Source organism: Lissotriton vulgaris, chromosome 8 (genome assembly GCF_964263255.1).
Source record: "Lissotriton vulgaris chromosome 8, aLisVul1.2, whole genome shotgun sequence".
Lineage (NCBI taxonomy): Eukaryota > Metazoa > Chordata > Amphibia > Caudata > Salamandridae > Lissotriton > Lissotriton vulgaris.
Window position 1 is genome coordinate 23,067,100 of NC_141696.1, and position 288,358 is coordinate 23,355,457.

Below are 288,358 nucleotides of genomic sequence, written 5' to 3' on the forward strand. Positions count from 1 at the left end.
GCACCTCGCGGTACCCGCTGCGCGGGTCCCGCATCGCCTGTCCTGCTGGGTGCTCAACCGAGGAGAAGGAACCTTGCTGGCGACTTGGGCGGATTCAAAGGGCGCGAAAAGAACACTCTTCCAGGGCTGCGAGTGCCAGGTGAGGGACAGGGACTCCATTTCCCAGGAGTCCCTGTGTTGCAATCACCTGCACCTGGACGCTCTCCCTGCTTGCCCCGCCCCCAACCACCTCTTCACCTTAATATAAGCAACTAACCCCCGCTAAGCGGGACGCCCGGGGCTAAGCCCGGGCAAAGGGCGGGCCCTCTAAGGCCCTCGTAGGCCAGAGGAGGCCGGGCTGGGCCTATCCCTTAACATCTGTAGTTCAGTGGCCCGTGTCCTGCCACACGTTGGTTATGTCGACAGAGGAGGAAACCCCTGGGAAAAAAGGAAGACTACGCAATGGGTCTTTGGAGAACTACTTTCCCAAGAAGAGTGAGGGTGAAAAGGATTCTATCCTAGCAGAGCGTAGGGCAGAGCGGCGTCGCTCAGTTGAGAGCATGAAACATAGACCCCTCACTGATAGTTTCCTGCTTGTTTTGACCCGGGAGGGAGGTTCAGTTGACTTGAGTGAGGATAACGCTAGTCAAGAAGGCGTTCCCCTATTGTTCCGTGATTTTGTCCCCACACCCTGTTTGCCCTTGGACAACATTATAATTGATTCTCCGACCCCTAGTCCAAGTCGCACCATTGTCACATCCAAGTCTAGGAAACAGAAACCAAAGCTTTTACTTGCTGCCCAGATCCACCGCCCACCACCTAGTAAAAAAAGGAGGAAACAAAGGGTGGCACCAGGTAAAGCTAAAACCCCGCATAGTGATTTTGGTAAAGGGGCAAAAACCCACATTTCAACCGTGATTACCCCTGCAGAGGAACAGGATCTTACACCAGTAGTAGTACCACCATTGGTTCATAGTTCATCTAAAACAGCTATACAAGCTGTGGTTCCTGACAGCAATGCTGAAGCTACAGCAGCTGTTACTTCATTTCCCCCCACATTGATAGGGAACTTGGAGTTTTTGTTGAGATCTCTCCTTTTACCTATTAATGAGTCTATTAAAAAGGTGGAAATTAGACTGACCATACTGGAAGCTGCCATAACTAGCATGGTCACTCTGACTAAACCCCAGGGGAATGGGGTAGCGTATCCTGCACCTTCGGTAAGGCTCCCTTCTACCACTGTTCCAAAAAACCCATCTGCCCCAGCTCAGTCGGCCAAGCAAACTTCACAGCCCCAGGGTAGAGTTGACCTTCCCTCCCAAAACCCACCGCTTCCAAAACAATTAAAGACACCAGTAATTGAATTAGGTGATGCCCCAAATAAACCAATCACAAAGGCCACGTCAAGTAACAACCAGAACGACCAAGGGGAAGGTAGATATAATAGAATACCACATAAAAAGGTGCCACAAGTGGAGATTCCCCCAGAAGCAGTGCCCTTTTTGGTGGTCTTGACTGGGGTCCCCCAGTTAGCAGAAAATAAGAAGGACGGATACGTTGACCTCAAAAATAAAATTATTCATTGGCTGAGGACGTATAGGCCGATAGCGCCCAATATAGATGGGGATATAGTGCATGTTAGACGGATCAACTGGCTGGGGAGTAGAACTAAAGATATAGAGGGGGATCTTGTGGTGGTCAACTTTAGAGATCCCCGGGCTGTTGACTATATCCTAAATTGGCCACCTGGAAATGGGGAAACTCGCATCATCCCTCGGGCACTAACATACTTCTATCCCAGGTTAGAGGCTATTCCCTTTAAATATCCAAACAAGTCTCAATCCCATAGGCCACCCCCTACCTTGCCCTATAACAACAATCATCCTCAGTATGGGCAACACTTTGCCTTGGCGTCTGACCAGTACTCTGCCTGGTCTACGGTCCCTTATAGACATACGATGAACCATGGCACCAGGATGAATCATCTAAGACCTTTTACCCCGTTGGACACTTTCAATCGGTTTTCGCAGCTTTCCGGGCTGGAAGATTGCGATTGAAGTTCAGTGCCCGGGGGGGAGATATGTGAACACCCTGGGGAGGAGGCCCCACGACGACTTTGTGGCAGTATAGACACAGGGGAAGTTAGTCCTTTTCCAGCTAAAATTGTTATTACTAATAACATTACTGAGGCCTCCATGTCAGCCGGGCCTATGGCTAGCATGGTTGGTTGTCTTGCAAACCCTATTCCTTTGACTCAGGATGGGGGGAGCTGCACGGATAATGAGGGAGTGTTTAAGGGGGGACACGCTATAGTGCCCAAAGGAAGGCGGGTAATAAACCTCCTTTCTTGGAATATTGCGGGGTTAAAAAGGAAGTTAAAAATTCCAGAGTGGCACTCGTTCATTGAGAGGTTTGATGTTTGCCTGTTTCAGGAAACCTGGAGCCTATTACCCTTACACAAATTGGGGTATACCACCCACTTTTTGCCAGCAGTAAGCAAGGGAAAGGGCAGACCAGCGGGTGGCCTCGTGGTCTGGATTAAAATAGAGCTGGATTGGGTGGTCACATGCCACAACTGTAATGAAATACTCCATCTCTCCTCTAGAGGAAATGTGGAGGGTAGTAGGCTGGACCTTTTCAATGTTTACGCTAGAGGGGCACCCGGGGACTCAGCCTCTTCAATTTTAACAGCTCTGGACTCCGCCTTAGCTAATTGCCCTTCATCAGCAAAAATCATCGTGGGGGGTGATTTTAACTGCACGTTTGAACCCCTCCTCGGAGATGACCCCTTGGGTATTGAAGAGGAAGACTCAAAATGGTCCATCCCAACCTTATCCCTGCCCCCCATTAGGAAATGGTCAGCTAGGGCAATTCAAATCAATGCACTGACTAGGGACCATAAGTTAAGAGCCCTCAATGGCAGGACTATATCCGATCAGGCAGGGGCACTGACCTTCAACAGACTTACTGGGCCGTCCCGAATTGACTACATCCTAATGGATGTTAGTTTCTGGGCAGACCTTATTGACATGGAGGTCCTCCCAAGTCAGGATAGCGACCACAAACCCCTGTGTTGTAAGTTTAATTGGGGTACCCTTAAAGATAGGAGGGCAAATGTCACCTTAAAAACATCTAAAGAGATTATCCCATATAACAACAATCGTAGACTAAAATGGGATAGGGCTAACCTTAAGGAGGATGACCTAGGGGCCATTAAATCTCTGGTAGAGGGCTTGTCCTCTGATTTGGAAGTCTGGGTCGGTGAAAATCAGTTTAGCGGGTTTCCGCACTTCTCCCTTGACTCAGCTTATAAAACTACAATAGATCATGTTGGTCAATTTTTTACCTCGAAAGGGAAAAGCAATAGGGATACTATCACACCCCCCATTTCTAATAAACCTTGGTATACAGATGAGTGTAAGGGCAAAAGGAAAAACTTGACAAAAGCCCTGCTCTTTGGGGATCCTTTGCTGGTTAGAGCGGCCAGGAAGGACTACCTAAAAGCATTATCACTGGCCAAACGTGAGTGGGAGGAACAGCATTGGCAGGATCTATCCAATGCTGTGAGTAGAAGGAACCCAAACCTTTTTTGGGATCTGATTAATAGAACCAGGCAGAGGAAATCGCAACCATTGGCTGTACACATAACTAGTCAGCAATGGTTTGATCATTTCTCATCCCTATATGGAGGCAATGATGAAACAGCTAGCCCCGGGGCAGATAGTTTGGGTGTAGGGGAGCCCCTAGGGGAGGATGACCTTCCATTCACGACCACAGAAGTAGTGATGGCGATTAGACATCTAACCCCAAAGAAAGCAGCCGGGCAGGATGGGATCCCTGGGGACCTGCTGATCGCAGAGCCGCAGGCTTGGGCCAAATTAATCGCCACAATAATGAATTTGATTACCAGGGGTCACCAGGTGCCAGATTCCTGGAAGGGGGCAGAGGTAGTAACTGTGTTCAAGAAGGGGGCAAGAGATGACCCTGCGAACTACAGACCTATCAATTTGATAGATATAATTCAGAAAGTGGTCGGCAGGGTTATCATTTCAAGAGTAGGAGATTGGATGGAGGAGGCCAGTATTCTTTCCCACCTCCAAGCGGGTTTCAGAAGAAAGGTAGGCACGATGGACCAAGTCTTTCGCTTTTTGTTATCTATTGGAAGGCAGTTAGCATCAAGAAAGGCAGTTTATACATGGCCTTCATAGATCTCAAAACGGCTTTCGACCTGGTCCCCCGGGCAAAATTATGGGAGATCCTAGGAGAGATGGGATTTCCCAGTGGTCTCCTGAATCTAATCGTAAAGCTCCACGAGGGGAATTACGCGAGGGTCAGATGGGGATCCCAGGGACAGTTCCCTGTGAGGAGAGGAGTACGCCAGGGCTGTGTCATGGCTCCGACCCTTTTCTCCCTATTTGTGAATGGAGTGGTGGACCATTTGAAGGGGGAAGAGACGGACGCCCCATCCCTGGCGGGGGAAAAAATCCCCACCTTACTCTTCGCTGACGACACCTTATTAATCTCCAAATCCCCAGTGGGTCTGCAAAAACTCTTGAACCGGTTTAGCTCCTTTTGTACCATCCGAGGCTTAACCATCAATACCTCGAAAACCAAACTGATGGCACTCTCCCCCTCTAAAAGATTTAAAAATAATTTCCTGCTCAATGGTGTTCCTCTGGAGTTGGTCGATTCATTTGACTATCTCGGTGTCCGGATAAATAGTCGAATGACTTGGAAGGACCACTTGGCCAAAATGTTACTCAGCCACCAAAGGGTATCCGGGGTGACTTTGAGGGAGCTCCGTGAGTCAAGTAACAAACCTGTCTCCCCGGCCATGGCGATCTATGAGGGTCAGATCCTTCCGGCGGCACTATATGGCTCCGAACTCTGGGGGTTCGAAAATGTTTCAGAACTATCGACAGCGGAAAACAATTTTCTAAGGAATGTGGTGGCTCTTCCTGCTTCCACCCCACTGATCCCCCTGAGACTAGATCTGGGCAGAAGAGCACTAAAGGACTTGGTAAGGCTACGCCCGTTGCTCTTCTGGACTCGCTTAAGAAGAACTGAGGAGCTTGTAAAATATGCTGATGGGTTGGACGATCTTCTTCAACTGGACACGGGTAAAAAAATAGGATGGCTGAATAAACTGAGAGACCTGGTTCTTAACTTGGGGCTAAGGGATGCTTGGGAGTCACAATCGCCACCACCCAAGGAAGTGATTAAAAAGCTATACTGGGACTGGGTGCAGAGTAATGCACTGAGGGTCATGGATGGGGGCTCACTCACGGACCAATTTTTGTCATTTAAATGTGTGAGAAAATTGGAACCCTTCCTTGACCTGATAACCAAACCTCTTGATCGAGCGCTATATCTAAAACTGCGATTTGGGACGCTTCCGGTGCATGACTTCATGGCGAGGTGGTCGAACTCTGGTGCCTCCCTGCGTTCATGCCCTGGCTGTGCAGCACCAAAGGAGTCTGTGGCCCATCTATTTTTTGCCTGCCCAGCTTATAAAGGGGCGCGGAAACTTTGGCTGAAACCTGTTTGCAGGGAATTGGGGTTGAGGTGCCATACCCAGGCACTACGTGTACTTTCTACGGACTCTTCATCTTCCATCATGATATGCGTGGTGGCAAAATTCCTGGGCAGTGCGTGGATGACGCGCTCCCGTTTACTGAAATTGCATTCGGGGGGACCTACGGTCTGATGCTGTAGCTGCTGATAGCAAATCAGTGACTGTGGTGTACCTCTTTTCTTTTATTCGCATTTTTAACAATTTTAACCGGAGAATTGGAAATGTATATTGTATATGCATTCTTTTATGGTGATCAATTTGCCGAATAAAGATATTCAAAGGGGGGGCGTGGCTAAGCGCCCAAGACGGATGGACGCATCGGGGTGAGGCTCCGATCTCACCGGGGACTCTTGGCGGTTCCAGCCTTCACCTGACATCATGCTGCATCGCAAGCGATAGCGGAACACTACGGGCATCCAATACATGCCTCGCTGCTCTCCGGTTCCTTGTCCCCGCCCGGCAATTCCAATTCTGCTCCGGTCGCGGCTCTGACATCGCCGCGGCCGCCATCTTGATGCCTCTGCCGGCGCCTTATTGAAGAACGCGCTCACTGCGCATTTCGCCTGGTGCAGCAGGCGTACTCTGACCAAATAGCCCAGAAATTGCAGGAAATGACGGCGCTTCGCTCATACTCTGAAAGGTGACCTTATTTTTCTTATGGAACTGTTTTTTCCGTATTTATCCGATTCTTAGCTCTCTCCTCAGCTTTGGCGGCCATTTTGCGCTATTTAATACCTTTATTGTTCAGTCACCTCTGACATTCACTTGGTTTTGCTCAGGCTGCGCAAGTTTCCTCTTCATTTTTCCTTTGGCATATCCTGAACTTCTCTCCACCTCCTCCTATAATTGACTTTGTTCACCGTTCCTCATTCCTGTGGTGTGTATCTTCTCTATTCGCTCCTGAGGATCCCTCTTCACTGCCGCTCCTATGGCGGAGGGTCCTGGCAAAACCCCTAAACGCAACTTTGTTAAAAACTCGAAGTTATTTACTGCACTGGCTCAATTAGAAGCTTCTACGGGCTCCTCCAGCTGCGATTCTTCTCTCAATATAGACGCCCCCCTCCAGCCGGGGACGAGAACCACTAATACTAAGAGGTTAAAACAAAATCCTCCGTCTCCCCCAAAGTCACTGTCTGCTGTTTCCATGGAGCTTCTCCTTGAGGAAATACGAGCATTACGCCCCTTTATGGAAGAGACCAATTCAAAACTTCAAATTCTGACTGATAACTGGTCGTTAATGGACACCAGAGTCTCTGCTGTGGAAAAAACGATGTCAACCCTCCAGGAAGCCGCTACCAAGTCGACTCATATGGATGTGAGACTCACTACCCTTCAAAGGCAGGTGGAAGACCTTGAAAACAGGAATAGGCGCAATAATCTGCGTCTCTACGGCCTGAAGGAAGGTTGCGAGGGGACTGACGCCATCGCCTTCTTCAAGTCCTTCTTACCCAAGCTCCTGCATCTTCCTGAAGGCACCTCTCTTAACATACAGCGCGCACACAGGCTGGGTAGAGCTCCTTCCACTATTTCTCCTGAGACAAAACCAAGAGGCGTCATAATGTACTTTCTTGAGTATACAGATTTGCTGAAGGTTCTTTTCGCAGCTAAAGCAATACCTCATTTGAAATGGTCGGATTCCACTTTGTTTATAGCCCAGGATTATGCCAAAGCTACTGCCTCTCGCCGCAAAGCATTTCTTGACATGAGAGCGGAACTGCGATCCATTGGAGCCAAATATGGACTTTTCCACCCTTGTCTATTCAAAGTCACCTACAACAACAAAACTATGACTTTTGAGGACCCTCTCCAACTTCGCAGTTTCCTCAATTCCTGTGGTCCGGCTGATATGGAATTTTCTGGGCCTTCTTCTTCATATCCACCGTGACTCTGTTGCTAGTATATCCTGACTTTCCTGAAATTGATGATATTCTGATGCTCTTGTAATGCTATGTTCTTTCTTCCACAGGTTCCTCAGTTGTTGTGGGTCCTTATAGGTCCCAGCTCGTTCTGGTTTATCTTTATTCTTCTACTGTTCAGTCCCACGCTTTTTCCTGTTATTTAATCGTTTGCTTGTTCTCATCTCCCTGATTTTCTGTTTCCCACAGATCGTCTCAGTATGTTCCGTCATGTTCCTCCGGTGGGTCGTCCCGGGACCCCGTCAGCTTGTCCTCCGTTGGTTGGCCTTTCCCCCCTCCTCACGTCTCCATTACGTCCCTTTTGTCTCCTGTCCTTTGAAAACCATCCCTCATCATTTTTTGTAAGTATTGCCCCATGTTTTCTTTCTCCATTGTTGACATGATTCCTGTACCTCCGTTAGTTTTTGTTCTCATCATCTCCTTGCTCTTCCTAATTCTTCACACCTCTATTTTCTCTCGACTGTTCTTGCTTTGCTTTCCTCTTCTTCTTGTATCCTGTCTTTTCATTTTTCTTCAGACATCTTTTTTATCATTTTCTTGCTCCTTCTCCGGTCACTTCTACATATTTTCTTTAACTTCTATTTTACTTCCTCCTTTCCTTGCTATTTTCTCTCTTCAACAATCTCTTATTACTTTTCCAATAACATTCTCTGCTCTTCTTATCGCATTTTTTTATCTCATGCTTTCTTCTCTCAGCACCTATTTGCCTGTTGTCTTCTTTACATTCTCCTACTTTCATTCCTTCTTTCATTTTTTCCTTTTCAGATTTTTTGAGGCTTACCTTCCTTTTTGCTCTGCACTATCCCCTTTCATATCTTCTTAATGTCAGTTCGTATTGTTTCTTGGAACGTTAAAGGTTTACATTCGCCCATTAAGAGGCAAAAGATACTTTCTCATTTAGCTAAATTCAATGTTGACATTGCCTTTTTACAGGAAACCCATTTAACTGATAATGAGGCTGCTAAACTCCAAAGAGGTTGTGTGGGTACGGTTTTTTCTGCCCCTGGTGATGGCAAAAGAAATGGTGTTGTTTTGTTAATTCGCAAATCTTTTACTCATTCAGTGCTACATTCTGATTCTGACCCTGAGGGCAGGTGGTTACATGTCAAACTTTCCTCCAAAGGTGTCCCTTTTTCTTTGCTCAACGTATATGCCCCTACAGGAGGTGATCCTATTTTTTGGAAAGCGTTTGCTTCCCGTATCACTGATTGTATAGATGATAATTTCATTTTAGCAGGTGACTGTAACCTACCATTGGACCCCTTTTTAGATAGACGCTCCAAATCTTCATTTGTTCCTAATAAATCTCATAAATTTTTTGCCCACGCCATCTCCCAGCACAAACTAATTGATGCATGGCGACTTTGTCACCCAACCGACAAAGAATTTACCTTCTACTCCCCAGTTCATCACTCCCAGTCCCGTATTGATTATATATTTCTCTCCCACCATCTCTCTCAATCCCTTACCCAAGCGGAGATTGGTCCTATTGTTTTTTCTGATCATGCTCCTGTCCTGGTCAACATTGATTTTTTACCCAAATCTAGCGGTCCTAAAAGATGGCGCTTCAACAACGCCCTTCTCACTGATCCCAAATTCACCACCTCCTTTATTGAATTCACCAATGAATTTTTTGCTATTAATGAGACCCCATCCTTGCCTGCCCACACTATCTGGGATGCTTTCAAAGCAGCTGCTAGAGATTTTATCCTCAGACATGTTGCGGCAAAACGTAAATTTGCTCGCCAACGCACTACTGATCTTCTATCTCAGATTAAACTCCTAGAGCACTCCTACTATACCTCTCATACTCAGGAGACTCTAACAGCTCTCATCACTGCAAAAATGAATTATAACAAACAATCCACTGATGATGCTTCCCTGTATCTCCTGAAATCCAGCTCGAAATTCTATGGTGGGAAAAATAAGGCGGGTAGAATTCTCGCTAATTATTTGAAAGTCAAACAAAATAAGTTGAATGTGGATTCTGTTTTTGATACCAATTCAGTACTGCAACATAAAGATGCTGACATCCTAGAGGTATTTTCTAACTTCTACTCTACACTTTATTCTTCTGGCACTCAACCCTCTGATCACTCTATTTCTACTTTCTTAACCAGCATACACCCTCCTTCCACCTTTCCTGTTGATTTGACCTCCCTTGAGACCCCCCTTACCATTCCCGAACTCCGCACCGCACTTCATTCACTTAAAAAAGATAAGGCTCCCGGTCCAGATGGCTTCACCGTCGAATTTTACCAACACTTTGCAAACCTTCTTCTACCCAAATTATTTCACCTTCTTGACTCCTTCAAAACCAGTGATGCCTCCTCAGGCACCTTTTCAGACGCTTACATCTGTATCATACCGAAGGAGGGCAAGGATCATCAACACTGCAAAAACTATAGACCGATTTCCCTAGTTAACATTGACTATAAAATATATGCTAAATCTCTAGCCATTAGACTTGATCCTTTTCTCCCAGATCTCCTTGGTCCGGAACAATCGGGTTTTGTTAAAGGTCGCTTTATTTCTGACAATACCAGACTCCTTTTTAATGTCCTATCTAAATCCCCACGCTTCAATGGTTCCTTGGCTGCTATTGCCCTGGACGCCGAGAAGGCATTTGATAGGGTTGAATGGACATTTCTTTTTTCCGTGTTAAAATGGTTTGGATTTGGCCCTAACTTCATTTCCCTAATATCCCTCCTTTATGCGAACCCTAGAGCAGCGGTGTGCGCTAATGGCCTCATTTCTTCATTTTTCCGTCTCAATAGAGGTGTCCGACAAGGTTGTCCTCTCTCCCCATTTCTTTTTAATCTCGCTCTGGAACCTTTCTTATCCAGAATCCGTCAAAATCCGAACATTCACGGCTTCCCTCTTGCTCAATCGCAAGTTAAACTAGCTGCCTATGCGGACGACATTTTACTTTTCCTTTCGGATCCGTCTGTCTCTATCCCCGCTTTCCTCGCTGAAGTCCACACTTATTCCCACCTCTCTGGTTATAAGCTCAATAGTGATAAGTGCGAAATCTTGCCTCTCACCAAATTCACTTTTAAACCCGATTTTGCTGCATCCACTTTCACTTGGAGTCCAGCCCATATCAAATATCTCGGTTTATATATCACTCCTTCCGTCCCAGATACTATTTCATTGTGCCTTACTAAATGCTCTCAAAAATTGTCGGACCTTACTTCTAGGTGGCACCCTCTATACTTATCTTGGTGGGGTCGTCTTGACACTATTAAGATGATGCTGTCCCCAATTGTCCTTTACACCATTTCTAACTTACCGATCTCCATTCCTGCCAAGTTTTTCACTAAAATAAATTCCATACTCTCTGTATTTCTATGGTCTGGTAAAAAACCGCGTATGTCCTTATCGCGTCTTCGCCTCCCCAAATCGGAGGGTGGGGTTAACTTTCCAAATTTTCCTGCATACCATAAAGCTTTCCTTCTGAAACAGGCAGCCGCTTGGCTTACTGATCCTACGGACCCCCTTCCTTTATGGGCTGAACTTGAACGCCTTTCTCTTTCTCCTTTTACTTTTGCTGAATATTTATCCTTCTCGCGCAAGCCCCAATTCCTATCCAGTCCAATTCATAAACATACCGCGAAAATACTCTTAGCCCTTACCCCAGCACCTCCGTCTTCAACTACAGAACTTCTCGCCACCACTATTTGGTATAATAATAGCATTCTTATTAAATTGAAACCCTTTTACTGGAAAACCTGGCGGCAGCGTGGTCTAATCTGGGTCTCCCAACTTTTCACCGGATCTACCTTCACCCCTTTTCCAACTCTTCGTCAACTCTTCTCTCTCCCTGCCTCTTTTGTTCATAAATACACCCTACTCAAAAATGCAGTTATGTCTGCTTATGATTCTCTTTCTACCTCTAATTCGGCAACGCCCTCTACCACTCCCGTCTCTTCTCTACACAACCAGCTACGTTCTAACCCATCAGCTTCCTCCATTTACCATTCCTTTTATGATCTTCCGTCACCTCGGCCTAAATCCAAAGTTGAGGAGCAATGGGAATCTGATCTTGATGTCTCATGGCCCACATCCCTGTGGGACAAAATATGGACCAAACTCCGCAAATCTTCCAGGGCAGCCTCCCTCACGCAAACCCTTTTTTTCATCTACAACCGCCTTCTTTACACGCCATCTCTCCTCCACAAACGCTTTCCCCTGACCTCAGACCTTTGCTGGTCTTGCTCTAACCCCAAGGCCACACTCTTTCACATGCTTTTCACATGTCCTTCTACGCATGCTTTCTGGACTAAAGTCTGGAATCAAATCAATTCTATCTTCCACACCTCCATCCCCTTTTCTATCACTGACATTTTCCTTGGTTCACTTTCCTCTTCTTGGATTGACGCTGATGCAAATGTTCATATTGTTGATTTATTGTTGGCTGTTGCGTTCCAGCAAATTACTGTTAATTGGAAAGACTCCAAGGGCATTACCTTTAAAGCTTGGTGGTTTAATGTATGTTATAACCACAGACTAGATACTACATTTGTTTATCCCACTTCCCTGGCTCCGAAAAGGCATGCATTATGGCTCCCCATTACCCTCTATCTAGATGCATGTGCCAAGCGCTCCTTTCCTTTATCCCCAGTTCAACAAGAAGTTTCGAAGCCCCCTTGAATAACCTTTTGTTCCTTCTTATTCATTAATGATCCATTATCTGCATATCTGTGCATTGCCTCTAATGTTATGTAGTTTTAATGATTGTACTTTCTAAAGTTTTAGCCTCATTGTTATCTCCCCTTTCTTTTTTCTCTCCCCTACCCTCCCTTTCTTTTCTTTATCCCTCCCCCCATTTTATTTCATCACGCTTTTTATAATGTTCTCAGTTCATATTCATGCTATTCCTGTTGTTTTCTCTCTGTATATTATATTGCCATTATCCAGTTATCTTAATAAATTTTTCTTTGAACTAAAAAAAAAAAAAAGATATTCAAAGAAGAATATCAACCTATTAGTACATAGGTCGGTTCGCAAATTACCACAAAGGTTGCAGAAATACTGGTTGAAAATTGCGACCAATATTTTGTGACCCGTGGTGTGTACATCTGGCCCCATATACCATAAACATGCCAGACCCATTGGCTTTGGTTTGTCACTGTCTGCTCTCTCTGGTCAGCTGTGAAATTGGTTATATTCAGCCTCAATAATGAGTCCTCTGCCCAAACATGTGGTCTACGGTTGCTGCAGTGATTTGGCAACATGTCCACTCTTACGGGTGATGTTGTGACGGAGGGCGTGGCGGTGTTTCAGGGGACAGCTCTCCGCAGCACCCGCACTTCAGATGAAGGACTCTGAGCCAGGGTTGTCAACTCCTTTGTAAAGAAGGTAAACTCAGGATCCTTGGATTGACACAAGCTCACAGACTTCAAAGGGTCTTTACAATGACTGCTCTTGTAACTGATGGAGAGTCAACAGCTTTGAGTCCACATGGATACTTTCACCCAGGTACCACCATGAGAGCAGTAGGGCCCTGGTGCAGTGACACTGTACATTCAAGGCATTGCCACCTGAAGGTATACCATGAAAGTCCCAGATTACTGACTCTTGCTACATACAGGAGGATGGTTTTCTTGAGAGGCGTCCTGTGGAGCGCTCACCACTGTCATTAAAGTCCTTGGGACTGCTGACCACAGACTGAACCTTTATCTTTAATAGAGAAGCGTTTCCTCCACCCTGGATTGATCTGTAGTTGGCACAAATTGCACGGCACGGGCAGTCACACGCTGGCGGCGCATTCCAGCGCGTACATTGTCGTGGGTGCAGCCCGTGAGATGTATCTGGGTAACTTGATCTCAGCTGGTCAATAACTGGTGCTGACAATAAAGAGCTTCCCTGACACTGAAACAGGAGGCGATTGGAGGCGGAGCCTGAGTGTTGGCTACCAGAGTCCTTAGCCAGGCTGCACCGCCGCTTGACACCCGCCGCTGGCCTCCATCGTTGGCATCTCCAAGGAGCTTCCTCCAGTCCAGGTCTTCGACCTGCCATGCAGCTGTTTACACTGTACAGTGCTACCTCTTGAGTGCATAATTACATTTATAGTGACTCCAAAACTTTGGCTTCCAGCGTATGGTCAAGGTGGGCTTTCATTTAGTGGTAAACCTTTTCCATTCACACTCCATCGCTACTTACCTTGACGCTATGTTGATATTCAATAGTGGGCTGTGGATATAAGGGGGCATGGATGAAAAAACCTAGTTATTTTGTAGAATATTGTATCGGGACATAAATATCCCTTGCATGGTATACAGGCATGACTATACGTGGGTGGAACTCAGTGAGATCCAGCCAAATTCCGCCAAGGGACAGCAATTATGCAGCTCGTGCTACAATTTATGGCATGCAGCACGAGCAGCGCTGAAAGTCACTGCGAACTGCACCGTGCGTTGAGCAAGAGCACTTGGCCATTCGGGCTGGTTTCGCTGCTGTTCCAGTAGAAAATCTCCTCTGTAGGGCAGCAAGGAAAGTTGCTGTGCTGTGTCGAGTTAATGGGAATGAGCAGAACTGCACCACATCTACTAACAAATGGCGCAGTTCTCCTCTCTTCCAGCTCTGGTGCAGTGTTGGCAACCAAGGGCACACTCAGACATCCTTCTGCCATAGTGCAAGGGTGTCACCATTGAGGTTAACATCGTTTTGGTGCAGGACAGGGTCCTTTCCTGAAGAAAGTGGTCCATTTCCTGTGCAATAACTATGGGGTAGATTTACAAGCCCTTTGTGCCTCATTTACGCCGCAGTTGTGTAACTTTTGTGACGCAGCAGCAAAACTTGCACTATGGTGCGGGGTACATACAACGTGACGCATCTGGGAGATGCGTCACGTTGTAATGCCCTGCGCCACATGTAGGCGTTTCTGTGCAAAGGGGGGGGGGGGGCGTTCCGGCGCAGAAACGCCTCCTAAAAGTGGCTGAGTACAATCTACAAGATTTCACTCAGTCACTTTGGGACCCATGCTGCGTCAAAACCCTGCGCCTGCTTGAAGCAGGCATAAGGAGTGATGCAGCATTGTACACATAGGGCCCCCAGAGCATTTCTGGAGCTGCGTCGCGCTTTACGGCACAGATGCGTCACGCATCTGTGCCGTTTTTGCCCCACGGTGCGCCGCATTGTAAATGCGGCGCATCCATGGTGGCGGAGCCGTGGAGCACAATAACTGGCGCATCCCTGGTGATATGCAGGAATGCGTCAGTTATTGTAAATCTGCCCCATTGTTTTATGGGCATGTCCTCTTTGTATGTGACTTGCAAAGAGAAAAAACTAGGAGAAATAAAATATCTCTCCTTGTTAAGCTGACTCAAAAATGTGGTACGGTTTCTAGTCAAGGCCGCCCCTTTGGTCTGTCCCTGAGTACTGCTTCAGGAAGGCTGATGACATCCAGGTGCAACGAACCCAGACACACAGAGATGACGTGGAACCAATCTCAGACCTCAGAACCTGGGAGATAATATGGGACCAGTATCAGAACCCAGAACTTGAGAGACGATGTGGAACGGATCTCAAAATCCAGACCCGGAGAGATGACGGAGAACCAGTCTGAGAATCCACACCAGGAAAGATGATATGGAACCGGTCTTAGAATCTGAGAGATGATGTGGGGTGAGACTTAGACCCAGAACCTGAGAGATGACGTGGAACCAGCCTCAGAATCCAAACACGGAGAGATGATGTGGAACCACTCTCAGAACCCAGAACCTGTGAGGTGGCTTCGATTTAGTCTCAGAACCCAAACCCAGAGAGATGCCTTGGGGCCAGTCTCAGAACCCAGACCTGGAGGGATGACGTGGAACCAGCCTCAGAATCCATACATGGAAAGATGATGTGGAACCACTCTCAGAACGCAGACCGTGTGAGGTGGCTTGGATTTAGTCTCAGAAACCCAAACCCAGAGAGATGGCATGTAAACAGCATAGAAATCAGAACCTTGGAGATGGCGGAGAAGCAGTCTCAGAACCCAGACCTGGAGGCATGACGTGGAACCAGTCTCAGAACATAAGTACCCTTTTAACACCTTATTGACGGCATCATTGACTTTCACCCTGTACGTGGGTCCACCGGGATTGTCAAACGTTGACCCATAGTTGGCGTGGTGCTTTGCCAAAGGACTTGTGTTCTGGCATTCTGACTGTCTGGTCTGCCCATGGACTGGTTCGCACGGCCAGGACACACCTTAGGCACCCTGGCTTGTTTGAGGAGGTAAGTGAGTCCGCTGTGAAGTGCTGGTTTCTGAAAGTGGTATTTTCTCAGAGGAGGATGGAATGTGATTGGTCATGAAAGACCTTTCACAGAGGCTTTGTCCTGGAATGGTCAATACAAACACTTCACACAAAGATGTACCTGAATGGAAGGCGTGTGGTACCTTCCTGGCTAGTGTACTCTAAGAGTGACGTGAATTTGCATGAGACAAATAACCCAACATCAAAGCAACACAAGATACAATGATCCCAGCAGAGGTAATCTTTCCTGAGCTTAAGAAGACACACACCGAGTTTTAGTGTAACCTAATTTTGAGAATAAATGACGTGCCGCCACAAAGCACTCTCGCCGCAGGCCATAGGCATGTTTGGTTTGTCCGTGTGCACATACAGCATTAGGTGATGGATCTCGTGCATTCAAACACACCCTATGTCAAAGGTCACGCGCGTGGAGTTATGCCTATAATGGAAAGTGTGCGTTTCTCAACTTCACAAAAACTTAGAAATGATAAGAGTCTAGGTGTGGACCATGACAAAGCGCCGGGTGAGATGTTTGCTTCTCCTATTTACTGTTCTCGTTGGGCTTTGTAAGTGTTGAGAGCAGGAGTCAGAGCTCTGAGGTATATAAGGAGCCCCTGACTCCGGGGATCACGCAGCAGGAGTCGCCTTCCTTCATCGTGTGTACCTTGACCCAACGACAAAAGCCATGAAGTGGTTGCTCCTTCTCACGCTGGTGGCGGTGGCCGAGTGCCTGCTAAAGTGAGTATTAACCATGCTCTGGGACTAAAATCCTGGGGGCCAATTTATGAGAACCCTGCCTCGCTTTTGCACCACGTAAAGTGGTACATGCGTGACACAGGGCTCTCAATCTGATTTATGAAGCCACGCAAAGCCACCCTGCGTGACGTGGAGTGGCCTCATCACTAATGAGTAAGGCATTGCGGTGGAACCCGCGGCGTTGTTTTACTCTGTGCCCGGGGAGGCGTTCCATGGGCGCTGCGCTGGGAGTTCCCACGCAGCACCCGTGGATTTTGCCGCTGCGCCAGATTCACAAAGTGATGTAAACCTGAGGAAGTGGCAAATCCGTACGCCTCCCAAGATGAGGGGCAACAAGGAAAAATATTTTTTTTCTCTTCGTTTTCTCCTTGTTTTTTCCTCTTTCCGTGTGTGCTGGATTCTGCAGCGCATATAGAAAGAGGACATCGCCTTCTGGGATTGTTTTTGCAGCGGAGGCGCCCTGGCATCATGGTGCAGGGGTGCCCAGGTTGGCGCTCGGCTGCCGAAACTGCGCCGCGCAGGGGGGAAGGACAGACGTCACTCTATTGCATAAATACGGTGCATCCCTGCCCTCTCACTCTGCATAGGAAGGCGCTGCCCTGCGCCAAAATCCCTTAAATGTGGCCCTGATATTCACACTTCCAAACTTGAAATGTTGCCTTTGAGAGGTCCTCTGCCAGGACCCGGGGTCCGAGGAGGCCGACTCTGTCCCATTCAAGGGTCTCCAAAACGTTCTACATGGGGGGGAGGGCTTCGACCGCGGGTTCGACTGCCCCCCTACCTTCTCGAGCCCTACACAGCTCATGCCAGGATGAGGGACCCTCTTGAAGGCTAGACTTCCATGAGATAGAACCAGGTATATGTCAGGCCTCTCGTGGTGGCGGGGACAGCACACAACCCACTGAGCGTCCATGCATCTCTCCTGAGGGCTGAGGCACCGTCACTCACGCAAGCAGAGACAGAGGCCTTTGACACACTCACACACATGCAGCGGGGACCCCAGGGTCATTCTTCTGAACCTAAACACGTTTAAACTATCAACACAGCAGAGCTGAAGACAATGCATTCTTCTTTACACAAACCCGTTTAGTGTCCCTCACATGCAACGCACACAGCACACCACAGCACACCACAGCAAACCACAGCACACCACAGTATACCACAGCACCCCACAGCAAACCACAGCAAACCACAGCACACCACAGCACACCACAGCACCCCACAGCACCCCACAGCACACCACAGCACACCACAGCACACCACAGCACCCCACAGCACACCACAGCAAACCACAGCACACCACAGCACACCACAGCAGACCACAGCACCCCACAGCACACCACAGCACACCACAGCACCCCACAGCACACCACAGCACACCACAGCGCACCACAGCACCCCACAGCACACCACAGCATCCCACAGCAAACCACAGCACGCCACAGCACACCACAGCAGAGTCCCAGCTCCTCTCTCTGTCGCTCATCTACTCTCACCCAATGCCGCGCTCTCTCTCCCTCTCTCTTCATTTCTCCCTCCCCACTCTGTCTCCTCCTCTTCTGTGCTCTCTCTGTCTGCCACTCTCACTCTCACTTTCTCTCTCATCAACTGTCCCTCACCCTCTTTTATGCTCTCTCTGTCTGCTGCTCTTCCTCTTACTTTCTCTCTCTTACTCTCTCTCATCCTCTTCTGCGCTTGCTCCCTCTCCTTCTGTCTCTATCTCTGTCTTTATCTTCCTTTATCTCTCTCCATTTTCCTTCTTTCTCCTTCTCTCTCTCTCTCCTCCTTCCTCTCTCTCTGTCTCTCTCTCTCATCCACTCTGTCCCTCCCCCTCTTCTGCTCTCTCTCTCTCCCTCTCACTATCTCACTCTCTCCCTCTTCCTTTCTTTACCTGTCTCTCTGTCTCTTCCTTTCTCTCTGTGTCTCTCATGCTCTTCCTCTCTCTCTCTTCCAGTCTCTCTCTTCCTTTCTCTCTGTCTTCCACTCTGTCTCTCCCCCTCTTCTGCTCTCTCCACTAACTCTCTCTCCCTCTTCCTTTCTCTCTGTGTCTCTCATGCTCATCCTCTCGCTCTCTTCCAGTCTGTCGCTCACCCTCTTCCGCTCTCACTCTCACTTTGTCTCGCTCTCCCTCTTCTTTTCTCTCTCTCTGTCTCTCATGCTCTTTCTCTCTCCTTTTTCCTTTCTGTCTCTCTCATCCACTCTTTCTCTCACCCTCTTCTGCTCTCTCTGCATGTCCACCTCTCATTCTCATTCCCAATTTCTCGATCTCTCCTTCCTTTCTCTCCGTCTTTCTCTTTCTCTCCCTCTCACTCCATTTCTCTCTCTATCTCTCTCTCACTCTCTCTCTCTCTCTCTCTCTCTCTCTCTCTCTCTCTCTCTCTCTTTCTCTTTCTCTCTCTCTTTCTCTCCCTCTCACTCCATTTCTTTCTATCTTCCTCTCTCTCTTTCTCTCTCTCCCTCTCTCTCTCTCTCTCTCTCTCTTTCTCTTTCTCTCTCTCTTTCTCTCCCTCTCACTCCATTTCTTTCTATCTTCCTCTCCCTCTTTCTCTCTCTCTCTCTCTCTCTCTCTCTCTTTCTCTCTCTTTCTCTCTCTCTTTCTCTCCCTCTCACTCCATTTCTTTCTATCTTCCTCTCTCTCTTTCTCTCTCTCTTTCTCTCCCTCTCCCCCTCCTCTCTCTCCCTGGTTCCTGGCCTGTGTGCTGCCACTAGCCTCTGAATGAACTTGTGCCTGTACACAAGGCTTTTAAACTTGATCTTGGTGTCAACTGGTACCCAGCCCAGTGTGGCGTTTATTCACACTCAGACGGCTTGAACCCACCCCTCGTGTGACACACACGCGCATTTGAAGCTGCTGCTAAAGTAAACACAGGCGCGCTCTCCAATGAACTCAGGGGGAGAGTGAACAGAGGAGGCCTTTCAGCTGACCGCCCCCCCCTTCTAAGCACTTCAAAGAGATAACCTCTGATCTCGAAAAAATAAAACAGTCTCCGCCAGGCCAGTGAGCTGCCTACCTGCTTGTCTTCTCCCCCAGTGAGCCATATTCCATCTCCCCTCCTCCCCAGTGAGCCACATTCCGTCTCCCCTCCTCCCCCAGTGAGCCAAATTCCATCTCCCCTCCTCCCCAGTAAGCCATATTCCATCTCTCCTCGACCCCCAGTGAGCCATATGCCATCTCTCCTCGACCACAGTGAGCCACATTCCATCTCCCCTCCCCCCCAGTGAGCCATATTCCTTCTCCCCTCCCCCCCAGTGAGCCATATTCCTTCTCTCCTCGACCCCAGTGAGCCAAATTCCATCTCTCCTCGACCCCAGTGAGCCAAATTCCATCTCTCCACCACCCCCAGTGATCCATATTCCTTCTCCCCTCCCACCCAGTGAGCCATATTCCTTCTCTCCTCGACCCCAGTGAGCCAAATTCCATCTCTCCTCGACCGCAGTGATCCAAATTCCATCTCTCCACCTCCCCCAGTGAGCCACATCCCATCTCCCCTCCCCCCAGTGAGCCATATTCCTTCTCCCCTCCCCCCAGTGAGCCATATTCCATCTCTCCTCGACCCCAGTGAGCCAAATTCCATCTCTCCACCTCCCCCAGTGAGCCACATCCCATCTCCCCTCCCCCCAGTGAGTCATATTCCTTCTCCCCTCCCCCCAGTGAGCCATATTCCATCTCTCCTCGACCCCAGTGAGTCAAATTCCATCTCTCCTCCGCGCCCTGTGTGCCAAATTCCATCTCCCTTCCTCCCCCAGTGACCCATATTCCATCTCCCCTCCTCCCCCAGCGAGCCAAATTCCATCTCCCCTCCTTCCCCAGTGAGCCAAATTCCATCTCCCTTCCTCCCCCAGTGACCCATATTCCATCTCCCCTCCTCCCCAGTGAGTCATGTACCATCTCTCCTCGACCCCAGTGAGTCATATTCCATCTCTCCTCCGTGCCCTGTGTGCCAAATTCCATCTCCCCTCCTCCCCCAGTGACCCATATTCCATCTCTCCTCCTCCCCCAGTGAGCCATCTTCCATCTCTCCTCGACCCCAGTGAGTCATATTCCATCTCTCCTCCGTGCCCTGTGTGCCAAATTCCATCTCCCCTCCTCCCCCAGTGACCCATATTCCATCTCTCCTCCTCCCCCAGTGAGCCATCTTCCATCTCTCCTCGACCCCAGTGAGTCATATTCCATCTCTCCTCCGTGCCCTGTGTGCCAAATTCCATCTCCCCTCCTCCCCCAGTGACCCATATTCCATCTCTCCTCCTCCCCCAGTGAGCCATCTTCCATCTCTCCTCGACCCCAGCGAGCCAAATTCCATCTCCCCTCCTTCCCCAGTGAGCCAAATTCCATCTCCCTTCCTCCCCCAGTGACCCATATTCCATCTCCCCTCCTCCCCAGTGAGTCATGTACCATCTCTCCTCGACCCCAGTGAGTCATATTCCATCTCTCCTCCGTGCCCTGTGTGCCAAATTCCATCTCCCCTCCTCCCCCAGTGACCCATATTCCATCTCTCCTCCTCCCCCAGTGAGCTATATTTCATCACTCCTTCCCTAGTGAGCCATATTCCATCTCTCCTCCTCCCACAGTGAGCCATATTCCATCTCTACTCCTACCCAGTGATCCATCTTCCATCTTGTCTCCTCCCCCAGCGTGCCATCTTCTATCTTGTTTCCTCCCTCAGTGAGCCATCTTCCATCTTGTCTCCTCCCTCAGTGAGCCATCTTCCATCTTGTCTCTTTCCCCAGCGTGCCATCTTCCATCTTGTCTCCTCCCCCAGTTTGCCATCTTCTACCTTGTCTCCCCACCAGTGAGTCATCTTCCATCTTGTCTCCTCCCCCAGTTTGCCATCTTCTACCTTGTCTCCCCACCAGTGAGTCATCTTCCATCTTGTCTCCTCCCCCAGTGTGCCATCTTCTACCTTGTCTCTCCCCCCCTTTTGAGCCATCTACCATCTTGTCTCCTCCCCCAGTGAGCCATCTTCCATCTTGCCTCTAGTCAGTGAGCCATCTTCCATCTTGCCTTCAGGCATGAACCCCTATGTCAAGGTCTCTACCGCAGTCCACGATGTGGCCCCAGCTCTTCCATCGAGGTCCCCTCTTGTGGTTGTACTCTGTAGCGCCCCCCCTCTAACTGGGATCCTGGGGTCTGCTCTCATCTTCAACACTGCATACACTGATCCCCACCACTCCTCCTGCTCCACCCTTAGGTACACATCTCTGTTGTTCTGGGACCCCGAGCCCCACGGAGTGGCTAGTGCTCACTTCAAGAATGCGCGGGACTCAAAAGAGGTGTTGATTCTCTCCTCGAGGTTTTGGGATATCCGTTGAGGTAAGGGTCCTATAAGAGATCCATTATCCTAAGAGAGGAGGTGCGGATGTGGTGACTGTATAAAAGCTTTAAGAACAGAAAAGGGAGTCCTCCCCAAATAACCACGGGGCATTGGAATAGTACCCATATTAGGGACAAGAAGAGAATTTAATCAGATCAAAGTCCATCCTGATGGGTACAGAGAGTCTTCCACTTAGTTTATAAACTCACGAATAGACTTTGAGGTGAATTTTCAAAAAAGTAATTCTTAACATATTGAACATTCAGCCCAGCCAACGCGTTTCGCCCCCAACAAGGACTTCATCAGGGAACACAAATATCTTTCTAATAATATCACCATATGCAATTTTATGCTCGTAAGCTGTTAAACGGTTACATTATTCCACATCACCAAACGTTGCCCGACAGAGTCCCCAAAAGACACTCAAACCCAGGATGAGAGTCTCTGTTCAGAGTCCCCAATGTGTCACTCAAACCCAGGAAGAGAGTCTCATGTCAGGTGCATCTGCTCCACCAGTCACTGGCCTGGATGGATATTGGTAGGAAGGAATGAACAGATGGTCGCCATGTTGGTGTTGGAGGGTCCCACACTTTAGTAACAGAATCTGTGGTTGGCCCTGGGCCGCTGTGCTGCAAAAATGTCCAATGTGTGCAAAGGAGCAGCCATTGTTTGTCAAATCTAGAATTCTCCGCAGATCTACTGCTCTCTGTCTGTATCTTACTCCCTCTTGTGTTGCCTGATGACATAGGTGCTGGAAGTAGTAGTGTGTGTGGGGGTCCCACCAGCTGCACCCCACACCCTGCCCACTCTCCTGGGGAATGGGGGTGGTCATTTGTTGCACTCGTTCTTAGTGTGACCAGTGACTTCTGTGACTTGCCCCTGATGGCAGCCCCCACCCCTTCTGTGAACATGGTTCCAGCACCACTGCCTGGATATGACTGCTCTCTTTTCTCTCTCTTTTTCTTTCTGTCTCTATGCCTCTCTCTGCTCAGTCGGGCCCGCTGGAGTAATGCTCCCCCTGTAGGCGCCTGTGTTTAACCTCATGTTTAAATCCCAGCCAGTCCACTTATCCTTCTGAGGTCGATACAATGAGTCCGGTGGGTAACAATAAACATCTGTTTCTCAGCGCCTGGATACCCTGCTGGGTGAACGTGCGCTTTACAAATACCCGTCATGCTGTGCTCTCTCTCCTCTCTGTGTGCCCATCTCTTGAGTCTTTCTGCCAGTCACTGTCTCTTATTGCCTGTCTCTTTTTCAAACACGCATTCTCTTGCTCTAGTCCAGGCTTTCTGTTTGTATTTTCCATAGCTCTAACATTTCTTCCTATATCTGCCTCTCTCTTGACTTACCTATTTCCCGTTTCTCCTCTCTTTTCTTTCTATTACAAATTCAATTATTCTCTCTCTAAATACCATAGCCCTGTGCATGCGCTGGCTTTTCTTTCTGTTTGTTCAGGTCTCTCCGACTCTGCTCCGTGTGTTCTCTCTTCTACTTTCCATCCCACTCTTTTGTCTTTCTCTCCCTCACTCATGTTTCTCATTATTATTATTATTATTATTAGGAGCTTCTAAAGCGCACGTATACCCAAGGGTGACCTGGCGCTACACTCTGACTCACAGAAGACAAACAGGGGCCTATTCCCTGAATAAGCATGTCTTCAGCCCCTTTCTAAAAGAAAGGAGCTCTGAGGCATTCCTGAGATGCGTCGGCAGGCTATTCCAGGCGTTCGCCGCACAGTAGGAGAAGCTGTTGCCGCCCCAACAAGCTATTTTTATTCGGGGCACAGCTACTAATCGGCCTTCGGGGGAGCGCAACGCTCTACCCGGAACAAACCATTCGAAGCACCTGCTCAAAAACTCTGGTCCACTGCCCCTCAGTGCTTTGAAGACCGTGCATAGAGCTTTAACTTGTGCTCGTCTTCTTACTGGCAGCCAATGCAGTTGCCGGAGTCCGTCTTGTGCAGAGGCAAACCTTGGCATGCCTATTAGCAGTCTCGCTGCTGCATTTTGTACAAGCTGTCGTCTGTACATTATTATTATTATTATTAACGAATTTTGTACCGCGCAATGTTACCCAGAGGCATCCCAGCGCTTATAGAGAATCAGAGCAAGCTGCCTATGTGAAGCAGAACAGATTTAGAATTATTCTGGAAATAGATAAGTTTTCAAATGTTTCCTGAACCTGAGCAGGTTTGGTTCAGAGCGTAGTGAGAGTGGGAGGGAGTTCCAGGCGTGTGCAGTATGGATAGAAAAGCTCCTGCCACCTGAACGGGCTCTCCTAATTCTCTTTATCTGAAGGAGGTGTTTATTATCGGAGCGTAAGGCTCTGGTGGGCTTATAGGGCCGAATCATGTCCTTCAGAATAGCAGGTCCTTTCCCCTGAATGCTCTTGTGAGCAAAACAGAGGGCCTTGAAGGTCACTCTCTCTTTGACCGGGAGCCAATGGAGTGCCTTTAGAGCGGGCCTGGCTGATTGCTTGGCCGGAACGTTCCGCAGCAGCCTGGCTGCCGCGTTCTGCACTTGTTGCAGGATTTTGAACGTTGATTCCGGTGCCCCGAGAAAGAGTGCATTACTGTAGTCCAGGCGTGAGATGATTAGACCTTGGACTAACAGCTTCCGGGAGAGTTCAGGTAAGAGGGGGAGAACCTTACGGGCCGAACGGAGCAGTCCATAACACACGCCAGCGATCTTCTTAGCGTGTGTCCTAAAGGACAGATCAGGCTCCAGCCAGACACCCAGGCTCTTGATCTCCTTCTTTGGGTCAGGCGGAGTGCCCATACAGTTGGGCCAGCTGCTCGGCGAGAGGGCAAAACTTGAGTGGCCCAAGATCATCAGCTCAGTTTTTGAGCCGTTCAATTTGAGCGATGACCTGGTCATCCAGTCAAACACCTCTCTTAGGCATGAATGGAGCGTTTCAGGCTGTTTCTCCAGCTGTGTCAGACCCACCACTAGCTGAGTGTCATCCGCATAGCTTATGGTCTTAACGCCAAACGGAGACACCAGACCCTCCAGGGGTCCCATATACACGTTAAATAACGTGGGGCTCAGGGATGAGCCCTGAGGCACCCCACAGTGAAGTGGAAGGGGAGGAGATTTTGCGTTGCCTTCCCAAACCTCGAAGGTACGCCCCTCCAGAAAAGAGGCCAGCCATTCCAGGGCCGCTCCTGTGACACCTGTCTCTGCTAGGCGTTGTGTCAACACTCCATGGTTGACAGTATCGAAGGCCGCACTTAGGTCCAGGAGGATCACTGCCACTGACCCCCCTGTATCCAAAGTGCTTCTGGCCTCCTCTACAACTGCTAGCAGAGCCGTGTCGGTTCCATGACCCGGTCGGAATCCCGTCTGGGAGTCTCTCAACCGACCATTCTCCTCGAGAAAGTTGGACAGTTGGCGGTTAACCAGTTTCTCGGCAACCTTACTAATCCCTGGTAGCAAGGAGATGGGCCTTAAATTGGCTAAGTTCTGTGGATCTAAGGCAGGCTTCTTCAGAAGCGCTTTAACGACTGCGCTCTTCCAGTCTGGCGGTACCGTGCCATGAGCGAAGGAGAGATTGACCAAATCGGTCAAAGGCTCTCCTATCGATGGGACAGCCTGCTTTAAATACCGCATAGGCACTGGGTCTCGAGGCGAGCCACTCTTCAAGCTCCCGAAGACCTGAAGCCACACATTAATAAGCAAAATGTCAATGCGCTGACTGATCACTACACAACGGTGATCGGTAATATCGTTAATGACACCATGCCCCAAAAACTGAAAAATTGCTCAGAGAAGCCAAAAAATCCTTGGTTTAGTGAGTCACTGAACGAGGACAGGCGCAAATTGAGAATGGCCGAAAGGAAATGGAGACAACATCCCGCCTCACCCGAGCTGAGAGCCCTCAGAAAAACAAGAAAAGATTACAACAAAAAGATAATCAACTCCAAAAAAGAATTTATCAGAGCGGAACTGGACAATGCCAGAAACAGACCACGAAAACTCTTCGAGATCTTAAAACAACAATCAAATAAACTAGCCAAAACGGTTCGAGAGAACACAAAAACCCCCATAAGCTGCGAGGAATTCTCATCATTTTTCACAGAAAAATCGAAAATGCTAGAAGTTGAACTCACAAACGCAGCAGCCAACCTTATGACCCTTCCTCCATCTAAAAATGAGACCAATGCGTCAACAGAGGGTCTCCAAACAAAAAACAAGGCAAACTGGGACACATTCGAATTATACGACCAGGAAAAGATCGCCAAAACGCTGGCCGAAATGAGACCAAACAACCACTATCAAGACCCTCTACCGGGAAAATGTGTAAGAGAAATCAGCCACACGCTAGTTCCAATCTGGACCAAGATAATAAATGCCTCACTTGCACAAGGGATCCTCCCTGACTGCCTAAAAACAGGACAGGTAGTACCCATCATCAAAAAACCGACAGCTGATGCAACAGACCTAAACAACTATCGACCAGTGACTAACATCCCTCTACTGGCCAAAGTCATTGAGAAATGTGTGCAGGGCCAACTAAGCCAACACATCACCAAGTTCTCGCTGTTAGATGATTGCCAGTCAGGTTTCAGAACAGGGCACAGTACTGAGACTGCGATTCTGCATATTGTCGATGATGCCCTACAGGCTCTAGACCGAAATCAAACATGTCTACTGATCCTCCTAGACCTGTCATCAGCATTTGACACGGTAAAGCACGAAATACTAATGACCAGGCTACAAGATAGGATGGGCTTGTCCGGAAACGTGCTGAAATGGTTCAACTCTTTCCTACAGAACAGGACTCAGCGATTCCAGGTTAACCAAGTAATATCTTCCCCAACACCCAATATAATCGGGGTCCCACAATGCTCAACGCTATCCCCCGATCTATTCAACTTGTATGTAGAACCTCTCACAGAGATCCTTCAAAAATCTCAGATATCATATCATATGTATGCAGATGACACGCAAATATACATGAAGATCACCTCCCTTGAGGACATTGACCGAATAAACGAGACATTAAAGAGAGCCCTGAGATGGTTAACAACGAACCATTTGAAACTAAACACCCAGAAAACAGAATTCCTGCTAATCTCACCGACAAGGCGCCAATCTGAAGTTAAGGAATGGACTAAACTGGTGACGGCGCTAAATTGCACCCCGATCCTAGTTAACTCAGCTAAATCACTAGGAATCACGCTAGATGAAAACCTCGACATGAAACAACACATTAACTCAATGGCCAAGAGCGCCCGCTTCCACCTGAATTACTTAAGAAAACTGAAACCCTTTATCTCAGCGAGGGATCTAAAACTGGCTATCCAATCATTAGTGATCTCGAGGATCGAATACGGCTGCACCACATTATCCGAAAACATCCACAGCACCACTAAAAGCCTGCCTCAACGCAGCGGCTAGACTAATCACGGGATCGAAGAAATTTGATCACATATCTCCACACCTGAAAGCACTAAACTGGCTACCTTACGAGGCCAGAATTCAAATGAAGATGGCCTGTATTACACATAAAGCAGTTCATTACAAAACGCCTAGTTACCTAGCCAAGAAACTTAAGCTATCAGGAGGTAACAGACCTACCAGAAGCACAAAAGAGTTACTATTGCGACCAGCCTTTTTCCACAAGAATAAGACCTACAACAGAGCATTCTCAGGAGCTGCTCCCAGAATCTGGAACTCACTCCCTCCAAACCTCAGGAAGATTCAAAATACAGCAACATTCAAACGAGAACTGAAGACCCACTTGATGAGTAAATACCCTACATAAAGAAGCCGATGGACTATTGGGATGATCATTTACGCTAACAGAGGGTTGTCCGCGGCATGAAAATTGGAGGATCAATATCTGAAATCTAACTGTATTTCCTTGGTCAAGCCGAGGCTAGACACGTTACTGCTACTTCGTATTTTGTGAACCTATAACTACCTCACTTGTCTGTGAACTTATAACTATATCTCACAGCCATAATATATGTAACGGCTTTCTCACCCTATTTATTTATCCATCTTATCCTTGATATGCACTGGATTGCCATATAACCCTACCTCATCGAGCTTGTATTGGTACTAGGACACAAGCTAAACCTCGTTCGTCACCTAATGCTAATTGCACAGACACTAGTAATTATATATCTAATCATGTCCTTACGGTATATTACCCTCTACCTCATAACTATTTGTTGTTGTTGTTATTACTGTTACTATAATGTATACCTGTAACTCTTTTCCCTGTTAAGCGCTCTGATACCCACGGGTCTTGTCCGCGCTATACACAACTTTATAAATAAATAAATAAAAAACTTCAGTACTTCGCCTGAGGTTACGGGGCCAAAAGACGTCAATAAATTTTCCGACATGCTTAAGTCCTCAGACAGGGTCGGGGTTCCCATCACCGGAGGGAGAGAACTAATAATGGTGTCAATTTTGTCTTTCAAGTAAATGGCCAATTCCAGACATTTTTCCTGTGGTCTGTCGTGGACAAGAATGGGATCCTGTGGTTTAAGAAGCTCCTTCATCACTAGAAAGGCTTCCCTGGATGAGGACGCAGCATGACTCACTCTCTCCCCAAAAAAGGAGGCCTTTGCTGCGCCTATAGCAAGTTTATACGTCCTTAATTCCCTACGGTATTTTTCCCTGCTCTCTGTCTCTGGGTTCTTCCTCCATAGTCTCTACGCCCGTTTACAGTTCTTTCTCAGGGTTCTAAGCTCTGGGGAGTACCATTGGCAGACCCCACTCTCTTATCCCTAATAAGCATCTTCTTAAGTGGAAGCACATGGTCCACTGCGTTGGTCAGCCAGTTCCTCATCATAGCGTCTGCAGTCACTGGATCCTGACCTTTCTCAGGCTGGGAGCCCTCCAACCGGGCATTCCAGGCCTCTACCGGGAGCCTTGACCATGCCCTGTCTATTCTAAATTTCCTGGGTGGGAGGGTATCATCTTCCTTTACCTCCCAGTTTGCCATGATCAGTGAGTGGTCAGACCAGGGAAGAACGAGAGGGGGCATAGCTAATAAACCCCTCATGTTCGTAAAAAAGGGGTCCAAAAGGTGCCCTTTAACATGTGTGGGCCCGGTGTTTATCAAATTCATCTCCAGGGCGGTCAACTCGCTCATTAAATTAGTTGCCATTGGGTCAGTTGCCTCATAAAAATGGCAGTTGAGATCTCCCAACAGAATAAAGTTGGACGAAGCTGAGGCCAGGAGAGTGGTAGTTTCTATAAGCGAAGATGTAAACTCCCCCACACTCCCAGGTGGACGATAAACTAGGAGGCCTGACAGCGTGCAGGTAGGGGAGAATTTCAGGGAGAATTGGCAGCTCTCACAATCTTTCACCCCTGCCTCCCATGCTTTACAGCCCAGTGATTCCCTATAGATAATGGCCAAGCCCCCCCCTCCCTGCGCCTCTGTCAAGATGATAGATCAAATATCCCGGCGCTAGCGCTGTAACCACATCCGGACCCGAGGCGTCAGATAGCCTATGTCAGATAGCCATATGTTTTTTTTTTCAAATTCAAGTACAAACTGTTGCAGTAGTCTAAGCGCGACAAAATGAGGGCTGAGACTGCTGGCCTGAAGCCATCGGCTGGAAGAAAAAGTAGATTTTTCTCAAAATCCTAAGGATATAGAAGCAGGTAGATACAACTCCGCTAACCTGGTCCCGACCAGGTCTCATCCATGATCACACCCAGATTTTTAGCTTGTCCTGAGGGCACTGGTAACTTTCCCATAAGTTCAGGCCACATGTCATGGGTCCAGATATCGGGGTTGTTCCCAAATATATTGACTTCGGTCTTGCCTGCATTCAATATGAGGGAATTGGAGGCCATCCAGCCCGAGATGTCCTTCAGACAGTCATGACATCTCAAGGCCTTTTTGTAACGTTGTTCAATGCACACACTTCTTCACTTAGTTTATCATTCTTCCCACCTCTACCACTCGTTTCTTCAATAGTTTTCATCCATTTGTTAGACTGCTCAAAAGCTTTAGCGGTGGAAATGCTTTCCAACAAAGTAGGATTACCTAAAATCCACAACTGTTCTTGTTTTTTTTTGCACATATCATCTTGGGTCCCTTTCTGTATGGACAACACAGTTTGTGCATCATCTGCGTGGGATGTAAGTTGCAGACCGAAGGATCTTATCAAGGCTGCCAGTGGGCTGACATAAATATTAAAAAGCGTGGGGCTCAGGGAGGACCCATGCGGCACCCCCCAAGGGAGGGCAAACAGTTTAGATTTGTCCTGCCCCAGGTTGACTGTTTGGATTCTGTCGGCCAAGAAGGATTTCAGGAGGCTCCAGGCCCTCCCTTCCACCCCGCCTTCGACAGACGGTCCATCAGCACACCGTGACGGATCGCACCGAAGGCTGCCGACAGACCCCGTAGAATCAGGACAGCCACGCCGCCCTGATCAACCGCAGCTCTAACCTGCTCCGTGGCCTTGATGAGGGACAGCTTCGTGCTACGTCCTGCATGAAACCCAGCCTGCGTGGGGTCGAGAGCTGCGTGGGGTCGAGAGCTGCATGGGGTCGAGAGCTGTGTGGGGTCGAGAGCTGCGTGGGGTCGAGAGCTGTGTGGGGTCGAGAGCTGCGTGGGGTCGAGAGCTGCGTGGGGTCGAGAGCTGCGTGGGGTCTATGTCGTGTGCTGTTCCCCCCCATCTGTACTCATTCTCTCTTGCCACTTACCTTTCTGTTTTCCGCTCTCTTCAGGGTTCCTCTCCAGAAAAAGAAGTCTCTGCGTGAGAACCTGCGGGAGCAGGGCAAGCTGGGCGACTTCCTGAAGAAGCACAAGATCAACCCGGCTAGCAAGTACTCTCCTGTGCTAGCCGCGCTGGTGTCCAGCGAGCCCATGACAAACTACATGGACGTGAGTATCCCCCAGCAGACCCCGGGCTGCAAAGCATGATGGGTAATGCTGTATGTTCTCGCCGGAGGGCAGGGTGCGAGTGAGCGCTGGGAAGGGCTCTTCAGTCAGGGGGGCTCCTTGTGGGTGTCTGGGCCAGTGAAGTGGGGGACGGGGGCCTCAGATGGAAGCGCTGAAGCTTTATTGGCGGAAGAAGTTGTTAAATCTAGTGACTTATTTGATGTATTAGGAGCAGGTCTACCAAAAGGCCTCATGGAACCAGTTGGAGTTAACCTCAGACACACTGTCTATGTGGTTAGCGAACCATGGACAAGCAGGCAGCTTCAGCCCTAAGTCCCCATACTCTCCTCCCCTCCACCCATCCACCCTCCCTCCCCCGGGTCTTTGCTTCAGAAGCTTGCTTGCAGATCTTATGTCAGGGAAGTCTAAACCCCAGGACAGTTGAAGCCTTCCTGACAGTCCTTAATTTGTGCCGGGGCTTACTATTGCTCAGTTCCGATAGTTATTTACTGGCTTGGACACTTAGGGCCTTATTTATGAAGGCCTTGCACCGCCGGTGCGTCACTTTTAACATGGGAAAAAGTGACGCACCGGTGGCGCAAGGCTTTCATAAATGAGGCCCTTACTGCTGCTCCCCAACCCCCACTTAAAGCTCTGCTATCAGCATAATGCTTCTTTTGGCCAGAGCCTGGCACCCCTACTACCCCTCATCACTTGAGCCCCCCCCCCGTTTGAAGATCCCTGATCTAGTGTGTCTGCATAAAGTCATTAAACCCCTCCACTGAAGCGATGCATTCCCCCTCCTTGCCCTCGCCCCTGCGCTGGCTACAGCTGGACAGAAGCCTTGAGTAAAGAAGGGGTCGCCGCAGGGATCGCCTTTAAGATAGTTTATTTTAAGACACTGGTAACAGACGCCTCACGCCCCCTTCAGCCCCAGAGCACTGTCTCAACGGACAGACCCAGAATGACCAGTCTAGCTCCAACCCTGAGATATCTGTGGTTCCAGTACCACCCTCAGCAAAGCACCACACACTGCATCCCTCCCAGGGGGAGACAGAGATTACAAGGCTGGCAATACCATGCAGGTACATAATAACGCAGTCGTTACAATGACCGTGTTGTTAACACACGTGCCCTTACATTGCAAGAGGTTTCAACGACTTGCGCTAGGTGGCATGCAACACCAGCGAATGTGTTGGATTTTAAATCCAACACCTTCCCTGCTGTTGCGCTAACTGGAGTAGGAATAGTAATTTATACTATTCCTAAGTCCAGCGCCCCACCTAGCGCAAGTCGTTGAAACGACTTGCGATGTAATGCCACATGTGGTAACAATGCGGTCGCTGTAACAACCGCGCTGTTACCTATCGCGTCGGAAAAGAACACGATGTAACGTGCTATATTCCTCCTAGGAGTATGAAGGTGGAGCTGGAGGGGTCCTCTGAGTGCGCACCTAGATGTCATCTTATTCCACTCGAACAAGTAGCTGAGTACTACAGTGTGTCCCCATCTCTCTCTCCCCTCCACAGTCGTCCTACTACGGAGCCATCTCTATTGGGACCCCCGCCCAGCAATTCAACGTCATCTTTGACACAGGGTCCTCCAACCTCTGGGTCCCGTCGAACAAGTGCACCAGCGATTCATGCTGTAAGTACCTTATCCATGCCGTAAGTACCTTATCCATGCCGTAAGTACCTTATCGATCATCCGACCTGTACTATTATTTAATATCTGCACAATCTGGTAAACAGCAGCATTACCGTAGGATGTAAAGTTATGTGTAATGCCACACTCTCAATTCTGCAGCACACATAGAAAGAGGAAAACGCCTCGTAGGATTGTGCTTGTGCAGGAAAGTACCTCTTCTTGCACAAAAACAACCCTGCCAACAACAGAAGCGCCCTTGCATCGTGGTGTACTGTGCAAGGGTGCCTGCAATTGCTCTAGGCTACCAAAAATGCACCAGCACAGGCAGAAAGGATAGGAAGTGACTGTACTGGATACGGTGCATTCTTGCTCTTTCACTTCAGCGTTGGACATAGCGCAGCAAGGTGGCGCAGCAAGGTGGCGCAGCAAGGTGGCGCAGCAAGGTGGCTTTATGCGCTGCCCTACGTCAAAAGGCCATAAATGAGGCCCGAAGTTAGGGTCTCCTTCAAATCCCAGTGTGCACTTCAGGAAGTCAAGAAAGAGACTGAAGACTGTCCAAAACAGTGCAGAGTGAGTGTGAGTGACTGAGAGTGAGTGAGTGATTCCTTCAGAGAGGCGCCTCCTTAGAACTCTGCGTCGACTGAACAGGCTTAGCTCAAGGCTCCACTCTCTGGCTGACAACCAACCACATGTATGGGCGAAAAAGTCAGAGCATCGGTTGTAGCAAGAACTGACTAATACAGAGATGTGGTCTAGACTGGAGGCAATCTTGGCTCCTGGGCAGTCCTCCTTTAGGTCATCCCTGCACATGGGGCTCAGGGGACCCGGCTGTGTCACTCCCAGCCAAGGGCAGATCCTGTCCTACAAGGGAGACCGGTTCCTCGCCCTGTAAGGAGGAGCAGCAGCTCCAGCCGTTCCCATACAATCTCAGTGCCAGCCAGGTAGAGAAGAACAGTATTGAGCAATGTTCTTGTAAACTTAGGGCCACATTTATGACCCAGTTTGTGGGGCCCTTGCACCATGCACTATAGTGCAATAGTGATGTAAACCATAAGTCAGATTTTTGAAGCCGAACAAATCCACTTTGCATGACTGTGGGTGGCTCCAAAATCTGGAGTTAGTCAACGCAGCACGAATCACTGCCTTGTGTTCTGCTGCCCCAGGTGGGCGTTCCATGGGCATTGAGTGGGTGTTCCCGTGCAACTCCCATGGTTTTTGGTGCATTCCCAGGTTCACCAGACCTTGTAAACCTGGGAATCTGACAATATCTTTATTTCTCCTTGTTGCTCCCTCCTTCTGTGTGTGCTGCATCCTGTAGCACATGTAGGAAAAAAGAAAAAGCCTACCAGGATTGTTTTCGTGCTGGAAGTTGCCCCTTCCTGCACAAAATGTAATCCTGCCTACATGATAGGCATCCTTGCAGCATGGTGCAAGGGTGCCTGCATTGGTGCTAGTCTGCCAAAACAGCGCCAGCACAGGAAGAGGTGTGGCGCAGTGGCCAGGGCAGCTGCCTTTAGAGCACAGGGTTCACGGTTCGATCCCTGGCTCCGGCGGCAGTTCAGCTCAGCACCATGTGACTCTAGGCAATAGCTCACTTCATTTCCACAGTGTCCCCCAGCGCCTTGAGACCCATAAGGGTGAGTAGTTTGCACTTTACAAATAGGGATTTATTATTTATTTTAAGAAAGAACAGGAATGCACCTTATTGGATAAATACAGTCCAACCTACCCTTCGCCTGTGATGCAGGGCAGCGAAGCAAGGTGACTTGCTCCACTGCGCCTCAAAATTCATAAATATGCCCCTAAGGGCCATATGTATCAAGCCTTTTGTGAATCGCGAAGGCCGAAATTCGCCGAATTTCGGCCTTTGCGAATCGCAAAAGCTATTTTGAGCTATTTTGCATGATTTGATATGTATGAAACAATCACATCTTAAGGAATCGCAAATACTTGCGATTCCATAATTTGACATAGCATTTAAGGAATCGCAATTTTGCGATTCCTTAAATGCTATGTATGAAGCTTTTAAGAATTGCGATTTCAGGTTTAGAAATCGCAAATTACCACTAACTTGTAGTTGGTGGTAATTTGCGATTTCTTGTAAGTATGCACAATTGTGCATTTGTGGGGGTTGGCATATGACGCACATACATGCCCATTGGGCATGTATGTGCGCCATATGCACACACATGTAATTTACCGGGGTGCAGCAGGGTGTCCTTGAGACGCCCCTGCACCCTTGCAATAATTCTCAAATTGCGATTAGCAAATTGCGAATTCGCAATTTGAGAATTATTTTGAAATCATTCCTATGGGCCTCCTGGCCCATAGGAATGCATTGGAAATTATTCCTTAATTGCGAATTCGCAAAATGTGAATTTGCAATTAAGGAAGCTTAAGGAATTGCTAAAAAAAAGCGATTTTCTTCATACTTGCCATTTTGCGATTCCTTAATAGCGATTCCTTAAAAATCGCTATTTAGGAATCGCAAAACGGAACTATGATACATATGGCCCATAGTGTCTTAGTTATCTTGCCAATCTTTCCAAGTGACTCTCAAGCGAGTGAAGGTGCCGGTGCAGGGGGCAGTATTCATAAAAACTGAGTGCACTGGCCCAATCAGAAGCTTGCGTCCGCAAGACAGCCAGCAAAGGGAGCATTGTTGCATAATTCCTCCCAGGATGTCTACACTACAGGCATGAGCATTAACACTCACAGAGAACTGCATGAGCTATGACAGAGTGCAGAGCCCTAATCAAGGAGGTGGGACTAAAGACTTCCCAGATAAAATATTACAATCAAAGAACGCCATTGGTGAAATCTGGTGAAAGCCCCAAACCATTGCGTAACAACTGCAGCCCTGACTTCTGTAACTCCAGTCCAAAGTGGAAGAAGTCTACAACACATTTAATATGGGCAAGCAACACATCACAGAGTCGTCTATGATTTCAAAAACCTCTCATACCAACAGCCTTCTGGAGACGGTCCCCTTTAGACACAGAAGAGGTATTAAAACTTGTATTGGCAAACAAGTCAGGCTGATCACTTGACCGTGTCCGCCCAGGATTGTGCATCTCGCACAAGATGTTGTTAGTGAGTTACTGATGGAGCTGTTTAATGAAATCCCTAGCAGCTGTAGGCATATCTCCAGAATCCCTTTCCCATCAAAAGTCCTTGAAAGGAAACTGAAGATGGAACTTCCTTCCTTCATTACTTCTAACCAACTACTGATCCGACTCAGTTTGGCCTAAGGGAGGCTCACAACACGTAGACCGCCCTGACTGCGGCAGCTGCAGACCTGAGATCACTCTTGGACAGGGGTGGGGAGGCAGCTCTGATTCTATTGGACCTCTCGGCGGCCTTCGATATGGTCAATCATTGCATACTAACTAATCGGCTCTCTAAGCTTGGAAGTAGAGGTACCGCCCTAAAAGTCCTAAAATCTTTTTTATCAGATAGGGATCATCACGCAGCATTAGGCAAATTCACCTCTGTCAGTTTTATGTTACCTTTTTGGGTTCCGCAGGGCTCCTCACTGCACGTACCCTGTTCACCTGTACGGCACCCCACTTGCAAGGCGTGTCAGATCTTGCGGCCATTCAGCTGTTTCCTATGCTGACGACACTAGCAATTCTCAGGAAACGGTTGAACGCTTTAACATCTGTATGGCTCCGATCAGCAATTGGATGAAGCTTAAGTATCTAAAATCAAAGTCCAGGAAGACAGAGGTTCTACTATTAGGACAATATGCCTCTTCTTTGTTCATACATCTGGTGACCTTCAGACGTGGGTCCTCTTCCCTCACTGGTAAATAAGCTATGAAATGAAGGAATTATCTTTGAAATTAGGCTGACCTCTAATGACCAGATCAACGCCTTTGTTTCATCAGCCTTTTTCATCCTAAAGGTAATGTAATTTGTGCTTGTAAAGCGCACTAATACCCCAACTGGGCTGTCCTGCTGCTGTAACACATACCGCTGTGGAACCCTTCCTGGCTTTTCTCTGTGAAATGTCCACTCCTGGGCACCCAAAGTTGAAGTCCTTAGCGCTGTTGGGGTTGGTGTGGAGGCTAAGCAAGCTATTGCCCAGAGTTGCAGAGTGGGACCCATGATTAGAATAGGTACTGAGGCAAGAATGATCAGGTCCGAGGAAATTGAGCCCAAGACCCTCCGAGGCGGGTATTGAACTCTGGTCCCTGGCCAGACCTCTGCATCAGGGTCTGCCGCTCTAACCATTGAGCCACACTTCTCCACTGGTGATTAGAAGGAAAAAATTTGTGACTGCCTTGGCCCTTTCAAAGCTGATTATGCTGATGCTCTATTCCTAAACATTGAAAAAAAAACTGCTGCAGAAACTACAAATGTTGCAAAATGCCTCGTGTGCTCTTGAGCATTCCTAAACATCAATCGGTGTCCAAGGTCTGGTCAGACTGCACTGGCTTCCAGTGGAGGAACGGATTCAGTTTAAATCGCTGTGCATTGATTTCAAAGCACTGCTCAATGTGGGTCCTGGCCATTTACGACATCGCCTTACCTGGTACACCCAAGACAGGAATCTGGGCTCTACTACTGCCACGCTCTTGGCGGCCCCAGAACTAAAAGAGCCCACTGGGGCGGAAAAGGTTTAATTGCAGGAACAGCCACATTGTGAAACTCACTTCTGATCACGCAAAAGGACAGTCCGGATCTATGGTCCCTCAGGAAGGCTTTAAAAACTTGACTTTTCAGTTGGAACGCTGCTCCTTTTCACCGTTCGTACTCCCACCTCAGAAGCAGTACCAAGACGCCATGGCAATCGAGCACTTTATAACATTCAAATCAAATCATTTAAAAATCACAGATCACACTTCCCAATAAGGGGAAAATGTTACTGGGCAGAGTAGGGTTGCAGGCAGGCCGCCAACTCACTTTTATACAGTTGTCTTTACTGGGCAGATGTACAGATTGAATGTATATGACAGCCAGAAACAGGATTCTGTGCACAGAATAGAAAATTACTCGAAAGACAGGTAAAACAGGAAGTCCTTGGAGTGACCCTACTCACACACCGCAGGCCTCATTCATGTCTCATATCATACATCCACACTCCAGACACTTACTGCAGAATGAAGGACCTCTGTAGAGAGGGGCTGACAAGATCTGACAGAATTCAAGATCAGCAGTAGACGCCTCTCCCTTGGACTCAAAGATGCAAATCAAAAGCCCTGTGCCCCAGCGTCAGAGGGGACACAGAGTTTTATTCCTTGAATGATGTAACTTGTTTAGTGCCCATTCTCAAGAGGAAATGTTTTGTCCCCACAGCAAATCACAACGTGTTCAACCCCGCGGCATCGTCCACCTTCAATGCAATCAACGAGAGCCTCTCCATTGCCTACGGCACCGGGAGCATGACGGGGGTCCTGGCCTCCGACACCGTCCAGGTAAGAGGGCGAGGAGTCGTCTGCCTGTCTCAGGGTGGGTGGGGGGGGGCCCGATGGAAGTCAAGGTGGGTCACCATCCTCCAAGGTAGACTCTGGAGAAGACCCAGGTCTAGTAATCAGCCAAAATTTAACCTCACATGATCTATGATTCCCTATTGATTACATTGGCAATACCCTGCTTACAATCACCATACTGTTGAGATGGTGTTTGTCTTCTGTGTTGTAGGAAGTATCGATCAATAAAACTGGTTTCCTGCTTACGACTGAAAGCGCAGGTGGAGGCATTCATCAAGCCCAACAGATTTGCAAAAAACAATGTCTTCAATCTCTTCCTGAAACCCACACACGGATGTAAACGTATTTGGTAGAGATGAAGGTTGCATTTGGGTTGTATGTTGGAACAACGCATGCCTTTACCACGCATGCAGTTACCCCGCAGTCTTTACAACAAATGTGTCTTTACCAAGCATTCCTGAACCCCCTGTATCATTCCAACTTCATGCCTTAGGGAAACGCTGGACTTTCGAGTGGTATAATTTACTGTTCCTACTCCATTCTGTGCAACAGTGGGGAAAGTGGGGAACTTTAAAGTCCAATGCCACTTTCTCTGAGGCATGTCGTTGTAACGTCATGTGTGGTGAAGGAGTGCGTGGTAAGGACGCATTCATTGTAACACTGCGTCGTAACTGCAGTGCTTGGTTCGGCCATCGTGGTAAACGTTGTTTCTCTGTTTTTTGAATAAATTCTCAGAATTATGGTCCTCTGAGTCTGGCAAGGAGGACTCTGGGATTTTGAACAAGAGCAGAAACTAATCTCAAGTGTCAGTGTTTGGAGTAAAACAAGAGCTGATAAGTGACTTTCTAGATCCAAAAGGCCCCACAGGGGTTTACACGTGGCTTGTTGGCCCCCATTCTGCTTAAGCACATATGTGCTTACGATTTGTGTCTTCTGTTTACAAGGACTGTTTTCTGGGTGAGTGATATATATACATATAAGGAATAAAGCATTCCTTGCCTTACATGATAAGGATATTGCAAGTCACTGAGGAGTTCCATAGCCACATAAAGGAACAAAGCCGAAGGCCTCTGCAATCTCTGCATAAATGCACTTCTGTAATTTCTTGATCATCTGCAACTAGTGATGCACTCAGTCACCAATTATAAAGAAAAGATGTCAGATCTCGACTGTGTTAAGGTATTGCAGTTGAGTTCTGACGTTTCAATTCCTGCCGCCAGAGCCAGCAGCCGAGGAGAAAGGCAGCTCAGGTCATGGAGCAGCTGTTTTAAAGCAACAAAAACACAGTGTTGCATTCTTTCTGCTTCTCGCTCTTGTCTAGTTTACTGTGACTAGCAGAAAGAACATGCTTTTTTGCATTCCATAGATAATTATACAAATATTAGAATCTTTCTTCATGATTCTACACAATCTGAGTTACTGCAGCTTTAAAAAAAAATCTGACCGTGATCATTTCGGAACAACTATCTAATAGGTTTTGGATGTATTTCATTTTTGCACAAAAGGTTCTGTTTCATCCCCCAAGTTTTCAAACATGCTGTCTTTTTCTGAAAAGATCTACACACCAATGTTTTAAGTGGTTTGTGAGAAAGGTGATGGTTTGATCATGTATTATATGAGATAAAGTATCTCCTGCTCAGGGCTCGAGTCGGGGTACCATGCGGGTGGACGGCATCCCTCCACTTATTTTAGTGGGTGGATGCCATCCCCCCTGCCCAAAAGCTGTTAAGAAGAAACTCGAAAACACAGCCCGTTGATGCAATTTAATACTTTCACATAACCCAAATCGAGCCGTTGGCATTTCTGGCACCCGCCCTGTGTGTGTTTAGTGTGCGTATGAAGTTGCGCAGCTGATGACTGAAATGTTTCCAAAAACATCTGCAGCGCAGCTCTATATATGAATGAGGTAAGAAGCTAAACGCAGCTAGGAAATAAGGTTAAAAATTGACGAAGTTAACATGCGTACTGTTTGAATGCAAGTGAGGTTGGGATAATATTTAGACACGTCATTTGTACTTTAATTTATTGTACCTTTGTTTTATCTTTAAAGATTCTTTTTCTCCTCTTCCTTCTACTCTCTATGTCTTCTTCCCCCTCCCTTACCTTCACCTCTGCTCTCTCTCTCTTTCTCCCCTCTTTTTCTTTTCTTTTCTTTTCTTTTTTGGATTCTTTCTCAATTATATTGCTTATTGTTTTAACTTATTATATTTATCTTCATTACTGTATTGTTTTTGCTTGTGTTCTGTTAAAACGTAATAAAAATCTATTAAACTGAAAAAAAAGATTAACTCACTTTTGGTTATTTGCTCTTTTCGAAATACATTTTTAAATCTTTACCAAAAAGTAATCCGTAAGAGACACGTGTAATACATTACAGCTTAAATGTTAATAAATCAGTTAATACTGTATAAACTGATTTATTAACATGACGCTACATTTCACAGTGGGTTAACGACTTGGCCCAAAGTGAAGCGGAACTCCCTGTAATGAGAGGAGACTGACTACCTTTCGTGACGTCACTTTCTGACGTGATTTCACTTCCGGTGACACCACCTACCTCGGAGCGTCCCCCACTTCTTTTTTAGGACTACTGCCCTGCTCCTGCTGTACATGATAAGGATGTTACAAGTCACCTCGGAGTTCCATAATCTTACAAATCGAACTTGGCCTTCAGCCTCATTCTCGTTCATGATTATTGGAGTTCTTGGTGACATCGAATATCCTTATTTTATATTGCAGGCGGTACTAGATCCCTGATATAGTGTAAGGAAAACCCATAGCTCACCAATGGAATTATTGATCTCCAGGTAGGCGAACATTTGTGACATTTATTCTAAGAGATTGTTTGTATTTAAGTTGGCTGCTATTACCAACACCTCCAGACTTAACTACAATTCTGAGCTCATTGGGGGGCACTCTTAGCGTTCTCGCACCGATAGTCTTCTGTGGGCAACCTGAAGGTGACTTGAAACTTGAAGTCCTTTTCAAACCTCTACTCAGACTCTCCCTGTTGACATCACCTCTGATCCAGTTTCATTGTTCATGACTCAAGCCCTGTGACGTTGCCTGGACTGTGCCCACATCTCATCTCCCTCCATCTTGCAGGTTGAGGGGATCACAGTCACTAACCAGGTCTTTGGCCTCAGTGAGACGGAAGCCGACTTCTTCTACTACATGCAGTTTGACGGGATCTTAGGTCTGGGATACCCCAGCATTTCTTCGGACGGAGTCACCCCGGTCTTCGACAGCATGTGGAACGAGCAGCTGATACCTCAGAACCTCTTCTCTGTCTTTCTCAGCTCGTAAGTCAGTCTACTTCAACGGTGACATCAACATATTGATGTTGAATTGAGAGCCGGCAATGTGGTCGTTGGACCTCATGTGTGTGAAATATGTATCCTCATTACCTCACCATCTGAGAAGTTGTAAAGTTGAAGGTCTGTTGTGTACCTTAAATTTGTTTAGTTATGTTAAATTCTGTAATTTTTTGGGGACATGTTTCTCCATTGGATCAATGTCACTGATCAGACCTGTAATCTCCAGAACCCATCAATGTTTTTCCAAATTCTCTGTATGAACAGTTATGAAAAATGGGGGTAGCAAATATTTCAGCAGAATTTAAGGGAAATTACCAGCTTTCTACAGCCACTCAATAAGATCCTGCCACAACATCACACAGGTGCCTGGCGTTGCAGGTAGAAGGCCGCAGTATGTATGGTATGTTTGTCTGCAGTCCTAGAGTGCCTTGAAGGGTTGCTATAGAATGAGTGTCAAAGCCACATGATGCATCTTCATGGAAAGAGGCCCTGAACAATGCACCTGCACAGAGGACAAACACTCAGGTGTAAGTTAAAATCTTTTTGTAAATGTGTTTAAGCGCGTAGACAGGAGTAGATTAAGTTACAGACTGAGGGCCTCATTTACAAAAAGTTGGCGTAGGGCAGCGCCGCAAGGCTTTTTGCTGTGCTGCCGTACTCTAATTTGAAAGGGCAGGAACGCACCGTATTTATGACATTTGATGCATTCCTGCCCGTTCAGTCAGCCAGCAAGCTAACAATTTGTTGCCTGAAACCAACACAGGCACTCTTGCACCTTGGTGGATATGTTTTGCGTTGTTGACAGGATTTTTTTTGTGCTGGAATGGCCACCTTCCTATAAAAAACAATCCATGAGGCATGTTCCTTGTTCGATGCATGCTTCAGAATGCAGCACACATGGAGAGAGGAAACAACAGGGAGAAATAAAAACATGTATACTCTTTACGCCTCTTCTGGGGAGGTGTAAGCTATTGGTGCTGTCCCAGGTTTGCGTTATTTTGTAAATCAGGGGCAGCTTCAAAATCCATGGGTGTTGCTTGGAAAAACCCACTGCAACTCCCATGGAACGGCTCCTTGACGCAGAGTAAAGCAAGGCAGCGACTTGTGCTGCTTTGTCTTACTCCATATATATATGAGGCCTCTCACAGCCAAGCAGGGTGGCTTTGCACGGCCTCATAGACATGGTTGAGAGGCCTGCACTGCTGGAGCATCAAACAAGTGATGCTCCAGTGGTGCAGGCCTCTTGTAAACAAGCCACTGAGTGTTCCCAAAACCACATCTGAACACTTGTGTAAGGACATATAGATGTGAGATACCTGTTCCAGGCAGGAGGCCAGAGATACATCTGAAAGCACAGGTGAAGATTAGTTTCCAAGACATTATTTTCAGAAAAAAGCTGCCAGTGTTCACCGCTATTGATCACTCGCTGCTTACATATCAGCCAGCACAGGTCTACACCACTGTGAATGTACCTTGTAGTGTGGCCCCTTTACTAATGGGATTATATGCACCAGGTGTCCATCAGCGGTGCGTTCTGGATAGACCATGCCTAAGCAATGTTCAGAAAACAGAAACAGAAGTGGTGAATATCAGTGGCCCATAACCAGTCAGGGATCAAGACATCCTAGCCAGAAGTTTCAATTATTGGTAGACCACAACTGATCAACGCAAGGCAGCTATAGCGGATGGATCAATTACTCATGAGCCCTGACAGACCACTGCTCAGTGCGCTGCTCAATAAGTACTGATCACTTGTGCATCGTAAGCAATCAATCTTTAAGACAATTCAAACAGAAATAAGGATTCCTGTTTAATCTTAAGTGATAAATACTCGGGACAAGCCAACTAGATACACTGGTGGACCAGAACTGATCAATGTGACACAACATCCAACTACAGGTCAAGACTACTGCTAGATAAATTACCTATAGGTGTTGATCACCTCCCAAATAGTATTGATTAGTGATACTGAAGGTCTAAAGTTTAAGCACAATTCTGGTTCACCTCCCAATCATTTTTACTGAATTTATCTATTTTCACATCATTGTGCTTCTATCTAACTGCAAGCCCCAGGTGTGGTCAAGCTCTCTGGTATTTTTGTCTGAGGCCAGTAGGTATCCTTAGAATTGAGATACATTGAATTAAGGTTGTGGTCCAACGCACAGAGCTCTTCCTTGATTGGCCAAGATCTTCCAGTAAAGGAAGTACATGGCTGCTGAACCGCACATCTTAAGTGATTGGTTCAATGTCCAATGCGGGATGATCGAGAGAGCCCATATTGTTAAAGAGGACCTCGTCGCACTCACATGACTTCCTGCCAGACCTTCGTCGTTTCAAGCATGAAGTAAAGACACCTTCCTCCTATACTCGAGCATCCAACATCTTGAGCGCTCTGCCCAGAATATGGATTTCAAAAGGCTAGTTCTAAGCAAGGCTCCAGTGACTGCTGCCATATTAACATTTACAGAAATATTCAGTTCTTTCTTGTCTTCCACCGAGAGTTACATTACTTTAATCCTCAACTAATGCTTTCCCAAAACTGATTTTAGGATTGTAAGTTAAAGCAAGTCCTGCTTTTGTGTGAGGGATCAGCTTAATATTGACCATCCTTTTGCTGACACACCTCACATCAGTCTGAACAGTCTCTGTGACTAAAGGATAGTTGAAATGAATCAGTGTCTAGTGCCAGTCCTGGGTATCCATAGGATGTGTTAACACATGATGGTACATTGGCGGAGGCTCAGTGACTTGCGCTTCCCAGTAGATGACCAAGTGAGACTCAGCAGTGTTATTCTAAAGATGGATGATTAGGAACAATGGGGACCACTGTCATATGTCTGACCCACCCTCAAAGGTCAGCTTGCAGTCATATGTCAGAAACTAAGAGAATATGGGCAAAATGCTGTTAGATGATATTTGTTTTAATTGTTGCTTACTAGAACTCGGTCAATGACCTGCGCCGGGAGTTGGCGCTCCGTTGATATCCCTTTGCACGCCTGTCTACCCGTGAGCTCTCCATTGGCCATGACATGCCTAGGTAATGCTATCTCTTTCCTTCACTCAGGAATTCAGCTGTAGGAAGTGTGGTGACATTCGGGGGATACGAACCTTCGTACTACTCTGGAAGCCTGAACTGGGTCCCGGTCTCGGCAGAAGGATACTGGCAGATCAACCTGGACAGGTATTGTGTTTCTATCATCCCATCCTGTCAAATCTACCTGGGCAGGTGTTATGTTTCTATCATCCCATCCTGTCAAATCTACCTGGGCAGGTGTTGTGTTTCTATCATACCATACTATAAAATCTACCTGGGCAGGTGTTGTGTTTCTAACATTCCATATTGTCCAATCTACCTGGGCAGGTGTCGTTTTTCTATCATCCAATACTATCAAATCTACCTGGGCTGGTGTTATGTTTCTATCATCCCGTACTATCAAATCTACCTGGGCAGGTGTTGTGTCTCTATCATCCCATACTGTCAAATCTACCTGGGTGGGTGATGTGTTATGCTTCTATCATCCCGTACTATCAAATCTACCTGGGCAGGTGTCGTGTTTCTATCATCCCATACTATCAAATCTACCTGGGCAGGTGTTGTGTTTCTATCATCCCATACAATCAAATCTACCTGGGCATTTGTTGTGTTTCTGTCATCCCGTACTATCAAATCTACCTGGGCAGGTACTGTGTTTCTATCATCCCGTACTATCAAATCTACCTGGGCAGGTGTTGTGTCTCTATCATCCCATACTGTCAAATCTACCTGGGCGGGTGATGTGTTTCTATCATCCCAGACTGTCAGTTTTACCTGGGCATGTGTTGTGTTTCTGTCATCCCGTACTATCAAATCTACCTGGGCAGGTACTGTGTTTCTATCATCCTGTACTATCAAATCTACCAGGGCAAGTGTTGTGTTTCTATCATCCCATACTATCAAATCTACCTGGTCACGTGTTTTTTTTTCTATCATCCCATACTGTCAAATCTACTTAGGTGGGTGTCAGGTTTCTATCATCCCATACTGTCAAATCTACCTGAGCGGGTGATGTGTTTCTATCATCCCATACTATCAAATCTACCTGGGCAGGTGATGTGTTTCTAGCTTCCCATACTGTCAAATCTATCTGGAAAGGTGCTGTGTGTCCATCCAGCTGCTAATGACTGATGAACAGTAAAGATATTGTGTTTCTATTGTCCCAAATTGACAAATATACTTGGACAGTTGTGTTGGTGACTGATCTATCAGCACAGGTATTGCATTTGCATCTAGCAATACTCACAGAACAACCTAGGCAGGTATTGTGTTTCTATCAGCCCACATTGACAAGTCTACCTGGACAGATATTGTGTTTCCACCAAGTCAATACTGGCAGAGGAGCTAAGGGCCAGATGTAGGATGGCTATTACCGGTCAGTAACGGCCGAAATTAATGAATTTCGGCCATTACCGCCGGGTAATAGGCTTTTCTGATGTAGGGGGCCGAAATTAAGGATTCGGTAATTTACCAAATCAGTATTCGGTAAATTACCGAAATCCTAATGTAGGGCGCACTTAAATGAGTGCTTATCCCATGTTAGGATTCGTTATTTACCACCAACTACAAGTTGGTGGTAAATAACGAAAAGAAAAAAAAGCAATTTTATGCAAATTGCTTCAGTGCCATGTTGCAGACATACATGCCCTTAGGGCATGTATGTCTGCAACATGTGCACCCATACACAATTGAGGGGTGCAACAGGGTGTCAAAGTGACACCCTGCCACCCGTCAATGTTTTCCCCCTTTTTTCCTGGACAGTTGTTGTATTTTTATCCGACGGTTGGTGACTGATCAATCAGGACAGGTATTTTGTTTTCATCTAGTGTTACTCACAGAACAATCTGGGTAGGTATTGTGTTTCTGTCGTCCAGTGGTGATATATCTAGCCCTGCCGGTGTCGTGTTTTTATCATTCCATACTGACAGAACAACCTGGGCAGGTATTGTGTTTCTATTGACCCACATTGATACATCTACCTGGGCAGGTATTGTGCTTCCACCCAGACAATGCTGGCAGATAAACGTGGACAGGGATTATTGTTTCTGCCCAGCCAATACTGGCAGAGGAGTGTAGTGAGGTATTGTGCATCCACCCAGCCAATACTGGCAGATAAACCTGGACAGGGATGGTGTTTACATACTGTAGAAAGCTGGCTCTGTATAGAGTATCAAAGTAAGGTATAGTGTGCACAGATTCCAGGGAGTCCCCGGGGGTATAGCAGCAGCTAAATTAGGTAAGTACTAACAGCTTCCTTTGTGGTAGTTTGGGTGAGCTTTTAGGCCTATCAGGAGGGTGTGTTAAGCATTTATTCTATTCACTCAATCAAAGTCTGATTGCACACAATCAGTGACAGAATCCAGACCAATCAGGTATGTATAAAAATGTGTACTTGTATTCTATTTTGTAGAACCAAGCAGTACTTGGCACAGGTAAGTAAGAATACTTTCAAATGCAAAGATGTGAACAGAACTACAGTTGTTGTTTGTATTGAAATCGTTTACAGACTTGTTTTACTTTTAAAATACAGTGTGATTACTTTTGATTACTCTTGGATTACATTTCAGTTACTGATAGGTCTTGAGGTCATATACGGAGATACCACACACTGCCTGTTGTCACTTGCAGGTAAGTACAACAATCCTTAAGTTAAACCAAAGTTACTTTCTTTTCACGCAAAAGTTCAACTCAACGACATTTTTAGTAACAAATGATCACAACATTGACTCCTATGGGGAAAAGAGGGCTACTGGTTTGCAGGTAAGTAAACGACCTGCAAGAATAGTGTTTGCCTATGGGAACCTTGGGGAACAAAGGTTCCCATAGGCCTTCAATTTGCACCACTAGTGGCACTGGGATGGCTGGGTGCAGAATGCAGGGGTCCAATGTCAGCCAATAGGGCTGAGGGTGCCTTCAGTCAGTGACTGCTTGCGAGCAGGCGACCTGGCTGTGGGAGCAAAGCTGCTGGTGTAGAGATCAGCACTGCAGGGGCCAACAATCAGAACAGGAACTGCACCACTAGCGGCGCAGGGGCCGCCGGGTGCAGAGTGCCAGGCGACGTCGTGACCCTGTTAATTCCAATAGAGATCTCCAGTTTAGTAAAGATGCTGCAGGTTTGGACAGGGAAGCTTCTTGAAGGCGACCATTGGCTGGAGAGGTAAGTTAGGTTCTTGAGGGATGCCTGGTTGGGCCACCCAAGTCCGTGCGTGCAGGTAAGTCATTTGGCATTGAGTTCTTCTTACTTGCTCAGGTCGGGAGACCCTTCAGGCTGAGGCTGCAGTTGTCAGCTAGAAGCTTGAGGGAGGTTGGAGATAACCAGGTGAGGATCGCTGGGGAGATCTCCTTGTGGTGTTGTGCCACTCGAGCATGGGCCGTAGGCGTCTGCTGCAGAGTGGTGCGAAATCGTGGAGCCACTCGGATGCAGGTTCTGTGGGTGAGTCTTTGCTAAGCAAATCGGGTGCTCACGGGAGACAGGGCCTTAATGGTGGTTGCAGAGCAGTCCCTCCATGTTCTGAGGGGCTACTGGATGCTGGGCATTCCAGGGTTTCCCTGTAGTCAGGTCAGAGTCAGGAGAGGCTGGTAGGGTTGGGACCAGAGTATTTGAGGTCCTTTTCTTCCTGGGTCAGCACTGTTCTTCAGTCCTTCTTCTTTCTTCCTCGAATATGAGAAGGCAATGTTTAGGGTTGCCACCAAATACTAAAATGTGTGCCTTAAAGGGGTGTTCAGGTCGGGCCCAATTGGTCCCTTCCTTGGGGAGGGCACACCCCCAAATGTGCCACCCACCAGTGGGAGAGGTCAGGAGCCTCTTCCTCTTTGTCTGGGTCCCTTCATATTCGCGATGGAGGGGACAGAGATGTGTGTTTCACCTCTCCTCCCCCACTTGAGTGTTGAGGATGGGAAAGGTGGGCGCACCTCTCCTCCCAGCTTGGTTTTCCTGCCAATTCTCACACCCAAAGTGGGGGGCAGAACCGGTGGGAGCAAGATGCTGGGGCCATCAAAATTCAGGGACAGCTTATGAAGGTGACAAGCCTTTGAAGCTTCCCCTTCGTGAACCCAGATCAACCTGACGGAGGAGACATGACACCTCTACCTAGGATGGGCTTTGTTTCGGAACCAAGAGAGTGGAGTCCATCTACCTAGGGGTCCAGAATCCTGTCCGATGGTGGCAAATGGCAGGTATTCATTCAGGAACAACACCAAGGCTGTTTGTTTTTAAGTTGGCATCTCTGAGATGCTCTCTGAGTGCATTTTACATTAAATCCCACACTGGCACCAGTGCCCTTGGTATCCATGGTACCTTTACAAGGGGCTGACCCGTGGCCAGAGATGTGTCAGTTCCGGGTACAAAGGTACATTTTTGGGGAAAAACACATGCCCTGGGAACCTGATTGGCAGGGACCCATGGTACACCTAGTCAAAGTGCATCATGTGTCAGGCAAAAAGTGGTGGGTGCCCATGCAAAAAGGGGCCCTTTCCTACTATTAAAGAGCGCTAAGTCTCATCACCTATGAGAAACGCTTTTGTGCTCAAACAGGACAAGGTAACAGAGGGCTCTGCCACGGTGTGACAGTCTTGTTTCTCATATTGTGAAAGTCTGGATTACGCATCTGGAGGAGGCATCTTTATTGTTTGGCTCCTTCACATCTCACTGGAAGGAGATGCAATACAGATGTGAGTGTCCTAGAGAAGACAGACTCTCATCATTGGCTCACAAGGGAACACTAGAGACCAGGTGCTGAGGGAGGCTTGTATCACTGAAACTGGGAGATGCTTGCATCGCAGGTCCTACAGCATGATTGTATCGCTGAGAGATGCTTGCATTGCAGGTGCTGCTGGAGGTGTGTCTCGCTGAAGCTGGGAAGTGCTTGCATCGCAGGTCCTGCCGGATGCTTGTATCGCCGAGAGATGCTTGCATTGCAGGTGCCGCTGGAGGTGTGTATCACTGAAACTGGGAAGTGCTTGCATCGCAGGTCCTGCAGAATGCTTGTATAAGTGAAGCTGAGAGATGCTTGTCTCTCAGGTCTCAAAGAATGCTTCTAAAGCTGAAGCGGAGTTTGCCTCTTGGGTTCCCCATGATCTCTGTCTCACTGAACCTGAGAGATGCTTGCATCGCATGTCTGCAGGATGCTTGTATCATGGAAGACACTGGAAGAGGCTGACATCTCCCCCTTCTCTCTCTCTCTTCTCTCTCTTCCTTAGTATCACCATCAATGGAAATGCTGTTGCCTGCAATGGGGGCTGCCAAGCCATAGTGGACACAGGGACGTCTCTGATTGCTGGACCCTCCACAGACATAGCAAACATCCAGAAAGACATTGGAGCCACCATGAATGCTGATGGAGAGGTATGTGCACTAAGCTTCCCCGTGTGATGCTATGAATTACAGTAGTGAGTGAACGACTGTACATGGCGCAAACAACGACTGACTGCATCTCAAATATAGTTTACAAAAATATTGCCCCATGGCGTTCATTATATGAAATGTACTGTCAACAGGGTCATATTTTTGTATACCATATTTAGGACACAATATTTCTGTCAGGTGATGTTTTTGTTCACAATATTCTGACATATAACCTCATCTAATGACCACCTCGAGGGTCATCCAGGCCCATCCATACAACATGGCCGACACCTTCTCCAGTATATTGACAGTCGTCATCCAAGAAGACGCCGCCGTTCACCCTAACTTTAGTCAGTCTATGAATATTCACCTGCGAAAAGATCGTCATAACATCATAGAGATTAATACAGTGGTATGGGACACGAACATCGTGGTTAGGGCATCTCCTAACACAAATATCACGTGCTAAATATTGCTTCCCAAAATACCACCCTACACCCAATATTTAGGACACAAGGGGCATATTACAAGCAAATATCGCCACCAGAACGTCACTTTTTTTACCCCTTCGCATAGGCAGCTAAGTTTAGCACCAGCACTAGGTGAAACGCCAGGGTGCACCGTATTATTGTGAATACGGCGCATCCCTGTGTTTTTCAGAATGTCGGAGCGCAGCATTACCATTGGTATATAAGAAACAAATGATATCCCAACTGGTATAATTTGAAGACAGTTAGTTCAGATAGGTATAAAACATTATCACAAGGAGATAAGGAGACTCTCTTTTGGTTTTTCACATATGTGCCGGTAACATCATATTTATTCATTGGGTACAAGGAGAGGAAAAAGGGGCACAACAAAGTAATCATGCAGTTATATCAGCACTCACTTTAGGTAACCCAAATTGTACTTGGTGCTTAGTGCGAGTGAGTGAAGGCACGGTAGCAAAACAAGTGACAATAAACAGCGACGGCGGCGCAAGGTGACTAGTGATCAATATATACAGTGAATACAAACAATATGGTTACACGTTTGTTCGAGATTGACTTGAATGAGATTATGCAGGTATTTATGCTGGAACCATTTGGTCTGGAGCACCTATGTTCGCGCTTGAAGGTCGACGGCGTTTCGATCCCATTTAAATCGGGATTATCATCAGGACTTGGGTTAGATGCAGTGCAATGGCAGTGTGAGTCAGTAGCCAGGTCCGTGAGTAAGTCAGATCGATCGATCCTGGAGGAGGCCAGTTCCGGTGGGTCATCCGGGAGGCGCTGTGAGGTGCCGGTCAGTGGATCCGGTGCAATCGACATCCCTGCATACACACTACCTCAGGCGGAGCAAACTAACAAGGACTGGTGATGGGTGGGGGAGTTTGGATGATCTGAGAATTTTGGGAAATGTGGGACCTCTTGTACTGATATTTTACTCGCAAAAAAGAGAATCCTATACAGTGACGTACCTCCTCTGTAGCGTGAATTATCTTTATAATGTTCAGAAGAGGGTGTTTAATCCCACCTGGTATTGATCTTTCTGGTAGGCAATCTTTAGCCTCCAACAGATCCACCATGGCACGGAATCTTCATGCCTGCCAGAGGATGAGGAGGTGTCAGTGCGTCGAGACCCTATGAGGGTTAGACCTTCTTCTCCCCACCCAGTCCAACCATCGTCTGACGCGGATGTGCTGTCCGCGCCCTGGGGGAGGAGGCACAGTTGGGTGGATGAACTTTTTCTATGAAGTCAACAGGACTCTGAAATAAACCTCTGCTCCCAAGAAGGCTGACAAGGGAGGCCCTACGGTCAAACTATGCCTGAAGATACTGTTTGAGTGTGTTGTCTCTTAGGATATGTGGGGCTGAAGTAGAAACATATTTTGCTGTCTGAAAGCCTGCACTTTGGAAAAATGCAGGACATTTGGCTTCCAAACACATGTTTGTAGTTTGCAAAATGTAATCTGCAATTTATGAATGGTTCTTGATGGCAGTTGTGGTTGAAAATCATTGATAAGTAACATCTGAGGTGTCCCCCTGTGTGGCCCCCTGATAACACCCATGTAAGGATGGAGGTCTGCCCCCTTGAAACACCTCCTGCCTCATTATGATCACTGAGGCAGCAGGTTCTGGGACCTCCTGTGGATACCAGCTAGCACACCAGTCACACTGCACATGTTGGCAGGTGGCAGCCCATGGTGTGCAGTCTGTATGTCCTGGCTGTGGATCTGCCCCAGGATACATCAGGCTCAGTGTATTCTGTTTGATTGATCCAAGATGTCCTCTTGAAAGTAAAACAATTCTTTATTGCTTTGTTAGTCAAAATCATACGATAACATTCACCATACATAAAAAGAGCTACCCCAGACTGACATACATGAACCAAAAGAACCTGTAATCACAGTACACAGGTTTATTAGGATGGCTGACAAGCAAACCATGAGCTCTGTGGAAGAGATTTAACAAATGTAGCAAATTTGGAATTATTCGCACTGACACGTTTCAGCTCTGACTGGTTAAAGATGACATTCTCCTACCATTACTATGACAATGACCACAGTCCTGAAGAAGGCCTCATATATGCACCAATACACTGTCAGGGAATGAGATGACTCTGGTAAGGCAGAGCCAAAGATCCCACCCTGGCAACCCAGAAACAAGTGCACACAAGCAACCCCGACACAAGAGCACACCCCTGTGTTAGACCTGTAGGCCCTAGGGTGGTCTTCACTCAGACCTTTTGCCTTCACTCTCAATATTTTGCTGAATTTGTTTTTGTTGGCTTTAGGACTCTGTGCACTTTACCACTGCTAACCAGTGCTAAAGTGCATGTGCTCTCTACTTAAAACATGGTATAATTAGCTTACACCTGATTGGCATATTTAATTTACTTATAAGTCCCTAGTGGAATGGTATACCATAATTCCAGGGCCTGTAAATTAAATGCTACTAGTTATTTTGCTAGCCACTTAAGTAGCCCCTTAAAACATGTCTCTGGCCTGTGAATTTAGCCTGCGTGCAGTTTTAAATTGATAATTTGACTTGGCAATATGACCCCTTTGCCAATCCTATATAAGTCACCTCTAAGGTGAGCTCTGGTTAGCCCAGTGGGAAGGGTACATTGTAATTGAAAGGTTAGACTTACTTTTAAGTTTGACATGTATTGGCAATGTAAACATTCAGCTGGGCTACATTATTACTTTTAATATGTGCTAACCTTTCATGGGGAAAGGGTAAATGCTTCATGTTTGGTGTCTGAGAAATTTTCATAAAAACTCCTCTTTAAAGGTAAAGTTGGATTGTAAGTTACAATTTTGAAAATGCCACTTTTAGACAGTTATAGTTTTCCTGCCCAGAATATTTTCTGTCTGAAGCTTGTTCCAATGGTACATGATGGGGTGTAGTTGTCAGCTGGACTTAGTTTATTCCTCCCATACAGACACACAGAGTCAGAGATTAGGTGTGCCTGAATGGGTCATCACTGAAAGGATGAGGCCTAGGTGTGAAGGTGGGCACTGGCCCAATTACAACTAAATAGGCTGTGCTCTCAAATTACTTTTCACCCCTACATTTGTTCATGCAGCCAGCAAGGTGCCAGTGTAGGGGAAGCAGGAAACTTCAAGCACTTCAAAGGGAATTCTCTAGAAACTTCTCCTGCTTCAAAGGAGGCACCAGGTATAAATGTTGGACCCACAGGCCCACTTTTCAGTTCCCATTCTGGACATGCAGAAGTAATCTCAGAGAACTGCCTGCTGCTGTGGCCTGCTGTGCACTTCAGAGAACTGATTTGCTGCAGCTGGAAGGACTGCTCTGTTGTCAGAAGCCTGCCTTAACCCCTTAGAGGTCTGCTCTGCTGCTTGAGTACCCTGTTTAACTGATGAACCTAGGACTACCAGAGAAATCCAAGGGCTAGTTGGCTAGCCCCCTGATCAGGACCTCAGGGACAGAAAAGTATCCAACCATCTTGAACCAGCACCTGGATCCTAAACCCCCAATTGGGCCCCTCCAGGCCTTGACCCATGGTGGTCCAGGCCAGAGTGCTGAATGTGTGCTGAATGTGTGGTGGTGCTGAATGTGCCCAAATAGCTAGATCTAAAATCTGGGACTTAGAAAATCTTCGGCTAAAAACTGTTCCGACAACAGAGAGGAGACCGGAACAACCTGCTCATTTATCTGTCCAATGTTTATCGCTGGTCGGCCTGACTTAGTGGCTGCTCTCGCACTGTTCTCCTTCGCAGCACCTCCAGAAGTGCTTGCCTCCCAGGGTAGGAAACTTCCTGGAAGAAGTGAGAGAAACCCAAAATGTTTTGAATATTTGGAAATTCACCTGTGCCCCTTTCACATCACACTCAACATCCACTATTAATATTAGACTTTCAAATGTTGCAAATCTTACATACTATTGTAATTTGCACCTCTTTAAATGCCCCTTATGACGTTAAAGTTATAGCACTTAAGTTGCCAAAAAAGGTGTGAATAGGGCCCAAGGGTATTATTTACTGGTCATAAGAAACTGGTCACAATTTGTGGAGTATTTTGCGACCATCAGTATTTTTATGAACTGACTTACTTAACATTAGGTTGGTTCATAAAAAATAGAATCAGATTGAGTAGTAATCCGAGCAACCTCATTAATATTCATAAGGTAGTTTTCAAATTGCAACTTAATTGAATTGGCAACAATCACAGAGATGGTTGTTCTGCAAAGGTCAGCAGGTCACCGTTTTACAATGCATTACCTGCTCCTTTGCGGTGTTGGTAAATTTTCAATGCTTTGTGACCACATCTAGGTCTCTTTATCCTTTGGGATTCACATTTTGAGAGGCAGAAAAAACAGTTTGTCTCCTAAAATGGAATTAGTGCATAAGAAAATTAATTTTAGTTTTCACAAATGATGAATCGGAGTGTTTGTGATGATTAAAATGCTTAGTACATCTTGCCCTAGGATCTTAAATTCTCACTCACCAGAAGAACTTTAACGGACATTGGGTTGATGGTCATATTGAGGACTAATGCAGGCTAGGATACAGGGATGAAATGAAAGAGGTGGCTGCAGGGAAGCGGATGGGAAGTGGTGGAAGTACCTGGCATGGTCAGGTGCCCGAAACAGCATGACCAATGGCAACTGCATCAAAACATTGGCCTGGCGGTGAACTGGGAAGGAGAGTTTGAAATGGCAGTGGCTGCAGGAGTGGTTCTCTGGGAAGCCTACTGATGGGCACAAATGGACACAGCCCTGCTACCAGAATAGTGCGGATAGGAAAGGCATCATAGCAAACAAACATCAGCCCGGTGTTGCCATAAGAGGGCCCCAGAGAGCTCACGTAATGTGCCTGGGGCAACACTAACAAAATGGATTACTTGTGTCTTCCGCCAGTGAGGGTCAGGAGGTTAACTAAAGAGATCAAAAAAGGAATGCCTAGGTACACAACACCCACCCAGGAACAGCGGGAAGATGTCGGTGGGGTACTAAGGACCAAAGCAAGGGATCATTTAGAAACATTTACGCAAAGCAGGAGTCGCACATGCTTCACACTCCCTGCCCAGGCTAGTGGTCCTTTCCCCTAAGGGGGAGGCTGAAAAGGGGTTTCAGTGAGGCAGCAGATTGCAGTGCTCTCCAGACTTTTGGTGAACTTGAATGTTTGCCTCATGTCACCCATCAGAGGGAGACGGTGAATATTGTCTCAGCTCCCCGTGGACCACAGCGGCGTCTGCCTTCGTGGACAGGAGCCGTAGCATGTGTACAGCTGGGGAAGCGAGGTAAGTCACCATCAGCAGAGTGAGTTGATGCGGTCCCCACCATCTGGTTTTGGATTGTTTTTGGGTGATGGAAGATTGACTACAGAATGGCAGATCCTTGAGTCTGGTTTAGAAAAAGAGGTTCACTAGCATCCTTAACTTCCAGATGTGCTACAGGCTTCCCTTCTTCAGACTCATTGCATTGATTGTATATTCAGAATCTAGAAAACCCTGATGGAAATTCAGCTTTCTTGATCTTAAAATTCCCATTCCCACAGGGCATGAGAATGCTGTTGGTTGACAACATCTACAATATAGTGGATTCAATATTTTGCAATGTTTATTAGTTCAAAAGACCTTTATTCGAATTTCATAAAATTCATAAAAGTACCACATAAAAACAATTCATTTACATTACACATTATTTCAAAAATTCATGATTAAAATGTAATACAATTCTAATGAGGCTAATTTCAAGGGTTTTCCATCATTTTGCGCACTCGTGTTATCAGTCTTAGAAAAGTGCTAGTGCAATGTTTATTATAATAAATAATACTTGTGTTGGAAAGCTGCTCTTTGAGGTGGCCTCTTGGTTGCCAAAGGTCACTCCCAGCTCTAACCACCCTCTCTTGTTGTCCTTCTAGTACGCAGTGAACTGTAACACGATGGGCTCCCTGCCAGCGATCATCTTCACCATCAACGGGGTGCAGTACCCGCTTTCTGAGAAGGCCTATATTGCCCAGGTGAGATTCACCGTCTCCACATTAGTAGTTTGTAGAGAGTCACACACACAATCCATGCAGATGGACCAAGAATGCCGACCAGAAAAGGAGATGGGCCGGGCCATTTTGCCTGGGATAGGTCCTGGGAGGAGGGACACGGTACTCAAGCGATCGGAGTCACTCTAGTAAGTATGAGAACTCCTGTCCAGTCAAAGGTGGAGGGAGCAACTGGCCTAACTTGAGGCTCTACAGTGACCCCAGGAACCACTCTGCCTCTCGCAGCCCCTCTGGGGTTTGACTTTACAAAAGAACCCTTCAGTGAATGATGCACGTTGTGTCAAGCATGCAACTGGAAGGGTTGAACCCTCCTCAAAGTATGCATGTCTTGCACGGCTGAAGATAGAGGGCCTGGTCTGATCTTGGCAGACAGGGTTACTCCGTCACAAACATGGCGAATATCCCGTCTGTCAAATTACATTTCCATTATAAAATTTGCAACTTGTAATACAGCTGAAAGAGCATCCGTCACACTTGTGATGGAGTATCCCATCCGCCAAGATCGCAAACAGGTCCAGAATCCAAAAGAGAGCATGTTGTGACCTTTCGCGCTAGTGTAGAGGACATTCAGAATGACTTGTCCATAAACACAGCTCACAGATAGATATTTGTAACCTCCTTGTACAAATAATAATCCAGCTTATCTTGACCGAAGTGCATTAGATAAGGTTTTCCAGGAACAATGCTTATGTCTTGTAAACCATTTTCTGTAATTAGCTCAGCATTACTCCGAGCTTCATGTGTCATGCTCATAAGCTTTCAGCAGCGAGACATGCTTACCCAAGGAAAACACTTCTTTGTGAATCTGTGAGCATGCCTTGGTCCTGGACAGGTATGTGTAGGCAGTGGATAAGCATGTAGTATGACACAACTTCTCACTTTCAGATCAGGTCCACTTCACTCATAAGGCAGTAGTAGGGCTCAAGTATTCATAGACGAGGCTTTGGGAAGCAGGATCTGGGGCCTACATTAGAGTTTGGCAGACAGGTACTCCATCACAAAGGGATTGACAGTAGTATAGCAAGTATGCCATGGACCCTAGAGCAAGCAAGGAAAATGGACCCTTTGACTGCTGATAGGGTAGTAAAATGTAGCATTGTCAGGGTTCAATGGGCCCTTAGAGCGCTGGGCCTCAGGGCCGCTGCAGCTCCTGCACCAGTGGTAGCTACGCTCCTGGGGATGGAGTAGAATGCCTCTGCAATAGAGTGGACATGATATCCATCAGGTTATGATGGAGTAGCCAGTCTGCAAAACTCTAAAAGAAGTGCTCAGTGACCTTGTGCTAGCCTTCACTTCAACTACTACAGACCTGAGGGAAACATGCCAGAGCAGCACGGGCGGGTAAGGGCTTGTACCCTGAGGTTTGCTCACCTGACATTGGATTTCTGTGGCAATCCACCTTAAAAGTCATTATTTATGGCTAATTAAAAGGTCAATAAAAGATACACCTAGAATCAAGCTGAGTCTTTCTTTTATTTTTACCTTTCAATAGAGCTCCTGCACCAGCAACCTACAGGAGTCCGACCCTGGTCTCTGGATCCTGGGGGACGTCTTCATCCGGGAATATTACGTCGTCTTCGACAGAGCTAACAACCAGCTCGGCCTGGCGCCTATCGCCTGAAGTTGACCAGTATACAATATTTACCTCTAATCAACACATGATTTTGTTCCAACATTTTTAGATGTAAATGACGTATGCCAATGGTGGAGTGTACCTTTCCAGGGCTGTGCTCAGCATTCCTAGTACGCTTGATTAATGTGACACTGTATGAGCATAGAACCAGCGAATAAAGGATCTTTGTGAAACCAGACATGTCCCTTCCCTTCATTTGTAGTGGAGAAGCAACTGCGCCAATGACAACAAATGGGAGCAGATCGTTCTGTTGTCTGTCTTTGGAATGTGTACTAGAGAGCTGAACAACACACTGTGTGTGATAGGGGTAAGAATGATGTTGGAAAGACATTTAATGAAAAGTTGGTGCAGGGGGAGTGGCTTGGACATCCACAATGGCGGACGTGTGAGCCGAGCTCTTCCCGCCCGCTGCTCTCAGAACCGTCTCCGCCCTCCTGCATCAGGGGCTTGTCAGTCTAGGGGTGGGCGGAATTTGCATAGTTGCGCTATGCAAAACGGTAAAAAATCTCCGCGAGCACCCAGAAATTCAGCAAACACGCGGAAATGCTTGTTCATGATATTTCTTTCCTGTTTGCGAACTCTGTTCGCATGCTCGGCGGGAAATATCTCACGAACACATTTTGAAAATGCAAATAAGCAAACATTCCTTGAAGCCGCGGAACGCAGAATGTTGGGTAATTCTGTGTTCTCCGCGGAACGCAAAATTACCCAAATTTCCACAAGCGGAACGGAATTTACCACCCAGGCCTACTTGTCACAGTAACAGTCACTCAGTGGGAGCATAGGAGTGTTGTGAGGCAGAGGGAGTCTGCTCCACGCTGGCTGTCCGCTTGTGTTGTGGTCCCTTAGGAGCAGGGCCTCCAGGCCGTGTGGGTGGGCGCACGGCCACTTCCCAGGCTAGTGTGGACTTGAGATCTGACCAGGAGTGCGTCAGCAGTGGGATAGGTGAGCGGGGGGAACTGCTGTTGGCCTGCGGTCCTGCTCCCTGATATCATCACTTAGCCAGGGGCCTCGCTCTCCTCTCCCTCACAGCCATGGTGCAATGGCCCTGGCACACTGTTGCTGGTTTACTCAGCCTACGCTATCTGAACACAATCAGGGGATAATAAATCTGGCCACCTACTGGCCTGGTTGGTTGGCAAGGAGTCTCAATAGCCACCAGTTCCATCATTTCACCACCTTGGTGCTTCACACATAGTGTGACACCCACAAATATGCTGTGCCCTTTAAGAAGACCATGTATCTTCCACTACCGGGGGAGCAAAAAGATGATATCCAGGCTTTCCTGGACATCATCCCTCTTCCTAAATTGACCTCATTGGAACTTGGGAATATCGATGCGCCTATCACTGTCCAAGATGTCAAGGAAGTCATTTCTGAGCTAGTTGCTGGGACTACGACTGGAACTGATGGCTTCCGACAGAATATACGAGGCTGCGCTTGATGCTAGATGCCTGCCTACCACTCTCCTTGAGGCCTCATTGATCTCCTTCATGAAAACCAGAACCGGGTCCTACAAACCCAGCATCCAACTCCCTGCTGCTAGTTTGAATATAAACTATAACATTTTGAGTAAGATTTCAGCTCGTCGCATCCAGCAAGTACTTTCGCAACTGAACCACACACTGACCAATAAGGGTTCCTCCCTGGCTGCAATAACTCCTTAAATATCCAATGGTTCTATAAAATTATGGAAGCTGCACAGGCTCGCTTGCCTCCTTCATTTTAGATTTGGTGAAGGCCTTTGACGCCCTAAGTTGGGATTGCCTGTAATCGTTCTGACTCAATTTCGCTTTGGTTCTCGCACTATTGAGCTGATTCAATTGCTGTACTCAAATCCCACTGTCAAAGATTGCTCTGGGGGATTGATCTCTGCAGCAATTATAGTGGAGAGTGACACAAACTATTATTTATTTATTTAAACAGTTTTATATAGCGCTGGCTAGACCCAAAAGTATCAGAGCGCTGTACAAGGGTTGGGGGAGAAACAAATTGCAGTATAACATTATTACGAGGAGGGAAGATGCAAGACAATGATAATAATAACAATATGTCAAGAACCATAATTAAATGAACATGAAAATAAGGAATACATTTGAGGGGGGGTGTGGGGGTATGGAGGAAGTGAAGCGGGTGATGGGAGAGGTGAAAGTATGAAGGCATAGGCAGTGATTATAAGAGAACTAGTAGGGTGCGGGTGGAATTATAAGAAAGGAACAGAAGAGTGGGGTTAGTAAGTCAGGTCTAAAGTGGCGGGAATATAGAACCATCATGGACAGGTTGCAAAACCAGATTGGTGGCAAGATTAAGGACCCCAGAATTTGTTTAAAAGGTGCCGCTTGAGATAGTTTTTGAAGCTGAGGTAGGAGGGTTGCAGCGTAGATCTTTGGGGAGTGAGTTTCAGATAGTGAGAGCATTTCCGGAGAAAGAGCGTGACTGAGTAGCTTTCTTGTTTACCAAGGGTGGTACTAGCACAAAATTATTGGTGCAGCTCATTTCTCTAGCAGAACCCGCTTTGCGGCGTTTGTTTGAGAGATACAATGGGGTGTGCTGATACAAGGGTTTATGCGTAATGCAAGCATTCTTGTAGGTGGAGCTGCCTTCGATGGGAAGCCATTTGAGTTCTTTGAGGATGGAGGAGATGTGGTCGAACCGCTTACAGTCAGAAATAAGTCTTGCCGCGAGATTAAGAACATATTTGATTGGGGCTAAATGGGATTTCGTTGTTCAAAAGAAGATAGCATTACCGTAATCCAATTTAGAAAATACTAGTGACTGAGCAACTAATTTAAAGTCATCAGCAGGAATGAAGGGTTTAATTTTCTTGCTTGAGGTGGAGAAGGGTGAAGAGAGCAGCTTTTGCCGTATTTTTTATGTGGGGAGAAATGCTGAGGTTTTGGTCAATGCTTATTCCGAGGGATTTAACTGAGTTAGAAGTGGACAAAGATCAGTTGAGAGCTTTAAGGTCAGAGGTCCAGAGTTGGATGGGGTTCTGTTTGTTTTTAGGAGCGAAGAGAATGACTTCCATTTTTGAGGGTTGCGTTTAAGGTGAATATGCTGGAACCAGTGTTGAATCTTAGTCAGGGCATCATTGAGGTGCAGAACGTCAGCTTGGGAATTGATCTTGTAGTAAAGCTGGGTGTTGTCAGCATAGAGGTGGTAGTTGATACCTGCTTGCTTGAGAATGAGGGCAATGGGTTCCATGAAGAGGTTAAATAGAGAGGGAAAGAGAATAGAATAGAACCTTGGGTAACACCCAGGGGGACAGGAATAGGCTTAGAGGGGCAACTGCTGATTTTAATTTGTTGGGTTCTGTACTGAAAGAAGGAGGGGAACCATTTTAAGACTAGACTATTGAAGCCAAAACAATCTTTGAGGGTGTTAAGTAAGGCGAAGTCGTTAACAGAATCGAAAGCAGCAGAGAGGTCAAGAAGAATGAGAATGAGTGAGGGATGTCATCAACAATGTTGAGCATCGCAGTTTCAGTGCTGCAGCCCTTTCTAAAGCCTGACTGTAATGTGTCCAAAAGGCAGAAAGAGTCAATGTGCTTGTCCAGTTGGAGCAAGGCGCATTTTTTGAGAGCATTGGATAGAAGAGAAAGATTAGAGATGGGATACAGATTGATAAGGTCGGTGGGGTCGGCAGTAGCATTTTTTAAGATAGGAGTGTTTTGGCCATTTTGGAGGATAACAGGGACACACCCAGTGGCCAAGAAGGAGTTGATGATGGTGGTCCAATAAGGTGCTATGATATGCTTGGATGCCCTCTATCATCTGTTCTTTTTGAGTTAGCAATGGAACCACTAGCAGCCCATGCTCACCTCTGTGGGAGAGATTAGGGAATCCCCTTACTTGGACAGGATTCATGCAACTTATCTTTCTGCAGACTATGTGCTGTTTTACATTACAGATCTGCGTACCAACCTTTCCAGCATCGCCCATCTCTTAACCACATTTTGGATTCTTGGGTCTGCAAACTACCTGGAATAGGTCCTAGCCACAGCACAATTATGTCTAGGGGAGGGCCAAGTGAGGTGGAAGGCCATTTCATTCCAAAACTTGGGAATTCGGATATTCCACACAGAACACAACCTTCTAGACTGTAAGCTTACCTCTGAGGTGTACCCCTCCAGGCTCGGGTAACATCTTGGAGATCCTTTACATTAACAGTAATGGGCCAAACTGCTGTCTCTAAGATGGTGATGCTCTTATGCCATTGTGTAAATCTCCCGGTGATACCCCATTGAAAATTATTTTGGGACATAGATTCATTACTTGGCAACCTCATCTTGCACAAATGTTGCTGTTGAGTGAGGCTACCTAAATTGCAGCTTCCTCCTGGTCAGGGAGCCTTGGGAGCTCCCAGTGATAGCGTATGCTGATGATACTCAGCTGCTATTTACTTGGAGGGGCTCGGATCTGGGCACTAACACCGCCCAGTCGTGCCTATCATCGGTATTCTGCTGGCTGCCCCAGGCCTCTCTGAAGTGCAACAAGGACAAATCTGAGGATCTCCTGTACCGTCAGTTTCCCCTGAATTTCAGACAATGTTTATGGCCGCCAAACTTCCCCTGCCCCCGTTCTGAGGGTGGACCTGTAAAAAATGTGGGGGTGTGGTTTAGTGAGTACCTTCGGTTTACAGACCATGTTAAAAAACTGACTGGGGTCTGCTTTGGCACCCTCAAAGCACTCAGAAGGATCTTCCCTCTGCTCCCAAGAGTGGCCAAAGAGACAGTTGCTCGTGCTCTGATCCTTTCTCGGCTAGACTATGCCAATGCTCTGCTCATAGACATGCCTGGCTACCTGCTGCAAAAACTACAAAGTATAGAGAATGCCACGGCTAGACTCCTGTTTAATGCCGTGAGGAGATCTAGTGCTCGGCAATATCTACGGTATCTGCACTGCCTGCCAGTGGCGCAACGAGTACAGTTTAAAGCCATTACCCTGGCTCACCAGGTCCTCCATGGACACGGTCCCATCTATCTTAGGAAGCGTTTTGCCTTCTATGTGCCGAATCGACTTCTGCGGTCTGCTTCCTTCCGCTGGATGATTATCCCACGCTTCGGCAGAGTTCATATGGGAGGACAGTCGCTTTCTGTCAAAGCTGCAGCGGCCTGGAATTCGCTCCCTGCGTACCTTCAACTCATCCAAGATTTTCAACTTTTTAAAAAACACCTGAAAACACATCTGTTTAGTCTCACCGTCTAACTGACTCCTACCTCTACCCCAGCCCACTTCCGCGCCAGGACACTCTAGAGTATTAGTGCGCGATACAAATCCTCTATAACATAGGGTCAATTATTCAGCAACGAAGCTGCAATAGCTGTCCCGTTGCTCTCTGGGCATCTCCTGGAAGACACATGTTTTCTTCATCATCCTTCGATAGAACTGTGGCTTGGCCTTGACGCCATCCGTTGTTCACCCTATGAGCGGCATCCCAGCCTGCTTCAGGTGACTCTGAAATGACTACCTAGACCAGGAATCTTCCTCCCCAGACCCCTTGTATATCTCTGCTAGGCCTTCCAGAAAGGCTGGGTTGCCTCACTGAGAGCTATCTTTGACCTTGAAACTGGGCCGGACTTTCCTCTTTGGGCAACCGAACTCAGGGCAGTTAACTCTTGCTCTTATGAAGCAATTTGAACTTAAGGGAGGCCAGTTTCTCATATATGGCCTTATACGTTGCATCCTCCGAGATTTAGGGCAAGTGGAGGACTCTGAGCCTGCCACCCACCAGTTCATGAACTCCTTACATATGCTGGGGAACAGACGGCAATGTAATCAAATATATGCAATGCCAAGATGATCCTATATCTTATGCTGTAACTGTAATGTGCTGAATATCTATGCATTCATAAAGTTCACAAAGGTATCTTAAGTGCAAGCGCTTAGTTATAAATATTCATACTCATTAAGTATAGGCCAAAGCCTCCATATCCCCAATTTCAATAAGCTATTTAAAACTCTGTACTTAGATTTAAAGTGGAAATGCATAATTTACAATTTATATTCTCACTTCACAGGATAGCAATATTAATATAAATAATTAATTACTCACTGTGCCAAAATGGTCTTATGTTCTTTGCTCTAACTTTGATTTACTGAAAATAACTCTATATGTGGTGTTAAAGTGCAAATGCATGATATATAGTTTTTATTATTTCTTAACAGGGTACCATATTGAAATGAGAAAAAGTGCATAATGCTATTCTGTTATGTCTCCTAGTGAGGTATATCACTAGCTTGTCCTAGATACATATTCTTCATCACAGTGAGATTTGTATTGTAAAGTGCTGGTGCAAATATGTATTTGCAAAAATCCCTCATAAGACAATTCAATAAAAAAACTGTCCAGTCATCAAATTCATACTTTGAAGGTGCAGAAACATCCTATTAGATTTTTCAATAATATTACAATCAAGGTTCACTAAAAACCAGAACAAGTTCAAATTGATTTTTCCAGTTAGGGCCATTTAGCAGTGATCAATACTATGTGATGTGAAAGATGAACATACAGTTCCGCATCGAGATTATGACCCCCATGGCTTCTTAGTGCCAAACAGGACATTCATCATTGATTCACAACGACGTATTTCAAATTCTATGTTCCCTCTCCATGGGTGAATGCTCACATGTTTTATACCATAATATTTCAAGGATGCCTAATTGCCCTGATGCACTTCCCAAAAATGTTTAGCCTTTGGGTGTGCTCTATTCTGCTGCTTTATGGTCCTGATATGCTGTAAGATCCTGAGTTTGACTTCATTGACAGTACTCCCTACATATCACATACCATATTCTAATACATAGAACACAAACTCGGTTTCACAAGTAATACTTTCCTTGATTTTGCACATTCTTCCCTCGTAAGTTGCATAGGAAGTTCCATCCAAACTTAGAAGATTTAGAAGTGGCGCATTTCTTAAACCAAAAACTCCTGTTAATGATCCAGTTTGGTTCCCGATAGAACGTTGACCTTGTTAGCATATCACCCAATGATGGACCTTTACGATGTGTTATACTCGGATATTGGCTCACTATCCCCTTGAGATGTTCATCAAGTACCAATATGTGCAAATTCAGTTTAATGAGGGAACATATAGTACTATGTTCCATGTTGTACCCCATATAAAACCGACTTGCATGGTCCTGTTTGCTCATATTCTCTGCCGTGGTAGCTGTCTGCATGTTCTTAAACAGTAACTGCACCCTGTCTTTGGTCAAAACTCTTCATTTCGCTTCACTAAGAGCTTGTTCCGGATATTCTCTCTCCATAAATCTTTGAACCATGGACCTGGCTTCAGCCTCAAACAATTCATTAGTTGAACATATCCTGCATTCTCTCAAAAGCTGGCTATATGGTAGGCTCCATTTCAAAGAGCGTGGATGTCTACTATTGCCATGCGATATTGAGTTACATGCGAAATTTGGTGGTTCATATCGACCTATCTCTGACTTGTAGCTTCATATCAAGAACATCTATCTCACATGGACTCTACTTTGCTGCCAATTGTATATTAAATTCTTTTTTTTTAAAGATGTTACATTTTTATTCAGTGATGTCTCAATTTATCCGATAGGATGAAAATACTATCTATGAAGGGAACCCACATCACAATCTTCTCTGTGTGGTGCGCAATGCAAGCATCCCATGCTATTTCCTTCTCGCACCAAACCATGTAAATGTTGGCAGATTTGAGGGCAAAGGTTGGCCCCATCACCATACCTTGTTTTTGTAGGTACACGTTTTTGTCAAAGAGAAAGGCATTATATGTGAGACAAAACAAAAGCATCTTGAGAAGCATCAATGTATGTTGTTCAAAATTCAAAGGTCTCTACCTTAAGAAGCCTCAATGCCATGTTCATGGGAGATAGAGGTATATAGAGAGCAGACATCCGTAGTTACCATATTATAGCTACCCAGCCAGAGAATATCATTTACATTCCGCAAGAAATTGCTTGTATCTTGTATGCAAGACGGTATATATTTGTGGAGTGTGCCCCATAGGAAAATTTGGCCTGTTGGGGCTGGTGCAAAACAGAGGGTACATGTCCTGTAGTTAATTATAAAAGTGGTGCCTCACGAGTCATCTATATACATAATTGCTCTGATGGGTAGACCCATAGAACGCTGTAGTATGTTCCTCAAGATAACTACGGCGCAACAACTGCGTAGTGTCCTTGTCTGTAGCATGCGGTCTGAGAGATGGTTTATATTAGGGGCATGGTACACTGCGTTCTGTAGCTTTTCTCTATGAGACACTACTCTCTCCATTCGGGAGAATGCTAATGCAAACACCACCCTGGCTGCCTCATACAGATTCATCAGCTCTATTCAGAGCACACTCCTATCTATGCACCCACCGATACCAGATATTGGAGAGTTTTCCTCCTCAAACATCACCCTTGCTCACTCACAGCAACCTCTAATCTCTATGAGTCACAACCAATGCATATTATTGCACTCTGGCTTTTCACTATTAGCAAGCCCAGGAAGGCAGTTATGTGCAGCTCATACATACCAAGTATTCTTCACCGGCATCCCTCTGCCATATCAATCGTAGCCACCCGATCGGCCTCCCTCATTCTGCCTCAAGGTCCTTCTCACATTTCAACTAGCTCACTAGGTCATTTCTAGTCCCGAAGAGACCTTTTTATCCAGCACAAGGTTGAAGCGCTGTCGACACCATCTAAAGACAGACCTAAGATATCACAAATAAACGATATATCTCCCCTGGTATTCTCATATGTATGCAATACAATTGGCTGTCTTTTGACTTATACCAATATGCCTTTTTATTTACACATTGTAACTTCCTTTACTTTGTTCGGTTATGGTCTGTCTCACTTTGGGATTCTGTTGAAAAACTGTCTCTCACTACTCACTTGGCTGTGTGTTACTTGTACATATTTCTAATTGTCTTTTGAAAATAAAATCAATATGGATGGATTGATTAACATCCTGGTTGCCTTTTTCAGTAATTTCATGCTGTGATTCACTCAGTAGAATGATTTTTTTCAAGACTAAGGATTTTCCAATATTGATTACTTCAGCACAGGATTTCCCTGTTGTAATTATTTTGTTTCTCATATTGAGTTTCATGTGAAGCCCTGTTACAAGTTCACACTTTCTAAAAGTAACATATCTAATATGATAATGTGAAATCCAATCTTACCAGTAGAGAGGATTTAACATTACCATACCAAAAATATAAAACATAAAGCTGATACTCCTTTCCGATCAGCAATTACAGCTTTAAAGTGTATTAAGGAATTCCCAATGTTAACCTATGAGAGAAATAGGCCTCAAGGTAGTGAAAACAAATTGAGTTGTTTGTCACTACTAGGACATGCAAAACCTAAAAGTATATGTCCTACCTTTTACTTACCTAGGGCCCTTTAGGGGTGACTGGTGTTATAAAAGGGGAGTTTAAGGCTTGGCAAGTAATTTTAATTGTCAAGTCAATGCAGCAGTAAAATGCACACAGGCCATGCAATGGCAGGCCTGAGCCATGGTTAAGGGGCTACTTATGAGGGTGGCACAATCAGTACTGCAGGCCCATTAGTAACATTTAATTTACAGGGCCCCGGGCACATACAGTGAACTTTATTAGGGACCTATAGATAAATTAAACATGTCAATTGGGGATGAACCAATATTATCATGTTTAGGGTAGACATCACAAACATTTTAGCACTGTTTAGTAGTAGTAAAATGTGCAAAACCCTAAAGCCAACAAAACGGTAGTCTGAAAAATAGAGGGAGGCAGGCAAAAGGTTGGGGGGAAGACGACCCAAAGGCTACCAGGTCTAACAATCTCCTATGTCATGCAGGTGTTGTAGCCAAACCAATGGAAGCAGACAAAGGGCCTAATTAGACTGTTGTTGGCAGCCTGCCATCCACCTGGGTGGCAGAGTTAATTTTGCTCCGCCACCCTGCTGGACTATTGACCGCCGTTATTGTGAGATCTTAGCTGGCCCTGCAGAGTTCTTTGTGCCTCTGAAGACAATGAAAACTTGGTGAACAACTGCCATGTTTCAGGAGGCCACTCAAACTTTTTTGTTTTAAAAAAACAAACTCCCAAAGTGGGAGTTAGTTTAAACAACATAAATGGCCCTTACGCCTTGGGATTTTTCTCTCAGCGTGAGGGGTAATTTTTCTTTTTTTTTACTTGAGACCATCAACTCAGTTGGGCTGTTTTTCTAGGAATCATGACGGCCTCACTGACTCTAATTAGAGTAGATGGACCATCAGTTTGGCAGACAAGTTATCCCCCCTACATTTCTCACAGGGTACCCTGCCTACCAAACTCTGATTTAGACCCTAAATTTACCTTCACTTCATTGTTTACTTTTTTCTCTTTTACCTTTAAACATTATTCCCTGCTAATGGAAAAGTGTTTATTATCTGGTACGAAGTCTTTAAAAGGGTCTCCTTATGTAAACTGGGTCTCTGGGTACGTAAAGAAAGTACTAAGGGCCTCATTTATGTCATTTTAGCTTACGGTAGTGCAGCATGGCCCCTTGCTGCGGTGCCCTACACAAAATTGAAAGGGCAGGATTGCACCGTAATTAAGCAATACAGTGCATTTCTGTCCCTTTTGCCTGGGCTGGCGCCGTTTTTGCAGCCTAGAGATCCCCTAGCAGGTGAGTGCAGTGAGTGACTGCACCTGCTTACATGTGGATGTCTGGGCATCCATAGGACCACCTTTCCCCCCTCCAGAAGGCTGCCACCAAGGGGCGCTCTAACAGTTCAGCATCTTGTAGGTGGCGATTGTCAGGGCTCCTCCTCTTAGCTTCTTTGCCTCTGCGCCAACATCTTTAATTCGGCATGATCCAAAGGGATTCTATCATTTGCATGGAGCCACACCACTATGCAAATGAAGGAACACCCTCTATTGATAGCACCTGAACAATATGTGCAGCAGCGCTATCTGTATTACAGAAGGGGCCGCACAAGTGTCTGCGGTCCCTTCTGTAGAGCCAAAGTGCTCCAGGGGCGTACAAAGCAGGTGCTAACCCCCATAGTGCCCTTGGGGCCCGCCCATAATATGGCCCCAGATCACCTCTTCATTTCTTATACAGACCGCGGAGTGGAAGTTTCCTAACAAAGCATTGCGTTGCCTGTTGAATTTGAGCTGCATCGACTTCTGGCACAGGAAAGTGAATCACACCCTGGGCAAGGATGTAGCTTCAGTAGAGGTGTTTGGGGTGGACTCGCCCCAGATGTACCTCCAGGGGAGGTGTGTGTAGGTGTATGGGGCGGATGCGCCCCGGATGAAGCTTCAGGAGAGGTGAATTGAAGAAGAAGAAACTTGATTTGGGTATAAAATATCCATGAAAGTACACATCAAAAATACCAGCGACAGTACAAATTGTTATAAAAAAGCAAGACATAAAAACGGTGAATAGATATAAACTTCCAATTTGCATTAGAGTGCTTCAATAGCATACATATGGTAAAAAAAGGCAAGATATGCAAAACAACAGTGTCAACAATGGCAATTAGACGAAAAAAGTTTATGGGCATGACAATAGCAGTATTATGCTAATAGATACAGTCAAGTCTTCAGCAACTAGCAGCAGTTTATGGTAAAGTGCAATCAGATGTAAACAATTTTAGCAGCATAGAATAAAGTGCCGTTTAGTGTAAACTGTATTCTTTAAAAATAAAAACGTCGACAGGCCCTTTCCGGTTATTGAGTGAAATTGCGGTATGCATACCGTATAAAAATTATAAGGTCTATGTTTAAAACTGTATTTTCTGGATTCGGAGCTGCAATAATTGCCTGTCTACAGGTCTGGGTTCCCAGGCTGTTCCACTCAATTTTCACATTTCGTCTGCGCTGTGGCAGAAGAGCGGGGCAAAGACAGACCATATGCTCTAAGGTTTCAGCCGTCTTACCACACCCTCTGCACAATACATCCTCTGACGTTCGACGCCAAGAGGGTAGATCCTTCAAAAATCGCCAGTCACCCAATCTAAGAGCCATGAAGTTAAGTTTTAAGTGCAAGGGATAAGTGGAGGACAGATAAGGGAGGGGAGTGGCCAGCCCATAAGAATTTATTATTGCCCATGCATGTTTACGTTTAGCGAAATGAGCTTTGTCGGCGATTTGGGACCTCATTCGAATACGTTTCTTAATGCTGATCTTAAAAACTGACTTACTAGGGTTGAGATCCCATAGTTTGCCCACAGATGTTTGCTGGACTGCCTCCTTGAAAAAACGGCCGTAAGAGCCACCTGGGTTTTTCTGTCAAATATCTAACCAGAGTAATGACTCCAATGTACCTGGCTCTGCTCGCCTTAGTTTGTGGCACAGATTCAAATACGAGCCAGTATTTGAATATTCGTAATTTAATAGGCCCAGTTCCAATCTGATCTGTGCTGTAGAGGCAGTTTTAGGCATGTGGAGGGCTTCTTTGTAAATTTTGGTCACATGTTGGTTTAGATTGGCATTTAGTTTTCCCCTAAAAATTTCAATGCCTTACGACAGAGTGGGCCCAATTTTTGCTCTCATGACTTCCAGTAGTGGTGATAAACTCTGACCGGACAGTTTATTTGAGAGCTTGGAAAAATTCACCTGAAGGTTCATGGCTTTTATTGATATTTCGCTACGTTGTTTAGCAAAGGAACCCCTGGAGTCAAAGTTGACCTCTAAGTATTTATATGTTTTTCCTATTGTAAGGTTCATATTATTGTATAGCCATCCACCACCGAGGTTGCGTATTCTACCAAAGATAACCACTTGGGTTTTCTTTAGGTTTACCTCTAAAGTATTCATGGTGGTATAGCTGTGTAGTTTGTTTAGTAGCCCTGCAGTCCTACCCGCTGAGTGAGACTAAAAAGGACCAAGTCATCTGCGTATAAAAGGTTACTTATTGACACGCCACCGATCTTGGGTGGGTGGCTATTTGTTTCCTCTAGGGTGGCTGGTAGGTCTGCTATAAACAAGTTAATAAGTAGTGGGGCCAGCACACATCCCTGTTTGACATCTCTGTGTGTGTTTTAAATTGTTTTAGGCTGATTAATAGCAACGCGCCAGCATTTTGATCTCTTGACTTTGGCAAACTGATTACCAGCTTACCTCCATCATTCCGCTCCCGACCCCGGTCCGCCCCGGCTGTGTGCCGTTTGTGCGGAAGTTCAGCCTTATGAGCGACACTTCCTGCCTGGTCCTGCACCACTTCCACCCTGCCTCTCCACCGTGCAGGTCAGCGGTCTAGTGGCTCACGACAAGTCGGCATAAATGACGACCTGGAGTAAGCGCAGCGGACGAGCGCAGCGGGAGCGCCGACTTCGCGCCGACTTCGCGCCGAAGTCACGCACAAGTCAAGCCCGTCTGAGCCCGTCCGCGGCCGACCGGGGCTAGGGGCACGTCACTCTGCCCCATACATCACCTATACTCCCTCCCAACTCCGTAACTTCCAGGGCTCTTGGCCTTTATCCGCCACTGCCTGCACCCGCATCTCTTCCCTTGGTCTGTCCCCTGCCCCCCCTCCCTCGCACCCCCCCCTTTCCCCATTTCCCTTCACCCTTCTGGAGGTGATGCTAACCTTGGAACTCCTAGAACCCTTTCGGCCTATTATTTGAACACCCGGTCAGCAGTAGCCCACTCGCACGAACTATCGGTGCTGCTGGACCTCCATGCACCAGATCTTTTCTTTTTAAAAGAAACCTGGTTTTGCGATGACTCCCTCCCCGTTTTACTGGCCACCCTCCCAGCCCCATATTATGCCAAAAGTAAAATTGAGGAGTTATTGATCGTGATTGTGGCCAGTACCTCCTGAAAATCAGGAAGAAACAATAAAGGGGATTGTGGGGGACGGTAAGTAAGAACACAAGTGAGAGGGGGGGTGATAGAAGTGGTGCGAATAGCCAGGTACTCCGTAGTAGCAATATCTGGCAGAGAAAGGATTTGAAAAGGGAGGTCAGCTCGAGTAATGACCGCTACACCGCCCCCGGCCCTACCATTAGGGCGGTTCACCTGGGTGATTTTTCTGCGGACTTCTGGAAAGTTCAGTGCGGGGTCCCCCAAGGCTCCTCCCTTTCACCTCTTTTGTTTAATCTGTATATTGCCCCTCTTATTTTTTCACTGCAGCAAATGGAGGTCAGCGTATTTAATGATGCGGATGACCTCCAACTTGTCTTCAATCTGTCTTCTTCCCCTGCTTCTGTCCTAAATTTCCAATCTATTATGATTTATATCCGGGATTGGATGAACCACAACCATCTGAAACTCAACCCAGACAAGACTGAGCTGGTGTTGACGGGTGGTTCATCCAGGCCCTGGTCTTCTCTTTTTTGGCCCCCATCCCTAGGCTCTCCACCCGTCCCCTCTACCTCAGTTAAAACATTAGGCATTAAACTTAATTCCCAGCTCACTCTTCACTTCCAGGTTAGTTCTGTGGTGTCCTCTTCTTTTCTGTCACTACGCACCATACGCAAGGTGTCCCGTTTTTTTTCCTTTGATGCTCTGAAATTGATCACCCTAGCGATGGTCATCTCCCGCCTGGATTACGGCAACGCCCTATATGCAAGTATACCTGCATATAGCTTAAGGCGTTTGCAGCTGATCCAGAACCAGGCGGCGCGCCTGGTGTTCAAACTGCCAAAATTTCACCACGTTACTCCCCTTCTCAAGTCTTTACATTGGCTTCCTGTCCGTGAACGTGTCCAGTTTAAGCTTGCCTCTACCACCTTTCAAGCATGACTAGGCATGGCCCCGGCTTTCATTTCATCAGAGATCATTCTCTATGTCCCCACTAGGGAATTGCGCTCATCCACTTAATCCCTTCTTACAGTCCCTCCTTTCCGGAGAAAGAAATGGGGAGGATCGAAATTCGCGACTCTTGCACCACTCCTTTGGAATTCCTTGCCATTAGAGCTTAGAGCCTTATCTCTCTACTCGCAATTCCGGAAACAGCTTAAAGCCTATTTATTTGCTAAATCCTTTAATTAGTTCACTTCCCGTTTCTGTTTTCCTTTCCTGTTTAATACCTGTCATTCCCACCCTAATATCTGTCAGTTGCAGCGCCATGAAACTTCTGGTGAAAGTGCGCTATATAAATAATTTTAAACTCAAACTCAAACTCAAACTCTGGTTGTCAGGATTTTCCGAGAGAGATGTGTGCCGGTCCCCAGCTTCACTTGTATCCATGTACCTGAGTGCAGTTGGATAATGGCCTCCAAAAGTTTGGCTGGGATCCCCCATTTCTTTAGCTTTACCCACAGGGCAGCCCTGGGGACCCGGTCAAAGGCCGCTTTGAAGTCTACAAAGTAGCAAAAAACAGCCCTAGATGTAATAAGTGCTTTGTCAATGATTATAGACAATGTCAATAGCTTGGTCATGGTGCCAGAATTTGCAGTGAAGCTAGTTTGGTTCCTTGGGATCAGGTTGCTCAGCTCTGCCCAGGTTCTCAGCTTCAGGAGAGGTGTATGCAGGTGTATGGGGTGGCTGCGCCCCAGAGGTAGCTTCAGGGGAGGTGCATGGGGTGGCCACACTTCAGATGTACCATTAGGGGAGACATAAGGGGTGGACCCACCCCACTAATAATATCTTTATTGTATCTGGCCGGGAAGAGGCAGTTGAATTCGCTGGTGCCGCAGATTGCCCACGTCTCCATCCATTCACTCATACATCCATACATCCATTCACCCCTCCATATACATAACATGACTTGACATATGTATTTACAAGCAGGCATTCATTGTTGAGGCGTCTTGGAGCATAAATAGCTGATGTTTATTCTCAACCATCCATATTTAACCATGTCTGAAGTGTTTTTAGTGATTTAGGAATATAGGCGCTCTGCTATGTAAATATCTACTTATAGTTATTGCACATGTGGTTGATGTACGGTGCTACCAGGTAAGAGGATATTCCATAAAATCCCTAAGTGTGTGTAGGGAAGGACCCTACATAATGTAATATAGAAACAAGTCCTCTGCACCTTCCTCCGTGCAGACTACACTCCCAGCATGCCTCCACAGTGCCTGTCCGCCCAGCGGTATTTCTGCGAGCCACCTCAGCGTACCCGCTGAAGTAACACGGATTACCCTCCGTGTATCCGGCACTCGCGGCACGTCTTATAGCGCTTGATCGGACCTCCATCGTTACTGCTGCGTGCTACCTCAGCATACCCGCTGTAGATCCACAATGTGACCTGGAACCATCTTACGTCCTGCTAGGAGCTCGCGGACACTTTTTCAGAAATGTTGACCGGATTACCTGTAATCGGATGTAACTGTACCTGTTACACCCTTCACACTCTTTTCACGTGAAGTATGACATTAGCAGCCGGGTTGGAATTATCACCGGCAGCTCGTTTACACTAAGACTCGCACCGTTACCTTCAGATATGGAAAATTTTTGTTTGGATAATATCAGTCAGTCTCACTTAAAATGTGCCATTACCAGCCGGGTTGGAATTATCACCAGCAGAGTGTTTATACAAAGACTCGCATTGTTACCTACAGCCCTGAGGAAGTCGCAGGATCATTGGCGACGAAACACGTGTCGTCTGATTTTCGTTTGCTTGTTTTGAATAATAAAATCAAGAATCAATTCACTGGAGATGAACATTGACATTTCTTTGAGAAATCCATTTTGTCATTTTGACTGATACCTTGTGCCTGTGTGCCCAGGACTTGTTTCTATAATCCAGATTTAATCATTGTACCTGCTCTACCATCCATGTACTGGCCAATCCACACAAGCATGCTGAACCTCATACCCCAAGCAGGCGTGGGTGCTAGCACTGCTCAGGCTGTGCTCCCCCTGGTATGAGAGAGATGAGGCTTCACTGACCCTTCCTGGGTTTTACCTGTTCTGCAGCTGTTACTCCAGGGCGCTGCTTTTGGTCATTTACTGGGAATGGCGTCATGCGCAGTAAATAAAAATCATAAACAACACAACAGGAGCAGCGGTCCTTCATAGTACTTTTGTTAAAATGCGTCCCGGTGCCACAAATTGATGCAAGGACACATTACACGCAGAAAGATAGCGCTTAAAGATGGATTTGTATTTTACAAACTAACCATAACTTTAAATGATCTTGCAGAAATTTTGGAAAAGAAATGAAAAGAAATGATGCTCATATTTCCCACCCCTGCTCTTGCATGTTGCCTGCGTTGTGCCTGTTGTGTGAGGGTTGGTGCGCAGTACTTCTGTGAGGACTGGAAGCTTTCCGAATGATGCACACGGGGTACCTGTTCCCTGAGAGAGGGGGGCGTGCTCTGCTGATGCCTGGCTGTGCCTGTTCTGTGCATGACTCTTGCGCTGCTGAAGCTGTGCTGTACCTGTGTGTGAGGGACGCCATCTTGTACTCACATGCCTCACCAACATTATCCACTCTCCCTGCTGTGAGCCTGTCTGCTGGTGCCATTGGGTGCATCTGGCTGTGGGGTCAGTCCAAGGTTCTGAACACGCACTTGGTGCCCCTGTCATGCTTGGAGACCCCCAGGAAGGGTCCCGCCTTTCTCAGAGGAGAGTACTCACTATGCCTGTGCAGGCTGAGCTTATGGAGGTGCCAGGAGATAGTACTTAAACAGCAGTTTGTGTAACACTCTGTGCACTCATTTTTCTTTAACATAGAAATTCTACCTCTGTTTGCATTAAAATATTTAGGAATAATCAAAACACACTTTTATAATACTTTTTATCTTGTGGTTGCTGCTTCATATTTATACTTCGGGGGGGGAATACTGGATGGGATGATTTTCATGTGTTTTTTTTAAATCAGACTCTACATAAAAAACACTTTCCAAACCAATGGTCACATTTCCAGTCTTCTTGAAATAGCTCAGGCGGTTAATGCACCTTCACCAGATCGTTGCATGGCGGTGTCTTGTCTTATGGCAGTGGAAGAGGAGACAACTCCTTGGGCAATCACCCTGCTACCAGTGACCCTCCTGTTTTTTTTTACCCTTTCTATCTTTCACCTTTCTGCTCTTTTCTGCATCTCTGCTCTTTTGTGCCTTATTTCTGCTTATTTTCCCTTTTTTCTTTATCCCTTCTTTCCTCCCTTTACCTTTCCCCGCCGCTGCTGCCCCCGCGGCCCCTCCCCCCCCAGCACGACCGGCCCAATCCAGCTCCCCTCCCCGCCTCCCAGCCGTCCAGCCCTCCCCGACCCCTACTTAATGGCGGCCACTGCGGGGACAGGCGAGCAAGACCAATGACTCATTGTCAGTGAAATTGCTCTCCCACCCTCGCAGCTCCACCATTAAGTGAGGTGCCCCTGCCCCTGCACTCTTCAGTGTTGGTGATCGAGGCCCTCCTCCACCCGCAGGTTTCCCTGCGCCTCATCCCTGGTGGTCCAGTGGACCTCTGTCTCCTTTCTTTCTTTCTGCTCCTTCACTCGTTTTTCTCCCCTTTCTATCTTTCACCTTTCTGCACCTCTGCTCTTTTGTGCCTTATTTCTGCCCATTTTCCCTTTCTCTCCCTCTGCTCCTTCACTCGTTTTCACTGGTTTTTATTACCCTTTCTATCTTTCACCTTTCTGCTCTTTTCTGCATCTCTGCTCTTTTGTGCCTTATTTCTGCTTATTTTCCCTTTTTTCTTTATCCCTTCTTTCCTCCCTTTACCTTTCCCCGCCGCTGCTGCCCCCGCGGCCCCTCCCCCCCCCCAGCACGACCGGCCCAATGCAGCTCCCCTCGCCGCCTCCCAGCTGTCCAGCCCTCCCCGACCCCTACTTAATGGCGGCCACTGCGGGCGCGCCGCTGGTGCACCGAAGGCGCGTCAAAGGCAAGCACGTCTGCGCCCGTCTGCGACCCGTCTGCAACCAGCACCAGGAACCCTGGACCTCCGCCACGCCAACGCTACGACCCAGCAGCACTCCACGCACTCAACCCAGGCTGCAACAACAACTGCAAGCTAGCATCACCAGCCGACACCCATGGACCCTTCAGCTGTCACTGCTGCCGGCACACCTGCAGCACCGCCAAGAACACGGATCCAGCACAACCCGCCCACAAGAACACAACCGAACCGAAGAACCTGCAATGCATCCTCCTCAACGTCCGATCCCTCCACAAACACGCAACAGAAATCTGGGACCTCCTCGACAGCGCCACCCCAGACGTAGCATTCTTCACCGAAACCTGGACCAACACCACCTCGGGACCGGACATCGCCATCGCCATCCCCCAAGGATACAAGATCTCCAGGAACGACCGCCCCATCCACCCAGGAGGAGGAATCGCCATCGTCCACAAATCCAGCCTCCGCCTGAGCACACTCCCTGACGAGTCCACAGAACTGATGGAACACCTTCACTTCAAGATACTGGCCAGCCCCACCACCGCCCTCCGAGGAACCCTCATCTACCGACCCCCTGGACCCCGCGGACCCTTCACCAACTCCATCACGGACATTATCTCCCTGCAGGCCATCGCATCCACCAACTACACCCTGCTGGGAGACCTCAACTTCCACCTCGACAATCAACTGGACCCCAACACCACATCCCTCCTGGACAACCTCCACAACATTGGACTCCGCCAGATCCTGACCGATCCCACGCACTCAGCAGGACACACCCTCGACCCCCTCTTCACTACAGGAAACTCCATCACCTTCAGCCACACCACCAAACTCCCATGGACCGACCATCGTTGCGTCCACTTCACCTTCAGAACACCCACCATCCACAGACACCAGCACCTGCTTCCACAAAGAAACTGGACCAAAATCACCGATGACCAGCTCACCTCCTCACTCAACAACTCCACCCCAACCATCGTGGAAAACGACGACCCCAACACCGCAGCCCGAACCCTGCATAGATGGATCTCAGACAGCATCAACACCATAGCCCCCCTCAAGAAAAACAATACCCGTGCCAAGAAAGCCAGATGGTTTACCACCGAACTTCGAGAGTCCAGGCGCACATGCCGCCGCCTTGAAAAGGCCTGGAGAAACACCAAATCCACAGAAGCCCACAACAACTTCAGAGCCGCCACCAACGCCCACCATCAACTCATCAGAGAAACGAGGAAAAAAGCGATTAAAGACAGAATCTCCACCCACGCACACAACAGCAAGGAACTCTTCAGCATCATCAAGGAGTTCGCCCAACCCACCAGCGAGTCTACCGACATCCCTCCCTCACAAGACCTCTGCGACAAACTCAGCATCTTTTTCCACCACAAAATCAAGAGCATCTACGACAACTTCCACGAAGACAACCAACACACTGAACCCTCACCAACCACCCCGACACCCGGAAACCAGCGATTGATGACTGGACAGCCCTTACCACCGAAGACACACTGAAGACAATGAAGTCAGCCCACTCAGGGGCCCCCACGGGCCCCTGCCCCCACCACATCTTCAACAGAGCCGCCAACACCATCGCACCCATGCTCCGCCAAACCATCAACCGCTCCCTGGCGACCGCCTCGTTCCCCGATGACTGGAAACACGCCGAGGTCAACCCCCTCCTAAAGAAACCCTCAGCGGACCCCACCGACCTCAAAAACTACAGACCCATCTCCCTGCTCCCGTTCCCAGCGAAAGTCATTGAGAAAGCCATCAACAGCCAACTCGCCACATTCATTGAAGAACACAACATCCTCGACTCCTCCCAATCCGGCTTCAGAAAAAACCACAGTACGGAAACCGCCCTCCTCACCGCAACAGACGACATCCGCACCTTACTGGACAAAGGAGAAACAGTAGCCCTCATCCTCCTCGACCTATCAGCGGCGTTCGACACAGTCTCCAACCGCACCCTAATACGCAGACTCTACGATGCAGGAATCCAGGACATGGCCCTCGACTGGATCTGCTCCTTCCTCTCCGGCAGGACGGAGCGGGTCAGACTCCCCCCTTTCCTCTCGGACCCCACACCGATCACCTGCGGAGTCCCCCAGGGCTCCTCCCTCAGCCCGACGCTCTTCAACGTCTACATGGCTCCTCTTGCCCCCATCGTCAGAACCTACGGACTTAACATCGTGTCATATGCAGACGACACCCAGCTCATCCTCTCCCTATCCAACGAGCCCAACACTGCCACACGCAACTTTCGAGAAGGCATGGAAGCCGTCGCCAAATGGATGAAAAACAGCTGCCTTCAACTAAACACCAACAAAACAGAAGTACTCATCATGGGCCCAAACCCCGACGCCTGGAGCGACACCTGGTGGCCCACCGCCCTCGGAAACCCGCCAACCCCCACAGACCACGCACACAACCTGGGAATCATCCTGGACTCGGAGCTCAAAATGGACCGCCAGATCAACTCTGTCTCATCTTCCTGCTTCCACACCCTCCGCCTCCTTCGTAAGACCTTCAAATGGATCCCCCTCGAACACCGAAAGACAGTCACTCACGCCCTGGTCACCAGCAGACTCGACTACGGCAACGCACTCTACGCCGGAATAAACAAAAACCTCATCCGCAAGCTACAGAACATCCAGAACACCGCCGCAAGACTGGTTCTCAACCTGCCAAAACACTGCCACATCTCCCAGCACCTGCGCACACTCCACTGGCGCCCCGTCGAGGCGAGAATCACCTTTAAGATGCTCAGCCACGCACACAAGGCCCTCCACGGCACCGGACCAGCATACCTGAACAGCCGACTCAAATTCAACGCACCCCAAAGGACCCTACGATCAGCCCAGCTTTCCTACGCCGTGGTCCCCCGCACCAGAAAGACCAGATCGGGAGGCCGCTCCTTCTCCTTCCTCGCGGCCAAAGCATGGAACGCCCTTCCGCTTCACCTCAGACAGACAACATCGCTCCCCATCTTCGCAAGAAACATCAAAACCTGGCTCTTCGACAGACCCCCTCCTTGATGGAATGGAACCTGCAGCCCCCCACCCCTAGCGCCTTGAGACCCTTACGGGTGAGTAGTCGCGCTTTAACAAACTCCTGATTGATTGATTGATTGATTGGTTCAGTGTTTGCTGGATCAATAGTACATCCAGTCGAAGCCAGAGCTACACATCGCCCGACAACAACAGCACACATTTGCGGTAATGCGAGGACTCCAGAAGACCCTTGATGTACTACTCGTGACAGCTTGGAAAACCATGGTCCACGCTTTGGTAACCTCACACTTAGACCATGGTAACGCCCTCTACCTGGGTGCTAGTAGTAGCTAACGTGTGCAAAGACTCCAATGTTTTCAGAACGCAGCGGCTCGTCTTGTTCTAATGCTGCCCAGGAGAGCGGCCTCTAGCCAGGCCCTAGCCTCCCTTCACTGGCTTCCGGGGAGGGAAAGTTCAAGTTCAAAACCCTGTGCATCAGTCACCGCATCCTACAGAGGAAAGGGCTTACCTATCTTCATTATTTACTCACCCCCTACATTCCGACCCACCGGATGAGCTCAAGCGGGAGGGGACAGGTTAGTATCCCGGCCGATCCTTCCGTTTCCTGGCAGCCAAACACTGGAACAAACCTCCCCGGGTCTCCGGATGGAGTCATCTGAAAAAACTCAAGACTTGGCTCTTTCCGCCCTTCTAATCTGTATCACTGCACTGCTCCTAGCAAGGTCTTTATGCCGCAGCACGGGAACACGCTAGTTAGTGTAGCCATGCGCTTTATACATTTGTTTATTATTATTATTATTAGACACAATTCCTGTCGCCATCACACGCACAGTACAGCTCAAAGTCGTGCAGTTGTTGCGGTGTTTGCTCCCTCCGCGGTACATTCTTTCCAGCTATACTGACAAATCCGATGCGAACTTTAGTCTCCATATCCACTGCGGGGACGTAAGATTAAACCAACCGCATCCACAGACACTTAGAAGGCATCAAAGCCACGCAATTACCTCAGAACTTAACAAACACTTGAAACTGAGCAATTCACAGTAGAACAAAGGAGCTTACGTTGTACCTCAGACCACGAATAGAAAACACACACAATCTTCATCTCTTTAGATTTGTGATACCATTGCTATCTTTTCTACAGCTCCTTGCTAGGTAGATGTGCACAGTGCACAAGCATTTTATGGTCCAAGTAGTTTCAAACTTCCCCTCCAGGACTCTTAGGTTCCCTATGTCATTACAGGCTGCTTGTTCTTTCCTATTGTGCAGCTGGTGTCTCTCTTCTTCCGAGTATCTCCTGCTCCTGGGCCTGGGCTGCTAACAGGTCTGCTCCATCCTAAGCCTGGGCTGCTGATGTCAGTTATGGGCTCATGCTCACCTGCTCCCCTTTGCCTCTCGGCCAGACATTGCTGGGAGGAAGAACCTTATCACTGAGGCCCTAGGCTGAGACTGGCCATACCTTTCCTAACCTTCTCCATCACCACCGTCCTTTGGCCCCATCCAGACCCATCCTAGTGAGTTGGGTGCTCCTTGTTGGCAATCAGACTCATAGAGCCCCCTCTATCATTATTGACTAAACCAGGCCCCTAGGTGGCACCTTTGACTAGTGGCAGATGAGCGATGCCAACACTCTACGCCAGGTATGACTGCCAGACATAACATGTATTTGTAAAGCGCACGTTCACCCATAGGTCTCTTGGCGCTGAATAACAGCTGTTTATTGTTACCCAACTCAATGGTCATCATTTTATCGACCTCAGAAGGATATAAGGCTGAGTGGACCCGTTGGGATTTAAACCTGTGACCATGAGGTCGAACACTGGCCCCTGCTGTGGATGCATTAGGCCGCTAAGCCACCAGACCCGGCTTCAGTGTTGCATCTAGTTGGGAGACCAGATGTTACTGCACAAGTATCACTACCGGCACTGAATACTGCAGCCGGTTCCTCAGTGGGACAAGCAGTCGGGATTAGCCTGTTCTATTAAAGGGAAGCCTGCCTCCAGCTGCGTAGAGGTCATGGTTCTGCTGCTTGCTGCTTTGACTCACAACGTCCGCCGACCAACCAATACCTAATAGCTAGGGCCAGAATAATATTCATGTCACACAAGTCTGGTATCAAGCCGCTTACTGGTTTCAAAGAGATTTCCTTCCTCTACCCTCTCTGCTGCTTGGGTTTACTTTTGTGCAGTAGTGTTGCTGATTTTGGCTGACTCTTAGCGTTGGCGGAGGTGAGAAACTTGTCCTGATGAGACTCATGTATATATCTGCCGCTGAGGACAAAACATCAACATTTTTATCCAGAATTGGATCCAGGAATCATATCCTTAAAAATAAACTGTGAATTGCTCTGTTAAATTGGATTTAACTTGGATACTCACGTGACGCCCGATTCATAAAGGTGACTTAGACCAAATGTCTAAGTTTAGACCTGAAGTCTAAGTTCAGATCAAAAGCCTAACTTTACTACCAGTGAAGTTAGATTTTAGGTTTAACCGTAGGGGCATATTTTCAAGAAAGTGGCGAAGTGTGTCATTAAGCCAAGAAGGCTAACAACATGCTTCAACTCTTTAGAAATGCAGGGCTGCACCATATTTACAAGATACAGTGCATCCCTGCGTTTCCCCCCACGCTGGCGCTAATGTTGCCCGTATAACACCAACGCAGGCTCCCATGCACCATATTGCAAGGGTGTAAGCGTTGAGGGAATGATTGTTTATATGCAGGAAGGTGGACTTTCTCTAAATGCCGTTTTGTAACTTGTATGTATGTTGCATTGTACAGCACACGTAGAAGTTGCAAAAAAAAACCTTCCTGCACATAAACAACCATTGGTGTTTTGCTGTGAGGCCAATGATAGTAACAACACAACAACTAACCATCGCACTCCTACAAGTGTGATAATTTGGACTATTCCGGGCCCCAAAGCGATAAGAAGGGTTTGGACGGCAGGTCATAGTCATTTTTCATTTATATTGAATTAATAAGTGTGGCTGTGATCATCTCTAACTTAGCCAGACAGCACATTCTGACAGACTGTCGCTAGAGCCTGTGTTGACAATTAAGTGCCGGGACCGAGCACCAGAGACCACGGCTTAAATTAAGCACTGGTCTGTACATAGTCTCCTTCCTACACAGCTAAAAGGTATTTCTTTGAGTCCTTTATGCTTGTGCTGTGAAGTGTTATCCACGGTGGCCTCATGGGGTAGTAGAGGGCTCAGCACTTTCCTTTCACTTCTTTGGCTGATGTTCGGGTTGTTTTAAATGAGGTGAATGTGATACTAAACAAACACTGTTGGTTGAGCCGAGAAACAAGTTAACACTGTTTATTGCCATAAGTATGAGACAGATATTGCCAGACTGATGACTTGAAAGGATTCAAGCCAGAGTACAAATAATCCAGACCTGCAGAATCTATCTTTCAAACTATACTGACAAGTTACACTCAGACTGTAGCTTCAGAATTCAAATTGAATTTATCTTCAATTATGTCATAAAGATGTCATTGTAAAAATAACATGTAATATCTAGAGATGTGCGCAATTCATGTAATTTTCTTTTGCATAATTACGTGAAATCTCAGGAAAATTAGGCATGACTACTCGTAACTATGAGAAATTCAAATCTATCATTTTGAAGTTTTATTATTATTATTTTGAAGCATTATGAAGTATATTTTAGCGCAAAATGTGTCATTGGTTCAATTTATGATGCAAGGACGCATTTCGTGCTGAACAAAATCACAGAAATCACAATTGGTGCAAACAGCTGCACGTTTTCTTGTTGTTCACATTGTTCTTGGGTTCTGACACTATATTGTTTACTAGCTTACCCATCGCGCGTTGCTGCAATCTCAGAAGATAGGACATTTAAGGAAACTTGTTATGATAACATTCAATTTACATTGTGTCATTTTTATTGAAACGTATTCATTTTAATATGGAAAAAATTTTAAAGTGTTGTTTTAATTCTGTTTATTTATTTGAGCGTTTGTGGATACACTGTATTTTTAGTTTTTCCGTCTGGTGCGTACACGAATAAATTAGGTTTTCCGACACGTGAGCTGGCCACTTACAGTTGTCCATGTGAGAAGCACGGATTCTCCAAATCTAGTCAACACACTTGCAGCGATTGTGCTTGTGCTTTGTTGATGGTCATTGCAAAAGCAAGTCGCACCAGAAACTGTAAACGTTCAGTATTGGAAAGATTATGAGGGCCCTGGGGGGCCGATATTTAACAATGTTTTTTTTTTTTTTTTGCCAGAAACCTTTGCGGGAGTGTACTCAACAACTTTTCAGAATTTTCTTTTTTTTTTCTTTTTTTTTTGTTGCCAGAAACCTTTGCGGGAGTGTACTCAACAACTTCCCAAAGTTTCATGCAGATTGGATGAATGGTGTAGTAATGCATAAAGGACAAACAGACATACTTTTGTTTTTATATATATAAACTAGCAGCCCGCCCCAGCGTTGCCCGGGGCAGAAGGGGGCTCGGGGCAGCATTCCAGGCTTGCGTGCACCTTACCTCAGCGCTTGCTCCCAGTCGCACAAACCCAGGCCCCCGCTCCAGTCCGCCTCACTTCAGCGCCCCCCACTACTCTCACTTAAATGTCTGCACCCTCCAGTCCGCGTCACTTCACCGCCCCCCACTACACCAAGCCAGTCTACACGCCCCGCTGCAGTCCGCTATCCCGCTCCATTCCGCCTCACTTACCGCTCCTCCCCGCATACTTCACCGCTCCTCCCCGCGTTTCACATACCTTATGGCGCTGCAGTCTTGCTACGTTCTCCGCTCCTCCATGCGCTATTGTCCTCCATTGCGCTCCAGTCCGCCTTACTTCACCGCTCTTCCCGCGGTTCACGTACCTCATTCCCTCAAGTCTGGCTAAGTTTTCCGCTCCTCCTCGCGTTCCTGTCCTCCGATGATGTCAGCACGCACGTTGTTAGCACACACGGCCGGCGCTACTTCTTAGGGACTACTTTTTTTATTGTTTATTTTTTAAATAACGTTTTTTTTTTATGTAGCCTATGTCCATCTACTGGACCCCCCCTTTCCAACGCTGTATTGGGTGTTGCGATTGGTGGTGTACTTTCGAGTTTACCTGGCTCAAAGGACACCGTTCTCTCTTTATAATAGTAGTATAGATTCCTGTTTGCCCGTGTTTTATATGTTGTCCGTGAAAGACGTGTTTTCCTTTTGACCATATTTAAATGTATGTGTTGTTAAGGTGGCCAAAAGAGACAGGATTGTACTTTTTTTGATGTTTAGTGTTGTTTTTTTGTTTTAGTTTTTGTACTAATGTGTGTTGAATTGCTCCTCAGCCTTTCATTGAGCCACACATAATTATTTTAAGCTGTACTTGTTGAGTGTTCCCCCTTTGTGCGTTATTTATTTTAGTAGAACTGTTGTAATTATTGCAGCAAGTCTAGCAAGTGTTACAGTGTGATTAGATTTTTATTTTTATGTGAATTTGTAGTTTGTGAAAGCTTTTTCCCTTCTTGAACGTTTTTGAGTCCTTTAATAATATCTCATTTTAGTATTTGTAATGATGGGTGAAAGTAGTGGCAGTGGTCCACTGATAATGCACAGCATTTGTAAATGTGCAAATGTGAATTGTGTAATGAAAATGGTATTTTGCGAAAGTGTCTTTCAGATGCCTTTAATAATGATATATTTGTTCTTTGGTTCTTATGTGGGCAAGTAGTGGCACTGTTCCACTGGTAATTGCGAGTGAAATATGTATTTTGAGAAATGTTTTTCCTTCTAGAAAGTTTTGTACCCTTTTACTAATGTGTGTTTTTGTATTTAGTATGGCCACAAGTAGTTGTTGCAGTGAAAAGTGTTTGCGTTTCAAAATCGTCGAATGTGACCTGTGTAATGAAGATGGTAGTTTGTGAAAGTGTCTTTCCTTCTTTCACGTGTTTGATACTTCGAATAATGCTTCTGTTTAGTTTTTGTGATTATCTGGGCAAGTATTGGCACTGTTGCAGTGATAACGCCCAGTTTAGTAAATTGTGCAATACTACAATGTTGTAGTAAGTATTAATTATTGTCCGCACCAGCCGTAATTAGTGGAAAAAGCCTTGTGAATCTTCTCTCGATTTGCTTTCTGTGTTAAGAAATGGCCGTTTTTGTAGTTCCGGTTCATCCCCCTGTGACCACGTTGCTGTTTGCCGAATGGTTATAGATTTGTTATATTTTTTCGCTGAAGACGTGTGTGTGTGTTAATGATTGTGCGTCGTGATTGGTGTGCTGTGTGAATGAGCGCGATGATAGGCAGCCGTCATTTGTAACCCTGCCCCCTGTGTGACATCATTTGTATTGAATGTGCTACGATGGAAGCCACGCCCCTTTTTCTATTCCATCCGACGAAGGCGTCAATGTTGTCAGGGTTACGCCGAGAAATCTGCAAACAATTTGTGATAGAGCGCACCACTGCTGTTCGATATGCAAATGCGCGCTATGAAGTCAGTGAAAGCGCATTTCCGCTATTTATGCAGCTCGAAGTTTCTTTTGAAGTGTATTGGCTTTCTGTGTTAATAAATGTCCGTTTTTTTATTTCCGGTTCATCCCCCTGTGACCACGTTGTTGTTTGCCGAATGTTTACAGATTTGTAATTTTGTGAGTTTCTGCTGAAGTGTGTACCTTGCACATTGAAATGTGAAATCGCTTGGCCTATATTTCTTCTTTGTAATGCGCCCACGTTTTTGTCTTTCACAAGCCCACGCCCACGTTGTTAGAGACGGCCACGCCCACGCTAACTCCCACAAGGGACTACTTTCCCACTTTTTGCGTTTTTGCTTTTTTAATGTTTATGATGTCCGCATCTATATCATATGTCCTTCTGCTGCATTTCCCCTTTCAAATGGTGTATTGGGTGTAGTGATTGGTGCAGTACTTTTCGAGTTTACCTGGCTCAAAGGTTTGTGTTCTCTCTTTATAATAGTAGTATAGATGACAATGATGGAGTAATTATGTGATTTTATTTTTTATTTTATTTTAAAGTTTTACAGAGCGCGAACCAGAACCGTGAGGGTATCAGATCGCTTTACAGGATTGACGGGTGATATACAAAATACTTAGCAGGGGAGGATACCATGGGGATACAAAAGGGTAGATATATTCTACAAGAAAAACAAGCTGTTTCAAAACCGAAAACATTTGGGATAAAAACAGGTAGATTCATTATATAAAAAAACAAGAAGTCTCAACTCCCAGGTGAGATGCCCAGAAGTACCGGGACGGTATCATCCGGAAGAACAATGGATAATGCCGTAATGGTGGGTGGAACAAAGTCGCTGAGGTGATGTGGGGGAATGGTGCAATTTTGGGTATTTTAAGTAACAAATGAAATACAATTTCCAGAAATTACGGAAATTACTCTGGTGTAAATAAAGTAACATGATACGTGGCATAAATGCTCATATGTGTTAATATTCCTTCATGCAGATATCAGGTTAAACAAGGTGGTATTTCTACAGTTCACAAAACAAGGGTACCATATAGCAGTAGAAACACATACATGTTGGCGTTTTGATTCCATTTTCAACAAATTGAGCAAGTCATCATCAAAACTCGTATGTGTACAAGACACATACTTATCTATATGAACAGACACTAATGTTTACATTTGTTTAAGGTAAAGTAGAGTCCGAGCGAATACCGGAAAGAGCCAAAGTGATGTATTGCCTTTAAGGGCACATGTAGCAGAGGTGTGCTCACCAGCCAACCCGCGGCTCTCAAGGCTCATCGGAGGTTCCAGGAAGGCAGAGCGAGGTAACAAAGCACTAGGTGAAGGTGGTGATCTCAGGGAATTACATCCTGTTTTTATACTTTGTCCCCAGACATTCCAGGGGCTACTCATCTTTCCTAGTTTTGTTCACTGTGTAGGACAAATGTAAAGTAAGTCACCAGAAGAATACAGGCCATCCAGAACTCAGGAGCCAGACTCATACTCAACCTCCCAAACAGAACTCACAACACCCCAGCGAACTTCACTGGCTCCTGATACACAAACGTGCTCCATTCAAGCTCCTCACACACACATTCAAGGCACTACACAACTCAGGCACCACCTATCCGCACTGTTGCTTCTCCTTTCACCAACTATCCTGACACCTCCACTCTGTAAGACTCCTACTTGCGACCCTCCCTCGCATACACAGTCCCAGATCAGAAGGATGAGCGTTCTCTTACATCACTCCTAAAGCGAGGATCGACCTCCCATTCCACATCAAAGCCTCCTCCTTTTATATAGCGCGAACTAGACCCGAGACATTGGGTATCAGAGTGCTTTACATGAACACCAGTCTAATTACATGAGGACATTCATGTTTTTTAGGCATGGGAGATTAAGTAATTTGCCCAGAATCACAGGATGTTGAGCGTCAATGCCGAGACTCGAACCTGGTTCCCCAGCTTCGAGATCGACCACTCTAGCCGTATGGCTACATCCTCTCCTCTTTTCTTCTTGAGTTCCGAAAGAAGATGAAGACCAAGCTTTTCAAATAATCAACCTACCATAGCCATGGCTAGGCACACATACCTGCTCATTACCTGGACACCCTCGCGGGTGATGTGATAGTGGGCTTTACAGATACACATAACTTAGCAAAAAGTCCAGCTACATTAATTATTGAAATTCAGTCCAGTACTCTCTAGCGCTACTGTACTGTTGGCCTAAATACAGCCCAGTCTTGGAAGTAGTCCAGGCAAGTGCCAGAATTCAATGATATCCTTACAAGATATTTAAGCACCACATTACAGAATGCCTATTGTAAGGCACTTTAGCTCCACCCACTGGAGTTTACAGAATCAGAGGTACCAGTGGCTTGGAAGTTGGGGAGACAGAGCTAACAGAGATGACAGGAGGTGTCCTGAGAGTCCCATGAGGATTGTGGAGTTGCTGGGGGATCAGTAGCTCCTGGTCTGATTCCACTGGTAACTCCTCGTCTTTCACCAGTTTCGACTTGGGGACTCCATCTACAGAAACACGGGGAGGCCTTCCTTCCTGAAGGCAGCCTTGCCTCAGGTGAACACCAGTGTGCTGCTTCATTTGAGCTCTAGTTCAAGCTATGTGCAAACATATTCATTGTTCCACACCCTCTGTTCTTTGCAGTACACATGGATTTATTACAGTGCTATAACATGCGTTACTTCACGAATCATAAATATAAACAGAGACATGGACTATGGTGTGCACTATTCTCTTTATTTAAGGTATGTTTACAAGGATTGCAGGTGTGTTCATTTGAGGATCTTCGCTGCTTCTCTTGCTGGTGTTAATAAGAAATTCCAAGAGACAACCTCAGACGAAGGGAACCTCAGGTACTACAACCATCTGAGGATCAGCTTGTGCAGACACCATAGTTATTAATTACAGAAAGCAATCCAGGGTGAAGATACAGCAAATGCCCCACCCCGGGCGTAGGACTGAGAGGGGATCCGAGACAAATTGTGAATGTGGGTGAAGAACTCACATGCTTAGAAAATGAGGATTATGGAGAAGAGAAGAAAAGGACTGAGGAAAAAGAGCAAGTAGATAATATCTGTCTGGGTGCAAATTTGGAATGTGTAGAAAGTAAGGAGTAAAAAGGAAAGGGTGAACGGGCTGGAGATGTAGAATCATTGGTTGATGAGGGAGTAGGTGGGACATAGAATGTGTAGAAGATGAAGAATGTGGAGAAGAGGAAAATGGGCTGAGCGCCTAGAATGGCATAGAATGTGAGTGAATAATGTCAGTGTGGGTGCAGGTCTGGAATATGTAGAAGGGGAGTGGAAAAGGGAAAAGGAGGAATGGGCCGATATTGAAGAATCAATGGTTGATGAGGGTGTGGGTGGGGATCTGGAATGTGCAGAAGATGAGAAAAGGAAGGAAGAGGAGGAATGTGCTGAGGACATAGAACAAGTAGATAATGTTGGTTTGGATACACATTTGGAATATGCAGAAAATAAGAAGTAAAGAGGGCTAATCATGTAGAATCTTTTGAGTTTCAATAGCGATTTGTAGTGGGTCTTAAATAGTCCTACCCCATTATTATTAATGAGGTAGGTCGCAAATTGCATGAGAAATTCCTGCCGTCGCAGGGATGGTGGCCTGCTAAGGTCAGCAGACCACAATGTCTGTTATTGCTTTTTAAGAAAGTAATCATTTTGGTTTTTTAAATGCAGCCTGTTTTGAAAGGAAAAGGGAATGCATTTAAAAAGAAAAATGAAACTTTGCAGTTTCATTTTTTAATAGTAGGCAGTGGTCTGTGGCACCACTGCCTAGTCTTAAAAAATATTTAACTTACATTCTCAAGGGAAGGGGACCCCAGGAGACCCCTCCACCCTTGCACCTGGGTTACCACTGGGTTTAAACTGGTTGCATGTATTACTGTTTTGCGATTAGAAATCAGTGGCAAAACAGTAACACATACCATACTGATTCGGTATTAGGAAGAGACGCCCTAACCATGCCTCTTTCTAATACCGAATCAGTATGTATTCGGAAATTCAAACTGCGATTTGGTAACATGTTACCAACTCGCAATTTGGGATTGATACACACCAAAATGCCTTCTTCGGTTGCAAATAGCCCAATTCTTTGATTCGGGGAGTTAGCGACTAGAAACATGCTTGATACATGTAGCCCTTAGAGAACACATGGAATGGGACCAAAATGTGAAACAGGCTAAAGGTGAGTATTGGTCTTATGGTAAGAGATAAGTGATTGATGGCGATAGAGATTAGGAGCAGGAGAAGACTTCATGTTTGGATAAAGAAAAAGAAAAGGGAAAATATGGCTATTGGCCTTACAATATGAAACAATGTTTTGTGGGTGGCGACTCTGGAATGTAGAGAAGACAATGAATAGGAAGAAGACATGGACTGCAGAGAAGACCAGAAAAACAATACATCTACCCCCAGGCTGAAACTAAGAGGGGGGCTAAGAAAGACAAGAAATACAACATGAATGTGGGCGGAACACCTACATTTGAAGAAGATGTGGAAGTCAAGGTGGAAAGAGTGGGATAAGGGGAAACAGTTGTCATGCTGGAAAATATGGGATAAGGAGAAACAGCTGTCATGCTGGAAAGTGTGGGATTAGGGGAAACAGTTGTATGATGCGGTGGCAAAACTGTAGCAAAGCCAACCTGGTTGTTAGCCCGGTCAAAAACTGTGTAATATTCTCTAATAAAAACGTCTCCCAGGGTCCAGGCAATGGATGATGAGTTCTGGAATCCAAAGGTGCAAGTATCCTAAAGTGAAAAAAAAGAAACACTTTACAACTATGTTGTTTATAATTCAATGAAGCAGAGTTAACAGCCATGACCAGCAGCAGACTGTCTTGACCTTCAAGAGCACTAACACTAGACAGGATATGCAGAGTCATGCAAACCTAAGACATGGCACACGATATCTCCATGTACAGCATTGGAGATTGCAAACAATTCCAAAGAAAGTGCGCATGTTACGCCAGTGGCCACAGAAGGTTTGCCTTGAGGTGAGGTTTGAGTGTCTTGTTTAGAGGCAGAGGTTTGTAAAAAGTCATCATCAATGGATAGACCCTGTGTATCTAAGGCAAAGTAGTCACCAGTGTATTTGTTTACTGTACCTTTTCTTTCTTAAAGTAACTTAGAATATTTAATGCCATCAGGGTAAGTAGTTCTGACCAAACATCAATTAAATGCAGTTAACAAAACACTTAAAACCATCAGCTGTAGGTACCCAAAAAATAAGCATGTTGACCCATGGCTAACAAAGTTAGAACTTGCCACAGCCACAGTTTGCAAACTATGTTATCTTTTTTTATAGAGGTGTTATATAGTATTTATAGCAATGGCTAGCCAGTATCAACTTCTTGAGAAAGGAGAGCATCAAAGCATTCTTTGAGGGGAATGTGGGTGGGGCCAGTCAGGAAGCAAACCAACTCCAACACAGTGTGTGTTTGGGCACAAGTGGACGGCCTATGTAGGTTTGGAAAATGTTCTGGAGATCCAAGATCTCTTCACCATGTGGTAATTGAATAGAAATGGGGCTCCAGGTAAACTAGTCTAGAACATGGATAGCTCCACCCCCCAAAGCCATGGTTATTTACCAGGTTCTGGGAGGCCAATTGATTGCCTCATAAAAGTGGGTGATAGTGATGTACAATATTTTGAAGTGAGTTGTTTTGTGTGTTTACCATCATGGTCTTTAATGCTGTCATGATGTTCTTTGAGTTGGCTTTGAGGATTTTGAAGGGTTTTAGTCAATTAAATTGCAGGTCATGCAGCAGTTTGCTTTGGTCACAGAGTCAGCATAAATAATGTGATCCTGTGAGTCCGAGTCATTATTGAAAGAATTATGCAAAGAAGACGCAGAGGATAAAAGACGCCCTTGATAGTACCTTAGGCGCGAGGGTAGATGGTATGATCTACAATTGAGAAGAAGCTCAATATTATTGATTGAGGCTTCATCCATAATCAGATACAAGTATGAAGTTTAATACTATTGATCGAGGCTTCATCCATAATCAGATACAAGTGTGAAGTTTAATACTATTGATTGAGGCTTCATCCATAATCAGATACAAGTATGAAGTTTAATACTATTGATTGAGGCTTTATCCATAATCAGATACAAGTATGAAGTTTAATACTATTTATCGAGGCTTCATCCATAATCAGATACAAGTATGAAGTTTAATACTATTGATTGAGGCTTCATCCATAATCAGATACAAGTATGAAGTTTAAATACTATTGATCGAGGTTTCATCCATAATCAGATACAAGTATGAAGTTTAATACTATTGATGAGTCTTCATCCATAATCAGATTCAAGTATGAAGTTTAATACTGTTGATCGAGGCTTCATCCATAATCAGATACAAGTATGAAGTTTGATACTATTGATAAAAATGTCATCCATAATTAAAAACAAGTATGAAGTTCAATGATATTAATAGAGGCTGCATCCATAATTAGAGACAAGTATGAAGTTTAATACTATTGATACAGATTTCATCCATTATTAGAGAAAAGTTTTTGAGTGCAATGCTGTAGATACAGGCTTCATCCATAATTAAAGACCAGTATGAAGCTTGATACTATTGATAAAATGTTTCATCCATAATTAAAAACAAGTAGGAAGTTAATGTTTCATCCATAATTAAAAACAAGTAGGAAGTTTACTACTATTGATCGAGGCTTCATCCAAAAATAGACACAAGAATGAAGCTCAACCCTATTGATAGAAGCTTAATCCATAATTAAAGACACGTATGAAGTTTAACACTATTGATACTGGTAGGTAGGAACAAAAACAAGTTTATTTACAGAATTGTTCATAAAATATTCTAAAACTCAATTGACAATTTAAATCATTAAAAGGGCCAAAACCTAACTGTCCAAAACCCACTACAGTTCATCATTAAAACTCTGTTTAACAGACTGTAAAAACCGAGCCATTCCAACCGCCACATCTAAGTACCGAATTTCTGACAACAGCTCCATTGTATCTGGTTTCATCCATAATTAAAGGCACATATGAAGTTTAAGACTATTGATACAAGCTTCAACAGAATTAAGGACACATATGAAGTTCAATATTATTGATACAAGAGTCTTCCATAACTAAAGACAAGTATGAAGTTTGATACTATTGATAAAGTTTTAATCCATAATTAGGAAGTTCAATGCTATTGATACAGGCGTCATGCAGAATTCGAGAAAGGTACGAAGTTCAATACTGTTCATAGAGTCTTTTTCCAGAATTAGAGACAATTATTATTTTCAATGCTATTGATTAAAGCTTCATCTAGAATTTGAGAGCAACTGCAGTGTAATACTATTGATTCAGGCTTGATAGTAACCCGTTGAAGGAGAGGTCGCCTGGATTGGTTGGTTACAGAAGCTCAGCTTTAGAAGTATTGAGGTGAAGTTCCATCTCACGCATCCAGCCTTTCATTCTCAAAAAGAGGTTCCAATTTACTGATGGTCTCCAGAGCATTCCTGGATCTCCAGAAGTAGCTGATGCTTCAATCCTAATGATGTACAGTGTTGATTTTGGGTATCAGGGACATATACGCAACATCTGATCCATGCCAAACTCTGCCAGTAGTGGCCGGGGAAAAATGGACAGCTCTTAAACTGCTGAGTAAAGTTTCCCAGCAAGGAAGTAAACCACTCTTGGACAAATGGTAAGGTGAGTAATAGCCATTATTTGGTCAACTGTGTGGAGAGCTATATAGAGGTTCACATTTAATTTACTGGTAGGTCCCTAGTAAAGTGATACTCCCCATGTACCCAGGTCCTGTAAATTAAATGCTACTACTGGGCCTGCAGCACATATTGTGTCAACCATTCAAGTAGACTTTTTAAACAAGCCCCAGGCCTGCCGCTGCAGGCTGTTTGCTCAGTTTTAAAGTGCTGTTTAGACCTGGCAACATAAATCTTCTGCCAGACCGAAACCTTCCATTTGAAATCATATAAGTCATATAAGGCCCCAAACAGCCCATAGGGCAGGTGCAGTGTCTTTAAAGAGATGGACATGTACTTTTAAATTTTATATGTCCTAGTAGTAAAAAACTCCTAAATGTGTTTTTTTGTTACTGCAAAGACACCAATAGAATAACATTGGGATCCCTTATTATTATTATTATTATTATGTTTGAGCTTGTAAAGTGCACTGTTACCCGGAGGTTTCCTGGCGCTGTGTAACACTGGGGAACCCGTCCTGGCTTTCCCTGTGGGATGGTCCCTGCTGGGAGTCCCCAAGGTGGAGCCAAGCATCCCCGGCGTTGGAGGGGCCGTTGTGGAGATTAGGCAAGCTGATGCCCAGAGTTGCCGAGTGGGACCCCTGATTAGAGTAGGCACCGGAACGAGAATTATCGAGTCCGCTGACCAAAGTCCACGACCCTGCCGCGTCGGGAATAGAACCCTGGTCCCGGCCGACTTCTGCTCCCGGGTCTGCCGCCTCTAACCAGTGAGCCACACCACTCCACACCAGTGAGCCACACCACTCCATTACATTTAATAAGTATTAGCTTTCAACTGGGAGCAGGTAGAAATATTGAATTAGGTGTCTAAAGACTTGTCATTTCAAACCCACTTCAATAGTAAATTCATATTTTTATTCACAATTCTGACATTTTAGAGAATTGACATTTCTTGTCTCAACCATTTTGTTCCTGTATCCTGCATCACATGACAAGGTGTAGCTGACAGTTGACATTTGCATATCACTCCCAGACAATGAGACAAAGGGGGAATAGGTGTTGGCAGGATGGGATATGTTTGACTTGAAGGAGGGCGGAGATGTCACCTACTACACTTACACATCACAAAGGATCTGCCGTGGTACACCCACAAAGGGTTTCACACTAGTCTTTTGTTCCCCCGGACAAGTTGGGGCCAGGGCACAGAGGAAGGAAGCTTTAGACACCAATTCTTCAGTACACTATAGGTCTCTGGAAGACTCAGAAGAAGGACTGATGTGCCGCTCTGCTGTAAGAAGGACTATTCCTCTGATGTCTAGCTAGCCTGCTGTCCTTCTACCCTGCCGCCCGAGTGAGAAGAACTTGGTCTGCATCTTGAACCCAGGGCTGCAAGAGTGAATCCAAGGGCTAGTTAGCTGGCCTCCTGATCAAAGCCTCAGGGACAGAAAAGGCTACAACAGCCTTGCAATGGGCACCGGAACTCTACCTGCTGCGAGTGTTGCACCGCAAGTGGTGCCACACCAGTCCTGGATCCTTAGAAATGGGCCTGAAGATGCTCTACCAGCCCAGCTGTGGCCTCTTGGGCAGAACTGGTGCAGTGCAACGCATCTCCCTACAGCTCCACATCAAAACCACTGCTGCATGAGGCATCTCTCACACAGGACCTCAAACTGCAACCAGGCACTTCTTCTTTTGAACCGCAGCTCTGTGCAACATCTCCGACTCAGAACTTTACATCACAAGTCTTTCTTGACTGCAACCTTGACAATGACGCAGGACCTCGAATCACAAACCTTGTTGATGGCTTGATCGGAACCATCACTGCGTAATGCACCTCCCATGCAGGCCCTCGCATCGCAGCTCACAGCTTCTCAGACCTGTTGCTGAGCGAATCATCCTCCACGCAGAATCCCTCAATGTTCCACAATCAGGATCTTAGGTAATTTTTCAGCAGACATAACTTGGTCCCTGTGTCTGGCGTGGACTCCAACATGGTCGGTCTGTACTTGTGACTTTGTCACTGTCCGGCATGACAAAGTTGGGGTGGCAATTAACGATTCTGGTTGGTATCGCCACATAAAGCAATTTGGAATGAAGAGTTAAGCTTCCCAGAATGGGGAATAATCTGGAAGATCTGGAATTTCCATGTCATATCAGGCAGACCTTGCCTTGTTCCGGGAGTTTGCTGGTTCTATTTAGCGCCTTCCCTGAGTATGGATATATGGCAATGTGGGGGAGGGGGGGGGGTGCAGGAAAGGGAGCAGGCAGAGTGGCCATGGCTTGTGGAAGCACTGTCTGCTCAGTTTGGTTATGGAAGGGGAGGTGGGGGCAGGTTGTGCCTTTATCCATAGACCCCACACTTCTCCACCCATGGAATTATTGGTACGGGCCTGCATCTGGTAAAAATGGGTCCTGTGTTTCCTGACTGAATAATGTTTGGTCCTGAAACACTGGAGGGGCTTGTAAATGGGCAATTAGCAGAGGGCAGTGCCACAAGTCTTCTTGCTGCACCGCCCTAGTCCAAAGGGAAAGGGCAGCAATGCACCATATTGAAGCAACACTGTGCATCCTTATGCTTTCCCCCAGCACAAGTGGGTGCCATGCTCCAACGCAGGCACCCTTGCACCATGGAGAAAGGGTGTCTGCATTGCATGCATGATTGTTTAAGTGCATTTTTCATCTTTCCCGGTGGGCTGCAGAATGCAGCACACGAGGAAACAGAAAAAAAACAAGGAGAAATAAAAATATTTCCCCTCATTACGCTCGCTCTGGAGAGGTGTAAGGTTCTGGCACTTCCCCAGGTTTATGTGATTAAGTAAATCTGGGGCGCCGTCAAAATCCATGGGAGTTGCGTGGGAAAACCCACGGCGATGCCCATGGAATGCCTCCCTGGCAACGCAGCTTCTTGCACTGTTTGGTCTTATTCCATATCTATGAGGCCGTTCACAGCCACGCACAGTGGCTTTGCTCCACCTCATTGATATGGTTGAGAGATCTCCGCCACCCGAGCGTCAGAAAAAGTGGCGCTCCGGCTGCGCAAGCCTCCCATGAATACGCCTCTGGACCACCTGTAAGTCCCCTGAAAGGTATTTCTCTCAGAAATATCACTCTGGATAACATGTCATGGGGCCGAGAGATGCAGTACCGCGAGCTAAAGACACGAATAAGCTTCTGTTGAATGTTAGCTCTTGATTTTCTGTGCTACGTTAACAATGTCAGAATGCATTTCCAAGGAGTAACAGGACACACACATCTCCTCACCTGGCCAATGTTATCGATGTAAGCTTCCGGAGTCACCAAGTAGTCCACTCCATCGATGACGAAGACAACTGGGGACATGGAGTACCTTAAGCTGCAGTCCACAATATACTGGAAGCAAGAGAGAGGGGAAAGATGTGTCAGCTGGCTTTATTAAGGATGCTCTGTTCAGGTCCAGTGCTACTTTGCATCCAAGTAAGAAACCTTCATCTGTACATCAAGAACGAATTATATTGCAATCGACAACATACTGGTTTTAATTGTCACATACCATTTAATTCAACATGCGGATGAGAGGCTTTTGATAGTAGCTTGAAAGGTAGACATGTGAGATGATCAGAGATGGTTTAAAGAGGAGAAGGGAAGGAGGAGACATGCAGTCTGGCGTTGACTCGGGTGATGACCCAGGAGCAGCACTTCCCACTCTCCCAAAGTTCAAGCTCCCTCCTTCGATTGAGGGTCGCTCCACTGTTGCTGTGTTCCATGTGTCAGTAGTGATGATCAAAGAAACTGCCCAGATGCCACTAATCTGTCACACCCAGAGCCCTGTAACATATAGGGTGCACTTTCCCTGTTTGCTCCACGGTGCACCTTAAAACAGGTGCGCGGGGAGGGAACAGGGGAAGTGTACTCCATTACATTGAATGCGCTGCCCATAGCAGCCGCGCAGTCATGCTCCCATGGGTGCAGCGCAGTCAAGTGAAAGACGGAGCGACTTTGAAGCAGCCGCTCTGTGTTTCACTGTGCAGACCGCACCCATTCGCGCTTTTAAGAGGGGAGAGAGATCTCCTTGCAGGGAGGTGCTTGGATGACTGCATCCACCTGCAAGAGGATGTCTGGGGGTCCATAGGACCTTCTTTTCCCCTCCAGAGGGCTGCCATAAGGGAGTGCACTAATAGTGTGCCACCTTTTAGGTGGCACACTGTCGGTGCACCTCCTGACAGCTTCTTTGCCTCTGCGCCCGCATTTATAATACGGTGTGGGTGCAGACACATAGGGATTCCCTCATTTGCATAAGGCCATGCCCCCACACAAATGAGGGTACCCCCTAAGCTGATAGTGAGGGTGCTATTTGTGTGCAGAAGCTATCTGTATTACAGAAAGGGCGGCACCAGCGTCTGCGGCCCCTGCTGCAATACCAAAGTGCCCTGAGGCGGGCAAAGCGGGCGCACCTGCCCATTGCGCCCTGGGGCACTTTCCTTATATCCTTTCCATTATTATCATTAATACTATTATTGTTATTATTACTATTATTAGCAGCATCACTAATATTATTATTATTATTATTATCAACATCATCATCACTATCATTATTAATATTACTATCATCATCAACTTTAATATTAATATTAGTATTATTATTATTTGTACTAGTATTAGTAATACTCATCATCACTGTCATTCTTCTTCTTCTTATCATTATTGCTATTATTGGGCACCCTTATTTATCAAGTTTATGGCTACATCCTACATAACTTAAGGATTTCCGGGGACTTCAATATCCACCCGTGCGGAAACCCCATGCTTATCAGAGTCTCTGAGTTGGGATGTTCGCGTTTCTTAGGGTTCCATTTTGAAAATTCCACACAAGGGGAGGAACTAAATAACTTATTGAGTGACCTGGACATGATGTGCTCATGTCTATTTCTGATCCACTCCATACTTTCCCTGTACCCACTTTTAACGGAAGAGGGAGGGGGTCCTTTATCGATTATATTTTAATTTCCTCATCCTTAAACGCATTATTTACTAGTTTTCATATTGAGGACAGTGTATATAGTGATAACAATCCTCTATATGTGTATTTGCAGGAACCCTTGTCAGCACGGATTGGAGTAGCAACACTGTCAGGTATGTTTAAAGCAACTGACAGTTCACGCCGTCTAAAATGGTCCCAGATCCCCCTAGATAACTTTCATCGGAAGGTCAGAGAATTGTGTACTACTGAGGTAGGGCTATGTCTGGGTGAAGGCTGTTTGCCAAGCGTGGTTATTAATGCTTATGCATCTATTGTAGAAAAAGGGGGATAGATATTAACTGTTCCGGGTGGTAGACCGGCGCAGCATGTACAGTGATGTTTTGATTATGCCTGTTCTAAGGCCGCTAAAAAATTAAGGGAATCTTTGTCTTCAGACCCTCGAAACATTGTACTGGTGTGAGTCTGCCAGAAGGAATATAAGGATTGCTTGGCAAAAAGGAAAGTAGATATAAAGGAAGAGGCCTGAACAGAATTGATAGACTTTAGCACCCTACGGAGTAGTTCCAGGTTTTGGAGCATCGTGAATGGGCCCCTTTTTGATCAGGATACAGTGAGGGCCCTTGATTCCGATATAACGGAGGAGGAATTGGTGCTCCATTTTAAATTAATGTTTGAGAGACCTATGGAGCCCCTCCCACAGGTTGGCTGTGATATGAATACCCCGTAGTAAATTTTGAACTGGGTGAGGTGGTGGAAGGCATTTTAGGCTTAACAAGTAATAACGCTCCGGGTCCGGACGGCCTCCCCCAGACCTATTTAAGTCAGACCCTTCATTCTGGGTGCATATACTTGTGGCAATGTTTAATGCAGCCACAAAATATGGGTGCCCTGATTCCTGGGCGCCCTCTACCATTGTCCCTGTTTTCAAGAAGGGGGATTGGAGTAGCACTCATTGCTACAGGCCTATCTCCCTTCTTGATTCAGTAGTCAAGGTTGTGGGTTGTGTCCAGCTGGGCGGAGGAGTATAAAATCCTGTCAGATGTCCAGTTTGGTTTTCGTCCTGGGCATTCTACGGTGGCCCAATGCCTCAAGCTCTCCCTGATACTGTATACCTTGCCTTCATGGACCTGTCCTCAGCTTTTGACTGTGTCAACAGGGTCAAGCTGTGGCAGGTCATATGGGCAATGGGGGTAGAGAATAGTCTAGTCGACTTCTTGAAAGATCTACATAGGATAATGTAAGGTTCTCTCAGGACTCTCAGGACCTTAGGGTTACCAGGGACCTGGACATTAAAAGGGGAGTAAGACAGGGATGCATAATGGCTCCATTCTTATTTAACCTTTATATAAATGATTTGGACAAGGTCTTAAGCAACTTGGAGGTAGACTTCCCATGCGTAGGGTGTCCTGGACTCCCTGTCCTACTGTATGCGGACGATGCCGTCCTCCTAGCGAGGACGGCATTAGTTCTTCAATCTCTATTAGAGGTTTTCTCTAGCTTTATGTCTGACCGGGGCCTGGCCATCAACCACACAAAATTGTATGTTATGCAAGTGGGATTACAACCCAAAAAAAGCTTCTAATTTAAGGCTGGCTCTTCCCCCATCCCCCATGCGAATGTTTTCTCATACCTAGGGGTTCTCCTGGATGATCAGTTACAATGGGGGCCCAAATTACCAAGAACAGGGGGGCTTTGGTTAGGGCAAACGCAGCAATTTTTAATTTTGCCACAAAGATAGGGAGGAAACCAATAGGTGCCATGTTAAAGGTGTATCAGTTCAAAAGCCTGGCTTTAGCCAGTTACGGGAGTGGAATTTGGGGTCACACTATGGTGAACCCCTTACAGGTGGTAGAGAACAAATTCCTAAAGCGCCTGGTTTGCGCCCCCCAAAGCCTTTCTAACCTGAGGGCCCACGATGAATTAGGGGTTCTGTTTCTGTGTAATACCCTGGCTTTGCGCCCTATTGTATTTTGGTTTAAATGCTGGCTGAATCCTGGGTTAAACCTTACCCATACCATAATGAGAGAGTGCTTGACTTTGGATAAAGACCTTCAAATTCCATGGCTTAATTATATTAAAAGAAGCCTGGAAGAGATAGGACGTGTAGAGCTATTTCATAAGCCTGAAACAATCTCTAAGAAGCATGTGGAGTCAGTAAAGTTAGCCTTCTGTCATTAGAGAAACTGGATAGGGCTGAGCAGGAACTCAAGAAAGTAAGTGTCCGCAGTTTTATAATGCTTAAAACAACCCCACTTACGGAGCCCTATCTCCTGGGGTCCCTGTCCACTCACAAGAAGTTTCTCCTAACCAGGTTTCGAATGAATAGGTTTCATCTATGGCTGGCTAGACCTAAGGGCTGTCACAGAGGACTAGTGTTAGCAACCTGTGGCTGTGAAGGTTTGTCTCCACAGGATCAGCTGCACTCCATGTTCTCCTGAAAATTTTACTCTGTTTCACGGAAACATTTCTTGGTCCCCATCTTAAAAAAGTTGAATTTTAGACAAGCTCGCCCAGCCCTCTTGTATTTACAACTATTGAGTGTGGATTGTATATTTTATGTTGTGGGGTATTTCAAATCTATAATGAAATCAAGGGATTGTATGGATGTATAATGTTGGGGCTGTCGTTACTCTGGACAATTTACAGTATGTAGACCTAGCTTTCTTTAGAGTGTAAAAAGAAAGCAGGCCCATTTCTAATTTTTATGTTGTTTTATGGGACGTTTGTTCCTTATGAATTAGTAACTTTGCACATTTTGATATTTCTGGCCCCTCGCTTTTAATATTGAGTAATACTCCGGAGTGGGCTTGTTTTTTTATGGTGTATTTTAATATGTCTGACTTTTTTATGTATTGTGGATTCATAACTTTTATGGTTGTCTTTGTAAAACTGGATAAAGTTTACTCGACTTGATTTAGTACTATTATTGTTATAATTATTATTATTATCAGCATCACTAATATTCTTATTATTATTATTAACAGCGCCATCGATATCACGATCATCATCAACTTTATTATTAATAGTAGTGGTATTATTATTTATACTACTTGTAGTAATACTCATATTCACTATCATTCTACTTCTTATCAGTATTACTATTGATATCATTACTATTATTAGCAGCATCACTAAAATTATTATTCTTATTATTATTAATGTTATCATAATCACTACCATTATTAATATTCCTATAACCAACTTAATTATTAATAGTAGTAATATTAGTATTATTCTTATTTGTACTAGTAGTAGTAATACTCATCATCACTATCATTCTACTTCTCATTACTAATATTGTTATTATTACTATTATCAGCAACATCACTAATATGCTGATTCTTATTATTATCATCATCATCACTATCATTACTAATATTATTGTTATTATCATCACCATCATTATTATTAATATTATTATTATTATTATTATTATTAGTACTAGTAGTAGTAATAATCATCATCACTATCAATCTTCTTGTTATTATTACTATGATTATGACTATTAATAGTATTATTATTACTATTAACAGCATCACTATTGCCATTATTATTATTATCATTATTATTTTTAGTATTATTAATATATTATTATTATCATAATCATCATGAATAATCATCAACATTACAATAATTATCAATATTATCATTATTAATAGTGGCAGTATTAACACTAATTTTTACTGATATTAATATTATAATCATTATTACTATTATTACTCTTACTATTATTATTATTACCATTATCATTACTACAATAACTAATCACCATCACAATTATAGTAATGATAATGGTAAAAATAATAATAGTAAGAGTAATAATAGTAATAATGATTATAATAGTAATATCGGTACAAATTATTGTTAATACTGCTACTATTAATAATGATAATATTGATAATGATTATAATGTTGATTATTGATGATGAATATAATGATAATAATATATTAGTAATACTAATATTAATAATGATAATAATAATAATAGCAAAAGTGATGCTGTTAATAGTAATAATAACAATAATATTAATAGTCATAATCATAATAATAATAACAAGAAGATGGATAGTGATGATGACTAATAACTAATAACTAATCACCATCACAATTATTGTTATTATTGTTCTTACCATTATTTGTAAGAATATTACTATTAGTGTTATTATTATGAATCATCATTATTATTATTATTATTATTATTAATAATAATAATCATCAGCACTATTATTATCATTATTATTGATTAGGATGATACTAATCATAATAATAATAATAACCATTATCAGTATTATTACTACCAATCGTCATCATCACCATTATTAATCTTATGCTAATGGTTATTATTATTATTAATAATCATCAGCACTATTATTATTAATACTATGATGATGATGATAAAAATATTAATAGTAATACTCACCATCATTATTATTGTTGTTATTATTTCTAATATTATTAAGCTGTTTTTGTTGTTGTTTGTATTAATATTCCTTTACTGTTGTTGTTAATATAACAATGATGGCATTCCAACAATTAATAACTCTTCATATAGTATTTACCGCCACGGTTGTACCCGCTTTTACACAGTAGTTGCGCCTACGCAATTCAACCATAGAGAAAGGCTGGTGTAGTGATACTTGCATCTACACATGTCTTAGGTGGCCTTTAACATTCACATTCGACTGCATTCTCAAGTAAGGATTCTCTAGTAAAGCTCATTCCTGGAGCATCGTGAGCTGCTGCCAGTTTCCAGACGTCCACAGGGTGAGCCTCGAACAGAAGGGCTGGGGCTGCTTGCTTCATCGCACTAGCTGGTCTTCCTTCCCATATGGCACATATTCTCCCTCTGGCCAGATGAGAATGGCCAATGAAGTTCTGCATCTCCACTCGTCATGGCTTCCTGAGCCCTAATTAATACATTTCCTCAGCGTAGAGATATGCTTGTTACAAGCTGCTCTGAAGCACACTTGTCATAAACGTGATCTGTTGAAGATTGTTCATTGGGTTAACATAACACACCACGATAGGTACTACATTGGACATACTCGATCGCTGATTCTCACACTAAGTAAGTGGGGGAGTACATGTGGGGTGCCTTAAGGTGTCTGTTGGTAGTTGTGCTATTCTGGATGAAATGATACACTGCACTACCTGTAGATGTTTGCCTAAGACACCTACCTCTCCGTTAAAGCTCATAGTTGCCCCAGCTATATTCAGAAGTGCTGAGTAAGCCGCAGGGGGGGCAGCGATCAAGGATGTTCCAGTGTCAACAATGGCTTCACAGCCTTCTCCGCAGCCTAAAGCAGTTCCATTTATTGTAACACTGGAAAGAAAGAGATTAATCATTTGAAAATGGATTGAAAAGAAGATATACTTTCATATATGCATGGTGATCCCACATACTTTAATATTGTAATCAACTGACAAAGTGTAGATTAGACCCTGGTGACTATCAGGATACATCACATTCCTAGGGAGAGTTCTATCAGGATACATTACATTCCTATGGGAAGGTCTATCAGGACTCTTAAGATCCTTAGGGAGAGGTCTGTCAGGATAATTTACAGTCATAGGGAGAGGTCTATCAGGATACTTTACATTCCAGCCACCATCAGTGTCCAACCACCACTGTCCAAGCAAGATCAGTGTCCAGCCACCCCCACTGTCCAACCACCATCGGTGTCCAACCACCACTGTCCAACCACCATCAGTGTGTAGCCACCACCACAGTCCAACCACCACCAGTGTCCAACCACCACTAACTAACCAACATCAGTGTCAAAACCACCACAATCCAACCACCATCAGTGTCCAGCCACCACCACTATCTAACCACCATGAGTGTCCAACCACCACTGTCCAACCACCATCAGTGTCCAGCCACCACCACTGTCCAACCACAATCAGTGTCCAACTACCACTATACAGGCACCATCAGTGTCCAACCACCACCGTCCAACCACCATCAGTGCCCAGCCACCACCACTGTCCAACCACAATCAGTGTCCAACCAGCACCGTCCAACCACCATCAGTGTCCAGCCACCATCACTGTACAACCACCATCACTGTCCAACCAACACTGACCAACCACCATCTGTGTCTAACCACCACTGACCAACCACCATCAGTGTCTAATCACCACCACTGTCAAACCACCATCAGTTTCTGTAATTTGGGTAGTGAGGTATATATTGCGCAAATCTGATGGATGGGTATTTCTATATAGTTCAATATCAGAAAGTTGCTCTAAGGGAACCCAAAACCGCCACCACCCTATGCTGCTAATTTGCAATTGCAAGCAATTGCTAAAGACTATAATTCTATCGGTTTCCCTGAGCATTCACAGTGCATTCACAATGTCCGTTATGTTAACTCAATAAAGTTTTCAATCATCAATTCAAAGAAAGTTGCCCAAATGTAATTCAATTTCTGTCCATGGTATTTATTCTCGTATTCTTCAATCTTCAAACGAGGACTTGTTCGCAGCACAGGTCCAATTGCACATAATACAGCAATATCATAGATCAAGAACAGCCAACACGCGTGTTTTGTCAAAGGATCGTCTTTCCAAAAGACTTCATCAGGGCTCGACCAACTTATTAAATGTTCCTTGTATATTCCTCAGAAATTAATCCTGTTTTATTCAAATGTATTTATATCAATCATCACATATAATTCCGTTGTCAATCACAAAATTAGTCCAACTCCAAATTCAACCACCATCAGTGTCCAATCACCACTGTCCAACCACCATCAGTGTCCAACCACCACTGTCCAACCACCATCAGTGTCCAACCACCACTGTCCAACCACCATCAGTGACCAACCACCACTGTCCAACCACCATCAGTGTCCAACCACCACTGTCTAACCACCATCAGTGTCCAACCATCACTGTCCAACCACCATCAATGTCCAATAACCACTACTGTCCAACCACCATCAGTGTCCAACCACCACTACTGTTCAACCCCCATCAGTGTCCAGTCACCACTGTCCAACCACCATCAGTGTCCAACCACCACTGTCCACCACCACTGTCCAACCACCATCAATATCCAACCATCACTGTCCAACCACCACCACTGTCCAGCGACCACCACTGTTCAACCATAATTACTGTCCGACCACCATCCCTGTCCAACCACCATCAGTGCCCAATCACCACTGTCCAACCACCATCAGTGTCCAGCCACCACTACTGTCCAACCCCCATCAGTGTCCAATCACCACTGTCCAACCACCATCAGTGTCCAACCACCACTGTCCAACCACCATCAGATTTCCAACCATCACTGTCCAACCACCATCAGTGTCCAACCACCACTACTGTTCAACCCCCATCAGTGTCCAGTTACCACTGTCCAACCACCATCAGTGTCCAACCATCACTGTCCACCACCACTGTCCAACCACCATCAATGTCCACCCACCACTGTCCAACCTCCATCAGTGTCCAACCACAACCACTGTCAATTCACCAACAGTGTGCAACTACCACCACTGTCCAATCACCACCACTGTCCAGCCACCACCATATTCCAGCCACCATCAGTCTCCAAGTACCAACACTGTTCAACCACCACCTCTGTCCAGCCACCACCACTGTCCAACAACCACCATTGTCCAACCACCACCACTGTCCAACCACCACCACTGTCCAACCACCACCACTGTAAGGACAGTGAATATTTGTGAGATTTGAGAGACTCAGGGGCCCCTAAAGAGAATTTGCAAAGGGGCACATCATTTTGTGTTAGGTCACTGGTGGGGCTGTTCAATACCACGCATGGTGCCCTCTGTTATCTTGGCCTACTTGTAACTTAAATTTCCTGTGTCTACTGCAAGTTTCATGTTCAGTGTCAACAACAGCACTTCCCCAGGGGACATGCACAGCAAATCTTCACTGGAAATGCACAGCACATCCCATGGGACATGAACAGCACATTCTCATGGGACATGCACAGCAAATCTTCACTGGACATGCACAGTACATCCCATGGCACATGCACAGTACATCCCTGGGGAACGTGCACACCATATACCTACAGAACATACACAGCGCATAACACAGATCAGGTATACCAAATGCCCACAGAACAAGCACAGCTCATGCCAACAAAACATGCAAAGCACATTCAATGGAGCATGCATAGCTCATCCCCACATTACATGCACATCAAATAGCCACAAAACATTCAGAGCACATCCACATGGAACATGCAGAGCACATCATCATAGAACATTCACAGCACATCTAATGGAACATACACAGCACAAACCCATAGAACATGCACTTTACCACCCCACAGAACATGTACAGCACATTCCATGAAACAAGCACACCACATCCCCATTGTAAATTCAAAGCACATCCCCATGGAACACGCACAGCACATCATCATGAAACATGCACAGCACTTCCCCATTGTAAATGCAAAGCACATTCCCCTGGACCGTGCACAGCACATCACATAGAACATGCACATCACATGCACATGGAACATGAACAGCATATGCCACGGAACATGCACAACATATGTCACGGAAAGTGCAAAGCACATGCCACAGAACATGCAAAGCACATCCCCACAGAACGTGCAAAGCACAACCCCACAGAACATGCAGAGCACATGCCATGGAACATGTACAGCACATCCCACAGAACATGCACAGCACATCCCACTGAACATGCACAGCACATCCCACGGAACATGCACAGCACATTGCATGGAACAGGGACAGCACATCCCACAGAAGCTGCATAGCACATCCCATGGAACACGCACAGCACATCCCACAGAACATACACAGCACATCCCATGGAACACCCACAGTACATCACACGGAACATGCACAGCACATCCGACGGGAGATGCACAGCACATCACACAGAACATGCACAGCACATCCCCACAGAACATGCACATCCCCATGAAACATGCATAGCACATGCCAATGGAACATGCACAGCACATCCTACAGAACATGCACACCACATACCCATGGAACATGCATAGCACAACCCCAAAGAAAATGCAAAGAACATCCACAGAACATGCATAGCACATTCCATGGAACTAGCACAGCACATCGCATGGAACAGGAAACACACATCTCATGGAACAGGCACAGCACATATCATGGAACAGGCACAGCACTTCCCCAAAAAATATGCACAATATCTCCCCCGGAACATGAACAGCACATCCCAAGGAACATGCTCAGTACATCCCATGGAACAGGCACATCACATCTTTTGGAGCAGGCACAGCACCTCCCCATAGAACATGAACAGCACTTCACACAGAACATGCATAGCACATGCCCACGGAACATGCACAGCACATCCCTCGGAAAATACACAGCACATCCACAAAGAACATGCACAGCACATCTCCATGGAACATGTATAGCACATGCCCATGGAACATGTACCGCACATCCTACAGAACATGCACAGCACATCCCACAGAACATGCATAGCACTTCCCATGGTCACGCACAGCACATGCCACGGAACATGCATAGCACGTCTCATGGAACAGACACAGCACATCCCTCAGAAAATACACAGCGCATCCCTACAGAACATGCACAGCACAACCCGATGAAACATGCATAGCACATCACCACAGAACATGCAAAGCACATCCCCATGGGACATGCATAGCACATGCCAATGGAACATGCACAGCACATCCCACAGAACATGCATAGCACATCCAATGGAACAGGCACAGCCCACCCGCATGGGACAGGCACAGCATCTCCCCACAGAACATGCACAGCATATCCCATGGAACATGCACAGCACATCCATGGAACATCTACACCAAACACCCACAGAACATGTACAGCAAATCCTATGGCACATTAACAGCACATCTCATTGAACAGGCACAGCACATCTCATGGAACAGGCACAGCACCTCCTCACAGAACATGCACAGAACATCCCATGGAACATGCACAACACATCCCATGGAACATCCACACCAAACCCCACAGAACATGTACAGCACATCCTATGGAACATGCACAGCACATCTCATGAAACAGGCACATCACTTCCCCACAGAGCATGCACAGCGCATACCCAGGCAACATGCACAGCACATTCCTCAGAAAATACACAGCACATCCCCACAGAACATGCACAGCACATCCCCCTCGAACATGCATAGCGCATGCCAATGGAACATGCACAGCACATCCCACAGAACATGCATAGCACATCCCATGGAACATAGACAGCACATCCCACAGAACATGTACAGCACATCTCTACAGAAAATGCATATAACATCCCATTGAACATGCACAGCACATCCCCGGGGAACATGCACAGCACATCCCTCTGAAAATACACAGCACATCCCCACAGAACATGCACAGCACATCCCTACAGAACCTGCACAGCACATCCCCATGGAAAATGCATAGCACATTCCAATGGAACATGCACAGCACACCCCGCAGAACATGCATAGCACATCCCATGGCACATGCACAGCACATCCCCACAGAACATGCACACCACATCCCCACAGAACATGCACACCACATCCCATGGAACATGCACAGCACATCCCCATAGAACATCCCATGGAACATGCACAGCACATCCCCTCAGAACATGCACTGCATATCCCAAGGAACATGCACAGAACATCCCCACAGAAAATACACAGCACATCCACACAGGACATGCACAGCACATCCCCATGGAACATGCACAGCACATCCCATGAAACATGTACACCACATCCCATGGAACATGTACAACACATCCCATGGAACATGCACAGCACATCCCATGGAAAATGCACAGCACATCCCATGGAACATGCACAGCACATCCCATGGAACATGCACAGCACATCCCATGGAACATGCACAGCACATCCCATGGAACATGCACAGCATATCCCATGGAACATGTACAACACATCCCACAGAACATTCACAGCACATCCCATGGAAAATGCACAGCACATCCCATGGAACATGCACAGCACATCCCATGGAACATGCACAGCATATCCCATGGAACATGCACAGCATATCCCATGGAACTTGTACAACACATCCCATGGAACATGCACATAACATCCCATGGGACATGCAGAGCACATCCCATGGAATATGCTCAGCACATCCCATGGAACATGCTCAGCACATCCCATGGAACATGCACAGCACATCCCATGGAACATGCACAGCACATCCCATGGGACATGTACAGCACATCCCATGGAACATGCACAGCACATTCCATGGAACATGCACAGCAGATTCCCGTGGAACATGCACAGCATATCCCCATGGAACATGTAAAGCACATCCCCAAAGGAAATGACCAGCACAACCGACAGATCATACACAGCACATACCCATGGAATATACACAGTACATCCCACGGAACATACACATTACATCCCCTTAGAACATGAACAGAACATGTACAGCACATCCTATGGAACCTGCACAGCGCGTAACACGGAATATGCACAGAACATCTCCAGGGAGCATACACAGCACAGCCCCACAGAAGATGCACAGTACATCCCCACAGAAGAAGCACAGCACATCCCCATAGAAGATGCACCGTGCATCTCACAGAACATGCACAGCACATGCCCAAGGAGCATGCACATCTCATCCCCACATAACATCCACATGAATTCCTCACAGAACATGTATAGCACATCCCACAGGATATGCACAGCACATCTCAACAAAACATGCACAGCACATCCCCATGTAACATTCACAGGACATCTCTACAGAAAATGCCCAGTACATACCACAGAACATGCACAACACATCACCACAGAACGTGCACAGCACACCACCATAGAACGTGCACAGCGTAACCCCACACATACACAGCGTAACCCCACACATACACAGCACAGCCCCATGGACCGTGCACAGCACATCATCACAGAGCATAGACAGCACAACTCCATGGAATATTCACAGCACATCCCCACAGGACATGCACAGTACATGCCCAGGGAAGATGAACAGTATATCCCCATGAGACATGCTCAGCACATCCACATGTGACATGCACAGCACTTCCCCATGGGACATGCACAGTAGATACCATGAAACATGCACAGTACATATCATGAAACATGCACGGTACAACTCCAAGGAACATGCACAGCCCATCCCCACAGGACCTGCACAGTACATCCCCACTAGACATGCCCAGCACATACCCAAGGAACATGCACAGCACATGCTCAGGGAACATACACAGAGTATCTCCATGGCAAATGAAGGGCACATCGCTACGAAGCATGCACAGCACATCCGCACGAAAGATGCACAGCATATCTGCCCAGAACAAGCACAGCACATCCACACACACAGAACATGCACAGCACATCCCAAAGGAACAGGCACAGCACAAATCTCCCCCCAAAAAACATGCACAGCAGATCCCATTTGAACTTGCATAGCACATCCCCATGGAAAATGCTAGTAATTCTAAGGGTGTGTCAGAAATCTGAGAAAGTTGGGGGCATACCGATGCACATCTTCCAAATCTTGATCTTCCTAAAAGGATAGAGGCACCATTGCACCATGGTGCAATTGTATCTGTGTTGTTGGGATGATTGTTTTTGTGCAGGAAGGGACACCTTCCTGCACAAAAACTATCATGAGAGGGGGCTTCCACATTCTATGTGTGCTACAGAATGCAGCTCGCATAGAAAGAGAAAAAAACGAGGATTAATAAAAATATTTGTCCTTGTTGCACCTCCTTACGATTCTGATGCATTCCCACGTTTAGAAAACGTTGTAAATATGGAAATGAGTCATAATCCATGGGTGATGCGTAAGAACACCCACAGCAACACCCATGAAAATCCCCTTTCATGCAAAGTGCTGCGTGAAAAGGGGTTGTATTTACAAGGACACGAAAAGTCACACAGGGTGGCTTTATGTGTCCTTGTAAATATGGAGCACAACACTTTGCAGGCGGTGCGTCGCAAAAAGTGATGCACCGGCGGCACAAGGGATTGTAAATATGCCCCACAAGTACCCTGAAAAGTGCCCCCTTACAAGTCAGATGGAGTGTCCCAGTGCTCATTTGTAAAATATCAAGTCCCAGGGCCCTACTCAGAATGCCACTGAAGCTTGCATAACTAATTGCCCCTGCCGCGCTGCCAATAGGAGCACCAACGCAACTACTAGCAATCATACTGTGAGACGTTGGCCTGATATGTGATGTCCACTATTCTAGTGGGCACCCTGTATCAGTCCAAACAACCCTTATGGTGATGGTTGTAAAGTCAACCTTATAGACCAGCTATCCTAGTGGTAGCATGGACAAAGCAGCCTTAGGCTAATACTTCAGAGAGCATGTGAAGCCAATTGTTTTACCAATATTAACTCCTTGAATACCAAATGAAAGGACACCACACAAGGTATATATCAAATATATATGTATTTATTACCTCCACAACCCCTCTGCACTCTTTATGAGGTCAGAGTTCGAGATACAGCACAAGTAACTCAATAAGCATACTATAAGTTGCACAAATACAATTCTCCCCTAGGGGCCTCACAAACCTTATACTAGGTAAGTGGTATAAGAACCACTTCAGAACAGGTGAATAGGCCTAGGGCCTAGGGAATCGCTGGGACTACACTGAACAACCACAGGTTAGGAAGTAGGAGTCTCACAGGATGCGTGTGTAGTGTCTAAACACACGCGGGTTCTCATAAACTTTTAATGGGCACGTAAAGTTAACAAAGTAGTTGATTTCGGACACTTACGGGTGGACAACGGGATAACCCAGTTAAAGTAGGACACTTGGATAGTTATTACCCACAGGAGCACAGGAGTACTCGAGTTACCTCACCCCGGGAAGCCGGGTGCATAGGTGTTCTTTTGTGTCGGGTTTCGTCATCGAATCCTATGGAGAACTGCACAAAGATGCTGCAGGCGACCAGGAGAAAGATGTCTGGGTGGATCCAAGAGTGGATCGAAGCAGTGAAGAACCTGAAAGCAGAGGGGACAGAGTCTGGGCCACTAGCCAGTGACCAGGAAGGAACCAGGAAGGAACCAGGCGATGTCGAGCTGCAAACAGGTGAAGAAGGGAAGCTTGTCTCCGCAGCCTCGTGGACCAGGAGGCGTCGACGATGACCCAGAGCTGGATAAGGACTGTCCCACAAAGGGTCTCGCAGTTGGGGGTATCGGCTTCCAGATTGGAGTCAACAAACCTTGGCAAAGGCAACCCACGCAGGAAAGGAAGATCGGCTTCTGTTCAGACCAGCAAGGTCTGGGGAGCTTCCCCTTTATAGGAAAGCAGGAGCAAGCAGGGAGAAACCAGGCAAGTGGTGTTGTTTTGTAGAGATGTATTCAGGAGGGCTACTAGCCAGCAGGCTAGCAACCGCGAAGATGCGCCGAGGAGAAATGCAAGAGCAGGCCCCACGCAGCACTCGTGGAGTGTGAAGGGCTGAGCTTTGGTGTACTTTAGGCTCGGGGTTGGGGCTTCTCAAGTCCCAATGCACAACTTCGAGAACACCTCAGAAGCTACACAGTTAGCAAAAAGCAGGTACTGCAGGGAGTCCGGTCCCACGTCTCTCGTGTCCACCAGGGGTCTCAGCTTTGCTGTGGATGTGGGTCAGGGTCAGAGAAGTCTGGAAGTCCAGAGGCTGCATCACTAAGTCTTCGGGCTCCGGCGGGAGCGTCGACAAAGCAAACCGGCAAGTCACTGATGGTGCCTGTTTGCACAGGGTGGTCACTCCTTGACCACAAGGGAGATTCTTAAGTCTTCTAGTTGCAGTAGAATGTCGAAGGTCTAGAGTTTAATTTCAGAGTTTCAGTGGAGGACAATCTAAAATCTCTAGACTCAGCTCCTATCTTTATACCAATCTAAGGGGCTGGCTTACCTGCTAGGTCCCTCCTATGGGTGGAACCTGGGAAGGGGTGGTTACACCCCTTTCCCTTTGTCCAGTTTCGCACCAGAGCTGGGGCTGGGGTGCCCCAGCAACTGGTTTAAACGGGGCTATGCATGGAGCACCTTGTGTGCCCCAGGTAGTGTCTCATTTCATTCAACCCACCCTGCCCCAATACACTATAGCCTGCCTGGGGAAGTGCTAGCACCTCCCAGGGCAGGAAATCTATTGTCCAGGCCTCCCTTGCTGTAAGGGCTCCCAACTGCAGGAGGTCAGACTTGTGTCTGTGGCAGCAGCATCCATTTTGTGATGCTGATGCTCTGTTTAATTCTAACTGGGTAAAGCTACAACTACATGTCTTCTCCCTCTAGAAGGGTGGAATGCTAACCCCGCCGCCAGGACTGGCGGGGGGTAGTATTCCAAAGCGTATGACACCTTACATAACATGTTTTGATAAAGCCAAACCAAAGTTAGCATTAACCGCAAGGATTATAATGCACTTAAGAGTATATGGTATGGCTATATCATAGAACAGCTATAAGGACATGGTTCCGAAAGCTGCAGACAGGCTTAGCTCATTCTAGAGCACCATCTCACACAAAACCAAGCACTCTGCCTTCAGGATTGTCAAGGCCTGTCATAGGAGTGACTTATAAGTATATAGGTGTCTACATGTAATGGTAGGTATAGGGATACTATACCTAAGCAAGGGGTGATTACACGACCTTGCCCCAGCTGAGTGATCATCCAGTTGTGTCAATGTGGATGGCCAGCTAGGGGTGGCACAATACATGCTGCAGCCGCCGGTAGGCCTTGTATGCACCAATGCCCTGGGTACCTATGGTACACTATACAGGGGTTCATAAGGTGACCCAATATCCAATTGGAGATGTACCTAAAGTACATGGAGTCCATTTTACAGTGAGAGCAGACAGCCTGGGGCCCGGATTAGCAGGATCCCAGGCCCACTACGTCGAAAACAAGCTAAACACTAGGCAAAAAGTTGGGGTAACCATATAGTCAGAAATCCACCTTCCTACACACACTCCTACAAGTGTGACATTTCAGACTATTCCGCCGTCCAAAGCAACTCATTGGAACGAACTTCCGCTGGAAATTCGTCTTACCGATGACTATATATCATTCAGAAAAAAACAAAAAACTCATTTGTTCCCGAGGGCTTAATGAAACGACTGAGTATTTGAACGTTTCTCCCATTGTAGGTGTTTGCTTTCCTAGCACCGTGATATCCTCTCGGATGAATGTTGCTCTTACAAATAAATAAATAAGAATGGCATGGGTTGCAAGTATTATTTATTTTAATGTATATTGAATTAATAAATATTCTTGATGTGCTCATCTCAAAATTACACTGATAGTGCTTACATGTGGCGGACTGTCATTAGTGCCGGGGACGAGCACTGGCAACCACTGGCTCAAATTAAGTACCTGTTTCCTTCTTAAAGCAGGTGTAAAGAGCAGTGTAAAATAGCCCATCACTTGGCCCACATTCCCAATCTGCTTGTGGGTTCGGACCGCGTTTTAACAACGTATACCTTTACTCCGCAAGTTGCGACAACGACTTGCTCTAGGGGGGTTCTGAGCTGGGATGGTGCAGTGAGCTAAAAAACGGTGATGGAGCAAGCCCTGATCTGTTGACTGGGTATGAGTGTTCTGCTTAATTCAGACACTCTGTTCATCACCACCCCCTTTTCTGAATCGTTGCTCTAGTGGGGTGCTAGATGTTGGAATAGTATAATTTACTATTCCAACTCCAGTATGTGCAACAGTAGGGAATGTGTTAGATTTTAAATACAACACCTACTGCCCCCTCTGCAAGTCGAATAGCGGGGTAATGGTATGCATTGTTACAACGCGGTCATTGTAACGACTACGTTGTAATTACATGCGTTGAAAAGGATTCATGGCAAACACTGTTTCCCACGGAAATACCATGGCATATTGTGGATTGAGGGCTGGGAACAATGTCAGAATGAGGCCCTGAAACAACAGAGGTCATTTTTTACATATGGGTCACCCATGGTATATGGGTGGCAAAATGCTAGGCCTGTCATGGTGTATGACACTCTTGGTGTAAGGGGACACCCAAGGCACATACTAGCCCCGGCACAGTGTTACTGACATACGGGGGCACCCCCCGCACATTCAGAAAAAAATAGAATCAATACCTGGGGAGCATGAGGTAGGTTCTGCACACCATGCAAAGTAATTTAGTATTGAATGAGAATGGATTATGATCACATATATATGAAAAATGAAAATTTTGCTTTAAATGCAGGTTTCTATTCCATTTTTTTCAAACTATTCTTCGTGGTGAACCATCATCAAATCCGCTTGGAAGACGTTGTGCTCACTCGGTTCACATACTCGCGGGAATTCGAGGCTCATATCACCCCCTTTCACTGATATCTGTAATATGGGAAAACTCTCAGTGGGTTCCACTAAATATCAGTGCCACTGGTGGGGGGCACAAGAGTCGGTCAGATTTGTGCAAAGGCAGGGGTGCACAGCTACACCAAGCCATGCAGAGGACCATCCTTGCAACTAGGGGAAGTCACTCTTTAGAGTCTCAATGAAGGAGATACACAGCTTCACAGAAAGAACTTTAACTTTTCAGTTCTACAGTCTTTTTTCATTTGCATCCGGCAGTATTCCATCACAGCATGGTTGCACAGCACTTTCCACAACTCCTTTAAAAAAAACACAAATGGACTGAACATGCTTCCTTCAGGATTGGGTGATGAGTTCGTACCTGTCCATTAAAATCAACCAGAATTCTTCAATAACGACTGGGACCCACTTGAGGGTTCCCTGGAAGTAGGAAGGGTCCCATCCTCCGAACATGATAAAACTCCCAGTTGAATCATCACTGTGGAAGAAAAGCATCCACCGTCAGTCATTTGTCAACAGAAAAATGATTATAACAGGTAATGCAAGTGAAAACACAAAAGTCCAAGAAACCAAAATGTAGAAAAGGTATAACTTTGCAAAGGGTATAGACATACAACACGATTGAAGAGCTACAGTTCTTTTTATAGCGCATTTGAATTTATGAAATAGACTTGGTTTACATATGATTTTAACGTTTTATTGGCACTGTGTTTTTATTGTTCTTGTTTTATTTTTATTGTGATTTTAAATGTGATTGTATGGTTTATTTTCATATAAATCAATTAAAAGGATATTGACTGACTGTGCGGGAGATAAAAACTACCTAACCCTAGTCTATAAAATCTAGGGACATATTACCAAGGCGGGCAATATGAGATTATTGCTGCTTTAGCGGCCGTTTTCGTCTGCTAAGCGCCGATAATTTTATCACCCTATTAGCAAGCTGTCGCTAACAGCAGTTAGCAACAGCTTGTAGGCGATAGCGAGCGGTTTGGGGCCCGCATTGCATGTCAGCGATATTTATCGCCAATGACATGCAAAGTGGGCATACCCAACATGTTAGCGACTGAAAGCAGTCGCTAACATCGCTATCGCCTATTATCAACGCAAGCGTAGCGATGGAAATATTTGTGCTAACCGCGAATATCTCCAAAACCTAACGCCTGCTCAGACCAGTTCTCAGCCTGTATATCCAATGGGAGGTGGATATTCAGGCTAAGTCCCTATTAGCGATAATGCCTGAATATCGCTGGATTTCCAGCGATATTCACGCATTTCGCCACTATCGCCGGAAATGTTATCACTTTAGAGATAAACGTTGCAAATAGCACGTTATCTCTGCGATAAAATCCGGCGATATGCGGCGATAAAATGAAAATGTCGGTAAGCTTATTTAGCGATAAATATCGCTCGTTGTTGATAATATGCCCCCTAGTGTCTGGAGAGGCAATAAAGATTGGCTGCCTTTAGGGGGCGGATTACCTTTTTACAACAGCGACTTCATGATGTAACAGAACTTATCAGACATATCTGAATTAAAAGTCCCATTGGATGAGGGGCTATGTGTCTGTGCCCTCACTTCTTTGCAAAGCCAGTAACCTGTACCCAGTAACCAACAACCAAAAATTGGTGCCAAAAAGCCCTTGTGAGATTGATTGCATTAAAACAAATAAAACTAGGGAGTCGCACGAGTGCGCAAAACAAGGTTGCCACCTCCCGACAATCCTCAATGACGCCCGCTTTGTTGACAATCATTTTAAATGATTTATGAATAGACATACCTGTTAAATTCAGCATAATCTAGGTTTGGTGATCAGCGCTTGCAGGGATACCGCTGCTTTTTATGCTCTTTTGATGGCGTTTCCCTCATCAAGCTTTTCACCAGTCTATCAAGTAAGGAACTGTTGAATTTCCTGTCAGGAGGGTGGAGTTACTCTAAAGAAAAGGCATGGCTGAGGATAAAACTACTCCCACAGCTGGTTTTAGCAACTGCACAGTCTATTATTGCGGTGACTTTTATTTATTCTTATCATTTTTTTTCAATTTGCACTGCACTTGTCTTTAGTACAGCTTCTCAATTATTATGGTAGGCAAAAATATACATGTTATGAATAATAAACACAAACAAACAACTTCTCCTCCACCAGTAAAGTAAAAAGTTGTAGACTCTAATCAACCATCATTACGTACTTTATTGGAAGCGTTACAAGCAATTTGTTCTAGTACAATCAATACTGAGTCAGAAATTAAAAATATGCAAAATGGCATGGCTGGTCTCTCCATGAAAGTCTGAGATAATGCTACAAAAATTTAGAATAACAAATTAAAAAATGACAGACTGATGTCAATCACAGCTAAAATGTTGCCATTGAGTAACTTATTGCTTTGATTTAGAAAATCGTAATCAGTACAACGTGTGTATTTTTATTTTACTAGATGATGTAGAAGGCAATGACTGCAGGGAGTAGTTGGAAATAATTGTTACCTGGTCTTTTTCATTTAAGATTCCCCAAAAACTTACGTATGCAAGGAGCAGTATGAGGCTCCAAAATAATGTGAGGCGAGTGGTAAAAACTTGCAATGAAATGTCTACAAGAGTTATAGAGGCAGAAGGGAGGATATCGGCTATTGAAGATATAATAACGCAACAAAGTTCACAACTCTCTTCTTTGGAAACAGTTCGGGAAGATGTTAACTGGAAACTGGTGGACTTAGAAAATAGATCCAGACAGAATAACCTCCGTATTTTGGGTATTTCAGAAAGATGCGAGGGCTCTAATGCATGGCAGTTTGTCATCAAGCTTTTTAGGGAAGCCTTTCTGGAACTTACCCAGTGGCAGTGGGACATGGAGATTCAAAGAGCGCATAGGTTCCCCTTCCAACAAAAGAACTCCAGGGGCTCCTCTAACACCAAGCCAAGAGCCATTTTAATCTGCCTAAACAACTTTCTCGTTTGTGAGGATCTATACAATTTGGCCAGACCTGATCGTAAACGAAAGGGGAAAGGGGTGGAGTTCTTTGTTTGCCCGTACTACTGCCATGCCATAGTCCAACAGCGCTGGCAGTTCCGTCAACTTATTCCATCTTTCCAAGCTAAAGGAGCCCAAGTCTTTCTTTTAAATTCTTCAAAATTGAAAATAATTTACAAAGAGAAAACAAATTTTCTAGCATCGGAGAGCTCGGCGAAGGAACTATTAGCGTCCATCTAATCTAACCCTATATTGCAAAATTATGAATAGAAACTTAAAAAAAAATGTATGCAATTGTATGTAGCTGGCTATATTATCTTGTTCAGTCTTCTTCTTTTTCTTTGTTCTTTGCCAGCTCTCCCGTTATGATTTTCTAGTTGGTTGAGCATGTGTAGGCTATGGGGTGGTAACTTAAAGTAGATGGGAAGCGGTAGGCGAGTCGCACTACGCTTATATGGCCATCATTAGCAGGGACTGTTTTGTCCCTGAGCCTTTTTTGGGTGGGTTCCTGGGTGGGGGTGGAGGGGGGGCACTAGATGGGGGTTGGGGTGTTTGGGTGGTGGGGCAAGTAATGACAGAACCGTTTACTGTTTGATATGCATGGGATGCAATAGGAGTTGCAAAAATTATTTTTCTCGCAATAAGGGCGGCAAAGGTTAACAGAATCAGAGCTGCTGCTTTTGTTTTATCATTCAATTTTCAATTAAAATATCAATATGGGTAAATTAAGGATTTGCTCCTGGAATATTTGCGGGGTTAATAATAGGAAAGAAAGAGGGATATGTTCTCAAATAATTTTGAGTATGAGGATAGATCTACTATGCCTACAGGAAACACACTTGATATGGAATAATAGACACTGTCTCAATGATCTTGGTATGCAAGTAATAGTGTGAACTCGCCAAGGGACTACCACACGGGGAGTTGCAATTCTGATGAAAAGAGGTTTAGGGGCCTGTAAGCGTAGAAAAGGGGATCAGTACGGAAGGTGGGTAATCTATGAGATTTCTATAGAGGGAAAGCTCTGGACCTTGTGTTCGATTTATGGTCCAAATTTGGATGACCCAGATATGATAAACTTTCTTAGTATGGAGCTAGCTGCCTAGCCTGCTCCCATAATTTTATGTGGAGATTTTAATATTCATCTCGAGGGAAACTTTGATTTCAGGAGCGAGCAGACATATGCTGGGTTAAAAAAAAGAGCCTTAAAGCAATTAGAGGCCTAGTAAAGGAATTTGGTTTATGTGCTGTTGGCTTTGCTAAAAATTCTTCTGTGCCCGGTTATACATTTTTTTCAGCCCCTCATCTCAAATTCGTTAGTTTGGACTATTTCTTTGTTACTTCCATTCTTATTAGTGATATTAGGTATGAGATATTCCCCAAAATAATATCGGATCATAATCCCATTGTGATAGAGATTAAATCAGTTGTGGGCGTTTTGCCCAATCCATGCTCATGGACGTTTGAGCGTAGGATGCTGGCAGACCCATCATATATTGAGCATATGGGTAAATGGCTAAAGGAATTCTTGGAGTTTAATCGCGGCTCTGCCTCAACTCAAATGGTATGGGACACTATGAAAGCTGGGATACATGGGGAGTCGTTATCATATTCCATCAACAAGCAAAGAATATCTCGGGATAAACTGGCTTCTTATTACAATGAAGTGCGGGAATGGGAAACTAAGCTAGTAGCAGCTATTAATTTGTCGCTAGATCCTGAATACATTAAATCTAGGCTCTCAATACATAAATCTAGGCTTTATGAGATTTTTGCTACGAATTTAGCAGAACAGATTGCAGTCTCCCGTGCACAAGTGTACGAAGTTGGGGAAAATTCAGGGCGGATTCTTGCTAAAAAAATCAGGCAAAAAGAAGCTTCCAACTTTATCAATAATATTCAGGATGAGGCGGGTCAAATTCATTATCAACCGAATTAAATTCTAGGTTTTCCGAACCTTTTACAGTAAATTATATCAAGAGGAAGTGTCAAATTATTCACCTGACTGTATTTTTAATTTTTGCGGCTCTGGAAATATGTTTAAATTGACTCCTGCAAAAGCTGCTGTGTTAGATTTAGATATCGCATGGGCAGAAATAGACTTGGCCATACTTTCTCTTGCGACTGGTAAGGCTATGGGGTCGGACGGTATACCCCTTGAGTTTTATAGGGTATTCCGCCATCTGTTAAAACAAGATCTTCTTTCAACCTTTTTGGAAGCACAGAAGGGGATGGCACCAGTATCTTGGCGGCAGTCTACCATCATGGCCTTCCTTAAAAAAGATACGTCTCTTCTCCAGCCAGCCTCTATAGGCCTATTTCATTAATAAACGCCAACAGTAAAATGTATTCCAAAATAATAGCTTCTCGAATCTCCGGTATAATTACAACAATTGTCTCACATTGGCAACACAGGTTTATCCCTAATCGTGATACTACGGATCATGTACGGCAAGTGATCGCTTTAATGCACTGGGCTAAAGAGACTAAGATGGCATTTGGTATTACCCTGTTGGATGCCGAAAAGGCATTCGACAGGGTAGCCTGGCCGTATCTTTGGGATCTATTGTCTTTAAAGGGCTTTGGCCCTCAGTTTATTTCAGCTGTGAAAGCCTTGTATACTTCTCCAGTGGCATGTATTAAAATTGCAGGGAAGAAATCTGTTCCTTTTTCTATTTCACGTGTTACCCAACAGGGTTGTCCGTCTTCCCCACTTTTATTTGCTCTGTACATAGATATTTTTTCAAATAAATTGAACCAAGCTGAGGATATTCTACCTGTGCAAGTTGCGCGCACTGACCATAGAGCACTCGCGTATGTGGATGACATAGTAGTGACTACAACAGATATCCAAAGGGCCTTCCCGAGAATTGAGGATTTAGTGATTCAATTTGGTGCCTTCTCTGGATATAAATTGAATATTTCAAAAACACAGGTTTTATTTGTAGGTCAGAATCCGCCAGCACAGATTAAAACAGTATTCGTGGCAACATATCTTGGTATTCAAATTACAACTCCAGTGTCTGCTATACCAGAGCTAAATCTTAATACAGTTTTAAAAAAAGCTAACTCCTCGCGTGAGCGAATTGACCATCTGCATCTTTCCTTATATGGCCGGAATAATGTCCTAAAAATTATTATACTCCCTAAATTTTTATATATGTTTCGAGCAATCCCGCTCGAATTTCCTCTTAGTTGTTTAAAACAATTGGAGAGAATGTCAGCCAGATTCATGTGGGGGTATAAACGTCAGCGTAGGTCATTTAAGAAGATGACACTCTCTAAGGCCAGGGGAGGTTGGGGTGTCCCACATTTTCTGTACTACTATTTTGCAGCTGTAATACATGTTATTAGCCCATTGATAATTGGTGCCAAAGCATGGATTCCACTCAGTCATTCACCATCAATATACAAATTTGTACTGGGTGAAGAATATCGTGGCTGTCTGATTAAAAATATAGAGACCAGCTATTTAAAAAAAACTTGCTTTAAGATTTTGAAAGCTGCATACGGGGTATGGAGAGTAATTAAGCACCAATTAGGGATTCAGAGAATTCTATTGTATACACCTCTCTCAGCTCCACGTATTCTTCCTCCAGTCTTTCAAGACCATGTAATGACTTGATGGCGTGACTGCGGAATTCAGTGTGTGGGCGACCTGTGGGAGAATGGTCGGCTGATTCCTTTCGTAGATCTCTTAGATAAATATAAGTTAATGCGGAATGATTACTTTAAGTATCTGCAGATCCATAGTTTCTTTAATACTTTAAAGCCTCAGCAGCGTTCTAGCCTGCATCGGATTCCGCTCATAGACAGCATGTTTGTAAAAAAATCGATTGGACACTTCTATAATTCATTCATTTCCTCATGCTCAGATGATATAGAGGTTTATCAAAGGAGATGGGCTGGAAAACTGGGTACTGATGTTATACAATTAGAGGAATCCATTGAATTATCGAATAGCATTTTGATCACTGGTAGAGCACGCTCACAGCACTATATTGCCATTTTTTACCTATATTATACGCTTTTAAAAATTTCTAAATGTGGGACCTCTGCAGGAACATCGTGTAGCAGTTGCGGGGTGTTTGCAGCGGATGCAATACACATGTTTTTTCTTTGCCCCCGACTATCTGTATTTCTTTCCGCAATCCAGACATTTTTGGCAGTATTATTTGAGTCAGCAGTAAATTTGACAGGGGAATTAGTTTTAATTGGGGTTACAACTGATGCATTAGTAGAAGGGAAAAAAAGTCTATTATTTATATGCATGGCATTGTTACGGGCATGTATCCCCCAAGAGTGAATTAAAACAGTTCCCCCTTCTTTTGAGACCTGGAGGGCCCGTCTTTTGGCCACATACAATATAGAAGTGGCTATATATAGAACGAAGGGCCGGAAAAAGAGAATTTTAGGCATGAAGATCTGGGCACCGGTTCGGCGGTGGATCCAAGGGGAACTGGATTAAATCATTGTGTTTCTTGGGTTGTAATAACTAGTTAACTGTTTTACCTGTTTCCCTGCTAGCTCCCCCCTTTTTTTTTTTGCATTGGTCGTCAAGAATGCAAAAGGTTATATTGTTAACTCCATGATGCGACTGAAATGACCTATGTCCTCTATGTGGAATGTTTTTTTTTCTCTTGCTCTTTGTGCCTTTTTCTTTTCCCTTGCTGTGCTTTAGTTTTTTTTTCTGATGCTATCATATGTGTGATGTTCTTCTTGCATAAAATGGGAGAAAATCTAATAAAGAAATAAATTTTTATTTTTTTAAATCCCAAAATAATTTGAAATGGACAAGGCGCACAAAATTCCTTCACATCGTAATCCAAGTAATCGCAAACCCTGTCAAATGATCGTTAACGTTCTGCATCATTACCATCTAGTGATGATCCAGAACGCGGCCAGAGAGATCCCGTCTTTAATGCCCAATGGTAATAATATTTTCATCCATGAAGACTTCGCCAAGGAAACTGCTAAAGTCTTAGGCAATGATTAAGTAGCAATGGATTTAAATACGGCCTTTTCAACGCGTTTACAATGAGAAAATGGAAGGATGGTTTCTCCAAGTCCTTTCAGTACTCTGATCTTCGCGTCTTCTTCGATCAAAATTCTTAGCTATCCATGGAAATGAATGAGACTCATATATTGCTATAATTTTCTTTATATCTATCCTATTTAGTAGAGGTTATATATGAGGGCATTAGCAAGGCAAGTCATTCTTGCACCTGTGTGTGTGTGTGATTCAGGAGTATGATTTATGTTTCTATGCTGTCTTATTGATGTTTGTCCTTGTCTTTCCTTTTCCTTATTTCATCTATTTTTAGAGCTACTTTTTACTCTTCCATACTATCTTTTTTCTTCCTGTTTACATTCTTCTCTCTTTTAAAAGAGTGGGTAACATTAATAGTATTTACATTGTTTCTTTTCATGTAAGAGGTTTCCACACCTGGTTAAACGTATTAAAGTTTTAGATTACTTAGCGAGACATAAGGCTGATATTTGTTAATTCCACAAGACTTATAGAAATTATACAAATGTGTTGGTAATGGTATATCTTCTACAACAGTTTACAAAATAAATGGAGTTGCTATTCTCTTTGCGAAATAAAACATCATCTCCAAATACTAAACAAAAATCATAATTCAGATGGGTGTTACCTAATAGTTAAAACTAGATTTTGATATAATTTTACACCCGATTAATGTATACAGTCAAACAAATGATGACCCTAATGTTTGATTTCCTTTCACCTTTGAAGTGCTAAACTTAGGTAATGTTGCCCTTATCATTGGAGGTGACATTAACCTCATATATGACCCCTTATTGGATTGAACATCTCAAGCCAAATATCGTCCTCCTGATGATTTTTTCACTCTCAAATCCTTTTTTAGAGCTACCAAATTGGTAGATATTTGGGGTTTACATCACCCAAAAGAGAAATATTTTAAAAAAATCTCTAATCCTCAAAATTTCTGTCCTCTAATTGACTATTTATGAACATCACAACAATGAATCCATTCAATTTCTGAACCTCTTATCCATAATATAGATATTTCCAATCATGATACTCATTTCATGTGTTTTGCAACCAATCAGGAAGACCTTTGGCAAATTATCTTCGTATGAACAAAGATGAAACTCAAATGAATGCTATTCATGGTTCAAATGGTAAAACTGCATTTTCTCACAAAGAAATAGTCAATGAATTTTGAATTATTATTCAACCTTATATAATAATCATCTGTCTATTTATACATCTCATTAAAGATATATGGTTTAGCTAGAATTTCCCTGTCAGTTAGAAATAAATTGGATAGACTGATCACATTACAAGAAGTTGAATCAGAGATTTTGGGCCAGATGTAGGAAGCCTATTACCGGTCGGTAACGGCTAAAATTACTGAATTTCGGCGGATACCGACCGGTAATAGGCTTTTCTGATGTAGGGGTCGAATCGGTAATATAAGGAATCAGTAAATTACCGAATTCTTGAATACAGATTCGGTAAATTAGCTAATTCCTAATGTAGGGAGCACTTAAATGAGTGCTTTTCCCATGTTAGGATTCGTTATTTATCACCAACTACAAGTTGGTGATAAAGAACGAATAACGAATAACTAAAAAAAAACCTAAAAAAGCAATTTCATGCAAATTAATTCAGTGCCATGTGGCAGACATCCATGCCCTTAGGGCATGTATGTGTGCCACATGTGCATCCATACACAATTGAGGGGTGCAACAGGGTGTCAAAGTGACACCCTGCCACCCTTCAATGTTTTCCCCCTTTTACCGAATCGGTATTTACCAATTCGGTAATTTACATTCATTCCTATGGGCCTCCAGGCCCATAGGAATGAATGGCAATTACCGAATCGGTAAATACCGATTCGGTAAATATCGAATCTTAAGGATTTGGTAATTTTTACCGAATAATTTGCTACAAAGCATTTACCGATTCGAAAATACCGAATTGGTAAAATTCTGTATTTTCGGATCGGTAAATACTATTTACCTACATCTTTGTCTAAATCTCCTAAATTGCTTATATCTTCTAGTCAAGCCAAGCGATTGCCATACAGCAGAAAATATACGATTTAGGAGATAAAGCCAACTAACTGATTGAGTGGCTGAAAAGAGAAATTGGGTTTCTGAAATTAGAAATGAAGAGGGCCTGCAAATTGGACCAGGTACAGAGTTTTGAGAAACATTGGCAAGCTACTATGAAAACATCTACCAGTCGCAGACCGAACGGGGGGAGGAAGACTGCTTTGAACTACTAAAAGACATGGCATTGCCGACGTTGGGGGCTGACGATAGAGCGATGCTAGACTCAGACATGAACATAGAGGAAGTGGAAAGTGCCATACGGGACTTGCAATCAGGGAAGGCGGCGGGCACGAATGGGTTCCCTATGGAATTATTCAAGTGTGTGTCGGGGAAGCCTAACCCACACATGCTTAATATGTTTCTGGGGGCAAGAGAAGAGGGTCAATTCCTAGAAGATGTGAGATTGGAGACGATAGTGGACATCAATATAAAAGGAAAACCTCACGATCTCTGTAGCTCCTCCAGACCTATCTCTTTACTAAACTTTGAAGCCAAAGTATTGGCCAAGGATATTGCTAATCAACTGAGCCCAATCATACAATCCCTAAATCACCCGGAGAAGTCTGTCTTTATGCCGCACAGGAGCACTAGGCTCAACCTGTAGCAACTTTACGGTATAATGCACATGACCCAAAAGCAGCCAAAAGTCCCTGCAGGTCTTCTATTGCTCGATGTGAGGATGGCATTCGACCGTATTGAATGGACATACCTCTTTGCGGTTTTAGATAAGGTGGGACTTGGCACAAACCTACAGAAGTGGATAAGTCTATTATATACCACCCAATGGCACGTGTCAGAGTCAATAGGACCATATCCAGATCTTTCACACTCCATAGGGGCACACAACAAGGGTGACCATTATAACTGATGCTATTTGCCCTGGCATTGGAACCATTGGCAGTCTGGGTATGAGGTGATCCGATGGTGAGGGGTATTGACTTTTTTTATATGCGGATTATATCCTGCTTTATGCCCGCAGACCCCCAACAGACATTCCATAGATTCCTTCATATAATACAATCCTTTGGCATATATTCGGGATATTGTATCAATTGGGATAAATCCTTGGTCTTCTCCCTAGCGGGGGAACTACCAGTTCTGACATTGGCATGCTCGGAGCAAGTGAGGAAAGAGACGATCAAGTATTTGGGCATATGGATATATGGATTACGAGGTCAGAGGACAAGTTCATATGACTGAACTTACAGACACAACTAGATGAGGGATGTCATGACGCACTGGAGGAGACTGCCTGTCTCCCATAATGGCAGAGCAGACCTCTTTAAAATTGTAGCACTTCCATGCCTACTATACGTAGTCCAAAACACTCCGTATCACTTATAAGAGACATTCTTTCGGGCTATTGAGTCCGAACTAAGTCTGCTTTTAAGGGGGGGGTTTAATACTAGAATTACACTTACGAAATTACAGAAAGGAGTGTATGTTGGAGGTATGGCCGTTCCGGATCTTCGGAAATACTATTAGACCTCGCAACTTATATCTAATAATGGGTGGGTGTTTTCCCAGTACGAGGAGCCGGCATACAGGGTTGACCGACTGACGATGGGCGCTGGCAGTTACTTGGCGGAGCTATACCGAAAGAGGAGAAATATTACACACATTTCGGTGCACAAACGGACAGTGGTCGAAATATGGCATAAAGCCACTAGAATGACAGGCTGTGAGACTAAACTCACGGCATAGACATCAAAAAAAGATCACCAAGGAGCTGAACTGCCTAGAGGACCTCCAGAAATGGAGCCTTATAATAGTTGACTCACTAGGGGATGTCTGGAAGGGAGGTAAGATGGTTGAGTATGATAGATTGCAGAAGTAGTTTCAGACAGGAGATGGGGAATATCTCCGCTATTTACAACTACGACATGCGCTACACTGCCATCTTAAGGAAGAAACCTGGATTCCGGAGTATGCACCACTCGAGGACAGACTCCTCCTAGATCCCATGACTGATGAGGCAATATCCCTCACGTATTGAAAGCTTGTTAATAACTCTCCAGACTACACAGGACCTCTATGGGAAGGCTGGGAATCAGATATTGGTCTCCTCAAGGATGATGATTGGGCTGAAGCCCTACAGAGCCCCAGAGAAATAGCTATCAGGGCACGCTTTTGACTGGTCCATCTCTGCATTCTTCATAGATCCTATGCCTCGCGAATGGTCCTATTTCGTATTGGTATTTATATGTCCGAGGAGTACGCGAGGGGACGTGGAGAGAGAGGGTCATTCTTTCAAATACTGTGGCACTGCCCCATGATCCAAACATACTGGGATAGCCTGTCCCTAGTCATATCTAAAGTGGTGGGAGAACCGGTATTGACAGAGTTGAGGTGGCATATTCTATGAGTAACTGGCAAGACAACATGGCCACAATGGGCTAAGACCTGGCTGGTAGAGGGAGCGGCCAAAAGAAACATCGCCCACGCACGGGGTCAGGACATGCCCCATCAGTAGAAGCCTGGAAATGAGATATGGATTGGTGTGACAGGGCGGAACAATCAGTTTATCAAAGCAGGGGCTGCCCGCGCAAAAATATAGAGGTCTTTGGGCAGAGGAAGGAGGGCCGCTTACAAGCCACCCTAGTTCAAATAGCTGAGCAATATCGAGAGAGAGAGAGAGAGAGAGGGAGAGGGAGAGCAATAGTAGCAGCAGCAAACCGGTACGATGTAATACGGGGTACAGGGAACACATGTACATTTATGGGACTTTGCAATTTATGTATGATGTCTATCTGAAGATTGTTACATGTTCAATAAAAATTAATAATTTAAAAAAAATCATCTAGTCTAGATGGCATTCCTGTTGAATTTTATAAAGAATTTTCCAGTTCGACTTTTATTTCATTTACTTAAGCTATTTATATTCCTTAGTATTTCAGGATCAACTTCTGGGTCCTTTACTGAAGCTTTGATTATAGCTATCCAGAAACCTAATAAAGATCCCAAATCATCACCTTAAATTTTTTATTAATCAAGACTGTAAACTTTATGAAAAATTCTTGCAACTAGGTTGACCTCTGGGCTTGATACTCATTCATGTTGATCAATCTGGTTTCATGAAACAGACATTCTATAAATAACATCAGTTTACTTTTCCATGCAATTGACACTGGGCCATACGAACCTCTACCCTCTGGAGTTCTGGCATTAGATACTGATTTTTTTTTTGGTAAAGTACAATGGCAATATCTATTCCATACCATATCTGTATTTAATTTCGGCAGTCTGTTCATTTGTATGATTTCCGTACTCTATTCTGGTTTGTCTGCCAAACTTTACATTATTGTTCAAATTTCTAGTATTTTACTCCCTTTAAAAGGCCCCAGACTAGGCTTTCCCTTATAACCTTTACTTTTTCTCCTTGCTATTGAACCATTACTCATTCCCTTCAGCAATTGTATGAAAATTGAAGCCCTTATTATAAATGATGTCGCTATGAAAACTTCAGCCTATGCTGGAGATGTACTACTATAAATTAGTAATCCTGAATCCTCCATTCCTCTTCTAATAAATATAATTCAAACATACTCTCAGAATTCAGGTTACACTTTAAACAGACATGTTTCCTTGGAATGCTCATTGTACCTCTGCTGTGCTGCTCAACAATAAATTAATATGGCAAAAAACGTCAATATCTTGGTATCCTGTTTTCTAATACCATTAAACAAACAACTATAATGAATTGTTATTGCATTCTTAATCATATTAAAGCCAAATTTCAGAAATGGTCCTCTTTACATCTATACTGGTGGGGAAAAGTTGATTCTATTAAAATGGCTATTGCTTCAAAAATGTTTTACCGCCTTTCAATGATACCTACTCAATATCCTCTTACATTTTACAAAAATGCAGATAAACATTCATCTAAATTTATTTGGAAAAACAAAACTCCCCATACAAGGTATAAAAAATTAAAAATAGCAAATTGTAATCATGGTTTTGGTTTGCCAGATTTTCTTAATCATCATAATGTGTTAATTTAAATCAAAGTTCCTTTTGGTTTAACCAGTTTGTGGCGGCCGCGATTACGTGGCAGTGTGGCACTTCCGCAAAATGGGCAGGGCTGCATCGGCCGTTGGACGTGCGCAGCACTACAAAGGTAGTGCTCGCAACGTCCAATGGCCGACGGCAGCACTTAAGGGGTTAATCATACAGAGCTTATTAATGCAACTTGTATGGCTTCCTATTGAACAAAGTTTGATATCACCATTTTCTTTACATGCATTACTCACTATGTCTAATTCTACCACTTTACTAAAAATGGCCATCATACGGAAGTGTACAAAATTAATATTACAATATTTAGGCTCTCTCTACAATCTCCTATTTCACAAACCTCAAATATGTCATTATGATATAATCAATTGTTAGAACTTGCCCGAAATACAAACTTTTGGCAATCTTGGATAAAGCAAGTATTTTTTTATTTAAAGATATTTATCATAACACACTTTTTAAACTTGTTTTGCCTCCTTCGGACATTTCCAAATATTAACTTTTATGTAATTCTATCCTTAATACATTTTCCAACAATTTTCCTATAAATATCACCTCTGATCTAGAAATTTCCATTCAAACAAAAGCTACTTCACCTAATGCTGTATCAGTGTTCTATAGAAAAAATTTAATAATTTTAAAGGGGACAATATCAACTTCCTCCCAACTTTTTTGGATAAACAACTAGACATATCAGTTTCTCAAGAACAATTGAAGAAACTATGGATGAATAATATTTCTGGATGACTGCCTGTATCTTTATGTGAAACCAATTCCTTCATACTATTTAATTGTCTATTGGCTCCTGTAAAGTTATTTCTCCTAATTGTTGGCATTGTAACCTGAACACAGGCTTGTTATTACATATGCTTAATCACTGTAATACTGTTTCTGAGTTTTGGAAGGAAGTCTGGGTTATCATTACACAAATATTTAATATCTCAGTTAATCTTTCGTATAATATACTGAATTGTAAATCTATATTACTTACCATAAAAATGTCTGAATTAAATAGCAAAAGTCTATATTTCCTAATCTCTGATGCTTTAAAATCAATTACTACCAATTGGAAAAAAGCTTCATTGTTATCAGTCCATGCATGGTGGTCTTCGATAATTTTTACAAGAAGAAAGGCCAATCTGACTCTATTGGGTGTAGTTCAGAATACACCTACGTATCACTTATTTTGAAAACTGATTGAAAATTATATAGCATTTCAATTATGAATAATATTACTAATGAGTTATATACTTGCTTAATATGTAAAGACTTTACGGTTGAATTAGTAGGTCAATTAAGTTATCAATGTAAAGGCGTTTTTATTTACTCCCTTTTTATGTATTTTTACTTCAATATCATATTGTATTTGTTATTATAGAGGTACATTTATTATATTAATGTTATTTGGTAATCTTGTTTGTACCTCTTATGGTACTCTTTTTGTATGGTCTAATATCTTATCATCAATTTTAACTGGATATTTTGGAAGAAAAAAAAAGTTAGCATGGTGCAAATAGAAAAACTTACGAGCTGAGAAAGACTGAGAAGAGATCCTTGGACACTAATTGTTGGCTCCACATGTTGTCAAACACAGGGGTGACTCCATCTGCAGAAAGGCTTGGATATGCCAGGCCCAAGATTCCATCAAACTCCATGTAGTAGAAGAACGAGGCTTCAGTATAACAGAGGCCGAATGTCTGTTTTATGACACTTATGTCTTCCACCTGGAAGTAATCAGAATGCATATGAGATGCACCCTATGCTGTCATGCACGTTAGGCAGGGACAGATATGTGAGTTATAATGTTTGACGGCCCTGCAAAAAATGACACTTGTAACTCCACTGTCCAAACGCAATTTACCCACACATATGTAATGATGAGCTAACTTACCCCAACAAACAATTTAACATACACTACAGTGTTTGCAGTGCACCTTAAGACATTAACCACACATCACACAATTTGCCCTGCTCTTTCGAAATTCAACCATTTAATATTAGTTGCTGAACATTGGCGGATGAAGATGTGGTAACACTGAGGACCTGTACTTGCACTACCGTCAAACATCTGAAGTCACCGGCAACAATTAACACCGCAAACCGCAAACGTGCCCCACCAAGCATGTGTCCACACTCGCAGCACAGATGGATAACTGAACTGAGCAATGCCGGACAGGTTTTGATTTGTTTGGGTTTTAATTTCAAAGCCTGTTTGGTCGATGAGAGCTACTGAAACTATTAAGAAAAGTTAAAGAAAGGTTTGCCTTATGTTCTTTCTCCCTAAAGATCACTGAACAATTTCAAATGATTTTGTCTTAACAAAAAATAAAAGGATCATTCCAATAAATGTTTGGATGGGTTTTAAAACAGATGACTCATTGAATTATATATCAGCATCAAGAGTGTCCTTAAAAATGTCATACAAATATGATAATAATCAAAATACTTGTTGGTGATTCTGAAGGGGCTTACTTCATTGTTACCTATGTTAAAGACTGTGGACTGTCTCAATTCTCTGCTATTGATCCCATATGTGGTCACCACTGATGTTCAGTCCTATCGAAGTTTTGGAAACTTCACTACAGCAGAAGCATTTGGGAGTCTGCAAACTGAGCTCAAGTGTTTGCGACACCTTGTGCTTGGCCACTATTCTAGTGGGCATGTGCTCCAAACTGTTCTTGCAGCACTTCCCATCCTTGAAAAAAACTCTTATTTCTAAGGAGATAAGAAGAACCTATTGAAGGGTTGAGAATAAGAATGGACCTTTCTGTAGACTTTGGTTGGAGATATTAAAATTTTTGCATATTTAGGTAAATATGAAGATATATTCATCAGAATTAATTGTGTGAATTTTGGAGGCAGCGTGAAACATCTCAGAACAACTAGATCCTGAAAGGCAGCTCCGAAATCTCAGAATTAAAGTAGATTTTATTAAGAGACAAAATAAGCTGTGCAGTTTATATCATTGCGTCGACTAGGACTACATAACCCTAGAAAACCCAATTAGTAATAATCAATGGGCAGTGCTATTATTTATTGCTAAATTTGTGACATTTTTATATTGTGGTGTGCTACTCGTATTGACTGTGGCTTATCGTAGTATTTCTATGTTTTTACACAACTATTTATAATCTATACAATATAAGCAGGTATATAAATAAATAGATACATAACTAAATAAAAAGTGAATATAAAAACAGTTGATCAAGAGATCCTAATACATTTTCATGCTTATACCAGGACTTTAACAATAAGGGCCTGATCATGAGGTTGGCGATGGGATACTTCATCACAAATCTCGCGGATACTCTGTCTGCTGTACTACAAGTTCCATAGGATATAATGTAATTGTCATTTGGTGGATGGGATATGTTTGCGATGGGGTAACCCTGTCAACCAAACCCGTAATCAGGCACTGTGGGCCCGATGTAGGTAGCCAAATGCCGGTCGGTAACGGCCGAAATTACCGAATTTCGGCCGTTACCGACCGGTATTGGGCTTTCCAGATGTAGGTGGCATTTTTTAAGGATTCGGTATTTTACCGAATCGGTAATTTAAGGAATCGGTAAAATACCGAATTCTTAAATACCGATTCTGTAAATTACCGAATCCTGATATGGAGGGAGCACTCAAATGAGTGATTTTCCCATCTTAGGATTCGTTATTTACCACCAACTACAAGTTGGTGGTAAATAATGAAAACCTCTGAAAAAGCATTTTTTTTGCTTTTCCAACAGTGCCATGTTGCAGACATACATGCCCTTGGGGCATGTATGTCTGCAACATGTGAACCCATACACTATTGAGGGGTGCAACAGGGTGTCAAAGTGACACTCTGCCACCCTTCAATGTTTCCCAATTTTACCGAATCGGTATTTACCGATTCGGTAATTGACATTCATTCCTATGGGCCTCCAGGCCCATAGGAATGAATGGCAATTACCGAATCGTTAAATACCGATTCGGTAATTACCGAAACTTACCGATTCGGTAATTTTTTACCTACATCCAAATTGCCTGTTCTTAAATACCGAATCAGTATGATTCGGTATTTAAGAATCGGTAACCTGGGATTACCTACATCGGGCCCTAAATCTTCTTTTAAGCATCACTCTTTGAAAGGATGTAATACTTTGAGCCAGGTGCAATATCAAGTGTTTGAGAAAATTAGTGAATTATATTGTGGAGGAAATGGTGGCAGATTGCTCTGAGGCATGCTGTATAGAAGTCCTGTACATATTAATACCAAAAGATTTAAATGAAAGATGAGACTCCTCCTGCTTTCTATGAAGAAATGTTTTCAGTAATTGTATTCACTGATGTTTATTTATTGTTCTTCCCATTTTGACCAATAGTTAATCATTTTGTGGCATTTATGAGGTCAAACTATTCAGCATTATTTAACTTTAATGAAGGTAATGGTTAAACCATAGATGGGGGTAGCATAGACACCGAAGAAGTACTTGCCAGAAAGGTATCTATGTTTGAGCAAACCATTGCAAGGATTCTTGAAGGTAAGAGGGAGTCATGGGGGCCACATATGAGACATCAACACTGAGATAATAGTAAATAGTGACAGGCACTTGGAACTTCTGTATGCATCATGTTTCAAGATTTTGTTCCATAGAGTTGTTTTGTAAACAGCCATCCACCTATGATATAATTTGATTATTTCAAATAATCTATGTGCTGTTTTGATTTGTTGGAATTCAGGTGATTAAAGTGTTCTCCTGAAGAAGGACATCTGCCATGGGCCTCTTGCGACTCCTAGCACTGCTTCGGCCTGTCCTGGCCTCAGAGGTGGCACACACCAAATGTTTCTGTGGAGTACCGAGGGATTATTCGTTGTGATAATACAAGGCGTACTGAGGTAAAGCGGCGTCCGGAATTTGAAATACGAGGACCCATTTCAGAATAGTTCCCACCATTGAGAGAGGTGTTCTGTACTTTGGGTGGAGGCGCAACCTGTGGCGCTAAGATTCAGTGGTTGTGGTTTGCGCAACTAAGACATGATATTGATATTAATGTTCCATTGCCCTTGTACTGAGGAGGCCAAGAAGAATTTAAAGGCTGAAACGCGTCCGCGTCGACAATCTCTTGAGGAGTCTCTATAAAAACAAAAGTGTGATTAAAACTATCTGTGGCACAATAGAGCAAGGGAAAAGAGGTACCTTTTCCTATTTGCCAAAAAAAGACTACCTCTGAGTGGATCACCCAGAATAAATGTGTGAACACTAGTGATATAAACATTTTCGGGTACTGGCAACATAGAGCTGAGTTTATAATTGTTTGTTGTGTTTTTTATACATGTATTTTGGTATGTCCTTGTGCTTTTGAATGTTATAATGTGTTTTGTTCAAAGATCGGTCCCACTGCTTATGTCTGCCTTAAAGGCATTTGAAGTATATATTTGTGTAGGACTGTAGACTGATGATAGGGTAATTGAATGTTCCCTATGATAAAATAAAATTAAATATTAATTCCTCCGTACCTATCTTCTTTGCATGTGTCAGAGATGGCAAAAGCACTACCAAGCACAGGACGGTAAACAGTTTTCTGATGAACTCTGTTTACCGTCTGCAGATCCTGCTGGGAGATTATGTTTGAGTTCGAAAAATATCAGTTCAAAAGTGAAATGTGCAAAATCAATATTACAAATAGAATCAATTAGTTTAAACAAATTAAATACATTTACAAACCAATAATTAAAAAAATGTATTGTCATGGTCCATTACCTTGGAAACTTGAAAAAAATATGATTTTGATCAGAACTATTACGTCTGTGTTCCACATCAGTTCATATACAATATATAGTCCCCTGCGATTTAGTGTCAGTGGGCTTGACCCCTGCATCTCCTTGTATATTACAAATACTTTTCCCCCTAGAAGTATACACCAGGCTTACGTGATGTGCATTAATATGATGTCAACGGGATCATGATCTTGTGGCATTATTTCATAGGATTCAGGGTCACAGGTCATATGATGTCACTTCCTGTGATGTCATTGAGTTGTGAGGTCCCTTCCACTACCCTAGGCTTTTTAGTGAATCAACGTTCATGGCAGTTAGCTGAAATGCATGGAACGATTTACTATACGGACGTGTGCTTTTAAACAAACAACATTTGTGGAAAATCCAGAAAATGTATTAATTTCGTTTTTGGAAAGGAATAAAGGTGTGTGTACTAAACGATCATGCCAGTGTGCTCCAGAGTCACAATAGATAACTTATGAAAGATTTAGAGATTTCGGATGATTCTAAAGTGATGTAAATGAAATGTTAATGTATGTCATATGTAGACAGATACCCACTGCTGCGCAAGCTTTCAGGAGAAAAGATATCTTACCTGGACAGTGTCAGTGGCAAGGACGCCGGTCATACTCCCGGTGCCATACTGAATGTCGAGTAGTTCTCCGTTGGACTTAAAGGTGGACGAGAGGGTGGCGTTAAAACGGCGGTGCTGTACTGAAGAAATAGAAAAAGTTTTCATATTTTGTGATGTAGTCACTTAAATACATCACATACGTTCTAGTCGTTCATCAAGGGCCGTAAATAAATGGGTGATGTTATATTTAATCAGTCACAATTGTAAAGCTATAAAGTGATTAAAATGTTAATGTAAAATTGAAAAAATGTAAATTGATACTTGTATAGCGCACTACTCACCGGGTCTCAAGGCGCTTGTACGAATACCGCTGTGGAACCCATCCTGGCTTTACCTGTAAGGTGGAGGCCAGGCATCCTTAGCGATGTGGAGGCCGTTGTGGAGATTAAGCAAGCTATTGCCCAGAGTTGCAGAGTGGAACTCCATGATTGGAATAGGCACCGAGGCGAGAATTATCAGGTCCTTGGAATTTTGAGCCCGAGACCCGCCGAGGCGGGGAATTGAACCCTGGTCCCGGGCTAGACCTCTGCATCAGGGTCTGCCGCTCTAACCATTGAGCCACACTTCTATAAATGTAAGCACTAATGGGCTGGAAATGTCTCAGGTGAGGTGGCTCCAGATCAGCAAACATGGGTTCGTATCAATCAATCAATCAAGACATTTATAGAGCGCACTACTTACCCGGAGGGTCTCAAGGCGCTTGGGGGAGGGTGGGGGGGTGCTGCTACTGCTCGAACAGCCAGGTCTTGAGCTTCTTCCTGAAGGAGAGGTGGTCTTGGGTCAGGCGCAGGTCGGTCGGGAGGGAGTTCCAGGTCTTGGCGGCCAGGTAGGAGAAGGACCTTCCTCCTGTAGTCGTTCTTCGGATGCGGGGGACGGCGGCGAGGGCGTGACTGGCTGATCGGAGGTGGCGTTTGGGAGCGTAGAAGTTGATGCGGTTGTTGAGGTAGCTTGGGCCTTGATCGTGTAGGGCTTTGTGTGCGTGGGTGAGGAGACGGAAGGTGATTCTTTTGTTGACGGGGAGCCAATGCAGGTCTCTCAGATGTCCGGAGATGTGGCTGTGTCGTGGGATGTCGAGGATGAGTCTGGCTGAGGTGTTCTGGATCCGCTGGAGTCTCTTCTGGAGCTTGGCGGTGGTTCCGGCGTAGAGGGCGTTGCCGTAGTCCAGTCGGCTGATGACGAGGGCCTGGGTGACCGTCTTCCTGGTCTCGGTGGGGATCCACCGGAAGATCTTCCGTAGCATGCGCAGGATGTTGAAGCACGACGAGGAGACGGCGTTGACTTGTCTGGTCATGGAGAGGGAGGAGTCCAGGATGAAGCCCAGGTTGCGTGCGTGGTCTGTCAGTTTGGGTGCGGTGCCCAGGGCGGGGGGCCACCAGGAGTCGTCCCAGGCGGAGGGCGAGGAGCCCAGGATGAGGACTTCCGTCTTGTCTGAGTTCAGTTTCAGGCGGCTGGTCGTCATCCATTCGGCTACGTCTTTCATCCCTTCGTGAAGGTTGGCTCTGGCGGCGGCGGGGTCGTTGGTCAGGGAGAGGATCAGCTGGGTGTCGTCGGCGTAGGAGATGATGTTGAGGTTGTGTTGGCGTGCGATGGCCGCGAGGGGGCTCATGTAGACGTTGAAGAGGGTGGGGCTCAGCGAGGATCCTTGAGGGACGCCACAGATGACTTCGGTGGCCTCTGACTTGTACGGTGGTAGGCGGACTCTCTGTGTTCTTCCGTCGAGGAAGGAGATGATCCATTCCAGTGCCCTCTCCTGGATTCCGACGTTGCTGAGGCGCTGCACTAGGGTGAGGTGGCAGACAGTGTCGAATGCCGCGGAGAGGTCTAGGAGGATGAGGGCCGCTGTTTCTCCGTTGTCCATCAGGGCTCGGATGTCATCGGTGGCAGCGATGAGGGCGGTCTCGGTGCTGTGGTTGGCTCGGAAGCCAGACTGTGAGGGGTCGAGGGATCCATTTGTCTCGAGGAAGGCGGCCAGCTGTTTGTTGACGGTCTTCTCGATGACTTTGGCTGGAAATGGGAGGAGCGAGATGGGGCGGTAAATCTTGAGTTCGGTGGGGTCCGCAGTTGGTTTCTTTAGTAGGGCGCTGAGTTCGGCGTGCTTCCAGCTCTCCGGGAAGGTGGCGGTGTCGAAGGAGGTGTTGATGATGTCCCGCAGGTGGGGTGCGATGACAGCGTCGGCCTTGTTGAAGATGTGGTGAGGGCAGGGGTCGGTCGGAGATCCGGAGTGGATGGAGTTCATCATGCTGACGGTGTCTTCGGTGCTGGTCGGAGTCCAGGCGCGGAGGGTGGTGGTGGGGGGAGTTTGTGCGGTCGTGGCGTGCGTCCGTTGGGTGCTGAAGCTGTTGTGTATGTCTGCGATATTGTTGTGGAAGTAGGAGGCGAGGGAGTTGCAGAGGTCTTGCGATGGGGTGATGTCGTTGTTTCCGGCGTTGGGGTTGGAGAGCTCTTTCACGATGTTGAAGAGTTCCTTGCAGTTGTGTGCGTTGTTGTCCAGTCGGTCCTTGAATGCAGTTTTCTTGGTGGTGCGGATCAGTTGGTGGTGCTTCCGGGTGGCAAGCTTGAAGGTGGTCATGTTGTCCGGTGTTGGTTCCCTTCTCCAGACTTTCTCGAGGGCTAGGCAGTTCTTCTTGGAGCTCTTGAGTTCGTCGGTGAACCATGGGGCTTTCTTGCTGCCGGGTCTGCTGGGCGGGGTCCTCAGTGGGGCGAGTTCGTCCGCGCAGTTGCTGATCCACTTCGTGAGGTTGTCGGCGGCCTGGCTGGGGTTCGCTGAGCTGGCGGGAGGGTGCTGGCTCAGGGAAGCGGCGAGCTGGTCGGCTGTGATCTTGTTCCAGCTTCTTCGGGCAACCTGTTGCTGGTGGTGGTGGATCGTCGTTCTTCTGAAGGTGAAGTGGACGCAGCTGTGGTCCGTCCAGTGGAGTCCTGTGGCGTGGCTGAAGGCAATGTCTTTGCTGGATGAGAAGACGGCGTCAAGTGTGTGTCCGGCGAGGTGGGTGGGGGTGGACACCAGCTGCTTGAGTGGCGAGGTTGTCGAGCAGGGTGATGGTGTTGCGGTCGTTGTTGTTCTCCAGGTGGAAGTTGATGTCCCCCAGGAGGATGTAGTCAGCGGAGGGGAGGGCATGCGGGCTGACAAAGTCGGCGATGTCCTCGCTGAATTGTGTGCGTGGTCCCGGGGGTCGGTAGATCTGGGTGCCTCTGAGGGTGGTCTTCGGGTCGGTGTGGATCTGGAAGTGTAGGTGTTCGGCGGTGGTCAGGGTGTCGTCGGTGTTGGTCGTGATGTGGATGGTGTCCCTGTGGATGATGGCGATGCCTCCTCCCATCTGGTTGGCGGTGCGGTCCCTCCGGGTGATCTTGTAGCCCTCTGGGATGGCGATGGCGATGTCGGGCGCTGAGGAGTCGTTCATCCAGGTTTCCGTGAGGAAGGCAACGTCAGGAGCTGTGGTGTCGAGGAGGTTCCAGAGTTCGATGGCGTGTCTGTGGACGGAGCGGTTGTTGAGCAGGATGCACTTGAGGTGGTTGCTGCTGGTGTTCGGCTTGGCGGGTGCTGGTGCGAGGCAGGTCCGGATGCAGGTGAACTTGCAGGCGTGGCAGCTGAAGGGACCGTGGGTGCGTCTCGGGGTGGCTCGGTAGCATCCAGGGGTTCGGCCGGTGTTGAGTGCGTTGAGGGTGGCGGCGTCGTACGTCCGGCGGGTGGGCAGGGGTCTGCGAGGGCCAGGGGTCCTGGCGCTGGGCGCGGTCCAGGCGCGGACGGGCTCAGACGGGCTTACCTTTGGCGCACCTTCGGCGCTCAGTCGGTGCTCCCGCTCCGCGCGTCCGCTGCGCGGTCGCTCTGGGGGCGTCATAAGAGGGGAGCCGGCAGGGAGGGTCTGCGGGGAGGCGGGGAGCGCGGCAACCAATCGGCGGGCAGGGGGGCGGGGTTTCGTGGGAGTCCGGCGGGAAAAGGAAAAGCCTGGGGGCTCGGCGGCGGCCCTGCGGTGGCTGGGGCGGCGCTGGGGCGGCCCTGCGGTGGCTGGCGTGGCTCTGCGGCGGTCCTGCGGCGGCTGGTGTGGCTCTGCGGCGGTCCTGCGGTGGCTGGGGCGTCGTGCAGTGCGAGGCTCAGGCAGCAGGTAAGGAGGAGCAGGCGGGGGGAGTGGGGCGACCAGGCCAAGGGCGCAGTGGTCACGTATGATTCGTATGTTTCCATCACAAACAGAGCGGTGATGCTTTTCTGCAGTTTGAACACTTGACCCTACGTGTGTAAACAGGATTGTACCTCTCCACCCTCACTTCAGACGCCTACTGTAACAAAACAAATACCACTGAATGTTCAGCTTAGTCCTGAATTGCTATCTGTGGACTGCCTCCGGCCACTCTGGTGACTTTTTACATGTGTGATCTCTTTCCTCTAATTTATCAGAGTGGCAGCAGGATCCTCAGAAACACAGCTGACAAACAGTTGCTGGGTTTTATTTAGTAAAAGGGTGAAAGGTTTGATCTGGGTACCCCAGCACCGATCAGTGGGGCGGGTCAATGCTTGGTGGAAGCTAAAAGCAGCCACTTATGGACCAAGAGAGGGTCGCAGGGCTCTCAGGAACTGTTTTGATGGTATCTTTGATTAAAAGAAAACATACTGTTTCAAATTTACAAAATGGGCTTAAGAAATGTAAAGCCATTCCGGAATTGCAGCCGACCATGCATCTTTTTGCTACAAACAATAGAGCACAGTATAATCCAGCTTCCATCTTGCTAAGTTATTGTTTACTACCATCTTTCCTGGCGCTTAGAGGCCTGCAGGTGATTAGGCGCGCTATAAAATCCCATTAACAATAACAATAACAATAACAACAAACTCTTGCTTCAGGAAATTTTCTATCAGTGTTTTCCATCCAGCAGAATCTATTTGTGTGCATAATTCGAACATAAATTGAACTTTTCTTAATTTTGTTTAAAGATTCTGGTGTGGAAGCCTGCGGGGTGGCGTAGTGTGCACAAACGTCATCACATGAGGGGCGCGCAAGTGTTGCCGCAGGCACAGTATCCACGAGCACCACCCGCCATGCCTGCATCACTGGAGTGCACTGCTTGAGCTTCTGTGTGGTGGGGTGAACAGAACATTCCTCCTAAAACCATAAACAAGGAGCATCAAGCCCAAGGCTGCTCACCCGAATTGATGTCTTGTAAAGGGCGCAGTGTATCACAAGTGGCTTTGCGGGGCTAGAAGGACAGCAAAGGTCTCCAGAAAGGGCGAGCACAGCTGTTGCTAAAGGCCAGATGTTGTACCGGCCCTCTGACCAGCAGTGGGGACTGTTCCAAAGTGGGGGCCATATGTAATTTTTTTTTATAGAGCGAAGTTCACTCCAAGGATCTTCTTGGCGCTTAGTGGAAAAGGATATCTAGGAGATTTTCACTGAGGAGAGGATGACTGAGAGAAGCATTTAAATAGGAGAAAGTGCCAGGTGGTCTGGGCTAGCAAGAATCCACGTTTTGAGGAGCTTCCTGAAAGTAGGTTCCGTTTGTGTGTGCCTCAGCTGAGCGGGTGGACCATTCCAGGCTTTTGCCATAGTCTTTCCACCCCTGGTTTTCAATTTGAGATCGGGTACTGTTAACAGGTTCTCTGAAGTAGACCGCAGAGTACGTTTGGTGGTGAATGGCTTCATTCTGGATCTTAGATTTTCTGCTCCAGTTCCGCTTATGGCTTTGTATGTGATGATCAGGATTGTAAAAAGTATCCTCTTATGGACCGGTAGCCAGTGAGGCGCTTTAAGTGCTGCTGCTGAGGAGGAGTCGCTAGGCAGTTTGAGTACTCGTCTCGCTGCAGCATTCTGGACCACCTGCAATCTTTTCACGACCGTCTTGTTCGTTCTTGCATAGAGGCTGTTGCAGTAGTCCAAGCAAGATAAAATTAGGGCTGCTGCAACCGTCTTTCTAGCAGGCACCGGGAGAAGGTCGAAGAATTTTCGGAGAGTTTTTATAGTTTGGAAACATTATCCCGCTCGTGCTTATCTCTCAGATTCTTTACTAACAGCTTAACTTCTTCTCTGGCGGCAGCGCTGGGACTTACACCTACGTCCAGACCACAGTGATTGTGGATGTAGAAGGCCTCATGAGCCAGGCGGCTGGATCTACACTGCGCCGGTCTCACCAATGCGTACTCCTTGCTGCCCGCGAGTCATGCTCCCCGTGGATGAAAATTCAACCCAAAAGCCATGGTTTGCTCCTGCTGTGACTCAGACAGACTGCATGTCAGGAAGAGCAGGCAGTGATCATTACTACAGCACATCAGGGAAAATATGCAACGATCTTTTTTATAATTAGTCTAAATGGTACATTCCTCTTCCCCTCCTGTCCTGACCCCGTTGGAATGTGCGTTTGTCGGTTGACCTGAAGGTTCTACAGCTGACTCCAGCTGTCTGGAACCTGTGGTGGTGTAGAGAGGTGAGTACGGACTCTGCTGAACGTTACCAGTGTCATCTCTTCTTAACAGAGCGACATAGGTTTGATGGGACTCTGAAGGGCAATAGGATAAAGAGCTGCGATGGAGCTACAACGGATGGAAGCTTGGCCACAGGTGGCATTAATCTTTGGCTTCAGGGTAAGACAAAATAAACCATTCAAATTTAACCTCAGACAGTTGTGGTAGTGCTCCTGCCAGGCTCGTTGGCCCAGAGGGTCTGCCACAGCGATGCTTGTCATTGCCTGGTAGCTTTAGTCAATCTTAATGCTTTTAGGGTCAGTTAGTGTGCCAACCATTATCTGTAAATGGTGTCTGATGATCAACTACATGTTATCTGCATACACCAATGCTTCTCCACCAAATGTTCATATGATAAAGAAAGACGCATTGACCAGCACTGGTGAGAGAGTGGAGCCCTGTGGAAGCCCTTATGGCTTCTGGCCTGGAATGGAGGTGGGATAGACTAATCGTAGTGGTATTGGGCTCCAAACTAGCCTAAAATATCCGAATATTGTTCACCTCAGCTCTGTATGACATTTTAGCTAGAGCTGAGAGGAGACTGACGGGGTGACATGAGATGACGACACTTGGGTCCCGTGATGGTCTCTTGATGAAGGTGATGTCGCTCCTGTCCACTTGACAGGAACAGTCAATGTGACGCTCATAACATATATAGCAACGTCAGTAATGGACAGTAAGTAACTTCCACATTTCTGCTCTGCGGGGATCATCTACAGAGTCTGAATTACCAACTGTCTGATGTATCTCAATTTACCTCTCCATGGCAGCGCCTCAGCGGTTTCCATCCTGTATGAACGCGTGCAGCGCTCAGGAGAAAAACTTCTAGCTACTGAGCCCTACCTTACTACCTCTTGTCTTATAAGACATTTGTTAACTCCTAAATTACTCTACCTACACTACCAGTGCTACTCCTTTTGCAACTCTGTTTCTGGCTCCACAAGCCATCTAATCTGCAGATTGGTTTCAAGTTTCTTCAGTCTCTCCTGGATTTCCTCATTTCCCAAGCACAGCACAGGGGTGGCTCCTCCATATGTGTCCATACTTATCATAGTGGAATGTGGCCATGATTTTGGTTAGAACTTTATGACCTATTCCTCTGACCTGATCCTGATAGACAAGCCCCAGACTATGTGTGTGTGTCTAACCCATGATGTTGTTTCAACACTTTCCTAATTCATTATTGGTCATTTGTTTCAGAAGAAGAGGTCTGGCCTCGATTATGAAGAGACTGCACATGTTTCAATGAGGTCCGACCACCTGTCGTGTCTGGCAGTCATCTTGATCTCAGGAAACCTTGGCCACCTTGGTACGTTCCAAATACTTTCACCCTCTTGCCCACACGTTACTTGGGACCACACCTCACATTGTTCTCAGGTGCATTTTTCTTTCTGCTCTTTACTTCAGTTGTCTTTTGTGCAACAGTGGGGTTCACTATCCAAGGCAGCTGTTGCCTGCACAAGACCTTTACAAAGCTGTTGCCCATATGTTTTCCTTATCATCAGATCACAGATCTCCGCTAGTCAAGCAAGGCCACCGGAGGCCTCCTCAATTCTCCTAAAATTACGTAGTATAGCTTGGTGGAACGCCACTCCTGGGCTACCTCTGATCTCACCTGATGTAACAGATTTGCTGCTGCAGAAAGGCTGGCAGTGTCCCCCATGAGGCATGGCATTTGTCAATCCATTCTTATCTGTGGGCATTGAAGACCCAAAGACCACCTGGAGGGCTTTCACTTCAGATCTCAAGTGGCCACAAGGTGGCATGTAGCGCAGTAGAAGAACCATGAGTGAATAAATGCTAGTTTGACTTAGTCAGAATGGACTGTGGTATTCAATAACTGTAGAAGGAATGCACGTGCCACTTCAGCGGCACAGGCAGGATCAGTGGTCCCTCCATTCCCATATCCATGGGTTTATTCAGACAGAAGACTTTATATATTAACTGGGACATCTTAACTTCCCACTGGGGACTGTGGTAATGGCAGTGTGATGTGTGCAAGAGCAGGGTGATAGAGGCTACTCATGGGGGTCTGAGGGTGGCCACTGCAGCATCACCCTTTGGCACTGTGATGCCAAGAAGCATTGGTACTTCTGCACCAACTCTTTACCAGTGTCAGTCCTAGACAGAAGAGCCCAGTGTGCCTCATAACTCACACCAGCCAACAAATGTCAGATGTTAATCATTACTGGAACAAATACACACGTGATGAAACATTTTATTTAATTCTTAAACAAGTATAAAAAATTCAAAAATATAACAGGAAGGATGGAGCTTTTCTCAATGCAATGAAGTCCGCCTATAGTCCATACTATATTCAGTTTTATGCACTTTAACTGTCCCATGACTCCATATGAGGTCATCAACTTAATTTGTAACTTCAATTTCAAATTAACTAATCTAATAATCTGTTAATAATATTTAATTTTAGAAGAAGTTGCGGACCCCCTGAGTAGGTGTTGCGGACCCCTTGGGGTCCACGGACCACAGTTAAGAAGGAACTTGTTTAGTTCATTGGGAAACCGGGCAGCAATCCAGGCAGAAGTCAAATACCAGGACTGGGAATTTGTGGCTCTTCAAATGTAGCCAGTTTCTTTCATCCATGAGGAAGCTGCTTCCAGTAAAGGCGTGAAATCTTCTGCATCATTATAGGATGCATCGACCTGAGTGTTGTCGGCAGAAGACTTAAGGACAAAACGATAAGAGTGATTTGAGGCAGCCAATGGAGTGGGATCAAGGAGCCCTGAGAGATCGTGCGGAGACAGAGTTAGGGCCCCAGCATAAAGAAGGAAAAAAGACTGATTGCATTTTCTCAGAGTGAAATGAGGTAATCCAGGTTACAGCAGAGCCCCGCATGTTAACTGACCAGAGATGAGAAATGAGACCAGAGTGGGAGATGGTGTCAAAAGAAGCATTATGGTCCAAAGGGATCTGAACTGCTTTACTACCCTGTCCAGGATTACAGGAAGATCATCTACAGTGACCTAAAGGGCAATTTAAGTGTCTTGAGTTGGACAAAACTCTACCCGTCCAGGGTCAAGTAGAGTTAGAATCTATAGACCTGATCATGAGTAGGGCGGAGCGCCTTCTCTAGGTGGGGCGGCCCTCTGCCTGATCATGAGTAGGGCGGAGCGCCTTCTCTAGGTGGGGCACCCCTCTGCCTGATCATGAGTAGGGCGGAGCGCCTTCTCTAGGTGGGGCACCCCTCTGCCTGATCATGAGTAGGGCGGAGCGCCTTCTCTAGGTGGGGCACCCCTCTGCCTGATCATGAGTAGGGCGGAGCGCCTTCTCTAGGTGGGGCGGCACCCCTCTGCCTGATCATGAGTAGGGCGGAGCGCCTTCTCTAGGGGCGGCACCCCTCTGCCTGATCATGAGTAGGGCGGAGCGCCTTCTCTAGGGGCGGCACCCCTCTGCCTGATCATGAGTAGGGCGGAGCGCCTTCTCTAGGTGGGGCACCCCTCTGCCTGATCATGAGTAGGGCGGAGCGCCTTCTCTAGGTGGGGCACCCCTCTGCCTGATCATGAGTAGGGCGGAGCACCTTCTCTAGGTGGGGCACCCCTCTGCCTGATCATGAGTAGGGCGGAGCGCCTTCTCTAGGGGCGGCACCCCTCTGCCTGATCATGAGTAGGGCGGAGCGCCTTCTCTAGGGGCGGCACCCCTCTGCCTGATCATGAGTAGGGCGGAGCGCCTTCTCTAGGTGGGGCGGCCCTCTGCCTGATCATGAGTAGGGCGGAGCGCCTTCTCTAGGTGGGGCACCCCTCTGCCTGATCATGAGTAGGGCGGAGCGCCTTCTCTAGGGGCGGCACCCCTCTGCCTGATCATGAGTAGGGCGGAGCGCCTTCTCTAGGTGGGGCACCCCTCTACCTGATCATGAGTAGGGCGGAGCGCCTTCTCTAGGTGGGGCACCCCTCTGCCTGATCATGAGTAGGGCGGAGCGCCTTCTCTAGGTGGGGCACCCCTCTGCCTGATCATGAGTAGGGCGGAGCGCCTTCTCTAGGTGGGGCACCCCTCTGCCTGATCATGAGTAGGGCGGAGCGCCTTCTCTAGGTGGGGCGGCACCCCTCTGCCTGATCATGAGTAGGGCGGAGCGCCTTCTCTAGGGGCGGCACCCCTCTGCCTGATCATGAGTAGGGCGGAGCGCCTTCTCTAGGGGCGGCACCCCTCTGCCTGATCATGAGTAGGGCGGAGCGCCTTCTCTAGGGGCGGCACCCCTCTGCCTGATCATGAGTAGGGCGGAGCGCCTTCTCTAGGGGCGGCACCCCTCTGCCTGATCATGAGTAGGGCGGAGCGCATTCTCTAGGGGCGGCAACCCTCTGCCTGATCATGAGTAGGGCGGAGCGCCTTCTCTAGGGGCGGCACCCCTCTGCCTGATCATGAGTAGGGCGGAGCGCCTTCTCTAGGTGGGGCACCCCTCTGCCTGATCATGAGTAGGGCGGAGCGCCTTCTCTAGGTGGGGCACCCCTCTGCCTGATCATGGGTAGGGCGGAGCGCCTTCTCTAGGTGGGGCACCCCTCTGCCTGATCATGAGTAGGGCGGAGCGCCTTCTCTAGGTGGGGCACCCCTCTGCCTGATCATGAGTAGGGCGGAGCGCCTTCTCTAGGTGGGGCACCCCTCTGCCTGATCATGAGTAGGGCGGAGCGCCTTCTCTAGGTGGGGCGGCCCTCTGCCTGATCATGAGTAGGGCGGAGCGCCTTCTCTAGGGGCGGCACCCCTCTGCCTGATCATGAGTAGGGCGGAGCGCCTTCTCTAGGGGCGGCACCCCTCTGCCTGATCATGAGTAGGGCGGAGCGCCTTCTCTAGGTGGTGCACCCCTCTGCCTGATCATGAGTAGGGCGGAGCGCCTTCTCTAGGTGGGGCACCCCTCTGCCTGATCATGAGTAGGGCGGAGCGCCTTCTCTAGGGGCGGCACCCCTCTGCCTGATCATGAGTAGGGTGGAGCGCCTTCTCTAGGTGGGGCACCCCTCTGCCTGATCATGGGTAGGGCGGAGCGCCTTCTCTAGGTGGGGCGGCCCTCTGCCTGATCATGAGTAGGGCGGAGCGCCTTCTCTAGGCGGGGCGGCCCTCTGCCTGATCATGAGTAGGGCGGAGCGCCTTCTCTAGGTGGGGCGCCCCTCTGCCTGATCATGAGTAGGGCGGAGCGCCTTCTCTAGGTGGGGCGGCCCTCTGCCTGATCATGAGTAGGGCGGAGCACCTTCTCTAGGTGGGGCACCCCTCTGCCTGATCATGAGTAGGGCGGAGCGCCTTCTCTAGGTGGGGCACCCCTCTGCCTGATCATGAGTAGGGCGGAGCGCCTTCTCTAGGTGGGGCACCCCTCTGCCTGATCATGAGTAGGGCGGAGCGCCTTCTCTAGGTGGGGCGGCCCTCTGCCTGATCATGAGTAGGGCGGAGCGCCTTCTCTAGGGGCGGCACCCCTCTGCCTGATCATGAGTAGGGCGGAGCGCCTTCTCTAGGGGCGGCACCCCTCTGCCTGATCATGAGTAGGGCGGAGCGCCTTCTCTAGGTGGTGCACCCCTCTGCCTGATCATGAGTAGGGCGGAGCGCCTTCTCTAGGTGGGGCACCCCTCTGCCTGATCATGAGTAGGGCGGAGCGCCTTCTCTAGGGGCGGCACCCCTCTGCCTGATCATGAGTAGGGCGGAGCGCCTTCTCTAGGTGGGGCACCCCTCTGCCTGATCATGGGTAGGGCGGAGCGCCTTCTCTAGGTGGGGCGGCCCTCTGCCTGATCATGAGTAGGGCGGAGCGCCTTCTCTAGGTGGGGCGGCCCTCTGCCTGATCATGAGTAGGGCGGAGCGCCTTCTCTAGGTGGGGCGCCCCTCTGCCTGATCATGAGTAGGGCGGAGCGCCTTCTCTAGGTGGGGCGGCCCTCTGCCTGATCATGGGTAGGGCGGAGCGCCTTCTCTAGGGGCGGCACCCCTCTGCCTGATCATGAGTAGGGCGGAGCGCCTTCTCTAGGTGGGGCACCCCTCTGCCTGATCATGAGTAGGGCGGAGCGCCTTCTCTAGGTGGGGCACCCCTCTGCCTGATCATGAGTAGGGCGGAGCACCTTCTCTAGGTGGGGCACCCCTCTGCCTGATCATGAGTAGGGCGGAGCGCCTTCTCTAGGGGCGGCACCCCTCTGCCTGATCATGAGTAGGGCGGAGCGCCTTCTCTAGGGGCGGCACCCCTCTGCCTGATCATGAGTAGGGCGGAGCGCCTTCTCTAGGTGGGGCGGCCCTCTGCCTGATCATGAGTAGGGCGGAGCGCCTTCTCTAGGTGGGGCGGCCCTCTGCCTGATCATGAGTAGGGCGGAGCGCCTTCTCTAGGTGGGGCACCCCTCTGCCTGATCATGAGTAGGGCGGAGCGCCTTCTCTAGGTGGGGCACCCCTCTGCCTGATCATGAGTAGGGCGGAGCGCCTTCTCTAGGTGGGGCACCCCTCTGCCTGATCATGAGTAGGGCGGAGCGCCTTCTCTAGGTGGGGCGGCACCCCTCTGCCTGATCATGAGTAGGGCGGAGCGCCTTCTCTAGGGGCGGCACCCCTCTGCCTGATCATGAGTAGGGCGGAGCGCCTTCTCTAGGGGCGGCACCCCTCTGCCTGATCATGAGTAGGGCGGAGCGCCTTCTCTAGGTGGGGCACCCCTCTGCCTGATCATGAGTAGGGCGGAGCGCCTTCTCTAGGTGGGGCACCCCTCTGCCTGATCATGAGTAGGGCGGAGCACCTTCTCTAGGTGGGGCACCCCTCTGCCTGATCATGAGTAGGGCGGAGCGCCTTCTCTAGGGGCGGCACCCCTCTGCCTGATCATGAGTAGGGCGGAGCGCCTTCTCTAGGGGCGGCACCCCTCTGCCTGATCATGAGTAGGGCAGAGCGCCTTCTCTAGGTGGGGCGGCCCTCTGCCTGATCATGAGTAGGGCGGAGCGCCTTCTCTAGGTGGGGCACCCCTCTGCCTGATCATGAGTAGGGCGGAGCGCCTTCTCTAGGGGCGGCACCCCTCTGCCTGATCATGAGTAGGGCGGAGCGCCTTCTCTAGGTGGGGCACCCCTCTACCTGATCATGAGTAGGGCGGAGCGCCTTCTCTAGGTGGGGCACCCCTCTGCCTGATCATGAGTAGGGCGGAGCGCCTTCTCTAGGTGGGGCACCCCTCTGCCTGATCATGAGTAGGGCGGAGCGCCTTCTCTAGGTGGGGCACCCCTCTGCCTGATCATGAGTAGGGCGGAGCGCCTTCTCTAGGTGGGGCGGCACCCCTCTGCCTGATCATGAGTAGGGCGGAGCGCCTTCTCTAGGGGCGGCACCCCTCTGCCTGATCATGAGTAGGGCGGAGCGCCTTCTCTAGGGGCGGCACCCCTCTGCCTGATCATGAGTAGGGCGGAGCGCCTTCTCTAGGGGCGGCACCCCTCTGCCTGATCATGAGTAGGGCGGAGCGCCTTCTCTAGGGGCGGCACCCCTCTGCCTGATCATGAGTAGGGCGGAGCGCATTCTCTAGGGGCGGCAACCCTCTGCCTGATCATGAGTAGGGCGGAGCGCCTTCTCTAGGGGCGGCACCCCTCTGCCTGATCATGAGTAGGGCGGAGCGCCTTCTCTAGGTGGGGCACCCCTCTGCCTGATCATGAGTAGGGCGGAGCGCCTTCTCTAGGTGGGGCACCCCTCTGCCTGATCATGGGTAGGGCGGAGCGCCTTCTCTAGGTGGGGCACCCCTCTGCCTGATCATGAGTAGGGCGGAGCGCCTTCTCTAGGTGGGGCACCCCTCTGCCTGATCATGAGTAGGGCGGAGCGCCTTCTCTAGGTGGGGCACCCCTCTGCCTGATCATGAGTAGGGCGGAGCGCCTTCTCTAGGTGGGGCGGCCCTCTGCCTGATCATGAGTAGGGCGGAGCGCCTTCTCTAGGGGCGGCACCCCTCTGCCTGATCATGAGTAGGGCGGAGCGCCTTCTCTAGGGGCGGCACCCCTCTGCCTGATCATGAGTAGGGCGGAGCGCCTTCTCTAGGTGGTGCACCCCTCTGCCTGATCATGAGTAGGGCGGAGCGCCTTCTCTAGGTGGGGCACCCCTCTGCCTGATCATGAGTAGGGCGGAGCGCCTTCTCTAGGGGCGGCACCCCTCTGCCTGATCATGAGTAGGTTGGAGCGCCTTCTCTAGGTGGGGCACCCCTCTGCCTGATCATGGGTAGGGCGGAGCGCCTTCTCTAGGTGGGGCGGCCCTCTGCCTGATCATGAGTAGGGCGGAGCGCCTTCTCTAGGCGGGGCGGCCCTCTGCCTGATCATGAGTAGGGCGGAGCGCCTTCTCTAGGTGGGGCGCCCCTCTGCCTGATCATGAGTAGGGCGGAGCGCCTTCTCTAGGTGGGGCGGCCCTCTGCCTGATCATGAGTAGGGCGGAGCACCTTCTCTAGGTGGGGCACCCCTCTGCCTGATCATGAGTAGGGCGGAGCGCCTTCTCTAGGTGGGGCACCCCTCTGCCTGATCATGAGTAGGGCGGAGCGCCTTCTCTAGGTGGGGCACCCCTCTGCCTGATCATGAGTAGGGCGGAGCGCCTTCTCTAGGTGGGGCGGCCCTCTGCCTGATCATGAGTAGGGCGGAGCGCCTTCTCTAGGGGCGGCACCCCTCTGCCTGATCATGAGTAGGGCGGAGCGCCTTCTCTAGGGGCGGCACCCCTCTGCCTGATCATGAGTAGGGCGGAGCGCCTTCTCTAGGTGGTGCACCCCTCTGCCTGATCATGAGTAGGGCGGAGCGCCTTCTCTAGGTGGGGCACCCCTCTGCCTGATCATGAGTAGGGCGGAGCGCCTTCTCTAGGGGCGGCACCCCTCTGCCTGATCATGAGTAGGGCGGAGCGCCTTCTCTAGGTGGGGCACCCCTCTGCCTGATCATGGGTAGGGCGGAGCGCCTTCTCTAGGTGGGGCGGCCCTCTGCCTGATCATGAGTAGGGCGGAGCGCCTTCTCTAGGTGGGGCGGCCCTCTGCCTGATCATGAGTAGGGTGGAGCGCCTTCTCTAGGTGGGGCGCCCCTCTGCCTGATCATGAGTAGGGCGGAGCGCCTTCTCTAGGTGGGGCGGCCCTCTGCCTGATCATGGGTAGGGCGGAGCGCCTTCTCTAGGGGCGGCACCCCTCTGCCTGATCATGAGTAGGGCGGAGCGCCTTCTCTAGGTGGGGCACCCCTCTGCCTGATCATGAGTAGGGCGGAGCGCCTTCTCTAGGTGGGGCACCCCTCTGCCTGATCATGAGTAGGGCGGAGCACCTTCTCTAGGTGGGGCACCCCTCTGCCTGATCATGAGTAGGGCGGAGCGCCTTCTCTAGGGGCGGCACCCCTCTGCCTGATCATGAGTAGGGCGGAGCGCCTTCTCTAGGGGCGGCACCCCTCTGCCTGATCATGAGTAGGGCGGAGCGCCTTCTCTAGGTGGGGCGGCCCTCTGCCTGATCATGAGTAGGGCGGAGCGCCTTCTCTAGGTGGGGCGGCCCTCTGCCTGATCATGAGTAGGGCGGAGCACCTTCTCTAGGGGCGGCACCCCTCTGCCTGATCATGAGTAGGGCGGAGCGCCTTCTCTAGGTGGGGCACCCCTCTGCCTGATCATGAGTAGGGCGGAGCGCCTTCTCTAGGTGGGGCACCCCTCTGCCTGATCATGAGTAGGGCGGAGCGCCTTCTCTAGGTGGGGCGGCCCTCTGCCTGATCAAGAGTAGGGCGGAGCGCCTTCTCTAGGTGGGGCGCCCCTCTGCCTGATCATGAGTAGGGCGGAGCGCCTTCTCTAGGTGGGGCGGCCCTCTGCCTGATCATGAGTAGGGCGGAGCGCCTTCTCTAGGTGGGGCGGCCCTCTGCCTGATCATGAGTAGGGCGGAGCGCCTTCTCTAGGTGGGGCGGCCCTCTGCCTGATCATGGGTAGGGCGGAGCGCCTTCTCTAGGTGGGGCACCCCTCTGCCTGATCATGGGTAGGGCGGAGCGCCTTCTCTAGGTGGTGCACCCCTCTGCCTGATCATGGGTAGGGCGGAGCGCCTTCTCTAGGTGGGGCACCCCTCTGCCTGATCATGAGTAGGGCGGAGCGCCTTCTCTAGGGGCGGCACCCCTCTGCCTGATCATGAGTAGGGCGGAGCGCCTTCTCTAGGGGCGGCACCCCTCTGCCTGATCATGAGTAGGGCAGAGCGCCTTCTCTAGGTGGGGCACCCCTCTGCCTGATCATGAGTAGGGCGGAGCGCCTTCTCTAGGTGGGGCACCCCTCTGCCTGATCATGAGTAGGGCGGAGCGCCTTCTCTAGGTGGGGCGCCCCTCTGCCTGATCATGGGTAGGGCGGAGCGCGTTCTCTAGGTGGGGCGGCCCTCTGCCTGATCATGGGTAGGGCGGAGCGCCTTCTCTAGGTGGGGCGGCCCTCTGCCTGATCATGAGTAGGGCGGAGCGCCTTCTCTAGGTGGGGCGGCCCTCTGCCTGATCATGAGTAGGGCGGAGCGCCTTCTCTAGGTGGGGCGGCCCTCTGCCTGATCATGAGTAGGGCGGAGCGCCTTCTCTAGGGGCGGCACCCCTCTGCCTGATCATGAGTAGGGCGGAGCGCCTTCTCTAGGTGGGGCACCCCTCTGCCTGATCATGAGTAGGGCGGAGCGCCTTCTCTAGGTGGGGCACCCCTCTGCCTGATCATGAGTAGGGCGGAGCGCCTTCTCTAGGTGGGGCACCCCTCTGCCTGATCATGAGTAGGGCGGAGCGCCTTCTCTAGGGGCGGCACCCCTCTGCCTGATCATGAGTAGGGCGGAGCGCCTTCTCTAGGGGCGGCACCCCTCTGCCTGATCATGAGTAGGGTGGAGGGCCTTCTCTAGGGGCGGCACCCCTCTGCCTGATCATGAGTAGGGCGGAGCGCCTTCTCTAGGTGGGGCACCCCTCTGCCTGATCATGAGTAGGGCGGAGCGCCTTCTCTAGGTGGGGCGGCCCTCTGCCTGATCATGAGTAGGGCGGAGCGCCTTCTCTAGGTGGGGCGCCCCTCTGCCTGATCATGAGTAGGGCGGAGCGCCTTCTCTAGGTGGGGCACCCCTCTGCCTGATCATGGGTAGGGCGGAGCGCCTTCTCTAGGTGGGGCACCCCTCTGCCTGATCATGGGTAGGGCGGAGCGCCTTCTCTAGGTGCTGCACCCCTCTGCCTGATCATGGGTAGGGCGGAGCGCCTTCTCTAGGTGGGGCACCCCTCTGCCTGATCATGAGTAGGGCGGAGCGCCTTCTCTAGGGGCGGCACCCCTCTGCCTGATCATGAGTAGGGCGGAGCGCCTTCTCTAGGTGGGGCGGCCCTCTGCCTGATCATGGGTAGGGCGGAGCGCCTTCTCTAGGTGGGGCGGCCCTCTGCCTGATCATGAGTAGGGCGGAGCGCCTTCTCTAGGTGGGGCACCCCTCTGCCTGATCATGAGTAGGGCGGTGCGCCTTCTCTAGGGGCGGCACCCCTCTGCCTGATCATGAGTAGGGCGGTGCGCCTTCTCTAGGGGCGGCACCCCTCTGCCTGATCATGAGTAGGGCGGAGCGCCTTCTCTAGGTGGGGCACCCCTCTGCCTGATTATGGGTAGGGCGGAGCGCCTTCTCTAGGATTATGAGGTTGAATATCAGACATGTGGAAACAAAGGTTTAATGCTGGTAAAGTAGACATGCTTTATAAAGTCTGTGTGATCACAAAGTCTGTGTGAACACATAAGGAATGCGTTAACACTTGTTCATGTAGACATAGAGATTTGGGAGAGAACATGGGGAATGTGGAGATACAGGTTTTTGAAGGAATGTGTGGACACATGTTTTAGGAGTATTGGTTACAATGTATAGAATGTGTAGATGTATTTTTTATGAGATATGTGTGCACATATGAGGTATGCGGGGACATTTGTAATGAGGTATATGGATAAATGATCCTGTGCTTCCCTGTGGGACCAGGAGTGAGGAGTATGTGGAATATATGCCCTATGCTTGCATAGGTGTGTCTGTGAATCATGAGACCACCATTACTGCAACTGGTATGTGTGGATGCCTGTTTTATTATTTTATTGCAATTTATGTGCAGAAGACATATTTTGTGAAAATTCTGAGCACACGTGATATAAGAGGTATGTGTAGGCACGTTTTGTGATTGGATTTTTTTAGCATTGTGCTGAGAATGCACAGTATTTCATGTATGTATGTGGATCATAGCACATCAATATTTTCCAGATACCTATTGGCACTGCCATTTTTAGGTCTCAGCTCTAGGCGGTAAGCATGCACTGTCTCAAAGAGAGACATGTTACATATATTCTGTGTGCTTCAGCCCGCCCATATGCTTCTTATTTACAGCCTCCATCGTTGCTTTCCTAATCGTTCTCCTCATTTGTAATGTCATGCATGCGTCATACCTCTTCCTGTCTTTAACCCTCCCCTGAGAGCAATTACTATTATTCAACCACTCCTCCCATTTTTCGTAGTATTTAGGGAATTCATTATTTGTTTGTTTTCAGCACTTAACACGAGCGCTTGTTTATGAAGGATCCAGATGGCTGACATATGACTGGTATACCAAGCTGTATGTTTTCATAGAACAAAAGATGGTCCGTGTACCCCGGTCAGTCTTGCTTCCTCTTTTACATCCATCAGTCAGAGTGCAGTGATAGTGGGACGCAAGGCATTCTATGGTGACCCTGACAGATGCGCATTTAAACATTGCTATGTTGTGGTGGAATGAGCAGCTCATACAAAGTTGTGTTCTAACAGTGGTCCCTGTGGAATATTAAGAAATCAGCCTAAATGTCTGAATCTGCTCTTAACTATTCTGGGCATTCCTCCTTGTGTGGTAAAGTGCACAGTATTACAAGTCTCTCATGGGGGGTTAAGAAATTATCACTTCAGGGGCATCCGCTGTCATCTGGGCAACAGTACACAGAGCCACCAAAGAAGGTGGTGCGACCTGAGCGTGGTTCATCTGGTCCAGAAATTAAAAGTGGTATGTTGTGCATGGCACAGTCAATGCCCCCTGGTGCATGTACGAGGCATGGTTTAGGTCAGTGCCCTAGATGTAAGTACATTAAAATCACTGACTTCTAAGTCACCCACTTGCAGGGGCACAGGATCGCTTCTCAACCCAGGATTCCTGGTCCCACAGGGTACACTGTGCCACTTCTCATTCGATGCACGTTGTGCAATACTTTGTGCTTTCTTTTTTCTCAAATACTGGTTTACTACATTATAAATGAATATCACCTTCCAGAATCTCCTGATAGATTAATGCAGTGAGAATTGTACATTATATAAAGGAAACCTTGTACGAAAAGAGCACCTTTTTTAAAATTACTGGGAGAATATAAACGAGCAATTTCAGCCGCCAAAACCACCTACTTCTCCACCAAAATCCTCAACTCCGCGCAAAAATCTAAAGACATTTTCGCCATTGTAGAAGAACTCTCACATCCGGATAGGGTGACCATCAAACCCCTTCCATCTCAAGCACTTTGTGATTCCCTCAACTGCTTCTTCATAGAAAAAATTAGCAAAATCAAAAACAGTATTTCCTCCACACCCCCGACTACACCCCTCACTGAGGCTGCTCCCTCCACTAACCCTCATTCTCTGACTCAGTTCCCCCCCTTATCAGAAGACGATTTCATCGCCTTGCTTAACAAAGTTTCCTCTGGCTCCCCCACGGATTGCTGCCCTCCCGCGATTCTCCGGGCTGCTTTTTCAGCCTGCCCCGCCCCTCCACTGGCCCTCCTGAACAGTTCCCTTCTGCTCGGTGAGGTCCTCAGCCAGTTTAAGAACACGGAGGTAGTTCCCATTCTAAAGAAACCCACTGCCGACCCTACAGTTATGGGCAACTTCCGTCCCATCTCCCTTCTTCCCTACCTAAGCAAAGTACTTGAGACGTATGTAACTAGTATCCTCAGTTCTTTCATTGATGACTCCAACTTCTTGGACCCCTAGCAAGCTGGGTTTAGACCCGCCCATTCGACTGAGGCGGTCATTCTCTCTGTAATGGAGGAACTCCGTAGAGGCGCTGATTCTAACACCCATCAAGCCTTGATTCTCTTGGATCTATCGGCGGCCTTTGACACGGTCGACCACACCATCTTGGTCGACCGTGTCAAAGAGGCTGGTATCGGCGGGACGGCCCTTGACTGGGTCCGTTCATTCCTGACGAACCGCCACCAATCTGTCCGACTCTCCCACTTTTCGGCTGACAGGATGAAACTCACCTGCGGTGTGCCACAGGGCTCGTCTCTGTCCCCACTTCTTTTTAATTTGTACCTCACCCCCCTGATCCGCTCCCTCCGGGGAAGGAATGTCACTGCATTTAACTATGCAGATGACATTCAGCTCATTTTCAATCTTGACTCCTCGCAGGATGCAGCTCAGGATTTCCAGTCTACCCTCTGTCATATCAGCAACTGGATGGGCACTCACCATCTCAAAGTCAACCCTGACAAGACGGAGCTTGTTCTTGTCGGAGGCTCATCCAACCCCTGGAACTCCACCTTCTGGCCCCCTGCCCTTGGCCCCTCCCCTTGCCCTGCTGACAAGGTAAAAAGCTTGGGCGTCTATATTTCACATGATCTATCCATGCAACACAAGGTCAGTGCTACAGTGTCTTCCTGCTTCCACCAGCTCAGAAAAATTTGTAAAATAGCTCATTTTCTGACCACCGAAGCTCTCACCCTGGCGTTGCTGGCATTAGTCATCTCTCGGATTGACTATGCCAACGCTTTGTACGCAGGTATCCCACAATACCAAATCAAAAGATTACAGCTGATACAGAATCAGGCAGCCCGCCTGATTTACCATCAACCAAAACACCATCACGTCCGTCCTCTACTTAAAGCCCTCCACTGGCTTCCTGTATCAGAGTGCTGTAAATTCAAACTAGGCTGTTTGACCCATAAATCCCTGGCCGGCATCGGCCCCTCCTTCATCTCGTCTCTTTTGCACCTGTACGTCCCTTCTAAACCCCTCCGTTCTTCCCACCATGCTCTCCTTCAGACGCCCAGGTTTAGGCTCAAAAAGCATGGAGGCCTCAGATTCTCTTTTTTGGCCCCCTCACTCTGGAATTCTCTCCCACTGGAACTCAGGCTTTCCTCCTCTTACCCTCACTTCAGGTCGCTCCTAAAAACTCACCTTTTCCGCTGTGCTTACACATAAGTTCCCTCTCCCTCCCTCCTCTGTCTCTTTATGATTTAGTGTACAGCGCCAAGAAACCGTCCGATGTATGTCGCGCTCTATAAATCTTTTTTACATTACATTTTACATTACATTACATTACATTACATTACGTTTCAATTTTTTTAAATAATGATGACTACAAAATGAGTCAGCAATCACTGACATTTTAATTCTTGTAATGAATCTGGTATCATGCATATTTATTTGCATTATTAATGCTTTACTGTTCTGTAAATATGATACTTTGAAAACAATATGTTCAGTAATTAACAATAACTCATCCAGCACCCAGGTCAGATGCTAGCAAAAGACCCTGATGAAAGATTCTTTCTCTCCTAGCAGGAGCCTTAGACCCCTAACAACTCATGTCATAATCAAAGTCCCATGTTGGCTATGTTAAAGAAAAGTCTCCCATTGAGTAAGGTAATAACAAACATTATTTGAGCAGCCACAGATAGTTGAGTTTGTTGTGAATACAGTCTGTGACCACGTATCCTGCGAATCCCTTTACATGTTGGCCTGCCTATCACCGGGCCACCAGGTCTCTTTAGGGAAGGGTGACGATGCTGGACTGGACTACAGGGCAAAGAGATACAAAAAGGGATGATGGACGGACTACAGGGCAAGGCATGGTAAACCAAGGATGTTAAATCTTGAAATGTCCCTGATGTCCAGGGAGAAAACTCTGTGTGTGCCACAGTCTTAAATTTTCTACTTTTCAGCAACACATTCACCCAACGGAATGCCATGTGGGCAGCCTCAGCATGGCAGTCAACATTCAAAGTGGTTAAAGTGCATCCGCTGCACTGGCAGAAGCACTTTCACCCCAGAGGTCCCCATCAGGCAGATGGGATCCCTGAAAATAGATTCTGGTCCTTCAGAAGGGTAGAGGAGGTAGTCTCCAGCCACATGGCCGGCCACTTGTGTCAATGAACAACCTCCCTTGTGTCTAGGGGTCATTATCACAAACCCCCTTGGCAGCAAGAAGCTGACAGAGTCATCCCCAAGAATCAGCAGGGATTGGGCAGTGTCCCAATAGCACCTCCTAGTAAATCACAGTATGGCTCGTAGTGTTACCAAAGGGGAACAGTTGCCCATGACCAACTTAATAGACATGTATCCTTTCTTTTGTGTAGTAATGGTGGAATATTAGGACTTTGTCAGCCATGTTGTACAGATGGCAGATATGTGCCTGGTGGTAGGTTGGGGGCATCAGTGTGACATCATTCAGTGGCAGAGTAGTCATGTCAAGAAGCCTGCAAGTTATCAGGAGGAATGAATACTATTAAGAGCCTAGAGAGGCACTTTGGAAGAAGCTTCTGGCTTAGAAAGGGCAAGTCAAACTGAAGCCTGTGATTGTGTGAAGTCTAAGGTGAGCCAGCAGTGGCTGAGCAGAGGTCCTACTGACTATGGTATCACTTGGAAGATATTCTTTCCACTTATCCTACTCCTCAACAATGTCTGAATGAAGCCGAATGACACTGCTCTGTATTGTTGGCAAAACTTTGCTTGCATCTGTGATGAAAGCAGGTGACAATGGATATTTGTTGCCCAATCAGTTTCCAACTGCAATCCTCTGGCTAATACACTACCATGCCACTCCTTGTAGATACTATGTTAGAAAAATAAACATTAGGGAAAAGAGAAGGCAACCTCAATGCTTCTGGGGCCCGATTCACAGAATTAACTTAAGACTCAATCCTAAACTTACTACTATTTTGATATTCACAGAATGCACTTACTACTTTTGGTATTCACAGAACTAACTTACTAATTTTGGTATTCACAGAAGTTAGGATTTGTCTTAAGTTTGTCTGAAGACAAACTTAAGAAAGACTTAAGACAAACTTAATACAGACTTAAGTTAGGATTTTGTCTTAAGTATGTCTTAAGTCTGTCTTAAGTTTGTCTTAAGTCTGTTTTAAGTTTGTCTTAAGACAAACTTAAGACAAAATCGTAACTTTTGTGAATGCCAAAAGTAGTAAGTGCATTCTGTGAATACCAAAATAGTAGTAAGTTTAGGATTGAGTCTTAAGTTCATTCTGTGAATCGGGCCCCTGGAGTATAAAGAAGAGCCTAGCTAGAGGTGTAGAGTTACAGAAGCTCTCTGCTGCGGCGCATGCTCAAATAAATGGCATCACGAAGTTGTGGACATGCCAATATGCAACTACATGGCCGATTTTACACCCAATTTTTGCAGTGTGTCATGTTTTTGTGCCCTCCTGTAGTAAATCAGCATGTACAATAATTATAAAGCGTAGATCATTGCACCATCCTTCCATACTTACAGCAGGTTGTGCTGTTGCACTCGACGGACGGGACCCACAGGTTGGAAGAGCCGGTGTCGAACAGCACCCTGAACTCCTGTCCAGGGGTTCCAATATTGATCCTTCCAGCATAATAACTCTGCAGAAGGGAACATTAGGAAAGGTGCTTATTTACAGCACACAAAAAGTGTGTCATTAGTTACCTAATAAATGACATGAAGCAGGTCCATGCGGGTTGTTTGCAGGCACATCATTGCACATTCAAGCTGTGTAACTTCGAAGCACAGTAGCACAGCACAAAACAAGTGGGACAACATTGATGAGCCTTCCTAAAGGGCAACAAACATCTGCTAACCAGCAGGGATGCCATTCAACCCTAACACAGAGTTTTTGATTGGCCTAGACGTTGAAGCCCTCTATTCCAACATAGCGCAAGAAGAAAGCTTAAGGGCTTTGGAGAATCTGCTACGAGAGGCAACATGGACCCAGAATACCCCAGCATGTTGATTATGAAACTTGCAAGACTAGCCCACGTTAGAAACGTTCTCGAGTTTGAGGGCATCATATAGGAACAAAGACATGACACTTCCATGGGCAGCACATTTGCACCGAGCATAGTCCATTTACATGTTCATGGGCCAATAATCCCTATCTTAGACACATCCGCTTATAGCGATGCTACGCCGATGATGGCAAGGCTCAAAACCTCCGTTCAAGACCTTATAGAATGGCTGAACCCTCAAAATGAATTCCTTGAATGTGCTCTGAATGTTAGTAATCAGGAGCTTTCCTTCCTGGGCCTAGTAATAAGAGCATTAAGAGGCATACTCACAACCAAAGTGTATACAAAACCTACTGACAAAAACAGTCCAATATACTTTGATAGTGAACATTCCCTTGCGCTGAAAGAAAATGTGTCAGTAGGTCAATTCTTGAGAATAAGCCGTAATTGCACTAATCTGGGGGAGTGCCAACCTGATGGGAAACTCACAAAAGATTGCTATCCAGAAACTACCTTAAATGCTAGTTGAAAAGGCAAAACAAAGGGGCTAGCTAAAGCCACTGAGAACTTTATTTACTGACAAAGTGAGAATCGATCCACAACAACTAGTTTGTGTAAGCGCATTAATTAAACGCTTGAACGAGGTAAAAAGAAAGATTATTATGAATCCCTGGTGCATATTAAACATCAAAAGATTACACCTGGAGAAACCACTGTTCTTTTGTAAGCGAAATACAAGTTTGAGCAGCTGGTTAGTCCATTCAAGACCCAAGAAACTCAACACACAGGAGCCTAATACATTGTGGGCCTACCACAGGTTAAATGACATTTGCCCTGTGGACAATATTCAGTAGGCTCCTATACTACACACACCAATACACTCGATTCAGGCTTGCCGTAGGCCTATCACAGGTCTGGAACAGAGAAGTCACTAATTGTTGCTCAGTTAATGTGATTTACCTGATTAAATGTCTGTGCGGACAAAAATACAAAGGGATGACTACAAGAAAACTCAAACTTTGGATTATTTAACGTTGGAGCAAAACTGGATGTCAACAAAGCATAACAACATTGACTCCACACTTTGTAGGTATTGGCCACCATGAAAATAATCTGAGATGGACTGGGATAGAAAAGAGAAATACAACAATACACATGAAAAAGATATTTATGAAACAAGAGCAGAGATGGATACACAGGTTGAGGACACATCTGACAAGTCTCAATGGCAACCTTCCATGGAATCAGACCAATTCAATCTGTGAACAGAACATCAGGACAAAGCTGACAAAGGCAAGAAGTGCAATGTGGATGTGACTGAACCAGTTGGTCCGTGAGACAGATATAGGCAAAATAGAAACATGGAGCTCCCCCCATGGCTCATGAAACAATAATGGCACAACCAGACATGAGTGAAAAGAACAGAATGTGGAATAGAGTACATATTGCATCACTTATAAACACATCTTCTGTGATACCATTAAGAATCCTTCAAGTGCACTCACAGTGGTATTTACCTAGAGAATACTCAGGCATTTTATCTGACTATTTCTAAATAACAGCAACCATTACATGTGGCAAGTACAGAGGATGACTGCAATACCCAGAAGCACCCGTGAGACTGTGTTTAACGAGGGTAACAATAGTACTAAATAACTAAAGGGAGACTCCACTAAAGCAAGATAGAGATTGTTGGCATACTGTTGATTTTATTGAAATATGAGGAGGTGAGCCCCCACAGGACAACAAATCTCTCCTACTCCAGAGTACAGGTCCACCCACACCTGAGAGTCATGATCCCACTCCCTTAGATACTTGGGGAGTGGACTGCGCAGAGGAACACCATGCTCAAATATTCTCCTTCTACCTTTCAGACATGAAAGCAATGGCTCAGCGGTGATCGAGTCGGTACTGCCTACTACACAACCCCCTTTGAGCGGTGAGTATTCATTACGCCTCAGCAATTAATGGACAGCTGGTTAACTACCATTGATACTTCCTAATACATACATGCTAAGTGCTCCTCTCTTCATTGATGTGTAACAGAGTGTGGCTATGGGGGCTTGCCCTGCCGGACCTTGTGGGAGTACTAGTAAATACTTATAATGTTAGAACCTTGCATAAATAACCAATGTTTTGGTTTGATCTGCGTTCACTCTAGCCTAAGAGAATGAATAAGCAATATGCAGTGTTACGCTATGAATGTTCTCTGCGAGACCTGACATCCTTTGTGTGGTCTTCCCCCAAAGGTTTGCTGTCACCCTCCTGTCCTCTAAAATGTGTTTTGTGGGCATTAGAACTCCAAGCACTTTACCGCTCATAAGCTGTGCTCGAGTGCTTCTGCTTCCTCCCTAAACTGCTGTAAGATTGGTCTACAAAGGATTGGTACATTTAACCTAGTTACAAGTCCCAAGTATATGGTAATGCATTAACCCACGGCCTATAAATCAATCAATCAATCAGGGGCTAATATGACATTGGGTTACATTATTACATTCAATTAGTGCTAACTTTTGATTGGAACAGGTAAAAAGTCATGTTCTCATCTCAAATAAATTGTAATTTAAAACCTTTGTTAATGGCAAAGTTGGATTTCAAGTCGCTATTCTGAAAATTCCGCTTTTCGATCATTGGCATTTTCTTCTCCTAGCTATTTGGTGCCTACTACCAGTGTCTCGAGTCACATGACTGTTAATGGCTTAGCTGTTGGGCTTTGGGTATTCCTCTCAGACAGTGAGACAAATTAGATAGTGTCGGGCAGGATGGACTATCCTGGCAAGATGGTTGGGACAAAGCTATTCCCTGCCCCAACCATTTGCAAGGGCTGCCTCCAGCACACAAACAAAGGGACCGGACACGAGTCTTTTGCCACTCCATGACGTCTTGGAGGCTGGCAGGAAAAGAGAAGAACTTTCCAGCCCCCAATGTGGGGGTAGCCTAGAAAATGCCCCCACCCCAAATGATGGTGTCAAATATAAATATTGGACCCTCAGAACACTCCTTCCGTACAGTCTTGGATATTATAGAAATATAGGACTGCCTTGTTACCCAGAGGACTGCCCAGCAGCATGAGGTCTCCCTGGTTTCCAAGCGGACTGCCCAGCAGCATGAGGTCTTCCTTGTTCCCCAGAGGACTGCCCGGCAGCATGAGGTCTCCCTGGTTTCCAAGCGGACTGCCCAGCAGCATGAGGTCTCCCTGGTTTCCAAGCAGACTGCCCAGCAGCATGAGGTCTCCCTGGTTTCCAAGCAGACTGCCCAGCAGCATGAGGTCTTCCTTGTTTCCAAGCGGACTGCCCAGCAGCATGAGGTCTCCCTTGTTCCCCAGAGGACTGCCCAGCAGCATGAGGTCTTCCTTGTTTCCAAGCGGACTGCCCAGCAGCATGAGGTCTTCCTTGTTCCCCAGAGGACTGCCCAGCAGCATGAGGTCTCCCTGGTTTCCAAGCAGACTGCCCAGCAGCATGAGGTCTTCCTTGTTTCCAAGCGGACTGCCCAGCAGCATGAGGTCTCCCTTGTTTCCAAGCAGACTGCCCAGCAGCATGAGGTCTTCCTTGTTCCCCAGAGGACTGCCCAGAAGCATGAGGTCTCCCTTGTTTCCAAGCGGACTGCCCAGCAGCATGAGGTCTTCCTTGTTCCCCAGAGGACTGCCCAGCTGCATGAGGTCTCCCTGGTTTCCAAGCGGACTGCCCAGCTGCATGAGGTCTCCCTGGTTTCCAAGCGGACTGCCCAGCTGCATGAGGTCTCCCTGGTTTCCAAGCGGACTGCCCAGCAGCATGAGGTCCTCCTTGTTCCCCAGAGGACTGCCCAGCTGCATGAGGTCTTCCTTGTTCCCCAGAGGACTGCCCAGCTGCATGAGGTCTCCCTGGTTTCCAAGCGGACTGCCCAGCAGCATGAGGTCCTCCTTGTTCCCCAGAGGACTGCCCAGCTGCATGAGGTCTTCCTTGTTCCCCAGAGGACTGCCCAGCTGCATGAGGTCCTCCTTGTTCCCCAGAGGACTGCCCAGCTGCATGAGGTCTTCCTTGTTCCCCAGAGGACTGCCCTGCTGCTACTAGAGATCTGCTCTGCTGCTCGAGGCCTGCCTTGGTCCCCAGTGGACTGCCCTGCTGCTCACGCTACAGCAATGACAGCAACGCTTTCCCTGCTTCTTGTGGCCTACTTCACCACTACCTGGACTTTTCATGAGGGACTTGAGAAATACACCTTTCAGCAGGAATAACCTAGTCCCTGTATCTGGCCTGTGTGTTTTAATGATAAGCCTGAATTTGTGACTTTCCTCCTGTCTAGAATGACCAGATGAACATGAGTGGTGCTTTTAGTCGTTATATTTCCTAAAACTTTCTGTGGTTCTACTGATTGTATTTTTGTTCTGTTAGACTCATTTTATTTGTTACATTATTCTCTATTGTCCTAAATTGGGCTGGGAATTTTCTTGTGTTGTTTGTTCACATTATTACTGATTGCATGCTGCTTTAGTGCCAAGATACTAGAGGGTTAAGCACCGATTAATTTAGAGACTTTTCTGGTTCACCCTGAAAAAGATTGTGGTTGTTATTTGAGTAGGGTTCTCATCCCTCTCAATCAATAACCCAATTTCTTGCATTCACTATTTTTTATGTATGTAGCTATCACTAAAGCTGCAGCATGCACCCACATAAGGGCTTTAACACTGCATGGATGCATGCAAGTGTGAAGTGCTTTTCTTTTGTCCCTTGTACTCTTTCCCTAACATAGAGAATCACAATGAGCGCTAGCATATACTAGTGACTAATTACCACTCTTGAATTTTGGGCAGCTAGCCTGATTGTATGTTTTATGTAGTGTGTTGTCTTATGAGTTCATTCTTACAAGGTCATGACTATAAGAACAAAAATACAAGAGAACACAGAATACATTAGAAAAGCCTGTTGAAAGCTGCAGACCCTTAGTGGCCTAACTACAAGGGCTAAAACATGTTGATGATAACCAGGGTTACGTACACTTTATCCAATTATTCAACCACCTCAATTATTTTAAACATAGAGAAGGCACTCAATAATAAAGTAAACCTTAGGGGCATATTTACAAGGGAATGACAGAGTGTGGTGTACAAGTCCGAAAACACAGGGATTCACTGTAATACAAAGACACGGCACACCCCTGTAATCTCCCTAGTGTTGCCGCTAAAGTAAGCTTTCTTCTGCCAACAAAGGTACCCTTGCACCATAGTGTTTATGCAGTGAAACAGACAATGCGTTGATTTTCCAGCAGCGTGGCAGTTGATGCGCTGATTCCTTCAGCCACACAGCAGGGCCTGCGTTGGAGTCAGAGCGGGTGTGCTCAGACGTCAGAGACATGGTGCTCATGGCAGGCTCTGCGTCGGTTTTTTGGCCGCACTGTGGCAATGCAGTGGTTTTTGCTACCGCAAGGCATTGCTGGGGCAGGAAAAACAGGCACTGAAGGGTGATGCTTATATTTTCTTCTGTTCTCTGTAACAAAGCCGGCTCTGAGGGCCCAGAACTGGGATTGGCACCACTCAACATGTCCGAACTCCCAGCAGAGGAGTTCAAGGGCTGCAGGTGAAGTCTTTAATGGCCCTGAGACTTCTTAACATGAGGCAAGCACGCACAAGCCCTTGAAGAAGCTTGGAAACAGGATATAGAAAGCAAAGTCCAGTTGTTTCACTGTACAAGTCAGAAGCAGGTAGCAGGAGGGCAGCAAAACAGAGCAACAAGCAGCTTCTCCAGCTCTTCTTCGCAGACTCTCCTCCTAGAACAGAAGCATTCCAAAAATGTGGGGTCACTGCTCCAGTACTTATACCAGATTCTGCCTGCGAAGTAGGCAAACTTCAAAGGATAGACTTTGTAGTGCACACAGCCCTGCCCTTCCCTGACATGGCTCCAGATACACTACAGGAGATGGAGACAGCTTTGTGTGAGGACAGACTCTGCCTTATTCAGGTGTTAGTCACAAATCCTCCCACCACTCTAGCTCAGGAAGACCATCAGCCTGGTAATGGTCCATCAGGATAATCAGGGAACACCTGCGCTCCCTCTGTGTGACTCTCTAGAGGGAATGCACAAACATCCCCTGTCAGTCCAAACCAGATGGGGATTCCATAGGCAGGCAGAGACACAGAATGGTTAAGCAAGAAAATGCCCACTTTCTAAAAGTGTCATTTTCAAACATGCAATTTAAAAACCAACTTCACTAAAAGATGTATTTTTAAATTGTGAGTTCAAGGAACTCCAAATATCTATCTCTTCCCAACTGAAAGTTAAACTTGTAAAATGTTACAAAGCTCCAATGATAACCTATAGAAGAGATACAGCCTGATTCATGTACATGCCGTTTTGCGTGTCCCTAATAGCGAATCATAGCGAATCGCTATTGAGGACACGCAAAACGGCATTCATGTAGGAATTGCTACTTAAATAGCGATTCCTACATGTTCTTTATTTGCGAGTAGCAATTTGCTACTCGCAAATACTCCCCAATCATTCCTATGGGCCAAGAGGCCCATTGGAATGAATGGGGATTTGCGAGTAGCAATTTGCTACTCGCAACTGAGATAGCGATTTTAAGGGTGCCAGGGGTGTCCAAAGGACGCCCTGTAGCACCCCTAAAATGCACTTTTGGACAGGTGTTGCGCACACACATGTCCAAAGGACATGTGTGTGTGCTACATGCAACTTTGAATGATGCTTTTAAAAGCATTTTTCTGAGTTTTTGCTATTTACCGACAGGTCTGACCTGTCGGTAAATAGCGGCCCCAAAAGTCCAAAATCGCAATTTTGTTGTGTGTCATGAATAGCATTTGAGGAATCTCTATTAGAGATTCCTTAAATGCCATTCCACGCAAATATGCGAATTCTTACATAGCGATTTTTGCATTTGGTATCATGAATACCAAATGCAAAAATCGCACTCGCTAAGGGCCAGATTCTGAGAATCTGGCCCTTTGCGAGTGCAATTTACCTACATGAATCAGGCTGTGTGTCCTTGCAATAGTGAAAAAAGAAATAAGCAGTGTTTTGCTATCAGGACATGTAAATCACACCAGTGCGTGTCCTACCTTGCACATAAACCACACCCTGCCCTCAGCGGTACCTGTGGCCTTCCTTAGGTATGGTTTACAAGTAATAAAAGGAAAGGATTGGGCCTGGCAACTGGATGCACTCGCCAGGTTGGCAAGGCAGTCACAACTGCACGCAGGCACTACAGTGGCAGGTCTAAGAACGCTTTGAAAGGCGGCATGTGTGGGTGGCACAATCTGTGCTGCAGGCCCACTAGTAGCATTTGATTTGCAGGCCCTGGGTACACACAGTGTACTTTACTAGGGTCGTACCAGTAAATCAAATATGCCAATCACGAATAACCATTCATAACCACAATTTACACAGGGAGCACTTGCACTATAGCACTGAACAACAGTGGTAAGGTTCCCAGAGTTCAAAAACCAGAAAAAAATAAATGCAGCACACAGTAAAACAAAGTCAGAAGCTGATCTTGTGGACGATGGTGATTCCTCCTCCGACTCCGTCGGAGCGGTCTCTGCGTGTGATCTTGTAGCCGTCTGGTGATTAAGTATGGGCGAATTTTGCAAATCTCGCGTTCGCGAATTTTGCGGATTTGCGAACTCGCAATCCGCAAAATCCGCGAATTCTCGCGAATATGCAGATTTTTTTTTATGTTCGCATGGGTTTCTGCAAGTTCGCGAGGGTTTTGTACAATTTCGCAAATTGCGAAATTGTACAAAACGCGTGCGAACTTGCAGCAACCCGTGCGAACACAATTATATGAAGAGAAAGAAGCTCCTGGCCACAGGAACAGCACGGGGATTGCGCTCATGAAAGTCAAGGATGCAAAGGCCTCTACCCAGCATCACAGCTGATTTTCCACAGTAGATTTGGGAAGAGGCACACCTGTCCAGCCTCGAAGACGCTCATGATTGTTTTTGGGCTCATGAATGAGTCACTGATTTTGAGCATCAACTAGTTCGAGCGACCATGCAAAGGTGGCCCTCTACCCAGCATCACAGCTGATTTTCCACGGTAGATTTGGGAAGAGGCACACCTGTCCAGCCTCGAAGACGCTCAGGATTGTTTTTGGGCTAATGAATGAGTCACTGAATTTGAGCAACTAGTTTGAGTGACCATGTGTGTGTTACTATGCAATCGCCCTGAAGGGCGCAGGGGTCCCTTGAGTGACCTGTGTAAGGCTGTGCCTGTAACTATTTTACAAAGGCGCCAGCAAGCTGCCAGCGCCGTTGTAAAATAGTTACAAAGTTAGCTTGCACAGGAAGCACTTAGATAAAATAAAGCAGCACCTGCTTCGTTTTATCTAGTGGTTCCTGTGCAAGCTAACTTTGCAACTATTTTACAACTGCGCTGGCAGCTTGCTGGCGCCATTGTAAAATAGTTGCATGAGTGGGGGTTCAACTTTTGAACCCGTTACACTCGCGGATTTTTTTTTGTGGATTTTGCGGGAAATCCGCAAAATTCGCGGATTGCGGATTTCCCAAAAATCCGCAAAATCCGCGAGCGTAACGGATTTCCCGCTCATGCTTAATGGTGATGTTGGGTGCAGAGGAGGTCTATGTCAGGAAGGCAACGTCCGGGGATGAAGTGCTGAGGAGGTCCCAGAGCTCGACGGCATCTTTGCCTGGGGAGCGGATGCTCAGTAGGATGCATCGGAGGTGATTGTAGCCTTTCTTGGCGAGTGGTTCGGCGGCTCTGATGCTGGTGTAGCTGCAGTTCAGGTAGGTGAAGGGGCCCTGTGTGCGTTTGGAGGCGTCTTTGAAGCAGGTGTGGGTCCGTCCGGAGTTGAGAGCGTGGAGTGTGGTGGTGGCATCGTAGCGGCAGCGGTCGTTGTGGCGGGTGTGGTGACCAGGGGTTCTGGCGCTGGACGCGGTGCAGGTGTGGACGGGCACAGATGGACTTGCCTTAGGCGCGCCCAGCAGGCGCCAAATATGAGGAGGTGGAAGGGAGTAGCAGCTGGGTGGTGGTAGGCAGGGCAGGGGCAGCGTATGGTCAGTGAGGGGGGCGGGGCCACAGGGGACACAGTGGCTGGAGCTGGAGCAGTGAGGGGCGATGAAGGGAGTAGACGGGCATCGAATTACGGGGGCAACAAAGAAACAGAAGGCAAAAACGGGCAGAGAAACACGGGGCAACAAAGGGAACAAAAGGTAAAAACGTGCAGAGAAACATGGGGGCAACGAAGGGAACAGAAGGCAAATGGGCAGCAAGGAAAACAGAAGGAAGAGAGGGCACAGACCAAATACAGGCGCCAGGGAAACAGACAACAGCAGTCACAGACACCAAAATAGCAATAAGGCAATACAATAAAGATACAGATGATGATACAAACATACGGCCTATCGCTGGCCACCAGGGATGAGGTGCAGGTGGTAGCCTGCGGGTGGAGGAGGGCCTCGAACTTCCTCAGCAGCGGCAGCTGGGACAAGGACACACAGGGGGTGCTACCTACCTAGCAGGTTCAAGGGTCAAGGGCATGGTGGTCTGCTGACCCTGCAGCCACTACCGAGTCGTCAATATCAGGGGGCCACAAATTGTCACCTACCTTATGAATATTAATTAGGCAGTTAGTTGTGCACCCCCCCTGACATTTGGTATTTTGTGGACCAACCGGTTGTACATAACATAGGTCAGTTCACAAGACTGCATTTAAAAAATGTCAGTGTGTTTTTGTGGAACCACTTTTTGTGAATGTCATCTTTAAACCTGTATCCTATATTTTGAACACATTAGCTACTCTCAGAAGTCAATACACACTCTCCTGACGTCATGAAAAATGCTTAAGTCCACATACGAGTGTCTGATTGGTTAATATTTACAGCTGCCATCAATAAGCCCCTCAGCCTCACTACAGCAGCCCCTGGTACCACACACAACGGAGAGGCGCTTACGTCGAAGTAGTTGGCCATTGGCTCAAGGGCCACTTTGGTGCCGTTGTGTCGCTTGTATTTGTTGGCGAGGTCGATGTTGTGGTTCATCAGGAAGTCCTTCAGCTTCCCTTCTTCTCTGAGCTTCTCTCTTACAGACTTTACTCTTCTAAGAGGGACCCTAGAGACAGAGCCATGAGACAGAGGTAAGTTTACAGAAAGGGGTACACTGCAAAAATGTAGAGACAAACAGACAACGCACAATGCAAAACGAGTATTTCATTAGAAGATTTGACTGGAAAATCCAGACTTTATCAGTCACAGAAGAGGGGATGTTAGTCCCACCCATCGCACATGGGACACAGGGCCATCATCACACTGACACAATTTTGTTCAATTGGAGTATTAATCTCACCTTGTTTAAGTCTGCTGCCTTTTCCTTCTCTTGTTTGTACTTGAGCTCCCTGTTTCCATTCAGCTCACCCCAGTGTTTCTTCAGCATGCTATCACTGCATGCCTCTTTCTCACCAGCCTTGTTACACTTCACTGTTTACTATATGTGTGCATCTGTAAAGTGCACTGACACCCAGCCACAGACTATATCATGCCACATAAAGTTAAGAAATAAAAATAAACCCTAACCATCTAAGTGCCCATATGGCAATGCAAGTGATGCCTACATAGTGCGCAGAGATCACTGCAACAGGCACCACACCCCCTGAACTACCTTGCTGTGTCTGGAACCTCTTACACTTGATGCTAGGGTACAACTGAATCAACACTGAAACTTCTAACTGGGATTGTAAAGCACAAAGTGCAGGTTACACACATCTGCACTTAGGGCCTAATTTATGAGGAACTGGCGCAGGGCACCACTGTGAGTCACCTTGCTGCACTACCCAGTGTCAATGTGAAAGGGCAGGAATGCACCTTATTTACAAAACATGGTGAATTCCTGTCCGTGCCCCACATGCTGGTGCACAATTTGCTGCCTAGCACCTGCGTAAGCACCCCTGCACCATGGTGCAAGTGTGCCTCCATAGCAGGAGGATTATTTGTGTGCAGGAAGGGACTCCTGCACAAGTAGGGATTAAGTAAATCGGGGTAGCTTCAAAATCCATGGGTGTTGCATGGGAAAACCCACCTTAACGCCTATTGAACGCCTCCTTGCTGCAGAGTGAGGAAGCGCAGTGCTTTGTACTGCCTTCCCTTACTCCAAATCTATGAGGCTTGCCCCTCCAGTTTGTCAAACAAAGTGCAGCCTCGACAGCGCAGGCCTCTCGTAAATAAGTCACTTAGGGCCAGATGTAGGTTGGCTTTTACCGGTCCGTAACGGCCGAAATCGGCCGTTACCGACCGGTAAAAGCCTTTTCCTATGTAGGAGGCTTTTTTAGCGATTCGGTAAGTAACGAATCATCATTTACCGATTCAGTATTTACCGAATCATCATTTACCGATTCAGTATTTACCGAATCAGTAAATGAGATGTAGGAAGCACTGTAAACAGTGCTTCTGGGCTTTAAGAATTCGTTATTTACCACCAACTATTAGTTGGTGGTAAATAAGGAATTCCTATATAAATGCATAAATGTTCATTTACACCTGTGCCATGTAACAGATATACATGTCCTTAGGGCATGTATGTATGCCACATGTGCACACCAGCATTAATGAGGGGTGCAACAGGGTGTCAAAGTGACACCCTGCCACCCTTGACTTTTCCCAATATTACTGAATCGGTAATTACCGATTCGGTAATTGACATCCATTCCTATGGACCTCCAGGCCCATAGGAATGAATAGCAAATACCGAAACGGTAATTACTGATTCGGTACCGAATCTTAACGATTCGGTATTTTTTACCGATTAATTACCTACATAGGATTTACCGATTCTAAAATACCGAATCAGTAAAATTCGGTATTTTAGAATCGGTAAAACCTATTTACCTACATCTAGCCCTTAGTGCTTAAACCTCCAAGGCTAACTAGCTGGAATTGGAATATGTGACATGTGGCAGACAGCTTTTTTTCAATGATGCATTAACATACAGAGCTATCTTACTGATCTGTAACTTGTGACAGATTTCTGCAGTGAGAGGTCAGATGTTTGAAACTGCCTGAGATGGATTCATGGGGTTCTGAACAAGCTACAAACAGATCAGCGAAGAATGTGCTATTTAACCAGCGCCAACAGATCTCTATCACAAACACATCAATGTATGTTTGTGAGATAAAGGTGTCGACACAGGGAAGTGCAATATGTTAAACTATAAAAGAATGACATGCTTCTAAGATCAGAGCATCAGCAATAATATCCAAGAGATGCTTTTGGAGGAAAGTTTGCTCACACAAAATACCTGGTACAGTAGCCATGTTCATTGATATCGCCATGTTTCACACATGCCTTTATACCCTAGTTTTAAGCTTTAACACCACTGAGTGACTCAGAGATTGGTTTATTGATAAGATATTTGTTAGCACATGGGCCAGAGATTGGAACGACCTTACCCTGCACCTCAGGACCGCCTAATCGCTCCAGACTGTCAGGAAAAGACTCAAGACATGGCTGTTTGAACGAATCAGATCACCACAAAGTAGATAGCAACTTGAGCGCATTGAGACCCTTGCCATGCTTTATAAATCCATGTTTGATTGACGTACAACTATGGTCTCTTGGTGCGGGACACCAGAGAAGACTACCCGATGACTTTTCCACAAGAAGGGCAGCTGAGATCAACAACTTTAAGTGCTTTCCATAACCCAAGGGGATCATAGAGTTGTACTAAATGAATTCAAGCTTGGCCCTTACAGCTCTGAATACCCAACACCACAACCGGCCATCAGGAAGTGAGGGGCCTAGAAGCAAAGTTTATCAATTGATTTCACGTGTACGCCAGAGGTGGGACTCTGTGCAGGGGATGGCATGGCAGGCAGCACTGTACGCGTTGCAGTGAAACAACAGCCAGTGCAGCAAGTGAAGCACACCTGGAAGATCAGCAAATTTTCCTTCCCTTCCTTTTGTGACACATGTGCTCCTCTCAAGGCAGGCTTTTAAACAAACTTACATCACCCTTACTTAAGTCATTTACATTCCTAACTATGTATGGTCCCTCCTCTCAACAACCCCTCCAGGTCAATCCATACCTCTTTTCATAACCAACAAAATTTTTCGGATTCTTCTTGGTGACTGAAATTTAGATGTAGATAGTACCCCCTTAGAACACCGCATTATACTATTTTTTAACGGACATACAACATGTCAAAGAAACTGCTCACCGGGTGGACCATATTTCAGACATCGTTTCAGCCTGACCTGCTCTTCTCAGCCACGGTCAGACCACCATACTACCATTCATGAACTTCAAGGCATATCTTCTGAACCGGACAAGAGGTTTATCAGTGTACACCAAATCCCCTTGAAAAATATTGCCACCTCTACGCTACTTTCCTTCAGGAGAATCTCAATATGATCCTCTCTCAAGGCACCTAGATTAGATGGCACCTCCTACTTTTTAGACCCTATCCCCCTTTAGGAAATCTGCCCCACGATTCAATGAAGAAGTGATGTTTTTTTTTTTAAAGAAATAATACAGGATGTCAATGGAAAACTCATTATAATGAAGAGGACAATCAAATTTTTCTAGAATTCCGTACTAACCAAGATTATTATTCAGGCACAATATTTAACCACAAACAGGATAAAAAAAGGTATTTAAAATATTCTAAGAAGGGACTAATAAAGACTCCATTGAAACTTTTTCATAGCATTCTCATTATTTTTGTAATCAACTGGCAGCATTCTTTAAAGGCAAAGTTCAAGAGTCCAGACTGGATATTGAAGCCTTGATTAGAACTACCAGTGCTATTAATTTAGTTTCACCATCCACTCTCCAGATCCTTCTTGTAATGTCCCTCCTAGTTACTGGTCAGAATCTGAATTTCTAAAGATAGACTCTCCAGGATTTATGCTTGCTACACTCTTCCATTAATGGAAATTGACCTTTTATTATGCCGTAAAATAATCTGCCTAGATCTCTTCACTCCTTAAATACATTTATTTCTGCCATACCCCTTTTCAAAAGTTCCAGACTGAGACACAGAGCTTTCTTTCTTCTGGCCCAAGGAATTCCTTTCCTTTTATTTGTAATCAGTTACTTTTCAAAATATATTTTGTTAAACGTTAAAAACTCATTTATTCAACATGTCATTTGCTTGTGCTTCAACTGTCTACCTTCACACAGTGCACTTTATAAGATCTTATTAACTTACCTATATGCTCTTATGTTGTCTACCCTGTTCATTTCATTATACTCTGAAGTTACTGTGTAAAGATATGTGAGTATTTTACAAAATGTCCAAACAATTTCAAAAAGAGGTGGTTTAGATAATAAAAAAAATAACATTTTGAGTATTATATTTTTCTTATCATGTTTTGCTTTGTGAAAGATTAACAATAAATGGACATGGGATAAAAAGTAACTCCAACTCAGAGAAGTAGAAAACAGTAATTAAACATGGCAAGTCCTAAATTCTTGTCTTTAAATGATTATTGGTCATATTACCTCTCTTAGAGATACAGACTCTTCCTAACTCCACTGCTAGAAATAAATTCCTCAGACTCTAGATCAAGAAGGAACCTCTCTTTCTGGATGTTTCAATGGGACAATATTTTGCAAACAATATTTATCTATGTCATGATATTTTGGTATATGATGTTCTGACACATAACCCGCTTCGAACCAGATTTCAGTCAGGTCTTTCAAGCCCTGGTTCTAGAGCACTTAGATTGTGGCAACACCCTTCTCACCAGTATCTCAGACCATCACTACATAACACTGAAAATTCACCTTCACAGAGAAAAGCAGCAAGCAAGGTGCCAGAAAGTATGACCAGCTCACTTCTAATGGAAATGTTTCTCACTACAAGCTCAACAACATTCGAGATCCACTGCGTCAGCCACTGGAACGATTTACATTGAACAATCAGTGGATCTAAAGACAATTTTTCTCCAAGCCCCAATATTTTCATGAACAGATGTGATGCCTCCAAGAGAAGGTGAATTCATCTTGTGAAACTGAAGAACTTAAGGAATTACTACAATTCCTGTATTAGTCATGAGCCAGCAATCCCTAACCGCGTATGATCAGGAAACCAAGGCACAACTCTTTGACATTGTTAATGTAATAACATTGAGACAATGTTCACTATGAACATATCTGCTGCATACTTAATTATAAATTGGTTGCTGGTTTCACTGGTACCGTGTTTGTGTCTGTATCGCACCATAGACTTTTAACTTCATTCAATGTTGTGGGGTTTCCCAGAGTAAAACAAGCATTCTGTAGTATATGAGAAAAGTGGTCCATATTTATATAAAATATTCTCATTACGTTTGATAAGTTGTTGTTAACAGTTGATACATTTCATTCCAGTGCTACCTTTGCCCCTGTAGGAATTTGGGGGATTTGATTATGAAAAATATGTTATACAAATACAAAAGAAATTGTAAACTATTAGTTTCAAAAAGTTGCTTACTTGTCCTACTTTGTAACTTACCAGCTGTGTTTTTTTAATTTGAGTTCATACCTCAAATACTTGATAAATGCTTCCTCAACATTGGTATTCACCTCTCCACAATAATCTCCCTCTCTAGGAGGTTTATAGTGCTCCCCTTCTCTTTCAATCACTGGCATTTACTATTGTCAAGTAGTCCTGGTATTCTTTCTTTGGAATCCATTTTAAAGAGGTATTCACCATTATTGTAATGGTAATAGTGGTAGTCCTGTTGTTCCTCAATGTCATATCGACTGATTGTTTGCAAGAGCTGCATCACCGTCATACTCTTATTTACAATGAAGGGTTCACGTTTCTACTTCTAGTCTGATTGTTTTCTTCTTTACAAACTTGTAATCTCACTTGTTCCACTCAGTGGCATTCATCGGACATCTTGTCTATTTACCATTGGGATGGTCATGGGTACTAACATGGGCACTTACATGGCCCCTCCATATGCAAATATCATTGTGCATTACTATGAAAATAAACATCTGATGATGACTCCAGAGTGGAGCACCAAAATCAAAAGAAATTGGGTGGATGATTATGGATGATGTGCTCGGATTATGTCCTGGGACACTAGAAGAATTGGACAATGTAGATGTTATATTTTTTATATTTAAAACAAGCAAGCTACTGTGATAAATTGCCACCAGAGTGAGGTGAACCAGGGGAGCATATTGATGATACGTTCTTTTAGCCCAAGGATGTTACTCTTCATACAGACATGGTGGCAGAAGATTTCATCACAATCCATTAAATGAGCAGTATCATCTTCTGTTGAATAAACTTTTTTAAATTTCTCTTTATTTTTTCACATGGAGATCTGTGCCCCCATTGCGGAGACCTCTGTTTACTTGTGAAAAGGTACTAGTAGTAACTTTAAGTTTTGCTCCTGTCCCTGTTTCAGGGGGTGGTGAGATGCAAGTGTACACTTTGTGGTACATGGACACTCTAAATGGAAAATAGCCAAAGGTAGTACATTTACTACAAGGTATAAGAGTACATTTACAGGTGTAGATTTAATCATGTGTAAATTTTCCTTTTTTGAATAGGTCCCATATATTTTTAATGTCAAAGACAAATTACAGACATTACAACAAAGGGCTTTATATAGCATACCTTTACCTCACAGAATTACAAAGTTTTGATCTTTACAATGAATTGTAATACTACGCAGGTCTTTACAATGCATCCTGTGCCCTAGACACCTACAAATTTTCACTGACTGGTACTGGTAATAACTAACTAACCCTGGACTCACTCTAACCAGACCCAGGGCCAGTGTCATGCTGAAAACACACTACATTGAATACAGTGAAGGCACCTACATACACTAGGGTACACTACCGGTTAGGACAACCCTATGATTGGCATGACCTCCCCTATAAGGCCCTAGTAAATATTTGGGCAGGGGGGGTTGATCCTTCCTTTTAGTCCCTAGTATGTAATAGGGCATAACACGTTAGAGTCCAGTAGCCTTTTTGCACTTGCATGTGTGCACTGATGAAGCCCGAGGTCAGTTTAAAAGCAACCTTGTGTTGCAGGACTGATATTAAAATGCAAATTGTGTTCAAACTTGAATTTGGTATAAGGGACACTCAGAAATTAATAAACTTCAATGTTTGGGCATATTAGGTGCCGCCAGGGTTGCCCCCAATGTGTCTCCGGGGATTGGGGGTCAGGTACTTATAAAGAGGATCCGTATAGAATTTTTTTATATGCCCTAGGGTTAGTGAAATTTCCCATTTCACTCCCATATTGTAGTTAAGTGTTTCCCAAAATTGATGTTTGTGGTAGGAGCACTGTGAAGTGAGGATCTGCAATATTTTGACATATTCAGAAACCGCTAGAGTCTTACTTAGGTATTCCAAGGGTGGGGGTCCTGTAGATATAAGCAGGGGCCTTATAATGGAATGGAATGGTATGAGTATTTATAGAGCGCGGTAGTTACCCGGAGGCGTCCTAGCGCTGTGAACAGATGCGTGGGAGGTGCAGAGAGCAAGTGCTAGTTTTTGAAAAACACGTTTTTTAGGCCTTTCCTAAAGGACAGTAGATTGGGTTCCCTGCGTAATTGTAGTGGCAGGGCGTTCCAGAGTTTTGCTGCATTGTATCCCAAGGAGCGTCCGCCACACCTTGCCCTCTTGATTCGGGGCACTGTGAGTAGGTGTGAGAGAGTGGATCTGAGCTGTCTATTAGGTAGGTAGGGGGTGACTAGTGAGTGATTAATGGGGGCTCCGGTTTTCCAGAAAGCTCTGTGCGCAATGCAGAGGGACTTGAATGCAACTCAGCCCCTAAAAGGGAGCCAGTGTACCTTCCTGAGTTCTTCCTTGACTGAAGTGTGGCGGGGGATTAGAAGAAGGGTGCGTGCAGTGCAGTTTTGGACCACCTGTAATTTGTTTAGGGTGGACTGTGGGGCTCCCAGATAGAGGGCGTTGCCTAAATCCAGGCGTGACAGGATTAAGCCCTGGATCATAATTTTCCTTGCAGTGAATGATAGTAGGGGGGAGATTTTTCGAATCAGTCCGAGTAGACCGAAGCAGGTGGCGGAGAGTTTTGCCGCTTGTTGCTTAAAGTTAAGGGAACTGTCTAACCAGACGCCCAGGCTTTTGATGGAGTCTTTGGGGGCCGTAGGAGGACCGAGGCATGGGGGCCAGAGATGTTCGATGTTGGTGTGGGGGCGGTGGCCTACCAACATTAGCTCAGTTTTGTCTCCATTCAGTTTGAGACAAGACGAGGTCATCCAGGAGGCAACTGCCTCGAGGCCGTCCCTAAGGTGGGATAAGGGGGAGTTGGCCTGGCTCAGAGCCACCGCTAGCTGAGTGTCGTCTGCGTAGGTAATTAATGTTAGCCCATAGGGTCGGACTACCTCAGCTAGGGGGCTCATGTACACATTAAAAAGTGTGGGGCTTAAGGAGGCTTAAGACATGTTTATAAGCCCTGGTCTTGTAGAAATTACCCCGTTCATTTTTTCCATTGAAGACCCCCAGCCCCAGAGGTTAACATGGCAAGAAGTTATTGAATAATAACTGAAGACTGGAAAGTCAATAGAATATGTATCAAGGACTAAGTAGAATGGTATTGATAAATCCAACAATATGCTATTGTTGAATCTACTCAAAAATGTATAGACAAGAAGTTGTAAGACTTTCAGCCTTTAGTTAAGTGGATTAGCCAGGCTCATGCTTGGTGTATCCAACAAGGGCTCCATCACAGTTAGCTTAAAACTTTGACTTTGTCCCGGTCAGAGGCGACCAAATGTCCAGAAGTGGCACTATTGGTTTCTAAGCACTAGAAAGTGTTTAATCTTTAAAAAATCATAACTCTTGTTTCCTTCAGTGGTTTTGTTTTATTTTGGTGTAATTTTAAAGCTAAAAATATTTCCTATCTTTATAAATTAGTGGTGGATTTTTATTGTTTGTTGTGTCTTAAATATCTACTGAATTGCTGTTGTTTTTAAATACTTTACATACCAATCTCTCAAGTTAAGCCTGCCCGCTTGCAGTCAAGCTACCAAGGGTTGAGCACAAGAAAAAATTTCTGATACCAATTCAGAGCCCTGGCTTGATTTAGTTGCCTTATTGACAGAGGTAGATGTACATTTACCTCTACCAATAATCAACTTTCCAGCACAAACATTCTCACATGAGGATCTCTACTGTATTGTTAAAAATAGGTCAGATTTTCCATAGCAAGAGAGTTTTTGATTTGCTAACAACTTGGGCACTGTTTGACCATTCTTTTCAAAACTTTCCAAAAATGTTTATTCGCCTCAGCTCATGCAATGTTTTGTGCTGATCAATAAAGCAAGGGCTGGGAAAAAGAGGGGTTCCAAAATTAATTTGTCCACGCCTTTCTTCATGCAATTTCCCATAGGAATTGTAGAGAAAACAACAGAATTACACCAGATTTGTCAGAAGGCAAGATCTTTACTCACAATGTGCTCTTTTGATGATTTGTTGTAAATTGTTTGAGGCATTTTTCATAAATTAAGGTTCAAATTCAAGTGATATATTGATAGTTAGCCCCCTGCGGTTCTGCAAATTAAAGAACAGAGCATTCTGATTGGTTGAGAGTTTTTTTTTTCTATCAACCTATTCAATAACATGCGGACAGTAAGGTCCCTTGGGATCGAGCAATCTGACTTGTTGACTGCAACATTAGGAGATCGAGGACTCAGTCCCAGTATCCTGATTCAAAAAAATACAAGGTGGCAGGACATGCCTACCCTTACTCGTTTGCCCTTTGGGGCCATAACAGTTTTTTGTTTGTTTTTGTGGCGTGGGTGCAATAGAAATGTGGTATGGGGTGTGTTTGGGGCTGGCTACCCTGTAGGGGTGTCCATCCATGGGGTTTGGGTTCAGGACTGGACGTAGGCGAAGTGCTGCATCCTATAATCTACTCTGCATGATTGAAAGGTATGCTCAGTGATAGTGTTGGGTAAATATGATCACAAAAAATAGAAATTCATTGAAAAAAAGGTTGAAGTAACGTCATGATCAGAAATGGTAACTTACTTTACAAAACAAATTGAAATTCGCTGAAAAAAGAGAGGGTAATCCCAATAGGTTTAACTTTCGCAAATGTGACACCTATATCATTTGTAATGCAATATGTGTTGTATTTACGTGACTTAGATGTATTGATATTACAAATAACAATGGCTTTTATTTGTTTTTAATAATTAATACTTAAATAAAAGTTATTGTAATTTATAATGGCAATAGCTTAAACTTTTGTAATTAACTTTTGTGAAGATTATGTTCAGTGTATTTTATTGTGACGAAAATCCAAGAACAGAAGTGAAATATTAACATCTTTTTGTGACATTTGTAATAAAGCTTGAAACATTGAGAGAACATATTTGAACCAGTTATTGTTGAATGGTTGCGCAGATTGATGCTGTGGTGGCGGCGAGTGATGCTGTGGCGTTCAGTGATGCAGAGGTAGTGCATAGTGATGTTGTTGTGCCCCTGAGTGATGCTGTGGTGATGCAATAGATAGAGTGAGTGAGATAGATAGATAGATAGATAGATAGATAGATAGATAGATAGATAGATAGATAGATAGATAGATAGATAGATAGATAGATAGATAGATAGATAGATGAGAGGGAGGGAGGGAGGGCGATAGATAGATAGATGAGAGGGAGGACGATAGATAGATAGAGGGAGGGAGGGCGATAGATAGATGAGAGGGAGGGAGGGAGGGAGGGAGGGCGATAGATAGATGGAGGGAGGGAGGGCGATAGATAGAGGGAGGGAGGGAGGGAGGGAGTGAGGGAGGGCGATAGATAGAGGGAAGGAGGGAGGGGGGGAGGGAGGGAGGGAGGGAGGGAGATAGATAGAGGGAGGGCGATAGATAGAGGGAGGGAGGGAGGGCGATAGATAGAGGGAGGGATGGAGGGCGATAGATAGAGAGAGGGAGGGAGGGAGGGCGATAGATAGAGGGAGGGAGGGAGGGAGGAAGGGCAATAGATAGAGGGAGGGAGGGCGATAGATAGAGGGAGGGAGGGAGGGAGGAAGGGCGATAGATAGAGGGAGGGAGGGAGGGAGGGCGATAGATAGAGGGAGGGCGATAGATAGAGGGAGGGAGGGCGATAGATAGATAGAGGGAGGGAGGGCGATAGATGAGAGGGAGGGAGGGCGATAGATGAGAGGGAGGGAGGGAGATAGATGAGAGGGAGGGAGGTAGGGCGATCGATAGATGGATGGAGAGAGGGCGATAGATAGAGGGAGGGAGGGAGGGAGGGAGGGCGATAGAGGGAGGGAGGGAGGGCGATAGATAGAGGGAGGGAGGGAGGGAGGGAGGGAGGGGGGAGGGAGGGAGGGGGGAAGGGAGGGAGGGAGGGAGGGCGATAGACAGAGGGAAGGAGGGCGATAGATAGAGGGAGGGAGGGCGATAGATAGAGGGAGGGAGGGCAATAGATAGAGGGAGGGAGGGCAATAGATAGATGGAGGGAGGGCGACAGACAGACAGACAGACAGACAGACAGATAGATAGATAGATAGATAGATAGATAGATAGATAGATAGATAGATAGATAGATAGACAGACAGACAGACAGACAGACAGACAGACAGACAGACAGACAGACAGACAGATAGATAGATAGATAGATAGATAGATAGATAGATAGATAGATAGATAGATAGATAGATAGATAGATAGAGGGCGATAAATAGAGGGAGGGCGATAGAGTGAGTGAGGGCGATAGAGTGAGTGATGGTGATAGAGTGAGTGAGGGCTATAGAGTGTGTGAGGGCGGTAGAGTGAGGGCGGTAGAGTGGTAGAGTGAGGGCAGTAGAGTGAGGGCGGTAGAGTGGTAGAGTGAGGGCGGTAGAGTGAGGGCGGTAGAGTGAGGGCGGTAGAGTGGTAGAGTGAGGGCGGTAGAGTGAGGGCGGTAGAGTGAGGGCGGTAGAGTGAGGGCGTGAGGGTGGTAGATTGAGGACGGTAGAGTGGTAGAGTGAGGGTGGTATAGTTGTAGAGTGAGGGCGGTAGAGTGGTAGAGTGAGGGCGGTAGAGTGGTAAAGTGAGGGCGGTTGAGTGGTAGAGTGAGGGCGGTTGAGTGGTAGAGTGAGGGCAATAGAGTGGTAGAGTGAGGGCAATAGAGTGGTAGAGTGAGGGTGATAGAGTGAGGGCAGTAGAGTGGTAGAGTGACGGCAGTAGAGTGAGGGTGTGAGGGCGGTAGAGTGGGAGAGTGAGGGCGGTAGAGAGGGCATGAGGGCAGTAGAGTGGTAGAGTGAGGGTGTGAGGGCAGTAGAGTGAGGGTGTGAGGGTCTGAGGGTGGTAGAGTGGTAGAGTGAGGGCAGTAGAGTGAGGGCAGAAGAGAGAGTGAGGGCATGAGGGCAGTAGAGTGGGAGAGTGAGGGTGGTAGAGTGAGGGCGTGAGGGTGGTAGAGTGGTAGAGTGAGGGTGTGAGGGCAGTAGAGTGAGGGCGTGAGGGCGGTAGAGTGGTAGAGTGAGGGAGGGAGGGCGATTGATAGATGGATGGAGGGAGGACGATAGATAGAGGGAGGGAGGGAGGGCGATAGAGGGAGGGATGGAGGGCGATAGATAGAGGGAGGGAGGGCGATAGACAGAGGGAGGGAGGGCGATAGATAGAGGGAGGGAGGGCGATAGATAGAGGGAGGGAGGGCGACAGACAGACAGACAGACAGACAGACAGATAGATAGATAGATAGATAGATAGATAGATAGATAGATAGATAGATAGATAGATAGATAGATAGATAGATAGATAGATAGATAGATAGATAGATAGATAGATAGATAGAGTGAGGGCGATAGATAGAGGGAGGGCGATAGAGTGAGTGAACGCGATAGAGTGAGTGATGGTGATAGAGTGAGTGAGGGCTATAGAGTGTGTGAGGGCGGTAGAGTGAGGGCGGTAGAGTGAGGGCGGTAGAGTGGTAGAGTGAGGGCAGTAGAGTGAGGGCGGTAGAGTGATAAAGTGAGGGCGGTAGAGTGGTAGAGTGAGGGCGGTAGAGTGAGGGCGGTAGAGTGAGGGCGTGAGGGTGGTAGATTGAGGACGGTAGAGTGGTAGAGTGAGGGTGGTATAGTGGTAGAGTGGGGGCGGTAGAGTGGTAGAGTGAGGGCGGTAGAGTGAGGGCGGTAGAGTGGTAAAGTGAGGGCGGTTGAGTGGTAGAGTGAGGGGGGTTGAGTGGTAGAGTGAGGGCAATAGAGTGGTAGAGTGAGGGCAATAGAGTGGTAGAGTAAGGGTGGTATAGTGGTAGAGTGAGGGGGTAGAGTGAGGGCGGTAGAGTGGTAGAGTGAGGGCGGTAGAGTGGTAGAGTGAGGGCGGTAGAGTGAGGGCGTGAGGGCATTAGAGTGGTAGAGTGAGGGTGGTAGAGTGAGGGCAGTAGAGTAGTAGAGTGAGGGCAGTAGAGTGAGGGTGTGAGGGTGGTAGAGTGGGAGAGTGAGGGCAGTAGAGAGGGCGTGAGGGCAGTAGAGTGGTAGAGTTAGGGTGTGAGGGCAGTAGAGTGAGGGTGTGAGGGTGTGAAGGTGGTAGAGTGAGGGCAGTAGAGTGAGGGCAGAAGAGAGAGTGAGCGCATGAGGGCAGCAGAGTGGGAGAGTGAGGGTGGTAGAGTGAGGGCGTGAGGGTGGTAGAGTGGTAGAGTGAGGGTGTGAGGGCAGTAGAGTGATGGCGTGAGGGCGGTAGAGTGGTAGAGTGAGGGTGTGAGGGCGGTAGAGTGAGAGCGTGAGGGTTGTAGAGTGGTAGAGTGAGGGCGGTAGAGTGAGGGCGTGAGGTTGTTAGAGTGGTAGAGTGAGGGTGGTAGAGTGAGGGCGGTAGATTGGTAGAGTGAGGGCAGTAGAGTGAGGGTGGTAGATTGGTAGAGGGAGGGTGGTTGAGTGGTAGAGTGAGGGCAATAGAGTGGTAGAGTGAGGGTGGTAGAGTGAAGGCGGTACAGTGGTAGAATGAGGGTGGTATAGTGGTAGAGTGAGGGGGGTAGAGTGAGGGCGGTAGAGTGGTAGAGTGAGGGCGGTAGAGTGGTAGAGTGAGGGCGGTAGAGTAAGGGCGTGAGGGCAGTAGAGTGGTAGAGTGAGGGTGGTAGAGTGAGGGCAGTAGAGTGGTAGAGTGAGGGCAGTAGAGTGAGGGTGTGAGGGCGGTAGAGTGGGAGAGTGAGGGCGGTAGAGTGAGGGCATGAGGGCAGTAGAGTGGTAGAGTGAGGGTGTGAGGGCAGTAGAGTGAGGATGTGAGGGTGTGAGGGTGGTAGAGTGGTAGAGTGAGGGCAGTAGAGTGAGGGCAGAAGAGTGAGGGCATGAGGGCAGTAGAGTGGGAGAGTGAGGGTGGTAGAGTGAGGGAGTGAGGGCAGTAGAGTGAGGGCGTGAGGGCGGTAGAGTGGTAGAGTGAGGGCGGTAGAGTGAGGGCGTGAGGGCAGTAGAGTGAGGGCGTGAGGGTGGTAGAGTGGTAGAGTGAGGGCGGTAGAGTGAGGGCGTGAGAGTAGTAGAGTGGTAGAGTGAGGGTGGTAGAGTGAGGGCGTGGATTGGTAGAGTGAGGGTGGTAGAGTGAGGCCGGTAGAGTGAGGGCGCGAGGGCTGTAGAGTGGTAGAGTGAGGGTGGTAGAGTGGTAGAGTGGTAGAGTGAGAGCGGTAGAAGGATGGCAGTAGAGTGGTAGAGTGAGGGCGGTAGAGTGAGGGCATGAGAGCGGTAGAGTCATGACGGTAGAGTCAGGGGAGTAGAGTGGTAGAGTCAGGGCGGTAGAGTGGTAGAGTGAGGGCGGTAGAGTGAGGCCAGTAGAGTGGTAGAGTGAGGGCGGTAAAGTGGCAGAGTGAGGGCAGTAGAGTGAGGGTGATAGAGTGGTAGAGTGAGGGTGTCATATGGTTACTGCGTTTCTATATATTGTGTTAAGTTAGCATGAGTTTATTAAATGTTTAAACAACATATTTTCCTTCGGCTTCAGTTTGCACACGACACCAAATTGTTATTGTAGCTTTCAACCTAGACGAAAAATGTGATTTATTTGAGAATAATATGTTATTGCTCTGATATCAGTCGTGCTTGGTACAACTGTCTGCACACTGAGAACTGCACCCTCTAAGAATAACCTAACACAAGGTTTCTGAAAGCCTGATCCTCGCACCACATTAGACATAACACAAATAATGTTGCTGCCAACATTGGGCTCTACGCGGGTTTAAGATAGAGTTACAGGGAATGAATCAACACACTTGATGCTTCGCATGCAGAGAGCTGGTAGCTGTTGATGTGATCTGCTCCTACTGAACATTAGAGGTATGGGCCCGCCCAGCTAAAAACCCAAATGAGACCTTCTTAGATATAATATAATATGCTAAATAGGGTGCGCGAAATATAGGTGATACAGATTTCTATAGATTTTGCATTATAATATGCTATCACCGTTCTCTTACTATGGACTAGTGACTATGCTGCTAACTCTGATTTTTATAATATGTATGTTGATATTATATAAGATACTGCATTTGAGAACTTTGCATTGAAAAATAAACATTTCAAACTTGCACGTGTGTTCTTTGCCTCCCCGTTTCGGTTTGTAATGATTATATAACGAAAGAGTGTTCATGTGTTCCACGATACCTGAGGTACCCTAAGTTCATGTTCTGGATTGTCTAAGTCATTGGGAAGTTATTACTACCGATGAGACACTGTAGCTAGCTTGGTAAGGGGATTTCTGAAACTAAGGGGAGTTTTGGGTCACTCTAACTCACCCAGGTTCTAGATCTCTGTGCACAGTTCTGTGGGAGAACGGAAACCCTACTACATGGCGCCCATACGTTGTTGGCCTTATATCATGACACTCGAGTAGTATATCATTCGAACCTTAACACCTTCATTCCCGTTTCCGGAAAATGGCAGTGTCGGAAAAACCTTCCTATTTTTGAAATAGGTCTTTTTCAAGCTTGAATCTATCTGTAAACGGTTTCTTTGAATTACTACCCAGTCGTGCTACAAAGTAATCTTTGTTTTTTCACTTTCCTGTGCTGACATGGCTCAAGCCGTGGACATTCCGCAGCATAGTCGCATTGCGATGAGTGACCATTTGCGAGCGTATGATGTTCCTGTGGAAGGCTTGGCTGTCGTTCTGGTAGTGAGTGTGGAACATGCTTACCCGTACGAACTGTTTTATTCGTGGGTGACATTTCCGCCGGAGGACGCTAATTCTGGTGTGTTCCACTCCTACACTGCTTCAGCTGTACCGGTTGCGTACGCTCCGTACAGGGCACTGGAAGTTCCTATTGATGCTTGGCAGCATGGAGTTTGGTTTGGTGGCGCCCTACCACACGCTTTAACCGCTCCGAGGTTAGGTCCTTTGTCCATTCCGGGCACACCTTGGCCCGCTTTGGCTGGATTCACCCCTCACCCTAATCGCGCCACTTGTAACGTGGCTGATCTGCGGCGGCTTCATGAAGTCGCAGTGGCAGTGATTAGAGCGTTTGTTCATTACACTAGCCGTAATGTTCAGGACGTGGCCCCTAGGGGTGCACAGCTTCGTGCAGAACATGCTGGTTTGAAAATCAATCCTGTCATGGTGAATTCCATGATGGGCAAAAAGCCCCAGGACAAGGATGATTTTCCGTTCTGGCTTGCTGAGAAATTCGGCCAGCTGGAAGCTGTGTTTCCCAACACGAGTCCGGGTGATAAGCACCGGATTCTTACACTAAGTTTACCGAAAGATTTGGCACCTGAACTTGTTGACTGTGAGACCTGGGGTAAGACTTTTGCAGCGGTCTATTCGAGGTGCTATGGCACCCCGTCTGTGACCAATCTGGGTGCGGTCCTCAAACGTGTTCAGGATGAACACGGACCGGAGTCGGCGATTGAATTGGGTATGCGCCTGTGTGGCACCTTTGATGTAGTTTGCGATCTGATCCTTGCGAATGTCAAGGAGGATGCAGTGAACTTTCAGGTTGCTAACGCATTAGCGTTAGTTCCCGAGGCCGAGAGACCCAGTCGGTTGGTAAGGATTATTGTGGCTGCTTATAAAACGGTTGGCCGTAATGCAAAGGGGCTTAAAGCTTTTCCTGATCAAGAGAAAAAGCAGCCCCAGGGTCAGTTTTCGGAATCTAGTGTCAACAAAAGTCCAAGAAACAAAATTGGCCAAAAAAGCAGACTCAGGGTAAGCAACAACAACAGCAAACACAGGCTTCTGCTCCTGCGCCTCCGTTGCCTGCGCAGTCAGATCGAGTTTATGATTTGCGCGATCGTGCGATGATTAAGTCACCTGAAAGATTTCAGGTTTCTGACCAACGCTCTCCTCGTTCCTTTTAGGACTCATCGGCTCCGTCAACCGGTGGTGGAGGGGGCGGCAGGGGACGGGGTGGCCAGCAAGGACGTGGTCAGCCCCGCCCTCGTAACGGTAGAGAGCAGCAGGAAGGCGCTACGCCCAAGAGACCACAGTTTGCCACGAAGAAAGTTGCCGCCCTGACAGCGCATCGATATGCCCCAGATAGTGAGAACGCGGCTTCGGAATCTGACGTGGGCTCTGACCTTGCTGGACAGCGCGGCAGAGATTACCATAGTGAGAGAGGCCCTCCGTCCACTGTTGAAGGCGACAGCGACTGACTCTTATGTTGTGATTGAAACTGCTGATGCGCATGTTGCTCCTCCGAACGTCTTTTTGAAATTGTCCTGTTTATAGAAGGTGACATGCAGCGAACTATAAAAGGGGTATTTTGGGAAAATCTTTCCTCTACGTATGACATTTTGCTTTCGGAGGCTGACTGGCCCCCACCTTTTGTTCTCGCAGCTCGGCAAGGGGAGGAGGTAATCCTACCCAGTTTCGCGCACACTGTACCGAGAGTGGAAGCGCTGCATTTTGCAGAAGAGTGGGCTCTAGCACTTGCGCCGGCTGTGTACCACAATCAGTGTGGCTGGGATAAATTGTCTCCAAGCCACGAGATTCCTTTACGGTCTCAGCCGCAGCCTCAACCTCAATATCCCATACGGCGTGAAGCCAAAGCTTCAGTCGCGGCTATCCTTGAACAATTGGAATATCAAGGTGTAATTGAAACGTGTGTGTCACCGATGAATAACCCCCTTTTTACTGTAAACACGCCGGACGGCTCATATCGTTTGGTTTTGGATTATAGGCATTTAAACTCGCATTGCCGTAACTGCGCAGTACAGAATACTCATGGCTCTGCTTTAGTGAATAGTCTTGTGTCATATGGATACTTCGTTACATATATTGCGTTAAGTTAGCATGAGTGTATTACATGTTTAAACAACCATTTTTCCTTCGGCTTCAGTTTTGCACACGACACCTACTTGTTGTTGTCGCTTTCACCCTAGAAGCGGTGATGTGATTTATTTGAGAATAATATGTTATTACTATGCTATCAGCTTTGCCTGGTACACTTGGTACAACTGTCTGCACACTGAGAGCTGCACACTCTAAGAATAACCTAACACAAGGTTGCTGGGAGGCCTGATCCTCGCACCACATTAGACATAACACAAATAATGTTGATGCCAACATTTTGGGCTCTACGTGGGTTTAAGATAGAGTTACAGGGAATGAACGTAGACACTTGGTGCTGCGCATGAAGAGAGCTGGTAGCTGTTGATGTGATCTACTCCTACTGACATTTAGAGGTATGGGTCCGCCCTGCTAAAGCCCGAATGAGACCTTCTTAGATATAAAATAATATGCTAAATAGGGTGCGCGAAATATAGGTGATATAGATTTCTATAGATTTTGCATTGTAACATGCTATCACCTTTTGCTTACTAATAATAATAATAATAAAAGGGGTCTTATCATGCGCAAACATAGCCCAATGGGCGTCAAGGCGCCTAATTCAAATCCAGCTCATAACAAAGCCCCTGCAGCTCAATCTGTGTAGGCTCTAGAAAAGCACCACGTTTTTAGGGCCTTTTTAAACAGCGCTAGAGAGGGTAAGGTCTTCATCTCCATCGGCAGGGTGTTCCAGAGTTGTGGAGCAACGACTGAAAAAGCCCTGGCTCCCCATCTGGTGAGCTTAAAACGAGGGACAACAAGTTGGAATAGTCCCGAAGAGCGCAAACACCTTGTGGGGTGGTAGCGGGTAAGCAGGGAGCTGATAGCGCCTTTAGATCCATCCTCGAGTGCTCTATAGGTCAGACACAGAATTTTGAAATAAATTCTGTGCTGTACTATGGATTAGTGACTATGCTGCTAACTCAGATTTTTATAATATGCATTTTGGTATTATACAAGATACTGCGTTTGAGAACCTTGCATTGAATAATAAATATTTCAAACTTGCACGTGTGTTCTTTGACTCTCAGTTTTGGTTTGAAATGATTATATAACGAAAGAGTGTTCATGTGTTCCACGATTCTTGAGGTATTCTAAAGATCATGTTCTGTTTTGTCTAAGACATGGATCATTTCATAATGATCCATGAGACACTGTAGCTAGCTAGGTAAGGGGATTTCTGATACTGAGATGAGTTTTGGATCATCCTAACTCACTGAGGTTCTAGATCTCTATGCACAGTTCTGTGGGAGAACGGAAACCCTGCTACACTTGAGCGTAAACGTTTCAAAACCACGCTCGACATTTCCAATGGTTTTTATGCACATAGATTATATGGCTGAGATACCCGCCACCCCCTCTCAACACAATCCCCAAAGGAGGGAAACCGGAAACAGTTCTTGAAGTTTTTTGGAAGAGGGAGGGAGTGACCCTCCCGGCCGCATTTATTAAAACAAAAATTAAAACATTTATTAATGTACAATTTCATTACCACATTGCGATGTTTGGCTAACCTTAACAGATTCTCTAATACAGAGGTTCTCCTAGCCGAACTAACATCCTACAAAAACATTGACTTGAAATTTTGAAATTGTACATCCTAACGTTTAAGGGCCAACGGCAAGGTCGTAACCGGTGTCAAGATCCCTAACCAGAAATACCCCCCCCACTTGGGAGGGGCGACAGGACTGAGGCGTACCTCCAGTGCAACTACCAATTTCCCTTGACTTGACGGGGGCACCAATAAACTCGACGCCATTTAAAGGTCGTTCGAGGACTCGTGTGAGGTATCTAGAAGGTAGCGTAGACCTCCCCCCAAACCCCACACAACTTACCACATCTGCCGTCGCAGACGTCACTGGCCCCGGGAAATTCCCCAGGAGGGGGCTGTAACCCCTCCTACACAGGAAGGGGCCTTGACCGCCTTTCCTTTTCTTTCGGCGACCCATCCTTAGAAGGGACCGCCTCCCCGTTGAGGGGCCAATGGCCACCTCTCCCGAGCGCTCCCATCCGTGTTGGGTGACGCCCACTCATAGGGATCTTCTAATTAGTGCTCACCGATCATGACCTTACCGCCCGACCAAAATAAATACGACAATGCTAACTAAATTACTAAATGACTAACTATGAAAAGACAGTAGCACCACCACTTTATTAAAAGCATGCTTACTGATAAACACTAAAGCAGAAATACTTTATTTGCAAAACATGACACAAATTGACCAGACTTTATTGCATACTCACAGTCATTACGATAATCACCATAACCTGTAAATGAAAATCAGAGTTATCCATCAAACTTTTATTCAGACATTATTAAAACCACTTGCTGTCCTCAGGGGCTGGTGGGTGGGTCAAAATTGGCTCTTCGTTCCGTCTCGAGCTCACGTGCAGCGAGGAGGTGCAGCTTCAGAGCACAGGAACAAGAGGATGCCTTCGGGTCTTGCGTCCCCTTTTATCCGTCTTCAGGGCGGGCGTAAACCCGCCCCTGCCTGCCCCGAGGGCGTGGCCAGCCGCGTCAGTGTCTAGGCCAGCCCACTCTAGGGCGGGAAAAAGCGCGCCCCGGCTACGCCGCTTCGGGCATACCAGCCGAGACACGCCTCCCGCCCAAGATGGCTTCCCGGGGGGATCGTGGTACTCTGCCATACGTGCGGGGGGACCGAGTGGTCGCCCCTTTCCATATGGCTGAGATACCCGCCACCCCCTCTCAACACAATCCCCAAAGGAGGGAAACCGGAAACAGTTCTTGAAGTTTTTTGGAAGAGGGAGGGAGTGACCCTCCCGGCCGTATTTATTAAAACAAAAATTAAAACATTTATTAATGTACAATTTCATTACCACATTGCGATGTTTGGCTAACCTTAACAGATTCTCTAATACAGAGGTTCTCCTAGCCGAACTAACATCCTACAAAAACATTGACTTGAAATTTTGAAATTGTACATCCTAACGTTTAAGGGCCAACGGCAAGGTCGTAACCGGTGTCAAGATCCCTAACCAGAAATACCCCCCCCACTTGGGAGGGGCGACAGGACTGAGGCGTACCTCCAGTGCAACTACCAATTTCCCTTGACTTGACGGGGGCACCAATAAACTCGACGCCATTTAAAGGTCGTTCGAGGACTCGTGTGAGGTATCTAAAAGGTAGCGTAGACCTCCCCCCAAACCCCACACAACTTACCACATCTGCCGTCGCAGACGTCACTGGCCCCGGGAAATTCCCCAGGAGGGGGCTGTAACCCCTCCTACACAGGAAGGGGCCTTGACCGCCTTTCCTTTTCTTTCGGCGACCCATCCTTAGAAGGGACCGCCTCCCCGTTGAGGGGCCAATGGCCACCTCTCCCGAGCGCTCCCATCCGTGTTGGGTGACGCCCACTCATAGGGATCTTCTAATTAGTGCTCACCGATCATGACCTTACCGCCACAGGCCGGATAGTTGACCGGCTATCCGGACCCCCCACAAAGCTCCTACCTAAAGGTCATGTTTCAACGTTTTTAACCATGCTAAGAAGTCTCCTATGAGTAACTCATTCCCCACCCGAGACAAATGCACACCATCCCCCAAATACATACTGTCATCATTAATACAGCCATGCGAAATAGAATGCAATGTCCTGGAACGGAACAACCTACTCACTTTGTTATTAAGCTTTCTAACAGAATGATTCAAAGCAGGAATAGAAATAGCCCCTCGCCATACCTTTCGTGGGATCATATGGGACCACGCAATTATGCACCCCGGAACTCTCCTTGCCAACCAACTTACAGTGGAAAGCATTGCCTCCAGGAGAAGTCGTCTACCGGTGGTGACTAAATCATTGCCCCCTAGATGTACTATGACTATAGACGGCGGTGACCTCGTCCGCCCTAACAAACCCTCGAAAAATGTTTGAAACTGGTCAATACAGAGACCGCCTCTTCCGTAGAAGGACACCCTGTACCCGTATTCCCCAGCTACGTGAATCATGTCACCTGCTTTGAATATGTCCGCGGCACGCCTCACGTATGAGTGGCCCACGACCCACACCTCCTTTTTCACAGCCGGTGATGTCTGACCCCTGGCCCGGTGTTGGGTCGACTGCATAGTCCGCCCCGCCTCGTAGGCTTGCGCAACTGAAAATCAAACAAAAACAAGAGGCGTGAGTACATCATCACAGCTTCACAACATGTGCAACCGCACATACCTCTTATAACAATTGGAGGACCAACGCCCCACTCGTTTTACTTGTTCAACATTAAGACCCCTAGCTGTAGCTTCTGTAGCAGCCCCTATCCGAAAGGAATGGGTCCCAAACTCGCCCGGGTTCAAGCCCGCAGCGGCAATTGACATCGCAAGCACCCGCTGAAACTGAAATTTCGTCAGTGGGGTGGCGTCCGCGTGTCTCAACAAGGTCCCCCCCCATGATGCCACCCTTCGTGCTAAGTAGTCTTCTAAACACTTTACCGGACACATGGAGGACCCGGGAATCCTGCGTATGATTATGCAGTCACCCATCCCACCCTGATCGGTCTTGGACCTGACAAAGGAGACAGTCATTGTCTCTCCTCTGATCTGAACGTGTTCCTGGCACAAACCCCCTGTCACATCCTGTTTGTTCCTTGCCACTAGTTCGCTTACCCGCATCGCCCCATGAAATGCCAGCGTAAAAGCGGCTCGGAACAACACTGTCTCAAACTGAGATGAACATGTGGAAGGGAGTGTGGCCAGCAACTGGGCCAACCTATCCAAACCTATCGGGCGCCTCTCATCTACTCTGCGACCCTCAAGGCGTTGCCACCCACGCAGCGCTTTCTGTACCACGAAAGACGCTGTCGGGTCCTGGATACCATGAGCCCTGGCAACAAAGGAAATGGCAGCACGATGCCTCTGGGCCGTAGCCACTGATTTCCCAGCCCTACGTAAGGACATCAGAAAATTCACTACCCATTCCTCGTGGCCCCAAAGCCCCTCTCTATCGGTCCCCAAAAAGGCTAAATAGGACCGAAACGCCCCTTCATATGCCTTCCTCGTCCTTGGTGCTAGACTCTCTCCCACGAGGTGACGAAGTTCGGGGCACCGAGAGAACAGAGAGCTTCGGGAAAGGGTGCCGGCTCTGGGTCCGCTGTGGGAAGGAAACCCGAGAAAGCCTGCATATGAAAACGAGACAGGGCATCAGCCGCCTGATTCATTACCCCCGGGACATGTTTTGCTCTGAATAGCACATTCAGTTGCATACACAGTAAAACAATTTCTTTGAGCAGTCTTAAAATCAGCTTACATCGTGCAGCCTGGCTATTGATGCACTCGACCACGGTCATATTGTCAGACCAAAATATCACAGAGTGATCTTTGAACCCTTCGGGCCAGGTTCTCAGGGCCACCAAAATGGGGAAAAGTTCAAGGAAAGCAATATTACTTGTCAGACCATTGTCATGCCACCTTTGTGCCGACCATTTTGTGCCGAAGATGGCACTAAAACCTATGCTACCTGCTGAATCTGTCCATAGCCCCAGCTCTTCCGAGGACACGGCTGGTTTGTTCCAGACGACTCGACCATTAAAGTCCGTCAGGAATGCTAGCCAAATGCGCATGTCCTGGCGGACCTCAGCCGATAGTCTCGTGCGATGATGGCCCTCCTTTAAGCCGACCATAGCTTGGGCAATTGAACGGGAGAAGGGGCGGGCCATTGGTATAACCCTCAGGGCAAAATTCAACTGTCCCACCAACTGCTGTAATTGATGTAGCGTAACTTTAGATCCATTTATACACACTCGCAGGGCTGCCCTGAACTTCAACACTTTGTCAGCTGGCAAACGAAAACAACCCTCACTGGAGTCTAACTCGATCCCCAGAAACTCGAGGCAAGTCGCAGGACCCACCGTCTTACCTGGTGCCAATGGCACACCAAACTGCTTCATTAACATACAAAATTCGGCCAAGGCACGGCCACATTCGAGATCCCCGGCTGCCCCAAGGAACAGAAAATCATCAAGGTAATGCATTACATTGTGGAAACCCGTCTTCTTTGTGAAGACCCATTGTAGAAAACTACTGAATTTCTCGAAATAGGCACAAGATATAGAGCACCCCGTTGGCATACACCTATCCATGTAATAATAACCCTGAAACATGAAACCTAGGAGACGCTGGTCGTCTGGGTGTACCGGGAGCAATCGGAACGCTGACTCGATATCTGACTTCGCCATCAGCGCCCCGGGCCCCAGGCGATTCAAAATGGCTACGGCCTCATCGAAGGATGCGTACCGCACCGAACATACTTCCGGATCTATTGCATCGTTTACAGAAAAACCACGTGGAGCTGATAAATTGTGAATCAATCGGAACTCACCCGGGTCCTTCTTGGGGACCACACCTAAGGGAGAACAAACAAAATCCTGCACCGGGGGTACACTAAACGGGCCGGCGACCCGACCTCGAGTAACCTCTTTCAGGATCTTATCCTGTACCACGGTCGTATGCTGCAGGACCGACAGTTGATTTTTACACTTCTCCACACCCTGAAAGTCCCCTACCGGGATGCGGAAACCATACGAAAATCCGTTCCGCAGCACCCCAGCAGAAGTACGATCCGGGTATTCACTGAGCCAGGGAATCATCGCCAAGGTATCAATCGGGGTAGGTAAAGGCGCCCCTCGGACCATGTTAGACCTGTTTGGCGCCTCCTCTCCCCCCGTTATCACCCGTTTTGGCTCTGCACGTGGACTCAGGATGGGGCGACCCGCACCCACTACATTCATGTTTAAATTTACACGATCCCTGGGGCCTAGTACATTTACCTCTGTTGAAATTAAAGCATAACCCCCTTTTTCCTCTATTGCCGGCAGGTCTCGAGTAATCGTCGGTACCCATACCTGAACGAAAGGGCGTCCCCCCATATTGGCGGGAGGATTCGCCAACATTACTTCCTACCAATGGCATTTTCAACATACCTGTCTCCTTCATTTTATCCCATGTCAAAGAATCATAACAATCCCAGGTTAAGCTTTTATTATGCTCTTTAGCCTTTCTAAAAAGATTATCGTAGCAAAACCAATGGTTACCCTGATATGATGTCGAGTACCCCATGATTCGCGACTGATAGGTCGGCAACTCGGCAAGCAACTCGGGTCTACGTTCCCCCAAGATCGACGTAAAGATTCCCCATGCATTGCCCCAATTGCCAATATTTTCATTCACTTTGAAGGCGGCCATTTTTGCGCGCCAAACACTCGGATGCATGAGGTCTTTCTGACCCTTAACGTGCTCCACCTCATAATGATCAACAAGCAACGAGAAGATGTTCACATATTCCCCCGCCCAAATCTTCTCCTTAATTGCCAAAGGCACATGTTGACCCAACCTTTCTCTACGAGAGGGTGCTGACTCATCCCTCGCAATCGGCAATGGCCGCTTACCTGCACCGGACGCTGCCTCTGCGGTCGCGATCGTCCCTTGTGGCTTGTCAACTACTGCAACCGGTGCGGACACCTTGGCTGCATCCCGTTTCTCGCGCAATTGCTTCATCAGCGTCTGCGCCTCGGCAGCCGTGGCGCCCTCACTACTTTCGCCCAACCACGCTGCAAGTTGTGCTGCCAGCTCGGGCGGCATATCTTCATTGGACACCGGGGTGACCACCACGGGAATCGGGTTCCCCTCCGCCGGTACTGGGGTTGGCGCTTCGAGCGGGGTACAGGGAACCGGGACGTCTCCCCCAGCCGGACCCCTCCTTGGCCTCTTGGCTCTCCCTCCTGGGGCTGCTCCAGCCGGCGGACGTTCCGGCCCCCCTTCCCCGTCTCTCTCCGCCACCCGCTTCTTCAGCTCGGTCATCTCCTTCATGAGGACCCGAACCATCTGTTCAGTCGTCATTCTCTTCCCGCCTTTCTTGGGCATTTCCCCGACAGAGTATCTGTAAGACAAAAGAAAGATTACAACGCTCAAAATTGGCTCTTCGTTCCGTCTCGAGCTCACGTGCAGCGAGGAGGTGCAGCTTCAGAGCACAGGAACAAGAGGATGCCTTCGGGTCTTGCGTCCCCTTTTATCCGTCTTCAGGGCGGACGTAAACCCGCCCCTGCCTGCCCCGAGGGCGTGGCCAGCCGCGTCAGTGTCTAGGCCAGCCCACTCTAGGGCGGGAAAAAGCGCGCCCCGGCTACGCCGCTTCAGGCATACCAGCCGAGACACGCCTCCCGCCCAAGATGGCTTCCCGGGGGGATCGTGGTACTCTGCCATACGTGCGGGGGGACCGAGTGGTCGCCCCTTTCCAGACGTCTAAGTTCCCAATGGACCAGTTTCACATGCGGCGGTGTGCAAAAAAAAAAGTTTCGGCGTCTCCCAATGGGCTATAAGAATAGTCCTGGAGTATTCTCCGCCCGCATTGTCTCTCTTTTGGGGGGCATCGACCCAGTTGCTTGTTCCTATGTCGATAACATTTATCTGACAGACGACGATCTTTGGGAGCATCTGTGTCGAGTGAATAGCATAATTTGTAACTTTGCTGACATAGGTTACAAGTTTAACTTTGCAAAGTCGCACATTGCAGAGTACACAGTGTTGTTTCTCGGCTACGAGCTTAATAACGAGGGAAAGGGGTTAGCACCTCACTTCCTGGAGAAATGCGCACAGTTGCGCTCTCCGACAACACTGAAAAAATTACAATCTTTGCCGGGTTTTTTTAATTTCGGGAGGACTTACATTCCGGAATATGCCCAGCGTATCAAGCCTTTGTATGCTTTGATACAACCATCTTTTTCCAAATTATGCTGGCTGCCTGAGCATTCAGCCATACTGCAGTCTTTGCAGGCTGATTTGCTCGCTTCTGAATACTTACAGACTCGTGATAACCAAACCAACCTGGTGATAAGAATTATCCCTGGGGCGGTGGGTTTCACGTACCTGACTTTTAATGTAGGAGATACAGTACCTATTGCTTACAAGTCACACTTGTACACTTCGGCTGAATTGTGTTTTTCCACTGTGGAGAAAGTTTTAACTGCTGTACAGATGGCAATTCTTAAAGAACATGCCCTGTCACAAGGAAAACGCATGTTGGTTGTTACCCCGTGTCCTGCCTTGGAGGCAGTTACGAAAGCCAGTGTACCTAATTCCAAAGCTTTGCACCCTAGGTGGATTCAATGGGCTGCATCCTTGACATCCCAGGATGTCACGTTTATTTTTGACGCCACTTTACGGTCGCAGGAGTATTTACAGTATGAATTTGTTCATCCTGCTCCTTTAGCAATGCGGCCGTTGGAGGATTTCCATTGCATCATTTACACTGATGGTTCGGCGCAGGTTTGCGCATGGCTCTAAACATGCCTACGTTTCCGCATGCGCCATTGTGGTCGGTGCCATGGTGAACGATGAGTTCAAGTCCAGTGTCGTGCACACGCAGACGCTTGGGGACTGCACCACACAATTAGCTGAGCTTCGTGCTCTAATGCTTGCATTGGAGTACGCAGATCCTGGTGTGACGACTTTAATCGTAAGTGACTCTTACTACTGTGTCCAGTCTTACAATGAAAACTTGTTCTTTTGGATTCAGAATGAATTTCGTGATTCCAAGGGTAGCACAATAAAATATAAAATGATCTGGGTCCGAGTGGCGGAACTTAAAGAGAAGTTGCCACTCGTGTTTGTGATTCATACTCTCGGTCATCAGCGCGTGGGGGTCCACGCTGTTGGCAATTCGCTTGCTGATGAAGCAGCGAAGTCAGCGGTATCGAAATACTTAGTTGCAGCAGTCACGAGGTCCAAAAGCAAAATAGATGATGACATCTTGGCAGCTGTTGCTGCGACCGAGAAGGGAGGTAAATATCTTGCGGGATTCCCTTCTAAATACACATACCACTTAAGTCCCGATAAGGTTCCTTATGTGAAAATTCCTGATGTTGGCAAACGTCTGGTTCCCAACTCGGATCGCAGGGCTGCTTTGATTACAGCGGCTCATGAAGGTGTGGCGTCTGCGCATGCGGGCGTCTCAGCCCCTGTAACTCAGCTACAACAGAGGTTCTGGTGGCGGGGACTGTACAAACAGACGCGCGATTATGTCCTTCAATGTGACATTTGCCAGCAGATTAAACCTTCAACTGCTGCACGTCCGCCTCAGACACAGTTGTACATCTCTAATAAACCGCTTGGATGCGTTTATTTGGATCACTGCGGTCCATTTTCTTCTGATACTGCATACAAGTACATCTTAGTAGCAGTTGATTCATGCACACGCTTTGTGTGGGTATGGCCACATCGGAGCGCTGATTCACGGACTGTCATCAAGGATTTGCGAGTCTTTATAGGGATTTTTGCCTGTGGTACCTTCCATTCGGATCAGGGTCCGGCTTTCGCCTCTAAGGCGTATAAGGATGCTATGGTTTCGTTGGGTGTCCAAGTCAAGTTTTCAAGTCCGTACAGACCCGAGGGTAACAGTGTAGTGGAACGAATGAACCGTGACTTAAAGCAATCTTTGACAGCCCGAGTTATAGGCACTGGCAGAAACTGGCTAGCCCACTTCAATGGCATGCAGCGTGCGCTTAATAATCTCCCTAGAAGGTCTCTGGGTGGGCGGACCCCATACGAAATGCTCTTTGGTATCAAGATGTACGTCCCTGACCTCGATGATTTAGACTGCAAGGCCCAGGCCTCGGCCTTTGACATAGATGAACATTGCAATGTTTTACAGGATCTACAAAAGACCAGAGACAGTCTAGCAAAGGGACATTTGCCCTCCACATCGGATGATGCGTTGCAGATCCCGGTAGTTGGCTGGCTACCTCAAGTTGGAGAACTGGTTTGAGAGAAGATTGATAACAAGAAAGAGTTTGGTCCCTCATATCGTGCACCGGTTCGAGTTCTTGGAGTGAAGGGCACAAAAACAGTCATTTTACCACCACTTCCAGGTCGTAAGGAAAACAGATTTATTACTATTGACAATGTCAAGACACACAGGGTGGCCGATTCTTCATAGCATGACACCGGCTGTATCCTGTCCTTCCATGGTGAGGCACTCTGTGCTGGCTATTACATCTGGTGCAGAACAGGAGGTGTCCCTCGAGATGCCTGCCATATCCAGTCCTTTATTAAATACTATTCCTGTTACTAACATTGATGAGCTGAACTACACCAATCCTGCGGATTTATCGATGCCTGATTTACGGACTTGTGTAGCCGACCAGTCCAGATTCTCTTTTGACTCTGTTTCAGAACTTTCAAAGAAACCCTCAACTATTGCAAAATATGCCACGTTGTTTAAAAAACATTTTTTAATTCCCCCTTGGACATACATTTGGTTGATCCTATTTTCATTTTAACTTTTTATGTCAATTGGTTTTGTGTTTTATTTTTTCCGCCTGATCGATGGTCACTACGTTAAAGAAAGAACAGGAATTCGGTACCTTAATGGAACATTGGCCCCTCTTTCCTCTTCACATTCAGCGCATAGACTGAAATGAAACTTAAATACAGTCAACATTACAGCTTGGCCTGTCCTTGATGGGATTGTGTGGGATGCGGTTAGATTTCAAATACATGGGCCCACTGAAGTGATTAATGTTCCGAATGTGCTTAGAGTAAACATGGGAGATGTGATTAAACAAAATATACGTTCTGATGATTGGGATATTCAGGCCGTAGAAGCATTATTCTCTGATTTGAAATACTATGCTGCCTTCGATGCTGAGGATCTGTATTTAGATTCTATTAATGATGGTGATTTGTTTTGTTTTCAGCATTATGGTAATCATTTTTTGCATAAGACAAATTCCAGGAGGGTTGCGGTAAATTATACACAATGGGAACATTGCCCCGCTCCAATAGGAGGCAGCTCCAATATGTTTCTGAAAAAATACACTTATTTAACAGATTTTAATCAATCAAATCCTGAGTCATTTTATTTTAAAATGACACAAAAGTCCATGTCCAAAGTTAGACTTACCGATACAAAATTGCTGTTAAGCATGGGCGGAAAATCCGTTTCGCTCGCGGATTTTGCGGATTTTCGGTAAATTCGCAATCCGCGAGATTCGCGAATCTCCCGCAAAATCCGCAAATCCGCGAGCAGCGGATTTTATGGCTTGCTCGCACTGTTCGCGTGAGTTCGCGGCTTCCCAGTACAACTTCGCGCCCCGCGAATAAGCGCAAAATTGCAGAAATACGATCTTAGCAAAACTGAAACTACTTACCAGGTTCAAAAGTTCAGGCTCATCATTAGTAGCCATTTCCTGTAGTGCTTCCTGAGGGGCCCCTCCAGAGTTCAGTTGCCAGTTGCAACTGTTATGTGACCCTGCTCTGAACCTCAGAATAGTTACACATATGCCACAAAGGTCCTGAATTACAGCTAAGGGAGACAAGCAGGAGCCAGGCTGGAAGTTCAAATCCATTAATCAGCCCCTAGTTCATTATTGTCAGTTGGGGCAGAGCAGGTGTTGTAACTAATTTTGCAACAATGAAAGCACTTAGCAAGTGGAAAAGATCACTAATCAGGAAGCACTAAGGAAGCAGGTGCCAGCTAAAAAAATATTCTGTGACACATTAATCAGCCCCAAATTAATTCAGGTCACTTGAGGCAGGGAAGGTGTGCTTGCGTTGCCACAATAATGTACACTGACTGGACAACCAGAGGGTGCTGTGATGAAACAGAGGGTGGCATGGGTGGGCCAGAGGGTGGCATGAGTAGTCAGAGAGTGGCAGTGGTGACAGAGAGTGGCAGTGATGAAGAAGAGTGTCCCAAACAGGCTGGACACGTAGAAAAAACAAGTTCGCGAAACTTGCGACCCGACAGGTAAGTTCGCAATTTGCGAAATTGTACAAAACCCTCGCGAACTGGCAGAAACCCGCGCGAACACACAAAAAAAAATCCGCAAATTCGCGAGAATTCGCGGATTTTGCGAATTGCGAGTTCGCAAATCCGCAAAATTCGCGAACGCGAGATTCGCAAAATTCGCCCATGCTTAATTGCTGTATTCAAAGTCCTTTCAAGACAGATTAGCTGTAGATGGCTACGAGTTTTGGAAAGGAACAATTGACCTTAAATCGGTTTGGGGTACCAAAGATTGGGAGGTACAAGGCACTGAGGCTTTGCACCGTGCATGTCTCATCCCGAATCACATGTTGTTTCTAAATTCGTCCATTTTCCAAACAACATGCTTTGGATTGGCTACTACTAAAAAATTAAATACACCAATCATCCCAGATTTACAAGAATATTCAGGTTGGGGTAATTATACTGAATTGTCCATTCATGAGTTGCAAGCTCTATTGCACAATTCATCCTTTAACGTTTCCAGTTTGGATTCCAAGGGTTGGCTGATGTGGCATAGAAGTGCTGATTCTTGCCAACGCCGTTTTCTGGGTTTGGCTGAAGGGTTCACAGAAGTCAGACCTGATCCCCGTTTTGAGGAAGATTATACTGTCACAACTTATTCTGTAGGAAAGCTGTGTCAGAATTGGTTACAACATTCCACGTTGGCTGCAGTTAAACTACATCTGTCTCAGTTAACTGAAAATGTGGATTTGAACAATTTTATAAAAGGCCCAGCTAAAGGTAGATCTAAAAGATGGATTTATGCGATTTACAATGAAATTTGGAAAGTTTCTCTAATTGAGGCTGCTAAGCGCCTAAGAGCAATTGATCAAGCAAATTTAGAAAAAGTGCTTACAGTTGTCGATAACAGTATTAACACGCTTTCTTCCCGAATTTACACGTTGAACAATATTATGTCTTCTGTTGTTGACATTGTACATGATGAAGTGTCCGTGTTGTATCATGGTCAAAATCAATTGCGTTCTGTAATGCAGTTTGCTTGGACACTGCAGACTCTGAAGGCTGTTCGAATGCCTTGGAGTTATATGAACGTCTCATCACTGTTTGCCCCATTTAATTTGACTGAAAAACAGCGCATGCTTTCCATGCGAGATGCATCATTTTCTATGTTACACATTGAAAAATTAGAATCCTTGCCCTTTTCTGTGGCTGAGGTTACTGCTGCTACATGGCTTATCCATGGTATTATTACCTTGCCTTTTGCTATGTATAAATTTACAAATTGTATGCGATATATTGCTATAGGGCGATATGAACCATTAGGCAGTGCTTTCCTCCATGAGACATGGTCTTTACCATACACATATAGATGTCTTAAGGAGGGAAATGAAGTGAATCTGAATGGTGAAGAATGTACACAGTCGCCTGACCGCTCACTAATATGCAGACACATCCAGTTACATGGTTCTTGTAATCAGGACAAGCCTAATTTAGCCTGTGTTTTGAAAGGCACACCGGTTCCTGCAATAGTTACCACCTTCACTTTATTGTCTAACGGTAGTTATTTACTTTTGAATAACGAAATGTGTTGTGGGTTAATGGTCGATATCGCCTATGTGGTTACTGTATCAGAATGTGTGGTGTGTTGCAAGAACGTGTTATATCCACCCACGCATGGGAATTCAGATGTTTCTATTTGGCCCTGAATACCAACCTTGAGAGCGAAGTTCAATGGTTTGAGCCGAATAAGAGCACTATTGTCTCAGAAAGAAGTGGCCCTGAGCTCGGCCCGCGAAACTTATGTCCTTCACATAGCTAACACATGCACAGAGGTGCAGGCACTTTTAAATACTGATTTGCCGTTTCATTTCTGCGAGCTGGTTCATCAAATCTTCAATGCCTCCTCCACAACTGGCCTGGCACATTTTTTTAAATTGGTTAGCAGTGGTCTCGTGACTACGTTTGAAAAAGTATTTGGTATTATCCCTGCGTTCTTTCATTCTATATTGGCAAGCTTGTTTGGCGGATTCCCTGTTTTGCTGGCTTTGGCTGCAGGCGTTCTGGTGATATTTTGCTTTATAAAACATGAATGCCCATCCTGCGCAAGGAAACGCTCAGCCCCTACTGATGCAGTTTCGCAACCGGATGCTTGATTACTATGGCTCCTTGCCACTTGCGACTTTAAGCACAGCTTTTGGATTATCGTTCCGATTTTCCTTTTTCACATGTGTCCAGCCTGTGTTTCATTGCCTGAGCTGTGATTTCGACTGGGCCATTGATTTGTGTCTCTGCTTACTGACTTCTCCTGACGTCGATTTTGATCAGCTAATGAGCCCCGTAGTTGCTCACGAGTTGGTTTGTTCTGGCGAAAAGGTTATGGCCGTGGCAGCGATGCATGGACTAATGGGTCAGTGGGACATATCCGCAGCGGTGCATGACTTTCTGGCACATAGCGTTCTCGAGAACCCACTGAGTTGTCCTCTGATGTTGCTAGAGGATTCGGTGCTGGAGGAGCACGTATGTTCTTTCCCATTGCTTAATTGGATGGCTGAACTGTTTTCGGATGATGACAGTGATTTCATGTTGGAAGCTGTAGCTACATATTTTGCATATTCATTCAACCCATGAGTGACTATGAAGACTTTCATTATTATGGCGCGTGACTTTTTAGTAATTCTGAATGGTGCCTTTTTTATTACGAACATTCGACTTTCATTTGTTCCAGGCCTATGAACTTGTAAGTTGGCCTTAAGTTCGAATTTTTATATTTTTGTGTGGCCACTATAGGCATTCATACATATTTTTGTTATTAAAGACTTATATACATTTACATACATTTAGCTTGGCTCAATATTATTGAACTCTGCTTTCATGTGTTGCCATTCATATAGTATTGGCTTATATTTTCTCCCTTTTTTAACCGTCCTCGGATCATTGGGGGGGTGTCATATGGTTACTGCGTTTCTATATATTGTGTTAAGTTAGCATGAGTTTATTAAATGTTTAAACAACATATTTTCCTTCGGCTTCAGTTTGCACACGACACCAAATTGTTTTTGTAGCTTTCAACCTAGACGAAAGATGTGATTTATTTGAGAATAATATGTTATTGCTCTGATATCAGTCGTGCTTGGTACAACTGTCTGCACACTGAGAACTGCACCCTCTAAGAGTAACCTAACACAAGGTTGCTGAAAGCCTGATCCTCGCACCACATTAGACATAACACAAATAATGTTGCTGCCAACATTGGGCTCTACGCGGGTTTAAGATAGAGTTACAGGGAATTAATCAACACACTTGATGCTTCGCATGCAGAGAGCTGGTAGCTGTTGATGTGATCTGCTCCTACTGAACATTAGAGGTATGGGCCCGCCCAGCTAAAAACCCAAATGAGACCTTCTTAGATATAATATAATATGCTAAATAGGGTGCACGAAATATAGGTGATACAGATTTCTATAGATTTTGCATTATAATATGCTATCACCGTTCGCTTACTATGGACTAGTGACTATGCTGCTAACTCTGATTTTTATAATATGTATGTTGATATTATATAAGATACTGCGTTTGAGAACTTTGCATTGAAAAATAAACATTTCAAACTTGCACGTGTGTTCTTTGCCTCCCCGTTTCGGTTTGTAATGATTATATAATGAAAGAGTGTTCATGTGTTCCACGATACCTGAGGTACCCTAAGTTCATGTTCTGGATTGTCTAAGTCATTGGGAAGTTATTACTACCGATGAGACACTGTAGCTAGCTTGGTAAGGGGATTTCTGAAACTAAGGTGAGTTTTGGGTCACCTAACTCACCCAGGTTCTAGATCTCTGTGCACAGTTCTGTGGGAGAACGGAAACCCTGCTACAAGGGTGATAGAGTGAGGGCGGTAGAGTGAGGATGTGAGAGCGGTAGAGTGGTAAAGTGATGGTGGTAGAGTGAGGGCGGTAGAGTGGTAGAGTGAGGGTGGTAGAGTGAGGGCGTGAGGGCGGTAGAGTGAGGGCGGTAGAGTGGTAGAGTGAGGGTGGTAGACTGAGGGTGGTAGAGTGAGGGCAGTAGAGTGGTAGAGTGAGAGCGGTAGAGGGAGGGTGTGAGGGTGGTAGAGTAAGGGCGGTAGAGTCAGGTTGGTAGTGTGGTAGAGTCAGGGCGGTAGAGTGGTAGAGTGAGGGCGGTAGAGTGAGGGCAGTAGAGTGGTAGAGTGAGGGCGTTAGAATGAGAGCTGTAGAGTGGTAGAGTAAGGGCGGTAGTTTGGTACAGTGAGGGTGGTGGAGTGAGGGTGGTAGAGTGAGGGCGGTAGAGTGGTAGAGTGAGGGCAGTAGAGTGAGGGTGGTGGAGTGGTAGAGTGAGGACGGTAGAGTAAGGCCGGTAGAGTGGTAGAGTGAGGGTGGTAGAGTGGTAGAGTGAGGGTGGTAGAGTGAGGGCGGTAGATTGGTAGAGTGAGGGTGGTAGAGTGAGGGTGCGAGGGCTGTAGAGTGGTAGAGTGAGGGTGGTAGAGTGGTAGAGTGAGGGTAGTAGAAGGAGGGTGGTAGAGTGGTAGAGTGAGGGCGGTGGAGTGAGGGCATGAGAGCGGTAGAGTCAGGGCGGTAGAGTCAGGGGAGTAGAGTGGTAGAGTTAGGGTGGTAGAGTGGTAGGGTGAGGGCGGTAGAGTGAGGCCAGTAGAGTGGTAGAGTGAGGGCGGTAAAGTGGCAGAGTGAGGGCAGTAGAGTGAGGGTGGTAGAGTGGTAGAGTGAGGGTGGTAGAGTGGTAGAGTGAGGGCGGTAGAGTGAGGCCGGTACAGTGAGGGCACGAGGGCTGTAGAGTGGTAGAGTGAGGGTGGTAGAGTGGTAGAGTGGTAGAGTGAGGGCGGTAGAAGGAGGGCATGAGAGCGGTAGAGTCAGGGGAGTAGAGTGGTAGAGTCAGGGTGGTAGAGTGGTAGAGTGAGGGCGGTAGAGTGAGGCCAGTAGAGTGGTAGAGTGAGGGCGGTAAAGTGGCAGAGTGAGGGCAGTAGAGTGAGGGTGGTAGAGTGGTAGAGTGAGGGTGGTAGAATGGTAGAGTGAGGGCGGTAGAGTGAGGCCGGTAGAGTGAGGGCGCGAGGGCTGTAGAGTGGTAGAGTGAGGGTGGTAGAGTGGTAGAGTGAGGGCGGTAGAGTGAGCGCATGAGAGCGGTAGAGTCAGGGGAGTAGAGTGGTAGAGTGAGGGCGGTAGAGTGATGCCAGTAGAGTGGTAGAGTGAGGGCGGTAAAGTGGCAGAGTGAGGGCAGTAGAGTGAGGGTGGTAGAGTGGTACAGTGAAGGTGGTAGACTGAGAGCAGTAGAGTGAGGGCAGTAGAGTGGTAGAGTGTTAGCGGTAGAGTGAGGGTGTGAGGGTGGTAGAGTGAGGGCAGTAGAGTGGTAGAGTGAGGGCGGTAGAGTGGTAGAGTGAGGGCGTGAGGGCAGTAGAGTGGTAGAGTGAGGGCGTGAGTAGAGTGGTAGAATGATGGCGGTAGAGTGAGGGCATGAGGGCGGTAGAGTGGTATAGTGAGGGCGGTAGAGTGAGGGCATGAGGGCAGTAGCATGGTAGAGTGAGGGCAATAGAGTGAGTGAGTGAGGGTGGTAGAGTGGTAGAGTGAGCGCGTGAGGGCGGTAAAGTGAGGGCGGTAGAGTGAGGGCATGAGGGGGGTAGAGTGGTAGACTGGTGTCAGTAGAGTGAGGGCATGAGGGCAGTAGAGTGGTAGAGTGAGGCAGTAGAGTGAGGACATGAGGGCGGTAGAGTCGTAGAGTGAGGTGGTAGAGTGAGGGCGGTAGAGTGAGGGCGTGAGGACAGTAGAGTGAGGGCGGTAGAGTGGTAGAGTGAGGGCGGTAGAGTGAGGGCGTGAGGGCGGTAGAGTGGTAGAGTGAGAGTGAGGGCGGTAGAGTGAGGGCAGTGGAGTGTGGGTGGTAGAGTGGTAGAGTGAGGGTGGTAGAGTGGTAGACTGAGGGCGGTAAAGTGGTAGTGTGAAGGCGGTTGAGTGGTAGAGTGAGGGGGGTAGAGTGGTAGAGTGAAGGCGGTAGAGTGGTAGAGTGAGGGCGGTAGAGTGAGGGCAGTAAAGTAGTTGAGTGAGGGCAGTTGAGTGGTAGAGGTAGAGTGGTAGGTGTGAGGGAGGTCGAGTGAGGGTGGAAGAGTGGTAGATTGAGGGTGGTAGAGTGAGGGTGGTTGAGTTGTAGAGTGGTAGAGTGAGGGCAGCAGAGTAAGGGCGTGTGGGCAGTAGAGTGGTAGAGTGAGGGTGGTAGAGTGAGGGCGGTAGAGTGGTAGAGTGAGGGCGGTAGAGTGAGGGCGTGATGGCATTAGAGTGGTAGAGTGAGGGCAGTAGAGTGGTAGAATGTGGGTGGTAGAGTGAGGGCGTGAGGGAATTAGAGTGGTAGAGTGAGGGCGGTAGAGTGGTAGAGTGAGGACGGTAGAGTGAGGGCATGAGGGCGTTAGAGTGGTAGAGTGAGGGCGGTAGAGTGAGGGCGGTAGAGTGGTAGAATGAGGGCGGTAGAGTGAGGGCGGTAGAGTGGTAGAGTGAGGGCGGTAGAGTGAGGGCAGTAGAGTGGTAGAGTGAGGGCAGTAGAGTGAGGGTGTGAGGGCAGTAGAGTGGTAGAGTGAGGGTGTGAGGGCAGTAGAGTGAGGGTGTGAGGGTGTGAGGGTGGTAGAGTGGTAGAGTGAGGGTAGGAGAGTGAGGGCAGAAGAGTGAGGGCATGAGGGCAGTAGAGTGGGAGAGTGAGGGTGGTAGAGTGAGGGAGTGAGGGTGGTAGAGTGGTAGAGTGAGGGTGTGAGGGCAGTAGAGTGAGGGCGTGAGGACAGTAGAGTGGTAGAGTGAGGGCGTGAGGGCGGTAGAGTGAGGGCGTGAGGGTGGTAGAGTGGTAGAGTGAGGGCGGTAGAGTGAGGGCGGTAGAGTGGTAGAGGGAGGGCAGTAGAGTGAGGGCATGAGGGCAGTAGAGTGGTAGAGTGAGGGCGGTAGAGTGGTAGAGTGAGGGCGTAGAGTGGTAGAGTGAGGGCGGTAAAGTGAGGGCAGGAGGGTGGTAAAGTGAGGGCAGGAGGGTGGTAGAGTGAGGGCAGTAAAATGTTAGAGTGAGGGCGTGAGGGCAGTAGAATTGTAGAGTGAGGGTGGTAGAGTGAGGGCGGTAGAGTGATAGAATGAGGGTGGTAGAGTGAGGGCGTGAGGGCGGTAGAGTGGTAGAGTGAGGGCAGTAGAGTGAGGGCAGGAGGGCAGTAGAGTGGTAGAGTGAGGGCAGTAGAGTGAGGGAGTGAGGGCGGTAAAGTAGTCGAGTGAGGGCGTGAGGGCGGTAGAGTGAGGGCATGAGGGGGGTAGAGTGGTAGAGTAAGGGAAGTAGAGTGAGGACATGAGGGCGGTAGAGTGATAGAGTGAGGGCTGTAGAGTGAGGGCGGTAGAGTGGTAGAGTGAGGGTGCTAGAGTGAGGGCGGTAGAGTGGTAGCGTGAGGGCGGTAGAGTGAGGGTGTGAGGGCGGTAGAGTGAGGGTGGTAGAGTGGTAGAGTGAGGGCGGTAGAGTGAGGGCGGTGGAGTTAGGGCGGTAGAGTGGTAGAGTGAGGGTGGTAGACTGAGGGCGGTAGAGTGAGGGCAGTAGAGTGGTAGAGTGAGAGCGGTAGAGTGAGGGTGTGAGGGTGGTAGAGTAAGGGCGGTAGAGTCAGGGCGGTAGAAAGGTAGAGTCAGGGCGGTAGAGTGGTAGAGTGGGGGGTGGTAGAGTCAGGGCGATAGAGTGGTAGAGTGAGCACAGTAGAGTGGTAGAGTGAGGGCGTTAGAATGAGGGCTGAAGAGTGGTAGAATAAGGGCGGTAGTTTGGTACAGTGAGGGTGGTGGAGTGAGGGTGGTAGAGTGAGGGCGGTAGAGTGGTAGAGTGAGGGCGGTATTGTGAGGGTGGTAGAGTGGTAGAGTGAGGGCGGTAGAGTGAGGGCGGTAGAATGATAGAGTGAAGGCGGTAGAGTGAGCGCGGTTGAGTGGTAGAGTGGTAGAGTGAGGGCGGTAGATTGAGGGCATGAGTGTGGTAGAGTGGTAGAGTGAGGGCAGTAGAGTGAGGGCGCTAGAGTGATAGAGTGAGGGTAGTAGAGTGGTAGAGTGAAGGTGGTAGAGGGAGGGCGGTAGAGCAGTAGAGTGAGAGCGGTAGAGTGGTAGAGTGAGAGCAATAGAGTGAGGGTGGTAGAGTGAGGGCGGTAGAGCTGTAGAGTGAGGGCGGTAGAGTGAGGGCGGTAGAGTGGTAGAGTGAGGGCAGGAGAGTGAGGGCCGTCAAGTGAGGGCGGTAGAGTGAGGCCGGTAGAGTGGTAGGGTGAGGGCGGTAGAGTGGTAGAGTGAAGGTGGTAGAGTGAGGGTGTGAGGGCTGTAGAGTGAGGGCGGTAGAGTGGTAGAGTGAAGGCGGTAGAGTGAAGGCATGAGGGCGGTAGAGCAGTAGAGTGAGATTAGTAGAATGAGTGCAGTAGAGTGAGGGCGGTGGAGTGAGGGCGGTAGAGGGGTAGAGTGAGGGCAGTAGAATGAGGGCGGTAGAGTGGTAGAGTGATGGCGGTAGAGTGGTAGAATGAGGGTGGTAGAGTGGTAGAGTGAGGGTGGTAGAGTGAGGGCGAGAGGGCGGTAGAGCGGTAGAGTGAGGGCGGTAGAGTTAGGGCAGTAGAGTGGTAGAGTGAAGGCGGTATAGTGAGAGGGAGACACCTTCCCCATATAGTATGAAGACTCCAACAGAGCATATTGTCTTTATGGCGAAAGGCCTCTAGACAAGACACCGACAATCATGCATGATTGTCGGTGTCTTCTACTATAGGCCTTCCGCCATAAAGACAATATGCTCTACATCGTCACAATATCGCACGTGCTGCACTAATGCATTACAGGATCTGCCTTGACAACGCTGAATGCACAATTGGTTTGGTAAATGATGTTGCAGTAACTGCAACACAAACGTGGTGGCATCAATCACTGTACAGTTACTGCAACATCATTTACCAAACCAATTGTGCATTCAGCGTTGTCAAGGCAGATCCTGTATTTTCTGTGTTATGGCCATAAATGCATTCGTCTGGTAATTGCTGAATCTATTCAGCCTCTTAAAATACCTAAATTCAAATATGTGGGAGGAATGGTTTCACATATTTCTGACACGTAGCTTGCCAAGTACTGAATACAGAAGTGTGCAGCAAATAAAGAAGGAATGGGCAAGTACGAACAGTTTCCTGCCTGGTCACCTTCTAACACTGTGAAGAAGACTCTGTTTTCTAGCAACTGAACATAGCCAGTTAGAAGCAAGCCACAAGACCATGCATTCAGTTAAGAATGCGTAGCCCATGAAAATACACTGCGGTGGGTTCTCACCCATGGTGAAGTGCAAAGTTTTCCTCGAGGCCTTGGAAGAGTGGTTTTAGCCTCAAACTATGCAATAAATTACCCCAGTAACACGACGCCTTGCGCGAAAGTCTGCTGCGCAGCTTTCGGCGAGGCGAAACCTAAAAAAACAAGAGGATGGAGGTCGTGTGGCAATTAGGTTAACAAGCTCTCGGCATTGCTGTGGCGGGGGAGTGCATTCCTTTGAAGTCCGATGGGGGGCGGACACCAAAAGGGTTTCAATTCACAAGGCACGCTTTCAGTTCAGGGGCACGCTTTCAGTTCAGAAGTGACAGTGTTGATCTGGGAGGTCAAAACAGAGATTTGCATGCTTTTCAGGCATAAATTCGACTATGCATAGGAGCACAGCAAAGTAGCAGAGCACTGAGAGTGAGGCTGCTCATACACAGTGCAGACATGCCAACCCTCCCGATTCAGGCGTGAGACTACCGATTTGAAGGCTAGCCTCCCGCCTCCCGATTCCTGCAAGCAAAAACACGATTCCTCGGGGGTTTCAGCTGACAGGGCTCGGTATTGTGTAAAGTGTTAGTTCTTCCAGCAAAGAGTGGCGATGCAGGGGCTCTCGAAGGGGTGAAAAACCAACAAAGCGTCATTAACAAGGGAATGGTATTTTAAAGACCTGTGAATTACTGGGGCGGGGCAGCTGTGTGTGTGCAGGGTAAGCTGTTTCAACACTGGCTGCCCAAGGGGGTGTGGGGTGGGATGCACTGTCAGCAACCTGCCAGGCCAGTGTACAACACTTGCATCACCCTCTCTCTGCCTGCCATTGCGCTCCATGCTTCTGAAAGGTAAGAAAAAAACGTGCATTTGCGTTTCAAATGTCCGATCCTACAGCAGCACAATTCCAAAGCGCATACATGACAGTACCCCGACTCAAGGCCCCATTCTCCCGATTTTTTTTTTAAATCTCCCACTTTGCTCTTCTCAAATGTTGGCATGTATGACAGTGGATTTAGGAATCCGTTCCAAAAAAAAAAGTGTGAGGGAGTAGAAAGGAGTGGGGCTAGGCTGCAGCCTCAACAAGCTCTCGGCATTGCTGTCCCGGGGGAGCGCATTCCTTCGAAGTCTGATGCCGAGGCTCGCCTAATCCGCAGTCGGGTAGACTTTTGAAAGCCTCTTACTATAATCTCGCCGAACAATGCTTACGCGTGGGTTCAGCGAGACCCAGAAGGGAAGCTACTGTAGTTAGCGCCACCTAGTGGTGTCGCCACATTATCTACCTCAAAGAATAAGAGGTCAAGTCTGCGTATACCTATGTAAACACATGATGTAACATGGCCCTTGTGACAGTCCAGAATAAATAGTATTTGGTTAGGTAACAGTAAACGAAATCTGATTTTAAGCCACAAGTGATGATTGTGTGCTTTTCATATGCTCCATTTTGGTGCACAGATTGTTTTGCAAGGTTGAAAATAAAACTTGCTTGATCCATACCAACAAGGTAGCAAGCACCACATACTGAGCCCTCTGTGCATCTAATATTCAGGGATTTTTTTAATAAATAATGGAGGCAGGTAGAAGTGCATGACGGGGCAGCATTTCCACTGAGTCCTAATACTAACAGCAAAGCTGAGGACTCATGTGCTGGTGGCAGAGGAAGGAACCTGATGTAAAGTAGAAGTAAGTCCACAAGCACAGGTAAGCTTTAGTTGAGCTTTATTGCAGCACAGAGATAGTAGGTCAGCTCCAAGTCCAACCAGGGCTCCAACTGCCAAGAAGGCAGGGAGAGCGCTCCAGAATACAGAACACCAGAAGGGATCTAGAGTGCAGGCTCAAGAGAGAGCAAAGCACTGTACAACATATCTCCTCTCCTTGCAGTAAAATAAAAGACAAAGAGCAACAGGAAAGGAACTGCTAATGTACATAGTCATTCAAATACATAGGTGGGCGTCGGGAGCGAGGGCTCCTCAAACAGACATCAGATAAGGAAGAGGGAGGAGGAGCAGGAGTACAAGGTACGGAAGGAGAATCAGGAGTAGTAGAACTGAAATCAAGAACAGGCCTATTAGGGTAGGTACCCGAGGAAGTGGAGGCATCACCACCACCCACCTCCCTCCGACTAGCTGACAGTGAAATGGGAGCAGCAGGAGAACCAGAGGACAATAGGTAGCCATTACAACCATCTACATTGGCAGGAGGCAGGTCATCAGAAGAAGAGGCTTTACGTTTCTGGTAGAGGGCAACTCTCCGGTAATTCCAGCTCTCACCATTGGATAGGACAACGAAATTAGGAAAAACCTTCCTAACCTTGTAGGGACCCCTAAATTTACTAAGGCCCTTAGCAAGTCTGCCCGGCTTAACCTTGACCAAGTCCCCCACGGAAATGGGAGAGGAGGTACTGTCATGGACCAAAGGGACTTCACAGCCAGAGTTCAGCCAAGAAGGGGTTAATTTGCTTGCTGGTGACCGACCCCGCATTAACTCAAAGGGAGACTTTTCACCTGACTTGTGGGGTGTGGAGCGGTAAGCCCAAACCAACTCCTGGACACGCTCATTAGAAAAGGAGCCAGATTCCACAAACATTTGAATCACGCCCTTAACCAGGCGATTCACCCTTTCGCAAATGCCATTCCCCTGTGGGTTGTAAAGACTCGTCTTCTGATGCCTGATGCCACAATCATTAACAAAAGATGCCATCTTAGAGGACGTGAGTTGCGTCCCGTTGTCAGAAATGAGAACGGAAGGATATCCCTCGTTGTTGAAAGTTCCCTTCAAAAACTTAATAGTAGCATCTGTAGTGATTTCTTTTACAAACTGCACACATAACCATTTTGAAAAACAGTCGATAAGGACAATTGCAAACCGGTGATCGCTAGGAAGCTCATACATGGGGCCTATGAAGTCAATGCAAACACTGTGCCAGGGAGTATTAGCAAAAGAAATCTTGTGAGGGGAGTGGGAGCCTAAAACTTTGAGGCGCTTCTCACCCTCCTTACAAAAATTGCATTTCGATACACAATCCACAGCGTCATTATCAATAGAGGGCCACCAGAAATTCAATTTGACACGACGTTGCGTGAGGCTTTGACCCAGGTGTCCCTCATGAGCCAATTCTAGAATTCTCTTTCTCAACAGAACAGGGGGAACAAAACGATCACCCCTCATGAGAATATCTTTACCTTCTAAGGAAAGTTCATCCAAAATTTTTAAAAAGGGCCTGACCGAGGGATTTACTGCACTTTCCCTCCTGGGACCATTAGAAATGAGACTGATGACGGCCTTCAAGGTCAGATCCTCCTCCATGCCTTTGGACCAGTCATCACGAGTAAATGTGCCCCCACATACAGACAAGACATCCTCTATTACAGCAACTGCGAGATCATCGGACTTGGTCCCAGAACAACAGTCAGTGGAAGGCATAGGGAGCCTAGACAGACAATCCGCTTGGATGTTTTTCCACCCATGAATGAATTCAACCTCACACTGGAAGTCCTGTAGCCGAGAAGCCAGTCTCGCCAACCTGGGAGAACCTTTACCAGCTCCACCAGGAGCAAGGATGTTGACAAGGGGTTTGTGGTCAGTACGTAGAACAAATTTATAACCCCATAAGTAGGTTCGAAAGTAACTTGTACCCCAGACCGCAGCAAGAGCTTCGCGCTCAATTACTGAGTAGTTAGACTCAGAAGAGGACAAAGGTCTAGAAGCGAATGCGATTGTCTTTTCGACACCACCATGTTTCTGTAGGAGAACAGCGCCCAACCCAATGGCACTTGCATCTACCATCAAGATGGAGGACCGAGTAGTGTCAAAAGGGGTGAGGACATTGGCAGATTTGAGTTCCTTCTTAATCAAATTGAAGCATGATTCATGATCAGAGGTCCAGTTAAACTTGACACCCTTTTTGAGCAAGGATCTAAGAGAAGCTGTTTTAGAGGCAAAATCTCTTACGAATTTCGAGTAGAACTCGATTAAGCCCATAAAGGACCGAAGTTGATCTTTATCAACCGGGGAGGGTGCAAGTTCAATGGCCTCAATCAAATTCTTTTTGGGTTTAATGCCATCCTCTGACAAACAAAAACCAAGGTATTCTATTTCTTTCAAGAGAAAAGCACACTTTTCTTTCCTTAAAGTCAACCCAGCCTCATCTACCCTATGTAAGACATCCTGTAAAATTTTATTGTGTTCCTGTAAAGAACTACCATAAATCAAAATGTCGTCTTGAAAAAATAACACTTTGTCAAGACCCTTAAAGACTTCAGAGACAAGTCTCTGGAACACGCTGGCAGCTGAGACTAGCCCAAAAGGTAGTCTGGTAAATTGGAAGGTGCCTTCACTAGTGATAAAAGCAGTTAAATGCTTTGAGCTATCGTCCAGACAAATTTGGTGGTAGGCGTGCTTAAGGTCCAGTTTACTAAAGAACCTTGCACCTCTAAGGGTTGACACCAGTTCGGAAATGTTGGGGAGAGGAAACACATCCGCTACCACGCACTTATTGAGAGAGCGGAGATCCACACAGAACCTGATTTTGTTGTCCGGTTTCTGCGAGATCACAACAGGCGAAATCCAAGGAGATGCTTCAATGGGCTCAATAATCCCCCCTTGGAGCATTTCCTCTAGCGTAGCCTTGACCTCATCTCTCAAAGCAAAGGGCACTCTTCTAACCTTGTGCTGTACAGGCAAACTTCCCTCTTTGAGAATTATTCGATGAGAGTATCCAATAAGTTCACCTAACTGGTCTCTAAACACATTTTTAAATCTGGCCAAAATGTCTTCTACAGATGAAGTCTCAACTATGGAAACTGGATTATCTGACCTGGGATCAACTACTATATGGAGATCGTATTGGTGATGACGGCCCAAGATTGCTGGACCGTCAGCTGATATGTAAATTTTTCCATGTGCTGACCTGCCTTTGAAAACAATTTCGGCTTCAAAGAAACCCAGCATGTCTATTCTCTCCCCCTGGTAACCAGACGGGAAGATGTCGCACACTTTCAAAGCTCTTTTCCCCCAAACATTTTCCAACAGGGAAAAGGGAATTATGGTCCATTTCGACCCTGTGTCAACCATGAGTGTAACAGTTTTGCCATCTATTATAAAGTCATCCTTAAAAGGATTACCCCTCTGGTTATCACACGCACAGACAGTGTCAGTCAAAACTAAAATTTTGTTCACATCCCGTCTTAAAACATCGCATTCATCAACAACTGTAACTTTAGAGTAATTCCTATTCTTACACATTTTGGCAAAGTGTCCTGTTTTACCACACTTTAGACACTCTTTGTTATTTGCATAACAAAACTTCCCATCTAAAGGATGAGAAGAAGTACCACATCTTGAACACATTTTATGGTTATTCTTGTTGAGAGATGTTGCTTGCACATTCTTTCTTTGAAGAATGTAACCTTTTTTTCTGACGATTGCGATGGCAGCAGATTCTTCATCGCTATTATCACTTACAATACTTTTATGAGAGACTTCAGACACTTTGGACTCTAAGCCACTTTTTTGCAGTTCTCTCATGCATTTTTCACTTTCCTCTACAACTTTGGCCAGCTCTATTGCGTCTTTCAGTGTTGGGTTCTTAGCCGCCCAAAGACGTTCTTGCACCTTCCTATTGTTGGCTTGTACCACCAATTGGTCTCTTATTAGCTCGTCTGCCATTTGCCCAAAGTTACATTTAATAGATAATTCACGTAGTCTTGCTACGAATTCGTCAATGCTTTCCTCAGCCAATTGCTTATTCTTATAAAATTTATATCTCTGAAGAATGAGATTCTCTTCTTTGCCAAAACGAGTTTCAAGTCTTGTGACAGCTTCTTTAAATTCGTCAAAATCGGCTTGTGAACCTGCAGGCAGTACTTGTGGTAGGTATCTGAACAAACGCTGCCCCTCTTTGCCCAACGTGGTCATCAACAGTGCTTTTTTCCGTTTAGGCGAATAATCCTCACCATCTAGAGCCTCTATATAGTTATGGAACATAACTATCCAGTCTTCCCAAGCTATGGGAGGATTGCCTGGTTCTGACAAGAATTGAGGAGGAAGGGCAACATTGATTGATTGTGACATGACTAATGGCAAATGTCAGCAGATACTGAGAACAAAGTACACCTAACAGTGGAGCAAACAAAAGTATGAAGCAAATGCTTACTGTCAATGAAGCTGAAGGTCTGGATACTGCTTTGTCACACTCGTTTGTAGCGCTTTAAAATGATCGTTTTAGGCAGTACACATCAACTTATGTAGCGCTAAATGCTGTAAAGCGGAGCTGGGAGGCACTTACTGAAGTAAAGCGGAGCTGGGAGGCACTTACTGAAGGTTTCGCGTTGAACGCGAAGGTCTTGTGCACCTCGGCGCGTTAAATCGGCGCGTTACCAAGGTAACTGTAAAGCTGTCCAAAATGGCCGACAACGTCGAGACGTCGTGCGTGAGCGTCACGCGTCATACGCCGACGTTGCAAGTCAATAGCTTCTGCGCCCTCCACGAACGCGCTCAGAGGCAAAGCGTTGCCTAGCAACTCACCAACAGAGGTGGTTCGGGTGACGTCGCTGCTTGAGGAGATCGCGTTGCCAGGATACGCGTTGCAGCCGAAGGGACGTTGAGGAAGATGACGTCACCGCTGCGCTGAAAGCAGGAAATGGGTATAAATGAGATACCGCAAGTGGTTCACCACGAAGTCGCTATCGCCGTAGAGACGGAGGGCACACTTCTTCATCAAAGCTGAATCACACGCGTAGATTCTTGATGGAGTTGAGGCACTACTTCTCTGTAAAGCGAGTTTAGGCTGCAGCGGACACAGGAGACAGTGGTCGGAGCTCACACCAACTCAAGTCGCCAAATGATGTAAAGTAGAAGTAAGTCCACAAGCACAGGTAAGCTTTAGTTGAGCTTTATTGCAGCACAGAGATAGTAGGTCAGCTCCAAGTCCAACCAGGGCTCCAACTGCCAAGAAGGCAGGGAGAGCGCTCCAGAATACAGAACACCAGAAGGGATCTAGAGTGCAGGCTCAAGAGAGAGCAAAGCACTGTACAACAGAACCCTCCCTCCCTGCCTGCTCCTGGTGAAGGGCCTCCGCCTCTTCCAGGCTCTGAAGGAAGAGGTTGGGATGCAGCTCTCCAAGACAGATCACAAGGATGTTTTACTGGTGAGAAAGCACCCTGGAGCAGATTTACAAGTTTCACTGAAGTCAGGGAAGCAAGCAAAGCTGCTGTGTTGCGTGAAAGGGAGAGCTCAGAACAGCATGCTCGCTACTAAAATATTGTGCTGGTTTTCTCTCAATATACACACCTTTCTACCATAATCAGAACCACTGGAATTATGCGGTTCAGCTGATCTGACTTTCTTTGTTCATATAATTACGGATTTGCCACATAATCAGTAGTTTGCTGCATAATCTGCAGGTTTTAACAAAACAAATCTTGTTTCTAGCTCAAACGGATCAAAAGTTACTAAAAACATGACGTTGCATTCATGCACAGAGGCCGGCCTTTTGCAAAAGTTAACTGGTTATCTTCCAGTTGCTTATTTCTGTATTTCGTTGTTAAACCGGTACTAACAATGTGAAATTTTTGCTCTGACAGTATCACCGTGAGTACAAATAATGAAGTCATATTATCAATCAAAAATGTGCCACATTATGCCTCATAACTTGCCTTTTCTTGCCACATAAGTTAGTCAACCCTGCTGTGGGACACGGTGGACAACACGCTTCTGTTGAGACGGCTGGAACAATGTCATAGCCGGATCCTCGCACTCCTGTACTCAGCCATTTCTTACCAACTACTGTGGAAAAATCGTGTCAGACGGATCATTCATACCCTCTGTGTCTGTGGTGGGCCCCACGCTTCATCCTTGTTGGGTTTCAGTTCACTATCAACAGACATACAATATAATGTATTACCAACATCCATTTTTGCAATTACCAGGTCAATTCCACATACGCAGAAAACCCTCACAATTCACTTGAACCATGAGCTCTTCTGTATGAGCGATCTCCGTAGAGCTGGGGATAGCCCTGCGATTCTATTTGTGGTTGCAACCACCTCATCTTCTGAATCCTCCTGTTGAACACCAGGTCATAGAACATCTCCTCCAACCTCCTTGACAGTAAAATATTGTTTTAAATTCTGACCTTTTGTTTGCTTGTCATGTCAAAGCCACAGTTAAGGCTATCAATCTCCACCGCGGCTTCATTTGAAGAATCCCAGGCTGGATTGACTCTACTAGCATGCCTGAGCCATCCAAAGGAACCCATTTCCAGGGTTCAAAGGCTAAATGACCAGATAGGGAGGACATGCCTGGAGGTAAGTAAATGCAACCACGTCACATCAGAGGAAGCCCTGCTCAGGCCTCTAGTTGATGCTAGGATCATAGGAAGGGTTCTCGGCACCACCCACAAAGAGTATTGGGAAAAGGGCAGGCATGCCTACAGTAACTGGCTTCATTCAATAGCTGCCATTTGATCAACCATTCGTCCCTTACGTCAATGAAACATGGAGACTGATTTCTGAGAGTTTAAGGAATTGGATTGTGGCACACCCTCAAACTCAATCTGAGTTCCCAACCACTCACAAGTATTTCCAGAAGCTTCTGAGAACTCGACTCCTGCCCTTGCTTTCAACTGAAACTCACACAGATTTTATGGGTTGTGACAAGAGCATTGATCATGGTTAGTAGCCATCCGAGTGGACTCTAACTTTCCTCCACTCTCTTTCCCTCCTTACTTTTTAATTATTTTTACTGCTCTGATTCATTATAACTGCCACCCATAGAGATTTATAAAACTTGCAAATAACAAATTTACAAAAGAAAGTAGAAAATCAAGGCCTACACGTACAACCACTACATTGTGAGAGTTCTCAATTGCAACTTTTTACGACTCACAAAATGCAATCTACTATTGTTTCTCAGACACTGTTTGTGATTCTCAATGGGTCGCAAACGTACCTGTCTCATCAATGTCCATGAGGCAGGGCACAATTTGCAAACCCATTGGGAGTGGCCTGTAATCACAAGGATGGTGGCCTTCTGGGGTCAGCAGACCACAATGTCTATGATTGCTTTTTAAAGCATCTTTTTTTTATTGAAATGCAGCCCACTTTCCTTAAAGGAACACAGGATGATTTCAAACAGAAAAATGAAAAGTTTCCTCTTCATTTTTCAAGAGTAGACAGCGGTCTGTGGGACCAATGCCTGTTCTTAAAAAATGTTGGCCCCCACATTCACAACGAGGAAGGGATCAGTTGAGGACCCCTTCCCATTTGTCAATAGTTTACCACCTCCTTCACAGAGTCGGTAAACTATGACTGTTTCGCGACCGCATTGTGGTCACAGGCTCTTACACGCCCCTGCGACTCTCTGTTAGGAAGGAACGCCATTAACACGCCTTTTACTAATAAAGACTTGCAAACCCTACTTTGCGATTCGGTAATAAGTGACTGAATCACAAAATAGTGTTAGTACATTGTGAAAAGGCTATTTAGCAGTCGCAAATGGCCCGATTCACCGTTTGCAAGTGCTGAAAGCTTTTGTAGATGTGGCCCTAAGAATACTTTGAATAGCAAGAACAAAACCCAGGCAAATTTGAAGCAATCACATCATGGGTTAAACTGAAGGTCCACCAGGAACCGGGCATAGGTGATTGTCTGTTGTTTTTGAGGTGCTGGTATTGGTAACAGTTCCCTCCTCACTTGGTCCCATCCCAAGCAGCATGCTCTTACTCTCTCCAGTACAATGGGAAGACAGGAGGAGGTCCAAACCCTCCCAAGGTGCCAGAAGGAGAGGAGGTTGGGCTCCTCCAGTACAAAGGAAGAAAAGTGACTTAGATCACTATATGCCAGTGTGGGGTGCTTGAGGGGGCTTCCTCTTCTGCCCACCCCCTCCTCCCTACGGAAGGATGCTCCTACCCTGTCCCTTCCAGGTGGCCACACAGCAGAACTCTCAGGGTCCAGACCCATGTGGATCGCACAGGTTCTGGTCGTGGACCTACCTTCTCAGTCCACCAGTGACACCTCTAGACGGGCACCATCTTCCGCCCCCCCCCAGGCTGGAATCCACAATTGAGATTTATGTCGAAACGCGTCTATTTGTTTCAGCCCACATTCTGACACTGTGACTAAGGACTTCACCAGCACACTGCTCTTGGTCGTCCCGGTCCCCCTACCCTCTCTGCCACTCCTCTGATGCAGCTTGGAAGAAGTGTCAGATCTATTAACCCAAATAAGAAACAAAAACACAATAAATGAAAGCCTTTGACTCAATGAAAGTAGGTAACACCACCAAGTGGGCACACCTTCACACATGAACGGTGAAAGGAGCTGCAGTCATTACAAGTTAAAGAACCACCACCCTTCGGCATTCTCTGTGCCCCCACTCCTGGTCTCTGCCAGTCCTAAACCCAATACTGGAGCCTCAGAACCCCCTGTCGAGATGTACCCCACCCTTCTTTCATCAGCCAGGTCTGGTGGATCAGTGGACTAATGTGTCAACTAAAGGAGCCTGTGTTCGACCCCAAGATCACAGGTTCAAATCCTGCGGGGCTCACTCAGCCTTTCATCCCTCTATGGTCGATAAAATGAGTACCATTGTGTAACAATAAACATCTGTTGTTTAACGCCAAGATGCCTGCAGGTGGGCGTGCCTTTACAAGTGGCACCTCGTGTTATGATCCCCCTACACTAGGCTGTTTCGTGGCTGGGGTTATCTACACAGATTCCTGTACACAGATCTGTTCCTGCACACACATGCACAGAGCCAGGAGGAGCATAGCAGGCTTTGGAGCAGGGGTTCACCTACTTGAGCAGGCCCTCAGCAGAGGCCACGAGCAGCAGAAGCGGCAGCCACTCCATGCTTCTGGGCACTGTCCAGACCCTGGAGGAGGAGAGAGGCCCTCTGAGCCCGGACTCTGAGCCCGGCACAGGCAGGACTGCTTTTAACGCAGCCCTCGCTGCCTTTCAAACGACTCTCACTGCCCGATAAGAGGCGAGAGCCGGAGCCACGCGGAACTTACGCAGGCGGCTCCTGATAAGCGCCTGGTGTGTTTGCTTCAGGGAGCAGAGAAAGAAAGATTTCTAGTGTTATTCAAACAACCCTGTGATAAGAGTGGACATGCTCAGCGGGAAGTTACAGCAAAGCATTGCAAGGACCCCATGCAAGGACGGGTGCCCATGGGAGGGGCGGGGAGGGTCCTTGGCACGAGGCTCTAACAGAGGCGGGAACTCCTGTCCCTGAGTCAGAGGAGCACCATTCCAGGGAGGGGAACATACAAGCACATCAAAATGGCCTGAAATGGAGCTAATGGGTGTATTCAGAGGGCACACACCCCACCGCCGGACCACAACTAGCCCCTGTCTGCTTGGTAAGGCGCCCGCCCTAGAGACGCACGGGGCTCATTCAGAGCCCGCCCCACCGGGGCCCCAGCCTATCACTAAACTCCATCATGGGCCCTATCCAAGGCTTAGCCTACAGAAGGCTTTCTGACCATATGGGCCCCACTTAATGTGGCAGTGCTGGACCCCAGCGGGAGATAGAACAGACGCGCCACCCTTCATGCCACCCTCCATGGTACCATCCATGCCACAGGCCATCCTCCACACCATCATCCTCGCCACACTCCATGAAAGCCTCTGCACCACCAACCATGCTACCCTTCATGCCACCACCCATGCCACCCACTACACCACCATCCATGCCAACGCACTACACCACCATCCATGCCACCCGCTACACCACCATCCATGCCACCTTCCACACCACTATACATGCCACCAACTACACCACCATCTTCCCACCACCCATGACACTCTCTGTACCACCATCCACACCACCAACCATGCTACCCTTCATGCCACCATCCATGCCACCCACTACACCACCATCCATGCCACCCACTACACCACCATCCATGCCACCCTCCTCACCACCATTCATGCCACCATCCACACCACCCTTAACACTACCCTCCATGCCACCCTCCGCACCACCATCCACACCACCCTCTATGCCACCATGCACTCCACGCCACCCTCCACGCCACCCTCAACGCCACCATCTTCCCTCCGCCCATGACACTCTCTGTACCGCCATCCACACCACCCTCCATGCTACTCTCCATGCTACACTCCATGCCACCCTCCACGCCACCCTCCATGCTACCCTCCATGCCACCCTCTGCACAACCCTCCACGTCACCCTCCACGCCACCCTCCACTCCATCAGCTCCACCCGCCACTGTCCTAGGCAAGAGGCCACATTTGTGGCACAAAGTGATTGCTTCCAGAACACTCATGCCTGTGTCAGAGAAAAAAAAACATTTGTCCTTAAGCAGGTTATTCATTAAGATGTATATTGTGCTTTAAGTTTGTAAAATGTGCTTTAGAAGGAAAGAAGAACAATCCAGGGGTCACCTTGTATTCCTGGAAGCCTGGGTGCGGAATCTAGACAAAGAAAGTAGAAGGGTTCCCTCGGCGAGAGCTTCAAGCCTGCGCTCACCTGGCAATGCAATGTACAAACAAATATAATGATAATTTTACAAATGCACTCTTGTTATTTAGAAACCACTGGTAGGATAATAACAAAGAAGGGAAGGGTAGGGAATGGAAGGGAAGGGTAGAGAAGGGAAGGGAAGGGTAGAGAAGGGAAGGGAAGGGAAAGGAAGGGAAGGGAAGGGAAGGGAAGGGAAGGGAAGGGAAGGGAAGGGAAGGGAAGGGAAGGGAAGGGAAGGGAAGGGAAGGGAAGGGAAGGGAAGGGAAGGGAAGGGAGGGGAAGGGAAGGGAAGGGAAGGGAAGGGTAGAGAAGGGAAGGGAAGGGAAGGGAAGGGAAGGGAAGAGTAGAGAAGGGAAGGTTGAGGAGGGGAAGGGAAGGGCGAGGAGGGGATGGTTAGGGAGGGGAAGTTTAGGGAAGGGAAAGGAAGGGTAGAGAAGGGAAGGGAAGGGTAGGGTAGAGAAAGGAAGGGAATGGATGAAACATCTCTTTATTATTTTTTAAGACTGTTTTATTTTGATATGTATTAATACCAATAAAATGAAAAATGATTCCATCTGTTGGAATGAGGCCATGCTGGTTCTATGAGAGTGACTGTGTCTGCTGTATATTGCAGAGCCTGTGTATTCCAGCCTCCTTCTTTAATACTCACAGAAAAAGGGTTCAGCTGGATGTCTGTGGGACCTGTTTCAAGAGTCCCAGGGCAGCCAAGAGTCACTGGCCTCAGATTGTAACAATCAAAGTCCTTTCGCACGGTGGTGCTGGGACTTCACCCTACTATTAGACCCACAACTGAGCCCGAGCGCACCCCTTTACCACTTGACGCTCATGGTAGTGAAGTTGAGGAGTCCAAGACCTATTCGATGTGGCCGCATGGGGTTAGAGACTAAGGCCCTCATTTACGGGATTTTTGCGTAGGGAATGCAGCATGACTCCTTGTTCCACTGCCCTTATGCTAAAAAGAAAGAGCAAAAATGCACGATATTTATGCAATACGGTACATTCCTGTCTTTTCTCCCTATGCTGGGGCTGTTTCAGCTGCCTAGCGCCAATGGAGGCACCCTTGCACCATGGTGCAAGGGAGCCTCTGTTGCAGACAGGATTGTTTTTGTGCAAGACAGGGCACCTTCCTGCACAAAAACTATCCCAAGAGATGTTTTCCTCCTAATATATCTGCTGCAGAATGCAGCACATTCAGAAAGAGGATAAATTGAGTAGAAGTAAAGATATTTATCCTCATTATTCTCACCTTTGGCGGCGTACGGATTAGATGCTTCTCCAGGTTTACATGATTTTTTAAATCTGGGGCATCGTCTAAATCAACGCCCATGGAACGCCTTCCGGGTGCAGCGTATGGCGACTTTAATGGCAAAAAACAACATCACAATATTGCCCAATTCTACCACCAGGAAAGAACACTGATTTATTTCATGAGTTGGTCATAAGAGACTCGAACAAACTCAAAAAGTTCCATGGGAAATGGAATCTAATAGCTGAAGAAAAGAAGCATTGGCTTCTTTACAAGTAGATAAAACCAGAGAGATAGAAATGCTGAGAAAGGTGGCAACATAGTAATCATGAACAAATGTGATTACATTCAAGAATCTAAGTGGCAACTATCAGGCAAAACATGCTATCAGAATTTAGTAACAAGTTCAACATCAAGGCTAACAAAAGAATAAAAAGAAAAAATGTAATTATGGGTAAACATGCAGCTAATTGAGAATGACAAACAGAACTGCTTAACCGTGAAACAGCCAGTGCTGCCAAAAATCTACTTATTTACAAAGATCCATGAAAACCAAGAAAAAACCATCACGGAGACCATTTTTCTAGGCGAAGGGATCACTATATGAAGCCATCTCGATGTACAGCGACGACTTCTTGGCAACACTAGTAAGAGATCTAAGCTCTTATTTAAGCGACACAGGACACCTACTACAACAATTACAAAATATACAATGGCAAACAGGTTACAACATGTAATAATGGATGTTTCATCACTGTACGCAAGTATTGATCATCGCATCATCAGCTTGTAAACACCTTCTGGGAAAAAAGGAATATCCATCTGCATCAACACAACTCAATGTCATAGAAATTATCCAAATGTGTCTGAACAACAACATATCAACATTCAATCAACAGATTTATGAGCAGACAGAAGGAACGGCTATGGGATTGTCATTGTTACCAAGTTATGCCAACCTCACAATGGGGTGCTGGGAGCAAGAGATTGTACGGACACCTGATAATAGCACATATGTAAACCAAATTATTATGTGACTACGATTCATCGAGGAATACTATCAAATCCTTAATAACAATTCTGCAAGTCTAAAATTTACATTTCAAATAAGTGAAACTAAGGTTAGTTTTTAGACACAGAAGTTCACATACAAGATAATATGATACAGACTATATTGCATCGTAAATATACTGCCACAAATTCCATTTAGAAAGCAGAAAGCTTACTCCCTATAAATTTGAAGTGGCGTATCTCTTATGGGAGATTCTTGCAGATAAGGAGAAATTGTTTGTGAAAAAAGTGGATTAAGAAGCTAAGTAGTGATGCCATTTAGAGATTTGAAAACAGAAAATGTCTAAGAAAATGAATGCAATCACATTACAAAAAGGGAAGCTCTAAAAGCAGACAAAAAATAATACAAGAGTATAATCAGGGAACCAGAGATAAACGCAATGCAAATAAAAAACAATTTTTCAGCAGAATCATCAAAGATCAAACAGATTTTGAAAAAAACATGGGCACATTCTATTAGTGGGAAAGATGTCCTACAGTAACATATAGCAAGGCAATGAGTCTAAAAGATACATCAGTACACAGTCGCTACACAATAGCTGGTGTAAATATAAACACATTGTTGTCTCATAATCTGTTCTGGATGTGTTCACAATGTAAAGAATGAACAATAATAATAAATAAAAAGTAATTCACAACAGGCACAGGACAGACATTTATCATAAGTTAACGCATAACCTACAAGAGTAAATTGATTGATTATGTATATTAACATCCATGTAATCTGACGTGCATTGGGAGCACTACTTGCCACCTAAAAGTCAAATCCTGGAACACATCATGGTGGTGATAAACGAGAGGACCTATGCTATGGGAACCCATAAGGATACACATAAGGAGAGCGACTGAAAAAAAATGAGATATTATGCAAATTACCATGAACCTAAAACAGAAAGAGATGGGGACAGAAAGAAAAAGCAGAACAGTGTCAAATGGAATCACAATACATCATCTAACTCTGTAGCTTAACACCTAGTGTGACCTAATGCATTAAATCGTGATGAGGAGGTATATGTACACTTCTGAAAGAAAACAGAGAACAATTGGTGGCGTTAAGTCCCAGAATGAAATCGGACGCGTTCTCTGTCGATGAGCACCACACAGGCTCCACTGATACCATTGGCAGCCTCTGTTGTGCCATCAGCCCTTCTCTCTCTCCAACCCTGTCCTCAGGCAGGTGGGACACACTTCTGCCCCTGCACCTCATGTGTAGAGAGCCGCAGCACCTGTGGGCCAAGTCTTCTCTGCCCTCACTGACCTCTCAGTGGTGTTCCTTTTACTGGGGACCATCTCTTCTCACTAGGTCCTCTTCTCAGAATTCAGCTGAAAAGGATAGTGGTTTCCCAATCCAAGATGGCTGCCATCATTCCTTTTTATAATTCTTTCCAAGCCTATAGGGCCTCCTCATTGGGCCAGACATACCATAGTCCACTATTCAAGACTTAAAGAGGTTTTCTCACTGTGATGGCTTATCCCTCCTTGTGACTACTTCAGGGAAGCACCTACTGCCAGATTCTTCCCTGTGTCAGTGGAACCGTGTCTACTGGGAGAGAAAAACCATGAAGACCCAGCTTTGCAGACGCAGGAGTGAGCTCCAAGGACAGGCAAAGTATGGCCAGAGTGACAGCGTCTCTCCATTCATATGTTTTTTAAATACAGTTCCCTCATTAGTGGTTCTGTGGCATTACTGTCTATCGGCAACAATTCAAAATAATCCTATCCTACTCTTAATTAACTAACTGGGGGGCATATTATCAAGATAGGCGTTAAAATTATCGCTGTTTTAATGGCAGAAAACTGCCTCTAAAACGGGATTGATAATATGCTCAATGGAATTTCAATTGAAGTCCATGTTAGATGTGAAGGAGTTCCACGGATCACGAGGACACCAAAAAATAAATTGGGATGGGCCCTCTGGGACCCACCTATAGGGACCAGGGGCTCAGTGTCCCCTACCCTGACTCCTACTATCTTAATATCTTTAAATTTTCAGGACACAAGGACAGAGGGGCCGATCTATAAGAATGTGCCACAGCGCAGCACCAGTCTCTTTCGCTGCGCCACGCTGCGGCACTTTCAGAGCACAGGAATGCAACATATCTACAATGATATGTCGCATTCAAATGCTTCCCCCTGCGCTGGCACAGAAGCAGCTGCCATGTTCCGGAGCAGGCACCCTTGCATCATGGTGCAAGGATGCCTGCGCCATGGGGAGATTGCTTTTGCAAAGGAAGGGACACCTTCCTCCGCAAAAGCAATCACTGCAGGCATTTTCCTCTTTTAATGTGTGCTGTAGAATGCAGCACACATTGAAGGAGGAAAAAACAAGAAGAAATTAAAACATATCTCCTCGTTTCGCTTGGCTACGCCACCCCTAGGGTGGCGCAGAAAACTGACGCATTTCCAGGTTTACAATTTTTCGTAAATCTGGAAATGCATCAGTGGACATGGTTGTTGCGTTGGAACACAGCAACACCCATGTCCCACCCCTAACACGCAAAGTGATGCATGAACATGGGCGATATTTACAAGCAGAAGGTTAAGTCACGCAGGGTGACTTTACCTGTGCTTGTAAATATCCCTTAGCAGGCTGCGCCACTGGTGCGTCACACAACGTGATGCGCTGGCGGCGCGTGGGGCTTGTAAATCTGCCCCTCGGTACTCATGTCCTTAATGGCAGCAGCAACACTTTCTTTTTCAAGTTGCGACCAGCAAATCAGATCACTCGCTCCAGCAGGACTGAGCCAGTCAACAGGGAAAAAAGTACTAAATGGCCTTCAGATCTCTGGAAAAAATTTTATTTGGCAGGTCGGGCCAGACTGGGAACCCAAAACATCCCTGGCAGTTTTGTCCAACTGGGCCCCCCCAGTGGCGAGTTGGGGGGGACTGTTCAGGTGTGACGCACTGCTGCTTTTGTTACTGGGGGCGGATATTGCAGCACTGCAAAACCGCCCCCACTAACAAAACCGGCCCCCAGCACTGATGCTGTTGTTGCGGGGGGCCAGTACGGCAGCACCACTGCAAAACCAGCCCCCGGTTTAAAAACAGGTCCCCACTGCTTCAAAACCGCATTCCACTCTTCCAGCCTCCCTGGGAAACAACTGATGCCTGCTACGGCCAGTCAGTCCCAACCCGTGGGACTCTTGTGGGAGCAAACAGGTAGACATGATGGACAGGTGGGAGTCTTGAGGGATCAACTGTCAATGCATCCACACATTTTGAACCTAAGTTTCTCAAAAGTACTGAACAGATTTTCACCAAATCACAATTTCTGGATAAAGATTTAGTTTTCTGCCAAATTTGATCTAATTTAGCTCAGTTTTTTAAAATGTATTCTTGTCTAATTTTTACTATGGAAAACGCATGGGGGGATGTTTTGGGTTACCCTAAGCATGGGCGGAAAATCCGTTTCGCTCGCGGATTTTGCGGATTTTCGGTAAATTCGCAATCCGCGAGATTCGCGAATCTCCCGCAAAATCCGCAAATCCGCGAGCAGCGGATTTTGCTCGCACTGCTCGCACTGTTCGCGTGAGTTCGCGGCTTCCCAGTACAACTTCGCGCCCCGCGAATAAGTGCAAAATTGCAGAAATACGATCTTAGCAAAACTGAAACTACTTACCAGGTTCAAAAGTTCAGGCTCATCATTAGTAGCCATTTCCTGTAGTGCTTCCTGAGGGGCCCCTCCAGAGTTCAGTTGCCAGTTGCAACTATTATGTGACCCTGCTCTGAACCTCAGAATAGTTACACATATGCCACAAAGGTCCTGAATTACAGCTAAGGGAGACAAGCAGGAGCCAGGCTGGAAGTTCAAATCCATTAATCAGCCCCTAATTCATTATTGTCAGTTGGGGCAGGGCAGGTGTTGTAACTAATTTTGCAACAATGAAAGCACTTAGCAAGTGCAAAAGATCACTAATCAGGAAGCACTAAGGAAGCAGGTGCCAGCTAAAAAAATATTCTGTGACACATTAATCAGCCCCAAATTAATTCAGGTCACTTGAGGCAGGGAAGGTGTGCTTGCATTGCCACAATAATGTACACTGACTGGACAACCAGAGGGTGCTGTGATGAAACAGAGGGTGGCATGGGTGGGCCAGAGGGTGGCATGAGTAGTCAGAGAGTGGCAGTGGTGACAGAGAGTGGCAGTGATGAAGAAGAGTGTCCCAAACAGGCTGGACACGTAGAAACAACAAGTTCGCGAAACTTGCGACACGACAGGTAAGTTCGCAATTTGCGAAATTGTACAAAACCCTCACGAACTGGCAGAAACCCGCGCAAACACAAAAAAAAAAAAATCCGCAAATTCGCGAGAATTCGCGGATTTTGCGGATTGCGAGTTTGCAAATCCGCAAAATTCGCGAACGCGAGATTCCCAAAATTCGCCCATGCTTAGGTTACCCCCTTGTTCTTCGACCTGCTTGATGGATCACCCCAAAAGGAGGGCAACAACGGTCCTTGGTTACTTGTGATCCAGACCAGGGAAGAAACTGGCTTGGCAGTTCGAGCTGGGGAGCAGGGTCAAGACTGATTTGCATATAGCTGGGTTCCAACCGAGGTGGCATGGTGTGCAGAATAACGATTTACTTGGATGCAGCCTGAGTAATGACTAGAGGCTGAGATTAGTTGATGCGTTCCACATATCACTTGTTTGTATACTGCACTTTCACCAACAAGATGCTTCCCACTTCCATCAACGCAGCGTAGACCACTCCTGTCTTGGATGTCCACGATTCCCATGTTATCTTGCTTTTCCCCGCCTGTCCATCATGTCTACCTGTTTGCTCCCCCTTGTCTAAAGTAGGAACTGATATGTTACTTGCTGTGCCCCAGGCCTACATGACTATTCCAAACTCAGACAACTTTGTGATGCACCAAGACACACAGAGAACCACTGCCTTTCAAGCTTGCAGAGGAAGTTTAATCTTTTTTCTTTAAAAAAAACAGGAGGCCGCGTTTTGGTTGAGGTGAAGGTAAAGCGTAGGGACCCATGCTGACAGAACAGCTGGAATGCTACTGCCCTGGCCAGCTCTCTCTTGGTTTACAGGAGTGAGGAGCAGAGCGGATCACAATGCCTGGTGCGGGCACAGGCTTACCTGGGCCTAAGGGAGAGCATGGGCATAGCAGGGGCCACTGCATCCCCTGTGGTGCAGGGGGCCTCCATCCCTTCATGCATGGGGTACAGGGACCCAAGTATTCAAGGGACTCCATTCCACCCCAAACCAATGAAATTCTGTACCTAAGGGTTACTTGGTGGCCCCTCATCACATTCTGCAGGGGGGGGGGGCCATGATTTCACATTAGGCCACTGAGCAAAGGCCAGGTCCTTAAAAAGTATTACCTCCATTTTTATGGTCTGGCTTGACAGAAGAGCTGTTGCCAGACAATTATTTGAGGATCACCATGAGAGGGGCTTTGCCTCCATTATTAAGTTGGAAGCCAGGAGTGCAGGATTTCATTGGGCCACAAGTCATGTGCTGCCCCAAAGAGAGTGTTTGTTGCTCTCTCATGGTGATGTAAATATATAATTTACCGTCTTAATTTCTATGCAGGTAAGTACTTAATCAATAATAACTCAGATCGGAAAGAAAGAACCAGAGTCCGTGGTGTTAGAGTTCTTAGGGGTTTTATTCCTCAAAAAGGAATGGTCAAGACCAGAATATCATGTTCTTCCCACCGCAGGGGTGGAAGAAGGGATAGAGCGCTACATTTTATTGACAGTACATAGCTTATATACTTAATTCATGTCATAGAAAACAGTACAGTAGGCATAACAGCTGAGAGAAGACAAGATAACAGTATACACGTGTTACTAGTACGTAATCAGAAGGCGTGGACTAGGCGTGAACTGGAGGTGTGTGCTAGAAACGTCACAGGTAGGTGTCACAAGGGGGTGGCACTAAACAGAAATGTTGCAATGTCAGCAGAAATCGGAAGCTTGGATGCGCGCGCAGCTGCATGACGTGTGATAGACGTGAAACTGGAGGGTGCAGGGGACTTGACATTTACACTGACGGAAAGAGACAGAAGTCTGGCATGTCAGATCAACTTGTACTTCTATCATATCTGATATCTGATGTTTGGGAACCATATTATCTGGACGGAAAAGGTCTCTGGGGCAGAAGCTATTCTATACTGACTGTGAGTGCGTGTATAAGCGCCTAAGTGTCTGCATGAGAAGCGTGGGGCATGGGGCCTTCCATGGGAGCATGGTAACGGAGGCTATGAATTACTTGCACGGAGACAGGTCGGCCCTTTGGCCCTGTAGCTGAGGGGGATGTTTACTGAAGCTAGTAGGCAGGAATGCATTTTCGGGGAGCGGAACAGATAACTCGAAGGTTATAGTCAGTCTTGGCAGGCAGCAGGCTGAGCTGAGCGCGGTGGGCCGCGCTGGAAGTAAGTCAGAGTTCACGGGTACAGAGGCAGCCTGGGCTGAGGCTGTCAGAGTCAGAAGCCAGAAAAGAGGCTCGATGGCAGAAATTCAGGGCCTACCTTGCCAGAGCTGAAAAAACATGTAAGGTACACTACAAAAAGACGTTGGCATAGCATACTTAGGAACGGACTATTTAATCCATTCAGGGTGGATCTGAAAGAGGACAAGTTAACGTTGGACGCAAATGTATTTGCGTCTTCATAGCTGGCACAGGAGGGAAGTTACATGTACTTTAAGCTGGTACATGGAGACGGTGGGGTACGCGCTAGGGAACACAACTTGACCATAAAATTTATATTTCCTCATTCCCTCCTTGTTCCCTACGGACCCTTCATGATATATCGATCCTCATGAATCGATCAGTTTGTTCTTGTAACATCATTTGCTCTTCTTTCTTTCTTTTACGTTTTGAGAGAAAACTGGAATGTTCAATACAAGATGTGGCACACAGTCCACAAATCGCTGGCCCGCACTGCAGGCACAGGCAGCAACTGAATACTAGGACTAGGCCAATGCCTAGGAAGGATAGGATCTTCCATCCCCAAGCGGTTAACGTTGTCCAGAACCAACCGGACCATGTCCAGGTGCCTGGATTCTGATGTATCTGATTTGCAATTTTATGGAGACGTGTAATGGCTTGATATACTGATGGTGCGTTTTGTGGAATGAAAACACAGCAACTTGACACGATGACCTTACAGGCTCCGCCTCTGTCTGCCAAGATGACGTCAATAACAAGACGATTCTGAAGGACAACAACCCGCATGGCGGACTGCTCTTCTGTTAAGTTACCTAGGGCGGAGGCAGTTTCATTCACTACTGCTTCAAGAGTTCTAGTTAATCTGCGTATTAGTTTACTATTTTGAACAAAAAGAAAAAGAATCCTTTATTAAAATCGGTGTACTGTTCCCATGCCGTTTCTGTGTAGTCGACAAGTGGGATATCTCTTCTGGGTCTATTCTTTACTAGATTTGTATTTCTGTGGTAATCAGGAGGAGCTAGGAAAACAGGTGGCAGAAGGAATGCAATGTAACAGGTACCATCCCAATCTGGAGGTAGGCGTATGTATGCGGTATGACCACAAACAAAATAAGAATGACGAATAGCTTTAAAGGACGATTTACCATGATCACTGAATTCGATCACAGTAGTGCATTTACTATGACCTAAGTGTACTGAACCTTTCTTCCTGATACATAATTCACCAGTGACTGGTAATACTGACATAACGGGTAGAACTGGTGCGGCTTCGGATTCAACAGTAAGAATCATAAGGCTAATTGTGTAATTACCTAATCCATATACTTCATTTTCTAGATCAGTTCCTATTCTAGTGGGGAGTCCCTCCTTGTCAGGGTAACAGACGTCGAGTAGGACCAAGTTCAAGTTTCCCCAAACCCAGCCCCCGTCGAAAACAGCAATATCAGGATCTAAGGAATTAATTATTTTAAACCATGCACCACAGGAACCATTGTGAGTGAACGGGTACGGAAAGAGGGGCAGAGCTCCCTTGTAATTCTGGTAGGGAGGGAGTCGGCCACATATCCAGCAGTCTGTAGCATTGTTAGTTTGATGGGAATGGTGTAACGTACTAATGAACGTGTTGTTGCGCAGCGCAAGTCTGTAGGAGAGTTCATGTGGAGGTAACTCGCTAAAAGTGTGTTCAGCAGAGGCATTGTAAGCAGATTGTTCACGCTTGAAAATAGGGTAGTAGATAGGGAGAAGTATACTTGCAACTATTATCAGAAGACTTAGAAAAAACATTATTAACAATGTCACTATACAGTGACTACGCAGTGATTTACAGTATGTACGTTTCTTGAATTCTCTCTCTCTATCTCGATCTAGGGGATACATGTCAGAGACTATTTAACCGATTCACCTAGGGGAGGACTTAAACAATTAAACTGTCTGACTTGCTAGATCGGAGCTTGAGTCTGTATTCCTCTTGGGGAGTTTTTTCTCGTTCGGAAGTTTTAAAGTCACTGGGCTTGATACAGTCTTTGGAAGGGGTGGATGAGCCTGGGTCGGATTTCAGTTCATTACACAGTTGTTATGGCTGGATTTTCTGAGTAGGTGGGATCAGCCCCCAGGGGCCCCTCCAACCCAGCCAGAACGTACTCACCTTCCCTCCTCAGGACCCCTCTATCCAGGCACCTGGTACCTACCTGAGGATGGGGAACTCGCAATATACAAGCTCATATTATTAAAAACACCACTAAATCTATAGGGATACTAAGAATACTCACTGATTACTAGGGATATCCATACCCTACACCACACTTATTCACATCAGTTGGTCTCGCGGCCACCCTGACCCAGACCGTTCTACCCTAGGGCAGATATGACACACAATCCGGTGTGTCTACACACGGGCCTGCAGAACCCAATGCTCCCTTTTCCAAACTGTTCGCAATCCTGCGAAACTACACACTAGTTCGACCACCTAGTGCTCTCATTTACTCAAGCCACAATCCAGTGGGTATACACACTGGTTCGACCCCCCAGTGCTCTCATTAACGCCGCATATCAACGACGACCACATTCCTATGAACACCTATACATATATCTATACTACTATTATAAAGAGAGAACACAAACCTTTGAGCCAGGTAAACTCGAAAAGTACTGCACCAATCACTACACCCAATACACCATTTGAAAGGGGAAATGCAGCAGAAGGACATATGATATAGATGCGGACATCATAAACATTAAAAAAGCAAAAACGCAAAAAGTGGGAAAGTAGTCCCTTGTGGGAGTTAGCGTGGGCGTGGCCGTCTCTAACAACGTGGGCGTGGGCTTGTGAAAGACAAAAACGTGGGCGCATTACAAAGAAGAAATATAGGCCAAGCGATTTCACATTTCAATGTGCAAGGTACACACTTCAGCAGAAACTCACAAAATTACAAATCTGTAAACATTCGGCAAACAACAACGTGGTCACAGGGGGATGAACCGGAAATAAAAAAACTGAAATTTATTAACACAGAAAGCCAATACACTTCAAAAGAAACTTCGAGCTGCATAAATAGCGGAAATGCGCTTTCACTGACTTCATAGCGCGCATTTGCATATCGAACAGCAGTGGTGCGCTCTATCACAAATTGTTTGCAGATTTCTCGGCGTAACCCTGACAACATTGACGCCTTCGTCGGATGGAATAGAAAAAGGGGCGTGGCTTCCATCGTAGCACATTCAATACAAATGATGTCACACAGGGGGCAGGGTTACAAATGACGGCTGCCTATCATCGCGCTCATTCACACAGCACACCAATCACGACGCACAATCATTAACACACACACACGTCTTCAGCGAAAAAATATAACAAATCTATAACCATTCGGCAAACAGCAACGTGGTCACAGGGGGATGAACCGGAACTACAAAAACGGCCATTTCTTAACACAGAAAGCAAATCGAGAGAAGATTCACGAGGCTTTTTCCACTAATTACGGCTGGTGCGGACAATAATTAATACTTACTACAACATTGTAGTATTGCACAATTTACTAAACTGGGCGTTATCACTGCAACAGTGCCAATACTTGCCCAGATAATCACAAAAACTAAACAGAAGCATTATTCGAAGTATCAAACACGTGAAAGAAGGAAAGACACTTTCACAAACTACCATCTTCATTACACAGGTCACATTCGACGATTTTGAAACGCAAACACTTTTCACTGCAACAACTACTTGTGGCCATACTAAATACAAAAACACACATTAGTAAAAGGGTACAAAACTTTCTAGAAGGAAAAACATTTCTCAAAATACATATTTCACTCGCAATTACCAGTGGAACAGTGCCACTACTTGCGCACATAAGAACCAAAGAACAAATATATCATTATTAAAGGCATCTGAAAGACACTTTCGCAAAATACCATTTTCATTACACAATTCACATTTGCACATTTACAAATGCTGTGCATTATCAGTGGACCACTGCCACTACTTTCACCCATCATTACAAATACTAAAATGAGATATTATTAAAGGACTCAAAAACGTTCAAGAAGGGAAAAAGCTTTCACAAACTACAAATTCACATAAAAATAAAAATCTAATCACACTGTAACACTTGCTAGACTTGCTGCAATAATTACAACAGTTCTACTAAAATAAATAACGCACAAAGGGGGAACACTCAACAAGTACAGCTTAAAATAATTATGTGTGGCTCAATGAAAGGCTGAGGAGCAATTCAACACACATTAGTACAAAAACTAAAACAAAAAAACAACACTAAACATCAAAAAAAGTACAATCCTGTCTCTTTTGGCCACCTTAACAACACATACATTTAAATATGGTCAAAAGGAAAACACGTCTTTCACGGACAACATATAAAACACGGGCAAACAGGAATCTATACTACTATTATAAAGAGAGAACGGTGTCCTTTGAGCCAGGTAAACTCGAAAGTACACCACCAATCGCAACACCCAATACAGCGTTGGAAAGGGGGGGTCCAGTAGATGGACATAGGCTACATAAAAAAAAAACGTTATTTAAAAAATAAACAATAAAAAAAGTAGTCCCTAAGAAGTAGCGCCGGCCGTGTGTGCTAACAACGTGCGTGCTGACATCATCGGAGGACAGGAACGCGAGGAGGAGCGGAAAACTTAGCCAGACTTGAGGGAATGAGGTACGTGAACCGCGGGAAGAGCGGTGAAGTAAGGCGGACTGGAGCGCAATGGAGGACAATAGCGCATGGAGGAGCGGAGAACGTAGCAAGACTGCAGCGCCATAAGGTATGTGAAACGCGGGGAGGAGCGGTGAAGTATGCGGGGAGGAGCGGTAAGTGAGGCGGAATGGAGCGGGATAGCGGACTGCAGCGGGCGTGTAGACTGGCTTGGTGTAGTGGGGGGCGGTGAAGTGACGCGGACTGGAGGGTGCAGACATTTAAGTGAGAGTAGTGGGGGGCGCTGAAGTGAGGCGGACTGGAGCGGGGGCCTGGGTTTGTGCGACTGGGAGCAAGCGCTGAGGTAAGGTGCACGCAAGCCTGGAATGCTGCCCCGAGCCCCCTTCTGCCCCGGGCAACGCTGGGGCGGGCTGCTAGTATATATATATATGGGGAAGTCTCTTCACTAAGGGTCTGCTACTACAATAATATTATGGGATGGTGTACTAACTTAGTCCCTTGGTTGCAAGTCTTCTCTCTCCCTCACTATTACTTACCTGATCAGGGGTAGCATCTGTTCAAACAGTAATACTTACCAGGAAAGATTATCCTTACTGTATGAGGATAAAGATATACACACTATGTGACTGAGTTAATTTCTTGATTTAAGCGCTCCTACCCCCCTTTTTGATTGAAGCCAGGATAACTTTATCATAAAAGAACTCATGCACACTAATTCACTAATTAATGGGGTCATTTATTATTAGTACAACACAGATCTGACAAAGACTATAGGTAGAACACACCGCTTGAAAGAGAAGGATTACACATAACAGGAACACTCCGCTGAAAGGGAAAAGATTAGACATAAAGTGTAAGTGTAGCTAATGTGATGAAAACAATATCACCTGATTAGTGTGAAGTCTTGTTCTAGCTGTCATCTGGGTTCCTCTCTCGTCTGTGCCTTGGCTCATCTCAGACTCTCTCTCTCTCCTGCACTCTTGGGTACACCTCTGCGCTGATCACTCTGTCTCTGGACTCCTCTCCCCCACACGAACTATCTCCACCTTCTGTCTTCAATCTTAATGGTTCCTGCCGCTCTGATCACCGTTCATTCCACTAGCTTATTCACTCTGTCTCTGCGCCAATGTCCAATTAACTCCATCTGCTCCCATAGGTTAGTCCACGATCTCTCCTCTATCTCTTCTAAAAGGCATTACTTCAGACTCCAGCTATTCACACCTCCTCCTGATAAGCAACTGCTTCTGACTGCTTCCTTCAGTTCCAGCTCACTATTCAACTCAGCTCTTCTCCAGCTTGAACCCTCTCTCTCTCTCTCTCTGCCAACTCCACTCCACTGCTCGACTCTCTGCTGGACTGACCCTCTGCTTGACTCTCTCCTCGACTGACTGACTCCGCCTCTGCACTTCACTGATATAGAATGCTGTTTCCTCATGGAAAGTTCCAGCCAGCAGCTTCCTCCCACCAATCCCATGCACCAGGCTCCTTGCGCTAGACGCTCCCACAGTGACCAGTCTGCTTGTTTCGTCTAGAGACCTGAGCCCGGGAACAATTCCTGATTAGATTCAGCTCTGGCCGGTTCTCTCCGGTCCGCTTAGGGCGAACAACAGTTATAACTATAAACTTTACCTTTGCCCTGAAAAGCCTCTCAGCTTCATCAAGATGGAGTCCCCCCCTAGCTCTAGGCCTGTAGGCCTGAAAGGGGTGAAATGCTCCTTAGCTCTGTCAGAATACCTACATAAACCATACCAATATGTCTAATATGTCAAAGCCAATAGGCAATAGACAGGTTAAAGTCAAGAATAAAGGCATATTAAGCAGCTATCCTCTTCTAGATCTGGAAAAAAGGGCTTAAAAGGGCCAACACAGGCTAAGAATACCTATACTAGATGCGAGCAAGACTAATGATCTATATCACTGCTAAACAAAGCCAAAAACTCTGCCATTACATTGCACCCCTAGATCCTTATCTTGCGAGCATCAGTAAACAACAACAACCATCTAAACAAACATCAACATAATCTATCCAACATAGGCTAAAAATACCTATCCTAGATGTGAGCAAGATTAAGATCTATATCACTGCTAAATATCTCTGCCATCCACCCTTAGATCCTTATCTTGCGAACATCTTATAAACAATAACATCTAGATAAACAAACATCAACACAATCTATCAACAAATCAAAACCTAAAAAAAACCCTAAAAACAATGACAACTCAAGGAAATTCCACCTGAAACTCAATTGTAGGGAATAGAAACCTAAAAACAAATCAAAGCACCCTTGACTTGAATGCTGAAACATATCTGATAACAACAGAAACTAACCAAAGCATCCTCAAACTAAATGTGCCTCAACTTCTAATGATAACTGGTGAAATCTAGTGATGTAGGGACTTATGTGTTGAATGAAAACAGCAAGGGGCCTAAATGGGCCTACTTCGGACAACTTAAGGCTAAATGAGGCCTACCTACTATTGTCAACTTAAGAACTAAATGTGTTTCAACTCCTAATGAGAGAACAAGAAAGGGCCTAAATGAGCCCTACGTACTATAGGCAACTTAAGCTAATGATGACTCATGAAACTATTGGTGTAGGGGCTTGTTTGTGGGATGAAAATAACAATAGGCCTGAATGAGGCCTACCTGCTGACATTTGTCAATTTAAAGTGAAATCAGAGAAGTACTGTTTCAAGGTCTGGGCAAACATTAATACATAATCATACTAAAAGACACACCACCCAGAACAATCCAAATTTTAAGGTAACCACCCTTTGATCAATCAAGGTGAAAATGTAAGAACAGTTAGACAACCCCATTTCTACAAGATAGCTGGTGTAACATTAAGAACACATGTGGGCACCGCCATTCAAAAAAGTCCTTCATTGGCAAAAACTGTTTTGAAGAAAACAGAAAAACTATAATAGGTGACATGTTTTTTTGCTTTAAAAAGTGGGGCCTGCTTGTCCAAGGGATTATGCATCAAATTCTTTTATAATACTGTTACGAATAAAACATGTTTTAGTTTTTTGTTTTTTTTTAAAAGTGGGGCCTGCTCGTAGTGATGTCAAGAAAATATTGCAGGCCAAGGAATTAAATAACTTAGTCCAAAAGTCTTCAGTGTAGGCCACCACCCTGCATCCTCGGTATCCGGACACTTCCTCCAATGCGGCCATCCATCACCCGGTCTGGTCTGGTCTGGTCTGGTTCCATCATCCAAAAATAATAAACTAAAATAAAAACATGAAAGTAAAAAACCAAAATAATAAAGGGAGTGGGAGGGGGGGTGGGCCGACGCACGCACCAACACCACAACCCAGCAACCTAGGAACAAGAGAACAAGTATCATTATTCTTGCAAAATAAAATTTTCCATTTAAAAAGCACCCCGGGTGCCTTTCATTATTGAAAAGAAAATATCCTAATTAATTAAAAACATTCAAAATTTAACTTTCAATAATATTGGCAGGGCCTAACATACCCTAATCCTAACTAAGCCAGCCCCTCCCTTCGGAGCAGGAGCCAGGCTACAGTATGAAGTAATTTGGATTCCCGCCAAATGATGAGCTCACAGCATCAGCAGGGCACTGCAAGCCTCCCATTTCCCTGGTCAGAGAAGCCCGCCCAGGCCCATCACGACTAACTAACTCCAAGGGAAGAGCCAGGTCACCCCGCCCTTAAGTAAACAAGCCGTTCGCGGAAGAAAATTGGATTGTAGCCAATCATAACGAACAGGGACGTGATCGAAACTTGCAGAATGAAGGAAAAAAAAAACTCGTCTGCACAAACCAGCTGGTCTGCCAAGGTCGAAAAACAAATTTCTCATGCCTTATTTTCTAACTAACGGAAGCTAGAATTTAAAAAAAATTCTGTTACAGTGTACTGCCAATTAAAAAAGCTCCAGTTTTTAAAAAGACTTTTGTCCAACTAATTCAGCTAAAGGCAAGACACTTAAAATATGGGCACTTATTTAGAAAGGGGCAACTACCTTTGGCACACAAGATTATACATTCTGCATTTGAGAAAAAAAACGAATTAACATGGTAAAAGAGAAATAATTTGCAAAGCAACATAAAATGCAGATACATTTCAACATTGTATTTAATTTAAGGTTTTGCTGACACATTTATAAAAGCATACATTTTAATTTACATTTGGGAAAATAATAAAGTTACATTTTGACATTTTTTCTTTCAAAGGCACATGGTTGCCTTTCACTAATTAAAAGCACATGTCACCATGCACAGTCGGGCAAGATTTATTATTCTCAAACCAGCACATTCCTGTCTAGATGGAAACCCCTCACAGAAATAATTAATGAAAACAGCTCCGTAGCGTGCACTCTAACGGGCCATTTTTTTTAACATTTCACTCATTTTAAGAGAACACAGCTTTCCCCGTAATCAGACTGGTTGATTTATAACCACATCAGTTCCAAGGCAAACCCACACAAAAATTCGTAGACGCATTTCAAAAGGAATGTGAAATGAACAAAACCCTTCGCAAAACACAAGATGGTACCTTTCCGTCAAGAAACTGACAAAGCACATAGGCAGACCAAGGAATCAAAAAAAGTTAAAATCAAACCATCAAATAATCCTTAAAATAATCCACTGACTTTTATAGTCAGGTCAGATAACCATGCATGTTGACAGCATGTAAAAAATAAAGACTGCCATCTCAACTCAAGATATTAACCCTTTGGCAGCACAAGCAGAATCATTTCCCAACGTCCATTTATACATGGGAAAATCATTAGCACATTTCTTCACGTTTACAGATGACACGTACACATATTTTCAAAAACGTTATCCCCAAGCACCCGAGAGAGATCCAGCTCCCTCCTGCCAAACGTAATGATAACATGCCCTGTCCAAGCCATGACCACATGGCGCTATTCACAAGCCATATTTACAAGACAAGCCTTTCACAAACAACATTTCCAAGGCGCAATGCACAAGGAACACAGCAGATCAACATGAGAACATGCACCTCACAAGCCACATTAATATGGCGCTATTCACAAGTCATATTTACAAGACAAGCTTTTCACAAACAACATTTCCAAGCCGCAATGCACAAGGAACACAGCAGATCAACATGAGAACATGCACCTCACAAGCCACAATAATATGGCGCTATTCACAAGTCATATTTACAAGGAGCTATATTCAAAGAACTTCACAAATCATAATACAATGAACACATTTCACATTGCACAGCATAAGCAGATGCAGCAAGCAATTTAATGGGCAATTTAAAAGCATTTTTTACACACATTTATACAATTGGACCATCACATAGATGTAACTGGCTTCCTCATGTAATGCCATCCTTCAACTCTGACAGTTTAAACACCAAGATGAAAACCATTCCTTCCACCCTGAATAAACCAAATGCCATGATGTAATGCAATCTCCTCACGCTGCAACTGTTCAAGCCCATAGGTCTAACAGGCTACATAAACTGCAACATTACGCCAGATGGAACCAGCGTTCAGGGCACTCCCTCAGAACACATGGGAAACTCTCTAAGCACATGGCCAGGACACACAGGATAGGTAAACAGTTCGTGACGCCAGATGTTATGGCTGGATTTTCTGAGTAGGTGGGATCAGCCCCCAGGGGCCCCTCCAACCCAGCCAGAACGTACTCACCTTCCCTCCTCAGGACCCCTCTATCCAGGCACCTGGTACCTACCTGAGGATGGGGAACTCGCAATATACAAGCTCATATTATTTAAAACACCACTAAATCTATAGGGATACTAAGAATACTCACTGATTACTAGGGATATCCATACCCTACACCACACTTATTCACATCAGTTGGTCTCGCGGCCACCCTGACCCAGACCGTTCTACCCTAGGGCAGATATGACACACAATCCGGTGTGTCTACACACGGGCCTGCAGAACCCAATGCTCCCTTTTCCAAACTGTTCGCAATCCTGCGAAACTACACACTAGTTCGACCACCTAGTGCTCTCATTTACTCAAGCCACAATCCAGTGGGTATACACACTGGTTCGACCCCCCAGTGCTCTCATTAACGCCGCATATCAACGACGACCACATTCCTATGAACACCTATACATATATATATATATATGGGGAAGTCTCTTCACTAAGGGTCTGCTACTACAATAATATTATGGGATGGTGTACTAACTTAGTCCCTTGGTTGCAAGTCTTCTCTCTCCCTCACTATTACTTACCTGATCAGGGGTAGCATCTGTTCAAACAGTAATACTTACCAGGAAAGATTATCCTTACTGTATGAGGATAAAGATATACACACTATGTGACTGAGTTAATTTCTTGATTTAAGCGCTCCTACCCCCCTTTTTGATTGAAGCCAGGATAACTTTATCATAAAAGAACTCATGCACACTAATTCACTAATTAATGGGGTCATTTATTATTAGTACAACACAGATCTGACAAAGACTATAGGTAGAACACACCGCTTGAAAGAGAAGGATTACACATAACAGGAACACTCCGCTGAAAGGGAAAAGATTAGACATAAAGTGTAAGTGTAGCTAATGTGATGAAAACAATATCACCTGATTAGTGTGAAGTCTTGTTCTAGCTGTCATCTGGGTTCCTCTCTCGTCTGTGCCTTGGCTCATCTCAGACTCTCTCTCTCTCCTGCACTCTTGGGTACACCTCTGCGCTGATCACTCTGTCTCTGGACTCCTCTCCCCCACACGAACTATCTCCACCTTCCGTCTTCAATCTTAATGGTTCCTGCCGCTCTGATCACCGTTCATTCCACTAGCTTATTCACTCTGTCTCTGCGCCAATGTCCAATTAACTCCATCTGCTCCCATAGGTTAGTCCACGATCTCTCCTCTATCTCTTCTAAAAGGCATTACTTCAGACTCCAGCTATTCACACCTCCTCCTGATAAGCAACTGCTTCTGACTGCTTCCTTCAGTTCCAGCTCACTATTCAACTCAGCTCTTCTCCAGCTTGAACCCTCTCTCTCTCTCTGCCAACTCCACTCCACTGCTCGACTCTCTGCTGGACTGACCCTCTGCTTGACTCTCTCCTCGACTGACTGACTCCGCCTCTGCACTTCACTGATATAGAATGCTGTTTCCTCATGGAAAGTTCCAGCCAGCAGCTTCCTCCCACCAATCCCATGCACCAGGCTCCTTGCGCTAGACGCTCCCACAGTGACCAGTCTGCTTGTTTCGTCTAGAGACCTGAGCCCGGGAACAATTCCTGATTAGATTCAGCTCTGGCCGGTTCTCTCCGGTCCGCTTAGGGCGAACAACAGTTATAACTATAAACTTTACCTTTGCCCTGAAAAGCCTCTCAGCTTCATCAAGATGGAGTCCCCCCCTAGCTCTAGGCCTGTAGGCCTGAAAGGGGTGAAATGCTCCTTAGCTCTGTCAGAATACCTACATAAACCATACCAATATGTCTAATATGTCAAAGCCAATAGGCAATATACAGGTTAAAGTCAAGAATAAAGGCATATTAAGCAGCTATCCTCTTCTAGATCTGGAAAAAAGGGCTTAAAAGGGCCAACACAGGCTAAGAATACCTATACTAGATGCGAGCAAGACTAATGATCTATATCACTGCTAAACAAAGCCAAAAACTCTGCCATTACAACAGTTTAACATGGCTCATGTGGACCCACCCCTTCCTGCCCTCAACCTTCACCGCTGTCCTCGTAGTAAGTAGAACGGTCTTCGGCGATTTCCAGCGGGGCTCCAACGGACTTTTCCGGTCGAAGTTCCTTATCAGGATCAGATACCCTGGACGGACATCATGTGGCTTTACATCAGTGTTGTCAGGGAAAGCTGCGGCAACCTGTGAACGACATGATTGGAGTGCAGACATCAAGGAGGCAAGGTAATCTGTCAACATATTGCAATCAACATCGGTAATTTTCTTCGGAATGGGCGTCCCCCACATATTCGGTGGTCTCCCAAAGACCACTTCGTACGGGGATAGTCCTGATCTCGAATGGGCAACCATCCTCATATAGAACAGTGCCACTGGCAGGGCGACTATCCAGTCGACCCCTTTCTCTTTACATATTTTAGCAAGTCGTGTCTTTAATGTCTGATTATGCCTCTCTACAAGGCCTGCGGCTTCGGGATGTCGGACACAATGGAATTTCCACTGGTATCCTAGCAATAAAGAAACTTCTTTCATTAATTCGGATGAGAATGGCTGACCGTTATCTGAGTACACGACACGAGGCAAGCCGTACCGTGGGAAGAATTCACGAACCAACTGCCTGGCAGTGGTCGGAGCAGTATAATCTGGGACTGGGTATGCTTCGGTCCAACGGGACAGAGCACAAACAACTACGAGAACATATTTAAAACCTCGACAACGGTCCATCTGGATATAATCCATCTGGAGGACTTCAAAAGGGTGATCGGGAGGATGAAATCCACCTTGCTCTACAGGGACGCTTTTACCTGGATTGAACTGACAACAGATCATGCAAGTACGCACTTTCTGTTTTGCTGCTGCTCGTAAGTGTTTATTGTTCCAAAGATTTTGTAGACTGTCTAGCATCGCTTTTTCTCCTAGATGTGCTGGACTATGTGCTGTGTTAATCATGACTTGAACCATAGAGTCAGGGAGAAACCATGTAGATTTTCCCTTCGTCACCCATCCTTGATCTGTCTGGATCCCTCCTAGTTCAATCCATTTCTTTATTTCTTCTGGGGTAGCATGTGTCTGAATATCGATAACATCTAGTGTGGGATCTCTGACTGTCATACAATGTGTCGGTCCTGTTGTCTTTGTCATGTCAGTTGTCTGAGTGTGAGTCAGTGCTGTATGTTTTGCTGTCTGGTCGGCCAGGTCGTTACCCTGGGAAACAGAATCTGTGACCTTAGTATGTGCTTTACACTTCATGACGGATATTCCTGAAGGCAGATGTATTGCTTCTAACAGTGCTTGAATGAGGGGACCATGTTGGATCTTGGCACCGTGAGAGGTCAGAAAACCTCGTTCTTGCCATAACATACCGAAGTCGTGTACAACTCCGAACGCATAACGGGAATCAGTGTATATGTTGACATTTCTGTTCTTGGCTAGTATACAGGCTCGGGTCAGAGCAATAAGCTCTGCTGCTTGAGCTGACAGTGTGTCAATACGATGTGTTTCTTTAACTTCGGTTTCAGTGGTCACGGCATATGCGGCCACTAATTCTCCTGTACTTGTTCGCATACATGAACCATCCACATAAAGTGTCAGGTCTGGATTTGTCAGTGGAACATCTGTTAAGTCTCGTCGGGGCTTTGTTACTGCATTAATGATCTCTATGCAATCATGCGGGGCTGGATCTGTCATAATTGTAGGTAACAGTGTTGCGGGGTTCAGAATGCTGCAGCGTCTGATCTCTATGTGTGGCTGGAATAGCGTTAATTCGTAACCTGTCAGTCGTGCTATAGTCAAGTGCTGAGTCTGGGTTCTATTTAACAGAACCTCTACAGAATGTGGAACTTGTACTGTTAACTGATGGCCTAAAACAATTGAGTCGCTCTGTCTTATTGCTAACGCTGTTGCTGCTACTGACTTTAAGCACGCAGGGAGTGCCTGGGCTACTGAGTCCAATGTACTAGAAAAATAAGCGCAAGGCTTATGTGAACCTGCTTGATCTTGAGTGAGGACAGACAATGCTGTACCATCACGTTCTGTAACAAAAAGGGTAAACGGTTTGCTGTAACATGGTGTCGCTAAAACTGGTGCTTGACATAATGCTTTCTTTAATTCCTCAAAGGCTTGTGTATGTTCCTGAGTCCAAGGGAGGGCAGTCGAAGTTGCTGCCTCCTGCGTCGTTAACTGAATGAGTGGTTTAGCTAGAAATGCATATTGAGGAATCCATTGTCTGCAGTACGAGGTGAGGCCTATAAAGGCCCGCACTTCCTTTTGTGTCTGTGGTTGTGGCATATTTACAATTAACTGAATGCGATCGGGAGTGAGCTGTCTCCCCACTTTGGACAGCAAGTGACCCAAGTACACAACTTGCTGAACACAGAATTGTAGCTTCGAAGGAGACACCTTGTGTCCCTTGTCTGCCAGAAAATGTAAAACTGTCAGTGATGCTTGTTCACATTCAGGCTCACTTCGTGCTGTGATCAGCAGATCATCGACGTATTGCAGTAAAGCGGTGTTAACTGGCATTTGAATACAATCTAATTGTCTTTTCAGTGCTTGACTATAGATGCTGGGGCTTTCTGTGAATCCTTGAGGTGCGCGGGAAAATTTGAAGCTTCGTCCATTTAAACTGAATCCGAAGAGATATTGGCTCTCTGGATCAATAGGTACACTGAAGAAAGCGTTCTTGAGATCAATTACAGTAAAGAACGTTGCTTCTGAATCAATAGCAGTCAATAGGGAAGAGATATCGGGGACCACAGGGTACTGTGGTACAATACATTTGTTCAGTTCTCGAAGATCAATCACCAGCCGATATACTGGCGGTGCATTGGGGTCAGTACGTTTAAGAATTGGAATGATAGGTGAATTACAGATATTGGAGTCAGTCTCTACGACCACTCCTTGTGCTATAAGCTCTTCAATGATTTCCAGTAAAGCCACGACAGCATCGGGTGGTAACTTGTATTGTCTGATTCGTGGTAGTACAACTCCTGTCTTGAGTGTAACACGGTATGGTGTGATATGCATACAACCTACATCAGTTGGGCCTTTTGCCCACAGGTGATCTGGTACATTTCTCAATCTGACATCGAATTCTCGCAACACATAATGACCCTTGAAATCCCGTAGAAAGAGTCTAACTCCCTCCGGGGAACAGCAGATTATAGCTCCTAGAGCCTTCAATGTTTTAATTCCTAACAGATTTTCTGGGCATGAGTTCGTAAGTAACAAGTCTGTAACTCGTGATAATGGACCCACAGCCAAAGGTACTGGTTCCGATACTTCATTTACAATGGGCTGTCCTGAAAAACCAAGGGAAACATTCTGTGAGCCTGAGAGGGGTGCCCCTGGGACTTCATTATGGCTGATTGTGGTGCGGCTTGCCCCTGTGTCAATTAAAAACTTTCTGTCTTTTCCCAATACTTGACTGTGTACATAAGGACCTTCTTGATCTACAGGAATTTTAATAAGAGGCAAGCCAAATTCCCTCTCTAGGCTGTTTCATGTGTATCGTTGATACTCAGGGTAAGCAGATTGGGCATACTGGTACATCTGTTGAGAAACTTGTTGAGTCGTGGCCGTGGGCTGCGGTACCGCTACTGTCTGTGCTGTATGCGATGAAGCATGCATAGGCTGTGTGTTCTGCATGGGCTGTACATTCTGTGAAGTCTGTTGCTGAACCTGATCTTGTCTAGGTGGATGCGGTCTCTCTTTAGTTTTACCCGTCGCTATGTTATGTTTCAGAACTGGACATTCATGTACGTAGTGACCTGGCTGCTTGCAATAATTGCACGTCCCTTTAACGGGACCTGCGACGTGACCTGTCTGGTTCGTACCCTTTCTGTTTCCGTCGGTATGGACCGACTGGGCTACCAACATTTTCATTTTCGTGTCTTTCATACGTTTCTGTTCTTGATCCTGTTCTTCTCTAATTCTATTCTGATGGTATTGTAACATTTGTAACATCTGGGATGGCGTATTTGCTTGCCATGTACTCTCAACCTTGTATACACGATTTTTGACTGCTAACAGGGAATTCTCAACTAACTTTGATACAAAAAGATGCGGGTACGATTCGCTACTTGGTTTAAGACCACTATTAATAATAAAACATTTCTCGAATCTTGAATAAAAGTCACTAGTATCTTCGTCGGGCTTCTGTTTACATGCTGAGATTGCATCCCAGTCTTCTTTTCTAGTTGCCAATAATCTTGGCAGAACCTGTACTATTAAACCTGGTAATGCTTTAGTTTTGTCCCCAAGGCCTACCCCTGGGACACGTTTATTCTCTTCGTCTTCTATTTCTGCCCATACAATCTTTTTCTCTCCCACCTCCCATTCCTTTTCCTTTAGTTTCTCGTAGATGCCCGTGGGCAGCAGTACCTTTAACATTTTCATGATATCATCATATGTGTAATCCCCCATCAGTAACATGTCTTTAAGCTCTCTGTGAAAACCTGCAGGATCTTTATCATGGCTCGGGACTAGTTTCTTCATTTCTAACAGTTCTAACTTAGTCAGTGGCGTGTGTACATATACACGTTTCAACAGATGATCCTCACCCATAACTGGGTGTACTTCTCGTAAGGGGTTCTGACTTTCAATGCCACTCAGGCATTGCATATGATACGTTTTCCTTTCTGGGGGCGGAGCAGGAACATATTCAGAGCTTATGAAAGTGTTATATCTATGTCGTTGTTCTAGAATTATTTGTATTAACTTGGTACTTAAACCTCTCCATCTATCCATGAGTAGTGCTTCTAATGTTTCGTGTAAGGGACCTGGATCAGAATGTTGGTTTCTGTATTTCGTGAGGAGGTGCTGAATCATGTATACACCTGCTAGTTTCTGTTCGTCTGGGGAGAGGTTCAGAAATGTCTGCGCTAATGTATCATCATTATACATATCCGGATTTTCAGCCCATAATATGGCTGACCGGGCTAGTTCTTGTTCATCCATCGAATTGAGTATGTGGTACCCCACTCGGTCTCGGAGTCTTTTATCAGTCTCCTGGAACTGGTGTTCAGAAGAATTCGGGTTTGTTAAGGCAGAGAGGAAAACTCTCTTGCTTTCCGGACGGATACCTTTCCTAAGGTGAGTTCCCTTACCTACATACGCTATAGTATCTGTAGTCTTTTCTGGTTCTTCAAGTTCTTCTTCCTCCTCGGAGGAAGCCTTTTCTTTCTCTTTTTGGTGTACATCTATTACTGCCTTTCTAATTTTCTTGTACATACTGGCTATGCAATTTCCTCTATCGTGTTTTCCTTCCGATATATTTTGACCCCACTTGTTTAGTGCATCTAATTCACTCTGATCTGTCCCAGGCCTGTCTCGCTCTCTTATTAGGCAATTTATGAAAAAACGTAGTATCTGTGCTTGAACGTCAACTTTCTGTCGCTCCATGGCCTCCTGAATACTGTCAGGGTCTTTCCCTGTCTGAACAAACTCATATATTCTATCTAGGCGCTCCCTCATTCCTGCATAGCATAGCAGGAAATCAGTAGCAGATCTTAACCGTAGTGATGCCATCATCATTACATTGTCTTTACCGGGTACTGGATCATATCTGCAAACTGAAAGGTTTTCCTTGAATACATCAAGGCTGGGAGACTTGAACGTAAAAGGACTCCGAAAGTCCCTGAGCTGTAACCTGCGTGTCAATGGTGGGGTGTGTAGACCCCCTTCCGCACCCCCTGAGGCGGAGGCTTGGGTATCATCTCTCGGCGGAGTCTGTATCTGAACTTGAACTTGTCTTTTAGTTGGATCAGGTAGAAGTGGTTTCGGTAGATCAACTTTAAGTGCGGGAGGTGGTGGAGGTGGTGGAACAGGAGGTTTCTGTTGTGGTACTGGCGGAATTTGATCTTGGGGCGGGTTGCCACCCCCGTCCCTGTCGTTAGGCAGGGCGCGGACAGGCAGATTGGTGTAAGCGGGTGCTACATCCTCTAGATAGGAATTCAGGAATATGTCTTTAGTAGTCTTATGCATTACTTTAGTTGGAACTAATGGTGGCGGTAGGTTTTTCGGTATTTCAGAAATGGCCTCAGGCGAACCCTCAGCCGCGAGATACATACCGTTCACGAGGTTATTTCGTGCGCGGTCTACTTGCTCTGTTTTTACTCGGATCCCCTCGGTAACTAACTCGTTTTCTTGGGCCTTGTCTGATTCTTTAAGTCTGTCTTCTCTACGTAGTGCTTTTTCAGCACGCTTATGCGATTCCTTACGCCAAAACTCTATGGCGTCCTTCTGAGATTGTCTGGCTTTCTTTTTCCATAGTACTTCCTCCACCTTCATGATGCACTCAGCATCCCATGTTCCGTTAACAGGCCATCTGTGTCTTTCGTCTAGGTGCTTAGTATAGTCGGCCCATAACTCTAGGAATAATATGGCATCTATGCCATGCTTGTGGTACATGAAGTTTCCTGGAGTGTCCCTAGGGGGGATAGGAATTGCTTCCTCTAGTATCCCTTTCCTAGTTCCTATCTGCTTTAATTTTTCGAAAAACGGCATCTTGTTTACTTAATACTGAATGCTTGATCCTTACTACTTAATACTAAATACAGCTAGCTATACAAGAACACAATAAGGCACATTTAAAAACGGTCACATTCATACCACGACATTAAATCATACGAGAAGACATTTTGAAACATATATGACTACCCCCTATACTGGATGTACTGCTAAACAGTACAGATACACTGTCTAAAAACAGTGCAGACCGGACTTGTGTACCCAAACCCGTCTAGATACGTCCCAGCAATGGTACTCACCGGGAAGCACGGAAACAGAAGGCCTCGGAAAACTCGACTGGACTGGACTGGACTCGGCTCGACTTCGGAAAACTTCGGAAAACTTCGGAAAACTGGTGGGCCTCTTGACACCTCGGACCTTGCTTCTTTCGGCTAGGCTCTGGTCGGGATCCTCCGCACTCCTCACCGCCTCGTCTGGGTACTGATCGCAGTCTTCGTCACCTCCGTGGGCCAGAGGGAGATGCAGGAAATCCTGCCGGTACGCGTAGTTTCCTTCTAACTGATGGCAGGGGACAGAGCTTGCAACGCACCAACCGGCGCGTGAGGTGGGGGAGGGGTCCCTGTTCGGGCGCCAAAATGATGTAAATATATAATTTACCGTCTTAATTTCTATGCAGGTAAGTACTTAATCAATAATAACTTAGATCGGAAAGAAAGAACCAGAGTCCGTGGTGTTAGAGTTCTTAGGGGTTTTATTCCTCAAAAAGGAATGGTCAAGACCAGAATATCATGTTCTTCCCACCGCAGGGGTGGAAGAAGGGATAGAGCGCTACATTTTATTGACAGTACATAGCTTATATACTTAATTCATGTCATAGAAAACAGTACAGTAGGCGTAACAGCTGAGAGAAGACAAGATAACAGTATACACGTGTTACTAGTACGTAATCAGAAGGCGTGGACTAGGCGTGAACTGGAGGTGTGTGCTAGAAACGTCACAGGTAGGTGTCACAAGGGGGTGGCACTAAACAGAAATGTTGCAATGTCAGCAGAAATCAGAAGCTTGGATGCGCGCGCAGCTGCATGACGTGTGATAGACGTGAAACTGGAGGGTGCAGGGGACTTGACATTTACACTGACGGAAAGAGACAGAAGTCTGGCATGTCAGATCAACTTGTACTTCTATCATATCTGATATCTGATGTTTGGGAACCATATTATCTGGACGGAAAAGGTCTCTGGGGCAGAAGCTATTCTATACTGACTGTGAGTGCGTGTATAAGCGCCTAAGTGTCTGCATGAGAAGCGTGGGGCATGGGGCCTTCCATGGGAGCATGGTAACGGAGGCTATGAATTACTTGCACGGAGACAGGTCGGCCCTTTGGCCCTGTAGCTGAGGGGGATGTTTACTGAAGCTAGTAGGCAGGAATGCATTTTCGGGGAGCGGAACAGATAACTCGAAGGTTATAGTCAGTCTTGGCAGGCAGCAGGCTGAGCTGAGCGCGGTGGGCCGCGCTGGAAGTAAGTCAGAGTTCACGGGTACAGAGGCAGCCTGGGCTGAGGCTGTCAGAGTCAGAAGCCAGAAAAGAGGCTCGATGGCAGAAATTCAGGGCCTACCTTGCCAGAGCTGAAAAAACATGTAAGGTACACTACAAAAAGACGTTGGCATAGCATACTTAGGAACGGACTATTTAATCCATTCAGGGTGGATCTGAAAGAGGACAAGTTAACGTTGGACGCAAATGTATTTGCGTCTTCATAGCTGGCACAGGAGGGAAGTTACATGCACTTTAAGCTGGTACATGGAGACGGTGGGGTACGCGCTAGGGAACACAACTTGACCATAAAATTTATATTTCCTCAATGGGCTCTCTAGAAGCGCCTGAGTCTCCTAATATGGACACTAAGTCAAATGTAACAACGCGCTGGCATACAAGGGGAGCCCCTCCTTCCTCTGTTGAACATCATCTTTCTCCTATCTGCAATTTGCTTTATCATTTCCCAGTGATTGATTGCACAAATATAAGTACCATGCCAAATGTTTTATTTAGAAATCCATGGCAGGCAAAACGCATTTCCAGGGTGCTGCATACAAAGGCAGCTGAGTCTTGATTCCACCTACCTCATGCCTCTTTCATTCACCACCAGACATCCACTCTCCCTTTATCCCAAATTTGCAGGTTCTTTTTCATCCATGCTTTCTCGCTTTGTCGGTGTTTTTCCGTCTTTCTTTTTTTTTGTATGTTTCTCTATTTAGTGCTTGTTTAAAGTATTGTAAGGAAATAGAAGTACCAGTCTCTAAAAATGAATGCCGGTGGGCCCCACCTGCAACTTCCAGCTGAAATTAGCAGTGGTCACAGCGCTCTTGTTTATGCCAAGCATCCAAAGTTTTGCTTTGTCACAAGTGTAATAGTGTGTTGTGGCATTTCACTGATACAAAAACAAAAGAAGAAGTCTTTACAATGGCACACTCTCATCTTCCCAAATATCAATAGTAAATACACAAAAGGAGGGGGAACCAAAAGTTCATGGGTGCATTTGTTCAGTGATTCTGTGATTGGTAAGCCAAGGCACCCAGGTAAATCAGTGCTCACCCCACAATTTCTTAGATTTGTATGGTTGTAAGTAGTCACCTTTTGTCACAATGTTTATGTGCATATAAATATATAAAAATATATTAGGGTCCTCACCCACAGGTACCACTCTTGGCATGCTTCATCATTGGATGCTCACCCAAACATTGAATAGGGTATATTCTCAAGCACTTATCGCTTAGTTAACAGCACTTTATCACAGCCAAAGTGGCGATAAATTTATCGCACCATTCACAACCTGGTGCTAACAGCCCATATCTCCAGTTTACCCGAGATAGCAGGCGGAAGGAACATCGCCATGGATGACCCTGGCGATAAGATCACAGGCGGAAAGGCGCATTAGCACCAGGATGTTTACACCTGCTCTGACCTGGTGTTAAGTCAGACAACAAACTGCAACATCAATCAATCAAATAAGCTTTATTCGATAGCAAGTATCATAAAAGCATTACAAATCCATAAAAGGAATATAAAAATTTGACAGTGCATAAAAGTATTAAAAATGTAAAACAGAGATTAAAACATTACACTTCTTAGCCATCCTAGGGGGAAGCATACTTTTCCAGAATATTAAATAATACATTGCCATTAGCAGGTAAAATACACAGTTTCTATGTCAAACTGCAACATAAAAGGGAGCCCAGCTCATAGCTACACCTGAAGAACAACAGATGCCATGGAGCTACTCATCATGCAGCTCGGAGCCCCAAGAGGGCCACAACATGCACCGCCACCACCCCAAGCCCACCCCCCCAGAACCTCCCCGATGCCCCCCTCGCCCCAGACCACCACAGAGGCAGCGCAGACAAAGACAGCAGGCATTCAGGAAACATACAAGCCTCACAGACCTAACACCGAGAATGCCATTGCCCACTACAGGCTCAAAAGGACAACCATCCGCCGCATCCTGACCATCATTGCCCACAGGCTGACCGTACCAACACAGCGGACAACCAACATCCCACCTCAGACAATGGTGCACCTTTTGGCCTCTGGTACCTTCCAACCAACAACTGCCAGAAGAGTCAATGGAGTCTCACAGCCAGCCCTATCCAGGTTCCTCACACATGTCTTGGATGCCATCATCAGTTTTGTACCCCAGTACCTATACTTCCCTCACACTGTGCAGGAAATAGCTGAAGACCAAGCAAGGCTTCTAAGCCATAGCTGGCTTCCCGCACTTGTTGGGGGATATTGACTGCACACATGTACTCCTCGTGCCCCATGCCGCCGCTGCACACATTTACCGCAACAGGGAGCACACGCATTCCATCAATGTGCAGGCAATGGCCACTGGGGACTATTCACCAACGTCATCGCCAACTACCCAGGCAGTGTGCATAATTCCTACACCTTTCGACAGTCCATCATCAACTGGCGCTTCCAAGATGGCACCTACAGAAATGCAGTGGTCGTTGGTGAGTACCAAATGAACACACCACACACCTCAGCTCCACAATCATGCAACTCACAACTCTGGGAATTCACACGTTACCATTTCTCACACAACATGCCAAAAAACATCCCCCCCATACACGACAACTGTTGCCCTATGGCACTATTACTGCATCATTAGCCAAAGGTCTACCCTCAACCGCATGGTGAGTTCAGGCAGCCATGTACTCTACATATGTGTCCACCCTGTCCTACTGTAGGCCTACACACATGGCCATCCAGCTTCAGCGCACAACATCACTGTGTCATTGTCAGTCTTGTGGACATGCGCAGACAAGCATGTCAATGGTGTGCCGTAGGGTTGCATGTGATGCAACCGTGCACACTAGTGTATGGGCTAGGTGGAAGGGAGGAGCAGCAGTGAGGCTATGTAAAACACAGTTATGCCACTTATTTGAAACAAGCAGTACATGTCATGCAGAAATCAGTAAATCACACATATTACACACCAATGAACTAGTGAGCCGGCCAAAACATCATGCATTACGGAGTGTTGACTCATGTCTCTCTGCACTGTCACAGGTGATGAAGTATATGCACTCTGCGTATGGATGATGACACCCTCATATCCCCGAAAACACAGTCCCAGAGAGATTACAATCCGGCCCACCAACACACCAGGGGCATTGTGTCGTGGAATGCACATTTGGCATGTGTAAGTCTCATTTCAGGTGCCCGAACATCACAGGTAGAACGCTCCTGTACAGCCCAGAGATTGTGTGCAAGATGATCGTTGCATGTTGTGTGTTGCACAACATATGTGTACGCAGCAGTACCCATAGATCCAAGTGCCAGATGCACCGGACGAGCAATCGAGCAATGCGTCCTTTCACATGGGGCAAGCCCCATGTGAAAGGGCCTGCGTCAGTCTTACGCCTGCTGTGAGGCAGGCACAAGATTTTGACGCAATGGCGTCCTAAAAGTGACGCAGTGAAATCTCATAGATTTCACTGCGTCACTTCTACGACTCTTCCTTGCATCAATACGCCCCCCTTGCATACATTATACCTGGCGCAGGTATAATGTGGCGCAGGGGTTTACAAAGTGACGCATCTACCTAGATGCGTCACTCTGTAAATATGGCGCAACGAGGCACATTTTTTACGCCACTGGTGCGTCACAAAAAGTGACGCACTGGCGGCGTAAAAGTGACGCATGGCCTCATAAATGAGGCTCCATGTAATACCTTCTGGGGATTTTAAATATTCATGAACAGTCAAAAAAGCAATTATTATTCAAGCCAATAAAGAGAGTTGTTGAGTATTTTAAAGGGTTTTATTTTCTAGTCAAAAGTTATTTTTTTTCTTACCCTTTATTCATTAGTAAAATATCAATCAGGTTACAGAATTTGGAAAACAGGAAAAATAGCATTAATACAGAACACATTACAGTCTGCATATAAGCATTACATGTAGGAAAGAAAATGTGGTGCAAAATATCAGTCAAAATTCTAAAAGAGTTTCTAAGAAAAATAGTCTTACAAAGCCAATCAATAATTAAATAGTTGGCAAAAATCTCTCATTAAGAGAAATAAATGCATAAGTCAAATACATCTTTTTAGACCTAATTAATTAGTCAAAGCATAAACTTAAAGTTTAGCATCGAATTATATCCTGATCCACGGCATTCTCTGCTCCTGTCTGTGTCTAAAGAGCAAAACAGCCCCTCCTTCACGAGACCTGAAAGGAATGTGGCCTGCAGTGCCAAAATATGACGTGCCAGGAATTTGGAAAAAAATCACCAGGAAACCCCCCACCTGACTCACCTCAGACGCCCAAGGCTGCACCTGTGACGATCTTGTACCTAACCCATAGATCGTCTGGTCTAATCTGTTCCTTCTCTCAAGAGCTCACACGCCCCCCTGAAGCCTTATGAGCCTAGTAGCCAAAATGAGCAAGAAGCCAACCCCGCCTCCAGGGAGGTCATTATTTATACTCTAATTCTTGGCAGACTACACGAAAATGTTGCATCTTCCGGAAAACTTGTACGTGATTGGTCAGCCACAATGGCATGAGTTCTCACTACCCTGACTCATTCTAAAATTCTGACCATACCAGTTTTAACAAAAGAAGCGCAAATGATTTAATACATTTATAAACGTTTGCAACATTTACTAGGAAAAATGTTTCATTCTAATTCGTCCTTCCTTCCTTCCACAGCGCAGTCTTGCAGGATACTTTATCTAACTTGTACATTGGCACAATCACAAGAATGTCCAAAGTTTAAAGTGTCCTTGACTCCTTTAGGAAAGCTGGTACAGTCTGCGCATGCTCCCTTTTCATTAAAATTGCATGTCATAGCCTTGCTGGATTCACAGGCAGCCATTTTTTCTTAGGCCCCAAAAATAAAACAAACACAAAGAGAATATTAATTTCATGTCAATCAGCCCATTATGTTTCCCAACTCCATACTAATACCCCTTATAAATGTTTACCTAGTGAAGCTATTAGTTTCAAGCAGCTTTTCTATTATATATGACAACAAGCAAAATAAATGTGCAATGTGCAACAAAGCATTTGTATGCTTTAGTGTAAATTTTAAAAGCACACACAGTTAATACCGCTAACACAGTAACATGCTTTAGTGTTTTAGGTAGCTTTTCATGCAAAAAAAGCATTTAGCCCCATGTGTAGTATTTGGTGCATTATTAATTCACACACATTATAAAAAGAGGTGTTTAAACTAAACATGTTTATCAAAATATTCAACAAGCCTAAGTCTTTTAAGACAGGAATACTGAATTTAGATTGCAAGGGATGAGCTGGGTAGAGAGAAACACATTCTATTAATCTTCAAAGCAAAAAAGGCCACTTTTCTCTACACTGAAAAAACACATGTTAATTCAGCAAAAGCATTTCAGACTGAATAGGCCTCACTTTCATGTTTTTCATGTGCCATGTTTTTAACTTGCCCCAAAATGTGCATGGCAATTTAAATGCAGTCTGTCTGAAGGACAAAAATAAAACAATGCCTGACTGCAGATGAAATCTGCTCCATCAGTACCACGGCAGTAAGCATGTACAATATAAGTTCAATGCTGCGATGTGATCACCATTAGATGTTAGTATTACCACATCCTATTTAATATTAACAACACCACTTGTCACAGGTGATGATGGATATGCACTCTGCGTATGGATGATAACACCCTCTGAGCCCCGAACACACAGCCCCAGAGTGATTACAATCCGGCCCACCAACACACCAGGGGCATCGTGTCGTGAAATGCACATTTGGCATGTTTAAGTCTTGTTTCAGGTGCCCGGACATCAAAGGTGGAACACTCCTGTACAGCCCAGAGATCGTGTGCAAGATGATCGTTGCATGTTATGTGTTGCACGACATATGTGTACGCAGCAGTACCCATGTATCCAAGTGCCAGATGCACCGGACGATGATGATGATGATGATGATGATGATGATGATGATGATGATGAGGCAGGTGGACCTCACCCCACTGCAGAAGCAGCCGGAATAGCCCTTCGGAACGACATCGTTGACAATTTCTTCACATGAGCACGTCACATTGTGACGGCCCTTAATAATCATGGGACAGTACAATATGTCCACAGCCACAGCATGTGCAAATAAATGCATTCCAAACCACATTCCATATGTGCATATCACTCCACTGCACATACAAATCACTCAGACAAATGTGAGTGCGACATGTAATGCTATTTAAAATACAAGGAAAGGTGGATTTGCTATGATGACCTGCACATCAATATATGTTCTCTTGGTCAAATTAGCTTTAATCTCAATTTCAAGGTCAACACATTCAATGTTGAGTGCAACTTTGGTGTTTGATGCACATCCAAATGGGGCATCCACAAAGACCTCCTGCCCAACCTAAATTGAGGCAGTAAGTCACAATACAAAAAATATTACACCAGTGCACATCAAATATAATCACTTTTATTCCTTGTGCAATTTAGCACTTCTTTGTCCATCAATGTTCTTTATCGGAATCGACATCTAGTAGCCATATGATGTTGGTAATTCAAATGTTATTACTTAAACGACAATGATCCACAGCCGTCGCGCGTTTCGCCCCATTCGGGCTTCCTCAAAGCTTTTGGCTGGCGTATTACACACAATTCTTTTTGTAAATGCCGCTTGTTTTATCAGATCCAATGTTTCCCAAAGTAAGGTTCAGCTACTATGCAGTTCCAATTGTATCACAAATATGAGACGTCTGTATGTTGATCCTCTACCATATAATGATTTAGGGAGCCATGATAAGTTCCATCTATCCGTAAAGTTTTCTGAGGTCCATTCTGCGTGCCATCTCTGTACTCCTTCGCGTTTTCTTTCACTAGAATGTAATGCTATTTATTTAATGCCTTGTTAATTGATGGCGGGTGTGTCACCTCTGTGCAGAGAGGCTGTTTAGAATGTCACGTATTCGAACTGCCAGTTCTGTGTGTCACAGTTAGAACGGAATCCCACTCTTTGGATGGTTCACACTGGACTTTGTATCGCGATTGGCCTTGTTGCAACTTTTTTGGCATTCGTGTTTCCCATTTTTACGGTGTTGAGTTGATTTTAAAGCTGCCATTTTACGTGTTATCGGGTAACTATCATATGGTACCGCCGCGTAGAGGATTGTACGTTAACACTATGGTATTTTCCCACGATGGACTGTGATATGCAGAGTTGCATTACATAACTATTGCGATATTTAACACACATTCTTGTAAATACACCCCAATGTGTTGCTTTTCTACGCTAAACCCTGAATAGGTCATGGTTTTGTTAAAGCACAAAGGGGCATATTCTCAAGGACTCAACGCCAAGTTAACGGCACTTTATCACAGTCAAAGTGGTGATAAATGTATCGTGCCATACACAACACCCACTTCCACCACACCCATGGCCGCTACCCCCCCCCCCTTGATGCCTCTGACAAATCTCTATGAAAGCAACCTTACGAAATCATGACCCAAACAAATCGCCTGATATCGCACAAGTACAACATTCAACATCCATGTGAGGATGGAAAAATGAGAAGCACACAGTCATCTTGGGATCACCAAACAAAAACTAAATTAAAAATATTCACACAATAAATAGTACGGAGAGCCATGGCGTGTCATCTCTAGACAATCTGTGACTCATAGCCTGCAAGAAAAAAATCAATATAAGAAGGTGCGTCATGCGCCCATCGAAGGACAGAGAGAGACAAAGAAAGAGAAAGAGATAGTGAGTGAGAGAGAGTGAGAGAGAGAGAAAGAAAGAGAGTGAGTGAGCGAGAGAAAGAGAGAGAATGAGTGTGAGGGAGAATGATAGAGAAAGAAAGACAGAGAAAGAGAAAGAGAAAGAAAGAGAGGGAGAGTGAGTGAGTGAGAATAAAAGTGAGAGAGAAAGAGAGAGAGCAAGAAAGAAAGAGAGAGAGTGAGTGAGATAGAAAGAAAGAGAGAGAATTGGAGGGGGAGGGAGAGTGAGTGCTGTCACTGCGGACCAAGGCCTCACTGTTCACCTTTCCACCACTGCTGTGTCTCCAACCACGTGTCAGTACACAGTGCAGTCCACCAGCACCCTTATCTGAAACAGAGTCCAGAATTAGGAATGGCAGAGTACATACAAGTGCACACGCCTTCATCGTTTGCCGGCCCCTGCACACCCAGGCTGCTGCACCCCTGCTCCTCCCGCCACCCAGCATTTTCTGCCCGTCCCTGCGCACCCAGGCTGCTGAACTCTAGCTCTTCTCACCGCCCAGTGGTGTCTGCCCACCCCTGAGTACCCAGGCTGGTGCATCCCAGCCCCTCCTGCTGCACAGGTGTCTGACGCCACTTCGCACCCAGGCCTCACTGCTCACCTTCCACTACCGGCGTGTCTCCAAGAGTGTTCACCACATGCCAGTTGAAGCTCCAAGGCCGGGGCCCGCTACCTTGGCAGCAGAAGGTCGCACACTGGATTCTGGGCCTTGATATCGCAATGGCTGAGAACATATCAGTGCACAGGGCATTATCGCAGGCTGCACACCCGCTCAGCCCTTTTGGTGACACTACTCTGTGAACCGCGAGGCAACGCCACGTGGTGGTAGGCCTGCGCTTCCCGCTACACTGCAGACCAGCAGGGTTCACACAAACCCTTACCAGTCCAGCCCACCAGGACAGGGCACCATTGCAGGCTGCACACCCACTCAGCACTTTCAGTGCCCCTACCAAAGTGCACCAAAAATCACCATCCCGTGGTGGTGTGCCTGTGCCAGCTGCAGTGTGTCCGGCGCCACCAAGTCTTTCACCTGCAAATCATAGACCCTCGATGATTGGGTATCCTGCTGCGGATGCCATCATGTAAGTTCCAGCCTTGGGGAATGTGAAGTGGCAGTGCTCTAGGCCCGCATGCATGACTAATACACACAGGGACACACCAGCTAGAGAGTGGAAATGGCATCCAGCACGTGTGCACGGGCCTTTTTATTGGCAGTGTCATATGTCGTGTCACGCCTGTGCTGGATGGGTGTGGTGTAGGTGTAAAACAACCATGTGGGAGTGGCTGTGGCATGCTGACAACTAGAACTGTAATCAGCAGACCACTACAAGGTTGACAAACTGCGGTCCCCCTGGCGGGGCACCATATGCGCCACATCCTATTCAGCGTTCACGCGGGGCGCGCTGATTTGGGTACGCCCGGCACCCCCTTTCAGGAAACAAGCAGAGTGAGGGACAAGAAGGGTATGTATGCCCTGTTAGAGGGACTACTGGACGGACAACCCGTTCTACTGGGCAGCCTATATGCGCCAAACACTGCACAGGATAAGTTCTGGGACTCCCTCACTGGCGTGTTGGCCCCAATTCACATCTCTCCCATGGATTTTAGGGGGCGACTACAATTGTGAACTCGATGTTGCACTCAACAGATCACACCCACCACCATGACACTCCTCTGCCCATACACGGTCAGAACGCTTCCGTCGCTGGGCCAGTCACTGGGCGTTAGTGGATGCATGGAGAGCCCACCACGCCCTCACAAAGCTTTACTTGTTTCATTCCATTCCTCATATCCTGCGAATCCGGTTAGACAGATTCTTATGCACACTGTCACTAATTCCTAAGGTCCAACACTCTGACTATCTGGGCCGGGTAGTCTCAGACCACGATGCACACATAGTACGCGTCCAATGGAGACCTCCTCACCCACCAGTGCCCACACGGAATCAGCCCTCCTTTTTTCGACTGAGGCACTGAGGAAGCACGTGGACGCCGGACATGTGGCAGCACTAGTGCTCCTGGACCTCAGTGCAGCCTTCGACACTGTAGCACATCACACGTTGCTACAGTGTCTGAAGAAAGGAGGGGTGACAGGCATGGCCTGGTTATGGCTGGAATCTTTTCTCACCAACCGTAGCTTCTCGGTGGAGCAAGGAGGAGCACGGTCCGACACCTTTGACCTCGGTCAAGGAGTGCCGCAGGGCTCAAGCCTCAGTCCAACCCTTTTTAACTTATATGTCACCCCCGTGGCTACTACTGCGGAACGCTATGGGGTGGAAGTAGTGACATACGCAGACGACACACAGTTGGTGGTCGCTCTGACCCAACCTGCTGAACAAGCCGCCGCGAACTTCTCAGCATGCCTCCAGGAGCTGGCTGGATGGATGGCGAAGAACTGCCTCCGTCTTAACGGTGACAAGACTGAGGTGCTGATTGTTGGAAAACCCCCCTCAGTCTGGTCATCTGCCTGGTGGCCGCAGACCCTGGGGCCCCTCCCTACCCCTAGTGATCAGGTCAAGAATCTTGGAGTATGGGTGGACTCAAAGTTGGACTACGACTACCACACCAGACGGGTAGCTGGTACATGCTTCTCGATTCTACGGAAACTCTGCAAAACCATCGACCTGCTCCCAGAATCATCTAGGAAGACCCTGGTCCATGCCCTTGTCACGTCAAGATTGGACTACGGCAATGCCCTGTATCTAGGTGCCAACGCCACTAGTCGGCGGCGACTGCAGACAATTCAGAATGCTGCCGCTCGCCTGGTCCTCCGGCTGCCCAGAAGAGCCGCCTCCAAAAAATCCCTACAAACACTACATTGGCTTCCGATCAATGAAAGAATCGACTTCAAAGTCCTTTGTATTGGTCACAGGATCGTACATGGCAAGGGCCCGGCCTTCCTTCGGAACCTTCTCTGCCCCTATACGCCCACCCGACAGCTCTGCTCGTTAGGAGCAGGCCTTCTCGCTGTCCCCAGACACAAGAAAGCCAGAGTGGAAACATCGGAGCTCATCTTCCGCAGGAAACTTAAAACATTCCTCTTTCCTAAAGATTAGCCCGTCTTGTTCTATCTGACGGAGTAGCTGACTCTTCTGACAGCGCGGGGACACACTGACAGTGTAACCAGGCGCTTTACAAATTCAGAAATACAAATACATGGCGCCTCCCACGGGACTGTCTCACAGACCAGGCATTCCGGCATGATCATGCGCAGAGTATCCAAGATTATTTCACTTACAACGCAGGGTCCACCACATCCAGACTAGTGGAATGGGATGCTTTTAAGGTAGTGGCCCGGGGGACATACATCAAGCAGGTGGCGGGGGTACGCCGCACACTAGAACGCACACTTGTCGACGCGGAATGCAATCTGGCGACACTCACGAAAAAGGAGGATGCTGAGACCGCAACGGTGGCTCAGGCCACGGAGGCCAAAACGCAATACTCTACTGCCCTAGCTGACTTGCGCAAATATAATATTCGAGCCTATGCCGCCCGGGTACACAAGGAGTGGGACAAAACGGGCACACTTCTGGTGTGGTTAGCGAAACAAGACACTGACACCAAACATATCACCGAGATCTTGACTCCCGCAGGAGTCCTAGTGCGCTCCCAATTGGGCATTTTAAATGCATTCCAGCAACATTACACCACGGTTTACAGCACCCCAACAAACCTTCGGCAGGAGGCGATAAGCCATTTCCTGGACCCGCTACCGATCCCACATATCACAGACGCCACTAGGGCCACACTAGATGCTAAAATATCGGAGGCGGACGTCTCTGGTGCGATCCGTGCGTTGGCGCGGAACAAGGCACTGGGCCTAGATGGCTTGCCCCTCGAGTACTACAGTACCTTCTCTCCCCTCTTGGTCCCGCGTTTGACAGCTACATTCGCGGATGCTTTTGGGAGAAGAGAACTTCCAGGATCACTTCGGGAATCAGTCATAGTGATATTTCTTAAACCGCACCAAGGCCCATTTGTCTTCCTACAGCCCCATCACGCTCCTCTCCGCTGACTGCAAGGTCTTGGGTAAAATCCTTGTCACTCGATACAAACAAATATTACGCCCCCTGGTCCCCCCGGACCAGTGCGGATTCGTATCCGGCAGGAACACGTCCCAAAACATAAGACGGTTGTTCCATGTCCAGGATCAGGTGGGGGACGCCTTCCTCGCTGCGCCCTGCATTATCCTGGACCTTGAAAGGGCCTTTGACACCTTGACATGGCCATACCTCTTTGCTGTCTTGCGAAGGGCGGGAATAGGTCCCACCCTTCTACGGTACACCCGACTGTTGTACACTAACCTTACCTCTCGGGTCAGACTCGGTTGTTACATTTCGTCTATGCTACAGGTCGAGAGGAATACCAGACAGGGATGCCCCCTGTCACCCCTTATCTTTGCCCTGGCGGTGGAACCCCTGGCAATACGCCTCGGCAATTAGGGACCCACCTGGGGTATCCCCATAGCAGACACTGTCCAATGCGTCTCCATGTACGCAGATGACCTCCTTCTGTATATCCGAGATATAACTGCACACCTGACCCCCATATGGACAGTCTTGACACAGTTTGCGGAAGCATCCGGCCTCTGGGTGAACTGGGATAAATCTACCATTTATCCCCTACATCAGTCCCTCGAGCCGCGGGAGATATGAATCGGTACACGGAGTCTGCCCTGGAACGCGGGCGCTCCCCGCTATCTCAGGGTCCGCCTATACCACTCTCCCACTGACCTCTACGAGGGCAACCACCGTAAGGTGTTAGCCGGCATTTGGTCATCGGTGGGTTTCTGGAGGAATCTCCGGCTGGCACCGATCGGTCGAGTGGCTATAGCCAAGATGATCATAGTCCCCCGACTATTATATTACTTTACGAATCTGCCCATTGTCCCACCAGGAGGCTTCTTTCGCGAATTGGATGCGGTTCTTCATTTATGGGGGGCTGGCTGCCACCGTATAGCTCCCACCAAACTGCAGCTACCTACCACGCAGGGGGGTCTAGGAACCCCCGCCTTGGAATCGTATTTCCTGGCAGCGCAGCTCCAGTGGCTATTGTACTGGACGGCGGGTAGGCATATCGGAGAGACCTATACAATGCAGGGCCCTGTCCCCGTCCCTGAACTGCATTGGCTACTGCTCCCAGGCACCAACCCTCACCGGACATATCCCCTGCAGATCTCGGTGGCTCGCCGGTGTATGTAACGGATCCATCGCATTGCGGCAAAGACCTAATGCTACTCCCCACGGCTGCCGCTGATCGGTTGGCCGTAGAGGGACACTTATTTCACGTCCGCCATGCTACGCGCATGGACGGAATCCGAGCTAACGGAGGAGGAGGGGTTGTTCGCGGAGGGGCAGCTTCGCCCATACGAACAGCTCATGGAGGACTACGACCTCCCCCCGGGACAATTTTTAACGCACTGACAACTCATATAGACAGTTTCTCCACACATTGTGATCTTCAAACTGGCGAACCAACAACACACCCTGTCGTCCACACCATTCTGTACATGGGCGTCGGCCGACACCTTGTCACTTGGCTGTATAAGTCGATCTGTGAACTTGCATACAAGCCGCTGCTTACTCTGAGAGCCACCTGGGAGGGCAAGTTCGTGCGGCAGTTACATGACCGGGAATGTGATAGGGCGCTGGAATTCCCTAAGAAAGTGTCCCACAACGCGAGATTAAAAAATATTCAGTTCTACATTTTGCACAGAGCGTATCAGACACCGGCGCGCCTTCAACGATTTTACCCCGATACACAGTTCCTCTGTCCTAGATGTCATTCACTAGACACGCATTTCCTACATATGTTCTGGAGCTGCCCAGTTCTACAAACATACTGGTCCGTCATCCTGACTCTATCCATACACTCACGGGACTCATGGACCTACACTCCTGGTAGGCGGTCACCTTGGGCATATTCTGTAGGCCGAAAACACACAAAGTACAGGTCCGCTACGCGGCATTGTACCTTCTCCTCGCCAAAGAAACATCACTTTGCACTGGCAGGCAACCTCGGGACCCCCGTTGGAAGCATGGGTGGGGGCTGTACGGAAATGAGCGAATGCGGAGGAGGAACTCTTAAGGGAGGAGGAGGCCAGAGGTCACCGCAAACACCCCATATCCTTAGAGTGGGCCATGCTATCTCACCAGTTTCAACAAGCGCATTCGCGCACTACCCCCAGCTCCTCCCAATCCGTCCCTGCGGCTCCAGCGACACATCCGCCCCAATCGGGGTCTTAGGCAGTACTCCCCGACTCCCCCCCGCCTGGCAGAGATAACCTAGACGCACAGAAGCATACTGCCCGTCCCACCATGCCTGAAAGTACACCCCCCTGAATACCCTCTGCACACTCTATACACACTGTACGCCCCCCCTAACAGCCTATAACTGTTGCGATCAAGACGTCCTCCATGATCCTACTCCCCTGACTTCATCTCCGTTCCCCCCTCACCCTCCCTCCCCCGCACCAGATCCCCAGTTACTCTCCCCCAATTACCCTCTGAACTCACATTGGGACAATAACGGATGGAGTAATACCCCCCTTGTTCCCGCCATGTGGAAGCAGTTTGCCTCCTCTTCGTATATTTGTACCACTGTGAGGCTACCAAGCGTACCATGCTGTAATGTGAGTGGTTTGATATGAAAAATGTTAATAAAAATATATTTTTTAAAACACTTAAGGCATCCCGTGAGTTCAAAGAAAACAAGAGTCAGAAAAATCTTCACTTTCAAAATCACCTTGGTTGCAATGAAGGTGGATTGGTGTAGCATGTGAATAAGTTGAACACATGCATATGTGACATTACAAACACAAAACGATTAGGTGAATGATGAACTACCCACATATGTAGATACACCAAGTATCGGAATAGACAATCATCAGTTTCACAGCTGGCTGTGATTGCGGCAAGGGTGGATCACAATTGCACATGTATTCAAAGATAGATGCATCATATGAAAAAAAATCAATACATGCATATGTTGACAAGACAGTGTAAACAAAAGACTGATGAATACAGAAAAAAACAATACTGCTAATACATACATGTGTAAACATGTAGTATTGATTTTGTGTTGCATTAGTGTTTATATATTCTAACTAGCAGCCCGTCCCGACGTTGTCCGGGTATGAATTGCTGCCGGCCAGTAGTATATTGTTTCGTAGGATTTCGTTTTGATAGCATTTCTTGTCTGTGACAGGCCTGTGAAACGCTCCGATTCACAGTGCACTGCTGATGCACTTAAGAGTGCGCGTTCAGTAGTGTGTGAACTCGAGTTTCCCTACTTTATTTTCCTTGCAATATTATATAGCGCGAACTCGACAACATGGCATGAGCACAATTTACATTACAGAAGAACACATTGATTTGTGGTAGGCACGGGGAGACAAAGCGATTTGCCTGGAATCACAGGATGTTGAGCTGATGCCGAGATTCTAACATAGCTCCCCATCTCTAAAGTTCGCAATTCTAGAACTTGTGGTGGGAGGTGTGTCTAAAAGTGTATGTCGGTGCTGGGCATCAATGAGAGAGACCTGTGCATTTTTCAAATGGGTGGTGAAAAAATATGAGGATGTTGCTGGAGATGTGGGCCGCCGTGCCACCAATGTACTTACGGGGGAGGGTAAACACCCATTATTCCGCAAATTTCTTTCCGCATACCATCACTCTGCATACTTTCATTACGAAAGTACCATGACTCCGCAATGCCATTATAACGCATGGCATTACATTTTATTTGCTTTTACCACGCATACATTTACAACGAAATTCGTTGTAAATGCATGAATGGTAAAAGCATGTTTTTTAAAAATGTTTGGATAAGGCAAGTATGGGTATAGGGGTATATGTTTTGGGGTACTGAGGTATATGTTTTGGGGAGTTTGTGTATTTTATTGGTTCAGATATAGTTTTGGGTTATGGGGTAGAGGGGTATTTTTAGGGTTCAGGGCTAGATTTGGGTTTTGGGGTATAGGGGTATTTTTAGGGTTCAGGGGTAGGTTTGGGTTTTGGGGTACAGGGGTATTTTAAGGGTTCAGGGCTAGGTTTGGGTGTTGGGGTACATGGGTATTTCTAGGGTTCAGGGCTAGGTTTGGGTTTTGGGATACAGGGGTATTTTAAGGTTCTGGGCTAGGTTTCGGTTTTGGGGTACAGGGGTATTTTTAGGGTTATGGGGTAGGTTTGGGTTTTGGGGTACAGGGGTATTTTAAGGGTTATGGGCTAGGTTTGGGTTTTGGGGTACAGGGGTATTTCAGGGTTCAGGGGTAGGTTTGGGTTTTGGGGTACAGGGGTATATTTAGAGTTCAGGGGTATGTTTGGGTTTTGAGGTACAGGGGTATTTATAGGGTTCAGGGCTAGGTTTTGGTTTTGGGGTACAGGGGTATTTTTAGGGTTTAGGGATAGGTTTGGGTTTTGGGGTACAGGGTATATTCATAGGGTTAAGATGGGTTAGTGTTTAAGGGTGTTGGGGTATTTTATAGAGTAAGGGTGGGTTATGATTATGGGGTGCAGGGGTATTTAAAGTAGGGGTGGGCGGAATTGGCGCGAACTTGGTACAATAAATCCGCAATATTTAGTTCCGTCAGATTTCAATTCTTAAAACAGAAACCTCATATATTCAAAGTAAAATAACAAGTATTTCTACATGCTAAAATGCATATAGTCATTTCACAAAAGTGAAATTAGCTTCCAGCAAGCAGTGAGAGAGGTGATGATTTTGAGATCAAGCCCCTGCAAACCATTATGGGACGTGATTAGCAGTGGGAAGTGAATATTATAGTATCCAAATAATTCTACAAAGAGCTGCAGTTCACCTCGTTCTCCCCAGTTGTCCCCAAGAGGCAAATGCAATAGCATTTAAAATATTATACATCAAGCTGCAGTTCACCTCATGGTCCCTAGATGTCCCTGATGAGGCAAATGCAATAGCATTTAAAATATTACACATCAAGCTGCAGTTCACCTCATGTCCCTAGATGTCCCTGATGATGCAAATGCAATAGCATTTAAAATATTATATATCAAGCTGCAGTTCACCTCGCCGTCCCTAGATGTCCCTGATTAAGCAAATGCAATCGCATTTAAAATATTATACATCAAGCTGCAGTTCACCTCGTTGTCCCAAGATGTCCCTGATGAGTAAAATTCAAAAACATTGAAACCCTTTCATGAATGCTAAAAATTATGCTAAGCTTATCCCATAATGCTTTGCAGGGCCTTTTAGTTGTGTTTTTGCCCATAACTGTGCTTCGGGTGGTTCTAAGAGAATGGGACCACCAATGAATTACTATTTAAAGGGAGCAGGAATGTATAGAACCTGGGAAGAAAAAACAACAATCGTGACGGAATGCCCCCAGCGATTGTCACGCCCCCAGCACACACCCACAGCACAATGCAGACACGCCCACAAGGGACTACTTTGCTGGTACGGTTCTTTTACATTTTAAATGTATATGGTGGGCGTCTGCATAGCCTATGTCCTTCTGCTGCAACTGCCCTTTCCAACGCTGTATTGGGTGTTGTGATTGGTGCTGTGGTTCCCGAGTTTACCTGGCCAAAAGGTGCAAGTTCTCTCTTTATAATAGTAGTATAGATGTGCGGAATTGTGCCCTGATGGTGTCAGTGTTTTGTGAGCATATGTGCATGACAAGTTGTCTTTCCATGTATGTTGATGTAAGATGTCTGGCCAACGAGGTGGTTCAATGTGAACAGTCTATAGAAAACATGCCATCTCAAATTTGTCAATAAGCCCGTGCGGCATCATTGTGTGCAACTTCCTAGTCCAGAAAGATTATCTCTGTAAAAGTATTTTTGGAATTGTCCTTGCCTGGGGTCTTTGGGACGTGTTCAATAATCTGAAATTTGAGGTGTGCGATATTATGTTGATGTTCTTCCCAATGTACTGCCAGGCTAGAAGTAATGTTTTTTGTTCTGATTTTGCTTTTATGTTCAGTTAACCAGGTTTTCCTTTTCCTCTCAGTTTTTCCGATGTATAATAGTCCACAGGTACATTTGATTGCGTATACGACATTATCAGAGTTGCATTCTGTGCTGCCTTGTAATTAGATTTTTGCCCCGGCCCTGGGATGCAATAACATTTCTCCAGGAATGACATTATTGCAATGTATACAATTCCAGCTTTTTTTAGTGCCTCCTTTATCAGTTGTTGCTTTTTTGGTTGATTTGTTGGTCTTCTTTCTGGAAAGTAATTCTTTCAAATTCCATGCTCGTGACTAAGCGAATAATGGTTTATCACAAAATACATTTTTTAAATCTGTCTCTAACTCCAGTAATCCCCCGCGTTTGTTGATGAAAATTTAGACACAAACACTACCTTATTGGTTATATTTTTTTGGGAGTTTTTTGTAACAGTTGTTCTCTGGGTGTAGACAAGGCTGTCCTGAGTTGTTGGTTGAGTGGGTTTTCAGGATATCCTCTGCTTATGTAATTGGTCTTCTGGTCAAGCAAAGTTTCTTCGCATATCTTGTCGATATCCGTTGACTTCTCAAAAACTGAGAAACAGGTAAAATCTTAATGAGAAATAGCAGATGAAAACTGCTGAAGAGTAAAGCATTGTTTTTTTTTGTCGGTTTTTTACATACACTCGTGTTGATGTGTCCTGGTTCTAGTTCGATCCAAGCGTCCAAGAAATATAGCGCTTTTCTTTGGATGGTGTGCGTGAATTGCATCCTTGGATCAAACAGAGTGAGTGATCGTATGTTGTTGATCAATGATAACTCCGATTTGTTCCAAATAAGGAAGATGTCATCAATATTTCTTCGGAAGAACACTAGGCCATAGTAGTTAAGAGGGAATCTTTTTACCTCCGTAACACTGCAGGAATTTGCAAGCATTGCTTGAAGACAGGGCTTTCTGTTGTGATTTCACCATGCATATTTCTGCCCCTGGTCTGGACTTTGATATAAGCTGGGAATAAAATTGTTTTAGAAGTAATTATTCCAGAAAAGTGCTGCTAGTGGAGAAATGTAGGGGCATATCATCAAGGGCTAGTGATATAATTATCGCCGCTTTAGCGTCCGTTTTCGGGCGAAAAGCAATGATAATTATATTGCATTATTTGCAAGGACACGCTAGCGTGTTTCCTTGATTCAGCTCCCATTTTGTTCACGCCTTGCTTTGCATCTCTAATGCAGCGTCGGCTCAACCGGTTCGAGGCAATGACTGGGTGGACACTTGGCGCTACCTCCACACACATGAACGTGAATACACTTATGTCTCGGTGGTCCACCGCTCGTTCTCGAGGTTAGACTACATATTTGTCCCATCCGCGGCGGTGACCAGGGTTATCTCGTCGTCCATTCTGCCGCGTGGATTGTCGGATCATTCCCCGGTGGAGATAGTACTCACCCTTGATATGGGGAGACAACCATTTCGATGGCGCCTCTCCACCTGGAACCTGCAGCAAGAGGCCTACCAACACCATATGGAGGTTGCGATCGCCCGATACTGGGAGGAGAACTTGGGTACTGTGTCGGATGCACAAAAGGCCTGGGAGGCCCTGAAGCCCACGCTTCGTGGCATAGATATAGCCTGGTGTACGGCGGCGCGCCATAAACGGAAGGAGGACTTGGTACGAGCGGCGGCGACAGTAGAACGCCTGGAGACTCAATGTGCAGTCGCAGGCCGCCAGGAGGAAGTAGGGCAGCTGCTCTTAGCACAGCAAACATATGCGTCCCTGCTGCTGGACGAGGCTCGACAAGTTTGGCTGGCGACGAGAAGCAGAATATATCAATGGGGGGACAAATTTAGCACAATGCTCCATGGGCTCTGTCAGAGGGTATTTCGGGCACAGGAGCTGCTGGGCCTCAAAGACGATACTGGCACCTCCATTTCAGCCCACCAAAGGGCTAGCGAATAGCTTTGCTGGTTACCTGGCGGCCCAATACGCTCCGCAAGATATCCTTCCGTCTCTAGACGTCGATAAATTTATAGCGGACCTTCCACACCGTGCACTCCCAGATGATGTGCAAGAACGCCTCGAAGCCCCGCTTTCGGCTGAGGAATTGGGCACGGCTCTGGGGGAACTTAATACAGGCAACGCTCCAGGGCCCAATGGCTTTCCAAGTGAATTTTTCAAACGATACCATCTTCAATTGGGGCCCCACTACAAAGCTGCCCTGGAAGCGGCGAGAAAAGAGGGTCTCCTGCCAGCTGACTGGCGACATGCAGAAATAGTGGTGTTCTGCAAACCGGGTCGCCCCCGGACCGACATGAGTCCTACCGACTGATTTCCCTCCTAAATATTGAAGCCAAAATACTAGCCAAGGCGCTTGCGAACCGACTACTTCCACATATCACGGACCTCATTCACCCGGACCAGGCTGGATTTATGCCCCACAGGGCGACCAGGCACAACATCAGACGTGAATGCATCGCTATTTATACTGTAATATACTGGCTACAGCTCCTCCGGAATGAGGAGTGCTGTGTGTTTTTTCAATGCGATCTCTCAATAAAAACGTTTAAAAAAAAAACACAGACTCTAGAGGATTTTTAAAGATTTATCTGAATCAAATAATTTTGTGAGTCAAGTCAAAATACACATAAATACACATAAATACACCAAATTGTCTCCATCAGGAAAGAAAGTAAGGTTAAGAGAAAATCAATTCACAGTAAATAGTAAATAAGTCTTGTGATGACAGTACCTGAAGGAGAGCAAATACGAGGACATTATCACACAGAATTATATTTACCTAAAATGGTGTGAGGACCTGGATATCAGAGTTATAAAGATTTCAGGACAGGTTCAATAAGGTGTTCTCTTCTAGTACAATGCCAGTGTCACATCCCTCTCTGGTACTACTCTCTCCGGCTCCGACTCGTCCAGACCCCCTCCTAGATGTGCCTCCGCAGATGTTCAGCGGATTTTCCCTAGTGTTGGATTCTTCAATCAGGTCACAGCCTGCTTGGGCAGCATCTCAGCATAGCATCTGCATCTCGTGTGTCTAACTAACTAAAACTTACCTCTGTTATACCAATATTTTGTATGGTCCACCCCAAATGTTTCAATTCTATGTACACTCTTAATTTTGATTGGGCCAGACAGCGGGCTGTGGACATCACACTGTACTAAGTGTAAATATTTACTTCACGTCTAATATCCCAGCCCCTTAAGTTTTCTTTCCCATGCTTTATTCCCACCCGCAATTCATATGTGGATCAATATTTTCGGCACATTTGTTGCATCTAGATCCTTTCGCAGGTTCAAGAGTTGAATTTCTCATGCTGCTGAAGTACATGGCCTTGGCCTTTGTCCAATTGTGCCATCAGCGTGCACTGCAAGGTCCCAGTGCGCACGCGTACTTGTCAGGTGGGGTAAGCATCACGGTCACCCTCCAAGGGCCAAATACGAACTATTAATAAAGTCAAAGAAGAACATGTTTGAATACGAGCATAAATGGATTCAGTGTATACCACTTACTTCTACTCTAACCCCATTTACTTAATATATCTTTTGCATTAATAGCTTTAGTAAAACTTGCACAAGTTAGTTGCAGCATAGCATGCGCATTAACATGTGAGTTTCAAGCGGCCATATTGTAAGCTATTGCACTGCTGCAAAGATTTCTCTCCAAGCGACAGAAAACGTCATACTACGTAGATGCAGTAAATGCATGCGCAGTAGAGTTCCCGTGTTTTCGGTGATTATATTAATGACACTCGAGTTGCTGGTTACTAATGCTCATAGATGAGCATTCCCTGGATACAAATATGTAAAATGTGGTGCAATATTAGTATTTACGAACAGATTGGTTACATTATTATATGTTAATCAAGAGGATTGCATACGAGCAAGTCTAATTTATACAAAACCTTGCTCCATCAATATGCCCGCCCTGGACAGCTACACAGCTGTCCAACAGGGCTCACACAACCCCTTACCAGTCCAGACCGCCAGGACGGGGCCTCATCTCAGCTGCACACCGTCTCAGCACTTAAGGTGCCTCACCCTGGGTGTGTTGTGTCCGGTCCTGTCGATCAGTGTCTGGTCCCCCAACACCTGCCCCCGTCTCCCCACAGATGATATTGTATAGCGTTTTAGGAACTAGTGTAATTTTCCCAATTCATGCCCTTATATAGGTTTAAAGTAACGTACCCTTATATAGGCATATAACTCATAACCATATTAAGACATAGCTCATGCAGCCTAATACGGCATGGCTACTTCCACTAGTTCCAAAAATCTACAACGATTTCTTGGAAAAACTCGCCTTCAGCAGTCAGGGACTTCCCCCTGCTTGAATATTGATTTCTCCGCGAACTCATGGAGTTTTCAAAGAACTGAGACCCTTTGATGACGTTTTATGTCCAACTTTACGTCAAACTCAGCACCTTCAAGGTATAAATATGCCCACAGTTGCCCAAGCAAACACACGGTGGTTTGGAGCAGTTCGACTATCTACTTTCCCGGCGCATCTCGCTGCAGCAAGTGCCGAAGAAAGCCGACCCTCCAGCAGATGCACTGAGAGAGACGCTGTTTTTTTCTCCTGCCGACAAATCCAACTCCAGTGTTTCCAAGCTTCCCTTGCGGGGTGTTGGGAAATCGAGTCCTGAGAGAGAGAGATACCAGACCTCCTTCATTCTAAAACCAAGGTATGGATCTGATTAGACCCTAAGAGAAATCTTGGATAGATTCTTGGCAAAAAGAATACTAAACTTAAGATACACCATGCTTACTCCGGGGTAGGCGTATTTAGAAGCACCAGTTGAGTACTTTTAGTATTTATTATTTATGTATGTATTCTATGTATTGTATGGCTTAGAAACCATATCATGCTTTTACAGTATTATTTTATAATACTTTTCATACTGTACTCATTGTACTTTGCAATCAGTATTACGATTGTAGCAGTTCATTTCCTCTGCATGAGAAAGAAGACTGTTCAATAAATACTTTTATTTGAAAACGCCCGTCTTGCTATTTCTCTGCACCTCTGGTGAAACGAAGCATGCACGATTGACTGAGTGAAATAAGTATCTATTGTTTCCACGACTCTAGACATATATTTCTTATTCTTGGGAAACAAAGTTGTCATGTTTATGCGGCTGTCAGAAACTAATCCCTTCTTGTTAATTCGAGAAAGTTTCTAGTGACCTCTGAGCTAACTGGCACTCACACTTAAGTCTCATATATTTGATAGAGACCTAGTCGATCTCAGTCCTACGTCTAAACTATAGGAGATATTATTCCAATGCGCAGAGCCTATTGGGAATATAGGAACTACACTACATGGCGCCCAACGTTTGGTAAGGCACTAATTTAACGCTAGATACTACAGTAACTCAGTCGTGCTTTTCACACAGACCCCTTTTTCCCGTAAAAACTCCAATAGACGACTGGAGTGGGTAAAAGGATAATATCTGCCAAAACTGAGTAGGATGAAAATCCTATGTTTTAGTTTTTGGTTTGTTCAACGTTGAAGGATACAGTGTTCCAAAATATTGTGCTCCTTATCTTTTGTTTCCTTGAAACTTGCTCTGCAAACCTTCATATAAAATGTTGGAGAGTGACGATGAATTAACTAGAGCAGCAGCAGCACTTCAACAAAACCTAGACACTACAAGTTTTAATGAATATGGCCCGGGTGCCATACACTTCCTAAAGAGAAGCGTTTACAGTCCAGAGGAAGCTCTCATCAACAGGATCCCTCTGAAAAGAGGTATAACCTCAGAAATAGGGATACTTTGAGAAAACCTGATAGATATCAAGATACTGGTACACGTTCCTCTCATACCTTTCAGACATCCTCACAGAAATAAGAAAGAATAGGACGGTGAGAACAAAAGGAAGAACGGCTGAAGTCCAAAGACGAACAGCACGTTAAGAAAAATAAGAAAAGCCAATTCACCAAAAAGGAGGTGGCAGTTCTAAAAATCAGACATGCCGAGGATCTTGAGGACACAACTCAAGAACGGGGAGTGGGCCCAGACAATGGTGGTCAGCGCAGCAGAAGTTACCATAGCTCACAAGATCCTGAAGGATCATCTGGAGACCATGGACTTGACTGAATGCATTCAAGTTGAAACTGCCGACACCAGGGTTAGTGTACCCCAATGTTATATGAAATCACGCTCCGGATGGAGGGGGACATACCCAGAAAAAAAATCACTCTTTTGGGAGAAGCTATCTAAGGGTTATGACATTCTTCTAGCTGAAAAAGACTGGCCACCTGAATTTGTCAGGCATTGCCCACATGCAGAAGAAATCATTATGCCAGCCTTCTCTAATCATATTCCTATTCATAAAAAATACTCCTATGCCAGAAAATGGGCAGTAGCCCAGGCTCCAGCATTATATAAAAATCATGTAGGATGGGATGAATACTCTTCTCACCATAAAATACAGTTAGAAAATCAACCTACTGCAGAGAGGCAGTATCCAGTTAAGCAAGAAGCTAACAAACAGGTCAGGGAGATCTTAGATCAACTTGAATACCAAGGGGTGATTGAAACATGCACCTCACAAATGAGCAATCCTTTGTTTCCTGTCTTCAAACCAGACAATACATATCGTCTAGTTTTGGACTACAGACACTTAGGGGCCCATTAGGATGTCGGGCGGATCGCCACCGCCAAGCAGGCGGTGGGGATCTACCCGACATCGTTGTCCGCCCGCCACCTATTTTCCCCCCGCCATATTACAATGGCCGGGGGATCGCGGCAGACGGAAACACCGTCCGCCGCTTTTCCGCCCCGGTCACCTTGCGGCCGGGCGGAAAAGGCTTCATATGGCTGGCGGTGTCTATCAGACACTGCCAGCCATAGTATGATGGCCTTATTCAGATGCCGAAAGGCATGCGTTCCTTACTTTGGGGGCCCCCTGTGGGCCCCCAGGGTGAAGGCGAGGTGGGGGGTGCACATAGAGGGTACCTCTGGTACCCCCCTGCATTTCCATACACAAAGTGGCAGGCACCGCGCAGTGCCTGCCGCTTTGTGTATGCAAATGCATACCATCAAAAGAAGAGGGTGTCCCAGAAAACCAGAAAGGACTGGGTATCAAACAGCATCAAAAGAGATTCCTTTCTGTGTCATTGACTTTTGCTTTGTGACCACCTGGTCTACACACTAGTCTTATGTTACTGGTGTTCAAAGAGTGGCTTTAGGTAATTACTACTGCACAACACTGAAGTTACTTATGTCTCTCAAAAATTTATTCTCATACAATTAAAATCATTTGCATAAAATAATAACAGTACATTTCTTTCAAGCATAAACTCAAGGGCAATCCTAATCTCATACAGAAAACAATTCCTATTCTAGTTTAATGCTCAAAACAAGTTCAAAAAATGTTTATACATTAAAATAATGATATTCAAACATCAAAATTCATGGGTTGAAGGAAGTCCTTTGACAATGCTCAACTTGTTTTGAGCATTAAACTGGAATAGGAATTGTTTTCTGTATTAGATTAGGATTGCCCTCGAGTTTATGCTTGAAAGAAATGTACTGTTATTATTTTATGCAAATGATTTTAATTGTATGAGAATAAATTGTTGAGAGACATAAGTAACTTCAGTGTTGTGCAGTAATAATTACCTAAAGCCACTCTTTGAACACCAGTAACATAAGACTAGTGTGTAGACCAGGTGGTCACAAAGCAAAAGTCAATGACACAGAAAGGAACCTCTTTTGATACTGCAAATGCATACCATGCATTCATGAGATTGCGGCGGGTGCTGGTGTGAACACCGCCGCCGCAATGTTATGAATCCATGATGCGCCTGCCAGTGTGGCGGGTGCATCATAATTGGCATGGCGGGACCGCCGCTCAGATCATGGGCGGTTCCGTTTTCCACGAGGAAGGCGGGCGGGCAAAGTCCGCCCGCCATCCTAATGGGGGCCTTAAACTCCTGTTGCAAAACTTTTGCAGTACAAAATGCACACAGTGCAGCACTGATGAATAACATTGTTCGCAAGAGATATAAAACCACATTAAATATTTCTAACGGTTTCTTCTGTTAAAACATTGCACCAGAAAGCAGGTATTTGACCGCTTTCCCAATAATGGGGACACAGCGACAATTTTGCCGTCTCCCCCAGGGATTCAAGAATAGTCCTTTGTTATTTTCAGCCAGAGTAACAGAGTTACTACAAACGTATGATGATGAGGCATTATCTTAAGTCGATGACATCTATCTTACAGACGATGATTTGGACGTACACTTGAAAAGAGTGAACACCTTAATACTTGGGTTTGCTTCTGAAGGGTATGAATTCAATTTTAGGAAATCACGAATTGCCCACGTCAACGTCCTATTCTTGGGATACGAGTTATCAAGTGAAGGCAAAAGCCTGGCAGCTAATTTTTTAGAAAAGTGTGCGCTGCTCCAACCTCCAAAGACACTGAAAAACTTACATTCAATTCTGGTTTTCCTGAATTTTGGAAGAGCTTACATACTAAATTACACAGAAAGGGTTAAACCTCTCTACAAACTATTCAAACTTGATTTCAAACTAACTGATTGGACTCAAAAATACACAGAAATTTTGCGTTCAGTTCAAACAGACATGTTAGCAAAAACACAGTTACAAACTTGCGACAACATGCGCAATCTTGTAATCCGAATCATCCCAGGGAGATGCGGATTCACATACCTAACCTTTAATGAAGGTCAAAAGGTACCAATAGCTTACAAATCACACTTGTACACACAAGCTGAAATGAGTTTCATTTCAACAGAAAAAATGCTGAAAGCGGTTCAAACTGCAGTAGCAAAAGAGAGAGCCCTCGCACAGGGAAAACGCATCATGGTCGTTACGCCTGTACCTGCCTTAGAGGCAGTGACAAAAGCAAGCATTCCAAATGCTAAGGCTTTACATCCGAGATAGATACAATGGGTTAATTCTCTTGCTGCAACAGACGTTGAATACGTTTTTGACCCCTACTTGAAAACACAAGAATTTCTACAATACGAACAAGAATGTCCGCTGCCCGTTGAGATTCCGCCTCTAGAACATTACGGCTGCATAATGTATACAGATGGATCAGCACAACCTGCGATTGGGGGTAAACGAGCTTACAGTGCTACGTGCGCGATTGTTAGAGGTCGCTGGCACAATGGTAAATTCTGTCCAATGGTCACAAAATCTCAATCACTCGGAGACTGTACAGCTCAGCGAGCTGAACTACAGGCTTTCAAGATGGCGCTTGAAAATGCCGATCGCGAATTCCCCACACTCATAGTGTGCGATTTGTATTTCTGTGTTCAATCTTACAACGAACACTTGCAGAACTGGGTTCAAAACGGTTTCAAAAACATGAAAGGTTGCACAATCAAGCATAAGTTGCTTTGGGAACAAGTAGTTCTATTACAGAAAGAACTACAAAAGACTCACGTGATCCATACACTGAGTCATCAGCGTGATGGCGTTCACGTTGAAGGGAATTCATTGGCTGATGAAGCCGCAAAGGCAGCTGTGCAAGCCGCTTCCGATGCTGAAATAACGCGTTCAAAAGCAAAAATAGACAGCTAAATAATGCAAGCTGTCAATGCCTCAATGAAAGATAGTGGTAAAACACTTCCAAAAGCCTTTCCACTCAAGTACTCATATATAACTGATGCAAATAATCTTCCTTTTGCTCGAATCCCAAGAGTGGGGATAGAGTGATTCCAAACATGGAACATAGATTAGCTAATCTTAGGATCACACAAAGGGCTCGCCTCTGCACATGCAGGAGTTTCTGCCACAGTGTTGTTACTAAAACAAAGAAATTGGTGGCCACGCATGAGGAAACAGACCTGAAACTATGTTTTGGAATGTAAAATCTGCCAGAAGATGAAAGTCTCTACAGTGAAACATCCTGCACAGACGCCCCTTCTAATCTCTGATAAACCCCTAGGTTGCATTTACCTGGACCACTGTGGTCCCTTACAGAGGGATCGCAACTATAAATACATCATGGTTGCAGTGGATTCATGCACAAGATTCATTTGGATGTGGCCTCAGCGCGGTCCAAGGGGAAGCAGCTAGGTAATACTATGCGGCATTGCTGATCAGGAACATTGTTTCCACCGAGGCGATACCGCCCCCCTATGAGACCATGATGTGCCATTTTGCACCAACAAATGTTCACCATTGAACGAAACCTACGCGTGTACCGAGTTGGAACAGCGTCAGTCACTGTAAATATTTCTTGCACTAAAATATTCTTTGAATCCTAAATCTAGGTTTTTTTAGGAGTGGCATTATACAGGGCTGGTCCCTGTATGGTCCTGACGAAACGCTAGGGGTAGCGTGAAACATGTTGACCACATACTGAACCAACCCACATCACAGGTTGGCATACAGTATAAACCCCACTTTTAACATACCGGTCTAGGAGCAGAATAAAACATTGAGGCCCACTAGCACGGTATTTTTAACACTCACACACACATCCACTCCACTTTCTCTCACCACACATAGTCCTTCACTTAACAGTGCTCCTTCGTAGCTCGAGAGTCGCAGCACGCCCCTTTTCGTAGAGAACTGGGATGACCCTGATGATGAAGCATGTCACCGTGAGGAAACTCCGGTGAGTGAGGGGAAAACAAGAAAGAATATTTCTCTTTCTGAACGGCTACATCCACACACTGCTGATAGGTAGCCCACACACAAGACAGGTCTCTGAACCCAGACACTGGCTTCATTTCTTGCAACATCCAGGGATAGTAACAACATACAGTGTAGGAAAACTATGCCTAAAATGGCTACAGAGATCCACACTTCCAGACATTAAACAACACATATCTTCACTTAAAGATGACGTTGATTTCAGAGAATTCCTTTTGGGACCTCATAAACAGCGTCATAAACGTTTCATATACACTGGTATATATGCTGCTTACAATGAAGCTTGGAAAATCTTGCAAATAGAACTGCAGAAAGAATACGAGAAATTGATCGTATTCATTTAGAGAAATCTCTCTCTGTAGTGGACAATGAGTTAACGACTCTGTCCTCCAGAAATGATTCTTTGAACAGCATAGTATCCTCTCCGATAGACATAATGGAACAAGACTTACTAATGTTACAACATGGTCAGTCTCAAATACGTTATATAATGCTGCTAGGCTGGACGTTACAAAATCTCCGTTCAAGCTACATGCCATGGCGTCTAATCAACACAACGTCATTGTTTTCTGCATTTAACCGTACAGATAAACAAATCTCTTTGGCACAAGAGGAGCAGACTATACAGTGCTGAGCATTGAAAAACTGGAAAGATTAGCATTAACAGTTTCTGAGAAACCAGCCATAGAATGGATAATACATGGCACCATCACGATACCAGTGATGAATTTCCAGTTTCAGTATTGCTTGAAACACATACCAGCAGGCCTATATGAAAGGTTGGGTAAAGAATACAATAAGTCGACCTGGGATTTACCATACACTCACACATGTTGGAGTGGAGGAAAGGAGATATTTCTTAGTGGGAACAATTGCAAACATTCACTAAGCGGTACACTTTTGTGTGAAGGTATTAATTTACACGAAGCTTGCGATGGTTCTTCAAATAACCTTTCTTGCCACATGCACGGTTCCCCAGCGGCAGTGATAAGTCCAGTTTTTAGGCAGCTATCCAATGGTAGCTCCAAAATGTTGAACGATCACAGCTGTTGTGGAATGATGCCAGGCATAGCCTATCTAGTAAGTGTGTCAGCCAAGGTCACTTGTTGTATGCAAGTATTGTTTTAAAAAACGAAGACAGACGGAGAGTCGCCGCTCTGGCCTTCACTGAACATCTCTTCTATTCGAATTGATACTTTAAGCAGAATGAAAGCCATTCTTTTACAATAAACTGTACCACTGACCTCATCCAAAGAGACGTATGATCTGCAAATTGCAAGGTCCTCTGCGGAGATACATACCTTATTATCAACAAACTGACCAATATATTTCGCAGAACTGTTAGGTGGTATCGTGAACATGTCTGATACCAGTGGTATGGCACATGTATTTAAGATGATTTTTCTGGACTGTTAACACCCTTTGAAGCAGTCCTAGGCATTTTTCCAAATTTCGTACACTCTGTGTTCGGCGGCCTGCCTCTCATTTTGGGACTCGTAGCAGAAATACTATTTTTATTTCTTCTGCTCCGGTATGGCAAGTCCAGTCACCAGCGATACCCTGATTACCATGGAAAATACTCTTCTGGCGATGCGGTATCGTGACCGAATAACACAGATTCTTGGCTTGGCTCGTTTAAGAGATCTGAATACCACATGGTTCCTTTCATTCAGACCAATCTGGCAAGATTGCATCTTACCTGTTCTACGATGCCTACTTTGTGGAGAGGAATGCGTGTTAGACGTTTGTTTGACACTTCCATCAGCACTGCCAACGCATGTTGACGCTTTACTGGGTCCGGTAATGGCTAATGCATTGTGTTGTCCCCAACGGCTACCAATCCTGATGATGGCATTCATTGAAGTCTCACAGACTGCTAGTGAAATTCATGGACCAACAGGCACAAAGGTAGCATCTAATGAAAATGTTGCTAATGTGGTTGACGCTGACGGTGACACTTCTCATCTGTGTACAATTGATCTACTTAATGAAGTGGTTCAACTTTCACCTACCGTGGTAGACAATTTCTTTGCTAGCTTAGACCATTTGATGTTTTCTCCTGACACTGAGAATAACTTTTAACATTAACACACAGTGTTGGACTTGGCCCTTCTGGCAGGTTCACCCCTAAACTTTTTGCTTATTGAATGTGAATTGTTGGTAGTGATTTTGGGTGCTGTGCACTTTCACTGTGTCCCAATGGAAAGTGCGTGCGCACTCTGAGTGCGTGGAGTAAGGTTGGCCTGCCCTTCCATAGGAATGCATGGGGAATGTCTGTGTCCCTGGTAGTTCGTGATGTGTGGGGTGTGCAGGCTCGAGTATGGTATCTGCGGACTTGTGTGATTGAATGCTGCGAAATTATGTATTAATTTATTTATTTTATTTATTAATGACATTTATTGAGCGCGAACAAATGCCCGTGGGCGTCTCAGCGCTAAGATATCTACGAATAAATTCTCCTGCTGGAAGGGAAGATCTGAAGTTACTGGTTGAACAGCCAGGTCTTTAACTGCTTGCGGAATGACCAGAGTGAAGGGCTAGTTTTTATTGACTGGGGTAAGGTGTTCCATAGTTTCGGGGCCGAGACCAAGAACCTTCGGTCCCCCCAGGAAACCTTTTTGGTGCGGGAACCAATAGATCATTTAGAGTAGAGGAACGTAGAGATCTGGGTGGACGGTAAGGAATCAGATGTTGTTTGAGAAATGAAGGTCCTTGATTGTGCAGAGACTTATACACAATACAAAGAGTTTTAAACTTGATCCTGTTTCTGATATGCAGCCAGTGTAAATTTCTAATGGTGTCGGTCGCGGACTTATATTTGGGGATTCTGGCCAAGAGTCTAGCTGCTGAGTTTTGGATGGTTTGCATTTTGTTAATGACCCTTACTTGGGCATTTGCAAACAGGGCATTACAGTAGTCTAGAGTGGACAGCACTAATGAGGTCACCAGGGTTTTACCGGCCGTTTCAGGGAGGAAGGGGATGATTTTCTTTATTAGGCGCAGTTTATGGAAGGCAGAGGATGCAATTTGGTTGGCGTGTGGGAAAAAGTTGAGACGGTCGTCAAAGACCACTTCCAAGTTCCTCACCTTGCTAGCAGGTTTAGGCGGGATTCCGAAGGCCGTGGGCCACCATGCGGAGGACCACTCTGGGGTCAGTTGTTCGAATATGACGAATTCCGTCCTATCGGAATTAAGTTTTGGACAATTAGAGGCCATCCATTCCCCAATTGCCAACATGCCCTCTTTAAAGTCCTCTGCTACTTTATGGGCATTGTTTTTGATGGCCAAGACCAACTGCGTGTCATCCGCATAGGAGGTAAGGCTCGTCCTGTGTGCTCGAATGATGTTAGCTAGGTCCGACACATAGATGTTAAAAAGTGTCGGACTTAGGGATGAGCCTTGTGGTACCCCGCATGGCAGAGACAGGTTGGATGATTGGAAGGAGCCCAGTGTGACAGCCTGGGTCCTGTCAGACAGAGAAGATGCCAGCAGTTTCTTGGCTGTATGTTGGATGCCCATGTTTTCGACACGGTCGACCAAAATGGAGGGATCGACCGTGTCGAAGGCAGCTCACAGATCTAGCAGTATTAGTACTGCTGTTCCACGAAGATCTCTGATGGATCTGATGTCTTCCGCGGCTTTGATTAGCGCGGTCTCCGTACCGTGAAATCGGCGGAATCCAAATTGAGAATCATCGAGTAGATGGTGTTCCTCTATAAAAGCAGATAGTTGTTGATTCATTGCTTTTTCGGAAATTTTGGCCAGGAATGGAAGGCTTGCAATTGGGCGATAGTTTTTCAATTCGTCCTTATCAAGGTGTTGCTTCTTTAATAAAGGTTTAAGGAGGGTTTTTTAAGGGCATCTATGCGGCGTGTATGTGTCTAATGTGGAAGTGCCACTTCTAGGTGCTGGTTTGTGATTGGCTGGAGCTGGCTGGGATTCCAGGCTCCGTGAGTCATGATGGGTCTGCCCGGTGGTGAGTGTGGAGATTAGCATACGGATGGCTGGGTAGGAGTGCACTTGGGTCCTGAATAGGGCTGGGCTTTCCTGCACCTACAGACAAAGGGTTTAACTTTATAAAATGGGCTGTGTCCCCAGAAAGGTGTTCTCTTCCAGGATCCTATCTGAGGGGGGCTGCTGCTGTGTCTGGGCGCCAGGAGGACCGCCACTTGGACTGCCTCCCTAGTCTGGAGGCCCAGTGAGCTGGCTCTGGGCCCAGCCTTGCCCCCCTGCCTGCCTAAAAGAACTTTGCTGGACTTGTTGTTCCTCTAGCACCGGGGAGCGCTTTATTTGCTAAGGCCGGTGCCCACCCGGCATTCCTTGCGTGCTGTGCGGTGGAGCGGACCAGCGCGGGTGCCCACTCCGCTCATTGCGGCACTTTCTCAGCTAGTGCCCACCCGGCATTTGCCCCACTGGATTTCTGTCCCGCGGCTGCCCATGCTGCACTCTGCTGCTTTCAAGCCGCTTCCAGGGACAGAGGTACACCTCGAACAAAGGCGTTGCCCGCCAGAAGCGTACACCAGGGTACGGCCCCAGTACGCCACAAACGTACGCCTGAGGCGTACAAAAACGCACCAGCCTTCGCTTTTCTCCCTTGCAAGACGTACCGCCTTGGTCCTTTGGCAGTACGCCTCACACCAGCCTGCAGTGACCGGAGTACACGTCTCACGCGGGATGCGTGGGATTCGGTAGGCTCCTATGCCGGTAATCCTACGAGGCGCACAGAAGCGCTACGAGGCGTTCAGGCCTCAACGCACAGCGCACCCAAGTACAAGAGATTGCTCTCGAGCCCCCAGAGAGGGGCAGGCTCCACCCGCGGGCACCATCCTTCTCTAGAGCCACGGAGGCTCTCAGTGCCAGAAACCTATTTTGAGCCCCCAGGAGGGGGGTTCCAGCGTAGCGGGGGATTTGTGAAAACGGAGCCACAAGGCTCAGAGGGTGCGCTGCGGTTCCGAGCCAACCAGAGTTCCGGGGGCATCCTTTCTCCGAGTCCCCAAGGGGGGACTCCTACGATTTCAGCGCCAGCGTTTTTTCCAGAGCCCCGAGAGGCTCAGCTCCACAGTTGTTTTTTTAGAGCCCAGAGAGGATCTTGAGGGACACATTCATTTCTACGAGCCCAGAGAGGCTCAGGGGGCACCCTTTCTCCGTATTAGAGCAGCCCCGGAAGGCAGCGGGCCGCTCCCACCTTGCCCCTCATTTGCCAAGAGGCCACAAGAGGCTCCTGGGGGCCCAGTCATTTGTTCAGAGCCTGCGAGGCTCCCACGTGGCCCCCTCATTGTCACACAGCTGCCCAGCACTTAGTGGGCAGCTGCTACGTTTAGACCCCCCTGACTTTGGGACACAGGGCGTTCTAGCCCCAACAAGGCCAGTTGGCCTGGGTACAATCACAGGTGGTGACTTATGTGAGTGCTGCGCAATTGTTCCTGCACCTCTGAATGTGTTTTGATGCGTCATGTGCCTTGTTCTTACACTGCTGAATGTATGGTTATGCATCATGTGTTTTCCTTCCCTACACCTCTGAATGTTGTGATACATCATGTGTAATGTTCTTATGCTTATACCCCTAAATGTAGGTGGTTGTTCTTGCTAGTAGAGGTGTTTCTAGTGAGGTCCTGGTTCCCTGCGTGATATTCTCCTAAGGTGATTAGGGTTGCGTAGGTGGTACTTACCTGTTACCAGTGATTATTGGTTGTGTGCTCTATTTTCTAATTTGTGCTACAGTGATTTTATATTCTATGTTCTAAGTGCTAATTCTAACAAGTTTCCTAGTGCTAAAAGTGCCTATTCCTGACAGTGGTCCAGGTGGCCCTGTCTTGTACATATCCTCTGTAAATTCTGCCCGTGCCTGTTGGCACATTGTAAAGTGTGTGTTTTTATCTAATGTGTTTTGGTATAATACAAAAGCTATTTTTACATATAACCTTGTGTGGAGTTTCTTTTAAGGTGGGCCTTGGGTGTTTTTGCTGGGTGCGCGCGCAAACACTTAACCTACATAGCCTCCAAGATTAGCTTTGCTGCTCACGTCACGTTACCTAGAGGGTGAGCAGGGGTTATCTTTGGCCTGTAACTCCCTTGCACTGACGTGGAAGTGGTGGTCTCTGACTGACCTTGGCGCGAGCCCTGGCCAGCCAGGGATCCCATTTCTAACATTGGCTGGCAGCGTAAGGGATCCGGATTTGTGTTTGCGCTGTACCTTAGTGGCAACTGGCCGCACTACAAAATTCTGCATTTTAGATTACCACATTTTGGGGATTATAGTTTTTTTTTAAGTTCCATATTTTCTTCTCCTAAAGGTATCATTGTGTAATTGTGTCAAGTACATTTGTTCCCCGCCCTGCGCCCAGAGTTTGGTACCTGTGTCACGTGTGGTCAGGTTGAAGAATCCGGGGTGGTAGAAACTGCCTTATCAGTCCGAGGGGGGGTTGTGTGTGGATGAATGGTGTGTTGCACTGGACAAGTGAGGGTGAGTTCTCTGGGATAGGGAACTTGCTGAATACCTTTGTGAATTGTGTACTCCTGTGTTAAGCTCAGAACCCTAGGTTCCCTGTGTAATCTTTTCTCCAGAACCTCCGCCAAGATGGAGCCTACTTTTGATCTCAGTGATCTAGCGTGGTACAGTATGCAGGAGTTGGAAAGGTTCTGTAGAGAGAGAGACATAGGGGTGGGTGAGTCAGACACTCTGTATCACCTTAGGGGCCACCTGATCCAATGGTATAAGAATCAAAGGGATCTTGAGCGCAGTGAGGAAAGGGCCCAGGCCTCACGCCATGAGGGTGGTGAGTCGGTGGGGAGCCCTGAAGATTCAGAAGAGGAGGAAGAAGATGACAGTACCTGGACGTCAGTCGAGAGTGAAGACCCCATAGGTAGGGAGTCCCTTGCTGGGTCCAGCGTAGGAGGCAGCGCCTCATCCCTTTCCCTGTCCCCAGAGGAGTGGGAGGTTAGGTGGAAAAAAAGGGAGCACCAGCTGGCCTTAGAGAAGCTCAGGTTAGAGCATGCCCAGGCTATGGCGCAGCTGGAGGTTAAGAAGCAACAGCTAGAGACTGAGAGGGTCTTGGCACAGGAGAGGATAGAGGAGGCTGAGAGGGCCTCCACCAGAGGCAAAGTAGCTCTGGAGGGTAGACTATCCCCTGCACGCAGTTTTAATTTTCTGTATTCCCCAGGGAGGGTTGAGTCCATTGGTGGCAGCTATCTAGACTTCAGTGCAGGAAGTCCCAGTTCCCAAAGTATGGCGCCTTGTTCCCAAGAGGAGGAGAACAGGTTGAAGTTCAGGAACCATAGGAAACTGTCTCACCAGAATTGGGGGGAGTTTATGGATAACTGTTCAGATGCAATGTGGGATTGGCTGGAGGCTAACTCAGACGAATTTTGGAGCTATTTAAGTAAGCTCGGACAAGGTCCAAATCACCGAAAAAACTCTCTTGAGGCCCCCACTTGGGTTGCCCACGTAAAAACTTTATATAATGAAGATCATGTTGCCCTTCAATTCAAGAATGAATTTAAACCAAGAGAAGAGCCAGATTCCAGCCCCCACAGGAAGGCGCCGCCTGGCAAATTACTTGTGTCCAAAATAAAAATAAAAAAATCAGAAACAACGGCGCCCCGGGCCCTAATGGCCTCCCAGGTCTATTGTTTAAAGCGAACATAGAATTCTGGGCCGAAAATTAGACCCATCTATACGCCGAATGCTGGCTCTTGGGTGATGTACAAACAAAAGGAAGAGTTCTCCCGGTATAGTTTTAGGTCCAGAGGGGGGAGAGAAGAAAACCTAGGCAAGGGTGGT

At 46.4% G+C, this 288,358-nt stretch overlaps 2 protein-coding genes across 2 annotated transcripts; one reads left to right on the forward strand and one right to left on the reverse strand.

Moving 5' to 3' along the window:
* The first annotated feature begins 16,353 nt into the window (after nt 1–16,353).
* Nucleotides 16,354–57,730, forward strand: LOC147693273 (pepsin A-like). Its single transcript, XM_086933208.1, has 9 exons — nt 16,354–16,454; nt 30,487–30,643; nt 32,170–32,287; nt 37,588–37,706; nt 40,827–41,023; nt 44,103–44,219; nt 49,272–49,416; nt 55,787–55,885; nt 57,414–57,730. Exons 1-9 carry the CDS (start codon nt 16,402–16,404, stop codon nt 57,540–57,542), a joined length of 1,134 nt encoding a protein of 377 aa, XP_086789334.1. The 5' UTR covers nt 16,354–16,401; the 3' UTR covers nt 57,543–57,730.
* Nucleotides 57,731–89,390: 31,660 nt separating this feature from the next.
* On the reverse strand, nt 89,391–221,664 carry LOC147693274 (pepsin A-like). The gene is made up of 9 exons (XM_086933668.1): nt 221,523–221,664; nt 170,480–170,636; nt 160,098–160,215; nt 136,235–136,353; nt 131,415–131,611; nt 116,159–116,275; nt 103,640–103,784; nt 96,766–96,873; nt 89,391–90,562 (listed from the first exon to the last, which is right to left on the reverse strand). The coding sequence occupies exons 1-9, from the start codon at nt 221,573–221,575 to the stop codon at nt 90,221–90,223; spliced, it is 1,356 nt and encodes a 451-aa protein (XP_086789794.1). The 5' UTR covers nt 221,576–221,664; the 3' UTR covers nt 89,391–90,220.
* Between the last annotated feature and the right edge of the window lie 66,694 nt (nt 221,665–288,358).

Coding starts and splice junctions, on each gene's coding strand:
- LOC147693273 (XM_086933208.1), top strand. CDS start 16,402: ATGAAGTGGTTGCTCCTTCTCACGCTGGTGGCGGTGGCCGAGTGCCTG. Junction 30,644..32,169: donor CCATGACAAACTACATGGAC/GTGAGTATCCCC, acceptor TCCCCTCCACAG/TCGTCCTACTACGGAGCCAT. Junction 32,288..37,587: donor GTGCACCAGCGATTCATGCT/GTAAGTACCTTA, acceptor TTGTCCCCACAG/CAAATCACAACGTGTTCAAC.
- LOC147693274 (XM_086933668.1), bottom strand. CDS start 221,575: ATGGAGTGGCTGCCGCTTCTGCTGCTCGTGGCCTCTGCTGAGGGCCTG. Junction 160,216..170,479: donor CAATGGCCAACTACTTCGAC/GTAAGCGCCTCT, acceptor TCCCTTCTGCAG/AGTTATTATGCTGGAAGGAT. Junction 90,563..96,765: donor ACATCGATAACATTGGCCAG/GTGAGGAGATGT, acceptor TTTTCACTTTAG/GATACTTGCACCTTTGGATT.